A 288358-nucleotide genomic window follows, 5' to 3' on the forward strand; every position below is an offset into this window, starting at 1 on the left:
CTTCCCGACCCAGGTTCTCTTTTGTCATGTGTGTGACTGGTCATATGGTGGTGACAGCTCCTGCAGTCACCAACACAACCATACGATGTACCTCGACTACAAATCAGGGATGCTGATGACTGTATGGCGGAGCAGCCTAGAGATGACGATGCAACTTCACCATCCTCTGCCAGAATGACTGACCTATATTCACATTCTGCTCTGAGTGGTCGGCCTCAGCACACACTGCGCAGTACATTCAGGCTGCGTTCACACGTTCAGTATTTTTAGATGCAATTTTCAAAGCTAAAAGCAGGTGTGGATCAAAATTGGTGAGACATATAATTGAGAGGTCGTCGGACAGATTCCAGCACCAGGAAGAAGAAGGTGAACTCCAGCGGACCTGAGCGGTTGCGACACATGCAGGATATCGGACGCACGATCTTAGTGAATTGCGGCAGAGTGCATCATGATCGGAACAATGCACTTTGGATAAACTCCTCAGCCGGGTAAGTAAATGTGCCTCAATGTATTTAGGCAAATCTCCTCTACAGCTGTTTGAAAACCCATGCGTTAAACACAACGTGTGACCACAGCCTCAGGGCGTGTTCACATGATACGTTGCGTTGTGTTATTTGCTGCGCTTTTGGCTAATTTCAAAGGTTTAAGCCTGGATCATATGATAAGGTTACATTGCGTTTCCACTGCATTTGCTAAATGTAATGTTACCTCAGCAAGGCTGAAGCATATGGAATGCATACACAAAAATGTGACTCGACGCATCATGTGAAACGCCCTCAGGCCGCTTTCCCAAGTGCCATTTTTGTTGCATTTTTAAACGCATCCAAAACGCAAGTTTTTAGTTAGTGCGTTTTCAGATTGTTAAAAACGCATGCGTTCAGATTGTTTTTTAACGCATGCGTTTTTGACCAGTTTGAATTAAGATAATTGCTCGAACCTGTCAAAAACGCATGCGTTTTTTAACGCATGCGGTTTTAACGATGTGAAAACGCACTAACTAAAAACTAGGGTGAAGACACACGTGGCGTTTTTAGGCCGTTTTTGGGCCGTTTTTAGTTAGTGCGTTTTCAGATCGTTAAAAACGCATCCGTTTTTTAAAAACGCATGCATTTTTGTCTGTTTTTAATTGCGCAAATTCGGAAAACCAGACAAAAAAGCATGCGTTTTTTAAGGATCTGAAAACGCACTAACTAATAACGGCCCAAAAACGGCCTAACATGGTATTTTGAAACCGTTTTTGGTCCATTTTCAATCAAGATAATTGGTAAAACCTGTAAAAAAGGATGCTTTTTTAAAAAAACGCATGCGTTTTAAAAAACAGATGCGTTTTTTTAACGGACTGCTTAAAAACTGACCAAAAACGGTTTCAACGGTGTGGCATCACCCTTAGGCCGGCGGCAAAGTGGCGTTTTGAACCCGTTTTTTGGGCTGTTTTTAAGCAGTCCGTTAAAAAAATGCATGCGTGATGGCACACGTGGTGTTTTGAACGGGGTTTTGGCCCGTTTTTAAGCAGTCTGTCAAAAAAGGCATGCGTTTTTTGACCAGTTTGAATTAATAATTGGTCAAACCTGTCAAAAACTGATGCGTTTTCAAAAAGCGCATCCGTTTTTTAACGGACTGCTTAAAAACAGACCAAAACGCGTTCAAAACGCCACGTGTACCATCACCCTTAAACAAGATGTGAATGGAGCATGAGATCGCATTCACCCGTGACGTTTCTGATACTTTTTATTTAGATGCGTTTTTCGGCGCGTTTTTGATTCATGTTTGTATGCATTTTAGATGCTGCCATGTTTATTACCATTAAAGTGCATGTCATTTCATGTAACAAACCAGGCAGTGTCTTTCACGCATCCAAAAACACATTAGAAAACTCCACATTATAAAGCCTTTGGAATGCGTCCAAAACCGTGACGCAACGCATCGTCCTGACAGAAAAATTCCCCACAAAGTACATTAACATTCCTGCCTTTAGCTCAAAAAACGTCACCGAAACGTTAAATAAAAACCATAAAATATAAATGTACACTTTTATATACACTAAAAGGATTTTAGAACGTGCTGTAGGGATGGGGTGAGGCTCCAATATCTTCTCAGATCTCTGTCGTCTGGAGCTTTAAGAATCTTCTCAGATCCAAATCATCATGGCTGTGCTCCTGCAGCTCTAGGCCTCACGCAGCAGACAGCCAGCAGCGCAGGACACTGCAGAAAGTTGCGAGCCAACCGGACAAGATTCAGGTAACGGCTGGGGAACATGGTGACTGACACAAACAATGGGCTCATTGTCTCCGGTACATTCACTACAGATAGGACTACTACTATCCAGGGCGAGAAATCACCCAGATGCAAGATCTACAGACATCAAACACTGACAGGAGAGAGGGCATGACAGGAGAGACAGCTGCTGGAGGATCAGGGAGTGTCTACTAAGAGACACCCCCAGGGAGGGTCTGCTATACTGGCAGAGGAGACTGCAGGAGGAGACTGCAGCAGGAGCAACACAGCCAAAAGAAGTACCAGGAAGGGCGAGACTGCGAAAACTGCAGTCTATAACACACCGAGAGACCCTCACTAGCAGCCCCCAGGGTCTACAGCGCAGGTAGGTGCTAGAAAGTAACCCCTAAATGCCCTAAGTGCGACCCTCTCTTTGTTGTGATATTTTTAGATTTCGGGGGGAAGCGTTTAAAGAGATAGAACATTTTGAGGAAAGTAACAAGTTGGTGTAATAGGACTGTGTTGTGGCTTCCAATAAGTTGCGAAAATGGTTATTTTGCAACAAAAAGACATCATGTATACACTCCGGCATGGACGTCCCTTCTATTGACATAGATCTGGCAGAGCGGAAAATGTGGTTAACCCTTTAGGACTGCACTGTAAGTACTGCAAAGGGTTGCCATGCAGCGCAATGTAAAACTGCCATATAATGTAATGACACAAGTATCTTATCACGCTACACAATGGTTTCACATTAAAGACTCTGCCCTACGGAGAGGCGGAAGACATACTGGAGCTGCTAGTCTTCTATATACTGCAATAGAGTGACAGAAGGGAGAGGTCTGAGTAATGTACCAGGTAGTGTGAACCATACCCAGCTCTGCTGTGCCAAATTCACTCAGCACTGCTACATCGGTGGCAATAAAGTAGGTGAAATTGAGTTACTATTGGATGTTATATGCTGTATATACAGTTTGTATATGTTTGTTTTGCTCCTAAGAAATATACGGATGTATTGATAGATGGTCGACCTATATTCCATATGTAACTTTTTTGATCTTGTTTGATCTTGAAGCTCAACCTTTCAGCATTTCCAAAAAATCTGTTTTATATAAAACTTATATTTTTCCCGAAAAATGATTCTAAAACCTCTTTTCTTAGAACAATATCTGTTCATGTTACTCTTATGAGAAATGTCAAAATAAATTGACAAATGGGTGTTACCATTTCCCTTGTTGCTGACTGATACGGTCAGTACTGATTGGTCAGTCCCGGGATGTGTATAGACACACCAGCTCCTTCTGGTAACACCCAGTTTGCAATTTATTCAGAAATTTCTAGCAGAAGCAGTACAATGCCAAGCTCTAGGAAAAAATATTTCCGTGAAACACACTGGGCTGGGTTTATTTTTTTGTCTCTCTTAAATGAGAACCCATCAGATAGACTTGCATATGGCTTATATGCAAGTCTATCTGATGGGTTCTCATTTAAGAGAGACAAAAAAATAAACCCAGCCCAGTGTGCCAGAGAGGACTAAGTTCACAAGCAGAACCTGCCAGGCTTTGCCTCACCCAAAAAATAATTCCTGCTGAAACCTCCCTTGGACTGGATTATGTAAAATAAAGAACAGGCAAATTGTATTGACTCTGGTTAGTAGTAGAATTTAAAGGGCATCTACCACCAAGATGAAGAACTGTATGCAAATGAGCCTGAGGGGCTCCAGGTTCCATAGGTGTTAATGGAGCTTGGAGCCCCTCTGGCTCATTTGCATACAGTCTTTCATCCTGGTGGGAGATGTCACTTAATATGAAGATGTTTTGCAAGTATCTCTGAGCTTCTAGGATGAGAAAATGATGATACAAAACCTGTTCTGGCAGTTGACAATCACTTTCAGGTGTCAGTGTACAGAGATTTTAGTTTAGGTGTAAAAGGGAGCCCCTCCCAAAATCTTACCCTTAAGCTACTGGCCTGGTCTAGCAACCAATAAGAAAATAGAAATAATGCAGAATATAAATAGGGCTTGTGTGTGCCAAAAGTCACAGTGTGAACTGGCCTTTAGGAAACCTTCCCACATTGCGTATTACATAAAGATTTTCTCTATGGAATTTCCATGAAATAACAATTTCTAACATACGATGCATTACTGTGGATTGTGGTACAGAAATCAGCATTTGTAGAGTTTTTTTCCCTGCTGTGATTTAACTTTTTCAGCTATTTTATGATGCTTCCGGAATAGTTATGGAATAGCAGTAAATCCTGCAGCCATTCTGCTGCATGTGAGATGGCCTTAAAGTAGTATTCCTATCTGGGCATCCCCTTTAATTTAATAAATCTGTCATAAATATAAATTTTTTTCAATATCTATATGGCAGGGTTAAATTAAATGTCAGATGAGAATACCCCTTAAAGCGTAAATGTAAAGTTACTTGACAAAAAATAGTTTTGACACAGCTGGAGAGAGCCTTTGACAACAATTCCAATGATACCTGTATAATGCTACTGGCTTCTTCCTATCCTGAGATATAGGGGTAATAGATATATGAGGCTATCTGTAATATCCTCTCAGATTTTATTGAAGTGGGCGGGATGTCTAGATTGTGACATTAGCTAAGGGCATTCACGTGAACGTGCACAATCCCATCCAATCAGGATCAGTCTTACTGCTTGTACAGAAATCTAGTGCAGAGCAAGGCAGGGAAGACACAGAGCACTGGAGCTCTGCATCACTCAGTAATCCATTACATCACTTCACATATTTAATATATTATTATATATTAAAACATGTACGCCTACATTATAAAACACCTACATGGGAATAAAAAGATGAACACATGGCAGCATCACAGTATGTGTACATATATAACACACACAGTGAAACCTCTCCAGAAGACCACCTCTCTGAAAGGACCCCCGGCCTATAAGACAGTGAATTTATTTGCCATTATTCTCTATGGAAGCTGCCCTGTTATCTGCAGACCACCACTTTACTGTACAAATAGATTTATTCTGAGCTCTGTCTTTATTTGTACATTCACACTTTCATATATACACATTTCTACTATATTCACATTTTCAAACACAAACAGCTCTGCTACATATCATATTTGGTATATAATTGGATGACCTAAAGCATGTGATCAGTCCTGTAGTTTTTTACATGTTGCCAGGACTGATGTTCTCCTGCACCCTGCAGCTACTGATCAGGAAAGTGCATGTATTAGTAACCCCTCCATCTAGATACGGATTCCCATGGCAACCAACCAAACAAAGACAGCCAGAGGGACAGGGTAATTGCTAGCGGACAAACAGCTGCAGATAGCTAGTGCGTTTAAATTAGAGAATTGCTTATTTTATCTTACTGCAGAGCTATGCAAAAGTTTTTATACTTTAGAATTGTACTTTAAATGTTTTTAATTTTGCAAGACTTATCTTATAGCATGATCCAGTACTTATTTAGTTGTCCTCCATTAGGTTAAGTATACAACAGCATGTTACAATTCCCCTTCTAATATAAAGAAGCGGAAAAAAGTAGTGCAGCAGTCTGCCTCTTTTTTCCCCACTATTGATAACATAAGCGCAACAAGAGATATGTACATTGCAGTCAATGGGGAACAGATGGTGAACGGAAGACTTCGTAAGTTTGAGTTACACTCTCCTAAAACTGAGAGCATAATAGAAGCCACCATCACCGCATGTGTGAACAGAGCCTTATTCTGTCTATTTATCCCTCCACAATTTTCCATTTCTTTATACCTACCATTGAATAATAGTGTCCTCAATTAAAACTAACCTTTCACCAATAATGTAAGTTTTTGTTTTATTCTCATTACCTGGCTCCCTGCCAGCAGCATGCAGTGAGTCCCGGGAAGGGGCAGATGTAGCCTGTGTTTCCTCATGCATCTTCCCTCTTCTCTACACCATCCCCCTCCTTCCTATGCCTGCTCAAAGCACAAGACAGGAAGTCCTCATCATTCTCATCAATAAACACAGCTCTCCATGGTAGACCATAGGAAAGGTAGTCCCAGAAGAGAGAAGAGTAGGGCCTTCACCAGTGCAACTTGATAACTTGAAAACTTTGGTCCTTTATGATCCACCTAATTTTGCTAATTAATTGGGTTAATTGGGGAAAAAATGTGATCATGATTCACTCTGTTTTCACTTAGTACATTTTTTTTCATGTAAATAAAATGAATGACGCATATGTTTTAGGAGTAGACTCCGATCTGCTGGAGAGCCAAGATGTCTGAAGAAGTAATTGTTCCAGTCTACGCTACAGGAATCTCTGCCCAGCTGCAGAAGCAACGGGACCATGAGCTGGGCATAGGGAAACATGAAAACGCTGTGAAGTTTTTGGGACAGGATTTTGATCGCATTCAGCACGAATGTTTACAAAATGGAACTCTCTTTAAGGATGACACCTTCCCTCCTACCGCTTACTCTCTGGGGTTTAAGGAGCTTGGTCCAAACTCATCTAAGACCTATGGAGTGAAATGGGTCAGGCCTACGGTAAGAATCTGTATGTCTCCCCATGGTCAAATCCAGTATTTTTTTTTACTTCAATTTAGATTTGTGATTTGGACGGAAAATGTGTTTTTGATTTTGAGCATGTTATATGCTCCGCTGCCAAACTCGGCCTTGTGTTTTGTAGTCTGTCTTCCTACCCCTATACTGCTGTGGGAGAGAGAAACATACATCGGGGAGGGGCAGGGGCTGCTAAGGAGGCAGTGTAGCTGTTGGTGTGGGGCACTGTGACTCCTGGGGTTTGGCACTATGACTATTGGCTGCTGTAGGGGCACATACTGGTCATGCCAGTGTCTCTGGTTATTGTTATTTAACCATATGTTCAGCTTTGTGGTTGCCCTCAAGTGGGTGATTGTAATGGTAATGATTTATAAATGTAACAATAAAATTACTTTTAGCCACAAGGTTGATGTTGGCACAAGGTTGATGTAAAAAATGAGTTTCACAACCCTGCTGTAGGGGATCTCGGATGCTCTTTCTAAACTTTAGTTGATTTTTTTGTCTGATATTCTGCATGATGTTATTCTTTAAAGGGGTGTACTGGGATTGTAAGGCTTCATTGTTTACATCTGTGTTTTATCCATCAGATGGCACACTGACACATTTAAATGGACCCGTGCACATGAACGTGTTTTTGATGCACCTCTGTCTAGAGACTGTAGAAAACTGAGAACAGGTGCTATTCTGCCCCTTTTTCGGCTCAGGCTTTACCTTAGAAGTCTATGAGAATGTAAAAAAGCCAGATGCCTCACAGGTGTTATCCGTGTGCCGCACTTTTTTGCAGATTAGTTTATAGGTGACTCGATCTTGTGACTCGTGATCTCGTGACCCTTCAATCTCGTGACCCTTCAATCTCGTGACCCTTCAATCTCGTGACCCTTCAATCTCGTGACGTCATTTGTCAGCCTTCCATTTCTTTTGCGGATCTCCAAAAACAGAAGACACACGGTCATAAATTTTGGCAATGGATTTGAATGGAAAAACGTATCACGGATTCATTATTTACAGCCAAAGAACAGTCAAATATCCTGCCCCCTATACATCTCTACCCATTAATTTCCTCCATTTAGCCTAAATTTACAGATCCCTTTTTAATAATGAAAAAAAAATAATAATAAATGATCAAATAGTTCTGTACTTATATGATGACACGGTTTTATATTAGTCTTCTTATATATTACATGCACCCATTTTATAGTGAATCTTAATCATATTGTACAGTTTTCAGCACCACAAACCACCAGGATAGTATGTAGTTACTATTGCAAAATTCCAAGTGATCAAAAAACATTTTCCTCTGGCAATGTGACAAGAACTGATCGATATCAAGCATCAGACTGCACCCATTGTGCCATGTTATACATGCAAACTGCTCTTTTTGTCGGTCAACTCCCGCTGTAGACTGACGTCTCCATTGCTTCATTTGCGTCTGAAGCAGACTCAAAAATATCAATTCTGGGGTGTATTTCCTTTTGATTCCTTGATGTAGGGCACCAAAAAATCCACATAACAGTTAACTATTTACAATCTTGAAACCGCAAAGTTTACACAACCAAGTCGTGTAGTTTTAGTGCCAAATACTGGACTGAAATTGTGCCAAAAGCCACAGGCATTAAATTGGGTACATTTAGTTTTGCCCTTATTACTCCTGAAAAGCTATGAATAAATGGACAATCGGGTGTTACAGTTGACTTTTTTTTAAGACTTTGTTGTGCAGTGTATGAACAGACACTATATGATGAAGGTAAATCGTAACACCTGGTAAAAATTTTAATATATTTCCAGGAAGAATAACAGAGTAACTGCGCTGAATGTTTTGCATTTTTACTACGATTCTCTATTTTTTTTAAACTTTTTTTTTTTTGCTCTTTTTCTATGTTTTGTATGGATGATTAGAAGAGTCGTTACACTTGATACAGAGGGAAGATAGCAGATTGTCATTGTTCTCAGCAGTTCTGTGTAATGTGACATACTGTACTCTATGCTCAATTCCCACAGGAGGAAGATTATGACTAATATGGGCCATGTATGGTGTGATTTTTTTCCCCCCTTCTTAATGTAATGTTGTCAAAACAGATAACAATACATGGGATTTGCTTGAAAAACAGGTTAAGCTTACTGCTGTATTCACATTTACAGTGGGGAGAGGCAGAGCTTGTCGTGTGAATGGAACAATATTAGAACATTTGGACGGCTTTACTTGGGTTATAAATTTATGGCTAAATTCCAAGTTCTTAGTAAAGTTTGTTCATTGGTCGCTTGATGGCTGTATGTACATATAGAAGGTCATTGCTACTTTATGGGGATGAATGAGTCATTTATCCCCTTAGGGTTTGCATTAGTCCGCAGCACGTTGCCCTGTATACACTGGCCACTGTGCTATCAACAAATGATGAATTTAAGGCTTTGGGTAGCCATAACATTGGCATGTACACAATGCAAAACACCAGGTGATGGTTACCCATGGCATGCGTTTCACTGGAATTGACACATATAACCTGCATGAAATACTCCATTAAATACTATAGAAGCATCAGAAATTGCCCAGTACAGCACTTGGGTATTTCCTGCAACAATATATACAGTAAATGGGAGGGTTGTGGAGATAGCTGAACGATGTCCCCGGAAATTTCGGACTCCTCCCATAGTATGAATTGGAGCAGCAGGACACATACTTGACCTGACTCTTTGTCTATTCATTACTGACGCGTTTGGAGAGCGCAGTGAAACAGTGTTTATAAAAACACTTGTTCATTACACATACATTTTAAGTAAAATGTCAAAAAGCAAAGCTATACAGGCGGTCCCCTACTTAAGGACACCCGACTTACAGACAACCCATAGTTACAGACAGACCCCTCTGACCTCTGGTGAAGCTCTCTGGATGCTTTACTATAGTCCTAGACTACAATGATCAGCTGTAAAGTGTCTGTAATGAAGCTTTATTGAAAATTCCTTGGTCCCATTACAGCAAAAAATGTTTAAACTAAAATTGTCACTGGGGCCAAATTTTTTTTGTCTGGAACTACAATTATAAAATATACAGTTTCGACTTGCATCCAAATTCAACTTAAGAACAAACCTACGGACCCTATCTTGTATGTAACCCGGGGACTGCCTGTAGTTCCAAAACTAAAATCAAGTATAGTAATATAATCACTTTGGGAGCTGTTACAAATAGCAATTTCTTGAATTTCATGAATTTTTAAACCATGCATAAGAAACACACTGAGCTAATGCAGCCTGGAGCTAACGCCAGATGGTGCGGCAATCACACGTGACCAGAGCCCTTCCCACCCGCTGTGCCCAATGACTACACAATCTACAACATCCAGTGACCACTAGGTGCCTCGGCATCTATCTGTAGTAATCTCATGCATACTTGTCATAATAATGACAATGGCATCCATATTGGAGAATTCAATTACAAAGTGTCTAACATGTACAAAGATGCCCAAGTTCAGGGGTATAACTACAGTGGTAGCAGCCGCTATGGGGCCTGCAGTGCCAGGGGGCCCAGTCATCTGACCTGACACTAAAGAATGAAGGATGTGCACCATTATATACATATTATGTGTATATAAATTTATATGATGTGAATATACTGTATGGTGGGAGACTTATCATTAGTCTCTTAGAGCAGAACTGTTCTAGTTGGCCATGGCAACTAATCAGTGCACAGCTTTCATTTTCCCACAGCTGTTTATAAAATTTAAGCTGAGCTCTGATTGGTTTCCATGGGAAACTAGACCAGTTTTACCTCAGAAACTTGATGATAAATCCCCTCATATGTGTGTATATATTTTGTACGCCTGTATATGGCACTGTACATCTGTGTGTAAATGTGATGTGCGTTATGTATATTTTTTAGCGGGAACTTTGCTATTGGACCTTACCTCTCCTAGTTACGCTCCTGTACAATTTGAGCTACTCTAATAACATAGTTACATCTTCCTATAGGCCGCAGTGGTATTTCTATCACATTGAGTGTATGCATTGCTCTATGTAAGGAGCATTCCTATATATTTATCATACACGTGTTCTAAATTTTACACTATCCTGTCAAAAACAGCTATTTTCTTGCAAGTTTTTAATTCTGGATGTGGATTTAGAGATTATTTTGTCTAGTGCGGACTCGTCATGTCAGCCCATTCAGCTGCTATGTAATATTAAGAAGGGACACAGGTGATTAAAAATCTCCAAGTCCTTCTGTCCTAGGCGGTTACCTGTGTCATGGGTTAAACCCTGCCTCCCAGCTATCCCACAAAAGGGCTCTAAAGAGGGTGTATCCTGCAAAAATTGCATCGAATTTCGCAAAACAGATCATGTCAGGCTTTAAAATTATCTTGAAATAAGATAGGAGTCATTTATTTTTAGTGTTTTTTCTTGTATTTTTCCAGGTTTTGGACTTGTGTGTTTTATCTTAGAGGTATATATACCAGGCAGCTGAATCCGTGGGGCTTTTGTGACTTTTCATTAAAAGTCTCACAAAAGTCTCAAAGTTTTATGCAACTTCTAAAGTTTTTCCCATTCCTGGTCAGAAATGAAGTTTATTTGCAACTTTTTAACCAGAATTTGCACCAAAAATTCAAATGTGCCAAATAATAAGAGAAGCTCCTTAGATAAATGACCCCCATTGTGTTAACCAGCAGAAGTAGTGGACCTACTTTAATACTAAACCCCCTGACTTGTATGTATGCCCCTGGTCAACTGGCCCCATTAAAAGAACCTTTAGCCTATTCTCGGAAAAGAAAGGGTAAATATGAACTAGTCCCATCTATGTCTTTGACATGCAGAAGTGAATGACATTCTACCAGAAGCCTTACCCGAGGCCACCTAGAATGTGCCAAAGTGACTCACAATACTTACGATCTGCACCACTAAATATCTGACAGTATTGCTGAGGTGGAGGTTAGAAACAAGACACAGCAGGTCCCGTGAAGAAAAACTGGATCTGTGACATTCTCCGATGTACTACTGAACCTCCTAACCCAACTTCTCATGTAGAGAGAGCTTCCCAGATACGGGAAACACCTCTGAGCTCCAAAGCCTTATATAACAGCAAAATATGTAAATTACTAATATATTCCAATATTGTATCTCTAAGGGGATATCACTTCTCACTTTTTGTGATTTAAAAAATGTCCAAAACCAGTAAATCCACAGAAAATTATTTTTTGCTGGGAGCTAATTAACCTGTTTCATTATTTCTCTACTATTAGGTAGCGGGGGGATAGAACTAGGCAGAAGATGCACCAAATTTATCACCGCAACTTGTATTGTTTAAAGAAGTTGTCCGACAGTAATAAAAACTGGTGGGCTGGGGGGCTGTGACCCCTAATTTTAGCACCAAAAACTGGGAAAACCTATTAACTTGAGTAAAAGCCGAGGGTGGGAAATGCATTGGTCACTGCCCCCCCAGTATATAGCCAGCCTGCCCCCAGTATATAGCCAGCCCCCTGTAATATATAGCATGCCAGCCCCCCTGTAATATATAGCTTGCCAGCCCCCCTGTAGTATATAGCCTGCCAGCCCCCCTGTAGCATGTAGCCTGCCAGCCCCCCTGTAGCATGTAGCCTGCCAGCCCCCCTGTAGTATATAGCCTGCCAGCCTCCTTTAGTATATAGCCTGCGCCCTCCCCCCTCAGTATATAGCCTGCAGCCCCGGTTCCAATTAAATCCTGTAGGAAAAAAACTAAATGTGTACTCACCTTCTGATGCCCCCTTGGCCCCCTCTTCTATATAGCGTTGCTCCGGTCTCTGTGGTCCGTCGCAGGCATCGTGACGTCAGCCGCATGCTGACATCATAGTGTGTGCCAATGCTGGTGCACACATCCAATGCGGCTGATGTCACGATGCCTGCGATGGACTGCCGGGAGGGGGAGGGGGGGGGGGCGTCGGAAGGTAATTACAAATTTTGTTTTTTTCTTGACTCCAGTATAAGCCGAGTTAGGGTTTTTCAGCACATTTTAAGTGCTGAAAAACTTGGCTTACTACTAGTAAAGTTTTTATGTTAATGTCAGACATGGCCTTCAAGGAAAATCTACCAGGATGAAGGATTGTAAACCCCTCTGGTGGGATACGCTTTACAAATTAACTTGAGGGGCTCCAGGCAATTACCACCTATGGAATCCCTCAGTCTCATTTGCATCATTTTTAGACTGGGAGGTAGTAAACATTACCCATTTAACTACACATTAAGGCACTTTAGTTAAGATACATAATCCTACCCGTAACATTAACCCCATAAACCATTAATAACTAAACATAGCTAAGAAATGATGACACGAGGCTTCCTGTTGGGCAGAAAAGTTCACAACTATTTATTGCCGCTAAACTCAATTATTATTATTTTAATATTCTCAAAATCAACAGCAATCTCTGTTCGTTCCTTTGGAAACCATAGCTGCCCGAAGAGGTTTGCTCATCCGGACTCCCGAACCACCACTTCGACTTCCGAAAAAATCCACATCAATTCTCTTTTCCGCCAGCTGTGACTTGAGATGATCACCGGAAACCATTATTACTTTAATACTCAAAATTAACCACAATTGCCGTCCGTCTGTTTGTAAACCATCGCTGCCCGAAGCGGTTTGCTCAACCGGACTCCGGAATCAGCACTTCGACTTCCGGGCAAAATCCACATCAATTCTCATTTTCCATCAGCTGTGACTGGAGATGATCACTGAAAACCGAAAACATCAAAACACAAAAACCAAGTAACAGTAGGGAGGGACAGCTTGAAGATGGCGCGGGCAAGAGGAAGTGCAGGCCCAGTGCCTGCCCTATGAAGGCTCAGCTATGGGAGGGACTGAGCAGCAGCAGGGAGGAGAAAGGTAGCAAATACCATCCCTATTTAAAGTGCAAACGTCCCATGTAATAAATTGCAACACCAGGACACCCCCAGTCTGTGGGCACCCTCCTTATACAGTCGGGGGCACCCTTCAAACTTGTTAAACTTTTTTTTTTTTTTTTTTTTTTAAACAAAGCCATAAGAAGCTAAAAGGAGAGTGGATCCTGCCAGAGGGGGAACACACCTATATGTCAGTGTGCTTAGCTTACAATCCTTTATCCTTGTGGTAGATGTTGTTCAAGTAATCAACAAATTAGTCCTGTAAGATATATTAGAAACTTTTCCTTATATCACTCTGCAAATGTTAGGGTGTGCTCTTGGTGCAGTTTTTGCATGTTTAAAATTGGCTGGTTTCATTTCTGGAAGTGTAAGCCGCTGTGAAAATGTTAACACGGCTGCTTACACTTCCAGAAATTAAGAAAAACTCTTTCAAACAAGCCAAACGCATGGTAAATATGTAAAAAATGCACCAAGAACGAAAATTCTCACAAAATTCTCAGGTTTAACCTAAACCAGAGGGTGCGTTCACACGTTTTGCATTTTACATGATAGCGTGCGATTGGCTGGTTTGAAAGCATTTTGATTATCGCTAAAAGTGCAATCAGCTTTGTTACCATTGGGAAACATAATATTCAGCCAAACGCATGGTAACATGTAAAATAGCATGCGTTTTTGGGTGCGTTTATAAACTTGGCCTTTGCACTTTGTAATTTATTATATTGCATTAGAGGGATCTGTTCCAAAAATAGCACCAAATCATCTTTAGGATATATTCACACACAAGTATGGGGGAACGTATATATATGGCCGACGTATATACGGCATATATACGCCCCCATACACAGCAATGGTCGCATGTGGCCCTAAAGGAGCGGTATGGTGCAGCACATGCAGGACACGTCCTATCTTTCTCCCGTAATACGGCGCTGCAGCCATATATCTGCAAGACATTGCAGCTCAGTACTACGCACTTCTAATTGAACTAAGCTGTCATAGGACATCCAACCTGTTGGCAGGTAAGGCTTTGCTTTTTGTATTTAAAAAAAATTTTTTTTTAAAGGAATCTGACAGAACTAGTGTCCCAGTGAAGGTCATTACTAAACATGTCAAGCTAGACCAAGGAGGAAATTGGGGTAGAGTTAAGTTGAGCCTAAGTCATTGTTGGGTTTAGGAATTTACTAATTGTATCTTGGACAGTGTGAATATAATTTTTTTTCACTTCCCTCTTGATGTTTATGATTTATGTTAATACTTTTTAGAGAAGCTCCCATCATGCACCAAAAATATATCTGCAATATCCCCCACCAGGGCCCGGCCTTTTCTTGGGGCCTGGAGACAGCCGGGGCCCAGAATACCGGAGTGGCTGGCGGTTGCGGCCTAGGCAGGCTAGTGTCACGGTGCTTGGTATGGGGACCGGAGAGCTGTCCTACAGCCTGGCCGGTCTCCAGCGGGTGGTGTGTGCAAGAAATGATATGGAGGGAGAGGCTGATGTACTGGTTCTCCCTGGGGAAGCCCTTAGAGTCTGTAGTATGTGTACTGTGTACATGTCTGTGTGTGTACTGTGTACATGTCTGTGTGTGTACTGTGTACATGTCTATGTGTGTACTGTGTACATGGCTATGTGTGTACTGTGTACATGTCTGTGTGTGTACTGTGTACATGGCTATGTGTGTACTGTGTACATGGCTATGTGTGTACTGTGTACATGTCTGTGTGTGTACTGTGTACATGTTTATGTGTGTACTGTGTACATGTTAGCATGGAGATAGCTGGAAGTGGGCGGAATGCGGCCATGACAGGATGGGCTGGGAAAAGGCGGGTGGTTTAGAGTTGGGGGGTTGAACCTGGAGTGAGGTGATAGGTGGTTTTAGTTGGGGGGGTGGAGACTTTAGAGGGTTTATAAGGGGTGCCAGGAAGGGTCATGGCTATGTGTGTACTGTGTACATGGCTATGTGTGCACTGTGTACATGTCTGTGTGTGTACTGTGTACATGGTTGTGTGTGTACTGTGTACATGGTTGTGTGTGTACTGTGTACATGGTTGTGTGTGTACTGTGTACATGGTTGTGTGTGTACTGTGTACATGGTTGTGTGTGTACTGTGTACATGGTTGTGTGTGTACTGTGTACATGGTTGTGTGTGTACTGTGTACATGGTTGTGTGTGTACTGTGTACATGGTTGTGTGTGTACTGTGTACATGGTTGTGTGTGTACTGTGTACATGGTTGTGTGTGTACTGTGTACATGGTTGTGTGTGTACTGTGTACGTGGTTGTGTGTGTACTGTGTACGTGGTTGTGTGTGTACTGTGTACGTGGCTGTGTGTGTACTGTGTACATGTCTGTGTGTGTACTGTGTACATGTCTGTGTGTGTACTGTGTACATGTCTGTGTGTGTGTACTGTGTACATGGCTATGTGTGTACTGTGTACATGGCTATGTGTGTACTGTGTACATGGCTATGTGTGTACATGGCTATGTGTGTACTGTGTACATGGCTATGTGTGTACTGTGTACATGGCTATGTGTGTACTGTGTACATGTCTGTGTGTGTACTGTGTACATGTCTGTGTGTGTACTGTGTACATGTCTGTGTGTGTACTGTGTACATGTCTGTGTGTGTGTACTGTGTACATGGCTATGTGTGTACTGTGTACATGGCTATGTGTGTACTGTGTACATGGCTATGTGTGTACATGGCTATGTGTGTACTGTGTACATGGCTATGTGTGTACTGTGTACATGGCTATGTGTGTACTGTGTACATGTCTGTGTGTGTACTGTGTACATGTCTGTGTGTGTACTGTGTACATGTCTGTGTGTGTACTGTGTACATGTCTGTGTGTGTGTACTGTGTACATGTCTGTGTGTGTGTACTGTGTACATGGCTATGTGTGTACATGGCTATGTGTGTACTGTGTACATGGCTATGTGTGTACAATGCACATGTCTATATGTGTACATGGCTATGTGAGTAGCAGCTGTGCTTTATGAATGCAGGCTTGGCTCCCATTCAAGCAAATATTAGTAAAGCCTGCAGTTACTACACACGGCCACAACAAAGGGCCAGGAGCGGCCTGTTTGTGGCTGAGAGGCATGCTAGAATTGAACAGCTGATCTGTCCAGGGGGCACACAAATCAGATGATAGGCTCTCAATAAAAAAGAAATCATGAACAACAACATTTTGTAGAATCATATATTTATTTAAAAGGATTTTTCCTATTCCAGTGTCACAATGATCATCTGTGCTCCAGCAAACCCGATAGGACCGGTATTGTCCCCTGTTTTGTGTTATCTTGGCCCGCTTTGGCTTTAAATGGCCACAACTGGTTCTGTGACCGCAGACATTTCTAGCCCTGCCAGGAGTGACAGAGCACAGATAAACGCCCTGCCCTGGAACTGGACTAGTAAATTTTATCTTTTTTTGCCTGTGGGGCTCTTCAGAAGTCCTGAAAACCCCTTTTGAATATCTTTAAATGTGATACAAAAACTGACCCCATAGCGTAGAATTACGAGGGGAGTGGGAAGTGTTGGAGAGGTGCGATCTAGTTTTGTGCTCCATTCCTGCGACTCGATGGGGCAAATTTACTTACCCGGTCCATTCGCGTTCCAGCGGCGGCTTCTCCGCTCTGGATTCGGGTCCGGCCGGGATTTAATAAGGTAGTTCTTCCGCCGTCCACCAGGTGGCGCTGCTGCGCTGAAAGTAAACTCATCGCGCCGGAATGCACCGAGCTGGACCAGGTGAAGGTAAGCGGTCCTTATGCGACACATTTCGGTTTTTAAATGCGGCGGTTTTTCCGAATACGTCGGGTTTTCGTTCGGCCACGCCCCCCGATTTCTGTCGCGCGCATACCGGCCCCGATGCGCCACAATCCGATCGCGTGCGCCAAAAACCCGGGGCAATTCATGTACAAGCGGCGCAAATCGGAAATATTCGGGTAACACGTCGGGAAAACGCGAATCGGGCCCTTAATAAATGACCCCCGATATGTCTAATTTGCATATTTTTTAAATACTATACTCTAAAACTTGAGCAATGAATATTTATTGCACATTCTCTTACATAATTGATCGTACCTGGAACCAGTATATCATACTGGAAAATTGATTTTGGCAAGGCTGGTGCAATACCGTAATTGCATTTTATGCAATATTATGATGGGTATCCTGCCGAATGATATGTCTGGAGGATTTTTTTCACTGTCTGGTTTGATTCTGGGAAATCTAAGTTACAGTTGGCATTAAAAAATGCCTAATGGATTTTCTGGGTAATATTAAAACTCCGATACACCTTTACTGTTGCTCTGTTTTGTAGATACTTTATGGAATCTTAGGGACTAGGACCAGGGACTGGTTTTATGTCACTCTTCTGAAGAGATCCAGCCCTATCAGTCACTGCAGGTGATCCTGAGTTGCCAAACTGTATCCACATGTGCAACCACTATGACTCAGGGGACTGTTTTCATGTGACATGCTGTTCAGGGCAGGTCACCTCTGCAGCCATTCTCTGGTCTTATTGATGACCCCTTCTGTCATAAAAGTATGTAGAAACTTGTGTAGAAAAGCCTGTTTAAAGGAAAATTACAGCAAGAATTGGGATACTAGAAAACGTATATGTAAACAATTATATGATAGACCACATAGGATATGAAGAACATCAGTGATCAATGAACTCAACACAATTGTCACCCATTTTGTGAAACACTCATTTTCTCTCCAATGCAATAGTGACGTTGTCACAATATGTAATGTATTTTTATGAAAATGTGTACTGTAATTGTACTGAAATTTATGTTAACATCTTTGTTTTCTCTTTTTTTTTTCCTTATATAAAGCAACTTGTTTCGAACCCCCAGTTTATCGTGGATGGAGCCACAAGAACGGACATCTGCCAAGGAGCTCTTGGTAAGTCTTCATAAGGATTGTAGGGTTGGGGGGGAGCCGAAGGCGATAACAAAAGTCCAATTCCTTTATATTCTGAACTTCCCATTATTCATCTAAACTGAGCCAGTCATTACAGAACTGTATAGTCTCAGTGGCTGGCCTAAGCACATGTCTATTATCTCTGTCAGTAGAATGGCAAGTCAATTTCTAGTAGGTTCATCATAGACTTTGTTCTCCGGCATTGTCAGGTTACTGCTTTTCCAAACATCTGCTGTTGTACTGGTAGGAAACGACAGTGAGTGCAAGTTTGTCGATGGTAACATTAAAATACTGTATGATATGCCAATGCTTACGTTGAGGATCTCTTTAAAATGATAAGCCCAAATGTTTGACTCCTTAAGGGTTAGTTAAGTGAATGTAATTGTATCCATCTATCCTGGGATTTAAACCTTAGGCTGGACTTTTCATGAAGAGATGAGTTTAGTGTCATTTGCAGACACTATATTGGATACTGACCACCAATGTCTGATAATGGCCTTTTACACAACCAGTGACTACTTCTCCTGTAAGCCTAATACCTAGGCCTCTGGTTGTGCACATGTATTGAAAACTGTAAGAGTAATGTCTCCATTTATGGCATAAAACCATAGCTACAAACCTACCCAGACTTTAGTAGAGCCGTACACTGGAGTCAATGATGACGCACTGTCAAACACAGTAATTGCTGCAGAATGTATCGCTGCTTTCCATCGGCCATGGCCACATTGCAGGGGAATGACCTACATTTCCAGAAGTCTCGGAGGCCTTTTCTTTTTATGAGAGCCTTGGAAAGTAGCCAACATCAGAGGCATAACTAAGTTCCTGGGTCCTTATGCAAATTCTATAAGGTTTACAATGTACTATATAAAATATTGCCTTCTTTTTGACCTTTGTGCCCCCTCTGACATTAGATCAACCTCTGCAGCTCTTAAATTGATTCCCACAACCTTAAAGCGTTTGGCCGTAATGGAGGTTTCCCCGATTGAAAAAAAAGAGGTGTAAAAGAACACAAAAATCTATGCCAGTCCCCTGCTGGTGTAGATGGGCAATGTGTAAAATTCTGGTCTTGATACATGATCCTCAATAAATACATTTTTGACCGTAATGGAAGAGGGTTACGTATTTCTGTATTTCACTATGTGTTCGCCCATGTCTAAGTCTTAGTAATAGAAATGTCAGCCAGGATTTGGGCAATAATGCATTGACCAATGACCAATTCCCCAATACCTAATTTACAAGTCTGGTTTAAACTTGGCTAAAAATTTGGCCAAGGACTGCCAAGGTTTAATTGATGGGATCAGTATCCAAGAATTTGATACAGAACAAACTGTGCTATTGCCTAGGCTTGCAGCCAAATTTTTATTTAATCCTGGCATGTAATATGTACAACAGATAACTTGCAGGTAGTTGCATTGGTAAGAAATGTAACCTCTTAAGGACTTCCCCAAGTACATGTATGTCCTCAAGAGATGGAGGCTGTAGAAAGGTTCACAGGCTGGACCCTCTCTGTACAGGGCAGGATTCGCCGCAATGTTGGGTACCTCTGTGTCCAAAAAGTCCTGAACTAAATATAAAGGCTGTTTTTCCCAGCTATTTTACAACCCATGAAATTTTGAAAAGCAATAAAAAGTCGTACAGCCCAGTAGCAAAAGAATGTCAGCTCACCCTGCAAAAAAATTACGCCTCGCACAGTTCCGAAAACCATGTGTGAAAAAGTGATTGGACAAAGATTTGTACAAGAGGTTTTATTTTTTTAAATTCTATTAAAACCTAACAACACACTGACCCTAAGAATAAAAGGTGGGTGTCACCTGGAGTGCACAATGAAAGACGTAAAACTGTGTCCACGAGAAAATGCAGTTTTTCTGCAATCGTTCTGCTTTGTTGCATTTGAAATTTTTTTACCGTATCCCAGTACACAGGAATGGAATATGAAAAACCAACCCTAGGAAGTACAATTTATCACACAGAAAACAAGCCCTCATATAGCTCTGTACAAGGAAAATTCTTTAAAGACTGGCAGTGAAAAATGGAAACGCAAAAATGAAAATGAACTGGTCCTTAAAGGGCACCAGGCTCTATAGTTGTTAATGGAGCCTGGAGCCCCTTTCATCCTGGTGGTAGATGACCTGAAAATCTGCTTAATATCTAATATTAGAGCAATATCTAATATTGAGCAAATGTCCTAATACTATCAAAGATTTAGACTAGACATAGGGCTGTAAGGGGAACCTAGACCCCGGAGCATTTGGTCTCTGACTTATCTCCCCTGATAACAAAAGGACTAAACTTATAGCTTAAACGTTATCTGTTATCGGGGTGGGGGGGTTAAGGGTGGGTTGGTAATTGGGAAGTCCCCATTTGACCAGCCCATCCAAAATTAACAGGTGCACCAAAATTAATGAAGGATAAGAATTCCCTAGTGTTTTCGTCGTTATCATATCTCTTTTGGCTTTGGAATATTGTTTTTTTTGCTTTTAGTTTTTCTAGTCCCATCAGTTGTGTAGAGTGCAGTGCTGCTCCAGGGGATGGAGTGTGGGCGTTGGAGGGCGTGTAGGTTGTGGTTTTATTTTGGGCGTGTGACACAGGGATTCCCTCAGGCATCACTCCCTCCTCCTGCCTCGCATTTCTCTCCTGTGAGTCACCGCTCTATGGCTCAGGCGTGTCTGTGTTTGTGTATGTGAACTTCTACTGTGTTGTTACCGTGTGTTGTACTTTGTGCTTTCTCTATATACTGTATATTTTATAGCATGTGGGTGTTTAAATCATAAATGGTTTATATACACAATTATGCATCTTTATTTAACCCCATGTGTTCCCTCTTTCTTTAATGCTGAGTCACATTTTAAGGAATGTATATACGGTAACTGGTTCGAATATTTTACTTCAGTTCCATGAGCTTCATTTTTGCACCTTCCTCCGGGGATTGTGTCTATAAATTATAACAAATAATGGCACTAATTAGTTAATTAGCACACTGGGGAACATTTACTTACCAGTCCCATCGCTATCCCCGCTGTGTGTTTTCCGACGAGGATTTGGTGCTGCCGCGATCCACTAAGATTGTGCGTCCAATTTCCTGCTTGTGTCGCTTTCCCCGCTGAGGTCCGCCGGAGTGTACCTTCTTCTTCCCGGTGCATGTAAGTGCTGATTTTGCGACACAATTTGCTTTTTATATTCTGAGGTTTGTCCGAATCAGTCGGGTTGTCCGACATCCATGCCCGGCGCCAGCACCCGGCCAACCCGGGCAAGTGCCGGGGCCCCGGGGTACTGGAGGGGCCCACTCGGGCCCCCGGATCAATTGTACCAGTGTCTCTATGAGACACTGGTACAATTGATCACCATCCGGATCAATCATTTTTCTGCCTCTATGCTGCGCTGGTCGGGAGCGCAGCATAGAGGCAGAATCTAAAACTCACCTGTCCCGGTTCCCACGATGCAGCGCTCCGCAGGGTATGCGACTGCTCTGAAGCCGGCGCACATGATGACGTCATCGGGTCACGTGTCCCGGCTTCAGAGCCGGCGCGTACGGGAGGCCCAGGCCGAAGACAGCTGCAGGAGCTGCGCCGGGGGAACCAGGACAGGTAAAATACTTCTTTCCCGGAGGGGGGGGGGGGGTTTCAGTGTGTCCGTAGGGGGAGGGGGGAGGGATGGGGTCAGTGTGTATACAGGGGGAGAGGGGGGGTCAGTGTGTTCGCGGGGGGGGGGGAGGGGGTCAGTGTGTATAGAGGGGGAGGGGGGGTCAGTGTGTCTGCGGGGGGAGGGATGGGGTCACTGTGTATACAGGGGGAGAGGGGGGGTCAGTGTGTCCGCGGGGGGAGGGATGGGGTCACTGTGTATACAGGGGGAGAAGGGGGGGGTCAGTGTGTCAGCGGGGGGGTCAGTGTGTCAGCGGGGGGGTCATTGTGTCAGCAGGGGGGGGGTTCAGTGTGTCTGCAGGGGGAGGGGGGGGTTCAGTGTGTCCGCAGGGGGGGGGGGGTGAGGGGGTCAGTTTGTCCGCAGGGGGAGGTTGGGGGGGTCAGTGTGTCCGCAGGTGGAAGGGGGGGATGTCAGTGTGTCCGCAGGGGAGGGGGGGTGGTCAGTGTGTCCGCAGGGGAGGGGGGGTGGTCAGTGTGTGGGGAGGGGGGGGGGGAAGTGTGGCCACTGGAGGGCGGCCCACGGAGGGGCCCACTAAGGCTCTGTCGCCCAGGGGCCCACTAAAACCTGGAGCCGGCCCTGCCGACATCCACGCCCGCCGATTTGTGTTGCATGCAAGCCGACGGCGATGCAACACAATCTGATCGCATGCGCCAAAAACCCGGGACAATTCCGGGCAAAACGGAAAAGAATCGCGAAACCCGACAAAAATTGGGTGTTCAGACCCTTAGTAGATGTGCCCCACTATATAGAAACACACAGGGTCATGTGATCCACCAAATGGTCACTATATCCCTGCAAGTCTTTGATCACGTTCTTATGTTCTCACGCTGAGGTTACAGTTTCTCTTAACTGATGCCCGCGTTTTGCCCACATTTTGCCACAGGGTTCTTAATGCATGTGATATAAAAGTAGAATATGATCTTTGTTCATGATGAATGAGTTACAGTTATTTTGGACCCAAACTGTGTCAAGCTGCTGTGTATTGCTAGAATTTTATGCAGTCTTTCTAGAAGTCCTGATGTTATGAAACTTCAGCAAGTTGCCTATGAACTAAGTGTCAAATCGAACAGTTTTGGTCACTGAAAATCGTCTGATTTTGATCTGAGTTTGGTCCGATTTCGTTCCAAGTACTATTTCAAATACAACATTGGGGGAGATTTGTCATATGTAGGTGTTCCGTGCACAAGCGTATGATGAAACCCCTGTAGCCACGACGGACACCTTATGAAGCTTAGACCTCATGATGTATCTGCTGCCGGCGTGCTGCACTGGCGTTTTTGTTCTGTTTTTTTAAATAAAAAACTTCTGAACCTTCAGAAAGTTGCAGGTTTTAAAAAAATTTGCAGGGCAGAAATGCCCCATGTCGGGCCACTCAGCTGCCGGCTGCTCCTCTCCATTCCCACATGGTGTGGAGGTGGCATAGTCATGGTAATAAAATTGCTTGCATTGCACTAGAATTTGCAATTATTTCAGCACTTCTACGCCATTCTAGTGGTGTCAGGTGTTCACATCCGATTTTAATAGCTCGGAGCTACTTCCTTGAAATGGGTGTGAGTAAAACTGAATGACTAGGTCACCAAAATGGCATCCATTTTTTTTCGCACCCATTGACTTGGGTGAATTTCATGGATGATTTGGATAAGAGTAGCGTATGCTGCATTATTGATCGGATTATGGATTGGATATGATCAACAGATGGGGAAAAGCATCGGACAGTATGTATAGCACTATAGGCTATCAATGTCGCTGTGTTGTGTCTGAGTGCAGTCTGATGTAGACGTGGACAGCATTTGTATGAAAACCATATGCTTAATTTATATATACAATAACTTACCATAGCCATGTATACATAGGTTACATGCCCTTCGTTATAGCTTTATAATATCAATATATGTGACATCCATTAGTTATTTTATAGATTCAGTGGCGCAGGATAGTAGACATATGTTGCAGAAAAATGCAGCAAATCTGATTTTCGGTACATACTTTTCCATGCTGTATGGCAGACATTTAAATCCAGTCCACCTACAAGCTTATTTAGATCTTTACTAATAATAATACAGGCTGTCCCCGGGTCACGTACAAGATATGGAACTGTTGGGAACTGTATATTTTACAATTGTAGATCCAGACAAAAATGTTTTTTGGTCTCTGTGACAATTGGATTTTAAAAATGTTGGGGTGTCATAAGAACCAGGATTAACACTAAAGCTTCATTACAGACACCTGTGATAATTGTTATAGCTGATTATTGTAGTCTAAGGCTAAAGTACAGTAAATTACCAACATCCAGAGGTCCGTTTGTAACTAGGGGCCGTCTGTAAGTCAGGTGTTCTTAAGTAGTGGACTGCCTGTAATAATAATAATAATAATTTAACTTGTAGTATGCTTCAAAGTACTACTATAGAGTACTATACTAAACTACTATACTACCGTAGTATGTGTTAATTTTTTACACTGGACAAACAGCATACATTGTTAGCAATTTCCTCCCATGATTTTCTGCACGCTTTGCATTGTTCTTATAATTATTTTTCTAACCATTCATTTCTTTGGTGTTTTATCCTCATTTTAAAACTGTGATACATTGTTCCTACTTTTCCAGGTGACTGCTGGCTTCTTGCCGCTATCGCATCCTTGACTTTAAACGACACTTTGCTCCACCGTGTGGTTCCTCATGGTCAGAGCTTTCAGCAAAATTACGCAGGAGTCTTCCATTTCCAGGTAAGGGATGATGTTCACCCAGTAGTGGTTTATAATATGGGCAGTTTGGGAATCAACCCTTTTCCATGAATTTTTTTTTTAATTGCTTTATTGACACATGAATGAAACAGAACAGCATTATAAAACAAGGAACATCAGTTAAGGTACATCCGAAATAACAACGTACATCATAATGTACGCCATTCGTGAAAGAATTTTGCATCAAAGCGACAACCTTAAAACTCCAAAAAGCAATTTCTTCGACTGAAAGACAGTAGGAGAGCAGTAGAGCAGTAGAAGAGTCATCCAGCATATAGCAATGGCCTTACAGGCAAAAAAACATGAATTTTAAAGGGCTCATGCCTCCTCACACCACTCCCCTAGTTTGATACTGCCCTATAGAGATAATACAGTGAGAGACCTCCAGACAGAAATCCTTATACATGTGTGCTGGCTCTTGACATGCATGTACACAAGAGCCCTTCTGGACTCCTGAAGGTGCTCCAAAGGTCCTTAAATTGCATAACAGAAAGCTGGCAGAAGGGACCTCCCCCCTTCCCTTTCCTAATTCTGGTAACAATTTGGGGGAGCATACAATTTTCATACCGCCTATGCTACATCACAATCCACCACTTTAGAAATATTGAATTGTTAACTATTCTTTCTGGCCTGAAAAGAGTCTCTCCCACAGTTCCGTTTAGAGTAAATGTAATTTGTAAAGACTTTTTTCACAACCTATTATTGCCCTGCGTTGTAACGTTGTAAGGACGTAGATTCCCTTAGGCCCGTTCTACACTTGCGAGTGTGATGCGATGAACTCAGCATGTCAGTTCACTCCCGCAGTGGAGCGTTCGGGCCATGTGTTCCCGGCAGCATGCGTTGCGAGTGTGATGCGAGTTCATCGCATCACACTCGCAAGTGTGGAACGGGCCTTACAATGGAGGGCTAGAACGTATCCCACTTGTACATGTATATGTAGTGAGATACGTTGTCTGGTCACCCGAAAGCGGGAGGAGAGGTGTTAGTTATTGGCTGCTTCTGACCTTCATGGTGTTTCCCCAATGCTACATTGATACATGCTGCACTGTTGTTCCCGTTCCCCATAGTTTTTTGGGGAACGCCTTTGTCAGCCAAAACACTGGTAACAATCCTTGTGTACACACTGTGTGTGTCATAAATACCAGATGTGAATGTAGCCTAATATTCTAGAACTGAGAGACAATGCAGGATGCTCCTATATATTAGGAAATCAGGGGTACAATGAACGCCATAAGTGATATCTGTCCAAAAATTTGTTCTCTAATAGACCATCTCTATATATGAACTGCTTCGAGATGACGCACTCACTTGGAAGTTAAGGACTGAGGGTATTCTGTTTTGGGATCACACCCATTATTGTCAGTACCACAATCTTTTCGAGCTCCACCCTAGCATTACATACCAACCAAGATTAACAAAAATCTTATTGTAAGTCCTAGGTACACAGCCAGTAGTGGAGGTACTGAGATTATTGTGCTTTAGTTCAAACACAACAAATCTTTTATTGTTTGAAAACTAAGGTTTCCATCTACTGACCTTCCTAAACCTGATGTTCATGTACTATATATACTGTATTTTTCGGACTATAAGACACACTGGACCATAAGACGCACATAGGTTTTAGAGGAGGAAAAATAAGAAAACTGTTTTTTTTCCCCAAATAGTATGCTAAAATATTTAATAAAGTAACTGGGCGGTGCAGTGTAGCCTAGTTTCTCTTTGGAGAGGGGCAGGGGCGAGCAGCGCTCACCCCCTCCTCCTCTCCCGGGCACCGCCGTCTATCTTTAGATAGAATTATGCTGGCACGTAGTCATGGGGTCTCAAGAGTTACCAGAGCTGTATAAGTATGCGTATATGTGACAATGGTCACAAGAGCTTACAATCTATGAGGAGGGGGGGGGGGACAGAGGAGGTGACAGTGCTTGTACAATGGCCACAAGAGCTTACAATCTATGAGAAGGAGGAGGACACAGGAGGTGACAGTGCTTGTACAATGGCCACAAGAGCTTACAATCTATGAGAAGGAGGAGGACACAGGAGATGACAGTGCTTGTACAATGGTCACAAGAGCTTACAATCTATGAGGAGGAGGAGACACAGGAGGTGGCAGTGCTTGTACAATGGTCACAAGAGCTTACAATCTACCAGGGGGACAGCAGCCACCACAAACCGGGCAACAAGTGGTTAAGAGTGTGAGAGCAGAGACCTGGGGGAAGGGAGCACTTATCACTTATCTGACCCTGTGCTGGGAGAGAAGTTACAGGTCAGACACTGCAGTAGTGCTGTACTGGCTCCTCATCTTCTGTCTTCACTCTGAGCATCCGGGGCTACTTACAAGCCGAGCGGGGATTGGCCAGTGAGTCGGTGAGTTTCTCCTCCCCCTCTCTCTCTCCACTGCTGCTGCGCTCCTGCTGCTGCTCTGCCATAATTATCATTTATATCTGTGACCTGAGGACGACAGAGCTGGCAGAGCGCAGGGGTGCTGCCATCCATTCCCTCCAGCAGTGGAGGGCTGAGAAGAGGAGAGCAGCGCAGCAGCATTCAGCACAGCCGCTGCGCTTCACTGTGAAGGGCTGCGCTTTCTGCCGGCGTTAGCTGACAGAGCACAGCCAGGTGCCCTCCATTCCCTCCTGCAGCTACATCCGGACTATAAGACGCACCACAGTTATTTCCCAATTTTCTGGGCAAAAAAGTGCGTCTTATAGTCCAGAAAATACGGTACTACCATTTGGTTGGACAAACTTGCTGTGTGCTTGTGGGATTTCCCAAACCGAACCTACAATCCATGAACTAAACCCAACATGTCCGTTCAGTTCATTGATCCATTGGCGAGTTCATCAGAGCAAATTTGCTTGTTAGGAACAGGCTTGGGGTTTGACTCAAAACAAATCATTCTATATCTTCCACCCAAACAGAACCCTCCATTCTGCCAATGATCTAAGACCAACATTCTCCATAGTCCAAAACCTCCCACTTCGGTCTCCGGTACTTTTCTTGTGCTGTACTAGTACGGCATATGCAAAATTCTATTTAGATGTGTCAATGTCCATCTCATATCTTTTGATCGGTGCTCATGACCTTGAAGAATGTCTGTCCATGTGGAAGGTTCTCCAGTGACATCCAAGTTAGCCTGTATCCACAGGATACGGGCTATCTTGCTAATCGGTGGAGGTCCCAGCACCCCCACGGATCAGGAAAATGGGGGACCGTTGTACCCCCGTCATACCACAATATAAAGAGAACAGCTAGTCGTGCTTGCAACCGTTGCCCAATTCATCTCTGTCTCCAACAGAGATAGCCAAGCGTCCTACTCTGCAATCTCCATCAGCGCCATAGAGATGAGTAGAGCAGCCGGCCCATGCACAACCAGCTGCTCTTTTTCGGAGTTGAACTGACCCTTGTTTTTGTGATCCATGGGGGTCCCATCACAGAGCACCCCACCGGTTAGCAAGTTAGCCCTATCTTGTGAATAGGGGCTAACTTGTATGTCACTGGAGAACCCCTTTAAGGTTCAGGTTACAGTATCTAATCCCCATGGGGAACCTGTGGCACACCTTGGATTACAGGGACAGATTAGTCACCTGGCAATTATCTGTGTAGCTGAACGGAAGGATAACCATACTAATATGTATGTGTACAACTGATAGTAAGTGATCCATACTATGTCCTACAGAATAAAACAACATCTGCAAAGAGTTTGTATGTTCTCTCTGTGTTTGTGTGGGTTTCTTCCGGGTCCTCCGCTTTCCTCCCACACTCAAAAACATACTGGTAGGTTGATTAGATTGTGAGCCCCATTGGGGACAGGGACCGATTTGGCAAGCTCTGTGCAGCGCTGCGTAATCTGTGTGCTCTATATAAATAAGGAATTATTATTATTAATATTAAAATTGTCCTGGTCTGGTAACCTACCACCTCCTGCTGGGGGTATGAACCAGTATGTGCTGTGCTTTTCCTCCCATTATCCCAATTATTGTCAAACAACAGAAGGGTCCGGGTGGAGACATTTAAGATTAACTCTTGTGATACTGTATCCGGTTTTACACGCTGAGTCTACTCAATTGACTTGTTGCATTAACTTGTTCCATTAGATTTACTGGGTAACTTTTGGAGGATAAATAGGTAGACCAGTGATCACAATACAAAGTTATAGAGGTGATAGGACAGGAAGGGTTGGTATGACTGCCGACCTCCCGCTCACATGATGACATGAACACATGGATGAATCACTTTCCTGACACAGGGAGGGACCCCTCGGACTACCCAGTGCTGCAGAATGGGGATCTATCCTCACCATAGCCACCGTAGCTTCTCGTTTTGCCTATACACAATGTCATTCTTTCTTTGATGTATGTATATAGATGGATTCTGTATTGACTTTGTACTTGTACTTGTATTTGTTTTGTAAGCTCTTTACTTGGGGTTGCATTTGACTACCAAAAGAATAGAGAACTGGAAGTCAATTGTCACTAGCAATTCACCCATATCCAAATTTGAAAGCAGAAGTAGGACAAGGCACATCCAATACTCGAGTAATTCCCTTTACTTGTTTGAGAACAGATGCATACTCATCCAACCCCAACATGCATGTGTGTGGTGAAGGAAATTCAGGTGGGCAAACATTCGGTCAAGAAAAGGTCTGCGAAATTTGTACGACCTGATTTAAACTCTCAAAGAATTAAAAATGAGACTCTTGTCCCCAATAACAAGTCCAATAGTGTCTATCTTCCACCACAGACATTTAAAGAGAACCTTCAAGTTTTACCCGACTAAACTACTAGCCCCCTCAGGTCAGGTATGAAATATCCTTAACAGAATTCCTTCTTTCATGTGAAATCTTACAAAAAATCTCCCCTAAAGTCAGGCAAAAATGACTCTTCTGACCTAATTTTCACACAAGATTAGTCAACTTTATTGGAGAGGTAATGTCAATTCAGAAACCTTTGCCTTCTGTTCTATAGAATCTAGAAACATTCTTTTCATGTCATATTAAAGATAAGAATCTCATCTTTCAGATAAGATCAGGCTCTGGGTTTGTGAGCTACAGAACCAGAGATACAGGCAGCAAAACACATAGTTGGAAATGTGAACTGCAGATAAAGATCTTGTTCCTGCATTTTTTTAACTGCCTGTAGGTCCTGTTCTCCAGCACACTGAACCATAAGGGATCTAAACGTTCATTTGATTTGAAATATGAGATACTTATCCTTGATATATCACAAAACACGTGTTTCTAGATACTAGAGAACCAAAGATAGGGGCAACTACTATCTTTTTCATGTGAAAATTGGATAAGAAGAGTCATATTTTTATAAGAAGAGTCACGTTTACCAGTCTTCGGGCAAGCTTTTTAATAGGTAAACTGATGAGATTTAACATAAAAGAGGGGATTCTAGAAAGAACATCTCATATCCTACCTGAGTGTGCTAGCAGTTTAGTGGGGTAAAACCTGATGACAGGTTCCCTTTAAGTGATGACCACTAAGTGTGATGTGGGTACGGAAATCTAGTGGCGTGTCAGCCCATTCCCACTGGATCAGCTGCTATGAATCCATTAACATGAACGGCAGCCTATGACATTTACTACTTCTGTTATTACCCGAGGATCTGTAGGTTTGCGTGCATAAAAAGGAAGGGATTAATGAGAATAATGAAGAGGTCGGGTAGAGTTTAGAAGGCGAGTCAGGCAAAGACCGAAGCATTGTCCTGCGGGGAGGAAACAAGGCTGGAAAAATATGAGAAAAAAAATAAGTGGATTATTTTTTTTTATATTAGTTTAATAACAAGCAAAAAGGTGTAAACCGGTACAATAATTGTAACATATACTGCATATTCATAAAACAAACACAACAGATGTTCCTATAGGTTGGTACAAGAGAACAATTCTCCTTATGTCATACCTAGAGTTCCCTTTATGCCAAAATCATTAGGCTCTTCCTATGCAGATTTGCAAATTTCATTAATTAGGACTTTCCCAGTTCCTTTATTAGACACTGCACTTCCAACAAATGTTACTTAAATTCTCCTTTACCTCTGAAATAAGTAACTTTGTGATACATCTTATAAGGGAAAGCTGCTTCTGTCTCCAGTTACCTGGCTGCTTCACGTATGTTTTGTATACGTATTATATTATGATTATCATATTATAGTATTATTGTATACAATATAACCACAACATTAGGAGTCATTGCTGTTCATATAGGGAATGGTAACAAGCACGGCCGGCGCTAGGACTGGGCAAGTGCCAGGGCCCAGAGCTGCTGGGGGGGCCCATATAAGGCTGTTCATAAGGAATCCATTGGGGTAAGGGGAGCTGTATATAAAATAACCATGACGGGGCTGTTTGGGTTGATAAATAAGGGAATATTTTAGGGAACAGGAGACTGTTTTAATTCCTGAATTTTTAATGCTGCCCTGTGAGTTCACTGCAAAGGGGCCCACTGAGGCCCTGACGCCCAGGGGCCTACTGAAACCTGGAGGTGACCGTGCTAACAATCTTTATGTTTTTGGTATTTCCAGCTCTGGCAGTTTGGCGAGTGGGTAGATGTTGTGGTGGATGACTATCTCCCGGTAAAAGATGGAAAGCTGGTCTTTGTTCACTCCGCAGCAGGGAATGAGTTCTGGAGCGCACTGCTGGAGAAAGCCTATGCTAAGTATGAGTGCTCACTTACCTAATACACATCCATGTTTCCTAAAGATGTCCATTGATGCTTGAAGTATAATATATATTTGTTTTCTTGTGGTGGTTGGTCATTGTCTCTCACATCTAACAGCTATCACGTGTATAATTTTTTTTCCCAATGTGTGTATGTGTGTGTATATATATATATATGTGTGTGTGTGTGTGTGTGTGTGTGTGTGTGTGTGTGTGTATATATGTGTGTGTAGATATGTATGTGTGTGTGTGTGTGTATATATGTGTGTGTGTGTGTGTGTGTGTATATATGTGTGTGTAGATATGTATGTGTGTGTGTGTGTGTGTATATATATGTGTGTGTGTGTGTGTGTGTGTATATATGTGTGTGTAGATATGTATGTGTGTGTGTGTGTGTATATATAACATATATTAACTACAGTCATACCTATTTCTTACAGGGCTAATGGGAGTTATGAGGCCCTCTCTGGCGGGAGCACTTCTGAAGGCTTTGAAGACTTTACAGGAGGAGTTACCGAGTGGTACGAGCTGAAGAAGGCTCCTGCAGACCTCTTTGGCATTATCATAAAGGCATTAGAAAGAGGATCCCTGATGGGTTGCTCAATTGATGTAAGTGAATGTTAGTATGGTTTCACCCCATCTGACAAATAACTATTAGACATTTGTGTTCTTCCTGTGTTATGTGATTTTTTTTTATTATTATTTAAAAAAAACTACTGCATTAATGATCCTTCCCAGTCCAAAGAAAAGGATTATGTTCATGATTCGGGTGCTACTGGAACAGTGGATTATATGTTATAGTTGGCCGATAACTATGAATGAGACATACTATTGTCAATGAGCATTTAGGTTTACAGGAACTGTACCAGGAGTGCACCAGCCATGAGGCAAGTTGAGCCTCTCACCTCAGGGAGTACCGACCTTCAGCAAGATGGGGTGGCGGCATCATTTGAACAGTCACCTGCTACAAAGCAGAACATGACACTTAGAAATAGTGTTCCCTTACACCAGATGTCAGCATGGGTGTGCCCCACTGTATGGAGAACCCACATAACCTGATATATTACTACTGGATGAGGAGCAGGGGGTGCTCTCTTTAGACAGCAGAAAGTTCAGGATTGTACAAATAATTTAAACAAATCATAAGAAGTTATACTTCCCACTGCAATACCCCATTAGTTCCAGTGTTGGCGCTTTAGTCCTCTCTGCCAGGTTGCAGTGAAAAAAAATTCCCATATAAGCAAAATTATTGCTGCAGTCCATCTCTGTCCTACTCAGTCTTCTGCTATATACCAATTAGACACTGATTCTTTATAAAGTCACTAGTGCCTGTGGACTGGAGCCTTTAGCATCAGAGAACTAAAAGGGGTTTGTAGGAATTAGATATTGATTACCTTGAATAATCAAAATCAGATTATGGGGGTCCAACACCTGGCAAACCCCTAATCCACCCTTATCATTTGCGTACAGAGCCTGTAGCACAGGGCACCCTCTAATGGTGGGGCTACCAAATGCCAGACACCCACAGATCTGATATTGATTACCAATCCTAAGGGTAGGTCATCAATATCAAATTAATATAAATCCCCTTTAAACTGAAGAGTAGACCGTATCTTCTTGTTATTTTAGTAAGTGCAGACATGGGACTATTTTTATAAAAAAAAATATAGCAATCATAGATGGGTACTTGTCTAATCTTTAGGTTCATCTTCAGTGTGACCGTATTATACAGGTAATTACAAAGCCGAATTTATCATTTCCCAAAGTTACAGTATAACAAACGGGAATTTTCTTTATTTTCCCTCTTGTTCATAGATAACCAGTGCAACTGATATGGAAGCCATAACATTCAAGAAACTGGTCAAAGGCCACGCGTATTCCGTTACAGGAGCGAAAGAGGTAATGGTGACTATGTCTATGTGTCTATGACTAATGCACAGAAAATGTATGATACAAGCAATAGTTCAGAGAAACATTCACCACGTTGTCCAATAATCAATAGGCGAAACGTTCGCTTAGTTTGTTTGTTTCCCTCCCGGACATGGCTATTAGAGTATTTCTCATCAAATAATATTTTCATGTTGTGTTTTATTAGAACTCTGCGCTGTCCTTATCCTCCTAAAAAAATAAAAAAATAAGAATAATATGTCAATTGTATTGTAGCATTCTCATGCCAAAGGGGAGGCCCCTACACATTCAGATACACAACATTTATTGGACAGCTTAAGAATGTAAAGTGGCCGAAACTCACCTGGCAACACTTAGATGTCCATTTATTCTCCATTTATGCTCACTTGGTGTTAGGTGGTGTAAGGGGGGAAATAGGTGCAAGACCCCAATAGCTAGCATAGCTTTTCTGGTGGTCTTTTCTGTTATGTGTATGGGGGCCTGAAACCTTTGTGACTGGAGACTTGCATGAGTTAAATCCAACCTCCCCCTTTTGTTTTAGGTGAACTATAGAGGACAGAACACAAAGCTTATCCGGATGAGGAACCCATGGGGAGAAGTAGAGTGGACTGGAGCATGGAGCGATAAGTAGGAAACAGATCTAAAGCTCTGATATCATAAAAATGCATTTCCATGAAACACACAAATATATTATCGTGTTCTTATCTTGTTCTAGCTCGAATGAGTGGAACTACGTGGATCCTTCAGAAAGAGATGAACTTAGAAATAAAATGGAGGATGGTGAATTCTGGTGAGTACTGTAATAGACTCGTATCTCAGGGCATGAAGAAAGTTGGGGTTATATAGAAGCGGATAAGCTTGGAGACAACTGTTCTGTGCCATTCCCTTGATTCACCATTTTTCGGACCTACACCACATCCTACTTTATAATTATCTTTATAATCTTTACAATAATCAGCAGTGTCTGACTGAGGTTCCTTGGGCCCACCAGATAAAATGTTTCTGGGGGATCACCCTAAATCAGACCTTGTGAAATAGACCCTAGCAGTCTCCAAATTGGGTTGTCTTTTGGGGTCTATTATTAGGTGAGAATCTGGGCCCATTGAAGTATCCTCTCGTGGACATGTCCTATGTTCTCATGGCATACGGCGCCGTGCGCCATGTATCCCTATGGACGGCACCTCCTCGTCCTCTCCACGCTGCCATGTGCCTGCCGTGCTACGGTACGGCGGGCAACGGCAGTGTGAATCCAGCCTAATGGTGTTTGTGTAACGCACAAAGGAGGACAGATATAAAATATTGACTACTTCCATTTACCTGTAGGTGACACTATAGGAAGATGTACCCTTGTTGTGTTGAAGATGGCCATTTTATATGACTACGTTACTAAACTTTACATGAAAGGCCATGGACTCTTCATGGATCATTTTATTATATGTAGCCATTACTGGATTATCATTTGCACAGGGTGCAGCCTGTCTGTTTCCTTTTACATTAACAATTCTCTGTGAAATCCATCCACTTATCTAAGCTGAATTCTTATCATTTTGATGGAAATTCAGCTCATTTGAGCATTAGGATCTCTCAGGAGAGCAGAACAGATTTTCTGGAATGAGCCTTGTGCCGGGGATGGAATTCCCGTGATCATAGTGATACAAGTAGTGAGCAGCCACAGCACAACCTTCAGACTACCGCACCAAATTATTACCATAATTACTATGCAGCGCTGTTGTTCCAACATTTTACACTATTTATGACTTTTCATATGTCATAAAATGTTCATAGATGCAGGTCCTACCATTGGGACCCTCGGCAATCTCAGAAATGGAGACTTGCAGACCTCCTTCCCAAAATCGGGCCAAACGGAGAATGCATACTTGGCTACTCTCCATTGAACTTTATGGGAGTGAAAACCACGGGCGTAACTTGAGAGGGTGCAGAGAGTGCGGTTGCACCTGGGCCCAAGTGGCTTAGGGGGCCCATAAAGTGTCACTTTCCCATATGAAAAGACTATTACTATAAACAATACATTATAGCCGGGGGCCTGGCACAGACTTTGCACTGGGGCCCATCAGCTTCAAGTTACGCCACTGGTGACAACAATACTCGGTGACAACACTCTCCATTCAGCCCGGCTGTGGGAAGGGGATCAGCGGAACTTCCTTCCTAACCCTCTAAGCATGTAACATATGACTAAACAGCATGCATTGTATGCGAGACTATGGGGGAGATTTATCAAACGTGTCTAAGAGCAGAACTGTTCTAGTTGCCTGTGACAACCAATCAGAGCTCAACTTTCATTTTCCCACAGCATTTTAAAAAATGAAAGCTGAGCTCTAATTGGTTGTCACAGGCAACTAGAATAGTTCTGCTCTTAGACACTTCTGATAAATCTCCCCATATGACTTTCAGACTTCCATCAAATCTATTATCAAAATCAATAATGATAAACTAGGGGCATTTGGTGGTAGATCCAGGCACTGGAGCTAAAATCATCCTTCCTTCCAAATCAAAATTAATGACCATGGATAACAAGTATAAGAAGATTACCACAGTCATGGTACCTGGATCTATGAGTCCCTGATTTATCATGCTAGATTGTGATAGAAGATTTCCTTTAAAAGATCTCTGAAAATAAAAAAACTATTAAATTAAAAGGGTTTTTTAGTCCTAAACATGTGTTTTGCAAGTCCATAATGTTGTCCAAAGCCTTAAAGGAAATGTGTCACCCAAAATTTTAGAGGAAATCTTTTATTGTTTTACACTTTTCAGGAAATAATTAAAATAATATTCTACTGGTAACTAGTGGGAGCCTGTAGGAGATTGGGGACTAGAGCTGACCCTGTGTCCTATGAGACTAAAGGGACCAGTGATAGCATCATGATTGGAATCTGGGCCTTACATTCATTCAGTACACAGATGATGCTCCCTCTAGTGGCCAACAGTGATATATAAAATAAATTGTTCTTTAATTTTCTTATCAATTCTAAAAATGTTAAAAATAAAATTAATAGTCATTAGTTTACTTTTTTATTGACTTTTGATTGGATTTTTTTTCCTTTTTTTAATTTGTATTTCCTATGTCCTTAAAAGGAGTAATCTTAACTGTCTATAATACTCAGCGTCACCACTTTGTTTACTGAGCTGGGGCCCAAATAAGGAACAGAACCGTACACAGCATCTATATACATAGCGATTGTCTTCATTCATTCTATATATAATTTTACATCTCACAAATCTTCCTTACAGGATGTCTTTTCAAGATTTTCTTCGTGAATATTCTCGCCTTGAAATTTGTAACCTCACTCCGGATGCCTTAACTGCACGCCGATACCGCAAGTGGAACACCACGCTTTATAGCGGAAATTGGAGGAAAGGGAGCACAGCTGGCGGGTGCAGGAACTATCCTGGTAAATAGTATTGTATGTTGTATATATACAACATAGTTAGGGCAGAGCAAGGCATTTGCTTCTCTAGAAGTGCATCGACCTATGTGTATAATACATTAGTACATTGTTTAAAAGTTATTCTTGATAAAGGTTAAGAGGGAAAAGATAATAGCCAAATCATCAAATCTACTTCGCTGTTATCAGTGGGGTCATACAATGGGTTCAGGCAGTATTCAGATTCTTTTAAATTTTTCACTCTTTTCTGTTTTAATGCAGCTAATTGGTAAAATCAAAAGTTCTTTTTATTACTCATTAAGACTATTAGTAGTAAACCCATTAACACTTAATAACTATGAAAGTGCACTTTTGGCCACCATAATAACCAAAACTACCCCCCACCCCTTCAAATAACGAAGGCAGAGGCTTATTGTTGGGTATAAAATAGTCACAGCATATTGTGGCAAACAACTTGGCAACTTAAGCCATCAGGTTTATAAGGAACAAAAGGTTGATATTATTTTGCACACCGCCACCAGGAGCGGTATGCCCAGCCGGACTCCCGACTGGCAAGTCGTCCACCTGGTAACACACTCATCTCCTTTTTCCGCCAGCTGTGACTTAAATATATATAAGTATAACAAATCCAACATAACATAGCAGCAACAGAGGACAATACAATTGAAATATAAACACTCAAAAATAAAAAAGGGGAGGGAGGGCAGGAAGCTTGAGGTGAAGTTCAAAGAGGCCGAACCCTAGACCACTTCCCCTTTTTATACCCTAAAGTGACTGCTGGGAGGGGAGGAGAAAACTCTGCATCATGGGAAACGGAACATCCCACCCCCTTCCTAAAGTGCATAATTAACCCCTTTATACCTGAGAAAACTATAGACACCAAACAGTCTGTGTGCACCATTCTTATTCAGTTGGGTGTACACGCCATGTACACTCTGCCGTCATCTTAACAGAAAAAAAACTGAAATATTTTGCTAATTTATTACACAAGAATAACTGAAATATCACAAGGTCATAATTATTTAGCCCCTTTGCTGTGACTCATATTTAACTCACATGCTGTCCATTTCCTTCTGATCCTCCATGAGATGATTCTACTCCATCATTGGATTCCAGCTGTGCTTAATTAAACTGATTGGACTTGATTAGGAAAGGCACACACCCTCAGAGGTAACAGTGTATGTCAGAGCACATGAGAATCATGAGGTCTGAGGGACTGCCCAAGAAACTAAGAGACAGAAATGGGGCAAGGCACAGATCTGGCCAAGGTTACAAAATAATTTCTGCAGCACTCAAGATTCCTAAGAGCACAGTGGTCTCCATAATCCTCAAATGGTAGAAGTTTATAGCGACCACAACACTTCCCCGACCTAGCAGCTCAGCCAAACTAAGCAATGGTTGGGGAAGAGCCTTGGTGAGAGAGGTAAAAAAACCAAGATCACTGTGGCTGAGCTCCAGATGCAGTAGGGAGATGGGAAATATTCCAGAAAGTCACCTATCACTGCAGCCTCCACCAGTCGGGGCTTTATAGCAGAGTTTGTCGATGGAAGCCTCTCCTCAGTGCAAGACATATGAAAGCTGCATACAGTGTAAAAAAACACATGAAGGACTCCCAGGCTATGAGAAATAGGATTCTGTGGTCTGATGAGATGAAGATTGAACTTTTTGGTGTTAATTCTAAATGGTATGTGTAAAGAAAACCAGGCGCTGCTCATCAACTCCCCAATACAAGCCCAACAGTGACACATGGTGGTGTCGACAGGGACCAGACAACTGGTTGCAATTGAAGGAAAGATCCTTTCATCCAGGACACCTCTGTACTTGGCTACATTCGTCTTCAGACTGGGCCAACATTGACCCTAAACACACAGCTAAAATAACAAAGCAGTGGCTACAGAAGTACTTTGTGTCCAGCCTTGACCTAAACCCAATTGAACATCTCTAGAGGGACATGAAAATGGCGTCCACCAACGTTCACCATCCAGTCTGAGGGAACTGGAGAGGATCTGCATGGAAGAGGCAGATGATCCCCAAATCCAAGTGTGAAAATTTTGTTGCATCTTCCCAAAAAGCCTTATGGCTGTACTAGCTCCAAAGCTGCTTCTACTCAAAGGTGCTGAATACTTATGACCATGTTATATTTCAGTTTTTCTTGTTTAATAAATTGGCAAAAATATCTACAATTCAGTATTTTTTCTGTCAAGATGGGGGCAGAATGTACATTAATGATGAGCAAAAAAATAACTTTTTGGATCTTACCAATCGGCAGCAATGAAACAAAGAGTGAACCATTTAAGGGGGTGTGAATACTTTCCGTACCCAGTGTATGTCAAAAACCATCACAGGAGATATTGAAGTGATGGACCAGATACAACTGTTCTATACAGGTGTGGTCATATTCCTAGACAAGCACTTGTTGCATGACATGGTGCCCATTGACATTGGTGGGTTGTCTATGATCACAAGAATTGTACATCTGTGTGAATGGAGTGGAGATAGTCGATTCATGGACGCTTCTTTCACTACTATGGGACTGCTACAGTTTGGTAGGCAATGTTCTCATTAATCCCATAGAGAAAAGGGGGAATGGCCCTGCCCCCAAAACGAACCATCCATTCATATGGGGATACAAGGAACCTTATTCTTGTGATGTCCCATTGGGAAGACCCCCAGCATCAGTCAGTAACCTCCTATACAGTAGCTAGGGGATAGCCTATAATGCCCTGAACACCCATTTTACTCCAAGTCCTCTAATAGGATACTGTGGTTGGGGCTTCCTTGTAGATTATTAGAATGATTTTTAATTTTTTTTGTTTCCAGCTACCTTCTGGATCAATCCTCAGTTCAAAATCAAGCTGGAATATGAGGATGAGGATGATGACTATGGTAAAGAAAATGGCTGCACCTTCCTTCTAGCCCTTATGCAGAAGAACAAGAGAAAGGAGAGGCGTTTCGGGAAGGACATGGAGACCATCGGCTTTGCCGTCTATGAGGTACTTTATTTGTTTTGTAGTTGGCTACAATTGATGTAAACAAGTTCCGAAATAAAGTCGAAAAATGATCAATGAAACTTGTATCGTAAAAACTCGTAGAAAAGATCAACAATATTTGATTGGGGTCGGGGTTCTCATTGAAGATGTCATTACAGGTGAATGCTGATCATCTCGCATTCATTAAAGCAGGGGATGATTTGCAGTAACCTGGTTTGACCACTACACTGAAAACAGTGTCTTATTCTCTATTTATTATCTGCAGAGGACATCTAATCTGTTGGGGTCCTGGATGTTGAACCCCCACCAATCTGATATTAAGAACCTTTTTTATGAATATGTTATCTATATTTTAGCCCTGTAAACAACTTTTATGGCGGATGTACTAACTCCCCTAAATCCCCTTATTGCATTCTCTTATCCTCGGGCGTAGGGTGATGCCTTAAATCTGGCCATTAACGTTTTTTCGTTTTCTTCCCCTTCTCTGCAGGTGCCTAGAGAGGTATGTATCATGTCTTTGTGTTGTCTGTATGCTTGTCTTGTCTATTCTACTTGTATATGCACATATGTCCTTGTATATCTCCTTTTCATGAAATCTTATCCTGCTCATACATTCTGGGGAAGATTTATCAGAAGTGTCTGAGGTAAAACTGTTCTAGTTGCCCATGGAAACCAATCAGAGCTCAGCTTTAATATTCTAAATGGCTGTGGGAAAATGATCTCTGATTGGTTGACATGGCCAACTAAAACAGTTTAATCTCAGACACTTCTGATTAATCTCCCCCTCTGTAGCCATTCAGCCACCAGTGGTCTCTTCTTGCCCCGCCCCCTTGTACATGTTCTTGGTTTGGCTAAGTCTCCTACTCAATTGTGGCTTAACTCGCCTCACGCCTAAGGGCTCATCACCTCTGGAACAATAAAATACATAGACAAGAGGCTAATCGTTCTTGTTAATTAAGATTATTATAACTAAATGTGTAACTTATGCCTTATGTGGACCACTAATTTGGGAGCCAATTCATACAATGTGCTTCCTTTATTCCCATTTATGTCTTCCTGAGATTGTTTTGAGAGCACTTGTTAAAATCATAATTTTTCGTGTATATTGTACACTATGTAACCTCCCCTCTCCGCTTGTATAACTGTCAGTACCCCTTTCTGTATTCTTATATGTCTGCTCTTTTTGACCTCTTTATAGTAACCTGTCCATTGTTTCTTCACCAGTTTGTTGGACAGTCGGCCGTGCACCTTAAACGTGACTTTTTCCTAACAAACGCATCACGTGCGCGCTCAGAGCAGTTCATTAACCTTCGAGAAGTCAGCACCCGACACAAGCTCCCCCCTGGAGAATACATTGTGGTGCCTTCCACCTTCGAGCCTAATGTTGAGGGAGATTTCGTCTTGAGACTCTTCTCTGAAAATCGAGCTGGAACAGTGTAAGTGCTACATGGAAAATGGGTCATTTTAGGAAGCACACTTCACAAATATTACATGAGGAAGGTGACACCAAAAAAAAAAATTTATAATATAGATGCAATTGCCTTGACTGTACAGTATCAAAAGGACACTAAATGTAGAACATTCACAAATCCTCTTATTATCTCTTGTTTTAACAACTCTTCATTCTGGCTGAGAGATGAGGTTTCTGAAACTTTGTTATCTCTGAAATCACTAATAGTGTATAAGGAAAACAGCTTTCTAGACAATGAAATCTTTTTAAATACAACCATGAAGTTTGGATGTTCTCTCTATTTCTGGATAGGCTGAAGGTTGAAACATGTTGAAGTTTCCCTGGTGTATACATGATAGGTGCAGGTCCCTAGAATAGGTGTATACATGATAGGTGCAGGTCCCTAGAATAGGTGTATACATGATAGGTGCAGGTCCCTAGAATAGGTGTATACATGATAGGTGCAGGTCCCTAGAATAGGTGTATACATGATAGGTGCAGGTCCCTAGAATAGGTGTATACATGATAGGTGCAGGTCCCTAGAATAGGTGTATACATGATAGGTGCAGGTCCCTAGAATAGGTGTATACATGATAGGTGCAGGTCCCTAGAATAGGTGTATACATGATAAGTGCAGGTCCCTAGAATAGGAGAATAGGGGTCTGCTGCCTGGCTGAATAGTGTATTCCGCTCATGGGAAAGTATTCTCCTCTGGACCCTTGGTCCCCAGATAGGTGCAGGTCCTTTTATTGCCAATAACATAGTGGAGTCATCTGCTTCTGTCAGACCCAAGCAGTTGGTGGGTGACGGAAGGAGAATCGTCGAGGCTAATCTAATGCAATTATTGCCAAAGGGGCCCTGGTCTTTTCTACGCTCTTCCTAATAAATATATTAGTATAATAATAATAAATAAATAAATTAATAATTAATTAATATTGCACCTTTCTTTACCAATTAACCCTGTATTCGTCTCATGTTGAGATATTTTTTTCTTTTTCAGGGAAATGGATGATCCAATCACTGCCAACTTACCTACTGAGGTGAGTAAGAAATAAGTGCAAACTGTGAAGAAACTCTATGAAAGAATGAAAGAAAATCCATGAAAAGAGGACAACAATTTCCGTCATGCATGGCCTTCTGCTCCATTAATCTGACGGAGAAACGGGGGGTCCGATGGAGGTACATGGGACCCCATCCGACCACTCGTTTTCTTGATCTAAGGGGTTCTCAGCACGTAGACCCCCACTGATCAGCAAGTTAGACCCTATCCACAGGAAATTTTTCTTTGTGGGAAAACCCCTTTAGCTAGACCAACTACGGTAATAGTTCACAGTTCTAAACCACTCCAGATGTCATCAAGCCTTATGTATCAGACGCAGAGTAAGACTAACTCTGAATTGGTCTATTCACCGACACTTTATTTAATTTACACCAGAGATATTTTGGAATTTGTAGGCGAATAGCGCTTTGCTGCAGCCAAATGTGGGAGGAGATGCACAAAGGGAAAATGAGATTAAGATGGCATCTGACTATACAAACTGTTTAAGGGCTTAAAATTAGTGCAGTGGTTGGATAATGTGACATGAGTTTTATCAATTGCTCGGGCATTTCTATTTTAGAAAAGTAGGAGATCTACTAAATTAAGCATGGATAAACCAGGGACGCTTATTCATAAATCCAGTCACTGTGGCTGTGATAATGATCTTGTATTTGTTATTCATGGCCTCCTTGCTTCTAAAATCAACTTTTAAAATTATGATAATAAGACAGAAGTGCTCTGGTGGGTGTTACCCCTCTGTGATCCAGCTTCACAGGCTGTAACAGTGTGCAATGATGATTGGTAAGGAGAATATAGCTGGCGTTAAACTCTAAGATGCCACAGTCATATTGACTCCAGCTTATGATAAGTTTTGTAGTTCAAGGTTATCATACTTCTACTAGCACCCTGCATTGCTATTGCTGGAGCACAATCGGGCACATAATGAAGGAGCCCAGACCTGTCCATATCATTTGCCTATTAGATCCGATCCAGAGATATTAATTCACAAGTGATTAAATGATCTAATTTGAGACTAATTTAAGCTAAAAAGTTAAAAAATAAGGCAAAGGGAAAAAAAACCCCTCAAAATTAAAATCACAAACCAAGCAAAACAATAAAATATACAACTATCAAAAAAAAGATGAGCCAGTAAAAACACAAAAATAAAATACACAAAAAAAAAACATCCCAGAGACCGTCTTGTAGTTGGAAAAATAAAATTATTGAAACTGGGTCATATGAAAACTGTATTTTTTTGTTTTGTTTGGTTAAAGCATTTCCATTATGTAAAAGCAAAAAAAAAAAACATATCCCTGCATGTGGCTTCCATGGTAACATAGGATTTCCATAGAATATAATGCTAAAGTTGTCGTCTACAGGAATCAATAAATACCGGGTTACATTTTTTCCATTAAGATATAGCTTTAATAGCTTTATTAGATATAGTTTTAATTAGCTCTAATAGTACGTTATTTATTTTTTTTTTTTTATTTTAGGAAGTCTTATCTGAAGCTGAGCTTGATGAAGGATTCAAGAACCTATTCCGGCAGCTTGCTGGAGCGGTACGATTATAATGCATCCTTTCTCATTTATATTCACATGCCTCCGATAAGGCTGTGTTCACACATCACGTTTACATTGCGTTATGAAATGCCATACAACAGCTGAGGAGAAGAGATTACATTGCCTAATTACATTGCTGTTAACATTAATGCAATGTTATCATATGTGTTAACATTGAATTAACATTTGCTTTTGTAATGACAAATCTCCTCTACTTGGCTGTTTCAAAAATACATGTAAAGAGCTCAGACAAATGTCCAGTCTGTTTTATTAAAATTATTGTTCACAGTACATTTATCATAATACAGAACTTGAAATCTCCTCCTCCTCAAATATATGAAATTTTGAGTTTCTGTACCTGCCACTAGGGGGAGCACAAGGCATATAAATTTATGTCAATCGGGAAACAAGAAACATTGGGGCAGATTTATCAAGCTGTTTAAAAGTAAGTATGTTCTTAGATGCCCATGGCAACCAATTACAGCTCAGCTGTCATTTTACCAGTGCTCATGAATATTTTAAATGGGGGGTTGTGATTGGTAAGAACATTCTTACTTTTAGACAGCTTGATAAATCTGCCCCAAGGTGTAGGCACCAGGAACTGTAGGTGAGTTCTTTTACACTTCAATAGGAGCCAAGCTACAAAGAGAACAGAGATGCACTCCTGCATCTTAATCAGTTTTTGAGTGGTTTTAGGTGCACTTATTTATTGTAGAAGGTGAAAGACGTGAACTGAAGAGGTGAATTACATTTATTGAACAGGTTTCCCCATCAACATGAAACTTGAGCGTTCAGTTCATGTCTTTCACCTGTTAAATTAACAAAACTGCACCTAAAACCACCTCAAAGCTGATTATGATGCCATTTTAACTGCAACGTGTGAACGCACCCTGACTCTCCTGTCAGACCCCACTGTATAGGTTGTTGTTTCTTTAAAGTTTATACCCCATTTAAGGTGATGATCAGTAAAGTATAAACTCTGCAAATAGATTCATATACAAAAAAAAAAGAAAAGACTTTCAGTTTTTTTTCTGGCAATATGAATTTTTCCAGCTACTACTTGAAGTTTTAAAAATCTCTATGCAGTGAGCTCCCCCTTGTGGTCACTACAGACATAAACAATGGGACACATTTACTAAGAGTTTGTCGGACGCATTTCTGTCAGGTTTCGCAATTTTTTTTTTCCGATTTGCCCTGAATTGCCCCGGGTATTTGGCACACGCAATCGGATTGTGTTGCATCGGCGCCGGCTTGCATGTGTCTCAAATCTGGGGGTGTGGACATCAGACAACCCGACTGATTCAGATAAACCGCGGAATTTACAAACCAAATTGTGTCGCAAGATCAGCACTCACATGCACCAGCCGGGGGACCTCAGCGGGGGAAGCGACACATGCAGGAAATTGGACATACCATCTTACTGAATTGCGGCAGACCCGAATCCTCGTCGGACATTCCGGATCGTCGGCGTCAACTGGACGGGTAAGTAAATGTGCCCCTATATGTTGGAAGCACAGCACCAGCACCAGTACCATGGGCCATAATGCAGTCACATGTACTGCTCTTACAAATAAACATGTAGCATAAACACATATATGATTATATATTCTATTATTATATACAGGGGGTATTGCTGATGTATGTCTCTCTATCATATACAGGATATGGAAATTAGTGTACAAGAGCTGCAGTCCATCCTAAACAAAATCATGTCCAAACGTAAGTAAACGTGTCAATGCATATAACCAAGTGGGCACACTTAAAGGGGTTCTCCATGAATCTGGAAACCTCTAGGGCAGTGATGGCGAACCTTTTAGAGACAGAGTGCCAAAACTATAACCAAAATCCATTTATTTTTAACATGAAGTGCCAACATTGCATTTGAAGCAGTAACTTATTGCTATCTGTTTTTCAACATCTTTCAATCATATCGGCCCCCAATACCATTGAAAGAAGGAGGACACATTCAGACTATCATTGTAGCTCTTTTGCAGGGTCTCTCTCTACAGTAAGAATGTGGAGTCCAGCAGGATGACCTACAAAGATAATGCAGTTCTGTCATCACCTTCTCACTTTTCCCGCAGTTCCAAACAGCCAATGAAGTGTCTGAGAGCAGAATCTCTTACGTTGCCTGGGACTGCAGGAAGATTCGGTGGATTTGGTCCTGTTTGGTGAAGTCTGTCCTCGGGTCAAAGGCCTGAGTGCCCACAGAAAGGCCTCCGAGTGCCACCTCTGGCACCCGTGCCATAGGTTCGCCACCACTGCTCTAGGGGGATGAAGTTAGGATGGGAACAAAGAACACATACAGCTCCAGCTCCCGGTTCCTACATCACTCTGGGGCTTCAGGTTTTCCAGGTGGGGTCATGGGACCTGCTTCATCCAATGAGTGAGCTCCTCAGACAACAGGACTTCACTTCCGTTTTACTGGGGACTTCACTTACCTTGTTGTTCCCCTGGTCTGAGGAGGCCATGTGACCACCTGGAACTTTCAGCCTGATGCAGGCCTGAAAACTAGTGAGGCAAGTATGTCAAAGTATGTGTTCTTGATTTTTCCCAATCCCATTCCTGGCCCACAAAGGGTTTTCCAGGTTCCTAGAAAACCCCTTGACAACAGTACTTTCTTACAAGGAACGCATGACCAGGTTTTGCCCCACTATTCTACAAACCCCCCTCAGGTAGGGTATGAAATGTTCTTTCTCGAATTCCCTGCTTTATGTGAAATCTCACACGTTTACCAATAAAAATATCTTCCTCAATGTCAAGCAAATATGACTCTTCTCTCCTCATTTTCACATGAGATGAGTCAAGTTTAGATTGCAGAGGAAGTGTCACTTCATACGCTGTGGACATACATGTAGTTAAATTATAGGTGGTACTGGTTCTTTATCTGCAGCTTACATTTCCGCATGTCTTTAGCTGCTTGTATCTCTGGTTCTGTAGCTCACAAAGCCATAAGCCTGAAGTGTTCTGAAAGATGAGATCCTTATATAACACAAAAAGCATGTTTCTAGGTGCTATAGAACAGAAGGTTAGATGCTTCTGAAGTGACAACCGGCAACTACAAAACTTGACTAATCTCATGTGAAAATGAGGTGAGAAGAGTCATATTTGCCTGACTTTGTGGGGATTTTTTTTTTATAGGTAAATGGATAAGATATAACATAAGAGGGAATTCTAGAAAAGGACTTTTTATACCCTACTTGAGTGGGGAAGTAGTTTAGTGGGGTAAAACCTGGCGACAGGTTCTCTTCAACATTATAATAAACGTGTTATTTTATTATTATTTATGATTATTTTTCCGGTAACTTTCTACTTGATAACAGCAGATATTGTATGTATTCTAGTACTGGGGTTCTCATTTGCACCAGTACTACTAGCTGTATGGCACTAGAAATAATATAAGAATAAAAGGGTTTGTCTAGGATTGAGAAGAAAGCATTTTTTTCCAATACAATACAAATACGAGTTGCAGTAGCAGACACTCACATGTGTGGCAGTGATCTAATCCAGGACAACCCCTTTACATGTTAGTAAATGAATTCTTGTTATTGTTACTAACATATTTTTTTACAATGCAGATAAAGATCTTCGCACTAAAGGGTTCAGCACCGAGTCTTGTCGCAGTATGGTGAACCTTATGGATGTATCTTTTACACTGATGGTTCTGATGATGGTCCCAAAACTTCTGTCCTTTCCATTCCACTTCTACACCTTACAGTCTAGCATTAGATATAACATGGTGCTCTGGAGATTACACTGGTCAGGGGGCGTAACTACAGCGGTAACAGCCATAGCGGCTGCTATGGGGCCCACAGTGTCAGGGGGGCCCCGACATCCAACCTGACACACTAAAGAATGAAGGATGTGCATCATTATATACATATTACTGTAATCTCTAATCTCTGCTTTCTGTTGTCTACTTCCCCCAAGTGGTCAGCAGCTACTGGGACAGATCTGTGGCCTCTCACACTCCGCTTAGATATGAAGACTGCCTGAGAGTGACTGTATACATAGATGTATATGAGTGTATAAATGTATGGATGTATGATGTGTATATGTGTTTTGGCATGTGATGTCATACGTGTATGTATCCGTGAAGTGTATTTGCTGTATGGTATGTGTATATTTGCTGTACGTGTGTATGTATGTGATATTTATACTCTCTATATGTGTGCATATGTTGTGTATATGCTGTCTATGTGGTGTGGTATGTATATGGTACTGTGTGCATATACTGTGTATGTGGATATGCTGTATGTGTGTATAAGTTGTTTGTTGTGCAAATACTGTATGTGTGTATATGATGTATGTCTATATATGGTACTGTATGTGTGTGTGTATGTGTATATATATATATATATTAGTGTATATACTGTATTTACTGTATTTATATGCTGTGTATATATGGTCTGTTTATACTGTATACATGTGTATATACACTATACATGTAATAATATGTATATATACTATATGTGTATGTGTTTGATGTGTATATACTGTATGTATAAATGTATTTATATCAGTGTTGGTCTTCACTGACTTGCTGTAAACCCTGGGTCATGTTTGGTAATAAATTGTCCTTAACTCTGATGTCACAGAAAGATGGAAATGGAAAACTAGGAATGTTGGAGTTTAACGTCCTGTGGAATAAGATCAAGAATTACCTGGTAATATCTCAGGAAGCAGCAAACACTGTGGAGAGAATATACTGAGGCTGATATTTCATAAATTTGGTGCATTTTTACCAATTGCACTTTTGTGCAGGCGGCGCTCGCCACTTTTAAGATCTTGATGGGCTCCATAAGATAGGATACAAATTGCCGTTGGTTCCCATGTGGGGGGCGGTGGCTGATCAAACAGTTGACCATTGCCATTGCCATTTGATATTAAAGGAAATCTACCATCAAAATCAAGCATGATAAACCAGATACACTTAATCATAGATCAAGGCACAGTGACTATGGCAATCTTATATTTGTTATCCAGGGCCCCCTTCTTAGAAAACCAACTTTTACAATTATGCTAATGAGTCAGGAGGCCTCTGGGGGTGTTGCCAGAGCCCCTCTGTGCTGCAGCTGCACAGGCTGTTATACTATCTCACCCTACTTCCTGCTCTCCTAGCCCTTCCCCCCTCCATCTGCCTTCTGTAATCTCACACAGTAACCACAGTAACCTGTGAAGCCAAAGCGGGAGCACAGAGGGACTCTCACAACACCCTTGGAGCCCTTTTGGCTCATTAGCATAATTTAAAAAGTTGATTGAAAGTAGAAGGAAGGAGGCCATGGATAACAAACGTAAGAATATTACCACAGTCACAGTGCCTGGATCTATGAGAAGTGACTGATGGTAATTTCCTTTAATTACTGATCCTAAGGAGGTTATCAATACCTTTTACCCTGAAAACCCCTTAAATAAAGTTATCACATGTTTATGAGTCTCTACTTCATGCTAGTAGAGACTCATAAAGTATTTCACACCATCTACTTTTCCTGACAACGTTTTAAACGTCGCTCTAGAATCACAAACCAGCAAAATGTCTCAGATATGGGCCGTAATTTGTAGCCTTTTCCTGCACAAGATTGTCTAAAATTTAATGACAAATCCTGCCCCAACCCCCACAATGTAGAGTTCCACTTAAAGGGGTATTCTCATCTGGGCATTTACATTTAATTAAATTCATTTGCCTTATGTAAACATTTCTTCAATTGGATGTTTATTAAAAAAATGTTCCTGTGGGAAGATAATTTCTCATCAATGTCGCCATGTTGATCCTTAGAAACGAGATAGCTTCCTCGGATACGACCACGTCACACTCTGGCACCGGTGGCCAGACTTGCGCTATAGAGTCCTGCCGGACCACCAGGATTCAGCAACACAGGACGGCTGTGCGACATGTAATAACTCCCGGACATTTTATATACAATAACCTTTCGTTTCTTTGTGCACTCACTCCAGCAGAGGTGGCCGTATCCGAGGAAGCTATCTCGTTTCTAAGGGACCATATGACTACATTTATGAGAAATTATCTTCACACAGGAACATTTTTTTTAATAACATCTGATTGAAGAAATGTTTACATATGGCAGATTAATGAAACTGAATGTGAATGCCGAGACGAGAATACCCCTTTAACTTTTCCTTGTCCTCTTTTTATTAGACTGTGTTCAGGAAGTTTGACGTGGATAAGTCCGGCAGCATGAACGCCTACGAGATGCGTCTGGCGGTGGAGCATGCAGGTCAGTTTCTTGTCATCCCTCTGAATTTCTATGTTGGTTCGTTATAGAAGCGTTCTATTAATCTACCAATTTTTGTCACCAGGTTTCAAACTCAGCAACTCCCTGCATCAGCTCATCATCACCCGATACGCCGAGCCCGATCTGGCAGTGGATTTCGATAGCTTTGTGTGTTGTCTAATCCGGATGGAGACCATGTTTAGTAAGTCAACATCTTGATAATAATAATAATTAATAATTATATTAATGATGTAGGGTTTCACCGTTTAGGGTTTGGTGTTGGGGGCCACACTGTCCCTTATTAATTGTACACTGTTAACATACTGTTAGTTACAAGCGAACGTCTGCACAGTTTACTTGTTACAACCATTCAGGTGTGTAACTAAGAGAGGCTGAGGCCCATAGCAGACTTATGCATGGGGCCCCCTTACCCTTAGAAAATATACATATATGCTTACATATGTACAGTATATACACATGTTGTACACACATATACACACAAAAACATACAATTATACACTCATACACACATGTATACATTCATACAAGACTGTCAGACAGTCTTCTTATTCCAGGTGTTTTTGGAATAAGTGTTTTTGTATTAAAAATTGGTTTTACAGAAAAATAATATATGTTATATTGTACCTTTCATTAGCATCTGCTGTGTGACTAGGCAGTTGCCCACTGGGAATGGCTGGAAAGGAGCAGTTCCCCCCCCCCACCCTTGGGAAACAGCTTCTCCATGTGACCTTTTCAAATATATGAAAACACTCATCACTGGGCTTAGTGACGCCCCCTGCTCCTCTACAGCCAATCCCGAGTGTGGGGAGTTATTCATATATTTGAAAAGGTCACATGTTTCCCAAGGGTGGGGGGGGGGACTGCTCCTTTCCAGCCCCTCCCAGTGGGCAACTGCCTAGTCACACAGCAGATGCTAATGAAAGGTACAATATAACATATCTTTTTTTCTGTAAAACCAATTTTTAATACAAAAACACTTTGGCAGTGTATGTACTATGCTCTGTTGGGACTGGGGGAGTGCTAAAAATGGGTCTCCTGGTGACAGGTTCCCTTTAATATGTGTATAATGGTGCACATCCTCCATTCTTTAGTGTGCAGGTTGGATGTCGGGGCCCCCTGACACTGCAGGCCCCATAGCAGCCGCTATGGCTGCTACCCCTGTAGTTACACCCCTGCTACCATTAACAAGCAACACACAGTCAGAAATTGGCAGTGTGATGGAAATAAGCAGCAGGTGCCACATCACAGCAGCCATGTGTGTCCTTACATATAGAAAGGCTTATTAGGTAATTACAGATAATGAATCTCACTAATGAGTTGTGAAAATGAAATGATAAGACACAAAACGGAGGGTGATGTGATGATATTTCCATTTACAACAAAATGTCCATGGAGATTATTCAGCTTTTTAACACTTGAATTGTCTCCTTCCTCAGGATTCTTCCAGGGGATGGACACAAATAAATCTGGGGTCATCAATTTTAACCTCTTCACGGTAAGTCCTTTACTATTCTTACATATGTTTTCACCTGTGATATATATTGTTTATCATTACATCACTTCTAGGATATAATACCATAGATGGCAAGAATAATTTAGTCATTTAACTACTTAATAAAAACACTACAAGTAAAATTTTTTAAATCTATCAGTGTTTTGCTGTGTGATCTGGAAACGTCTATGGCTTTAGTGGCTAAATATTGTCTGCTTCAGTAAAATTGTTGTAGTTCCCCTGATTCTGGTGAAGTTGGAGTTTTCTCTCCAGCCCCCACTATTCCTGATTACTCAATGTCCATATTTCATCTCTCTTAAGTCAGATGTGTGATATCAGGCCGGGACCACCCATCTGACAGCATGGAGCCTAATAATCATTGTTTTAGGGTAGTTTAAATACCCAATATGATCATTGGGCTCTCTACTGTCAGATGGGTGGTCTGAGGCAGTAGAAACAGCCTGGCTCCGCCCATTTGACAGTAGAAAGCTGAAAATAAGGACATTGATTACTTCAGGACGGTGGGGACTAGAAAATAAAATTCCATCTTTGCCAAATCTATGAAAAAATGCCTGTTAAATCACTGAAAAATCGAATTAAAGGAAATCTACCATCAACATCAAGCATGATAAACCAGGGACACTTGCTCAGGCACCGTGATTGTGGTAATTTTCTTATATTCTTTATTAAAAGCCATGTTCTATATAAAATCAGCATTTAAAAATGAGCTAATAAGCCTGAAAGGCTTCTAGTCGTGTTACCAGAGGTCCCCCATGCTGTATAATGGATGTTACACTGTGTCGGAGCACTTGCCCCTCCCCCTGTTTGCTAAAACTCCCTGCTGCGTGAGATTACAGCAGGTAGAGAGGGGGAGAGTGCTGAGGGAGCGGGGGTGGTGAGACAGTGTAACAGCCTGTGAAGACGATGCCCTGGTACCAACCCCCAGAGCCTTTCTGGATTATCAGCATAATGTTGAAAGTTGATCTATGTGTAAGTGTCCCTGGTTTATCATGATGGATTTTGATGGTAGATTTTTAGATTTTGATGGTAGCTTTTGAAATCTTAGATAGATAAATGCAAATTTATGTTAACTGGTCGCGGCGGAGGGGAACAGCTTCATTTAGCCATTTAGTCCTCCCCATACAGTCATCATGCTACTGACTGCCCCTCTGTCTGACTAGGTGAAGTGTTTCTTCCATTACTGCTTAAAAGGGTATTCACATATTTAATAATTATGCTATTTCCACAACTTGGACCCATAACTGTCTTGAATCCTGTGACCAGGTTAAACAGAGAGTTTGGAAGCACCCGAAATAGCAGAGTCTATACTCTTGGCTATTTTTGTAGCTTTTAAAGACTTGAATGGAGCTTTAGCTCTATTGTGGGCCATGGATCCCCTCTGTGAGACAGGGGCCAGTCCCCACATCTATTTGTACTATTTGTAATAAATCCTGTAATAAAATTAAACCTACCCCTTTAAAAGGAACTTGACAACAGGATACATTTTTACTAGAGATGAGCGAGCACTAAAATGCTCGGGTACTCGTTATTCGAGACAAACTTTTCCTGATGCTCGAGTGCTCGTCTCGAATAACGAGCCCCATTGAAGTCAATGGGAGACTCGAGCATTTTTCAAAGGGACCATGGTTCGGGAATAAAATGTGTTAATTAATTGAAAAAGAATGTCTTCTGATAAGTGATCAGATGTGTGCAAACATCTGCAATCTATTCTTCACTGTTCCGCGCGTATATTATCTCCCGACAAGTTAGCAGATGTGAAGAACAGTGAAGAATAGAATAAAAACAGTGAACACAGGATCATTTAAGTGAAAAACACAGTGAAGAATAGATTGCAGATGTTCGGCACATCTGCTTACTTGTCGGGAGATACGCTGTCCCGGGATCCGCTGCTCTTCTTCCACTGAAGTCTCCCCGATGTCTCCGTGCCCCGATGTCACCGTGCCCCGATGTCACCGTGCCCCGATGTCTCCGTGCCCCGATGTCTCCGTGCCCCGATGTCTCCGTGCCCCGATGTCTCCAGGCCCCTATGTCTCCGTGCCCCTATGTCTCCGTGCCGCTCCGTGCCCCGATGTCTCCGTGCCCCGATGTCTCCGTGCCCCGATGTCTCCGTGCCCCGATGTCTCCGTGCCCCTATGTCTCCGTGCCCCGATGTCTCCGTGCCGCTCCGTGCCGCTGCCCGATGTCTCCGTGCCACTGCCCAATGTCTCTGTGCCGCTCCCCGGTGTCTCTGTGCTGCTCCCCGGTGTCTCTGTCCTGCTCACCGTGTTCTTCAATGTGTTCTTCACACATATATATTGTTCTTCACATACTATTTTGTTCGCACCGTTTCGCGCGTATCTCCCGACAAGTAAACAGATGTGCCGAACATCTGTAATCTATTCTTCACTGTGTTCTTTACTGTGTTTTTCACTTAAATGATCCTGTGTTCACAGTGTTCACTGTTTTTATTCTATTCTTCATTGTTCTTCACTGTGTTTTTTTAATTAAATGCTCGATCTCGAGCAGGGGAAATACTCGTCCGAGCAACGAGCCGTTTCGAGTACCTTAATACTCGAACGAGCATCAAGCTCGGACGAGTATACTCGCTCATCTCTAATTTTTACCTAACGACAGGTTCCCATAGTCTGTTTAATACTAATTCTCAATTAGCTTTTATAATTAACATGAATGGTTCCACTCACCATTCCACTACGCTCAAATTGATTAAAGTATCCCTGCCGCCCTGCTAGCAAACTGCATTGAGTCACCAGGGGTGTTGGAGCCCCTACTGTCATCATTATCTCCTCTCTGATCTGATAGCTCTCTCTGACTTTCTCCCATCCCCCATGCAGACTGAGAGGTTTGCATGGAGCAAGGAGTCAACTAACGGCCACATGAGGGAGGGAGATGGGAAGAAGAGCAGAGAGCAGATAATGATGATGATAGCAGCCTTGGAACACACACAGGCAGGGAGGTATGAAGACAGCTAGACTTTATATACTTTAAAAAGTGAGTGGAAGCTGTAATGTTTATTATCAAAGCAGATTGAGAATTATTATTATTTAAAAAAAAAAAAGGTTTGGGAACTTGTCATTACGTGACAAACTGTGGTCCTGATGAAAGGTTCACTTGGCAGATGCTGATCTAAGATTTTATAGTCTTATAATATGACATTTTTAGCAACAGAGGGGCATAATTATCTGATGTTGCAGAGACTAGGACCAGTTTGGGGCAAAAAAATTGGGATCCCTTTTTTTCATTCTAGCAAAGAACATATATGTAAATGGACAACCCACTTGTGTTGAGCTGTGTAGAATGGCTGGGGTATGCTCGCTTCTGACCTCTCTCGTTTATCATTGCAGTGGCTCCAGATGACTATGTTTGCATAATGAAATTCTCGTCCTGCATGGGCTGGATCCCTGACCGCTCCTGTGCTGTAACCAAGAGCAAGTGCCTTTCACTCGCTTCCCCTGTGCCAAAGCAATACAAAGAAGACATGCCCCTGCGCCGTCTCTCCCCTGCACATGCCCCTGCGCCGTCTCTCTCTCCTGCACATGCCCCTGCGCCGTCTCTCTCCTGCACATGCCCCTGCGCCGTCTCTCTCCTGCACATGCCCCTGCGCCGTCTCTCTCCTGCACATGCCCCTGCGCCGTCTCTCTCCTGCACATGCCCCTGCGCCGTCTCCCTCCTGCACATGCCCCTGCGCCGTCTCCCTCCTGCACATGCCCCTGCGCCGTCTCCCTCCTGCACATGCCCCTGCGCCGTCTCCCTCCTGCACATGCCCCTGCGCCGTCTCTCTCCTGCACATGCCCCTGCGCCGTCTCTCTCCTGCACATGCCCCTGCGCCGTCTCTATCCTACATTTGTTCCTGTGTGACCTCTGTCTCCATAGCATCCATTCTATGTGTATATCTTGTATCCTCTTCCTTCACTTTCACGGTTCAGAGAAAGGTCTTAGAGCAATGGTCCCCGTTCCTGACCCTCCAGCTATTTTAAAATTCTGACTACAAGCTGGAAGCTGTCAGGCAATGCTGGGATCTGTATTTCTACAATAACTGGGGTGACATAGGGTGGGAAGAACAGTAGAGGGGTAAATGAATGAAACAGTATAAAAGAAAAGTTGTCCTTGTTTTCCTTAGCAGCGAATCATGGCACAGCTTTCATTATGCAAGACCACTAAATGAAATGAAAGCTCTGCTTTAGGTAGCAAAGCTTGTGGACCGTGCCATAGATCCACCCCACGATTTTTGCCCATGGTCAGATGGTCTTATGTTACACGCTCTTGTTTTGTACTGGTTTTAATAGCCAAAATAAAGATGATATTCTGTAAGAAGATAGCAATGACCTGTATATAAAATATTGCATCGCTTATACAATACAGACTTTTTATGACCAAAACCGTCTGAAGTTTTTAAGCAGGATTAAGATAAGTTAAAATGGTGATATAAGAGGGCGTTTTCAATCATCTAAATCAGTGGTGGCGAACCTATGGCACGCGTGCCAGAGGCGGCACTCTGAGCCCTCTCTGTGGGCACCCAGGCCATCGCCCCAGCACACCAGACAGGACTCAAAGAATTTTCCTGCAGTTCCAAGCAACTGGGAAGCAAAGATGCTGCTTTCAGTCATATTTTAAAGTGACTTACTTGGCAACTTAGGAAGAGAGAGAATGTGTAGACGGGGTCTAATTATCTTTGGAGGACCTTCTGCTTGCCCCACTATTCTCTGTTCGGAGGGACACTGGAAAGAAGCTACAATGATGCAAATTTTCCCTCCTTCTTTCTACTGTGTTGGTGTCCTCCGGAGGCCAGTATGATTGAACGTTGTTGAAGAAGAGGGAGCAATAAGTTACTGCTTTAATTTTTGGGTGGCACCTCGCGATAAATGAGGGTTTGGGGTTGCAGTTTTGGCACTTGGTCGCTAAAAGGTTCGCCATCACTGATCTAAATGCTCCAGCAGCTCAATAATCTGCAATGATTAGACTTTGCAGGTTTAAAGGAAACCTGTCAGCAGAAACTGAGACAATAAACCACTTCCAGTATGAGACTAAATGGATGCAACCTGGAACATAGATGTCTAAAGAAGATGTCTACTACTTTTTCACAAAACTTTATTATACCTTTCCAACAATACAAAAGAAGTAAAAAGAAAGAAAATTTTCAATTATATGTATAAATACAATTTATAAAAAGTAGAGAAAAGAAAAAGAGAAAGAAATTCTTCTATTACTACTGTAGTGGCAGTGACTCGCTCTCCGAGTAGATGCATGTATCCAGTATAAAGCTGTTCATGATTCTTTGTACAACACAACCAGTTTCCACCAGATTAACCAAATTCGTGATAGTCAATGACTACCCGAGCGCTCCATAAACAAACACATCATTTACCGAGACTCCCATCCAGCCATTGTCCGCAAGGACTGCACTGTTCTCAGATTCATCAATGATTCTTTTCAGTGGCTGCCAGGAAGAGAAGATTTAGTGGAAGGGACTAGAAGTAACATCCAGTTTATGAACCCAATGAGAGAACAATGTGTGCCCGGCCATATTAATCATAAAATAGACATTAGGGGGATTAATCATCAAGTTTCTGAGGTAAAACTGTTCTAGTTGCCCATGGAAACCAATCAGATCTGAGCTTTAATTCTATAAACAGCTGTGGGAAAGTGAAATCTGAGCTCTGATTGGTTGATATGGGCAACTAGAACAGTTCAGCTCTAAGAGATTTATGATAAATCTCCCCCATTGGGGGTCATTTACTAAGGGCCCGATTCGCGGTTTCCCGACGTGTTACCCGAATATTTCCGATTTGTGGCGATTGTACCTGAATTGCCCCGGGATTTTGGCGCACGCGATCGTATTGTGTCGCATCGGCGCTGGCATGCACGCGACGGAAATCGGGGGGGCGTGGCCGAACGAAAACCCGACGTATTCGGAAAAACCGCCGCATTTAAAAACCGAAAATGTGTCACTTGGGAAGCGCTTACCTTCACCTGGTCCAGCTCGGTGTATTCCGGCGCGTTCAGATGATTTTCAGCGCAGCAGCGCCACCTGGTGGACGGCGGAGGAACTACGTTCATAAATCCCGTCCGGACCCGAATCCTGTTCAGAGAACGCGCCGCTGGATCGCGAATGGGCCGGGTAAGTAAATCTGCCCCATTGTCTCCATGTAAACCAGTATCTTCCACGGATCTATCCAGTGCAGTACTCTACCACTAACACCATTATCACTGTGTTTTATGCTAATCTCACAAGATGTTCACAACAAAGTTGTATTACGGTACTTTACCTAGGACATAATAATATAGGGTGCAGCAGAGCTGGATGTTACTTCATAGCAGTTCCTCCTTTCTTCTAAGTATGTCTGTGCAGTCTACGAATCCAGAAGTGCTCTAAGATTTTTACTTTATTTTCCATATAAAATTTTCAAAAATCTCAAGGTCGCAACACAAGAAAATATATGGTTCAATAGTGGTTTATTACATGTTTCCCATTGACAGAAATAGGTAATGCATGACATAGGCAACGAGATGGAAACAGTCACTGAAGATATAAGCAGGGTCGGCTCCAGGCTTCAGTAGGCCCCGGGGTGACAGAACCTCAGTGGGCCTCTTTGCAGTGAACTCACATGGCAGCATTAAAAATTCAGAGACTAAAGCAGTCTCCTGTTCCCTAAAATATTCCCTAGTTTATCATCCCAAACAGCCCCCTCATGGTTATTTTGTATACAGCCCCTTATGGTTATTTTATATAAGCACCCCTTACCCTCTATTCATTAGATAGAGCCCCGCTTACCCCCATGGATTCCTTATGTGGGCCCCCCCCCAGCAGCTCCGGGCTCCAGCACATGCCCAGGTATGCCCAGTGCCGGCGCCAGCCCTGGATATGAGTCCATCTTGTTGTAAGGTATAGCATATAACAGTAAAATATGGTAAAAGCATTAACCAAAAAGGCCAGATTTGGCTGTAGGTAACTAAATGGTTTGGGGAGAGACGCAGACAGACTAGACAAGACACAAAAAATAGGGAGGGGGGGGGGGATAGTAAGGTGGGATGAGGAGGGGAGTAGGGTATATCCGCATGCTAGGTGTTTGCTCTGGACAGGTTTTCTTTTAGGCACATCTAGGGCTGTGTTGTACCCACTTACCTTCATATAGGTGTGCATGAACTGCCCTTTGGATAGATAGCAGTACAGAAGGGAAGGAGCGCTGTTTGGCTACTGGATCAAAGATTTAGACCATTTACTTTTTGGTATAGCGATATTCTGTAAATTGCAGAGCGATTTCTCTCCATTGAACCCTCATGGGCCGACCGGCCAGGGAGATGAAAAGGACCAAACCGTCTCCTCTACCTCCTTTTTTTCAGCTGCAGCCAAAAATCTTACTGTACAGTATAGACACACTGCTGTAGGGGGAACGATTCAACGAAATCCTGTTCTCCTGCCTAAGAATAGATCACCAGAACTTACCATCTCCATTACAGCAATGACTCTCCCAGAATTGTTCTGCTTTATTGACATAGATGGAAATTATTCTTGTCACCAGCAGCAGCAGGCATTATTCACACAAAACCGCCCCAAAACCTGATTTTATCCCCACACAGTGATATCAAAGTACAGGGATAATACACACAGTGATGTCACAGTACAGGGATAATACACACAGTGGTGTCACAGTAAAAGGAATAATACACACAGTGATGTCACAGAAAAAGGAATAATACACACGGTGATGTCACAGAAAAAGGAATAATACACACGGTGATGTCACAGAAAAAGGAATAATACACACGGTGATGTCACAGAAAAAGGAATAATACACACGGTGATGTCACAGAAAAAGGAATAATACACACGGTGATGTCACAGAAAAAGGAATAATACACACGGTGATGTCACAGAAAAAGGAATAATACACACGGTGATGTCACAGTACAGGGATAATACACACGGTGATGTCACAGTACAGGGATAATGCACACGGTGATGTCACAGTACAGGGATAATGCACACGGTGATGTCACAGTACAGGGATAATACACACGGTGATGTCACAGAAAAAGGAATAATACACACGGTGATGTCACAGAAAAAGGAATAATACACACGGTGATGTCACAGAAAAAGGAATAATACACACGGTGATGTCACAGTACAGGGATAATGCACACGGTGATGTCACAGTACAGGGATAATGCACACGGTGATGTCACAGTACAGGGATAATGCACACGGTGATGTCACAGTACAGGGATAATGCACACAGTGATGTCACAGTACAGGGATAATATACACGGTGATATCACAGAAAAAGGAATAATACACACGGTGATGTCACAGTACAGGGATAATACACACAGTAATGTCACAGTACAGGGATAATACACACAGTAATGTCACAGTACAGGGATAATACACACAGTGATGTCACAGTACAGGGATAATACACACAGTGATGTCACAGTACAGGGATAATACACACAGTGATTTCAAAGTACATGGATAATACACACAGTAATGTCACAGTACAGGGATAATATACACAGTGATGTCACAGTACAGGGATAATACACACAGTGATATCACAGAAAAAGGAATGATACACACAGATATGTCACAGTACAGGGATAATACACGGTGATGTCACAGTACAGGGTAATACACACAGCGATGTCACAGTACAGGGATAATACACACAGTGATTTCAAAGTACAGGGATAATACACACAGTAATGTCACAGTACAGGGATAATACACACAGATATGTCACAGTACAGGATAATATACACAATGATTTCATAGTACGGAGATAATACACACAGTGATGTCACAGTACAGAGATAATACACACAGTGATGTCATAGTGCAGGGATAATACACACAATGATGTCACAGTACAGGGATAATACACACAGTGATGTCACAGTACTGGATTTTACACACAGTGATGTCATAGTATAGAGATAATACACACAGTGATGTCATAGTATAGAGATAATACACATATAAATGTAATAGTACAGGAATAATGACACAGTAATGTCACCGAGGATAATGCATTACATGACAGAGCCACACTGTAACAAAATCTCCTTTTTGGAAGACATATTAACCACCCAATATGTACTGTATGTAATCACTTGTTTCAATAATATCTATTACGTCTCCTAACAACCATATAGAATTAAATAAAAATGTATAAATTCTTTATTTATATAGTGCACACAGATTACGCAGCGCTGCACAGAGTTTGCCAGATCAGTCCCTGTCCCCAACGGGGCTCACAATCTAATCAACCTACCAGTATGTTTTGGAGTGTGGGCGGAAACTGGAGGACTCAGAGGAAACCCACGCAAATGCAGAGAGAATGTACAAACTCTTTGCAGATGTTGACCTGGGTGGGACTTGAACCTTTGACACCTCATCTCTTCTTCTTGCTGTCTTGGCTCTGTCGTCTGCTTAGTGCCACAAATTCTAGTTTTGCGATTTCTTTTGGTTCATGAGATTAAATTAATCTGGGGCCCCTCTTAACATCCGCGGTACTCAGGTAGTGTCGTCATCCATGTAAAAGCACAGTTACCATTATATGCAGTAATAAAATATTTCATGGCTGTCAGGAGGTACACAAAGACTATTGGTAGTAAACCCATTTACACTTAAATAACTGAGAAAAGTGCACTTTGGCAACTTAATAACCAAAATACCAACCCACCCCTTCAAATAACGGAGGCAGAGGCTTGTTGTTGGGTGTAAAACGGTCACAGCATATTTTAATGGCACATCCTTGTGGCAAACAGCTCGGCCAATGTAAGCAATTGGGTTTTATAAGGCACCAACGGTAAATATTATTTTGCACACCACCACCAGGAGCGGTATGCCCAGCCGGACTCCCGGCTGGCAAGTCGTCCACCTGGTAACACACTCGTCTCCTTTTCCGCCAGCTGTGACTTTAAATATAACAGTATAACAAATCCAACATAGCATAGTAGCAACAGAGAACAGTATAAAATAAGAAAACAAAAAAAGGAAAGTTTTTTCAGCTCACCCACTGAGTGCAGTCGTATGTAGATCGCCGGTGCACGGACAAAACTGAGCCGGATCAGTGCTTGTAGGAAGAATGCAAATGGTAGATTCTCACCTTCACTAGCTAATTTATTCATGACTTGGTTTGAGGAGGAATGAATTTTTACTTTAAACAATCCATTCCTCAGTAACATTAAATACTATGGCCGTTTCATAGATGACTGTCTTATGGTTTGGACAGGGGCTGAAGAACAAATTAAAACTTTTATTACTTATCTCAATAGTAATAACTACAATATTCAATTTACATATTCTTTTTCCCCCATTTCCATTTCTTTTTTGGATTTACGTTTAACAGGAAATCCATCTAACCACAAAGTCATATGTGACTTATATCGTAAATAGAGATGAGCGAACACTAAAATGCTCGGGTACTCGTTATTCGAGACGAACTTTTCCCGATGCTCGAGTGCTCGTCTCGAATAACGAGCCCCATTGAAGTCAATGGGAGACTCGAGCATTTTTCAAGGGGACCAAGGCTCTGCACAGGGAAGCTTGGCCAAACACCTGGAAACCTCAGAAAAGGATGGAAACACCACGGAAATGGACAGGAAACAGCAGGGGCAGCATGCATGGATGCCTCTGAGGCTGCTTAAACGCACCATTATGCCAAAATTATGGGCAACAGCATGGCCATGAAAGAGTGACAGAATGAAGCTAGATAGCATCTAAAACATCCAATAATTGACCCTGACACTATAGGGGACGGCATGCAGAGGCAGCAGCAGCAGCGGCAGGCTAGAGAGTGGCATGGCGACATACCCTAAATGGACTCAGGCTTCAAACCAATGGGTGGCAGAGAGGAACCAAAGGAGGTGAGCAAGAAGCGCTCAAATAATATCGGTACATGATAAAAGTTTGCCAGTATATTTTGTGGATTACACAGCAGGGTGGCGACAAAGTTAACATGGAAGCCATGAAAACAACCCAAAATTCTGCCTGACACAGCTCGTTTGATAAGGGGACCATGTATGGAGGCAGTGAACTAGTAGTAGATTAAAGGTGCTGCAGTTAAAACTATGTTAGTTGGATCTTGGCATGGAGCTGGCGCTCCGCTGCCAGGCGAGCTTTCGCCAATCCAAGCCCCTGTCTCTAGGCTACTCCCCAAACAGCACTTCTAAGAACCTTTTGTATAAGATCAAGTGTAGTAGCGTTCTTATAAGTTTAGGATATGCCGGGTGAGGGGAATGTAAACAGATGCGCAAGAAGCGCTGAAATAATATCGGTAAATGATAAAAGTTTGCAAGTATATTTTGTGGATTACACAGCAGGGTGGCGACAAAGTTAACAACTTTGATGTGGAATGCCCTGTAATAGCTCTTGGGCGGTGTGCCTTTTATCGCCTAGGCTCAGCAGTTTGAGCACCGCCTGCTGTCGCTTAGCGACGGCACTGCTGCTGTGCCTAGAGCTACCGACTGATGGCGCCATGCCCACGGATGGTAATTCGGAGGAGGTGGAGGAGGGTTGGGAGGAGGTATAGTAGGCCTTTGAGACCTGGACCGAGGTAGGCCCCGCAATTCTCTGCGTCGGCAGTATATGACCAGCCCCAGGGTCAGACTCGGTCCCAGCCTGCACCAAGTTAAGTGTAGTAGCGTTCTTATAAGTTTGGGATATGGCGGGTGAGGGGAATGTAAACAGATGCGCAAGAAGCGCTGAAATAATATTGGTAAATGATAAAAGTTTGCCAGTATATTTTGTGGATAACACAGCAGGGTGGCGACAAAGTTAACAACTTTGATGTGGAATCCATGAAAACAACCCAAATTTCTGCCTGACACACCTCGTTTGATAAAGGGACGATGTATGGAGGCAGCTATATGGACGACTTTTGGAGGTAGCAATGGAGACAACGTGTGGAGGCTGCTATGGAGACAATTTAATTTGGATAGTGCCTGTATGTGGCAGTCCCAAAAATTTTTCAAACCAGAGGAGCAGGTAGGTGGCCCTCCAGTAAAATGGAATAGATTGAGTGCCTGTATGTGGCAGTCCAAAAAAATTTTCAAACCAGAGGAGCAGGTAGGTGGCCCTCCAGAAAAATTGAATAGATTGAGTGCCTGTATGTGGCACTCCCAAAAATTGTTTAAAACAGAGGACCGGGTAGGTGGCCCTCCAGAAAAATTGAATAGATTGAGTGCCTGTATGTGGCACTCCCAAAAATTGTTTAAAACAGAGGACCGGGTAGGTGGCCCTCCAGAAAAATTAAATGCATAAAGTACTATAGCTAGAGCCAGTGGGCCTTGTCAAAAAATAGCCAGTTTCCTCTGCTTTACTGTACAAAGAGGAGGAGAAGGAGGAAAATGAGGAGGAGGAGGAGTGGATCAATTATTCAGGTTGAGCTTCCTTCACCTGGTGGAGATTGGAAATTATGAGAAATCCAGGCTTTATTCATCTTAATAAGCGTCAGCCTGTCAGCGCTGTCAGTCGACAGGCGTGTACGCTTATCGGTGATGATGCCACCAGCTGCACTGAAAACCCGCTCGGACAAGACGCTAGCGGCAGGGCAGGCAAGAACCTCCAAGGCGTACAGCGCCAGTTCATGCCACATGTCCAGCTTTGAAACCCAGTAGTTGTAGGGAGCTGTGTGATCATTTAGGACGATGGTATGGTCAGCTACGTACTCCCTCACCATCTTTCTGTAAAGATCAGCCCTACTCTGCCGAGACTGGGGACAGGTGACAGTGTCTTGCTGGGGTGACATAAAGCTGGCAAAAGCCTTGTAAAGCGTACCCTTGCCAGTGCTGGACAAGCTGCCTGCTCGCCTACTCTCCCTCGCTACTTGTCCCGCAGAACTACGCACTCTGCCGCTAGCGCTGTCAGAAGGGAAATACTGTTTCAGCTTGTGCACCAGGGCCTGCTGGTATTCATGCATTCTCACACTCCTTTCCTCTGCAGGGATGAGAGTGGAAAGATTTTGTTTGTACCGTGGGTCCAGGAGAGTGAACACCCAGTAATCGGTGCTGGAATAAATTCTTTGAACGCGAGGGTCACGGGATAGGCAGCCTAGCATGAAATCTGCCATATGCGCCAGAGTACCAACGCGTAAGAATTCACTCCCCTCACTGGCCTGACTGTCCATTTCCTCCTCCTCCAACTCCTCCAACTCCTCTTCTTCTGCCCATACACGCTGAACAGTGAAGGACTCAACAATGGTCCCCTCTTGTGTCTCGCCAACATTCTCCTCCTCTTCCTCCTCATCCTCCTCCACCTCCACCTCCTCCAATATGCGCTGAGAAACAGACCTGAGGGTGCTTTGGCTATCAACAAGGGAATCTTCTTCCCCCGTCTCTTGTGACGAGCGCAAAGCTTCCGACTTCATGCTGATCAGAGAGTTTTTCAACAGGCCAAGCAGCGGGATGGTGAGGCTGATGATGGCGGCATCGCCACTGACCATCTGTGTTGACTCCTCAAAGTTACTCAGCACCTGACAGATATCAGACATCCACGTCCACTCCTCATTGTAGACTTGAGGAAGCTGACTGACCTGACTACCAGTTCTGGTGGAAGTTGACATCTGGCAGTCTACAATCGCTCGGCGCTGCTGGTAAACTCTGGATAACATGGTCAGTGTTGAATTCCACCTCGTGGGCACGTCGCACAACAGTCGGTGAGCGGGCAGTTGGAGGCGGCGCTGCGCTGCCCTGAGAGTGGCAGCATCTGTGCTGGACTTCCTGAAATGCGCACAGATGCGGCGCACCTTCGTGAGCAAATCAGACAGATTGGGGTATGTCTTGAGGAAACGCTGAACTATCAGATTTAACACATGGGCCAGGCATGGCACATGTGTCAGTCTGCCGAGTTGCAGAGCCGCCACCAGGTTACGGCCGTTGTCACACACAACCATGCCTGGCTTCAGGTTCAGCGGTGCCAGCCACAGATCAGTCTGCGCCGTGATGCCCTGTAATAGCTCTTGGGCGGTGTGCCTTTTATCGCCTAGGCTCAGCAGTTTGAGCACCGCCTGCTGTCGCTTAGCGACGGCACTGCTGCTGTGCCTAGAGCTACCGACTGATGGCGCCGTGCCCACGGATGGTAGTTCGGAGGAGGAGGTGGAGGAGGGGTGGGGGGAGGAGGAGGAGGCATAGTAGGCCTGAAACACCTGGACCGAGGTAGGCCCCGCAATCCTCGGCGTCGGCAGTATATGACCAGCCGCAGGGTCAGACTCGCTCCCAGCCTCCACCAAGTTAACCCAATGTGCCGTCAGCGATATATAGTGGCCCTGCCCGGCAGCACTCGTCCACGTGTCCGTGGTCAGGTGGACCTTGTCAGAAACGGCGTTGGTCAGGGCACGGATGATGTTGTCTGACACGTGCTGGTGCAGGGCTGGGACGGCACATCGGGAAAAGTAGTGGCGGCTGGGGACCGAATACCGAGGGGCGGCCGCCGCCATGAGGTTGCGAAAGGCCTCGGTCTCTACTAGCCTATAGGGCAGCATCTCCAGGCTAAGCAATCTGGAGATGTGCACATTAAGGGCTTGGGCGTGCGGGTGGGTTGCACTATATTTGCGTTTCCGCTCCAGCATCTGGGGTATGGAGAGCTGAACGCTGGTGGATGCTGTGGAGGATCGTGGAGGCGACGATGGGGTTTTTGTGGCAGGGTCCTGGGCAGGGGGCTGACTATCAGCTGACACAGGGGAAGGAGCAGTGGTGTGCACGGCCGGAGGTGAACGGGCTTGTTGCCACTGAGTGGGGTGTTTAGCATTCATATGCCTGCGCATACTGGTGGTAGTTAAGCTAGTAGTGGTGGAACCCCTGCTGAGCCTGGTTTGGCAAATGTTGCACACCACAGTCCGTCGGTCATCCGGTGTTTCCTTAAAGAACCTCCAGACTTCTGAAAATCTAGCCCTCGCCGCAAGAGCCATCGCCACGGGAGCTTCACTAGTTGACACATTTGGCGCTGATGCACCAGCTCTGGCCCTGCCTCTCCGTCTGGCCCCACCACTGCCTCTTCCAACCTGTTCTGGTCGAGAACTCTCCTCCGTCTCAGAAGCACTGTGTTCACCCGGCCTCTCAACCCAGCTTGGGTCTGTCACCTCATCATCCTCCGATCCCTCAGTCTGCTCCCCCCTCGGACTTCCTGCCCTGACAACAACTTCCCCACTGTCTGACAACCGTGTCTCCTCATCGTCGGACACCTCTTTACACACTTCCACTACGTCAAGAAGGTCATCATCACCCACAGACTGTGACTGGTGGAAAACCTGGGCATCGGAAAATTGCTCAGCAGCAACCGGACAAGTGGTTTGTGACTGTGGGAAGGGTCCAGAAAACAGTTCCTCAGAGTATGCCGGTTCAAATGCCAAATTTTCCTGGGAGGGGGCAGACTGGGGGGGAGGAGGCTGAGGTGCAGGAGCTGGAGGAGTGGCGATTTCGGTGACATGGGTGGACTGCGTGGAAGACTGACTGGTGGACAAATTGCTCGAAGCATTGTCAGCAATCCACGACATCACCTGTTCGCACTGTTCTGGCCTCAACAGTGCTCTACCACGAGTCCCAGTAACTTCAGACATGAACCTAGGGAGTGTAGCTCTGCGGCGTTCCCCTGCTCCCTCATAAGCAGGTGGTGTCTCACCCCGGCCAGGACCACGGCCTCTGACCCCTGCAGTAGTTGGACGCCCACGTCCCCGCCCTCGTCCTCTACCCCTAGCCCTCGGGTTAAACATTTTTAAAATGAGAGTTATAACTTTAATTTTTTTTTAACTTTTTTTTGTGTTTTTTGTTTTTTTTTGTGTTTTTGAGTTTTTAAAACCAAACGATGCTATCCTATTGCTATGGCTATTTTCTAGCCAAGTATGAAAGCACACTACTATGCCAGATGAGATGACACTGAGTTATTAAACAAAATAAACGTAAAATAAAAAAGGACAAATGGCAGACTGTGCCTAATTGAAATCCAACCCCTACTAAATTTTCCCACTTCGGTCTTTGCAATGGATATGTGCGTCACTAAGCGCAAAACACAGCGGTCGCAAGTCTCACTACAAATTGCTCACAATTGGCTAGTAGATGCACTGCAGCAAGTACAGCCACCAGCAGATCAACCAGAAATCAAATATATAACGCTACTGTAGGCGTAAGTAAGCCGTTTGGATTCTCCTATGGCTATTTTCTAGCCAAGTATGAAAGCACACTACTATGCCAGATGAGATGACACTGAGTTATTAAACAAAATAAACGTAAAATAAAAAAGGACAAATGGCAGACTGTGCCTAATTGAAATCCAACCCCTACTAAATTTTCCCACTTCGGTCTTTGCAATGGATATGTGCGTCACTAAGCGCAAAACACAGCGGTCGCAAGTCTCACTACAAATTGCTCACAATTGGCTAGTAGATGCACTGCAGCAAGTACAGCCACCAGCAGATCAACCAGAAATCAAATATATAACGCTACTGTAGGCGTAAGTAAGCCGTTTGGATTCTCCTATGGCTATTTTCTAGCCAAGTATGAAAGCACACTACTATGCCAGATGAGATGACGCTGAGTTATTAAACAAAATAAACGTAAAATAAAAAAGGACAAATGGCAGACTGTGCCTAATTGAAATCCAACCCCTACTAAATTTTCCCACTTTGGTGTTTGAGGTGGATATGTGTGCCACTAAGAGCTAAACACAACGGTAGCAAGTCCCCCTGCTAATTCCTCACAAAATGGTACTAGATGCAAATAAAAAAAAAAAAAAGTAGAACGTTAATGTAGCCCTAAGAAGGGCTGTTGGGTTCTTGGAGAATCACTCCTGCCTAACAGTAAGCTAATAGAACACCCTAACGCTTTCCCTGACCAGCAGCAGCTCTCTCCCTAGCGGCATCCAGACACAGAATGATCCGAGCAGCGCGGGCAGCGGCTAGTCTATCCCAGGGTCACCTGATCTGGCCAGCCAACCACTGCTATCGACGTGTAAGGGTACCACGTCATGCTGGGTGGAGTGCAGAGTCTCCTGGCTTGTGATTGGCTCTGTTTCTGGCCGCCAAAAAGCAAAACGGCGGGAGCTGCCATTTTCTCGAGCGGGCGAAGTATTCGTCCGAGCAACAAGCAGTTTCGAGTACCCTAATGCTCGACCGAGCATCAAGCTCGGACGAGCATGTTCGCTCATCTCTAATCGTAAACCCTCTGCAGGCAATACCCTTTTACACGCCAGCAGTTGTCATCCGCCCCATGTAATTAAAAACCTGCCCAAGGGAGAATTCATTAAGGCTAAACATATATGCACACAAGAGGAACATTATGCTCAAACTTCTACTGAAATCACTAAGCGTTTACATGAAAGAGGCTATAATAAAACACATGTTGTACGCATCAGAGGGAGTCTAAAAGATAAATCTAGGACACAGATGTTATATGCGGATCGACAGCCACATACCAAAACCAAAAAAAACTATAGTTCTATCACTTTCTCTACAGAATACACATGTCAATATAACCAGGTTACCCAAATAATTAAAAAACATATACCAATATTGTACCAAGATCCCATTCTACATAAGATCCTTGCATCAGGCTGTCGTTTCTCAGCAAGAAACTCTGCAACTTTGGGGGATATGTTATCCCCGAACTTATACGTATCCACCCATAATGATCAATCGTGGTTAAAGAGTACAGGTAGCCACAAGTTTATGCGGTTTATGCAAATACATAGTGAAGACAAAAGCTGCCTTCTCTATATACAATAATAAATACTACAAGATACATTCCTTTATAAACTGCAACACTACTTATGTAGTGTACTCCATTACCTGCACAACATGTTCTGTTCAATATATAGGAAGCACGAAGCGCACTTTAAAACAAAGAATTGCGGAACATCTATCTGTAGCCCGCACACAATCCTCCTGTACACATACATACACCCGTAACATATCTTCTGTATCTAAACATTGTTGGGATTTACATGAGGGAGAAACTTCGCAACTCACAGTTACACCTATTGAACGAGTTACACGTCCCAAAAGAGGCGGGGACTGGGTTAAAGCCCTCCGCAACAGAGAGGCATTCTGGATTATGACGATGAATACTAGAGCCCCTTTTGGCCTGAATTCAAGATACCATCTAATGTACATATATTAAGTGTGTTATTTTCAAATTTTTTCTGTCTTGATTTATATAATGAATTTTCTGTGTTTTCCCACCTGTGGTGTAAGTAGAGATTCCTCTGCCGCCCACTTCCGCTTGTATTCACATAAAAGCCCAGACTCACACGGTGAGGGTCAGACTATGATTAAGAACTATATTTAGTTCGAAACGCGTCAGTTTTTTTTCACCATGGTACCGTTTTAATAACTTTTATAGGATGAAATAAACTTCCACTTTTTATTCACAAATTTGTCTTCATACCTGCCTGGCTGCTGGACTACCGTTCGCATTCTTCCTATAAAATAAGAACACAAAAATAAAAAAGGGGAGGGAGGGCGGGAAGCTTGAGGTGAAGTTCAAAGAGGCCTAACCGTAGACCACATCCCCCTTTTATACCCTAAAGTGGTTGCTGGGAGGGGAGGAGAAAACTTTGCATCATGGGAAACAGAACATCCCTAAAGTGCATGATTAACCCCTTTGTACCTGAGTAAAACTATGGACATCAACAGTCTGTGTTCACCCTTCTTATACAGTTGGGTGTACACTCCAGCTAGTGTATAGTAGGGCTGTGAGGAATAGGATTCAGCTATCTCTGGGCACATTTACTTACCTGGTCCCGCAGAGTTCATGAAAGTGCAATGTCCGATGATCATGCACTGTGCCGCAATTCACTAAGATCGTGCACCCAATTTCCAGCATGTGTCGCATCCACGCTCACGTCCGCCGGAGTTCACCATCTTCTTCCTGGTGCATGTAAGTGCATTGTCTTGGGACAATTTGAATCTTAAATCCTGCGCTCAGTCCAAATCAGTCGGATTGCACAACAGCCAGCCCCCCCATTTCTGTCGCTTGAAAGCCAGCGCAGCCGCGCCACAATCCGATGTTAAATACCTGTCACAGCGCCACAAATCACTAAAACGTAGGAAAATCCGACAAAAGTGCAGCAGCGGACCCTTAATATATAAGCTCCATTGGGGCTCATTCACTAAGGGTCCGCACTTTCGTCGAATTTACCGAATATTTCTCTTTTGTCCAGAATTGCCCCGGGTTTTTGGTGCACATGATCGGATTGTGACGCATCGGCGCCGGCTTGCATGCAATAGAAATCGGGGGGCGTGGCCGACGGACAACCTGACGGATTCAGACACACCGTGGAATTTGATAAAGGAAATGTGTCACAAGATCAGCAGTCAAATGCACCAGGAAGAAGCAGGTGAACTCTGGCGGATCTCGGTGCAGCAGCGACACATGCAGGAACTCGGAAGCACGATCTTAGTGAATCGCTCCGGACCCGGATCCTCGTCAGACGACGCACCGCGGGATCGCGACAGGACCGAGTAAGTAAATCTGCCCCATAGTGTCTGGTGATCACTTACTATTATGAGTAAACATGTTCTAACACAATCCAGCTATTCTGTTATTAAGAATGAACAAAAGGGAATTGGAATAAACGGAGTATGAGGTCGTCACTTTATTAACACTGTAAACGCCTTAAAAAATATGGTTTCAAAAAATGGTTTCAACTTCAACCTCCTCCACAGAAAACAAGCCCTCATTCAGCTCTTTTATTCAAGTAGAATCGATGTATGAATCCATGTTCCTTGTATCTATATCAAAGATTAGTAGATGACAGGATGTGAACATACAGGATATCGATTCTCATCACATTAATCCCTTTACACGATGAAGAGTTAACAATGGCATATCATAAAACTAGAGAGCTCGAGTATTTGTAGATTTGGCATGGGCGGCTGTCTAATGACATACACTTACTTCCCCTTGTCCATAAGCCAATGAGGTTTCTGACTTAACTCTTTGTTCATTGGGTCCAAAATTTGCCCTTTCATAATGATCTTGGTCTAGGACGTTGTGTTACAATAAAAGGACATTCCCAGAACGATGTCATGAATGGAACAAATTTTTCAGAACAAGTTTAACCTGCATGAATATGGAGACGTAGGATAATCGGGAGAAGGGGAGGAGTTAATGGACAGAAAAAGGTATACAAAAAAAATCTGCGACATTAAAAACCTATTCACAACAAAAGAGGAAGAAGATATAAACCACTAAAGGATAAGAAGTCAAAGTAGACGTGGTTCTACCACCTGCTCCTAGAAGACTTGAACAAGACTCCTTCCTGCAAGACATGGCTTTCAATGATGTCCTTGAGTCCTTAGGTGGAGTTGGCTGTTTTCAGATCCTTCACACCATACTATTATTGGTACCAGTGGCTATGTTATCATGCCACAATCTTCTTCAGAACTTCACAGGTGCAGTCCCTGAACATTACTGCAAGCTTCCATCCACCAGTGACCTGAACAATCAAAGTCAACGACATATTATGAAACACTTCACATCCCTGGACCAAGAGCACAAGCCTTGGAGATGTGTCCAGCACCAAAAGGCCCCTGATTTGTTATCGAACTCAACTGACAAACTATTTGAAGGAAAGAATCTGGAATATTGCAAAGAAGGGTGGACCTATGACAGAAGCATCTTCTCCTCAACCATCGTTACTGAGGTTTGGCTCTTTTTTTTGCACTTGTACATATATTTAACATTTGTACATATAAGGGGAGATTTATCAGAAGTGTCTGAGGTAAAACTGTTCTAGTAGCCCATGGAAACCAATCAGGGCTCAGCTTTCATTTTATAAACAGCTGTGGGAAAATGAAAGCTGAGCTCTGATTGGTTGCCATGGGCAACTTATACAGTTCAGCTGTAAAAAGCTCTAGATAAATCTCCCCCATAGTCATTATTTGATGTGATAATTAATGTTTTAGAGTTTTGAAACCAATATGTATTTGTAGACAAGTTATCTTTCTTGCATGCCTGCTTATGTTCTACATATGAAGACAAATCCTACCATCGGTTTATGTCCCTAAGGAATCCAATATGTTTGACCATTCTCTTTACCCAATATTTGCCATCTAAGGAGTACAGTTGAGAGACCCCAATAAACATGATGGTGATGGTTGGCCAGTCCTATAGATATGGGTTTGGAAAATACGTGTATATGACCGCAGCTTAATTGCATTCATTTTACCCAAGGCTTGGACCAAACCAACCTACCTACCTTATCTTCACAGTTTTATGATAGGTTTTTTTTTTTATTAAGAATTATACATAAGATTACAAGTCCAGTTAGAACTTAGCAACATACAAAAGTGTTATAAGCAGAGTATCACAGCTATATAGCGTAAACATCTCATACAAATCTATTACTGTTAGCTTTACATGTAGACTTAAAAAAAACAAATCTATAAAGCTTAGCTTATCAAATGGACTTATTGAAACCCATATTTTCTTCCCCTATCCCCAAGCCCACCCCCTGCTGGAAGTGTTCGGGACCCCAAACAAATAACAAAAAAAAAATATATATATATACATATATACACACATATACATATATATATATATATATATATATATATAACTAAAAAATAAATAAATAAATAAGTAAATGAACCCTTTATGCCTTCCATTGGTCCCATATATCATTCAATCTTCTTCCTCCTCTGAAACGTTTTTCGTAAGCGCATTCATATGCTCTAATGCGATCGACTGTATTTTCCCATTCCTTTACTACTGGAGCTTTTGCTTCTTTCCAGTGCTTAACCAGAACCACCCTTGCCAACATTAGAGCCTTCAGCACTAACTCTCGTTTAGATTTTGTTCCAATATTATCTGGGATTAAACCCATTATACCCAAAGTAACTGAGCGCGGGAGGGTACAGCTAGTCCGGGCCTCAAGTAGCTCAAAAATCTTACCCCAAAATTCCCCAATCTCTGGACATTCCCATAGAACATGGAGGGTATCTGCATTAAGATCGTTACATCTGAAACACTTAGCATTGTCCCTGATCCCTATCTTGAACATTAACTGTGGTGAAAAATACGTTCTATATAAGATATTCAATTGTACACATCTGTGATTTAAGTTAATCGTGCTCCTAACCACATTTTTATATATTTCTTCCCATTGTTCACTAGTGATCTCACCAACCTGCCTTATCCATTTACTTTGACTAATGTGCCCCGTCTCCTTATCAATGTGGTTTAGAAAAAAATTATATAATCTCGCTAAGCTTTTTGGGCGAGCCCCCCATTCTAACATAATTGTAAAAGTTTTACACCCCTCTACCTTGAGCCCTACCGTGTTTTTTTCCTTACTATACGCATGTAAGAGTTTCCAATACCTGAATCGATCTCTTTCCCTCAAAATACCAGCTTCTACCCAAGATTTAAACGTGGGGAGTTCCCCGTGCATACCCAAGTGCTCCAGAGAGATAATACCTCTCTTTTCCCAAAACAAGTAATCCTCTATCTTATTCAGCTCTGGGAAATTAACATTTCCCCATAAGGGGGTAAAAGTCAGACCCCCTTCAATTCCGAGCAACTTCCTTACCTCTCCCCATGTATTCACCCAGAGTCTAGCCAATGGAAATTTCCCAATCTCCCGACATTTTAATGGGCCCGCCTCCAATAGTGTAAATAGTGAAGTGTACCGTCGTTTCATTTTAGTGGAGAAAATTTGAAAAAGCGTGCTACCTTTGTTTTCAATTATAAATTGCATCTGTGCCGCTAAAAAATAGTGGTAAAAGGATGGAAGAGATAGACCTCCCTTACCTTTGTCCCTCATTAGTGCTTCTTGTTTAATGCGTACCCTTTTCCTCCCCCACAACAGTTTATTTATAATTGCCCGGATAAGGGCAAACCATTTCTTGTCGATCCAGCAAGGGCAATTACTTAATACAAACAGGATTTGGGGTAAAACAATACTTTTAATTAACATCACCCTCTCAGCTCGGTTTAATGGGAGAGAGCTCCATGTATTTACTTTTGTCTTCACTTTTGACAAAAGCGGGACCACATTCAATGTCATATAATCGCTCACCCTAGGGCTAATTTTTAGCCCCAAATATTCCAGAGAGTTAGCTATCTTCAACTCTAGATGTTCCAATTGGCTCAAGGAATCCTCGTCTAAAGGCATCAGGATAGATTTCTGTACATTTATCTCAAAGCCTGAATGTCTTCCAAACTCATTGATCACTTTTAACGCTTTCGGTACAGAGGACACTGAGTCTTCTAGACAAAGAAGGATATCATCCGCATAAAGCATGATCCTATCACTCGGACCTCCATATCCTGCCCCCAAAATCTCTTCACTCGACCTAACCCTTATAGCCAGAGGCTCAATAAAAAGAGCAAATAATAGAGGAGACAGGGGACAGCCCTGTCTCGTACCCCTTGTTAAAGTGAAAAACGAAGAATAATCTCCATTTACTCTAATGCAAGCCCTCGGGACAACATAAAATAATTTTATCCACTGCAAAAACTTTCTACCTAAGCCGAATCTATTAATCACTTCCCAGAGGAAGTCCCACTCCACCCTGTCGAACGCTTTAGAAGCGTCTATCGACAGAATGGAGCGGGAACCCCCCCGGCCCAACTGCAGACTCGCAAACAGTCGTCTAATATTTGTACTAATGTGGCGCCCTGCCACGAAACCACATTGATCTTTATGTACAATTTCAGGGACCACCGTTTTTAATCTGTTCGCCAGTACTTTGGCCAGTAGTTTGGCATCCGCATTTAAGAGTGATATCGGGCGATACGATTCCCTTTCTAGTTGATCTTTATTCTTTTTATGTATCAGCACTATTCCTGCCTCATACCACGACTCCGGGAGCTTGCCCCTCGCCTGCGAATCCTCCCAAACTTCGACCAAAAGAGGTATTAGAATAGACCCAAACCTCACAAAGATTTCCAGAGGTAACCCATCCAAACCCGGTGCAGCATTACGTCTAGAGGCACTTAATGTGTCCTCAAGTTCTTTAGCAGAGATAGGTTGGGATAATAGATTGCTCTTTCCTTCTTCTAATTTCGTGAAGCTAATCCCATCTAAATACTTATTAATGTTTTCTGGAGTGGCCTCTAGATCAGATGAATAGACCGTAAGAAAGAACCTCATAAATTCGTCCTTAATCTCGCTTTGGCTATACACTATCTCCCCCGAACTATTCCTAATTGCTTTTATTCTATTTATCTCCTGATTTTGCTTTACTTTCTGGACAAGCCTTCTCGAGGAAAGTCCACTCTCGCAGTGGGCCGACTGATTTAAAAAAAATTTTTTTTGTATGGCTTTATTCGTAACAAATATATTATACCTCTCTTGTGCCTGTATCATATTATCTAAGCTATTTTGTGCTTTATTCTCCTGGAAAGCCTTATCCCACTTTTGCACTTCTCCCTTTAACTGCTTTTCTTGTTTAGCAAATTGCCTTCGTAGATAAATCACTTCTGAGTCTAAGAGACCTCTCAAGAAGGCTTTCGTCGAATCCCATAATAGACCATACTTATTAATCCCTCTATTTACTGTGATAAAATGGCACAATTCACTCTTTAACCTATCTTCATCCGAGATAAGTGTCAGCCAATGGGGATTTATCTTCCAGAATCTACATGAGGTTAAGCCCACCCCAGATAACTCCAGCACTATCGGGGAATGATCAGAAATCGAGCGGTTATCATATCTCATCTTTTTGATTCGCCCCAGGGCCAGATCGTTCCCCAGAACTAAGTCAATCCTGGAAAAGGAATTGTGCGAGCGATTGAAACATGAATATGCCAATTGATCCCCCGCAATATATCTCCATACGTCTATCCAGCCTATTTCCTGACAAAATCTTGCAAATGGAGTAGCATCTATTTCACGGGTAGCGGGTTGATCCCTCCTCACCCGGTCTAAGCCGTCTGAAAATACAGAATTAAAGTCTCCTAGCGCTAACATCGGACACTCCCCTACTCTCTCTGAAAACTTAATAAGCTGTAAGAGTACTTCATATCTGAAGGGCGGTGGTATATAAATCCCTGCCAATACACATCTCGTGCCTTCCAGTATACCATGCAGAGATATCTAGAGAGTACAGAAAATTACACTATGTTCCCAAACCACCTGAGTCCTCATTCAACCAACCTTCAAATAGGCTATAAAATAACCCAGCGCGGTGATTTAGACTGCGATAGTACCAACATAGGTAGGCTCAGAAAATTATCTTTAGGGGCACTAATTACACCTTTAACAAACTTCTCACTTCTCCAATCGCTTTCCCCCTCAGAGAACTACGGCGTATAGAGTAGACTTGAACCGCTTTAAATACAGGGGCTTTCAAGTCATTCCACCATATGAATAGATACTCAGACAATTCCTAAAGAACAGTTAAAGTACTTAAGCAATAGAAATAGGTTAATCATAGGTTATTCATCAGAGTTGCACATAGCCAGACAGTATTAACAGTGAAGCAAAGTTAGTCATGAGCATTAAATAGCAAAAGCTCTATTTTCAACCACTCCGCCTAAATACACAGCAAGTTCCTTTGCGAAGCTAGCATGCCTTAGCGAAAAAAGAAAATTGGTTAGTCATAGGTTAGTCAACCTTATTGTACATGGGTGGGCTGACAGCGAATTTATGAGCACCACCTAAAGGCGCTTCCATAACCGCCTACAGCCTTAAACCAACCAGCGGAGCATTAAGCATATAAGCAGTATTGTCAGCGAAGCAAAGTTAGTCGAGAGCGTTATACAAAGAAGAAGGTTTTCTTCTACTCCAGGTAGGTACTCAGAAAATTCCTTCGCGGACTACGATGCTTTAGCAATGCAGATAGGTTAGTCATAGATTAGTCAGCAGTATTGCACAAAGCCCAGTAATCGGAAAGTTATAAGCAAGCCACAGATGGAAACCTTAAGCGGGTGGAAACAAAACTACTATGTAGTATAGGCTGATAATAGAGACACCACCGTGCCTTAAAGCGGTCTCACCCAACCAGTGTACATAGGCTTCCTTCGAGGCACGCAATTCCTATTCGTGCGGCTGCCAGCTTGTAGAGAAGACGGTGTCGGCTTCACTAATGTTGATCCCTGGTCCTGTTCGCGTCGTCACCGCTGAAGGCTCCCCGGTTATCCGCTCGATACGCCGCGCCTCTGGACCCAGGTCCTCGTCAGCCGTGTCCTCCGTCCACCACACTCAGCCTCTCTTCCGGACTTAGAACGAAGCATGGGCACATGTCTCCGCGACTCCTGCCTCCGATACGCTGCGCCAGCCTGCTCCGGATCTCTCTACCGGTTCGCCTCCTCATTGACTGGCCCAGCGCGTCAGTGCATCGCGTCAAGGCTCCTCATCGTGGCAAGGTTTGCATCGGGAGGTTAGGGGGAGGGCGGGCGGCAGGTGTGCAGCGTGACTACGTCATGCCGTTACGCTCCCCCTGGCCCCCGGGACAGTTTTATGATAGGTTAGTAGTGTTTAGACTCCGAAATACCATTGTATAAAATATAAATTTATAGTATTTCTACATGATACAGATAAAGTGTAGTTGAGTTTGAGATCTATATACGCAAGATGAAGTTGTAACATGAAAACGCAAAGACCTAGTTTGGCTTCAGACATAAGCTTAGACCTTGAAGTAGACACAGGGGCACATTTACTAAGGGTCCGGATACCCAACGATTTCCGATGAGCGCCGCATTTCGAAGGAGTTTTTGGCGCATGCAATCAGATTTTGGCGCCGACTTTCATGCGCCAGAAATCGGGGTCGGGCGTCGGACGATCCGACGGATTCAGACAACGCACAGGATTTAACATTCAAAATTGTGTCGCAAGCCATGCAACTACATGCGCTGGGAAGAAGATGGTGAACTCTGGCGGACCTGAGCGGGGAAGCGACACATGCAGGATATCGCAGGATATGCGCACAATCTTATTGAATCGCGGCAGCTCCGAATCCTCTTCAGACAACGCACCTCAGGGATCGCGTCAGGACAGGTAAGTAAATGTGCCCCATAGTGTTGAGCTTCAATGGCTATATAAGTCCTATTCCTGGCCTGTGTTCCATAACACTGAATACAGATGTACTAGATCTCACCTCAATGATGCAAAGATGTAACACAACCTCCACCGAGCCTAAAGCAACGTATCAGCAACTACAGTGCAAATAGGAACTCATCCCTGTACATGGTTAATTCTGTGAGTTGCTCCCTTTTACAAAAAGCAAAAATAACTCGACAAATAAACATCTAAATAACAATTGTGAATATTTTGTACATTTCAGTAGTTAATGTGCCTAATTAATAATTATTTATACCTTCCAGTGGAATTTAGTTTGTAACCAACGTCCTTGGAGACAAGTAGCCCGCTCCATCTATATGACCGGTGTACTATTGGGAGCACTTGTCTTTGGCAGTCTTGCTGACAAGTAAGTTCTCATCCTCTATATAGATTCTAACATTCAGTTCTCACCTTATTAGCTGGTGCTTCTGCTCTTCAGCACCTGCGCTCGGCTGGAAGTTCGGCTGATTGATCAATTTTCTAACCTCCTTGGGCTATGATACGCCACTTGTAACATCAGAGCCAGTTACGTCTTGTGGTTTGAGTAGATCAAGCATTGACCAAAACCGCCCCTAGCCCCAATCTTCCCCTTCCCATGCACTTCAGGCTGACTGCAGATCCCATATACTGGAGGAAACACAGACAGAATATGGGAAGTGGGAGTCAAAGCACTTTTTTGGCAACACTTTCCGTAGAAAGCCCCTTTAAGAATGTATTACTTTTCCATCACATATTGCTAGATAAATTGGGGTACTATCATTGGTGAACCATCCAAATCAGGGCCCTGGTCCTCTGTCCCAAGAACAAGGGGAACCAAAACCAGGGGAACTACGCATGAATCCTACCACTTCATTCCAAGGCCATAGCACTGAGGGAAGAGGCCTATCACCAATTTATCATGTATTGGCTAACCAGTGGATAGGTGATAAATGCTTTTGGGCTGGAATACCCCATTGGTCAGTGAAATAACAGAATATTAACAATTTTGCTAGAATTTGTATTGTTTTTGTACCATAAATTAGGTTATTTGAGAACCAACTCCTGAAATTGTCCCAAGTGATTGGCTCAAAAGTCACCAGCAAATGGGGTTATCAGCTGAGCCCATTATTGTGTCTGGGTCTTTTTAGGGTTGAATGGTCAACATCCTCTAGTGGGCAATTCTTAAAGGCAAAATACTGTTACGTTGCATATGTCCTAGGCAATTGTAGAGAATATTTAGTGTCCCAATCTTCTTGGTATCGTTCCATGATGTTGACCTGTTTCTGTGTTTCTTAGGTTAGGCAGAATGGAGATCCTAACCTGGTCTTACCTGCAGATGGGGATAGCTGGAAGCTGTGCTGCTTTCCTACCTACATATGACGGCTACTGTACTTTCCGCTTCCTTTGTGGTGTGGCATCCTCCGCTATTTCCGTCAACAGCATTTCCTTAAGTAAGTGTCCTCTGATGATTTTCTAGAACATCATGTATTTATGTTTATTTTTTACTAATTTCTTGTGTTTTCTAGTCTTAGAATGGATGCCCAAACGTGGCCGGACCCTGGCTGGCAATTTTTTTGGCTTTTCCTACTCCTTGGGACAGATAGATTTGGCTGCGATGGCGTACGTGATCAGAGATTGGCGATGGCTTCAGTTTGCAGTTTCTGCCCCTTTCCTCCTCTTCTTCATCTATTCCTGGTATATTCTGATTCTTTACTTTGCACTGTGGAAAAATGCAAGTTTTAAGAAATATAAAATTGGTTTATGAATTCATCCTTGGTCTTCTGATGCAGGTGGCTCCCTGAATCTGCTCGCTGGCTGATTCTTCGGGGTGAAACTAACAAGGCTTTGAAAAATCTAAGAAAAGCTGCGCATATCAATGGAAAATGGAGAGAAGGGGAGAAGCTGACGACAGAGGTAAAATATTGATTGCTGAAAGTTATATAAGTACAATAGTAATGAAATAATCTTCTTTATCCTATTATTCTTCATGGGGATATGTACAAATAAGAGTAAGGCTATATGCACATGACCATTGTTGAGGCTGTGACCTAGCGACACCAGATCACGGCCACAATTGAAGTCTATAGTACCAGATTATGGTGTGGTGAGCCATGCCGCAAAAGACATGTCCTATCTTCTGCCGGATTGTGGCTATGGACGCTCAGCTTTCTTTGCATAGACCTCTTCCATTCCTCCCAACCTTTGGGTTGAAGAAAGAGGGACAAAAAGAATGATGCCCTAGTATGCCCACACAGTATAATACCTAGAATAATGGATTTTTCACCAAATATTCTCACCTTTCTCACCTTTACAATGCCTCATTCCCCCTTATTGTGGTCCCTTTCTCTGCTCCTGCTGTTTTTAAAAAACAGTTTTTGCTCCCTGTCCCCCTTCATTGGTCCCCATTTCTCTTCTCCCCTTCCTTATGCCCCTTATCTGCTTCCCCTCTTATTGTGCCCCTCTCTGCTCCACTTCCATATTATGCCCCCTCTCTGCTCCCATCTTATTGTGCACCCCCTTCTGCCCCCCTTTTTATTGTGCTCCCCCTATTATTGTTCCCCTTCTTTTTATGCTCCCCATTTCTGCTACCTTTCCTTATTATGCCCCCCCTCTGCTCCCCTTCCTTAATATGCCCACCTCTCTGCTCCCATTCTTATTGTGCTCCCCCTTTCTGCTCCCATTCCTTACTATGTCCCCCTCTCTGCTCCTTCTCCTATGGCCCCTCTTTTGTTGCAACAAAATAATCTGTACTCACCTTTCCTCATTCCCTCGCTGCTGTCCTGCCTCTTCCTCCACCACATCTGTACTACAGCAGTGCTCTGCAGACGCATTGTGATGACGTAACTGCGCCTGCAGGGTTCTGCTTTCTACAGACACGGCAGACACCTGGCTGTGATTCATTTAACTGAGTTGATATCCCGGGCCATAACTCCTGCCAGGTGGGAAATCGGGACAGAGCCCGAAATCCGGGACTGTCACACTGGATCCAGGACAGGTGTATGGCCTCTCCCTTCCCTATTCGCATGGTCACCAGGGATCTCGCCCAGGTGTGTACACTGTTGCATGGATGTAGCATAAGGATGGTTGTTATTGTTTCTTATATTATTCTATCCCCTTACCCTTTTGTTGGCATTATTTGTGTATCTCTTTGCATATAACACTCCTATCAGATGTATTTTGTTCATGTCTTCCCCGTTAACCTTCACTTTGGTCAACTTGCAGATGCTGTGCTCAGAGATGCAAAAAGATATCTTTATAATCAGATCCTCACATTCAGTGTTTGACCTTGTCCGCACTCCGGCGATGAGGCGCATGTCCCTCTGTCTAGTTCTGGTTTGGTAAGTTGGGGATATGGGTTTTATAGGTATTACTGATGTGTCATGTGTTTGCCAGTAGTACATATAAACCACTGATATACCAACAAAATTTCTCAGCCTAACATATGTGGTAAATATCATTGCTATAGGCACAAGTCTTCCTGACCCAGGCACTGTTTGGAGGAGTAGAAATGACGGCTAAGTTAATGGTGATGTTGGTGATGACATTTGTGGGAAGAAGAGTCATGCAGTTTGTGTCCTTGTGTTTGGCCGGAGTGATGGTGCTGTCGTATGGCTTCACACCTCACGGTAAGACAACTTAAGAGATGATCCTTTCCATTGCCTTTTACATGCTACATCAAATATGACCTGAGACACTGCCATGGAAATTATGTGCCCCCTACAGTAGCCGGTGTCCCCCACAGTAGCCAGAGTGCCCCCCACAGTAGCCAGAGTGCCCCCCACAGTAGCCAGAGTGCCCCCCACAGTAGCCAGCTTCCCTTTTCCCTCCCCCAATGTATACTCCACGATGGAAAAAATCCCCAAAATATATCCTCACCTTTCCTTGCTTCCACAAAGCAGCGGCAGTCATCTACTCGTCTTTACAGCTAGATGCAATGACTGAATGCGACAGCTCTGAAGCCGATAGACCTGATATCAGCCACCGCATAAATGACTACAGAAAAAGATTGCTACTGCTATGTGGGGGAAGGTGAGTATCGGAGTATCGGAGTACTCTGCCCCTATGCTGCTTTCCTGACTAGCGGAGCATAGGGATTGGCTACGGATCTTGTTTTTGACCTCCGAGTGCTACATTATGTGAATGTTGGGTTGATAAATTTACTCTGAAGCCATGAAGCATCAAGTCCTCAATCTGCTAAAATGTGAATGAGTATATAATGTTCTCTTGCAGATATGCAGATGTTATATACAGTTCTAGCAGTGACTGGAAAGGCTTTCCTGGCTTCTGCTATTACCTGCATGTACCTGTATACTGGAGAGCTGTATCCTACAGAGATAAGGTATGTTTACAGTGAATATTGCATTTTAAGTAATTGGCTCCATTTAAGAAGTATTTCCATAATGAAGATTGTGTTTCATATTGCTGCTAGTTCACTACAGTTCACTGACTAATAATAGTAATACTCCTCAGTGGTGGCGAACCTATGGCACGGGTGCCAGAGGCGGCACTCAGAGACCTTTCTGTGGGCACCTGGGCCATAGCCCCAGCACACCAGGCAGGACTCAAAGAATCTTCCTGCAGTTCCAAGCAACTTAAAAGATGCTGATCATATATTTAAGTGATACTTACTTCACTACTTAGAACTGTAGGAAGAGGGAGAATGAGTAGACAGGGACAAATTATCTTTGAAGGACCTTCTGCTGGTCCCACAATTCTCTGAGGGACACTGGCAAGAAGCTAAAATGATGCAAATTTTCCATCTTTCTTTCTACTGTGTTTCTGTCCTCAGGAGGCCAATATGATTGAAAGTTGTTGAAGAACAGGGAGCAATAAGTTACTGCTTTAATTTTTGGTTGGCACCTCACGATAAATAAGGGGTTGCAGTTTGGGCACTCGGCTGCTAAAAGGTTCGCCATCACTGTCATAGAGGATATGTCAGCAAGGCTGTATTTACCGATAGGCACTTAGGAGCCTGTGCCTAGGGCAGTTACAGAGAGGACGTCTTTATGAGCAGGAATGCTATTTTACCCAGTTTAAAAAAAAAAACTACTTTATTTAATCCTTAACTAGACTGCTGCCAGACCGACAATGTGTCATTAACTATAGAGAGTCATAGTATATAGGAGCTTAAAGGGAACCAGTCAGGGCTTAAAGGGAACCAGTCAGAATGATTCGGGACACTAAACCAAATTAAGGCTCTTGTGGAGCTTGTTTGAGCTTTGGAGCTTCTGCTATAGAAAAAAATAATACATATCTAGAGATGACTCTAGAATTGTACTCATTTCTGGTGCTCTCTCAGCTTCATTACGCATGCGCCATACCTACAGCACATCCGCTGTGAAGCCAGCAGGAGCAGGAGCTTAGAGTTCTGGCCTGAGTTAAGTATATTAATCTTTTTTATTTATTGTGGGCCAGTAAGAAATTTATACAAGGTGAGTTGAGAAACTAAGGACCTGTGGATGGGTTAGTGTCCCAAAGTGCCCTGATAGGTTCCCTTTCATACTCTTTATGAGTGTAGGCAGAAGGGTGCCTTAGTGGGTGCATAGGAGCATACTGAGGCCACAAGCAGTAATAGTCTATAGACGGGGGCAAAAAAGGGGTTATAGAAGACTGCAGTGCTGCACCAAGGCCAAAGCCTATAGGAAAAGGAGAGTGATAGTCGTTAGGAGTTTACAATCAATATTACTAAGAGATAGTTTAATATCTGATAATACTTAACAAGTGTGAATCTATCTAGTTTTTATCACAAATCATAATAGTTACATATAAATGGGCATATAATGGGGGGGGGGGGGATCAGGCCTAATACCTTGGCCAGTGTCAGCTGTAAATACAGCCTGTATATCACCTCTCCTCGCATAATTTTTGTGAATTAGAGTTACTAGTTGAAGGGGTATCCCAGTAGTTTACAATGTGCAAACAGATAAATACGCACAGTCACATTCTAAAATTTTTTAATATAAATGAATGACGGGCTCCAGGTTTTTCTCAATGTAACTCAGAAGAACAATGCGTCAGAATCCAACAGCAAACACAATAGATTAGTCATAATCCAAACAAGGTGACGAATCACATGCAACTGAGCTCCAAAAAATTAATAGCAGCTGGTCGAAGAGCTTGTAGAAATTTGGAACAAACCAGGAAGAGAGGCAGGGGGATGGGGAGCCAAAAAATAATAATGTATACAAAAGTTTGCCCTGGGACACAGATCTGAGTGGCACCGGGTGCAGGGAGGCCAAGAGGAGCCAAGAAAGGATTTATTTATTGTCTGCTCCGGGGTTCTCCAGTATTATTAGTTTTATGTCAGGGGGGTCTCCAGTATTATTGTCTATTATGGGGTCTCCAGTGTTTGTCTGCTCCAGAGGTCTCCAGTGCTAGTAGTTTTATACTCTGGGGGTCTTTAGTATTAACTGCTCTTAGGGTCTGCTATGTCTGCTTTGGGGGTCTCCAGTATTAGTACTTTTGTGCTCTTGTAGTCTACAGTATTGTTTGTCTTCTATGGTGCCTCCAGTATTATCTGTCTGCTGTGGGGATCTCCAGTCTTATTATAGTCTACTCTGAGGGTCTCTCTTTTATTATGGTTGTCTGCTCTGGGGTCTTCAATACTAATAATATCTGCCCTGAGTATTATAATAATAATCCCTTTATTTATATAGAACACACAGATTACGCAGCGCTGCACAGAGTTTGCCAAATTGGTCCCTGTCCCCAATGGGGGCTCACAATCTAATCACCCTACCTGTACTGCTCTGAATACAGTATTTGGTTTCTGGGTTGATATTTATTGCTGTACTTTGGAAGTTATAATTTCTGCTGTACCGTGGTTGTTGGGGCATCTAGGGTGCTGGTTACTGGTGCAGCCCCTTAAAGGGAACCTGTCATGGGAAATTGATCTAATAAACCACTACCAGTATGTTGTCAAGTACCATAACACCTTCCAGATGATGTTTCTTTCATGTCCCAGTGTGGTGGCATCATGAAGTGAGATGTAATGTGGTTGTATAAAGTCAAGGAGGCGGAGATTGGACCATGTAAGAAATTAAAACCAGAAGATGTTACGCTGATTGACAATATACTAGTAGTGGTTTATTAGGCCAATAGCTGATGACAGGTTCCCTTTAAAATTGAGCGGTATGAGAATATGGCCTTTGGACCAATAAATATTGTTCACCCCTGACCTTACTCCTTAGATCAGGAGCAGAACAGACATTTAAAGGAAATTTCCTAATTTTTATAACTTATTATATGTTTGTGGAGTTGGAGTCCATTTTACCAGAACTCTGAACCAAAAGTTCACCGACCTTGACTCCGACTCCACAGCCCTGATGATCAGACCTTAAATTAACAATACACAGAGGGGGAAACTCATATATAATGTTTCAGACCTCCACTGTATATTAAATACATACTAATAGTATTACTATGCCTTCTCGCACGCAGGCAAACAGGGATGGGCTTAAGCGCTATGAACGCTCGCCTGGGCTCCGCTGTGGCATCTGTTTTGCATTTAGCAGGAGATTTTTCGGAGACGATCCTTCCCATGTTATTTGGAATCACTCCCATTATAGCGGGCTTCTTCTCCTGCTTTCTGCTGGAAACCAAAGACTCCTCATTACCAGATACTATCAATGAAGTTGAGGACAGGTAAGAAATACTGCATATTCCATGGTTTGGATAATTCCCGAATTAATGAGGTTGTTCACTTTTACAAATAAATATTTTTGTGGTGAAGAGTTCTACCATTTTCCAATTTACTTCCTGATTTAATTCCTCACTGTTTTCTAGATCTCTGCTTGCTGTAATACCATAGGAAGCTTCATTGTTTGCTTCCTATAAAATTGGTCCATGATCATGTGATGTCACACAGGTGCACAGCTTGTTACATCCCTGGTCACGTGATGTCACGCAGGTGCACGGCTCTTTATATCCCTGGTCCTCTGATGTCACAAAGGTGCACAGTTTGTTACATCCATTGTCACGTGATGTCGCACAGGTGCACGGCTTGTAATATATCCCTGTTCTTGTGATGTCACACAAGTGCACAGCTCGTTATATCCCTGGTCATGTGATGTCACACAGGTGCACGGCTCGTTATATCCCTGGTCATGTGATGTCACACAGGTGCACAGCTCGTTATATCCCTTGGTCATGTGATGTCACACAGGTGCACAGCTCGTTATATCCCTGGTCATGTGATATCACACAGGTTCACGGCTCATTATATCCCTAGTCATGTGATGTCACACAGGTACATAGCTTGTTATATCCCTGGTCACGTGATGTCACACAAGTGAATAGCTCATTATATCTCTTGTCATGCTAATGTCACATGGTGCACGACACGTAATATCCCTGGTCATGTGATGTCACACAGGTGCATGGCTCATTATATCTCTGGTTAACAGGCTGTAGAAAGTTGGAGCAGGCGTTGGGGGGTCCCACTTGTCATGAAGGTGGCGTGAAGGGGGAAATCATAACGATTACTGGCGGTTCGCTAGTAATTGCGAATATTTCAGGGCTTGTAAACCAGAAAATTTGCATCCAACCCCTGATAAATCTTCCGCTGTTTACTTCTTGTTATGAATTGTCTGTTCTTGGAAGGCAACACAGCCTGGCAGATCACAGGGGACCAGATTACAGGAGGATCTACATGATGTTCATAAAGCTCTATAGAGAGAAGCTGACATAGCCGGATATATTGCTGCAGGTCACAATTTTTTAAAATAAACCCAGAGCTTCATTAACCATCATACTGTTCAGCACTGATCTAATATGTTCTATAAGTCTTGATTCTCTAGCATCTCAAAAATCAGAAATGACTGTACAATGAATATACCATAAATATAAGAAATAATACATTTGTGGCTTATAGGAACATGTGCTAACTGGATCTGTTCAATCCTCAGGTACAGAGATATTTCATTTGAGGAAGAAGAAGCAGAGAGAGAACAGTGGATTATTAAAATTCATGTAAAGGAAATCTCCTGAAGTTAAAGAGGAAGAGTTTTTAATATTTTTCATACAATGAGATTGGTGACATTGGGGCACATTTACTTTCCCGGGCCTTGCGCGATCCCCGATCCGGAATGTCCGACGAGGATGAACTCTGCCGCAATTCAAGTAGATCGTGCGCCCGATATCCTGCATGTGTCGCTTCCCCGCTCAGGTCCGCTGGAGTTCACCTTTTTCTTCCTGGTGCATCTAAGTGCTTGGGCTTGCAACACAATTTGAAAGTTAAATCCCGACACAAATGTCTATGTGTGTACTGTGTACATGTCTATATGTGTACTGTGTACATGTCTATGTGTGTACTGTGTACATGTCTATGTGTGTACTGTGTACATGGCTATGTGTGTACTGTGTACATGGCTATGTCTGTACTGTGTACATGGCTATGTCTGTACTGTGTACATGGCTATGTGTGTACAGTGTACATGTCTATGTGTGTACTGTGTACATGGCTATGTGTGTACTGTGTACATGTCTGTGTGTGTACTGTGTACATGGCTATGTGTGTACTGTGTACATGTCTGTGTGTGTACTGTGTACATGGCGGTGTGTACTGTGTACATGTCTATGTGTGTACTGTGTACATGGCTATGTGTGTACTGTGTACATGGCTATGTGTGTACTGTGTACATGGCTATGTGTGTACTGTGTACATGTCTATGTGTGTACTGTGTACATGGATGTGTGTGTACAGTGTACATGTCTATGTGTGTACTGTGTACATGGCTATGTGTGTACTGTGTACATGTCTATGTGTGTACTGTGTACATGGCTATGTGTGTACTGTGTACATGGCTATGTGTGTACTGTGTACATGTCTATGTGTGTACTGTGTACATGTCTATGTATGTACTGTGTACATGTCTATGTGTGTACATGTCTATGTGTGTACACACATAGACATGTACACAACAGGTCCTTTCGTCCACTTTTAAGGATATTGTCCGGATAACCCTTTTGCAGAAACCTGTGTCTCAGGTCATCTGCCTGTCTAAGAAAGGCTTTTTTATCCGAACAATTCCTTGTAGTCGCAAATATTGGCCATGTGGTATTTCCCTCTTGAGTGGTACCGGATGATTACTTTCCCATCTCAAGAGGGAATTAGTTGTCGTGACTTTTCTGAAAACTTTGGTCTCAATTTTGCCATCGGGACCTTTCGAGAGCAGGACATCTAAAAATGCCAATTTGTCATACTTAATTTCATGTGTGAACTTCAACCCAATGTTATTCACATTTAGACTCTGGACAAACTTAATGAAGGAGGATTCAGAACCCTTCCAAATTATTAAAACATCGTCGATATAGCATAACCAAACTTCTACGTGCTCAACAAACTCAGAATTAGCCTGTGAAAAAACAATGGTATCCTCCCACCAGCCCAGGAGCAAAGTGGCGTAGGTTGGCGCACAAGGCCAACCCATCGCCGTGCCCCTGAGCTGGTGGTAGAATTTGCCATCGAAAAGAAAATAATTGTGTGTTAAACAAAACTGTAATGATTTAAGGATAAATTCATTATGCAATCTGCACTGAACCCCTCTTTATCTAATAAAGTGTGATACAGCCTCAAGTCCAAAATTGTGGGGAATCGACGAATACAAGGCTTCTACATCAATAGATGCCAACAAAAACTCTTTGTCAATCATCACCCCATCAAGTCTTCTTAGGAGATCTAATGAGTCCTTTGTGTAAGACGGAAGAGACTCAATGAATGGTCTCAATACCTTATCTAGGTACACCCCCAGGTTCTGAGTGATATTGTTCACACCAGACACTATGGGTCTTCCCTTAAGGGGGTCAAGACCCTTATGGATTTTTGGCAAACTATAAAATGTTGCGACCATAGGCGTAACTGGCTCAAGAAATCGAAATTAATTCATGTCCATTAATTCTTGGCTCAGTGCTTGATTGAGCATTATCTTTAGCTCACCTACATATTTGATAGTGGGATTGGTCTTCAGAATTTCATAAGATGAAGTGTCTCGTAACCAGGGCCACAATCAGAACAAGAAAAAAGTTGGATGCGTACAGGAAATCACATTACCAAAAAATCCATCTATTAATACAAACAGTAATAATAACAAGACAACAAATATAAAAACACTTAAAACATACACCCAGTGGGTGTATAAAGCTTCCAAGGGTAGTAGTCCCTTACAATCCCCATCCACAATCAGTAATTCGCACAGATAGACAATTATTTATAGGTAAATTACCATAGTCAATCCTAGGAAAACCTCTAGATGGCGGCAATGCAGTAAAGTGCTCTGTGCAAAACAATAAAGTGTGGAGTAAAACCTGGTAAACCCTCAACCTGCTCATACAATACCCAATTGTAGAAGAGACATGTGGTGTCTAGTACTGGAATGAAAGCCAGGGAGGCAGGTCAGTTGGATGGGGAGTGGAGCAAGCCCCACGCGTATCGTCACCGTGTTGGTGACTTCCTCAGGGGTAAGGATACATTATTTGCTTACATTGTGGCGGTGCCTGCTCTCCTTTTGTGTAGTCGTAACAAATCCAGACACATATTTCTATATTTCTGAGAGTCCATCACTACAACATTCCCGCCCTTATCTGACGATTTAATCGTAATATTGGTGTCATTTTCAAGCTGATAAAGGTCATCCATTTCAGATTTTGTACAATTAAACGGCACAAAGGGCGATTGCATAGTTTTTATATCATTCGTAACATCCCTCAGGAAGACATCAATAGGTGATACATCACTGACAGGTGGAAACCTAGTACTTTTAAGATGTAAATCAGTAAAAAGTCCCTTGCCTTCAATTGTCGGGTTAGAGCTCTCCAACCCATATAATAGCCTTACATCCTGTAAGAGGTCATTTGGTATGTTCAGATCCCTGCACATTTTCTTATCCTGTCTGGTGAAATGTTTTCTCCACTTGAGCTTTCTCACAAACAGATGTAAATCTTTAATTAGCTCAAAAGTGTCTGGTTTGCTTGTGGGGACAAAATTAAGACCCTTTAACAGGAGCTGGGTCTCAGAAGTGGAGAGGGCTCTAGTGTTTGCATATATAAACACGCTGTAGTGTTCTGACACTGTGAGCACCACAATTTATGGGCACAAATTATTCATCTTGTTGCCCTTAGTTATAGCTGTCCTGACTATTTTCTGAGACATCTGCAACATCCCCCACCGGGGCCTAGCCTTTTACTTGGGGCCTGGAGACAGCCTGGACCCGCAGTACCTGAGTGGCTGGCAGTTGCGGCCTAAGCATGCTTGTGTCACGGTGCTTGGTATGGGGAACCGGAGGGCTGTCCTACAGCCTGGCAGGTCTCCAGCAGGGTGGTGTTGGCAAGAAATGATGAGGGAGAGGCTGCTATAGCGGATCTCCCTGGGGCAACCCCTTAATGTCCCGAGTGTGAGTCTCTGGGTGATGGACAGGGTGCCGGTGATGAAGGCAGCCGTATTAGCAGGGACCAGACGGAGACAGAAGTTGAAGAAAACAACTTACAGTTCTTTATTTGAACCGGCAGGAACCGCAGCAACGTGCCTTTAACAGGTAGATGGAGTGCTGAGATGTGAGTTGGAGGGAGCCTCAGGAGATAGTTCACCAGCCTGGATGTAGAGGGCAGGCTGGGAGGCAGCTGTGTCCTGGTAGGAAGCTTCAGCTTGTCCTGTAGGGCTTCAGGTATCACCTTTAAAGGTAAGATGATACCCCTTTTCCTCACTACACTAACTCTAGTCTAATGCTCCACTCTTCCCATCTGGGAGAGACTTCTCTCCTCTCTCTCCTGAGAGAGACTTCTCTCTCAATCCTTTCTCTCAGATCTCCAGAACATTCCTGGCCAGGGGGTTTTATTACCTTCCTTTGGTCAGGTGGTGGCTGCTCCTCCAATCACATCTCAGCTTACAGAGCACAGGATGTAACACATATCATTGGACAATAGCATCTTGCATCATACAAAATACTTAACCTCTGCCTTGCCAGGCAGGATTCACCACTGCAATACCCCTATGTCCTATCAGGACCATGTAGTGTAAGGTGATTACATGCAGGTGGGACGTATTCGCAAACCCTCCCTCGCCATTGCATCGGCGAGGGTGTTGCATACCCCGGGGGCAATTGAAAGAGCCGCCCTCGGCTCGACTATAGATGTTTTGGGGCACAGAGGGGGCTAAAGGCACTTCTGGGAAGTGCAGGCTATGTGAGGTGTAGGGACAAACCGCCCATGGTCCTGGAGACAGGCACCTGGGTTGGTGTCGGACTAAGACAAAACATGTAGCTGTATGACAGTTGGTCGCTGACGCCATTAAACCGAACTGTACAGTAGGAAAGGTGTGGTGTCATGTCCTGTAATCCACTCCTTGCACCAAGGCCTGTATATTTGTTGTATCAACACTTCTTCCCTGGCGGCAATTATATAGTGTGTGTCTGCATTGCATTAGCATATGCGACACAAGTACCTCCTGACTGGCATCCTTACCCATGTATGGGTGGCATCCAGGTGCTAACTGTGTAACACCCCCGGTCCCCGTAGGACCCGCAGTTTACGGACTACCCCCATGTGCAAACCTCGGTTTGAGGGATCAGGTAGCGGTCAGTGTTTTACAAGAAAGACGGTCCGACACAGCCACACTACAACCTGTAAAGCCTATGAAAGGGTTAATGCAGACTACTGGCATATATGACAGTGTGCAAACAGGTGGTAAATTCACATTGGCTTAGGAGCCCAATGGGTACACATCTTAAACGTTACAAACGTTACAGAGGTAGGCTACTCAGGGTAGCAGGATAAAATGTCTCTTTACCTGAAAAGGAAAGGCATAAAAAGTGCAAACAGAATGTCCGTACCTAAAAGGAAGGCATTAAGTGCAATATAAAAATAAATAAAGTAGCAACTTTTCCTGGTAGTATCTGGCAAAAGTCTCACAGAAGGTCTCTAGTGACAAAGTCCATCTTCTGGGTACAGCCCTTGAGGTGGGGAAAAGTGCACTAAAGAAACAAAGGGTCTCCTCTTTGTGTAGAGGGACAGAGTCCTTTGAAGAAATTCTCTGCGGTGGCAGAAGAAGGGGTGCTATCATAGCACAGGACAATAATCAGTTCAAGGTATGTCTCTTGACTGAGATAAATAAGGGTGAGAGTCTCAGGACAGTTTCTGGCTCTTTGGGGAAAAGACAGAAATAAATACACATATGTACACATTGCAGTACCTGAAGTGGGCTACAGCCCTTCAGGGGTTACTCTGCATCTTCTTCGGTGGTAAGTACTTCGGTGTCAGAAAAGCGTACCTGTCTCCTCCTTCTGTGTGACACCAGCTGATACTCCTGCAGGTACGCAGGAGCTTTACCTTTTGTCTCCCTTTGAGACCTTCGCAGTTCCGGCTGGGAGAATATAACAATCTCCTCATCATCCTCCTCTGATTCAGGCGCTGGAGTCGGAGTCTCAGCTGGCTCTGATGCTTCAGGGGTTGCAGACAGTGGAGCCGGATCATCCTCCACAGGCAGCCGTATTGGAGACTGCGGTGGGGATGATGGTCTCTCCGAGGTACCTCTTACTGGAGTGGAAACAAAACAGAATTGAGGCACAGTCACAAGTTCCAAGAAACTGGGGGTAGGTGAACACAATGAGGTCTGTAAGTTGGGGGTCGAGGTGAGAGGTGTGGGCATAGGGGCAAAAGGACGAAGACATCTCTTCAGCCGGTTCCTATGTACCTGGAGTAGTGGACGGTCTCCTCTTGAAATCTCGTAGACTTCAGGGGAGAGACTGTCCCTAACTAGGTATGGCTCACGCTCCCAACGCCCATCTAGCTTACTGGTGGGATGGTTGTTGCGCAGCCACACTCGATCTCCTGGGGCAAAAGGCTCAGCACAGGCATTACGATCGAAGTCCCTTTTTTGTTTCTCTCGGGCCTCTTCCAACCGCAGATCCACAACTTCTCTGGCATCCGCCAGGCGCCTCTGGTGTTCGTGAACCCAGTCAGTCTGGGGGAGTAAAGACTGGGAATCAGGGGACTCCATGTCCCAGGTCATATCAGCAGGGAGATGGCCGTGTCTCCCGAACATCAGATAATACGGGGTGTATCCTGTGGAGCAATGAGTAGTATTGTTGTACAGGTACACTAATTCGGGCAACAGTTTTGGCCAGTCAGCCCTTTTTGCAGGGGTCAGAGTCCTCAGCATATTGATTAGAGTCTGGTTCATCTTTTCACAAAGCCCGTTGCCTTGGGGATGATAGGCTGTGGTCCTCAGCTTCTTGCAGCCATATAGAGTGCACAGCTCCTGGAAGACTTGGGACTCAAATGCTGTTCCTTGGTCTGTAAGGATCTGGTCCGGACAGCCATAGGGGAGGATGAAGCTCTTCCACAGGGCCGCTGCGGTGGTCCTTGCAGATAGATCTCTGACAGGTACTGCAACCACAAATTTGGTATAGTGGTCGATGATCGTAAGAGCCTAACTGTGACCGGATCTGCTGGGCTCCAACTTCACGTGGTCCAATGCCAGGATCTCCAAGGGCCGTTGGCTCACAATGGGACGTAGAGGGGCCCTTTGATTGTGTCGCTCTCCTCGAGCGATGGCGCAGGCTGGGCATTCTCGACACCAGGCTTCAATGTCGGACTTCATGTTGACCCAGTAGAATCGCCTTCGGAGGGTGGCTTCAGTCTTCTGAGCGCCAAAGTGTCCGGACTGGTCATGGTACATTTCCAGTACTATCTTGGCGTCCCTCCTGGGAATCAGAATCTGGTATATCCGATCATAAGTGATAGGGTCCAGAGTTCTTCTCTTTAGCAGACCCTGGTGCATGCTCAGAGTCTTTCTCTGGCGCCACAATTGAGACAGTTCTCCATCAGCTCTTCTGCGCCGGATTCTTTCAGGCACTCGCCCACTAGAGAGATAGTCCATTACTTCTCCTATGGCACGGCTATCAGCCTGAAGACTCATCCAGAGGTCCTTTTCCGCAGGGGGCTCCGACTCTTCTTGAGGAGTAGCTGGCGCTGCCTCTGTCGGTAGGGAGTAAACTCTCTAGGCATCTTGACGCACAAACCGGGTATAGAATGCTGGCATCTCGACATCTTCCCACTGAGCATCCGTGGAGGGTCCCTCCCACTGGTCAGGGAGACGGGACAGAGCGTCGGCGTTGTCATTGGTCTTACCAGCCCGGTACTTGATGGTAAAGCTGAAATTGGCAAGTCTGGAGGCCCACCGTTGTTCCAGTGCTCCAAGACGTGCGGTGTTCAGATGCGCCAAAGGATTATTGTCTGTAAAGACAGTGAAAGATGATGCAGCTAGGTAGTCCTTGAACTTTTCGGTCACAGCCCAGACTAACGCTAGAAACTCCAACTTGAAGGAACTGTAGTTCTGGTCGTTTTGCTCCGGTTCTCGGAGGGAACGGCTGGCGTAGGCTATGACCCTTTCAGTTCCGTTTTGGAGCTGGGATAATACCGCCCCTAGACCTTGCTTGCTGGCATCAGTGTATAGGGTGAAAGGCAGACTATAGTCTGGATATCCCAACACCGGGGGCTCAGTCAACCGTTGCTTGAGCATCTGGAAGGCAGCTTCTCGTTCGGCCGTCCACTCAATGGCTACTCGGGAACGTTGGCTCTCTTTTGGCAGGCCCCTTAGAAGCTCTTGCAGGGGAGCCGCCAGCTGGGCAAACTTCGGGATGAAACGCCTGTAATAACTGGCAAATCCCAGGAAGCTTTTGATGTCCCGTACGGTTGATGGGGTAGGCCAGTCGTAGACAGCTGCAATCTTCTCTGGATCTGGCTCAATTCCATGAGCGCTCACCACATGTCCCAGGTACTTGACGCTAGGTTGTAGCAGGTGGCACTTGGATGGCTTGACCTTCAACCCATGTTGGGTCAGGATTTGGAAGACTTCAGCCAGATGGTGGAGGTGGTCTTCATAAGTCTTGGAGTAGATGATAATGTCGTCCAAATATAGCAGGACGGTCTCGAAGTTGCGATGACCCAAACATCTCTCCATCAGCCGTTGAAATGTGCCTGGGGCGTTGCATAGCCCGAACGGCATGTTGTTGAACTCGAACAGGCCCATTGGGGTGGTGAAAGCCGTCTTCTCTCTGTCTTCCGGCGCCATGGCCACTTGCCAGTAGCCACTGGTCAGGTCCAGGGTAGAGAAGTAGGCAGCAGACCCTAGGGCTGCGAGGGATTCCTCGATTCGAGGCAGAGGATAGGCGTCCTTGTGGGTGATATTGTTGATCTTCCTATAGTCAACACAGAATCGAAGGGTTCCATCCTTCTTCTTCACAAGGACCAGCGGGGCAGCCCATGGGCTGTGACTCTCCCGGATAACGTTGGCTGTCTTCATCTCTTGTACCAGCTTTTTCACCTCTTGGTAGCGGGCTGGAGGTATGGGCCGGTACCGTTCCTTGACAGGAGGAGGAGAGCCAGTAGGGATGGTATGTTGGATCAGGGTAGTCTGCCCAAAATCCAGTGGGTGTTTGCTGAAGGCCTGGTGGTGCTTCATAACGACATCCAGGACACCTTGTACTTGGTCTGCAGGAGTAAAATCGTCGTCTCCAATATTGAGCTCAAGCCACCAGGATTGCTCGGCAGGCTCACCTTCAGCACTTTGCTTCAGTTCCAACTGCTGGGAGGCAGACAGAGAGGTTTCCACCACGTCTTCAGGATGGACGCTGAAGAGAGTGGCTACGGCTTGGTACTTTCTCAGATCCACTGGGGAGTCTCCCACATTTAGTAGTCGAATGGGTACTTGTCCTCGGGATACCGTGACTAGGCTCCTGGCGGCTAGAATGGGCAGGTCTTCATCAGCTGGTAGAGGTTCTACTATCGCCTGGTAGTCTTGACCTTGGACGCCCATGCAGGCTCGACACCATACTAACGTCTCAGTCCCAGGTTGAAGGCGGACAGGTTGGGGATCCTTGATCCGGGCTCTGCAGATTTCTCCATTAGGGCCAGCAAACTTCTGTTGCGCCGCTAGAACCTGCATAGTCTCCTGAATTACCTTCCGGGAACCATTGGGCACTGTTGGCAGGGAGTCGTGGAGAGCCTTCAGCACTTCAGGGTAGCAGTTGCGGAGGACATTGGTACCCAGTACCAGGGAGAAGTTACCGTTTTCGGGCACTCTCGTCACCACTACGCCCTGTCTGGTTAACTCAGTGTCTCCAATGGTTAGCGTGGGCTCCCAGTAGCCGCGGATGGGAACGGGTTTTCCGTTCGTAGCAATAATGTTCAAGTAAGCCTTGGGAGGCTGGACTAAGGATGCTCCTCCTCGGCATTTCTCGAAGGCAGCACTCCGGAGGGTGGTCACTTGAGAGCCGGTATCAATTAAGGCCGGTAGGGTAACTCCATTGATGGTTACATGAACCAGGGGGCGAGTCCCCACGAACCTGGGCATCCAGTTAGCATCTCGGGGACTTACAAGTTCTTCCCTTGGAGGTCGTCCCTTAGCTCCAAGGGTTTGTCGTTTAACTGACGACAATCATTCTCTTCATGCCCATATTTATGGCAGTAGCTGCACCGCTGGCGGGGTTTCTTCTGACTCCAGGTGCTTAACGACTTCGCTTCTTTTGGGCGCTGTTTAGTCGGAGATTCACGAGGAGTAGCTGACCGTACCGGGTTCTCTGGAGGTTTCCTCCTCATAGCAGAGACAGTTACTTCCAACTGGGTCAACCGATCAAGGATTTGATGCAGGGTGTCCGCCAGATTAGGGACCGGTCCTGTTATGCCAGTAACTTCCATAGTCGCAGGAGTAGGTGATGCTGACTGCGTGGGATGGCAAGCGAGAGCAGATTCTTCCATTTCTCCGGATTCAGGCTCTTTCTGCGGTCCAGTAGGTGATCGGTCTCCTAATATGTCAATGGCAATTTCCTTAAACTCAAGGAAAGAGGCCTGGGCATGTTGAGAAGAGATGATCTTTAGTTGACACCTTTGATTTCTATCAACAAGTCCATTGATAAATTGTTCCCTTAAGGTTTGATCAGAGGTTTCAGCGTCTTTGGGCTCAAGGCAGGTGATGGCCTTCCATGTCTCCTGTAGGGAGAGGGCAAAGTCTCAGAGGGACTCTTGGGGCTTCTGTCTTTTCCCGAAGAATTTCTGCTTCAACTCGGAGACAGTACACTTGTCAAAGGTGTTACGTAGCCTATCAAGAATCTGGACCACATTCTGACACTGTTCTCGGGGCCAGGACTTGACTTCCCGGAGAGCGGGTCCTTTCAACTGCCCGATGAGGATGCCCACTTTCTGTTCCTCTGTGAATGGGAGCAAGGCGAAGGTGGCTAACAATTTGTCCCTGAATTCAGGGAGAGTATGTGATTCTCCCTCGTAGTAGGGTAACCAGGGGGCCCCCAGATAGTAGGGCATAGTCAGAGGCATCATGGTGGGAGTCCCAGGGGCACTAGCTGTAGCAGGGCTGAAGGGACTCTCTGGAGGACTTAACATGCTCCGGTACCCTGAGGAGGGACCAGGGGACGGGACTTGCGCCAGTCCCGTATCTTCGTCCTGGGCGGACATGACTGGCCTAGCTGAGGGAAGCCTGTAGGGTTATACCATGTCCGTTGCTAGGGGCGATGGCTAGAATGGGACGTGGGCACTTTAAGACACAGTCACTATTCCCTGGGAGGTGAGCCAATAACCTAGCGTCGGAAACAATCTCTACCCCCCTTTAACTTCCCCAGCGGTACTCACTCAGGATCAGCCGCGGTGACAGGACAGCTCCGGTACACGAAGGACTCCGTTCCCGATGTCCGGCAGGCAGCAGGGGCTCGGTGATGCTCAGCGGTGTTCTCCTCCAGTGGCAGGGCACGTGCGCCGGAACTCCGGATGAGGCGCACGCTGCTGGCAGGCTTCAGGCGCGGCCTGCGCCGAAATCCAAGATGGCCGATTAACCCTCTTCGTTGCCGGCCGCACACGCTCCAGCTCCTCCTCCACGGTGCTTCGCGCCACTCGCGCAGGGGGCGGAGCCTAATGACGCCTCTGGAGTTCCCGCCAGTCAAGATTTGGCGGGCTTGAAATACTTGCTGCGCCACACGCCTCTGAGGTAAAATGCTTCAGGCGCGGCAGCGCCGGATGTAGCAGAGCTGACACAGTTCTTGCAGGAATTAACCTCTTGAGTGCTGGAGCGGCGCTCGACAGCACGTGGCAGCAGTATAACAGTTCAATGTGAAACACACAATCACTTGGGCCTAAACCCGGATGGCAGCAGGGTTAGGCAGCACAGTCTTTTTAATAAAGGAAAGTCTTTAATGCCGTAATAAGGCACAGAAGTATCAATCCTGTTCGTGACGCCACTTGCAACATCCCCCACCGGGGCCTAGCCTTTTACTTGGGGCCTGGAGACAGCCTGGGCCCGCAGTACCTGAGTGGCTGGCAGTTGCGGCCTAAGCACGCTTGTGTCACGGTGCTTGGTATGGGGAACCGGAGGGCTGTCCTACAGCCTGGCAGGTCTCCAGCAGGGTGGTGTTGGCAAGAAATGATGAGGGAGAGGCTGCTATAGCGGATCTCCCTGGGGCAACCCCTTAATGTCCCGAGTGTGAGTCTCTGGGTGATGGACAGGGTGCCGGTGATGAAGGCAGCCGTATTAGCAGGGACCAGACGGAGACAGAAGTTGAAGAAAACAACTTACAGTTCTTTATTTGAACCGGCAGGAACCGCAGCAACGTGCCTTTAACAGGTAGATGGAGTGCTGAGATGTGAGTTGGAGGGAGCCTCAGGAGATAGTTCACCAGCCTGGATGTAGAGGGCAGGCTGGGAGGCAGCTGTGTCCTGGTAGGAAGCTTCAGCTTGTCCTGTAGGGCTTCAGGTATCACCTTTAAAGGTAAGATGATACCCCTTTTCCTCACTACACTAACTCTAGTCTAATGCTCCACTCTTCCCATCTGGGAGAGACTTCTCTCCTCTCTCTCCTGAGAGAGACTTCTCTCTCAATCCTTTCTCTCAGATCTCCAGAACATTCCTGGCCAGGGGGTTTTATTACCTTCCTTTGGTCAGGTGGTGGCTGCTCCTCCAATCACATCTCAGCTTACAGAGCACAGGATGTAACACATATCATTGGACAATAGCATCTTGCATCATACAAAATACTTAACCTCTGCCTTGCCAGGCAGGATTCACCACTGCAATACCCCTATGTCCTATCAGGACCATGTAGTGTAAGGTGATTACATGCAGGTGGGACGTATTCGCAAACCCTCCCTCGCCATTGCATCGGCGAGGGTGTTGCACATCTAATTGTTGATGCACATGGATCAATATCTCTGTGACTTAAAACTTTACACTCTCCTGGTTAAGAGCAAGTTTACTATTTGTTGTTATGGTTACGACACCTTCAAGTGTCAGTGTTGTTTATGGTAATACACCATTGGGTGTGAGACGAGATTAAAACTGCAGAGTATATTTTGTGATTATACATTTTTAAGAAGTAATTAATTAAAAGCAATATTTTATTCTTCACCTTGCTTAGTTTAACATGGCTATGTGAGTACTGTGTACATGACTATGTGTGTATAGTGTACATGTCTGTGTCAGTACTGTGTACATGTCTGTGTGTGTACAATGCACATGTCTATATGTGTACATGGATATGCGAGTAGCTGCTGTGCTTTATGAATGCAGGCTTGGCTCCCATTCAAGCAAATATTAGTAAAGCCTGCAGTTACTACACACGGCCACAACAAAGGGCCAGGAGCGACCCGTTTGTGGCTGAGAGGCATGCTAGAATTGAACAGCTGATCTGTCCGGGGGGCACACAGATCAGATGATAGGCTCTCAATAAAAAAAAAATCATGAACAACAACATTTTGTAGAATCATATATTTATTTAAAAGGATTTTTCCTATTCCAGTGTCACAATGATCATCTGTGCTCCTGCAAACCCGATAGGACCGGTATTGTCCCCTGTTCTGTGTTATCTTGGCCCGCTTTGGCTTTAAATGGCCACAACTGGTTCTGTGACCACAGACATTTCTAGCCCTGCCAGGAGTGACAGAGCACAGATAAACGCCCTGTCCTGGAACTGGACTAGTAAATTTTATCTTTTTTTGCCTGTGGGGCTCTTCAGAAGTCCTGAAAACCCCTTTTGAATATCTTTAAATGTGATACAAAAACTGACCCCATAGCGTAGAATTACGAGGGGAGTGGGAAGTGTTGGAGAGGTGCGATCTAGTTTTGTGCTCCATTCCTGCGACTCGATATGACTTGATATGTCTAATTTGCATATTTTTTTATATACTATACTCTAAAACTTGAGCAATGAGTGTTTATTGCACATTCTCTTACATAATTGATCGTACCTGGAACCAGTATATCAAACTGGAAAATTGATTTTGGCACGGCTGTGAAGTATTGTTTTATGTTTAATGAAAATGTTTTTATTTTTCATATACTTGCTGAGTGTTGAAACTAAGAAGATGTTTGACTATGGCTGAAGCTGATCAAAGTCCACTGCTGTCCACCAAAGGAGTGAAAGACCCCCCACAGCTGCTGTTTGCATCTCTCTTAGTCAATGTTTACATCTATCAAGAGGGATTTACGACTGTATATCCGTGTCTCCGATGCCCATGTAATAATTTACCAACCAATGGACTATCAGTCACTGCAGGGGATCCAAACTGTATCCACTTGTGAAACTGATATGACTCAGGGGACGGTTTTCATGTGACATGCTGTTCGGGGCAGGTCACCTCTGCAGCCACTCTCTGGTCTTTTTGATGACCCCTTCTGTCATAAAAGTATGTAGAAACTTGTGTAGAAAAGCCTGCTTAGAGGAAAATTACAGCAAATATTGGGATACTAGAAAACGTATATGTAAACAATTATATGATAGACCACATAGGATATGAAGAACATCAGTGATCAATGAATTCAAGACACTTGTCACCTTTTGTGAATCAATCAGAATTTGTAAGTGTGGGATAACCCCTTCAATATATATGTGATGTATTTTTATGAAAATATGTATTCTAATAGTACTGAAATAAAAGTTACATTTAACCTCTTCTTTGTTTTCGCTTTGTTTTCCTTATATAAAGCAACTTGTTTCGAACCCCCAGTTTATTGTGGATGGTGCCACAAGAACGGACATCTGCCAAGGAGCAGATAAGTCTTCATAGGGATTGCAGGGTTCGGGGGTAGCTGATTAATTTCCCATTATTCACCGAAACTGTAACGATCATTACAGAACTGTATAGTCTCAGTGGCTGGCCTAAGCCTCTGAGGATGACTCTGTCTTATTATCAGTAGGATGGTAAGTCAATTGCTAGCAGGTTCATCATAGACTTTTTTCTCCATCATTGTCAGGTTACTGCCTTTCCAAACATCTGCTGTTGTACTGATAGAAACGTCAGTGAGTGCAAGTCTGTCGATGGTAACAATTAAATACTGTATGGTATTCTAAGATTTAGGTTTGGGATCTCTTTAAAATGATAAGCCCAAATGTTTGGCACTTTAAGGGGTAGTTTAGTGAATGTAATTGTATCCATCTATCCTGGGATTTAATTTTAGGCTGGGCTTTTTATGAAGAGATGAGTTTAGTGTCATTTTCAGACACTATATTGGATACTGACCTCCAGTGGCCTTTTACACAACCAGTGACTACTTCTCCTGTAAGCCTAATAGCTAGGCTTTTTGTAGTGCACCTGAAATGTATTGAAAACGTTAAGAGTAATGTCTCCATTTATGGCATAAAACCATAGCTACAAACCTACAGCACCCAGACTTTAGCAGAACCGTACAGTAGAGTCAATAATGAAGCGTCAAACACAGTAATTGCTGCAGAATGTATCGCTGCTTTCCATCGGCCATGGCCACATTGCAGGGGAATTACCTACTTTTCCAGAAGTCTCAGAGGCCTTTTCTTTTTATGAGAGCCTGGGAAAGTAGCCAACATCAGAGGCATAACTAAGTTCCTGGGTCCTTATGCAAATTCTATAAGGCCTACAATGTGATATATAAAATATTGGATTCTTTTTGGCCCCTGGGACATTATATCAACCTCTGCAGCTACTAAATTGATTTCCACATTTTTAAAGCATTTTGGAGGTTTTACCAATTGAAAAAAGAGGTGTAAAGAACAGAGAAATCTATGCCAGTCCCCTGCTGGTGTAGATGGGCGCCCAGACCATGCTCCGATGTGTTAAATTTTGGTCTTGATACATGATCCCTAATGAATATCTTTTTGACCGTAATGGAAGAGGGTTGTGTATTTCTGTATTTTACTATATATGTGCCCATGTCTAAGGCTTAACAATAGAAATGTCAGACAGAATTTGGGAAATAATGCATTGACCAATGCAAAATATCCCTGTACCTCATTTACAAGTCTGGTTCAAACTTGACTCAAAATTTGCCCAGGACTGCCAAGGTTTAATTAATGAATCAGTATCCAAGAAATGTATACAGAACAAACTGTACGATTGCTTAGGCTCGCAGCCAAATTTTTATTTAATCCTGGCATGTAATGTCCCTGTAAGAGGGTTATACTGGGTTCTTAACACACAATAGATAGGCAGGTAGTTGCATTGGTAAGAAGTTTAACCTCTTAAGGACTTCCCCAAGTACATGTATGTTCTCAAGAGATGGAGGCTGTAGAAAGGTTCACAGGCTGGACCCTCTCTGTACAGGGCAGGAATCGCCGCAATGTCGGGTACCTCCGTGTCAAAAAAGTCCTGAACTATCAAAATATAAAGGCTGTTTTTGCCAGTGGTGTACCCCAAACCAGAAAATGGTGCCAAAATATGCAAATTTTCCTTTTTTTTTTTGCTATTTTACAACCCATGCAATCTTGAATAAAAAGCAATAAAAAGTCGTACAGCCCAGTAGCAATAAAATGTCAGGTCACCCTGCAAAAAATTACGCCTCGCACAGCTCCGAAAACCATGTGTGAAAAAGTGATTGGACAAAGATTTGTACAAGAGGTTTTATTTTATTTTTTAAAATTCTATTAAAACCTAATAAAACACTGACCCAAAGAATCAAGGGTGGGTGTCACCTGGAGTGCACAATGAAAGCCGTAAAACTGCATCGTTTTTCTGCAATTGTTGTGCTTTGTTGCATTTGGAATTTGTTTTACTGTTTCCCAGTACACAGGAATGGAATATGAAATACCAACCCTAGGAAGTACAATTTATCACACAGAAAACAAGCCCTCATATAGCTCTGTACAAGGAAAATTCTTTAAAGACTGGCAGTGAAAAATGGAAACGCAAAAATGAAAATGAATCGGTCCTTAAAGAGCATCTATCAACAGGATGAAGGACTGTATGCAAATGAGCCTGAGGGGCACCAGGCTCTATAGGTGTTAATGGAGCCTGGAGCCCCTTTCATCCTGGTGGTAGATGTCATTTAACAGAAAACCTGAAAATCTGCTTAATATCTAATATTAGAGCAATATCTAAAATAGAGCAAATTTCCTAATACTATCAAAGATTTAGACTAGACATAGGGCTGTAAGGGGAACCTAGACCCAGGAGCATTTGGTCTCTGACTTATCTCCCCTGATAATAAAAGGACTAAACATAAAGCTTAAAGAAGACCTGTCACCTAAAATTTCGGCACTAAGAGCAGTAAGCAGCTCCTAGTGCTTGAACAAGCGCCGCAGTGTTAGAGTGATAGCGTTACTGGAAACCTCTGGTAACGCTATCTAACACTGCGGCGGGGAACAGTGTAATCATCGGACCGGGGTACAGTGTAATCAGGGGGAGGGGTTGGGGTGTGGTTAGGGGCGGTGACTGCCGCATGATGCACGTCAGTCACTGCCGGCCTATGGAGCAAGCGGGGCGGTCCGGGGTAGAGGCAGCGCCTCGGACCACCCCCTCATTAATACATCGGACAGCTTTGCGAGCGGTCCGATGATTACATTGTACTCTGCTGCAGTGTTAGATAGCGCTACCTAGTGCCGAAATTTTGGGTGACAGGTCCTCTTTAAACGTTTTCTGTTATCGGGGTAGGGGGTTTTCTGTTATCGGGGTAGGGGGTTTTCTGTTATCGGGGTAGGGAGCTGATAATCGTGAAGTCCTCATTTGACAGTCCTTGCCAAGATTAAAAGGTGCACAAAAATTAATGAAGGATAAGAATCCCTAGGGCAGTGATGGCGAACCTTTTGGAGACTGAGTGCCCAAACTACAACCAAAATCCACTTATTTAACATGAAGTGCCACATTGCATTTTAAGCAGTAGCTTGTTGTGAACTGTTCTTCCCATCATTCAATCGTATCGGCTGCCTGAGGCCACCAATACAGTTGAAAGAAGGAGGGCAAATTCAGACTTTCGTTGTAGATTCTCTCCAGGGTCTCTCTGTAGAGGAAGAATAGTGGATCTAGCAGAGTGACCTCCAAAGATAATGCACTTTTGTCAAAATCTTCTTACTTTTCCCTCGGTTCCAAACAGCCAATGAAGTGTCGCTTTAAAATAGCACTAAGAGCAGCATCTCTTAAAGGACACCTGTCATCAGGTCTGTGTCACTTGTCCTGTCACTACTACCTGTTGGAGCCGCTCACAAGTATCCCATCCCAGCCTTTATCTAGTTATTTCATACATTAATCATTGTAAAATCATCTATTTTTTATCATGTAAATGAGGCTGGTCACATGGTCAGAGGCAGTGATGTCACCCCTGTTACCCCTCCCCTCTCCTCCCCCTGCTCATGTCTGTGTGTAATGTATAGTAAAGCATTGCTAGTGTGTGTGCTGCATCTGCTGACATGCTGCATCCTCCTAATATACAGGTGAGAGACACAGACATCAGCTACACATGAATCTGACATGTTCTGCTGTAACATGGCTGCCTGGAGCTGCTGTATCTCTCCTATACACACACACATGCACACACAGACTGCAGGGGGCATGGCCACCAGCACCAGGAAGCACATCATTATACAGCCTCACATCATTATACAAGCTGTCAGTCAAGCACTGGGGGTGTAGCTGTGCCTCCCACTCATGAATAGAGTGGACAGCTTGAATATGCTAATGCTTCATTGGACATTTCACAGGTCATTTGCATACAGCTTTAGGACCTCATTGCTTAGGTTTACAGGCATGTAGAGGGACAATGAAGGGATAGAGGCAATGCTCTCTAATGGCAGTATATGAAAATATATTTAGTTTAGGGGGGTTATTTTGCATGACGGGTTCTCTTTAAGCTGCCCGGGACTCAGGAAAATTTGGTGGATTTGGTCCTGTTTGGTGAACTCTGTCCTGGGGCTACTGCCTGGGTACCCACAGAAATGGCTCCGAGTGCCACCTCTGGCACCCGTGCCAAAGGTTCACCACGACTGCCCTAGGGTGTATCTCCTTTGGCTTTGGAATATGTTTTTTTGCTTTTAGTTTTTCTAGTCCCATCAGTTGTGTAGAGTGCAGTGCTGTACCTCCATGGGAGCTCTAGGGGATGGAGTGTGGGCGTTGGAGGGCGTGTAGGTTGTGGTTTTATTTTGGGCGTGTGACACAGGGATTCCCTCAGGCATCACTCCCTCCTCGTGCCTCGCATTTCTCTCCTGTCAGTCACCGCACTATGGCTCAGGCGGGTTTGTGTATGTGCACTTCTTCTGTGTTGTTAACGTGTAACATAGCCCCTTGTGTTTTGTACTTTGTGCTCTCTCTATGTACTGTATATTTTATAGCATATGTTTTTTCTTACGCACCCATTGACTTGGGTGAGTTTCATGGATGATTTGGATAAGAGTAGCGTATGCTGCATTATTGATCGGATTATGGATTGGATATGATCAACAGATCGCGCAAAGCACCGGACAGTATGTATAGCACTATAGGCTATCAATGTCGCTGTGTTGTGTCTGAGTGCAGTCTGATGTAGACGTGGACAGCATTTGTATGAAAACCATATGCTTAATTTATATATACAATATCTTACCATAGCCATGTATACATAGGTTACATGCCCTTCGTTATAGCTTTATAATATCAATGTATGTGACATCCATTAGTTATTTTATAGGTTCAGTGGCGCAGGATAGTAGACATATGTTGAAGAAAAATGCAGCAAATTTGATTTTCGGCACATATTTTACAAAAGCTGTATGGCAGACATTTAAATCCGGTCCACCTACAAGCTTATTTAGATCTTTACTAATAATAATAATATAATTTATACAAGATTTTCGGTTTGATTGATGGATAAATTGGAAGGTTTACCTTGCTGAGACCCACCTACTTTTTGAGGAGTGGCAGAAAAGTTGCTATTATATTATGCTTCAAAAATATGTAAATTTTTTACACTGGACAAGCAGCATACATTATTAGTATTTTCCTCCCATAATTTTCTGCACTCTTTGCATTGTTCTTATAATTATTTTTCTAATCATTCATTTCTTTGGTGTTCTAGCCTCTTTTAAAACTACCGTATATACTCGAGTATAAGCCGACTCGAGTATAAGCCGAGGTTGGGAAATGCATTGGTCACAGCCCCGCCCAGTATATAGCCAGCAGCCCCCAGTAGTATACAGCCAGCCCAGCCTGCCCCCCTGTAGTATACAGCCAGCCCAGCCTGCCCCCCTGTAGTATACAGCCAGCCCATCCTGCCCGCCCTGTACTATACAGCCAGCCCAGCCTGCCCCCCTGTACTATACAGCCAGCCCAGCCTGCCCCCCTGTAGTATACAGCCTGCCCAGCCTGCCCCCTGTAGTATATGCCCCCCTGTAGTATACAGCCAGCCCAGCCTGCCCCCCTGTAGTGTACAGCCTGCCCAGCCTGCCCCCTGTAGTATACGGCCAGCCCAGCCTGCCCCCTGTAGTATTTGGCCAGCCCAGCCTGTCCCCTGTAGTATTTGGCCAGCCCAGCCTACCCCCTGTAGTATACAGCCAGCCCAGCCTGCCCCCCTGTAGCATACAGCCAGCCCAGTCTGCCCCCCTGTAGTATACAGCCAGCCCAGCCTGCCCCCCTGTAGTTTACAGCCAGCCCAGCCTGCCCCCCTGTAGTATACAGCCAGCCCAGCCTGCTCCCCTGTAGTATACAGCCAGCCCAGCCTGCTCCCCTTTAGTATACAGCCAGCCCAGCCTGCCCCCCTGTAGTATACAGCCAGCCCAGCCTGCCCCCCTGTAGTATACAGCCAGCCCAGCCTGCCCCCCTGTAGTATACAGCCAGCCCAGCCTGCCCCCCTGTAGTATACAGCCAGCCCAGCCTGCCCCCCTGTAGTATACAGCCAGCCCAGCCTGCCCCCCTGTAGTATACGGCCAGCCCAGCCTGCCCCCCTGTAGTATACAGCCAGCCCAGCCTGCCCCCCTGTAGTATACGGCCAGCCCAGCCTGCCCCCCTGTAGTATACAGCCAGCCCAGCCTGCCCCGCTGCTCGCCTACTTTCTTCTATAACAGGCGGCAGGACGTGGCTATGTTATCTGCCGGCAGGCGCTGCCGACGTCATACTATGCGCCTGCCGCCTGTTATAGAAGAAAGTAGACGAGGCGCAGTGAAGCTAGAAGAGGAGCCGCGATGACATTGGGGGAGCAGCGCTGCGCAACGGGGCCGCCGGAGGGTGAGTATGTAAGCTCTTTTTTTTTAAGTGTTTTTCAGTGTATAAGCCGTGTTGAGGTTTTTCAGCACATTTTTTGTGCTGAAAAACTCGGCTTATACTCGAGTATATATATATTTAAAACTATTTTATCCTATTTTAAAACTGTGATACATTGTTCCTACTTTTCCAGGTGTCTGCTGGCTTCTTGCCGCTATTGCATCCTTGACTTTAAACGACACTTTGCTCCACCGTGTGGTTGCTCATGGTCAGAGCTTTCAGCAAAATTATTCTGGAATCTTCCATTTCCAGGTAAGGGATGATGTTCACCCAATAGTGGTTTATAATATGGGCAGTTAGGGAATCACCCCATGTCCATTAATTTTTTTTTTTTTTAAATCGCTTTATTGACACATGAATGAAACCGAACAGCATCATAAAACAAGGAACATCAGTTAAGGTACATCCGAAATAACAGCGTACATCATAATGTACACCATTCGTGAAGAATTCTGCATCAGAGCGACAACCTTAAAACTCCAAAAAGCTATTTTTTTGACTGAAAGACAGTAGGACAGCAATCAGTCATCCAGTGTATAGCAATGGCCTTACGGGCCCAAAACCACTCCCCTAGTTTGATACTGCCCTGTAGAGATAATACAGTGAGAGACTCCAGCCGGAAATCCTTATACATGTGTGCTGGCTCTTGACATGCATGTACACAACTGTTGTTCAGGACTTCTGAAGGTGCTCCAAAGGTCCTTAAATTGCATAACAGAAAGCTGGCAGAAGGGACCTCCCCCTTTCCTTTCCTAATTCTGGTAACAATTGGGGGGAACACACAATTTCCGTTCCGCCTGGGGAACATCACAATCCACCACTTTAGAAATATTATATTGTAAAATATTCTTTGCAGCCTGAAAGGTGTCTCTCCCAAAGTTACATTTAGAGTAAATATAATTTGTAAGACTTCATTCACATCTTATTATTGCCCTGCGTTGTAACGTTGTAAGTACGTAGACAATGGAGGGCTAGAACGTATCCCACTTGTATACATGTATATGTAGTGAAATACGTTGTCTGGTCACCCGAAAGCGGGAGGAGGAGTTAACGTCAGCAGAAGCCTGTTAGTTATTGGCTGCTTCTGACCTTCATGGTGTTTCCCCAATGCTACATTGATACATGGGGGGGGGGGGGGGGGGGAGGGAGCGCTGCACTGTTGTATCTGTCCTCTATAGTTTTTATGGCTGAGTGTATATGGCTTGTAGTTTGCTCCGTGTTTTCATCCTGTGTTTCCTGCAGGATGGGACGCAAACTAAGACAAAATGGATGCCTTTATCAGCCCATACGCTGGTAGCTCTCCTTGTGTACACACTGGGGGTCATTTACTAAGGGCCCGATTCGCGTTTTCCCGACGTGTTACCCGAATATTTCCGATTTGCGGCGATTTTCCCTGAATTGCCCCGGGATTTTGCCGCACGGGATCGGTTTGTGGCGCATCTGCGCTGGCATGCACGCGACGGAAATTGGGGGGCGTGGCCAAACGGTAACCCGACGGATTCGAAAAAACTGCCGCATTTTTTTCGGGCCATACTCACATGCACCACGATGAAGACGATGAACTCCGGGGCAACTCGGCGGACTTCGGCGCAGGAGCGCCACCAGGTGGACATCGGGCGCAGGACCTTCATGAATCGCCGGAGGACCAGAATGCTCGTCAGAGAAGCCGCCGCTGGAACGCGAATGGACCGGGTAAGTAAATGTGCCCCACTGTGTGTGTCATAAAAACGTGATTTGAATGTACAGTATTTTTGGGACTATAAAGCGCACCATCAATAAATGCCTGCTAAACCGTTGAGGTTCATATATAAGACGCCCCGGATTATAAGGATGAATGACCAGCAGATGGCAGACCTGTGCACAGTTCAAGGCAGCTGCTGTCTGTAAGTATGGTTCATATATAGGGCGCACTGGACTATTGATTTCTGAAAAAATCTAAGGATTTTTTGTGCGCCTTATAGTCCAAAAAATACGGTAGCCTAATATTCTAGAACTGAGAGACAATGCAGGATACTCCTATATATTAGGATATAATGGGGTATAATGAACGCCATGAGTGATATCCGTCCAAATAATTGTTCTCTAATAGACCATCTCTATACATGAACTGCTTCGAGATGACGCACTCACTTGGAAGTTAAGGACTGAGGGTATTCTGTTTTGGGATCACACCCATTATTGTCAGTACCACAATCTTTTCAAGCTCCACCCTAGCATTACATACAATAAGATTTTTGTTAATCTTGGTTGGCAAGTCCTAGGTACACAGTCAGTAGTGGAGGTTCTGAGATTATTGTGCTTTAGTTCAAACACAACAAATCTTATATTGTTTGAAAACTAAGGTTTCCATCTACTGACCTTCCTAAACCTGATGTTCATGTACTATATGTACTACCATTTGGTTGGACAAACTTGCCGTGTGCTTGTGGGATGTCCCAAACCGAACCTACAATCCATGAACTAAACCCAACGTGTCCGTTCAGTTCATTGGTCCATTGGCAAGTTCATCAGAGCAAATTTGCTTGTTAGGAACAGGCTTGGGGTTTGACTCAAATCATTCTATATCTTCCACCCAAACAGAATCCTCCATTCTGCCAATGATCTAAGACCAACATTCTCCATAGTCCAAAACCTCCCACTTCGGTCTCCGGTACCTTTCTTGTGCTGTACTAGTACGACATATGCAAAATTCTCTTTAGATGTGCCAATGTCCATCTTATATCTTTTGATCGGTGCTCATGACCTTACAGAATGTCTGTCCATGTGGAGGTTCTCCAGTGACATCCACAGGATATGGGCTATCTTGCTAATTGGTGGAGGTCCCAGCACCCCCACGGATCAAGAAAATGGGGGTCCGTTGTACCCCCGTCATACCACAAGATGAAAAGAACAGCCGGTTGTGCTTGCATCATCTGCCCAATTCATCTGTATGGCTCCGACAGAGATAGCCAAGCGTCCTACTCTGCAATCTCCATCAGCGCCATAGAGATGAGTAGAGCAGCCGGCCCATGCGCCACCAGCTGCTCTTTTTCGGAGTAGAACTGACCCTTGTTTTTGTGATCCATGGGGGTCCCATCACAGAGCACCCCAACGGTTAGCAAGTTAGCCCTATCTTGTGAATAGGGGCTAACTTGTATGTCACTGGAGAACCCCTTTAAGGTTCAGGTTACAGTATCTAATCCCCATGGGGAACCTGTGGCACACCTTGGATTACAGGGACAGATTAGTCACCTGGCAATTATCTGTGTAGCTGAACGGAAGAATAACCATACTAAGATGTATGTGTACAACTGATAGTAAGTGATCCATACTATGATCTACAGAATGAAATTCTCCCAGGGTCAACATCTGCAAAGAGTTTGTATGTTTGCGTGGGATTCCTCCGGGTCCTCTAATTTCCTCCCACACTCCAAAAACATACTGGTAGGTTGATTAGATTGTGAGCCCCACTGGGGATCTGTGCGTAATCTGTATGCACTATATAAATAAAGGAATTATTATTATTAATATTAAAATTGTCCTGGTCTGGTAACCTACCACCTCCTGCTGGGGGTATGAACCATTACATCTTGCGCTTTTCCTTCCTTTGTCCCAATTATTGTAAAACAACAGAAGGGTCCGGGTGGAGACATTTAAGATTAACTCTTGTGATACTGTATCCGGTTTCACACGCTGAGTCTACTCAATTGACTTGTTGCATTAACTTGTTCCATTAGATTACTGGGTAACTTCTGGAGGATAAATAGGTAGATCAGGACTAAGTGATCACAATACAAAAATTATAGAGATGATAGGACAGGAAGGGTTGGTATGACTGCCGACCTCCCGCTCACATGATGACATGAACACATGGATGAATCACTTTCCTGACACAGGGAGGGGCCCCTCGGACTACCCAGTGCTGCAGAATGGGGATCTATCCTCACCATAGCTACCGTAGCTTCTCGTTTTGCCTATACACAATGTAATTCTTTCTTTGATGTATGTATATAGATGGATTCTGTATTGACTTTGTACTTGTACTTGTATTTGTTTTGTAAGATCTTTACTTAGGGTTTTATTTGACTGCCAAAAGAATAGAGAACTGGAAGTCAATTGTCACTAGCATTTTACCCATATCCAAATTTGAAAGCAGAAGTAGGACAAGGCAGATGTGCAACACCCTCGCCGATGCAAGGGCGAAGGAGTGTTTGCGAATACGTCCCACAGCATGTCATCACATCACACAGGGGACATTGCAGTGGTAGATCCTGCCTGGCAAGGCAGGAGTTAAGTGTTTTGTATGATTCAAGATCTGTCATCCAATCACCTGTATTGCATTCTATCCAATGTAAGCTGAGATGTAATTGGAGGAGCAGCCACCACCTGACCAGGGGAGTTACAAAACCCCTGGCCAGGAATGTTCTAGAGAGCAGTCTCTCCCAGGAGGGAGAAGAGACCAGTCCTGGTCAGACCTGAGGGTCTGCAGGACATCAGAAGAGTTTAGTTTTAGCCTAGCTCAGAAGCAGACTGGGTTATCCCAGTCTAGACTCTATTCAGCCAGCATACCATACCAGAGCAGGAAGAGCCTAGCCCCTACCTCTGAAGAGTGGAGCTAATAGATTAGAGTTAGTGAGGAAAGGGGTATCATCCTACCTTCAAGGGTGATACCTGAAGCACTCCAGGACAAGCTGAAGCTTCCTATTAGGACACAGCTACCTCCCAGCCTGCCCTCTGCATCCAGGCTGGCAATCTACCTCCTGTGGCTTCCTCCAGCTGCATCTCAGTACTCCACCACTCTGTTAAAGGCACGTTGCTGAAGTTCCTGTCGGTTCCAATAAAGAACTGTAAGTTGTTTCTGTTCAACCTCTGCCTTCGTCTGGTCCCTGCTACTACGGCTGCCATCATCACAGGCACCCTGTCCACCACACAGAGACTCATACGCTAGACACCAGGGAGATCCGCTATAGCAGCCTCTCCCTCATCATTTCTTGCCAACACCACCCTGCTGGAGACCTGCCAGGCTGTAGGACAGCCCTTTGGTTCCCCATACCAAGCACCGTGACACTAGCGTGCCTAAGCCGCAACCGCCAGCCACTCAGGTACTGCGGGCCCCGGCTGACTCCAGGCCCCGAGAAAAGGCTAGGCCCCGGTGGGGGATGTTCCAAGTGGCGTCACGAACAGGATTGATACTTCTGTGCCTTATTCTGGCATTAAAGACTATCCTTTATTGAAAAGACTGTGCTGCCTAACCCTGCTGCCATCCGGGTTTAGGCCCAAGTGATTGTGTGTTTCTGCATTGATCTGTATTACTGCTGCCACGTACTGTCGAGCTCCGCTCCAGCACACAAGAGGTTAATCCCTGCAAAGAACTTTGTCGGCTCTGCAACATCCGGCGCTGCCGCGCCTGAAGCATTTTACCTCACGAAACTGTGGCGCAGCAAGTAATTCCAGCCCGCCAAAACTTTCACTGGCGGGAAACCCAGAGACATCGCTAAGCTCCGCCCCCTGCGCGTATGGCACGAATCCTGCCTCAGCGCGCTGTGGCGCAGCAGAAAATTCAGCCCGCCACAGCTCCTGGCGGGAAAGACTCAAGCTCCGCCCTCTGGCGCGAAACTCTCCCGCGCTGCAACGCCAGTGAGAGCCCACGAGGTACCTTAGAGTCAGCGCAGCCGTCATCCAGCATCAAAGAGGTTAATCGTCCATCTTGGATTTCTCCACGTGCTGTCTCCTGTCCTGCTGACATGCCGCACAGCCTCCGAGATGAAGAACCAAGTGTCGCATGGCTTGCCCACGAGCCTCGGGCCCCTTCCTCTGCTGCACCGCTTACTGCTGTCTCCCGTACGCAGTCTTCAATGGCGGATTCTCCACAGCGGCTGCCTCCTCCGATGACGGACCTCCTGAGGACCACCGCGGATGTGAGTACCATGGCCCCCAGGGCCTATATCACAGTGACTGTGACTATATCTCCCTTAGCCCCGGCTGGGGTACAGTCCGACCTCCCTGCAGAGGGTCAACATCTCCCCATAGGAGGCCCGGCTACAAAAGGGACTCTCTTAAAGGGGCCTGACCCTTTATCTAATGCTGCTGATCGTCCGGCGGAGTATCCAGGACCACCTGCTAAGAGGCCCAGGCTGTCCGGTGAGAACGCCCTGCCAGCTACAGAGGTTACCACCGCCAGCGCAACAGCGCCCCCAAGAGCTGCAGGTCAGTCCAGGAACAACAATCCTTCAGCTGTCAGCAGCGAAGAAGTTACAGCTCCTGCGGTCATCATCATGCGCTCCACAGCGCCCCCAGCTACAGAAGGTCAGCCAGAGAAGTGCCTGTCTCCTTCCTTTGCTGAGATGCCTGCCATCGCAGGTGACCTCTCTGCTGAACCCAGCGATACTGAGTAACCCCTGATGGGCTGAAAGCCTTCTTCAGGTACTGTGTACATATTGTATATTTATTTCCATTGTCCCTACAGAGCCAGAGACTTTCCTGAGACTCTCACCCTTATTTATCTCAGTCAAGAGACTCTCCTTGAACTGCCTACTGTCATGTGCTATGATAGCACCCCTTCCTCTGCCACAGCAGAGATTCCTTCAAAGGACTCTGTCCCTCAACACATAGAGGAGACCCTTTGCATCTTTATTGCACTTTTCCCCCACATCAAGGGCTGTACCCAGAAGATGGACTTTGTCATTAGAGACCTTCTGTGAGACTTTCGCCGGATACTACTAGGAAAAGTTGCCATGTAATTTATTATTATTTTGCACTTAATGCCTTTCCTTTTATTTACGGACATTATGTTTGCACTTCCATGCCTTTCCTTTGCAGGAAAAGAGACATTTACTATCTTGCTACCCTGAGTAGCCTATCTATCTGTAACGTTGTAATGTTATAAGATGTGTACCCATTGGGCTTCTAAACCAATGTGAGTTAACCTGTTTGCACACTGTCAAAATATATGCCAGTAGTCTGCATTAACCCTTTCATAGGCTTTACAGGTTGTATTGTGGCTGTGTCGGACCGTCTATTTGTAAAACACTGACCGCTACCTTATCCCCCAAACCGAGGTTTGCACATGGGGGTAGTCCGTAATCTGCGGGTCCTTCGGGGACCGGGGGAGTTACAGAGTTAGCACCTGGATGCCACCCATACTATGGGTAAGGATGTCAGTCAGGAGGTACTCGTGTCGCATATGCTAACGCAATGCAGATATACACACTATATAATTGCCGCCAGGGAAGAAGTGTTGATATAACAAATATACAGGCCTTGGTGCAAGGAGTGGATTACAGTACATGACACCACACCTTTCCTACTGTACAGTTCGGTTTAATGGCGTCAGCGACCAACTGTCAAGCACTTACATGCTTTTGTCTTAGTCCGACACCAACCCAGGTGCCTGTCTGCAGGACCATGGGTGGTTTGTCCCTACACCTCACATAGCCTGCACTTCCCCGAATCCACCTCTGCGCCCCCAACCATCTGTAGTCGAGCCGAGGGCAGCTCTTTCAATTGCCCCGGGGGTATGCAACACCCTCGCCGATGCAAGGGCGAAGGAGTGTTTGCGAATACGTCCCACAGCATGTCATCACATCACACAGGGGACATTGCAGTGGTAGATCCTGGGCAGGAGTTAAGTGTTTTGTATGATTCAAGATCTGTCATCCAATCACCTGTATTGCATTCTATCCAATGTAAGCTGAGATGTAATTGGAGGAGCAGCCACCACCTGACCAGGGGAGTTACAAAACCCCTGGCCAGGAATGTTCTAGAGAGCAGTCTCTCCCAGGAGGGAGAAGAGACCAGTCCTGGTCAGACCTGAGGGTCTGCAGGACATCAGAAGAGTTTAGTTTTAGCCTAGCTCAGAAGCAGACTGGGTTATCCCAGTCTAGACTCTATTCAGCCAGCATACCATACCAGAGCAGGAAGAGCCTAGCCCCTGCCTCTGAAGAGTGGAGCTAATAGATTAGAGTTAGTGAGGAAAGGGGTATCATCCTACCTTCAAGGGTGATACCTGAAGCACTCCAGGACAAGCTGAAGCTTCCTATTAGGACACAGCTACCTCCCAGCCTGCCCTCTGCATCCAGGCTGGCGATCTACCTCCTGTGGCTTCCTCCAGCTGCATCTCAGTACTCCACCACTCTGTTAAAGGCACGTTGCTGAAGTTCCTGTCGGTTCCAATAAAGAACTGTAAGTTGTTTCTGTTCAACCTCTGCCTCCGTCTGGTCCCTGCTACTACGGCTGCCATCATCACAGGCACCCTGTCCACCACACAGAGACTCATACTCTAGACACCAAAGGGTTGCCCCAGGGAGATCCGCTATAGCAGCCTCTCCCTCATCATTTCTTGCCAACACCACCCTGCTGGAGACCTGCCAGGCTGTAGGACAGCCCTCCGGTTCCCCATACCAAGCACTGTGACACTAGCGTGCCTAGGCTGCAACCACCAGCCACTCAGGTACTGCGGGCCCTGGCTGACTCCAGGCCCCGAGAAAAGGCTAGGCCCCGGTGGGGGGTGTTGCAGATGTATTACTATACACTCAATATTTGAGTAATTCCCTTTACTTGTTTGAGAACACATGCATACTCATCCAACCCCAACATGCATGTGTGTGGTAACAGAAATTCAAGTGGGCAAACATTTGGTCAAGAAAAGATCTGTGAACGACCTGATTTAAACTCTCAAAGAATTAAAAATTAGACTCTTGTCCCCAATAACAAGTCCAATATTGTCTATCTTCCACCACAGACATTTGAAGAGAACCTATCTCAAGGTTTTACCCGACTAAACTACTAGCCCCCTCAGGTCAGGTATGAAATGTCCTTAACAGAATTCCCTCTTTTATGTGAAATCTTCCAAAAAAAATTCTCCCCTAAAGTCAGGCAAAAATGACTCTTCTTAACCAATTTTCACACGAGATTAGTCAACTTTATTGGTTGGAGTGGTAATGTCAATTCAGAAACCTTTGCCTTCTGTTCTATAGAACCTAGAAACATTCTTTTCATGTCATTTTAAAGATAAGAATCTCAGCTTTCAGATAAAATCAGGCTCTGGGTTTGTGAGCTACAGAACCAGAGATACAGGCAGCTAAACACATCGTTGGAAATGTGAACCGCAGATAAAGATCTTGTTCCTGCATTTTTTTAACTGACTGTACGTCCTGTTCTCCAGCACACTGAACCATAAGGGATCTGAACCTTCATGTGATTTGAAATATGAGATTCTTATCCTTAAAGGACACCTGTCATCAGGTCTCTATCACTAGTTCTGTCACCTCTACCTGTTGGAGCAGCTCACAAGGATCCCATCACAGCCTTTATCTAGTCAATTCATACATTAATCATTGTAAAATCATCATTTCTTTATTATGTAAATGAGGCTGGTCACATGGTTAGAGGCAGTGATGTCACCCCTGTTACCCCTCCCCTCTCCTCCCCCTGCTCATGTCTGTGTCTAATGTATAGTAAAGCATTGCTAATGTGTGTGCTGCATCTGCTGATATGCTGCATCCTCCTAATACACAGAGACATCAGCTACACAACCTGACATGTTCTGCTGTAACATGGCTGCCTGGAGCTGTTGTATCTCTCCTATATACACACAGGCTGCAGGGGGCGCCAGCACCAGGAAGCACATCATTATACAGCCTTACACCATTATACAGGCTGTCAGTCAAGCACTGGGGGTGTGGCTGTGCCTCCCACTCATGAATAAGCTGGACAGCTTGAATATGCTAATGACTCTTTGGACATTTCACAGGTCATTTGCATACAGCTTTAGGACCTCATTGCTTAGGTTTACAGGCCTGTAGAGGGACAATGAAGTGATAGAGGCAATACTTTCTAATGGCAGTTTATGAAAATATATTTAGTTTAGGGGGGTTATTATGCATGACGGGTTCTCTTTAATATGACACAAAATACGTGTTTCTACATACTAGAGAACCAAAGATGGGGCAACTACTATAAGTTTACTCATCTCATGTGAAAATTGGATCAGAAGAGTTATATTTTTATAAGAAGAGTCACGTTTACCAGTCTTTGGGCAAGCTTTTTAATAGGTAAACTGATGAGATTTAACATAAAAGAGGGGATTCTAGAAAGAACATCTCATATCCTACCTGAGTGTGCTAGCAGTTTAGTGGGGTAAAACCTGATGACAGGTTCCCTTTAAGTGATGACCACTAAGTGTGATGTGGGTACAGCAATCTAGTGGCGTGTCAGCCCATTCCCACTGGATCAGCTGCTATGAATCCATTAACATGAACGGCCGCCTATGACATTTACTACTTCTGTTATTACCCGAGGATCTGTAGGTTTGCATGAGTAAAAGGAAGGGATTAATGAGAATAATGAAGAGGTCGGGTAGAGTTTAGAAGGCGAGTCAGGCAAAGACCGAAGCATTGTCCTGCGGGGAGGAAACAAGGCTGGAAAAATATGAAAAAAAATAATCAGCGGATTGTTTTTTTATATTAGTTTAATAACAAGCAAAAAGGTGTAAACCGGTACAATAATTGTAACATATACTGCATATTCATAAAACAAACACAACAGATGTTCCTATAGGTTGGTACAAGAGAACAATTCTCCATATGTCATACCTAAGGTTCCCCAGGATCAAAAGACAAATTCTATGGCATCTTTATATTTATGTAAGTCCTTTATGCCCAAATCATTAGGCTCTTCCTATGCAGATTACCAAATTTCATTAATAAGGACGTTCAGGGTTCCTTTAATAGACACTGCACTTCCAACAAATGTTACTTAATTTCTCCTTTACCTCTGAAATAAGTAACTTTGTGATGCATATTATCAGAGAAGGCTGCTTCTGTCTCCAGTTACCTGGCTGCTTCACGTATGTTTTGTATACGTATTATATTATGATTATCATATTATAGTATTATTGTATATAATATAAACACAACATTAGGAGTTATTGCTGTTCATACAGGGAATGGTAACAAGCAGGGCCGGCGCTAGGACTGGGCAAGTGCCAGGGCCCAGAGCTGCTGGGGGGCCCACATAAGGCTGTACATAAGGAATCCATTGGGGTAAGGGGAGCTTTATATAAAATAACAAGAGATGAGAGAACACACTCGTCCGAGCTTGATGCTCATTCGAGCATTAGCGTACTCGAAACTGCTCGTTGCTTGGACGAGTATTTCGCCAGCTCGAGAAAATGGCATCTCCCACCATTGTGATTTTTAGCGGCCAGAAACAGAGCCAATCACAAGCCAGGAGACTCTGCACTCCACCCAGCATGACGTGGTACCCTTACACGTCGATAGCAGTGGTTAGCTGGCCTGATCAGGTGACCCTGGAATAGACTAGCCCCTGCCCGCGCTGCTCGGATCATTCTCTGTCTGGATGCCGCTAGGGAGAGAGCTGCTGCTGGTCAGGGAAAGCTTTGGGGTGTTCTATTAGAATAATGTTAGGCAGGAGTGAGTCTACAAGAACCCAACAGCCCTTCTTAGGGCTACAATAACGTTATGTATTTTTTTTTTATTTGCTTGTGGCTGGGCTTGCTGGCACTAGTAGTGCAGCTAGTACCATATTGTGAGGAATTTGCAGGGCGACCATTGTGTTTAGCTCTTAGTGACACACATACCCACCTTAAACACCGAAGTGGGACAATTTATTAGGGGTTTGATTTGAATTAGGCACACTGTGCTGATTTATTTTTTTTTTACGTTTATTTACTTTTATAACTCAAAGTCATCAGGCACAGCACAAAATCCAGTTGTGTGCTGTCAGTGTAGGTTAGAAACTAGCCATAGCAATAGGATAGCATCGTTTTGTTAAAAAAAAAAAATTACAGTTTACACTTTAATTTTGAAAATGTTTAACCCAAGGTCTAGGGGCAGAGGACGAGGGCGTGGATGTGGGCGTCCAACTACTGCAGGGGTCAGAGGCCATGGTCCTGGGCGGGGTGAGACACCACCTGCTGATGAGGGAGCAGGGGAACGCCGCAGAGCAACACTCCCTAGGTTCATCATGTCTCAAGTTACTGGGACTCGTGGTAGAGCACTGTTGAGGCCAGAACAGTGCGAAGAGGTGATGTTGAGGATTGCGGACAATGCTTCTAGCCATTTGTCCACCAGTCAGTCTTCCACGCAGTGCACCCATGTCACCGAAATCAGCACTCCTCCAGCTCCTCCACCTCAGCTTCCTTCCCCCCAGTCTGCCCCCTTTTAGGAAAATTTGGCATTTGAACCGGCATACTCTGAGTAACTGTTTTCTGGACCCTTCCCAGAGTCACAAACCACTTGTCCGGTTGCTGCTGAGCTATTTTCCGATGCCCAGGTTTTCCACCAGTCGCAGTCTGTGGGTGATGATGACATTATTGACGTAGTGGAAGAAGTGTGTAAAGAGGTGTCCGACGATGAGGAGACACGGTTATCAGACAGTGGTGAAGTTGTTGTCAGGGCAGGAAGTCCGAGGGGGGAGCAGACTGAGGGATCGGAGGATGATGAGGTGACAGGCCCAAGCTGGGTTGATAGGCCGGGTAAACACAGTGCTTCTGAGACGGAGGAGAGTCCTTGATGAGAACAAGTTGGAAGAGGCAGTGTTGGGGCCAGACGGAGAGGCAGGGCCAGAGCTGGTGCATCAGCGCCAAATGTTTCACGTAGTCAAGCTCCCGTGGCGAGGGCTAGATTTTCAGAAGTCTGGAGGTTCTTTAAAGAAACACCGGATGACCAACGGACTGTGGTGTGCAACCTGTGCCAAACCAGGATCAGCAGGGGTTCCACCACTACTAGCGTAACTACCACCAGTATGCGCAGGCATATGAATGCTAAACACCCCACTCACCCCACTGGGACCGAGTCTGACCCTGGGGCTGGTCATATACTGCCGACGCCGAGGATTGCGGGGCCTACCTCGGTCCAGGTCTCTCAGGCCTACTATGCCTCCTCCTCCTCCCACCCCTCCTCCTCCTCCGAATTACCATCCGCCATCAGTCGGTAGCTCTAGGCACAGCAGCATAGCCATCGCTAAGCGACAGCAGGCGGTGCTCAAACTGCTGAGCCTAAGCGATAAAAGGCACACCGCCCAAGAGCTATTACAGGGCATCACGGCGCAGACTGATCTGCGGCTGGCACCGCTGAACCTGAAGCCAGGCATGGTTGTGTGTGACAACGGCCGTAACCTCTTGGCGGCTCTGCAACTCGGCAGACTGACACATGTGCCATGTGTCCGTAGTCCTTCACTGTTCAGCGTGTATGGGCAGAAGAAGAGGAGTTGGAGGAGTTGGAGGAGGAGGAAATGGAGAGTCAGGCCAGTGAATTCTTGCGCGTTGGTACTCTGGCGCAAATGGCAGATTTCATGCTGACCCTCGCGTTCAATGAATTTATTCCAGCACCGATAACTGGGTATTCACTCTCCTGGACCCACCGTACAAGCAAAATCTTTCCACTCTTATCCCTGGAGAGGAAAGGAGTGTGAGAATGCATGAATACCAGCAGGCCCTGGTGCACAAGCTGAAACAGTATTTCCCTTCTGACAGCGCTAGCGGCAGAGGGCGTACTTCTGCGTGACAAGTAGCGAGGGAGAGTAGGCGAGCAGGCAATTTGTCCAGCACTGGCAGGGGTACTCTTTACAAGGCCTTTGCCAGTTTTATGTCACCCCAGCAAGACACTGTCACCTGTCCCCAGTCTCGGCAGAGTAGGGCTGATCTTTACAGAAAGATGGTGAGGGAGTACGTAGCTGACCATACCATCGTCCTAAATGATCACACAGCTCCCTACAACTACTGGTTTTCAAAGCTGGACATGTGGCACGAACTGGCGCTGTACACCTTGGAGGTTCTTGCCTGCCCTGCCGCTAGCGTGTTGTCCGAGCGGGTTTTCAGTGCAGCTGGTTGTATCATCACCGATAAGCGTACACGCCTGTCGACTGACAGCGCTGACAGGCTGACGCTTATCAAGATGAATAAAGCCTGGATTTCTCAGGATTTCCATTCTCCAACAGGTGAAGGAAGCTCAACCTGAATAATGTATGCACTCCTCCTCCTCATTGTCCTCCTTCTCCTCCTCTTTGTACACTAAAGCAGAGGAAACTGGCTATTTTTTGCCAGGGCCAACTAGCTTTAGCTATAGTACTCTATGTATTTAATTTTTCTGGAGGGCCACCTACCCGGTCCTCTGTTTTAAACAATTTTTGGGAGTGCCACATACAGGCACTCAATCTATTTAATTTTTCTGGAGGACCACCTACCTGCTCCTCTGGTTTGAAAACTTTTTTGGACTGCCACATACAGGCACTCAATCTATTTAATTTTTCTGGAGGACCACCTACCTGCTCCTCTGGTTTGAAAACTTTTTTGGACTGCCACATACAGGCACTATCCAAATTAAATTGTCTCCATAGCAGCCTCCACACGTCGTCTTTTTAGCTGCCTCCACACGTTGTCTCCATTGCTACCTCCACACGTCATCACCATAGCTGCCTCCAAAAGTCGTCCATATAGCTGCCTCCATACATCGTCCCCTTAGCAAACAAGCTGTGTCAGGCAGAATTTTGGGTTGTTTAATCTACTACTAGTTCACTGCCTCCATACATCGTCCCCTTAGCAAACAAGCTGTGTCAGGCAGAATTTTGGGTTGTTTTCATGGCTTCCACATCAAACTTGTTAACTTTGTCGCCACCCTGCTGTGTAATCCACAAAATATACTGGCAAACTTTTATCATTTACCGATATTATTTCAGCGCTTCTTGCGCATCTGTTTACATTCCCCTCACCCGCCATAATCCAAACTTATAAGAACACTACTACACTTGATCTTATACAAAAGGTGCTTAGAAGTGCTGTTTAGGGAGTAGCCGAGAGACAGGGGCTTGGATAGGCGAAAGCTCGCCTGGCAGCGGAGCGCCAGCTCCATCCCAAGATCCAACTAACATAGTTTTAACTGCAGCACCTTTAATCTACTACTAGTTCACTGCCTCCATACATCGTCCCCTTATCAAACGAGCTGTGTCAGGCAGAATTTTGGGTTGTTTTCATGGCTTCCACATTAAACTTGTTAACTTTGTCGCCACCCTGCTGTGTAATCCACAAAATATACTGGCAAACTTTTATCATTTACCGATATTATTTCAGCGCTTCTTGCGCATCTGTTTACATTCCCCTCACCCGCCATAACCCAAACTTATAAGAACACTACTACACTTGATCTTATACAAAAGGTTCTTAGAAGTGCTGTTTGGGGAGTAGCCGAGAGACAGGGGCTTGGATAGGCGAAAGCTCGCCTGGCAGCGGAGCGCCAGCTCCATCCCAAGATCCAACTAACATAGTTTTAACTGCAGCACCTTTAATCTACTACTACTTCACTGCCTCCATACATTGTCCCCTTATCAAACGAGCTTTGTCAGGCAGAATTTTCAGGTGTTTCACCAGATACATAGTGGAACTCAGACCTGAAGTTGCAATCATAGCAGCGCAATATGGATGCCCCATACTGTCGCTCTTAATCATGGAACCATTTCCGAAAAAACAATTAAAAATAGAACCACTATGCTATTCCATTATTCCTTGGTGAAATATTCAAATGACCCCGCCTGCTTTGAAAATTATAATTTTTAAAGTAAACGCTTCTGGCCCCCAGGCCCATTTTGGGTGGGGAGGAGCCGAGAGACAGGGGCTTGGGCAGGCGAAAGCTCGCCTGGCAGTGGACCGCCAGCTCCATCCCAAGATTAGGCAGCCTCAGAGGCATCCATGCATGCTGCCCCTGCTGTTTCCTGTCCATTTTGCCTCCACAATCCTCCACAGCATCCACCAATGTCTCCATGCGCAACTTTCAACTCTCTATACCCCAGACGCTGGAGCACGAGAGGATATGCAGCACATGATCCCCTTATCAAACGAGCTGTGTCAGGCAGAATTTTCAGGTGTTTCACCAGATACATAGTGGAACTCGGCCCATCTGTCGCCGCCATGCTGGAGACCTGAAGTTGCAATCATAGCAGCGCAATATGGATGCCCCATACTGTCACTCTTAATCATGGAAGTCGTCTCCATGGCGGCTCCTTATCAAAAGAGCTGTGTCAGGCTCATTTTTCGGGTGTTTCACCAGATACGTTATGGAACTTGGTCACTATGTCGCCACCATGCTGTGTTATCGACTAAATATACCGTCAACCTTTTGTTCACATAGGAAATCATTTTAGCGTTTCTTGCTCACCTCCTTTGGTTCCTCTCTGCCACCCATTGGTTTGAAACCTGAGTCCATTTAGGTTATGTCGCCATGACACTCTCTAGCCTGCCGCTGCTGCCGCTGCCTCTGCGTGCCGTCCCCTATAGTGTCAGGGTCAATTATTGGATGTTTTAGATGCTATCTAGCTTCATTCTGTCACTCTGTCATGGCCATGCTGTTGCCCATAATTTTGGCATAATGGTGCGATTAAGCAGCCTCAGAGGCATCCATGCATGCTGCCCCTGCTGTTTCCTGTCCATTTCCGTGGTGTTTCCATCCTTTTCTGAGGTTCCCAGGTGTTTGGCCAAGCTTCCCTGTGCAGAGCCTTGGTCCCCTTGAAAAATGCTCGAGTCTCCCATTGACTTCAATGGGGCTCGTTATTCAAGACGAGCACTCGAGCATCGGGAAAAGTTTGTCTCGAATAACGAGCACCCGAGCATTATAATGCTCGCTCTTCTCTAAAAATAACCATGACGGGGCTGTTTGGGATGATAAATTAGGGAATATTTTAGGGAACAGGAGACTGTTTTAATTCCTGAATTTTTAATGCTGCCATGTGAGTTCACTGCATAGGGGCCCACTGAAACCTGGAGCCGACCGTGCTAACAATCTTTATGTTTTTGGTATTTCCAGCTCTGGCAGTTTGGCGAGTGGGTAGATGTTGTGGTGGATGACTATCTCCCGGTAAAAGATGGAAAGCTGGTCTTTGTTCACTCCGCAGCAGGGAATGAGTTCTGGAGCGCACTGCTGGAGAAAGCCTATGCTAAGTATGAGTGCTCACTTACCTAATACACATCCATGTTTCCTAAAGATGTCCATTGATGCTTGAAGTATAATATATATTTGTTTTCTTGTGGTGGTTGGTCATTGTCTCTCACATCTAATACAGCTATCACGTGTATAATTTTTTCTCCCAATGTGTGTGTATGTGTGTGTATATATATATATATATATGTGTGTGTGTCTATGTGTATATGTATATATGTGTGTGTGTGTGTGTATATATGTGTGTGTAGATATGTCTGTGTGTGTGTGTATATAACATATATATTAACTATAGTCATACATATTTCTTACAGGGCTAATGGGAGTTATGAAGCCCTCTCTGGCGGGAGCACTTCTGAAGGCTTTGAAGACTTTACAGGAGGAGTTACTGAGTGGTACGAGCTGAAGAAGGCTCCTGCAGACCTCTTTGGCATTATCATAAAGGCATTAGAAAGGGGATCCCTGATGTGTTGCTCAATTGATGTAAGTGAATGTTAGTATGGTTTCACCCCATCTGACAAATAACTATTAGACATTTGTGTTCTTCCTTATGTGATTTTTTTATTATTATTTTAAAAAAACTGCATTAATGATCCTTCCCAGTCCAAAGAAAAGGATTATGTTCTTGATTCAGGTGCTACTGGGACAGTGGATTATATGTTATAGTTGGCCGATAACTGTGAATGACACGTAATATTGTCTGTGAGCATTAAGGTGTACAGGAACTGTACCAGGGATGCACCAGCCACGAGGCAAGTTGAGCCTCTCACCTCAGGCAGCACCGACTTGTAAAAAGATGTGGGGGGGGGGGTAGCATCAGATGAGCAGTCATTTGCTACAATGCACAACATGACACTTAGAAATAGTGTTCTCTCACGCCAGATGTCAGCATGGGTGTGAGACACTGGAGCACATTTACTTACCTGTCCCGTTGACGATGACGATCCGGAATGTCCAACGAGGATTCGGAGCTGCCGCGATTCTCTAAGATCGGGTGCCAATTTCCTGCAGGTGTTGTAGGAGTTCACCTTCTTCTTCCCGCTGCATGTGAGTGCTCATCTTGCGACACAATTTGGTTTTTAAATTCTGCGGTTTGTCCAAATCAGTCGGGTTGTCTGACGTCCACGCCTCCCGATTTTTCTCGCATGCAAGCCGGCGCCAATGCGCCACAATCCGATCGTGTGTGCCAAAAACCCGGGGCAATTCAGGGCAAATCTGAAAAAAATCCCGAAACCCGGCGAAAATGCGTCCGACGGACCCTTAGTAAATGTGCCCCACTGTATGGAGAATCCACATAACCTGATATATTACTACTGGATGAGAAGCAGGGGGTGCTCTCTTTAGACAGCAGAAAGTTCAGCCTCACCCTATTACCTTGAATAATCAAAATCAGATTATGGGGGTCCAACACCTGGAAAACCCCTAATCCACCCTTATTGTTTGTGTATGGAGCCTGTAGCACAGGGCACCCTCTAATGTTGATCCTAAGGGTAGGTCATCAATATCAAATTAATAGAAATCCCCTTTAAATTGAAGAGTAGACCGTATCTTCTTGTTATTTTAGTAAGTGCAGACATGGGACTATTTTTCTAAAAAAATATTTCTGAAAAGTCAATCATAGATGGGCGCTTGTCTAATCTTTAGGTTCATCTTCCATGTGACCGTATTATAAAGGCCTGGAATTACAAAGCCGAATTGATAATTTTCCAAAGTTACAGTATAACAAAGGGAATTTTCTCTCTTGTTCATAGATAACCAGTGCAACTGAAGCCAAAACATTCAAGAAACTGGTCAAAGGCCACGCATATTCCGTTACAGGAGCGAAAGAGGTAATGGTGACTATGTCTATGTGTCTATGACTAATGCACAGAAAATGTATTATACTAGCAATAGTTCAGAGAAACATTCTCCACGTTGTCCAATAATCAATAGGCGAAACGTCCGCTTAGTTTATGTTTGTTTCCCTCCCAGACATGGCTATTAGAGTATTTCTCATCAAATAACATATTGTCATGTAGTGTTTTATTAGAACTCTGAGGTGTCCTGTTCCTCCTAAAAAAATAGGAACAGGGCCCCTACACATTCAGATACACAACATTTATTGGACAGCTTAAGAATGTAGAAAGTGGCCGAAATTCACCTGGTAACACTTAGATGTCCATTTATTCTTCTAGAATGGAAAACAGAACTGGCATCTTTATTGATATAAAATATTTAAGGGGACCCAGATTTTACCCCATTAAACTACAAGCCCTCTCAGGTAGGGTTGGAAATGTCCTTTCTAAAATTCCCTCTTTTATATAAAATCTTGCCTATTTATCTATAAAAATCTTTCCAAAGTTGTGGAACGTTTGCAGATAAGAGTCATATTTGTCTGAGAAGAGTCAAGTTTAAAGGTTCCAGGGGGAATGTAACTTCAGATTGTATCCTATGTTGTATAGTACCTAAAACCATGCTTTACGTGTCATATTAAAGATAAGACTCTCCTCATTAAGCCTGTGAGTTACAGAACCAGAGATACATAAAACATTGCATTTTTATCTACAGCTCGCATGTACAACTATGCAGGTCAGCCATGCCCTTCACGGCCCTCCGTGCTCACTTGGCGTTTAGGTGGCATAAGGGGGGAAATAGGCGCAAGTCCTGACTGTGCACCATTACTAAGGACAGAATTTGTTAATGTCCGAAACGCATAGGTCCCTTCTGCTTTTATGTGCAAGCTTGCATAACTCACAGATTGAATTTTTCTATTTATAATGGATTACTATTAAAGAAAATTGATTTTTATTGACAACGCGAGTGCTGGATATTTGATGCATTTTTCGCCAGGAATTGTTCCTGTTTCATTGCTTGTAAGCCAGATGTCGGGGATACAAGCCCTGATAAATCTGGCCCTATGTCTTCAGCTGTCTGTGTCTCTGGTTCTGTAGATCACGTGTGTGATATTAAAGGAAACCTACCATTTAGAATGGCAGGGGTAAGCTGTAAGTACCGAGCACCAGCTCAGGGTGAGCTGGTGCCGGTACTTACTTTCGTTAGTGTTATAAACCGCGGTATTGCGGTTTTAACACTTTTTAAACTTTAGGGCAGAAGACGCTTCAGCGCTGCGTGCGCACGATCGTGCGCGCGCCTCCATAGGAAATAGCGGAGATGTTCGTGCGGAGCGCCGAAGCCCCTTCTGCTCTAAAGTTTAAAAAGTGTTAAAACCGCGATACCGCGGTTTATAACACTAACGAAAGTACGTACCGGCACCAGCTCACCCTAAATGGTAGGTTTCCTTTAAGGATGTAATTCTTACCCCTGCAACCTCCAAACTGGACTCAGTCATATTTTTTCTGAAATGTTTTCACATAATTTTGGAGGAGAATTGTTATAGGTAAACAGGTGAGATTTCACATAAAAGAGGGAATTCTAGAAAGGTCGGGTATGAAATGTCCTGAGTGGGCTAGTAGTTTAATGGGGGGAAATTTTGTGACAGGTTCACTTTAATTTAGTAGATTGACAGCCTGTCATATTTTCTGTGCATGCAGATGTGATTCATCAATCGCTGGTAAGACCATCCTTATGATGTTTGGACAGTATGTAAATGACAAATTATACTGAATCTTTCCCCAACAAAATGACCATATATACTCGAGTATAAGCCGACCCGAGTATAAGCCGAGACCCCTAATTTTAACAAAAAAAACTGGGAAAATCTATTGACTCGAGTATAAGCCGAGGGTGGAAAATGCATTGGTCACAGCCTCCCAGTATATAGACAGCCAGCCCCCATGTAGTATACAGCCAGCCCCCTCTAGTATACAGCCAGCCAGCCCCCTCTAGTATACAGCCAGCCCAGCCTGCCCCGTGTAGTATACAGCCAGCCCAGCCTGCCCCCATTAGTATACAGCCAGCCCAGCCTGCCCCCATTAGTATACAGCCAGCCCAGCCTGCCCCCAGTCGTATACAGCCAGCCCAGCCTGCCCCCTGTAGTATACAGCCAGCCCGGCCTGCTCCCTGTAGTATACAGCCAGCCCAGCCTGCCCCCAGTAGTATACAGTTAGCCCAGCCTGCCCCCAGTAGTATACAGCCAGCCCAGCCTGCCCCCTGTAGTATACAGCCAGCCCAGCCTGTTCCCTGTAGTATACAGCCAGCCCACCCTTACAATAAAAAAATAAACTTATATACTAACCCTCCGACGGCCCCGATGTTCAGTGCTGCTCCCCCGATGTCCGCGCGGCTCCGCTTTTTTCCTCGCGGCTCCTCTTCAATCTTCCATCTTCTTTAAATGCCTGCAGCGCGGTCATGCTTCTATCTGTCCGGCAGGCGTATACTATGACGCGGCCGCTGCTGACGTCATAATATACGCCTGCCGGCCGGGAGATGGCATAACCGCACCCTTCAAGCTTTGAAGGAAACGGAAGACAGAAGAGGAGCCGCGAGGAAGAAAGAAGCGGAGGCATGCGGACATCGGGGGAGCAGCACCGAACATCGGGGCCACCGGAGGGTTAGTATATAATTTTATTTTTTTATTGACTTGTGTATTAGCCGAGGTGAGGTTTTTCAGCATGTTTTTTGTGCTGAAAAACTCGGCTTATACACGAGTATATTTGTCCTTTCTGTATAACATTGAGGCAGATTAGATAGTTAGCCTGGGCCTGTGTCACAGCTCAATGTACAATGGCCGGAGCACTTCATCATTGGGGCCTGCCTTTGGTGCACTTGCTGAAGCAGTGCCCACCTGAATTACAGTAACTCTCTGGAAGAAGCATGGTCACAGTTAGGGTATATGTAACCTGTTGTCCATTGCTTCATGATCATATAAGATTGTTGTAGGATATCAATGACCGGTTTATAAACGTGCACACTTGGTTGGCCATGTGTGCTAGTCCTTTCAATAGGGAGAGAGCCACTATTTCGCTGGCTGATAATATCCAACATGTCTGATCCTTTCTTTCCCAAACATTATCAGTGTTATGCTTAGGGTGGTCACCGCCTGTGATCAAGACCCCCATAAGCATAGCTTTACTGGTGGACTTTTCTATTTTCTGTGTATGTTCTCTCTGCGATTGCATGGGTTTCCTCCGGGTCCTCCGGTTAGCTCCCACACTCCAATACATACTGGTAGGTTGATTAGATTGTGAGTCCCATTAGGGACAGCGACTAATCTGGCAAACTCTGTGCAGGGCTGCGTAATCTGTGTGCGATATATAAATAAAGGAATTATTATTATGTGTATTAGGACTTGCAACCTTTGAGATCCAACCTCCTCCTTTTGTTTTAGGTGAACTATAGAGGACAGACCACGAAGCTTATCCGGATGAGGAACCCATGGGGAGAAGTAGAGTGGACTGGAGCATGGAGCAATAAGTAGGAAACAGATCTATATCTGTGATATCATAAAACTGCATTTCCATGAAACACACAAATATATTATCGTGTTCTTATCTTTTTCTAGCTCGAATGAGTGGAATTACGTGGATCCTTCAGAAAGAGATGAACTTAGAAATAAAATGGAGGATGGTGAATTCTGGTGAGTACTGTAATAGAGGTTTTATAGAAGTGAATAAGCTTGGAGACAATTGTTCTGTGCCATTCCCATGAGTCACCATTTTTTGGATCTACACCACATCCAGCTTTATAATAATCAACAGTGTCTGACTGAGATTCCTTGGACCCACCAGATAAATTTTTTCTGGGGGATCACCCTAAATCAGACCTTGTGAAATAGACCCTAGCAGTCTCCAAATTGGGTTGTCTTTTGGGGTCTACTATTAGGTTAGAATTTGGGCCCATTGAAGAATCCTATGGTGGGTTATTTTGACATTGATGATCAGGATTCATCTCATGTTTTTCACTACTAACTAGAGATGAGCGAGCACTAAAATGCTCGGGTACTCGTTATTCGAGACGAACTTTTCCCGATGCTCGAGTGCTCGTCTCGAATAACGAGCCCCATTGAAGTCAATGGGAGACTTGAGCATTTTTCAAGGGGACCAAGGCTCTGCACAGGGAAGCTTGGCCAAACACCTGGGAACCTCAGAAAAGGATGGAAACACCACGGAAATGGACAGGAAACAGCAGGGGCAGCATGCATGGATGCCTCTGAGGCTGCTTAATCGCACCATTATGCCAAAATTATGGGCAACAGCATGGCCATGACAGAGTGACCGAATGAGGCTAGATAGCATCTAAAACATGCAATAATTGACCCTGACACTATAAGGGACGGCATGCAGAGGCAGCGGCAGCAGTGGCAGGCTAGAGAGTGGCATGGCGACATACCCTAAATGGACTCAGGTTTCACCAAAGGAGGGGAGCAAGAAGAGCTGAAATTATTTCCTATGTGAACAAAAGGTTGACGGTATATTTAGTCGATAACACAGCATGGTGGCGACATAGTGACCAAGTTCCATAACGTATCTGGTGAAACACCCGAAAAATGAGCCTGACACAGCTCTTTTGATAAGGGGACGACATGTGGAGGCAGCCATGGAGACGACTTCCATGATTAAGAGCGACAGTATGGGGCATTCATATTGCGCTGCTATGATTGCAACTTCAGGTCTCCCGCATGGCGGCGACAGATGGGCCGAGTTCCACTATGTATCTGGTGAAACACCTGAAAATTTTGCCTGACACAGCTCGTTTGATAAGGGGATGATGTGCTGCATATCCTCTCGTGCTCCAGCGTCTGGGGTTTAGAGAGTTGAAAGTAGCGCATGGAGACATTGGTGGACGCTGTGGAGGATCGTGGAGGCAAAATGGACAGGAAACAGCAGGGGCAGCATGCATGGATGCCTCTGAGGCTGCCTAATCTTGGGATGGAGCTGGCGGTCCACTGGCCAGGTGAGCTTTCGCCTGTCCAAGCCCCTGTCTCTCGGCTCCTCCCCACCCAAAATGGGCCTGGGGGCCAGAAGCATTTACTTTGAAAAAATTATAATTTTCAAAGCAGGCCGGGTTGTTTGAATATTTCACCTAGGAATAATGGAATAGCATAGTGGTTCTATTTTTAATTGTTTTTTCGGAAATGGTTCCATGATTAAGAGCGACAGTATGGGGCATCCATATTGCGCTGCTATGATTGCAACTTCAGGTCTCCAGCATGGCGGCGATAGATGGGCCGAGTTCCACTATGTATCTGGTGAAACACCTGTAAATTCTGCCTGACACAGCTCGTTTGATAAGGGGACGATGTATGGAGGCAGTGAACTAGTAGTAGATAAAAGGTGCTGCAGTTAAAACTATGTTAGTTGGATCTTGGGATGGAGCTGGCGCTCCGCTGCCAGGCGAGCTTTCGCCAATCCAAGCCCCTGTCTCTCGGCTACTCCCCAAACAGCACTTCTAAGAACCTTTTGTATAAGATCAAGTGTAGTAGTGTTCTTATAAGTTTGGGTTATGGCGGGTGAGGGGAATGTAAACAGATGCGCAAGAAGCGCTGAAATAATATCGGTAAATGATAAAAGTTTGCCAGTATATTTTGTGGATTACACAGCAGGGTGGCGACAAAGTTAACAAGTTTGATGTGGAAGCCATGAAAACAACCCAAAATTCTGCCTGACACAGCTCGTTTGATAAGGGGACCATGTATGGAGGCAGCTATATGGACGACTTTTGGAGGCAGCTATGGCGATGACGTGTGGAAGTAGCAATGGAGACAACGTGTGGAGGCAGCTAAAAAGACGACTTGTGGAGGCTGCTATGGAGACAATTTAATTTGGATAGTGCCTGTATGTGGCAGTCCAAAAAAGTTTTCAAACCAGAGGAGCAGGTAGGTGGTCCTCCAGAAAAATTAAATAAATTGAGTGCCTGTATGTGGCAGTCCAAAAAAGTTTTCAAACCAGAGGAGCAGGTAGGTGGTCCTCCAGAAAAATTAAATAGATTGAGTGCCTGTATGTGGCACCCCCAAAAATTGTTTAAAACAGAGGACCGGGTAGGTGGCCCTCCAGAAAAATTAAATACATAGAGTACTATAGCTAGAGCCAGTTGGCCCTGGCAAAAAATAGCTAGTTTCCTCTGCTTTAGTGTACAAAGAGGAGGAGAAGGAGGAAAATGAGGAGGAGGAGTGCATACATTATTCAGATTGAGCTTCTTTCACCTGGTGGAGAATGGAAATCATGAGAAATCCAGTCTTGATTCATCTTGATAAGCGTCAGCCTGTCAGTGCTGTCAGTCGACAGGCGTGTACGCTTATCGGTGATGATGCCACCAGCTGCACTGAAAACCCGCTCGGACAACACGCTAGCGGCAGGGCAGGCAAGAACCTCCAAGGCGTACAGCGCCAGTTCGTGCCACATGTCCAGCTTTGAAACCCAGTAGTTGTAGGGAGCTGTGTGATCATTTAGGACGATGGTTAGGTCAGCTACGTACTCCCTCACCATCTTTCTGTAAAGATCAGCCCTACTCTGCCGAGACTGGGGACAGGTGACAGTGTCTTACTGGGGTGACATAAAACTGGCAAAGGCCTTGTAAAGCGTACCCCTGCCAGTGCTGGACAAGCTGCCTGCTCGCCTACTCTCCCTCGCTACTTGTCCCGCACAAGACTGTGCCTAATTCAAATCAAACCCCTAATAAATTGTCCCACTTCGGTGTTTGAGGTGGATATGTGTGTCACTAAGAGCTAAACACAACGGTCGCAAGTCTCCCAGCAAATTCCTCACAATATGGTACTAGCTGCACTACTAGTGTCAGCAAGCCCAGCCACAAGCAAACCAAAAAAAAAGTAAAATATAACGCTATTGTAGGCCTAAATAAGCCGTTGGGGTTCTCCTATGGCTATTTTCTAGCCTACACTGAAAGCACACTGCTTTGCAATATGACTTTGAGTTATAAAAAGAAATAAACGTAAAAAAAAATAAATCAGCAGACTCTGCCTAATTCAAATCAAACCCCTAATAAATTGTCCCACTTCGGTGTTTGAGGTGGATATGTGTGTCACTAAGAGCTAAACACAACGGTCGCAAGTCTCCCTGCAAATTACTCACAATATGGTATTAGCTGCACTGCTAATGGCAGCAAGCCCAGCCACAAGCAAACCAAAAAAAAAGTAAAATAAAACGTTATTGTAGCCCTAAGAAGGGCTGTTGGGTTATTGTAGAATCACTCCTGCCTAACAGTAAGCTAATAGAACACCCTAACGCTATCCCTGCAGCAGCAGCAACTCTCTCCCTAGCGGCATCCAGACAGAGAATGATGCGAGCAGCGCGGGCAGCGGCTAGTCTATCCCAGGGTCACCTGATCTGGCCAGCCAACCACTGCTATCGACGTGTAAGGGTACCACGTCATGCTGGGTGGAGTGCAGAGTCTCCTGGCTTGTGATTGGCTCTGTTTCTGGCCGCCAAAAATCACAACGGTGGGAGATGCCATTTTCTCGAGCGGGCGAAGTATTCGTCCGAGCAACGAGCAGTTTCGAGTACGCTAATGCTCGAACGAGCATCAAGCTCGGACGAGTATGTCGCTCATCTCTACTGCTGACACATTTCGTCATGAGGTTGAAATAAACAATTGAAATCCAAGGAATGACTTGCATTTTTGGGAATATAGAAAGGATCCAATAATAATTGACATCAGCATCTATACGCCTTGGTAGAGAAGTCTTCTAATTTATTTATGGCTGGTTTACAATTTTGCTGCTATTGTTTTATGTATTGTAGTCATCATAAACCATCCCCGCTGGCTGATACAAGACTACAAAAGAGACATTGATTTCTCATGCACTGGCTATAGGCCACTATCATTTAAAACTCCTTACCAATGACTTTGCATCTGAGGTTTGCATATAAAAAATGTACCGGTGCATAAATATTGAAGAAGTTGGATACATTTCATTTGGTCATACAATTAAATCTTCTCTATTGGAGGCTATGGGGAAACTGTATGTGTAACACACAAAGGAGGACAGATATAAAATATTGGGGCAGATTTATCAAGCTGTCTGAAAGTCAGAATACTTCTAGTTGCCCATGGCAACCAATCACAATTCTCTGTGAAATCCATCCACTTATCTAAGCTGAATTCTTATCATTTTGATGGAAATTCAGCTCATTTGAGTATTAGGATCTATCAGGAGCGCAGAACAGATTTTATGGAATGAGCCTTGTGCCGGGGATGGAATTCCAAGCATCATAGTGATACAAATAGTGAGCAGCCACAGCACAACCTTCAGACTACCGCACCAAACTGTTACCATAATTACTATTCAGCGCTGTTGTTCCAACATTTTACACTATTTATGACTTTTCATATGTCATAAAATGTTCATAGATGCAGGTCCTACCATTGGGACCCTGGACAATCTCAGAAATGGAGACTTGCAGACCTCCTTCCCAAAATCGGGCCAAACGGAGAATGCATACTTGGCTACTCTCCATTCAACTTTATGGGAGTGACAACCAGGGGTGTAACTTGAGGGGGTGCAGAGGGTGCGGTCGCACCCGGGCCCAAGTGGCTTAGGGGGCCCATAAAGTGTCACTTTCCCATATGAAAAGACTATTACTATAAACAATACATTATAGCCGGGGGCCTGGCACAGACTTTGCACTGGGGCCCATCAGCTTCAAGTTACGCCACTGGTGACAACAATACTCAGTGACAACACTCTCCATTCATCCCGGCTGCGGGAATGGGATCAGCTGAACTTCCTTCCTAACCCTCTAAGCATGTAACATATCACTAAACAGCATGCATCGTATGCGAGACAATGGGGGAGATTTATCAAACGTGTCTCAGAGCAGAACTGTTCTAGTTGCCTGTGACAACCAATCGGAGCTCAACTTTCATTTTCCGTCAGCAGTTTAAAAAATGAAAGCTGAGCTCTGATTGGTTTCCATGATCCACTAGAACAGTTTTACCTTAGACACTTCTGATAAATCTTCCCATGTGACTTTCAGACTTCCATCAAATCTATCATCAAAATCAATAATGATAAACTAGGGGCATTTACTCATAGATACAGGCACTGGAGCTAAAATCTACCTTCCTTCCAAATCAACATTTAAAATTAATGACCATGGATAACAAATATAAGAAGATGACCACAGTCATGGTGCCTGGATCTATGAGTCCTCGATTTATCATCCTAGATTGTGATTGTGAAGATTTCCTTTAAAAGATCTCTTGAAATAAAAACCTATTAAATGAAAAGGGTTTTTTAGTCCTAAACATGTGTTTTGCAAGTCCATAATGTTGTCCAAAGCTTTAAAGGAAATGTGTCACCAAAAATGTTATTGTTTTACACGTTTTAGGAAATAATGAAAATAATATTCTACTGGTCACTAGTGGGAGCCTATAGGACAGTGATGGCAAACCTTTTAGAGACCGAGTGCCCAAACTACAACAAAGACCCACTTATTTATCCCAATGTGCCAACGTAGAAATTTAATTTGTGATTTATACTCCCTTCTCTGTCTCAGTTTTCGTTGATACCAGCCCCTGAGGACACCAATAAAGCAGAAATTAGTCCCAGGTAGTCCTGTCACTTTAAAATACCTCTCCACAGCAAGTCCTGGGCTGTCTGGGACTGCAGGAAGATACCTGGAGTCATCTCTGGTGATGGCCTGAGTGCCCACAGAGAGGGCTCTGAGTGCCACGTCTGGCACCAGTGCCATAGGTTAGCCATCACTGCTATAGGAGATTGGGGACTAGAGCTGACCCTGTGTTCTATGAGGACTAAATGGGACCAGTGATGGCATCATGATTGGAATCTGTGCCTTACATTCATTCAGTACACAGATGATGCTCCCTCTAGTGGCCAACAGTGATATATAAAATAAATTGTTCTCTAATTGTTGTATCAATTCCAAAAATGTTAGAAATAAAATTAATAGTCAGTAGTTTACTTTTTTATTGACTTTTGAGTTGTATTTTTTCCTTTTTTTTAATTTTTTTTTATTGTATTTCATATGTCCTTAAAAGGAGTAATCTTAACTGTCTATAATACTCAGCGTCACCACTGAACTGGGGCCCAAATAAGAAACAGAACCGTACACAGCATCTATATACATAGCGATTGTCTTCATTCATTTATATATAATTTTACATCTCACAAATCTTCCTTACAGGATGTCTTTTCAAGATTTTCTTCGTGAATATTCTCGCTTTGAAATTTGTAACCTCACTCCTGATGCCTTAACTGCACGCCGATACCGCAAGTGGAACACCACGCTTTATAGCGGAAATTGGAGGAAAGGGAGCACAGCTGGCGGGTGCAGGAACTATCCTGGTAAATAGTATTGATCTGAGATGAACTGTAATGTGTCCATACAGAGTTTGTGACAGATTGCAGAAGTAGAGTATGCAGTTCCTCATACACATTAGGTGAACAGTTTGACAGATAATAATCTAGTGGGAATGCCCAAAGTTATAGTCTTTATGGCTCAATGTCCCTGTAAGAGTTTTGGAGCATGAACTGTATAACTGTATTTAGCTGCAATACCCTACAGCAGTGATGGCTAACCTATGGCACTGGTGCCAGAGCTGGCACTAGGAGCCCTTTCTGTGGGCACTCAGGCCATCACCAGAGATGACTCCAGGTATCTTCCTACAGTCCCAGACAGCCCAGGACTTGCTGTGCACAGAGCTATTTTAAAGTGACAGTGGTACCTGGGACTATTTTCTGCATTATTGGTGTCCTCAGGTGCTGGTATCAATGAAAACTGTGACAGTGAGGGGAGTATAAATCACAAATTAAATTTCTGTGTTGGCACTTTGCGATAAATAAGCGTGTCTTTGTTGTAGTTTGGGCACTCGGCCTCTAAAAGGTTTGCCATCACTGCTCTACAGCTTTGAATCTGAGTTATCTGAATGCTTTTTCTGATTTGAATCAGAGAAAAAGTTGTTCCTTCTATGGGTGTGCCAAAGTCCAGAAAGTCTATGGGTGTGTGCATATATATATATTCATATGTGGATACAAGGAACCTTGTTCTTGTGATGTCCCATTGGGAAGACCCCCAGCATCAGTCAGTGACCTCCTATACAGTAGCCCAGAACACCCATTTAACTCCGAGTCCTCTAATAGGATACTGTGGTTGGGGCTTCCTGGTAGATTATTAGAATGACTTCATTCCTTTTGTTTCCAGCTACCTTCTGGATCAATCCTCAGTTCAAAATCAAGCTGAATGATGACTGTGGTAAAGAAAAGGGCTGCACCTTCCTTCTAGCCCTTATGCAGAAGAACAAGAGAAAGGAGAGGCGATTTGGGAAGGACATGGAGACCATCGGCTTTGCTGTCTATAGGGTACTTTGTTTTGTAGTTGGCGGAGTTGTACATGCTACTATTGATGGAAACAAGCTCCGAAATAAAGTCAAAGAATGATCAATAAAACTTGTATCGTAAAAACTGTAAATTCGGAGGGGGTTCTTATTGAAGATGGCAATACAGGTGAATGCAGATCATCTTCCCATTCATTAAAACAAGAGATGATGTGCAGTAACCTGGTTTGACCACAACACTGAAAAACAGGACTTTCTGTTTTCTGTCTTATTCCCTATTTATTGCAAAGGACATCTAATCTGTTGGGGTCCTGGATGCTGAACCCCCACCAACCTGACATTGAGAACAGATTTTATAGATATGTTATCTATATTTTTAGCCATGTAAACAACTTTTATGGCGGATGTACTAACTCCCCTAAATCCCCTTATTGCATTCTCTTATCCTCGGGCGTAGGGTGATGCCTTTAATCTGGCCATTAACGTTTTTCGTTTTCTTCCCCTTCTCTGCAGGTGCCTAGAGAGGTATGTATCATGTCTTTGTGTTGTCTGCATGCTTGTCTTGTCTATTCTACTTGTACATGCACATATGTCCTTGTATATATCTCCTTTTCATGAAATCTTATCCTGCTCATACATACTGGGGAAGAAGAAATAAAGATGAACCCCAAATACCAATACCAATAAAAACACAAAATAGACAAAAATAAATTACACAGTAAAAACAGCCCAGAGACCGTCTTGTAGGTGGAAAAATAAAATTATTGAAACTTGGTCATATGAAAACTGTATTGTTTTTGTTTTGTTTTGTTTTGTTAAAGAGTTTCTATTATGTCAAAGCAAAAAAAAAAAAAAAACTTATCCCTGCATGTGGCTTCCATGGTAACATAGGATTTCCATAGAATGTAATGCTAAAGTTGCCGTCTATAGGAATCAATAAATACCGGGTTACATTTTTTCCATTAAGATATAGCTTTAATAGCTTTATTAGATATAGTTTTAATTAGCTATAATAGTACCTAATTCTTTACTTTTAATTTTTTTTTTGTTTAATTTTAGGAAGTCTTATCTGAAGCTGAGCTTGATGAAGGATTCAAGAATCTATCCCGGCAGCTTTCTGGAGAGGTACGATTATAATGCATCCTTTCTCATTTATACACAGACCTGCAGGAGGTTTATATTGTAGAGGATGCAGAAAAAGCAAAGAAAATAATACACTTGTAATATTCGCATGCCTCCGATAAGGCTGTGTTCACACATCACGTTTACATTACGTTATGAAATGCCATACAACAGCTGAGGAGAAGAGATTACATTGCCTAATTACATTGCTGTTAACATTAATGCAATGTTATCGTATGTGTTAACATTGCATTAACATTTGCGTTTTGTAATGACAAATCTCCTCTACTCGGCTGTTTCAAAAATAAATGTAAACGCCAGATGTGACCGCAGTCTGAGAGCTCAGACAAATGTCCAGTCTGTTTTATTAAAATTATTGTTCACAGCACATTTATCATAATACAGAACTCATAATCTCCTCCTCCTCAAATATATGAAATTTTGAGTTTCTGCACCTGCCACTAGGGGGAGCATAAGGCATATGAATTTATGTCAATTGGGAAACAAGAAACATTAGGGCAGATTTATCAAGCTGTTTAAAAGTAAGTATGTTCTTAGATGCCCATGGCAACCAATTACAGCTCAACTGTGCTCATGAATCTTTTAAAGGGGAGCTGTGATTGGTTGCCATGGACAACTAAGAACATTCTTACTTTTAGACAGCTTGATAAATCTGCCCCAAGGTGTAGGCACCAGGAACTGTAGGTGAGTTCTTTTACACTTCAATAGGAGCCAAGCTACAAAGAGAACAGAGATGGACTCCTGACTCTCTTGTCAGACCCCACTGTATAGGTCATTCTTTCTTTAAAGTTAAAAACTCATTTAAGGTGACAATCAGTAAAGTATAAACTCTGCACATACATTAATATACAAAAAAAGAAAAGACTTTAATTATTTTTCTCGCAAATTTGAATTTTTCCAGCTACTACACAGCTACTAGTGGTCACTACAGACATACACTATGGGGCTTATTTACTAAGGGTCCTGCGGATCGCACTTTCGTCGGCTTTTAGAAATTTTTGGGATTTGCGCCGCTGGGACAGGTATTTAGAAGGGGCACACATCAGATTTTTTCAGAAATCGGGGAAGGGGTCGTCGGACGATCCGATGGATTTGGACTGAGTGCGGGATTTAACTTTAAAATTGTGTCGCAAGATCAAGCACCTACATGCACCGGAAAGAAGAAGGTGAACTACGTTGGACCTGAGTGGGGAAGCGACACATGCAGGATATCGGGCGAACGATCCTAGTGAATGGCGGCACAGTGCATCCTCGTCAGACGAGGCACAGCGGGGATCGCTACAGGACCGGGTAAGTAAATGTGCCCCTATATGTTGGAAGCACAGCACCAGTACCATGGGCTCTAATTCAGTCACATGATGCTGCTTTTACAAATAAACATGTAGTATACACACATATATGATTATATATTCTATTATTATATATAGGGGGTATTGCTGATGTATGTCTCTCTATCATATACAGGATATGGAAATTAATGTACTAGAGCTGCAGTCCATCCTAAACAAAATCATGTCCAAACGTAAGTAAACGTGTCAATGCATATATCCAAGTGGGCAGACTTAAAGGGGTTCTCCATGAATCTGGAAACCCCTAGGGGGATTAAGTTAGGATGGGGAAAAAAGAACACATACAGCTCCAGCTCCCGGTTCCTACCCTAAGACCTGCTACATCCAAGAAGTGAGACAACAGGACGTCACTTCCGTTTTACTGGGGACTTCACATACTTTGTTGGCCCCTGGTCTGAGGAGGCCATGTGCCCACCTGGAACTTTCAGCCCGATGCAGGCCTGAAAACTAGTTTTGCCAGAGTGATGTAAGTATGTCAAAGTATAGGAAAAACAAATTCGGAATCCAGCACTCTGTACCATACATGGAGACGGTCCAATGTCAAATAAATCTTCCTTTATTGAAATTAAAAGTCATGCGGACACACGTAGCTGTTACATGGATCAACGCGTTTCGGCAGGAGCTGCCTTATTCATGATCTTAAAAATCATGATCATCAATAAGGCAGCTCCTGCCGAAACGCGTTGATCCATGTAACAGCTACGTGTGTCCGCATGACTTTTAATTTCAATAAAGGAAGATTTATTTGACATTGGACCGTCTCCGTGTATAGTACAGAGTGCTGGATTCCGAATTTGTTTTTCCTGTTTGTTGGGCCCGTGGACAGAGGCCGGCTTCCGCAGCACCTGCCGTGAATTGGAGTACGGATACGCTACTGACACCTCTGATACGGGTGAGCCGGCGTTTTTTCTTTTTTCATATGTCAAAGTATGTGTTCTTGGTTTTTCCCACCCCCATTCCTGGCCCACAAAGGGTTTTCCAGGTTCCTAGAAAACCCCTTGACAACAGTACTTTCTTACAAGGAACGCATGACCAGGTTTTGCCCCACTATTCTACAAACCCCCCTCAGGTAGGGTATGAAATGTTCTTTCTAGAATTCCCTGCTTTATGTGAAATCTCACCTGTTTACCTATTAAAATATCTTCCTCAATATCAAGCAAATATGACTCTTCTCACCTCATTTTCACATGAGATGAGTCAAGTTTAGGTTGCAGAGGAGTGTCACTTCATACGCTGTGGACATACATGTAGTTAAATTATAGGCGGTAATGGTTCTTTATCTGCAGTTTACATTTCCGCATGTCTTTAGCTGCTTGTATCTCTGGTTCTGTAGCTCACAAAGCCATAAGCCTGAAGTGTTCTGAAAGATGAGATCCTTATATTTAACATAACACAAAAAGCATGTTTCTAGGTGCTATAGAATAGAAGGTTAGATGCTTCTGAAGTGACAACCGGCAACTACTAAACTTGACTAATCTCGTGTGAAAATGAGGTGAGAAGAGTCATATTTGCCTGACTTTGTGGGGATTTTTTTATAGGTAAATGGATAGGATTTCACATAAGAGGGAATTCTAGAAAAGGACTTTTTATACCCTACTTGAGTGGGGAAGTAGTTTAGTGGGGTAAAACCTGATGACAGGTTCTCTTTAACATTATAAGAAACCTGTTATTTATGATTGTATATATTCTAGTACTGGGGTTCTCATGTACTACTAGCTGTATGTCTCTAAAAATAATAAGAACAAAAGGGTTTGTCCAGGTTGGAGAAGAAAGCATTTTTTCCATTTCCAAACGGCGCCACCATTGTCTGTAGGATGTACCTTGTACTGCAGTTCTGCCTAATTTACTTGAATACAATCAATACAAATACGAGTTGCAGTAGCAGACACTCACATGTGTGGCATTGATCTAATCCAGGACAACCCCTTTACATGGTAATAAATGTATTCTTGTTATTGTTACTAACATATTTTTTTACAATGCAGATAAAGATCTTCGCACTAAAGGGTTCAGCACTGAGTCTGCTCGTAGTATGGTGAACCTTATGGATGTATCTTTTACACTGATGGTTCTGATGATGGTCCCAAACCTTCTGTCCTATCCATTGCTCTTCTACACCTTACAGTCTAGCATTAGATATAACATGGTGCTCTGGAGTTGACGCTGGTCAGGGGCGTAACTACAGCGGTAACAGCCATAGCGGCTGCTATGGGGCCCACAGTGTCAGGGGGGCCCCGACATCCAACCTGACACACTAAAGAATGAAGGATGTGCATCATTATATACATATTACTGTTATCTCTAATCTCTGCTTTCTGTTGTCTACTTCCCCCATGTGGTCAGCAGCTACTGGGACAGATCTGTGGCCTCTCATACCCCACTTAGATATGAAGACTGCCTGAGAGTGACTGTATAAATAGGTGTATATGAGTGTATAAATGTATGGATGTATGATGTGTATATGTGTTTTTGCATGTGATGTCATACGTGTATGTATCTGTGAAGTGTATTTGCTGTATGGTATGTGTATATTTGCTGTATGTGTGTATGTATGTGATATTTATACTCTCTATATGTGTGCATATGTTGTGTATATGCTGTCTATGTGGTGTGGTATGTATATGGTACTGTGTGTATATACTGTGTATGTGGATATGCTGTATGTGTGTATAAGTTGTTTGTTGTGTAAATACTGTATGTGTGTATATGATGCATGTCTATATATGGTACTGTATGTGTGTATATATATATATATATATTATATATATATATATATATATATATATATATATATATATATATTTACAGTGTGTATATACTGTATTTACTGTATTTATATGCTATGTGTATAAATGGTATGTATATACTGTACACATGTGTATATACACTATACATGTAATAATATGTATATATACTATATGTGTATGTATAAATGTGAGCCCATGAGTGTATAAATGTGTTTGTATGAGTGTATAAATATGTAACCATTGTGTGAGAATGCAAATATGTATATTTTTAAGGGGGGATAAGGGCCCCTTTCAGAAGCCTTTTATGGGGCCCTGTCTCTCCTAGTTACGCCCCTGACATTGGTCCAGCTCTAAGTTTCATCTTAAAATGTGTAATTGATTTCTAGATGACATGTATGTATTCACCATTGATGGAGTGCTGGTCTTCACTGACTTGCTGTAAACCCTGGGTCATGTTTGGTAATAAATAGTACCTTATAGGTAATAAATTGTCCTTAACTCTGATGTCACAGAAAGATGGAAATGGAAAACTAGGAATGTTGGAGTTTAACGTCCTGCGGAATAAGATCAGGCATTACCTGGTAATATCTCAGGAAGCAGCAAACACTGTGGAGAGAATATACCGAGGCTGATATTTCATAAATTTGGTGCATTTTTCCCACTTTGGTGCAGGTGGTGCTCGCCTCTTAGAGGTTTTAAGATATTTAGGATAGGATACAAATCACCGTTGGTGGTGGCGGCGGCTGCTGCAAACAGCTGATCAGTGGCATTGCCAGTTGTCAGACCCCCCACCAATTTGAAAATCTATACTTTCTCATAAATCCAGACACTATGACTGTGGTGATATCCTTCTATTTGTTATCCATGGCCTCCTTCCTTCTAAAATCAACTTTTAAAATTATGCTAATGAGCCATACGTGCTCTGGGTGTGTTGCCATAGCCCCTCTGTGCTGTAGCTTCACAGGCTGTTCTTCTAAACTCCATCTGCCTCCCCTGCTCCCCTAGCATTTCCCCCTCCATCTGTAGTAGCCTGTGAAGACTGTAAAGCTGGAGCACGGATGGGCTCTGATAACACCCCCAGGAACACTTTTGGCTCATTAGCATAATTTTAAAAGTTGATTGAAAGTAGAAGGAAGGAGGCCATGGAAAACAAACGTAAGAATATTACCACAGTCACAGTGCCTGGATCTATGAGAAGTGACAGATGGTAAATTCCTTTAGTTACCGATCCTAAGGAGGTTATCAATAGCTTTTACCCTGAAAACCCCTTAAATAAAGTTATCACATGTTTATGAGTCTCTACTTCGTGCTATGAACATTTCACACTGCCTTCTTTTCCCGACAACTTTTTAAACCTCGCTCTAGAATCACAAACCAGCAAAATGTCTCAAATATGGGCCGTAATTTGTAGCCTTTTACCGCACAAGATTATACTAAATTTAATGACAAATCCCGCCCCAACCCCCACAATGTAGAGTTCCACTTCACTTTTTCTTGTCCTCTTTTTATTAGACTTTGTTCAGGAAGTTTGACGTGGATAAGTCCGGCAGAATGAACGCCGACGAGATGCGTATGGCGCGGGAGCATGCAGGTCAGTTTCTTGTCATCCCTCTGAATTTCTATTTTGGGTCATTAAAGAAGCGTTTTATTAATTTTACCAATTTTTGTCACCAGGTTTCAAACTCAGCAACTCCCTGCATCAGCTCATCACCACCCGATAATTAATAATTATAATTATAATAATGATGTAGGGTTTCACCGTTTAGGGTTTGGTGTTGGGGGCCACACTGTCCCTTATTAATTTTACACTGTTAACATATTGTTAGTTACAAGCTAACGTCTGCACAGTTTACTTATAAAAACTTACAACCATTCAGGGGTGTAACTAAGAGAAGCTGGGGCCCATAGCAGACTTCTGCATGGGGCCGCCCTTACCCTTAGAAAATATACATATATGCTTACATACATACAGTATATACACATGTTGCACACACATACAGTAAATATACAGTAAGTACACACATATACACACACACATACATTTATACACTCATACACACATGTTTACATTCATACACACTTACTGTCAGCTAGTCTTCTTATTCCAGGGGGCTCTTAGGCCACAGATCTGACTTCATGCAGCGCAGTAACTGCTGACCACATGCAGGAAGTAGATGGAAGGAAGTAGAGATGAGAGATTCCCAGTCCTTTCTCCCTGCTCTCCCCTCCACCAACATTTCTTATCTGAGCTGCCGGCTTAGCTGTGTTCTCTGGAAGACTGCAGTGTTATAAACCTGTTATCCTGTACAAGGTGCAGCTTAATATGTGTATAATGGTGCACATTCTTTAGTGTGCCGGTTGGATGTCGGAGCCCCGACACTGCGGGCCCCATAGCAGCCGCTATAGCTGCTACCTCTGTAGTTACGCTCCTGCTACCATTAACAAGCAACACATAGGGGCTTATTTACTAAGGGTCCCGTGGCCGCATTTTCGTCGGGTTTCCCAACTTTTCGGGGATCGTGCCAAGGATTGTGTCGCACACGATCGGGGGGCAGGCTGTCGGACGATCCGACGGATTCGGACAATGCGTGGGATTTAACATTTAAAATTGTGTCGCAAGCCAAGCACTTACATGCACCAGATGAAGAAGGTGAACTCCGGCGGACCTGATCGGGGAAGCGACACATGCAGGATATCGAGCGTACTCTTGTAGTGAATCCTGGCAGACTTCATCCTCCTCGGATATTGCGGATCGGGGATCGCTCAGGGACCAGATAAGTAAATGTGCCCCATAGTTAGAAATTGGCAGTGTGATGGAAATAAGCAGCAGGTGCCACATCACAGCAGCCATGTGTGTCCTTACATATAGAAAGGCTCATTAGGTAATTACAGATAATGAATCTCACTAATGAGTTGTGAAAATGAAATAATAAGACACAAAACGGAGGGTGATGTGATGATATTTCTATTTACAACAAAATGTCCATGGAGATTATTCAGCTTTTTAACACTTGAATTGTCTCCTTCCTTAGGATTCTTCCAGGGGATGGACACGGATAAATCTGGGGTCATCAATTTTAATCTCATCAAAGTAAGTCCTTTACTATTCTTACATATGTTTTCACCTGTGATATATATTGTTTATCATTACATCACTTCTAGGATATAATAACATGGATGGCATTTGACTACTTAATAAAACACTACAAGTAAAAATTTCTAAATCTATCAGTGTTTTGCTGTGTGATCCGGAAACGTCTATGGCTTTAGTGGCTAAACATTGGCTGCTTTAGTAAAATAGTTGCACTGATTCTGGTGAAGTTGGAGTTTTCTCTCCAGCCCCCACTATTCCTGATTACTCAATGTCTATATTTCATCTCTCTCATGTCAGATGTGTGATATCAGGCCGGGACCACCCATCTGACAGCATGGAGCCTAATAATCCTTGTTTCAGGGTAGTTTAAATACCCAATATGATAATTGGGCTCTCTACTGTCAGATGGGTGGTCTGAGGCATTAGGAACAGCCTGGCTCCGCCCATTTGACAGTAGAAAGCTGAAAATAATGACATTGATTGCTTCAGGACGATGGGGACTAGGAAAAAAATTCCAACTTTGCCAAATTTATGGAATAATGCCTGTTAAATCACTGAAAAATCGAATTAAAGGAAATCTACCGTCAACATCAAGCATGATAAACCAGGGACACTTGCTCAGGCACCGTGATTGTGGTATATTTCTTATATTCGTTATCAAAAGCCTTCTTCTATATAAAATAAGCTTTTAAAATTGAGCTAATGAGCCTCAAGGGCTTCTAGGTGAGTTACCAAAGTGCCCCCCCCCCCCCAGCTGTATCATCACAGGCTGTTACACTGTGTAGGAGCACTTCCCCCTCCCAATTACCTGCTGCGTGAGATTACTGCACATAAAGGGGGTTGAGTGCTGAGGGAGCAGTGGGAGATCAGTCTAACAGCCTGTGAAGACAGTAAAGGAGAGGCCCCTTGTAACATCCTCCAGAAACCTTCTGGATGATTATCATAATGTTAAAAGTTGATTTTAGAAGGAAGGCAGTCATGGATAAAACTAAGTCCACAGTCTCGGTGCCGGAATCTATGAGTAACTGTCCCTGGTTTATCATGATGGACTTTGATGGTAGATTTTTAAAAGCTTTTAAAATATTTTATGGATAAATGCTAATTTATATTAACTGGACGTTGAGGAGGCGAAGATTTGCCTCTCAGTCTGACTAGGTGAACTTTTACTGTTTAAATGGGTATTCACATGATATTTCCACCTCTTGGACCCACATCTGTCTTAAGTCCTGTGTGCGGCCACTCTCCACTCAGGTCTCCGGAAGCACCCAAAATAGCAGAGTCTTATTCTCTTGGCTACATTTGTTGCTTGCAAAGACTTGAATGGGGATTGGCTCAGCATGGACTTGCTACACTTGCATCCTTTAGCTCGATTGTGGTAGTCAACGGACCGACCGCCTCTGCCACGTAGGTGCCAGTCCCCACAGTGGGACCCATATCTATCATATATTTGGAATAAAGTCTGTGGTAAAAATTAAACATACCCCTTTAAAGGGAACCTGTCATCAGGACCCATTTTTACCCAATGACAGATTCCCATAGTTTGTTTAATACTAATTCCCAATCTGCGTTTAAAATTAACATTGATGGTTCCACCATTCCACTACGCTCAAGTTGATTAAAGTTTACCTGCCACCCTGCCAGCAAATTGCATTGAGTCCACAATAGTGTTGGAGACTCTACTGTCATCATCATCATCTCTTCTCTGATCTGCTAGCTCTGACTTTCTCCCTCCTCATGCAGACGGAGAGATTTGCATGGAGCATGGGGTCAGCTAACGGCCACATGAGGGAGGGAGATGGGAAGAAGAGCAGAGAGCAGATAATGATGATGATAGCAGCCTTGGAACACACACAGGCAGGGAGGTATGAAGACAGCTATACTTTATATACTTTGAAAAGTGAGTGGAAGCTGTAATGTTAATTATCAAAGCAGATTGAGAATTATTATTAAAAAAAAAAAGGTTTGGGAACTTGTCATTACGTGACAAAGTGTGGTCCTGATAAGGTTCGCTTGGCAGATGCTGAAATAAGATTTTATAGTCTTATAATCTGACATTTCAGCAACAGAAAAGGTAGTGAGGGGCATAATTATCTGATGTTGAGGAGGCTAGGACCAGTTTGGGGCAAAAAAATCGGGATTCCCTTTTTTTCCTTCTAGCAAAGAACATATATGTAAATGGCCAACCCACTTGTCTTGAGATTGGTCTACCATCCATAGTGACCACTTGGACACGTAGCTTTGTGGAATGTCTGGGATATGCTCGCTTCTGACCTCTCTCGTTTATCATTGCAGTGGCTCCAGATGACTATGTTTGCATAATGAAATTCTCGTCCTGCATGGGCTGGATCCCTGACCGCTCCTGTGCTGTAACCAAGAGCAAGTGCCTTTCACTCGCTTCCCCTGTGCCAAAGCAATACAAAGAAGACATGCCCCTGCGCCGTCTCTCTCCTGCACATGCCCCTGCGCCGTCTCTCTCCTGCACATGCCCCTGCGCCGTCTCTCTCCTGCACATGCCCCTGCGCCGTCTCTCTCCTGCACATGCCCCTGCGCCGTCTCTCTCCTGCACATGCCCCTGCGCCGTCTCTCTCCTGCACATGCCTCTGCGCCATCTCTTCCCTGCACATGAAAAAGTTGTTGTATAAAGTCATAGAGGCGGAAAGATTAGCACTGAAGTCAAGCTCTCCCTGCCTCAGAATTTTCCCTTCACTGTAATTAATATCATGCACACATTTGGACGTTCAGTTACAGTGCATTGGGTGTCCGTAGGTGGGGAGAGCTTGACTTAAGTGCTGATGATTTTGTGGATGATGTCACCACACTGGCCCATGAAATAAACACAAACTACTGTATAAGGTGTTAATATACTTTACAACATACTGGTAGTGATTTAGTAGGTCTATTTCTACTGATAGGTTCCCTTTAACAAGGTTTGTGTCAAACAGCAATCATACCATATTTTTCGGACTATAAGGCGCACAAAAAATCCTTTGATTTTCTCAGAAATCAAAGGTGCGCCTTATAGTCCAGTGCGCCTTATATATGAACCGTACTTACAGACAACAGCTGCCTTAAACTGTGCACAGGTCTGGCACCTGCTGGTCATTCATCCTTATATTCAGGTGCGCCTTATAATCCGGTGCGCCTTATATATGAACCTAGACGTTTTAGCAGGCATTTGATGGTGCGCCTTATAATGCGGTGCGCCTTATAGTCTCGAAAATACGGTTAATATAGCGCACAACTTCTCCTCCTTGTGGAATACTTATCTCTTCCATGACCCCTTCCTCTAAAGCAAAACTATTTGTTATCCATCTCCCAATGAGGATCAGTATAGAAAGATGTGATCAGTCGGACAGTTTGATTGGGACAAGAAGACAGACCCATTGGATTCGGGAAACTTGAAATCAAGAGTGACAAGCCTTAATGTACACAGTGTAGATTTATTCTGGATATTCAGATTTTATTTCTGTATTGATAGTCAAAATGTGTGTAAGAATTGTGTGATAAATGTTTCCCTTATCCACGTCAATTTTATACATCCTAAATAGCCACCTACAATTCATTTTATTATATCTAGTCCATATATATTCCCCCAGCAAGCTCATTTATATACAGAGGCCCCCCAGTATAAATAGTCTCCGTCCCCCATATATATATATATAGTTTATATATATTCCCCTCACTTTCAGCAATATTTGGCCATTCAAAATAATAAAACTTATACTCACCTGCAGGCAGGGTGACGTCATCCTCTGCCTGTGTCCCGGCATAGTACGGAGCACTGCAGGCAGGTGGATAGGTGTTGTGTCGCTCCGCAAGTAAAGAGACAGGTGCGATTTATATATCTGGAGGGCGCCCCCACTGTATAAAGCCTTCTGTCCTTGTAGCCACCCCCAAACTGGAAAATGCCCCATGAGGACCTAAAGTGGCCCACTAACTATTAATACCCCCTAACTTTTTATGACACGATTCATTGTATACCCCCACTTATAAAGCCCCCCTTTCTCTAGCCCCATCCCCACTGATTTCTATATCTTCCCACTCAACAATGGAGAGAGGAGACTGAATGGATGCATCCTGGAACATAGATATCTAAAGAAAGACAAATGGAAATTAAAAAAATTATTTTCCCCAGAAACGAGGCCGCTCTTTAGTTTAGTATTTGTCTTTCCTTATGCAGTGGAGTGTAAGCTGTAATAGCAGACACAGCCTACAGAGAAGTGTGGTGCTTTTTCTATGGAATAAAAAGAGACTAGTTCTTATGCTACTTTTTTTTCACAAAACTTTATTATTCCTTTCCAACAATACACAAGAAGTAAAAAGGAGATAGAACATTTTCAATTAGATGTATAAATACAATTTATAAAAAAGAAGAGAAAAGAAAAAGAGAAAGAAATTCTTCTATAACTACTGTAGTGGCAGTGACTCGCTCTCCGAGTAGATGCATGTATCCAGTATAAAGCTGTTCATGATTCTTTGTACAACACAACCAGTTTCCACCAGATTAACCAAATTCGTGATAGTCAATGACTATCCGAGCGCTCCATAAACAAACACATCATTTACCGAGACTCCCATCCAGCCATTGTCCGCAAGGACTGCACTGTTCTCAGATTCATCAATGATTCTTTTCAGTGGCTGCCAGGAAGAGAAGATTTAGTGGAAGGGACTAGAAGTAACATCCAGTTTATGAACCCAATGAGAGAACAATGTGTGCCCGTCCATATTAATCATAAAAATAGACAGGGGGGATTTATTATAAAGTTTCTGAGGTAAAACTATTCTAGTTGCCCATGGAAACCAATCAGAGCTCAGCTTTTATTTTATAAACATCTGTGGGAAAATGAAATCTGAGCTCTAATTGGTTGTTATGGACAACTAGAATAGTTCAGTTCTAAGAGACTTATGATAAATCTCCCCCATTGTCTCCATGTAAACCAGTATCTTCCACGGATCTATCCAGTGCAGTACTCTACCACTAACACCATTATCACTGAGTTTTATGATAATCTCACAAGATGTTATATGTCCATAACAAAGTTGTATTACGGTACTTTACCTAGGACATAATATAGGATGCAGCAGAGTTGGATGTTACTTCATAGCAGCTCCTCATCTAAGTATGTCTGTGCAGTCTACAAATACAGAAGTGCTCTAAGATTTTAACTTTATTTTCCATATAAAATTTTCAAAAATCTGAAGTTTGCAACATAAGAAAATTTATGGTTCAACAGTGGTTTATTACATGTTGTCCATTGACAAAAATAGGTAAAAATGCAAGTATAGGTAATGCATGACATAGGCAATGAGATAGAAACAGTCACTGAAGATATAAGCAGGGTCGGTTCCAGGCTTCAGTAGGCCCCGGGGTGACAGAACCTCAGTGGGCCCCTTTGCAGTGAACGCACATGGCAGCATTAAAAATTCAAAGACTAAAACAGTCTCCTGTTCCCTAAAATATTCCCTAGTTTATCATCCCAAATAGCCCCCTCATGGTTATTTTATATAAGCCTTCCTCACCCCCTATGGATTCATTAGATACAGCCCTGCTTACCCCCATGGATTGCTTATGTACCGCCTTATGTGCCCCCCCACAAGCAGCTCTGGGCCCCGGCACTTGCCCAGGTATGCCCAGTACTGACGTTGGCCCTGGATATGAGTCCATTTTGTTGTAAGGTATATCATATAACAGTAAGATATGGTAAAAGCATTAACCAAAAAGGCCAGATTTGGCTATAGGTAACTAAATGGTTTGGGGAGAGACCCAGACAGACTAGACAAGACACAAAAAATAGGGGGGGGGGGGGATAGTAAGGTGGGATAGGGAGGGGAGTAGGGTATATCCGCATGCTAGGTGTTTGTTCTGGACAGGTTCCCTTTAAGGCACATCTAGGGCTGTGTTGTACCCACTTACCTTCATATAGGTGGGCATGAACTGCCCTTTGGGTAGACAGCAGTACAGAAGGGAAGGAGCGCTGTTTGGCTACTGGATCAAAGATTTAGACCATTTACTTTTTGGTATAGCGATATTCTGTACATTGCAGACACTTTGGGGCAGATTTACTTACCCGGTCCATTCGCGATCCAGCGGCGTGTTCTCTGCGCTGGATTCGGATCCGGCCGGGATTTATTAAGGTAGTTCCTCCGCCGTCCACCAGGTGGCGCTGCTGCGCTGAAAAGCATCGGAACGCACTGGAGTTCACCGGCTCGGGCTGAGTGAAGGTAAGTGCAAGCTCCGCAACAGATTTTTTTTTTTAAATGCGGCGGTTTTTCCGAATCCGTCGGGTTTTCGTTCGGCCACGGCCCCCGATTTCCGTCGCGTGTATGCCAGCGCCGATGCGCCACAATCCGATCGCGTGTGCCAAAATCCCGGGGCAATTCAGGGGAAATCGGCGCAAATCGGAAATATTCGCGTAACACGTCGGGAAAACGCGAATCGGGCCCTTAGTAAATGACCCCCTTTGTCTCCATTGAACCCTCATGGGCCAGCCGGCAAGGGGGACGAAACGGACCAAACCCGTCTCCTTTACCTCCTTTTTTTCAGCTGCAGCCAAAAAGTAAGCATCTTACTGTACAGTATAGACACACTGCTGTAGGGGGAACGATTCAACAAAATCCTTTTCTCCTGCCTAAGAATAGATCACCAGAACTTACCATCTACATTACAGCAATGACTCTCCCATAGATGTTCTGCTTTATTGACATAGATGGAAATGTTTCCTCTCACCCGGCTGCCTTATTCACACAAAACCGCCCCAAAACCTGATTATATCCCCACACAGTGATGTCACAGCACAGGAATAATACACACAGTGATGTCACAGTACAGGGATAATACACACAGTGATGTCACAGTACAGGGATAATACACAATGATGTCTCAGTACAGAGATAATACACAGTGATGTCACAGTACAGGGATAATACACACAGTAATGTCACAGTACAGGGATAATACACAGTGATGTCACAGTACAGGGATAATACACACAGTGATGTCACAGTACAGGGATAATACACACAGTGATATCACAGTACAGGGATAATACACATAGGGATGTCACAGTACAGGATAATACACACAGTGATGTCAGTACAGGGATAATACACACAGTAATGTCACAGTACAGGGATAATACACAGTGATGTCACAGTACAGGGATAATACACACAGTAATGTCACAGTACAGGGATAATACACAGTGATGTCACAGTACAGGGATAATACATATAATGATGTCACAGTACTGGATTTTACACACAGTGAAATCATAGTATAGAGATAATGCACATATAAATGTCATAGTACAGGAATAATGACACAGTAATGTCACAGAGGATAATGCATTACATGACAGAGCCACACTGTTACAAAATGTCCTTGTTGGAAGAGATATTAACCACCCAATATGTACTGTATGTAATCACTAGTTTCAATAATATCTATTACATCTTCTAACAACCATATAGAATTAAATAAAAATGTATAAATTCTTTATTTATATAGCACACACAGATTACACAGCGCTGCACAGAGATTACCAGATCAGTCCCTGTCCAAATGGGGCTCACCATCTAATCTACCAGTATGTTTGGAGTGTGGGAGGAGAACCGGAGGACCCGGAGAAAACCCACGCAAACACGCAGAGAACTTACAAACTCTTTGCAGATGTTGACCTGGGTGGGACTTGAACCTTTGACACCTCATCTCTTCTTCTCTGTTGCTGTCTTGGCTCTGTCGTCTGCTTAGTGCCACAAATTCTAGTTTTGGGGTTTCTTTTGGTTCTTGTGAGATAAAATTAATCTGGGCCCCCTCTTAATATCCGCGTTACTCTGGTAGTGTCGTCATCCATGTAAAGGCACAGTTACCATTATATGCAGTAATAAAATATTTCATAGCTGTCAGGAGGTACACAAACTAGTGAGGAATAATATTCAGCTATCTCTGGTGTATGGCCGGCATTACACAGGCCCTGGTGCACAATACACTTAGTTTATGATCAAGAACTTGTCGAGAAAATACACATTTTTTGTCTATACTGCAGAGTTATCTGGGTTGTCTCCAGGTTTGTGGACATGGTGGTTTACCACACACATGAAAAAGCTGTAACAACAATCTATAAAGTAATCCTATCAATGCCAAAATACAATAGACGAGTACCACTTGGTCAGTGCCCTTCATCGCTTGAAGTAGAAAGCCTGAGGATCATCCCTCTGGTAACAGGATTACGGAACTACCATGAACACAACAAAATTCAGCACCTTCTTGTCACGGGTGGTCAGGCTCACCCGTGCCCCTCTGGCCCCACTGACGCATCGCCTGTGCATCTCACCTGTCCCAGCTCCTGTTCCGAATCCTAGGGCGCGCACTAAATTTAAAGGGCCAGCGCGCCATTAATTGATGCTGGCCATTTTCAGAAAATATATAAGACTGCCTCTTCCTGCACACCCTGCCAGATCTTTGTGCTTACCCCATTGAGAAAGCTCCCCTACGATATCCTTGAGTATTCCTGCGTTCCTGTGTGTTCGCGTGTTTCTGTTCCTCTTTTCCTGTGTTGCTGTTCCTGTGCTCCTGTGTGTTCCTGCGTTCCTGGGCTCCTATGTGTTCCTACGTTCCTGTTCCCATGGTCCTGTGTGTTCCTGTACCTGTGCTCCTGTGTGTTCCAGTCCGTTCCTGTGTTCCCGTTCCCTTTTGCCTGGACCTCCCGTTGCTGACCCCGGATTGCACTTGACCTTGCATCTCTGCTGCCTGCCCTGACCCTGTGCCCGAACCTTTCCACGACACTGTCTCCTGAAAAGGTACCTGGACCTTCGCTGCCACTATGGGCTAGTCGCACCTGTGGAGCGACCTGGTGGTACCATGCCGCAGCAAGACCATCCCGCTTTGCGGCGGGCTCTGTTGAAGACCAGGTGCCGCTTAGACTCCGGTCCCCGGTGTCGGCTAGTACCATCTCCCGCGGTGGTCCAGAGGATCCACAGATCCCGCATCCTGACACTTCTGCTAGAAATAAATTGTCTTTATTGGTTTGTAAAAATACAACTGGATGGATTGTGTCTGGATATTGCTTACTATTATGAGTAAATATGTTCTAACGCAATCCATTTATTCTGTTTTTAAGAATAAATAAAAAGGCATTTGGCCACTCTGGGCATACTAGCGAACGCTTGGCCGCCCAGTCCAGCCGACGGTAAAAATCTAAGCCAGACCGCGACTCTGAAGTCATGTCACCTATTTGCTTTTTTGTCTTGTGTATATGTTTGCTTTGCTTCACTTACTGTAAAAACTAGAAAAGAAAAGAATAAATAAAAAGGAATTGGAATGAACTTAGTATGAAGTTGTCACTTTATTTACCCAATATTGTAAATGCCATAAAATATATGGTTTCAACTTCAACCTGTTCTACAGAAAACAAGCCCTCATTCAGCTCTATTAATCAAGTAGAAAACCATAAGAAATAAAAAAATCCACAATTTTCAAATCATGCCTTAAAAGAGAGGATAGACATAGAACCACTACGATAGAATCAATGTATGAATCCATGTCCCTTGTATCTATACTACAGATTAGTAGATGACAGGATGTGAACATACAGGATATCGATTCTCATCACATTAATCCCTTTTACACAATAAAGAGTTAACAATGGCATATCATAAAACTAGAGAGCTCGAGTATTCGTAGATTTGGCATGGGCGGCTGTATAATGACATGCGCTTACTTCCCCTTGTCCACAAGCCAATGAGGTCTCTGACTTAACTCTTTGTTCATTGGGTCCAAAATTTGCCCTTTCATAATGATCTAAGTCTAGGACGTTGTGTTACAATAAAAGGACATTCCCAGAACGATGTCATGAATGGAACAAAGGGAATTTTTCAGAACAAGTTTAAACTGCATGAATATGGAGACGTAGGATAATCGGAAAAATGGGAGGAGTTAATGGACAGAAAAAGGTATACGAAAAAAAAACTGCGACATTAAAAACCTATTCACAACAAAAGAGGAAGAAGATATAAACCACTAAAGGATAAGAAGTCAAAGTAGACGTGGTCCTACCACCTGCTCCTAGAAGACTTGGACAAGACTCCTTCCTGCAAGACATGGCTTTCAATGATGTCCTTGAGTCCTTAGGTGGAGTTGGCTGTTTTCAGATCCTTCACACCATACTATTATTGGTACCAGTGGCTATGTTATCATGCCACAATCTTCTTCAGAACTTTACAGGTGCAGTCCCTGAACATTACTGCAAGCTTCCATCCACCAGTGACCTGAACAATCAAAGTCAACGACATATTATGAAACACTTCACATCCCTGGACCAAGAGCACAAGCCTTGGAGATGTGTCCAGCACCAAAAGGCCCCTGATTTGTTATTGAACTCAACTGACAAACTATTTGAAGGAAAGATTCTGGAATATTGCAAAGAAGGGTGGACCTATGACAGAAGCATCTTCTCCTCAACCATCGTTACTGAGGTTTGGCTCTTTTTTGCACTTGTACATATATTTAACATTTGTACATATAGGGGGAGATTTATCAGAAGTGTCTGAGGTAAAACTGTCCTAGTTGCCCATGGAAACCAACCAGAGCTCAGCTTTAATTTTATAAACAGCTGTGGGAAAATGAAAGCTGAGCTCTGATTGGTTGCCATGGGCAACTAGAACAGTTCAGCTCTAAGAAACTCTTGATAAATATCCCCCATAGTCATTATTTGATGTGATAATTAATGTTTTAGAGTTTTGAAACCAATATGTATTTGTAGACAAGTTATCTTTCTTGCATGCCTGCTTATGTTCTACATATGAAGACAAATCATAGCATCGGTTTATGTTCCTAAGGAATCCAATATGTTTGACCATTCTCTTTCCCCAATATATGCCATCTAAGGAGGACAGTTGAGAGACCCCAATAAACATGATGGTGATGGTTGGCCAGTCCTATAGATATGGGTTCAGAAAATATATGTCTCCTGTATATGACCAGCTTTATTGCATTCATTTTACCCAAGGCTTGGACCAAACCAACCTACCTACCTTATCTCCACAATTTTATGATAAGTTAGTAGTGTTTAGACACCGAAATACCATTTGGCTTCAAACATAATCTTAGACCTTGAAGTAGACACAGTGTTGAGCGTCAATGGCTATAGAAGTCCTATTCCTGGCCTGTGTTCCATAACACTGAATACAGATGTACTAGATCTCACCTCAATGATGCAAAGATATAAACAACCTCCACCGAGCCTAAAGCGACGCCCCTGTACATGGTTAATTCTGTGAGTTACTCCCTTTTACAAAAAGCCAAAATAACTCGAGAAATAAACAATTGTGAATATTTTGTACATTTCAGTAGTTAATGTGCCTGATAAATAATTATTTATACCTTCCAGTGGAATTTAGTTTGTAACCAACGTCCTTGGAGACAAGTAGCCCGCTCCATCTATATGACCGGTGTACTATTGGGAGCACTTGTCTTTGGCAGTCTTGCTGACAAGTAAGTTCTCATCCTCTATATAGATTCTAGCATTCAGTTCTTACCTTATTAGCTGGTGCTTCTGCTCTTCAGCACCTGCACTCGGCTGGAAGTGCTCTGGGTGACAGGACCTGATTAATTGATTGATTTACTGACCTCCTTGGACCATGATACATGAATTGTCACATCAGAGCCAGTTACGTCTTGTGGTTTGAGTAGATCAAGCATTGGCCAAAACTGCCCCTAGCCCCAATCTTCCCCTTCCCATGCACTTCAGGCTGACTGCAGATCCCATATACTGGAGGAAACACAGACAGAATATGGGAAGTGGGAGGCAAAGCACTTTTTTAGGCATCACTTTTCCTAGAAAGCCCCTTTAAGAATGTATTACTTTTCCATCACATATTACTAGATAAATTGGGGTACGATCATTGGTGAACCATCCAAATCAGGGCCCTGGTCCTCTGTGCCAAGAACAAGGGGAACCAAAACCAGGGGAACTACGCATGAATCCTACCACTTCATTCCAAGGCCATAGCACTGAGGGAAGAGGCCTATCACCAATTTATCATGTATTGGCTAACCAGTGGATAGGTGATAAATGCTTTTGGGCTGGAAAACCCCATTGGCCAGTTAAACTTGACATAACAAAATATTAACAATTTTGCTAGAATTTTTATTGTTTTTGTACAATAAATTAGGTTATTTGTGAATCAACTCCTGAAATAGTCCCAAGTGATTGGCTCAAAAGTCACCAGCAAATGGGGTAACCATCAGAGCCCATTATTGTGTTAGAGTCTGGGTCTTTTTAGGATTGAATGGTCATCTACAACCCCCTTTAGTGGGCAATTCCTAAAGGCAAAATACTGTTACGTTGCATATGTCCTAGGCAATTATAGAGAATATTTAAAGAAGAAGTCCCCCGTTCTTCTTGGTATCGTTCCATGATGTTGACCTGTATCTGTGTTTCTTAGGTTAGGCAGAATGGAGATCCTAACCTGGTCTTACCTGCAGATGGGGATAGCTGGAAGCTGTGCTGCTTTCCTACCTACATATGACGGCTACTGTGCTTTCCGCTTCCTTTGTGGTGTGGCATCCTCCGCTATTTCCGTCAACAGCATTTCCTTAAGTAAGTGTCCTCTAATGATTTTCTAGAACATAATGGGGCAGATTTACTTACCCGGTCCTGTCGCGATCCCGCGGTGCGTTGTCCGACTAGGATTCGGGTCTACCGCGATTCACTAAGGTCGTGCGTCCAATTTCCTGCATGTGTCGCTTCCGCGCTGAGGTCCGCCGGAGTTCACCTTCTTCTTCCCAGTGCATGTAAGTGCTGATCTTGCGACACAATTTCATTTTTAAATTCCGCAATTTGTCCGAATCCGTCGGGTTGTCCGACGACACGTCCCACGATTTCTGTCACATGCAAGCCGGCGCCGATGCACCACAATCCAATCGCGTGTGCCAAAAACCCAGGGCAATTCCTTGCAAAAAGGTAGTATTCGGGAAACCCAACAGAATCGCTGTCCGCGGACCCTTAGTAAATGAGCCCCAATGTATGTATGTTTATTTTTTGCTAATTTCTTGTGTTTTCTAGTCTTAGAATGGATGCCCAAACGTGGCCGTACCCTGGCTGGCAATTTTTTTGGCTTTTCCTACTCCTTGGGACAGATAGTTTTGGCTGCGATAGCGTACCTGATCCGAGATTGGCGATGGCTTCAGTTTGCAGTTTCTGCCCCATTCCTCCTCTTCTTCATCTATTCCTGGTATATTCTGATTCTTTACTAGAGAAGTTTTAAGAAATATAAAATTGGTTTATGAATTCATCCTTGGTCTTCTGATGCAGGTGGCTCCCTGAATCTGCTCGCTGGCTGATTCTTCGGGGTGAAACTAACAAGGCTTTGAAAAATCTAAGAAAAGCTGCGCATATCAATGGAAAATGGAGAGAAGGGGAGAAGCTGACGACAGAGGTAAAATATTGATTGCTAAAAAAGTTATATAAGTACAATAGTAATGAAATAATCTACTTTATCCTTTTATTCTTCATGGGGATATGTACAAATAAGAGTAAGGCTATATGCACATGACCGGTGTTGAGGCTGTGATCTAGCGACATCAGATCACGGCCACGATTGAAGTCTATGGTACCAGATTATGGTGTGGTGAGCCAAGCCGCAAAAGACATGTCCTATCTTTTGCCGGATTGTGGCTATGGACGCTCGGCTTTCTTTGCATAGGCCTCTTCCATTCCTCCCAACGATTGAAGAAACAGGGACAAAAAGAGTGGTTCCCTAGTATGCCCACTCAGTATAATACCTAGAATAATGGATTTTACCCCAAATATTCTCACCTTTACAATGCCCCATTCCCACTCCCTTCTTATTGTGGTCCCTTTCTCTGCTGCCGCTCTTTTTAAAAAACAGTCTCTGCTCCCTCTCCCCCTTCATTGGTCCCCATTTCTCTTCTTCTCTTCTCCCCTTCCTTATGCCCCTTATCTGCTTCTCTTCTTATTCCCCCCCCCCGCTCCCCTTCCATATTATGTCCCTCTCTGCTCCCCTTCCATATAATGCCCCCTCTCTGCTCTCCTTCCATATTATGCCCCCTCTCTGCTCTCCTTCCATATTATGCCCCCTCTCTACTCCTATCTTATTGTGCACCCCCTTCTGCTCCCCTTTTTATTGTGCTCCCCCTTTCTTCTCCCCTTTATTATTATGCCCCCTCTCTGCTTCCTCTCTGCTGTGTATGGACACGGCAGACGCCCCACAGTGATACAGAGAGATGACCACTTTCTGTATCACCATAGAAATTCATCTAACTGAGTTGATATCCCGGGCCATACCTCCTTCCAGGTGGGAAAGCGGGACAGAGCCCAAAATCCGGGACGGTCACACTAGATCCAGAACAGTTGGGAGGTATGGCTTCCCTATTCTGCACCTGGCCGCATGCATGGTCACCAGGGATCTCGCCCAGGTGTGTACAATGCATGGATGTAGCCTAGGGATGGGTTGTTATTGTTTCTTATATTATTCTATCCCCTTACCCTTTTGTTGGCATTATTTGTGTATCTCTTTGCATATAACACTCCTATCAGATGTATTTTGTTCATGTCTTCCCCGTTAACCTTCACTGTGGTCAACTTGCAGATGCTGTGCTCAGAGATGCAAAAAGATATCTTTATAATCAGATCCTCACATTCAGTGTTTGACCTTGTCCGCACTCCGGCGATGAGGCGCATGTCCCTCTGTCTAGTTCTGGTTTGGTAAGTTGGGGATATGGGTTTTATAGGTATTACTGATGTGTCATGTGTTTGCCAGTAGTACATATTAACCACTGATATACCAACAACATTTCTCAGCCTAACATATGTGGTAAATATCATTGCTATAGATACAAGTATGGATAATTTTTTGTTCTTTTTTTAGGTTTTCAAGTAATTTTGCCTATTATGGGCTCAGCATGGACCTACAGAATTTCGGACTCAGCATCTTCCTGACCCAGGCACTGTTTGGAGGAGTAGAAATGACGGCTAAGTTAATGGTGATGTTGGTGATGACATTTGTGGGAAGAAGAGTCATGCAGTTTGTGTCCTTGTGTTTGGCCGGAGTGATGGTGCTGTCGTATGGCTTCACACCTCATGGTAAGACAACTTAAGAGATGATCCTTTCCATTGCCTTTTACATGCTACATCAAATATGACCTGAGACACTGCCATGGAAATTATGTGCCCCCCACAGTAGCCAGAGCGTCCCCTACAGTAGCCAGAGCGTCCCCTACAGTAGCCAGAGCATCCCCTACAGTAGCCAGAGCGTCCCCTACAGTAGCCAGAGAGTCCCCTACAGTAGCCAGCTTCCCTTTTCCCTCCCCCAATGTATACTCCACGATGGAAAAAACCCCAAAATTATATCCTCACCTTTCCTTGCTCCCACAAAGCAGCGGCAGTCATCTACTCGTCTTTACAGCTAGATGCAATGGCTGAATGCGACAGCTCTGAAGCCGATAGACGTGATATCAGCCACCGCATAAATGACTACAGAAAAAGATTTCTACTGCCTCGTGGGAGTGGGGGAAGGTGAGTATCGGAGTATCGGAGTACCCTGCCCCTATGCTGCTCTTCTTACTAGCGGAGCATAGGGATTGGCTACGGATCTTGTTTTTGACCTCCGAGTGCTACATTATGTGAATGTTGGGTTGATAAATTTACTCTGAAGCCATGAAGCATCAAGTCCTCAATCTGCTATAATGTGAATGAGTATATAATGTTCTCTTGCAGATATGCAGATGTTATGTACAGTCCTAGCAGTGACTGGAAAGGCTTTCCTGGCTTCTGCTATTACCTGCATGTACCTGTATACTGGAGAGCTGTATCCTACAGAGATAAGGTAGGTTTGCAGTGAATATTGCATTTTAAGTAATTGGCTCCATTTAAGAAGTATTTCCATAATGAAGATTGTGTTTCATATCGCTGCTAGTACACTACAGTTCACTGACTAATAATAGTAATACTCCTCATAGAGGATATGTCAGCAAGGCTGTATTTACCGATAGGCACTTAGGAGCCTGTGCCTTGGGCAGTTACAGAGAGGACGTCTTTATGAGCAGAAATGCTATTTTACCCAGTTTAAAAAAAAAAAAAAAAAACCTTATTTAATCCTTAACTAGACTGCTGCCAGACTGACAATGTGCCATTAACTACAGAGAGTCATAGTATATAGAAGCTTAAAGGGAACCAGTCAGGGCTTAAAGGGAACCAGTCAGAGTGATTCGGGACACTAAACCAAATTAAGACTCTTGTGGAGCTTGTTTGAGCTTTGGAGCTTTGGGTGTACTGCAACAGTTTCATTGACCGAGCAGGAGCTTAGAGTTCTGGGCTGAAGTATATTAATCTTTTTTATTTATTGTGGTCCAGCAAGAAATTTATACAAGGTGAGTTGAGAAACTAAGGACCTGTGGATGGGTTAGTGTCCCAAAGCGCCCTGATAGGTTCCCTTTCATACTTTTGATCGTAAAAACCGCATGCGTTTTCAAAAAGCACTTGCGTTTTTGACAGGTTTGACCAATTATCTTAATTCAAACTGGTCAAAAACGCATGCGTTTTTTAACGCACACGTTTTTTCCCGATCTGAAAACGCCCTACTAAAAACGGCCTAAAAACGCCACATGTGTCTTCACCCTCAGGAGTGTAGGCAGAAGGGTGCCTTAGTGGGTGCATATGAGCATACTGAAGCCACAAGCAGTAATAGTCTATAGACGGGGGCAAAAAAGGGGTAATAGAAGACTGCAGTGCGGCACCAAGGTCAAAGCCTATAGGAAAAGGAGAGTGATAGTCGTTAGGAGTTTACAATCGATCAACATTACTAAGAGATAGTTTAATATCTGATAATACTTAACAAGTGTGAATCTATCTAGTTTTTATCACAAATCATAATAGTTACATATAAATGGGCATATAATGGGGGGGGGGGATGTTCAGGCCTATTACCATAACATGTCCATAAACAGATAAATACGGACAGTCACATTCTAAAATTTTAAAATATAAATGCATTACGGGCTCCAGGTTTTTCTTAATGTTTTATTGAGCTTTCAAAAAAAACTGTAACTCAGAAGAACAATGCGTCAGAATCCAACAGCAAACACAAAGGAGACAAATCACATGCAACGTACATTTAGCTCCGAAAAAAATTAATAGCAGCTGGGCAAAGAGCTCGTAGAAATTTGGAACAAACCAGGAAGAGAGTCAGGGGGATGGGGAGCCAAAAAATTATAACGTATACAAAAAGAAACTAAACTTGGCAAAGTTTGCCCTGGGACACAGATCTGAGTGGCACCGGGTGCAGGGAGGACAAGAGGAGCCAAGAAAGGATTTATTTATTGTCTGCTCTGGGGTCTCCAGTATTTGTAGTTTTATGTCAGGGGGGTCTCCAGTATTATTGTCTATTATGGGGTCTCCAGTGTTTGTCTGCTCCAGAGGTCTCCAGTGCTAGTAGTTTTATACTCTGGGGGTCTTTAGTATTATCTGCTCTTAGGGTCTGCTATGTCTGCTTTGGGGGTCTCCAGTATTAGTACTTTTGTGCTCTTGTAGTCTACAGTATTGTTTGTCTTCTATGATGCCTCCAGTATTATCTGTCTGCTGTGGGGATCTCCAGTCTTATTATAGTTTACTCTGAGGGTCTCTCTTTTATTATGGTTGTCTGCTCTGGGGTCTTCAATACTAATAATATCTGCCCTGAAGTCTTATAATAATTATTCCTTTATTTATATAGCGCACACAGATTACACAGCGCCGCACAGAGTTTGCCAAATTGGTCCCTGTCCCCAATGGGGCTCACAATCTAATCACCCTACCTGTACTGCTCTGAATACAGTATTTGGTTTCTGGGTTTATATTTATTGCTGTACTATGGAAGTTATCATTTCTGCTGTAATGTGATTGTTGGGGCATCTAGGGTGCTGGTTACTGGTGCAGCCCCTTAAAGGGAACCTGTCATGGGAAATTGATCTAATAAACCACTACCAGTATGTTGTCAAGTACCATAACACCTTCCAGATCATGTTTCTTTCATGTCCCAGTGCGGTGGCATCATCCAGAAATAAAAACTTTGAAGTGAGATGTAACGTGGTTGTATAAAGTCAAGGAGGCGGAGATTGGACCATGTAAGAAATTAAAACCAGAAGATGTTACGCTGATTGACAATATACTAGTAGTGGTTTATTAGACCAATAGCTGATGACAGGTTCCCTTTAAAATTGAGCGGTATGAGAATATGGCCTTTGGACCAATAAATGTTGTTCACCCCTGACCTTAATCCTTAGATCAGGAGCAGAACAGACATTTAAAAGAAATTTCATAATTTTTATAACTTATTATATGTTTGTGGAGTTGGAGTCCATTTTACCAGAACTCTGACTCCACCAAAAAGTTCTCTGACCTTGACTCCGACTCCACAGCCCTGATGATCAGACCTTACATTAACAATACACAGAGGGGGAAACTCATATATAATGTTTCAGACCTCCATTGTATATATAAATACATACTAATAGTATTACTATGCCTTCTTACACGCAGGCAAACAGGGATGGGCTTAAGCGCTATGAACGCTCGCCTGGGCTCCGCTGTGGCATCTGTTTTGCATTTAGCAGGAGATTTTTCGGAGACGATCCTTCCCATGTTATTTGGAATCACTCCCATTATAGCGGGCTTCTTCTCCTGCTTTCTGCTGGAAACCAAAGACTCCTCATTACCAGATACTATCAATGAAGTTGAGGAGAGGTAAGAAATACTGCATGTGCCATGGTTCGGATAATTTCCTAATTAATAAGGTTTTTCACTTTTACAAATAAATATTTTTGTGGTGAAGAGTTCTACCATTTTCCAATATACTTCCTGATTTAATTCCTCACTGTCTTCTAGATCTCTGCTTGCTGTAATACCATAGGAAGCTTCATTGTTTGCTTCCTGTGAATAAAAATTGGTCCATGATCATGTGATGTCACACAGGTGCACAGCTTGTTATATCCCTGGTCATGTGATGTCACACAGGTGCACAGCTTGTTATATCCCTGGTCATGTGATGTCACACAGGTGCACAGCTTGTTATATCCCTGGTCATGTGATGTCACACAGGTGCACAGCTTGTTATATCCCTGGTCATGTGATGTCACGCAGGTGCACGTCTCGTTATATCCCTGGTCCTGTGATGTCACACAGGTGCACAGCTTGTTACATCCCTGGTCACGTGATGTCGCACAGGTGCACGGCTTGTAATATATCCCTGGTCATGTGATGTCACACAGGTACATGGCTCATTATATCTCTGGTCATGTGATGTCACACAGGTGCACGACTTGTTATATAACAGAGAGTAATCAGAGCTGTGTGTTATAACGAATCGTGCACCTGTGTATATCACATGACCAGGGACCAGGTTTATATCCACAGGAAGTAAATAATCAAGCTTCCTGTTGAATGTCAGCAAGCAGAGATCTAGAAAAATGTGAGGAATTGATACAGAAAGTATATTGGAAAACTTTATAGTAGATCAATATACAAACAATAAATAGTGCAAACTGGACAATCCCTTTAAAAATAAGCTCCTTCTGCCGACTCTCACCTAAAGGGGGGCATTTATCATATGCTGGGGCAGAATTCTCTAGTTTTCACTCATGAAAGTTAACAGGCTGTAGAAAGTTGGAGCAGGCGTTGGGAGGTCCCACTTGTCATGAAGGTGGCGTAAAGGGAGAAATCATAACGATTACTGGCAGTTCGCTAGTAATTGCGAATATTTCAGGGCTTGTAAACCAGAAAATTTGCATCCAACCCCTGATAAATCTTCCGCTGTTTACTTCTTGTTATGAATTGTCTGTTCTTGGGAGGCAACACAGCCTGGCAGATCACAGGAGGACCAGATTACAGGAGGATCTACATGATGTTCATAAAGCTTTATAGAGAGAAGCTGACATAGCCGGATATATTGCTGCAGGTCACAATTTTTTTAAATAAACCCAGAGCTTCATTAACCATCATACTGTTCAGCACTGATCTAATATGTTCTATAAGTGTTGATTCTCTAGCACAGTGATGGCAAACCTTTTAGCGACAGAGTGCCCAAACTACAACAAAGACCCGCTTATTTATCGCAGAGTGCCAACACAGAAATTTAATTTGTGATTTATACTCCCTTCTCTGTCACAGTTTTCATTGATACCGGCACCCTGAGGACACCAATAAAGCAGAAAATAGTCCCAGGTAGAGCTGTCACTTTAAAATAGCTCTGTGCACAGCAAGTCCTGGGCTGTCTGGGACTGCAGGAAGATACCTGGAGTCTTTTTTGGTGATGGCCTGAGTGCCCACAGAAAAGGCTCTGAGTGCCACCTCTGGCACCAGTGCCATAGGTTAGCCATCACTGCTCTAGCATCTGAAAAATCAGAAATGACTATACAATGAATATACCATAAATATAAGAAATAATACATTTGTGGCTTATAGGAACACTTGCTAACTGGATCTGTTCAATCCTCAGGTACAGAGATATTTCATTTGAGGAAGAAGAAGCGGAGAGAGAACAGTGGATTATTAAAATTCACGTAAAGGAAATCTCCTGAAGTTAAAGAGGAAGAGTTTTTAATATTTTTCATTCAATGGGGCACATTTACTTACCCGGTCCTGTTGCGATCCTCGATCTGGACTGTCCGGCGAGGATGAACTCTGCCGCAATTCACATAGATCGTGCACCCCATATCCTGCATGTGTCGCTTCCCCGCTCAGGTCTGCCAGAGTTCACCTTCTTCTTCCCGCTGCATGTAAATGCTTGATCTTGCAACACAATTTTTAAGTTAAATCCCGCGGTTTGTCCGAATCCGATTTGCCGATCGCCTTTTATATCCCTGCCCCAGCGGTGCAAAGCGGAAATCGTCGGGATGTCCGACGAAAGTGCGGTCCGCGGGGCCATTAGAAAATGAGCCCCATTGTGTGACATGGTGATGTCATGTAAGAAACTGTCTGACCTGATGAATAGACTATGGAAGACTTTGACCGGAACTTAGAAGAACTCTCGAGATTTGTCCAGTATTATTATTATCTAGTTACATAACTGATACTGTATACTATATTCAATCATATTTAAAGAATACTTGTAAGATTGTAGAGTAGCAATTTTTTTTACAACAAATGTAGATGGGCGGCTTGGAAAGTGACAATGACAAATGGTTCAGTCATCAGAATTGTAACTTTGTGTTCATGGTTTCAAATCTAATCAATACATTAAATACTAGACAGGATTAGGAAATCCGCAACAATAATTGCATGGGATTGTAAGTAATCACTTATATGTGATTATTGGCCCTTTATAGATTATATAGGCCACAGATTCCAATATTATTAATATTATGATACACCACTTTACATGAAGCCATGCCCTTTTTTGTTGTTTAATGGAAACCTGTGACCCATTTTCACATATACAGCTAGTGACAGGTTCCCAAAGAGCCATATTAACTGACCCTCTTCTTTAAGCTAAACATTGGGGCAGATTTATCAAGCAGTCTGAAAGTCAGAATATTTCCAATTGCCCATGGCAACCAATCACAGCTCCCCTTTAAAATATTCATGAGCACTGGTGAAATGGAAGCTGAGCTGTGATTGGTTGCCATGGGCAACTGGAAATATTCTGACTTTCAGACTGCTTGATAAATATGCCCCATTGTTTCCCTTACATCCCCATAAATCAACTTTATATTATATAACCTGGTATCAGAGGGGGCGTGTCCTGCTTGGCTGGCTCCACCTATCTACTCCTCTCCATATCCCATAGCTTTTCTCACCATGTCATGTCACTAGGATGATGTCATCTAAAGTCTCTTACCCAGTAAGATTTGCAACGTCTACCCAATATATGTATCTGTTCACATTAAATCATTGCATGCCTCCACGGACTTCTACTCCTCCCCATCCTCCATAGAGGTATGTTCGGATTTCATGTGATCAGATACATACATGGGGTAGACGTTGCAAATATAACTAGGTAAAGGACCTTAGATGACATCACCCTGGTGGCATGACATGAAGTGCCCAATGATGTAACATAGTTTTCTCTCAATGTTCCACACAGCAGCATGTCCTGGCAGTGAGACCTGTCAATTAGGAACAAGGAGGCGGGGCCGTGCAAGTAAAATTTAATATGTAGGCATCACTTAGTATGATGGGACTCAGCTGATTTACATGTGTTACATAAGTTCACAAACTGATTTTTTAACATTGCAGTCATTGAAAGGAAGGAGTTAAGGATACGGGCAATGTTTTTTAATCATACTTTTAATTAAGTATTTATTGGGGGGTGGATTCATTTAAATGACAGATTCTCTGACAAATTCTGGGTGGTTACCGGTTTTTCATCAGGGGCATTTAGTTTAGTATTCCATCAAAAATGGGAAAAAGTAAATCAGCCACAAACAAAATATATATTTACAATCTTAAAATATCCACTTTATTCATAATACATTGCACTGATGTAATACTGCACAATTACAAAGAAGCTACATATAACTAGTGTGCATAACTTGCTATAACTATATAGAACTAGTATAGTAGTAGTATAACTAACTGCATAAACTTATGGAAAGTGTAAATAGTTCATTTAAAATTCTACTTTTATTTATTTGACATGCAAGTTTATTAGATTCAATACTTGACAGATGCACATGTAGTTATCATATTTCATTTCACTCTTTCTATGATACCCAAAACCTCTTGTAGTGAATCTTTTCTATAGGAAGACCTTTACTATTGCTCATCCTGGACCTCCTGGTTCACAGACAGAGGGGGGCTTGTATCACTCCTATTGCTTTCTTTTTCTTTTTTTGTGTGCAACTTTTGAGACTTTTTAGGCACAGAATCAAGCAGTGTAACAAAGTTAGCTGCCTCAAGGATGTAATGCAGTGGCCGTATTTGTCTTTGTAGCCCAGATGTTTGTTCAACTTATGAGACTTTTGGGCTCTGAAATTGTCCCATTCTTGCACCTAATGGGGCACATTACTTACCAGTCCCATCGCGATCCCCCAATCTGCGTTGTCCGACAAGGATTCGGGTCTGCTGCGATTCACTAAGATCGCGTGTCCATCTTCTTCCCAGTGCATGTAAGTGCTGATCTTGCAACACAATTTTGTTTTTAAATTCTGCGGTTTGTCCAAATCAGTCGGGTTGTCCGACATCCACACCCCCCGATTTGTGTTGCATGCAAGCCACAATCCAATCGCGTGTGACAAAAATCCGGGGCAATTCAGGGCAAAACGGTAAAAAGTATGGAAACCCAATGAAAATGTGGTGCTCAGACCCTTAGTAAATGTTCCCCAATAAGTCCCACAACAGAGCACGATAGACCCAGACTTACTTTTGGGAGCTACTATTTGGGACTAAAACGTCGCACACCACAAAAAGTGGAAAAGTGAGACTAAACAGGCAGCGCATCACATGAATCACACAGGGAAAAAACTTAAGACACATTGCAATGATCAAGTAGGCCAACTTCAGGAAACTTGAAAAAGTGGCAACCGAAAAACTATGATACATGTGCCCCAGAATGTCACAACTACTGGACTGCTTGGATTATTGTAAGAGTTATAGAGTAAGGGGATGTAAGTGATGATGATGATAATAATATTAATAATAATAAACATATAAGGGAAGATTTATCAGAAGTGCCTGAGGTAAAACTGTTCTAGTTGTCCATGGAAACCAATCAGAGCTCAGCTTTAATTTTATAAACAGCTGTGGGAAAGTGAAAGCTGAGCTCTGATTGGTTACCACAGGCAGCTAGAACAGTTCTGCTCTTAGACACGTCTGATAAATCTCCCCATGTTCTATATTATATTGGTGGGAAGTTGAGTGACAACTTCTAAAAGTTCTGAAACGGCTGCAATTTGTGGTTGTCACATTTATACGACTGCGATCACATAGATATGGCTGATAAGAATATGACTACATGTCACACAGGAAGACAACTCAGGTATTGATATTTTTAGGTAGATCGATGTATATCAAAATAAGTAAACTTATTGTTACCTCAGTAGATACAACATTGTTGTGTTCAGGGGCGTAACCACAGTGGTAACAGCCATAGCAGCTGCTATGGGACCTGCAGTGTCAGGGGCCCTATCATCTGTGCACCATTATATACATATTATGCTGCACATTGTACATATATGTGATGTATATATGCTGTATGTGTATATAAATATATGCTGTATGTGTATGTATACAATGTATGTATAGAAATAAGTATATTTTTGAAGTGGGAAGGGGGGCCCCATTCAGAAGCCTGCTATGGGGCCCTGCCTCTCCTATTTACGCCACTGATTGTGTTATATTACTCTACAGTTTATTGTATGCACAGTTTGTATTGTATAGATCCATATGTCTTCAGTATACAGATCGTATTTGTACTGTACAAAATGGATTCAATAAAAGTAGTGCATTAGTGTATTATCTATTAACATGTTTCATATCATGTCTGTAATAAATGGAGAAAATGTAGTTTAGGTTTTGCTGCATATCTCTAGAATACTCTAGTATTGCTTTGTTTGCCTGTGTAGTGCATATGTGTATCCATGCTAGTCTATAATCCATATAGTCTCTTAGTTGCTCAGATGTACAGACAGTCCCCGGGTTACATACAAGATAGGGTCCATAGGTTTGTTCTTAAGTCAAGTTTTTATGTAAGTCGAAACTGTATATTTTATAATTGTAGATACAGACATTTTTTTTTTTGCCCCAGTGACAATTGGAGTTTTTTTTGCTGTAATGGGACCAAGGATTTTCAATAAAGCTTCATTACAGACACTTTATAGCTGATTATTGCAGTCTGGGACTAAAGTAACATCCAGAGAGGTCACCAGAGGTCACAGTGGGCAGAGGGGTCCGTCTTTTACTATGGGTCGCCTGTAAGGGTGTCCTTAAATAGGGGACCGCCAGTATATATAAATCCTTGATGTCACCTTGTAAGAAGAGGCGCATAAGATTATCGTAAGGGAGCATTAACACTTGGCGTTCTGACACGTATGTTTTAGACACATGCGTTTTCATGTTACATCAAAGTAGCCAAAAGCAAAGTAACATGAAAACGCATGCGTCATAATGCCATGTGTGAACACACCCTCAGACATGGAATGATCTGGTGTCTTGCTGCATCGTTATTGTTGTCTGGTTTGGGGGTCAGCAGTGTTATCGCACTTTTCAGTTTTTCCTTAATAATCCAATTAATGAAAAAAAAACATACAGTACATTCTATGTTGGACTCTGGTAGAGAATAAACTAATATAAACCAAAGGGAAAAGTACCAAATATTGTTCATTAACTACATTCTAGGTCATCCTGTTGCTATTGCCCACAATGATTAACCAGCATGAAATCGTAGTTATGAGCTTTGCATAAGATGTGAGATAGACTATCAGCCACTAATAGTCTAAAACCTACTAACTGGACAACACATACAATTCAACCACTTAAAAAGAGAAAAAAAAAGGCTAGAATTACTCATCCCTGCTCCTCTTAATCTTCATCCTGGAGCTGTCCATGGCTAGTCTTGACACACTGGGAACACCTATAAAAGAAACTTATATTTAGCAGCACAGGCTGCTAATTATGCACGCCCATGCACCTCTCTACACCCACCAATCCCATTATGCACGATAATTGGAAGCCCAGAGCAACGGACATCTCGTCCCTGCACTCTGTTCTGCTAATTGTAGCTTTCTTTTCTAGGTGATCTCAGCATATCAAGACTAGAGTCACGGGTGCTCCTGCGACCCATGTCCCGGGTCGCAGGCACACCCATGCCCCTCTCCACTCCCCGGGATCCCAGATGTCATACTCACCTTTCCTTGATCCAGCACTGACTCTGGCGGTCCGGAAAGTGCGTCTCCGGCTCCTAGGGTGCGCCAACTTCCGGAGATTTAAAGGGCCAGCGTGCCGATAATTGGCCATTTCTGTTAAATACCCAGCCCCTTCCTGTGTCCCCTGCCGCACAGCCTGAGAGAAAGCTTTGTCTGATGCCCTGTGCTTGTATTGCGATTTCCTGTTGTGACCCTGGATCCGTTATTGACTTTGATCCCTTGCTGCCTGCCCTGACCTTCTGCTACATCCCTGACTCTGATCCCTTGCTGCCTGTCTTGACCTCCTGCCTGTCCCCGACTATGATTTTTCTAAACGACTCTGTAGTACACCTTGGCCTCCACCGCGGACAAAGTCGCATCTTTGGAGCGACCTGGTGGTATCACGCCATTGGTTCTCTTCGGCACACCAGGTACCACTCAGACTCCGCTCACAGGTGTCGGCTCTAGTTACCGTCCACGGTGGTGATAACTAGGGATCAAAATGAAGAGGAGCGGGGTGAGTATTTCTACCCTTTTTTTTGTTTTTTTTAAGTGGTTGATATCCTTTAATATTGACCATTACATTTGTTCAAAATGGCCATAAATTCCAGAGATACAGGTCAAAGAAAGAAGAATAACATTTCTGGTAACTTTCATTGGCAAAAAGATCTTCACAGCTCCCTATACTGTACTATTCATTATTCAAGATCAGCATCAAATGAAAAATAAATAATAGAAAAATATTTAGAGCAACACTAAAGCAGACAAAAAGATTAAAAAATTTTTGGTTTAAAAGATGTAAAAGTTTCCTGTCTCCAGACCCCCTTTCCTTTGGCCCTATTTGTATATCATTTTACTATTAAAGCTGAGAAATATATTTAAAATCTTTTCTTTGTGTCCTAGGAGAGTAGCCATGTATACCTCATACTGTCTGGCTGAAAGACAACTGGCTCTAAAAAGTGGAGCTCCGCACCCTTAAAAGGGATGGGACATTTTGTTAATATGGGTCTCAAGGAATATTTACCTTTCAATGCAGCCTTGCGCCTGTGTCACTTCCGGCTACTAGGAGGCTCAACAGTGATGTGACAGCTCTGCTGAGCCTCTGTATACAAACAAATGGCGCTGTTACAGGAGGCGTGCCGCTGAGGGTAGGGTGTTTGTTATTTTAACACCCACTGGGGCCCATATTAAAAAAGTCTTATCCCAGACAATCCCTTTAACTAAGGCCACCCCCACTTATCTGAAGGCTCACTGGTGATATAGGCAACATTGGTCCCTGAGACAAAAAATTCTCAGTATAAGAAAGCATACAATTCACATACAGAAGGGAAAATAATGTACCACATTTGTAGCAGATGAGCTTTGTCAGCCGTGAGCAAAAATTCTTACAATTGTGAGGAATGTGGATAAAAAATAATATCATTGCATCAAATGTACAGAGGGTTACCATGATTTTATTCATCATTGGAAGTTTCAAAATGTATTCCTTGACTATATATATATATATATATATATATATATATATATATATATATATATATATATATATATATATATATATATTGTATATACACAGATACATACACTGGATTTTATAGTATAATAATATCACAGTTTTTACATTACTACAGTCTACAGTGGCATCCAGAAAGAATAGAACAAGGGAATTGTCCTGCAAGGATTAATACTTATCACATAATCTATGCCAATATGTTAAGAGCAGGGGCGGATTAAGACCACCGTAGGCCCTGGGCTGTATGAATATTATAGCCCCTACAAGTCTGGAGTCACTTCCTATATATGTTCCTAGACTCAAGTTTCTTGGGGAATGGAGGATGCGTCCCTTCTGCTGCTTTCAATCTGCGGTTTCAGGACTTTTAGAGGTCCTTCAAAGATATGTATTGAGTATTGTGAGCATGAGCAGATATTCAAGGATTTCCTGGGTGAAGGTCCTTCTAAGTATAAAATTCAGTGGGTGGCCATTGGGCCATAAAAGCCTTGGGCCCCGGGCTACTGCCCAAACCGCCTATATTATAGTCCACTACTGGTTAACAGTCACACGGTGTCTATGAGAACTCTTTTTGGCATGTGGCTCTGGGTAAGGGGAATCTCTTCTTTGTAGATGACCTTTTCAGTTTTTTTCTTTTTCGATCTGTAATGAGAGAAACACATTTTTACTATACTTACAGAGCATCACTATACCATAGACATGTCAGCCAGACATAAGCGGCTAAGAACAGTGGAGGAAATAAACTAAGCAAAATGTCAACTGTTTTAGACACTTCTTAGCTATAGTTAGCCTGAAATGGCATGTTTTTGATATAAAACTGATTACTTTGGCTTGGAATAGAGTTTAGCTTGGGTCCTGTAGGTTTAGTGCTACTTCCTGAGAACTTATCCTTCCTGAGAAGATAGCAGCACATGGCCAAAAGGATGACGAGGGTCTATTAACATGCCCCTGGTGAAAGCTAATTATATGGTACTTGGTACATTGTACCAATCAGAATAGCCAAAAGGATTGCAACATATTCACTATTTAGTTTTCGTAATTGTGGAGGTAGGGGTTATCACTTACCCTATTCTGTGGGAATTCCTAAAAGTTTACCTCTTTTGAAGTTGTAAACATCATTTATTGCGCTGTCCGACGAGGATGAAGTCTGCTGCGATTCAATAAGATCATGCGCCCAATTTCCTGCATCTGTCGCTTCCTCGCTCAGGTCCAACAGAGTTCACCTTCTTCTTCCCGGTGTATGTAAGTGCATGGCTTGCGATACAATTTGAATTTGAAATCCGGCACTTAGTCCGAATCAGTCGGGTTGTCCGACAGCCACCCCGTGGACCCTTAGTAAATGTGCCCCAATGAGTAAAATAAATCTATCCTCTCCTCTACTTAAGCCCTATTGAATGAGAAGTTTCCAGGAATATTAAGACAATCCTTTCGATTTGTCTCCTTCTTTCTGGCTATGAAAATTTCCATAGAAATTTCTTAAAAGAAACCTACTGTTCCCACTGACTTGGTCAAGTTTAAACTACTATGGATGATGGTCATTGATCGACTTTTGCAGTTTTGTCAACAATAGTGAGGAATAGTAATAGAACCTGGCGAACCTGGATGGCTTATTAGTCTAGAGCAGTGATGGCAAAACTTTTAGTCACTGAGTGCCCAAACTACAACCAAAACCCACATATTTTTCGCAAAGTGCCAATGCGACAATTTAAGCAGTAACTTATGACTTCCTGCTCTTTCAGAGGTTCAAATTGTATAGGCACCTGAAGACACCAATACAGTAGAAAGGAGAAGAGGTTTAGATGATCATTGTAGCTTCCTTCTAGGGTCCTGTACTGCCTGGGACTGCAAGAGGCCTTGAGTCCTGTCTGGGGAACCCTGCCCTGGGGTGATGGCAAGGGTGCCCATATAGAGGGCTCTGAGTGCCACCTCTGGCACCCGTGCCATAGGTTCGCCACCACTGGTCTAGAGTATAGGTTATGAGTCCATCCCTCCACCCTCTTCTTTATTCTTTTATTTCCTACATTTTTGTATACACCTTATTGTTTTATGTTGCTATTCTAACCACATCCTTGCATTCAGACTTAGTGTATTGCTAAAGTATTGATGTATTTGGCACAAGCTGTACATTTCTCCTTATTTGAAAACTTTTAATACACATATTGTGAAACAAAATCCCAACAAGCAAACAATCAGACAGAACAAGAAAGCAGTGGACACTGAGCCCCGGAATAACAATCACTGGCAAGGGAGTCTAGGAACAAGGAAGCTTTGTAGGAGACCGAGGTGAAAAACAGGAATAGCTATTTACTTACCTGGATGTTAACCCTTGCTTAGGTTGGGAAGTAGGAGTTCTCCTTACGGAGGCCACCTTGTAGATGTGTAGAGACTTATAGCCATTGATGGTCCACTAGGGGATTCTGGGAAAATATGTAAATAGGTTTTCCAGGATGGGATAAGGAAAACCACGCCTTTTTTAGCTACCTTGTAGGGCAGCTCCCTTGACATTGAGCATGACCTTCAGGAAGCCTAATGACATGATTCAGGATTAAAGCCAAACCAGTATATCTATTACAGAAGGAACAGACTCCCAACTGTAGACAGCACTGTTTCCACCTGGTTGTGTCTCTTCAGTACAGCGTAGGGAACTGGTTTGGCTGAGAGGCTTTCAGCTAGAGTCGGGAAGTAAGAGTTATCCTTACGGAGACTCCCAATTAGGAAACCTTGTAGGCGTGTGGACACTTACAGCCATTGACGCTCCCTTGACATCAAGCATGACCTAAAGGAAGCTTAATGACACGATGCAGGATTTTCATGAGGTGGTTATCTCATCCTGGAAAACGTATTTGCATATTTTCATAGAACCCTTTCTTAGCTCAGACTATCACTTCATTCACCTTCCATGGTGACAACTTACATAAAGCCTATAGGGCAGTGTTGGCAAACCTATAGCCCTCTCTGTTGGCTGCCAGGCTGTCAACCCAAGTCAGACTTCACCAGATAAGACTCAAGGCCTCCTCCTGCAGTCCCCAGCCGCCCATGATGTTCCAGGATGAGAGCTATTTTAAAGCGACACATCTATGGCTGCCTAAGATAGGGGAGAGGAAGAAGGTGTAGACAGAGCTGGATCGTTGGCACTCCTGTGGGCTGCACATTTTTTTTCTGTTCAGGGGACCCTGAATAATAATAATCTAATTTTCTGCTCCTTCTTTCTACTGTACAGGCAGTCCCTGTGTTACATACAGGATAAGTTCTTTAGGTCTTTTCTTAAGTTGAATATGTATGTAAGTCGAAACTGTATATTTTATAATTGTTGATCCAGACAAAAAAATTTTTGTCCCAGTGACAATTGGAGTTTCAAAATTTTTTGCTGTAATGGGACCAAGGATTATTAATAAAGCTTCATTACAGACACCTTTACATCTCATCATTGCAGTCTGGGACTATAGTAACATCCAGAGAGCTTCACCAGAGGCCACAGGGGGCAGTGGGGTCCGTCTTTAACTAGGGGTCGTCTGTAAGTCGGGTGTCCTTAAGTAGGGGACCGACTGTATTAGTGTCATCACGACGTTGATACAATTGGAAGCTGTAACAAAGCAGGAAGTTACTGCTTAAATAGTGAGTTTTTGTTGTACTTTGGGCACTCAGACTGTAGTAGGATCCCCACCACTACCACAGGGGATCTTTCTTCAGATCACGTGTGGGTGAAACACTAAAAACAAGGAAATTTTTACTCTACTAAAGTGATCAACTAATGCTGCCATTCAGTGTCCAGCTAATGCTACCTGAGCTAGACTTTAGATTCGGACTCGGATCATCATACCGATATATGATGTAAGACAGCAGCGCCATATTGGAATCATGATTACAGTTCAGAACTGCTGTTGTGTAGGGAAGAAGGGACTCCATTTATCAAAAATCATTCTGATGCTTGCAGTCCAGTTCCAGAAATGTGATCGGTCCGTTAAATTTGTCCTGCGCATGGTCTGTTTTTCACAGACCCATTACGGGTGTGTGCTGCTGGCCTAACACATTACACAATACAATTTGGCAGCGCACAATATAACAACGCTGTTACCTGCTGTCTACTACCCACTCCTAATAAAAAGAAGAATTCCTCTGATATTAAAGATAATGCTAATGTGCAGCCTATGAAATTGTTACTCGTGGAGGTCAGATCCATGTAGGGTTGGTAACATGGTATATAAGGTACTGTCTATATAAGCCCCCAAATAACAATATATTACCTGGCTTCTACATCTTCGATAGTATCTGGTAATTGTTGGTTCGAGGTTTCGCTTAAGAATACAGCAGCCGTCCCAGATATAATAGCAGCCACACCATAGATGGCCGGGGGGAAAATAGGGGAGATCTCTGACAGCATCAACACCAGAGGAGCCACCATTGATCCCATGCGAGCTTTCATCCCAACAACTCCCATCCCGCTCTGTCTGTATAAGAGAAAAGAGACAAGACTCAAACCAGTTACATGGCCCCCATAACAGAGCCTTAGCATATGCTTCATCTGATACAGGCTGGAGTTACCTGATAACAGTAGGAAACAGCTCACTAGAGTATATGTATGCACAGCAAAATGATGAGGCCATACAACCTTTACCAAAAACAGCTAATACAAGCCGCGCCATCCTCATCTCTAAAAAAGAAAAAAATATTTGATTAACATGAAAAATAGGATAGCAGTAAATAAGTAAAATAGGTTTCAGAAACAATGCCACACTTGCTGCAGGTTGTGTCTGGTATTGCACCATGACTAAGTTGAAGATAGTTCAGATGCATATCCATATACAACCAATGGACGGAGGTGGCGCTATTTTTTAAATTCAACATTAGCCAAGACAGCAAAACAAGCAAAAAATTTACTGCACTATGTAGACTTAAAGTTTACAAAAAAAGTCCCAATAACATCAATGTATTCACCTTGAGGTATAAAAGCATTACATAGCAATGCTACACCAGCCAGTATGAGAGAGGCAGCCTGCGTCACCCGGCGCCCCACGTAGCTCATGAGGATGGCGCCTACCAGCTTAGATGGTAAATCAATAGACCCAAAGACAAACTGCAGCAGGAAAATATCAACGCCAAAATTTTGCAAGTCCATCCCGAGACCATAAAATGCAAAACTAGTAGAAAACCTGTAGAGAAGAACATACATTAAAAATACTAAAATGAATAACAAAACATTTTCTTTAGAAAACGATGTGAAAATGTGAAAATGATTAAAGTTGTTGATGGCAGAAGAAATTTCCTGAAATTATCATCTTTATATATACAGTATATATATTATAATACGCAGATATATAATGCGGCCGAACCTGCATATTATTTGAGAAATTCTCAACATAGGTTTTTAAATCCTGAGTATGCCCTATCTATGGGGTAAGCATATTCCAAGAGGAAGGGAGCTATCTGTGATGCCACCTACTGGATAGCTACCCCATAAGTCAATGTAAGAGTCCTTGCAATGAGAGATGAAAGGACCTGACATCCAGGTTCGGGTTTGGCGTACGGGTTCGGCCGCCCTACCAGGACATAGTGCCGAATTGGCAGCCAAACAGCCAATCTGCCAAATAATTGCCCTTATCTACGAGCCATGGGTTCCCCTGGCTAATCCTAACCATGGTTAGTAGCTATAGGGGCGTTCATTTGCCGTATATGATCTTTTACTGCCAAACCGGCAACACGTCCATGTTGGGCAGCCGAATCCGAACCTGAACGTTGTGTCAGCTCACCTCTACTTGCAATCTTAATTGAAGTCTATTGTTTGGTTAATATCCTTAAAGGCGTCTTAAAATTTTTTTACTATTATCCCCTATTCACAGCACCCCCACCAATAATGTGAATGGTATGAATCCCATAATAACTAAAAAAAAAAAGAGGTCCCGTTCTCAATAATTGATGGAGCGGCAGGTTGAACGTGTGTCCTGCCGATCATTTAGATATATGAGAGTGTCGAAAATTGTTGATCAAAGCGACGACCTGTCTCCGGTATTCCCATTCACTAGGAGCGCTGTGCTCAGCAATATCAGATGCTCTCATAGTAAAGATGATAGAGCGTGTGTCCGGCTGCTCCATCAATGTGTGTAAACGGAACGGACGGAACAGGTGGAGGTCAGATGAGATCCGATCCACAGGAAAAAGGATAATAATCACTTTGGGGCCCACACATATCAGATAAAAATTGGCTGAACCAGCTGATTTGGACCGGTTATCCGGACTATCTAATGTGTATTGTGCCTCTGGGGAGATAAGGATCATGGAAGTTGTAATTCCACTGGCCAGTGCTTTTATTCTTGGGATACACAAAGGAGCATATAGCGGCTTTCTCTATTAGTTAGACCAATTGTAGAAGAGACCAGTTCCAGGTATGAGGGGAGAAGTATCAATCTACAATCTAGCAGAATACTGGAGTCATTTGCACCTGAAATGCCGTACGCCACATTTTTGGAGGGTTTTGGACCATTTTTATGCAAAAATGGTCCATAAAAGGGATGTGTCCTCTGAAAAAAGGGGGCGAGGTCCATCCAAAAATAGTCTGTGTGCCATAAAATTCAGTTTAGGCCAACTAATAGGTTATCAGTCTTATTACCAGATTAATCATCCAGTATCAGACACAGCATCTGAACTGAACAGGTGACTTTTTAAAGATGAAAACTGTTCATTAAATGTAAATCACCTATTCAGTTTAACTCTTTCACCTGTTAAATTAAGAAATTGCCCCTAACGCACCTCAAAATTGATTATGACGCCGTTTTAACTGCAACATGTGAACTCACTGTAAATACTACTTGCTGTGATCAGCTGACTAAAGATTGACAATACAAACCATTGCTTTTTGTTACACCACTAGATGGCGCCATAACTCTGCACATGGATAAAGAATCATTCTGTACAAGACAAGTCGTAAAGCATAAAAATCAAGAACAATAGTATAATATTCCATATACACAACATAAAGTTATTAATTGATATATTTCCTATGTTCTTCTAGTCAACACCTGTACATTTAACCTTGTATGGTCGCAAAATTTTCAACAAACTTGTGGACATGTCAGTACAACAAGCGACCGCAAGAAACTTTGTAGTATATTTTACCAGTGAAAGTAGTTTTCAATCTGAATACCTTCTTGCTAGCAAGAAAGGTAAAAATAAAGTCTATACAGAGGGGAGATGAGGAGATATGCTTTAAATAAAAAAATATTTAAAAAATCATATAAAACAATAATCACTCACCAGACTAACATGAGACAAATCGTGACTTTGCGCATTCCTGTAGTACGGAATAGATCCAGCGGTGAATGATTGTGCTTCACACTATTCAACTCAGACTGCATGTGGGAGAGAAGAACCTACAAGAAGGTTTAGGTTTTGCATCACTAAAAACAGGTAGCCATCACTGAGACATGGTGGGATAGATTTACCCGTGTATTTATATCTGTTTTACAAAGTTTTTAAGACTTACTAAGAAGGAAAGTGTTTGAGGCTCTAGACCTGTGCCATGCACCCTGGTGATGAGTCAGGGACATTAGAAGGGTGCACTGCTCATGGTTAAAGGGAACCTGCCAGGAGGATTGAAGCACTTAAATCACCCGTTTTCCAGCTCTTTTGGCTTTTGTTTGCGCTTGCGTTCACACATGGCATTTACATTGCGTTTTGAAACGCTATAAAACAGATGAAAGGAGGCGATTTGCCTCATTACATTCCTGTTACACTTACAACTGTTAACATTGCGTTAAAGTTTGCACTTTATAAATGCAGTGTTAACGAACTGTTAACCTCTTTCTGACCAGGCCATAAAATGTTTTAAAGGAAATCTAACACCAGGATGAAGGATTGTAAAACAAGCACACTTACATGCAGGTGGGTGTCCCCTTCTTTTGCCCTTGTTTTTACATATAATTAACATTACATTTTGTAAACGCAAATGTCAACAGCAATGTAATTAGGCAAATCTCCTCCCCTCAGATGTATTGCATTTCGGAACGCAATGTAAACGCCACGTGTGAACGCTGCCTGAGTGTTCTACATGCAGGACTCTTTTGTCTTTTTTTTTTTTATCACCATATGCGACACAGAGTATACATTGTATCATTCTGTAGTGCCAAAATGTTACCTTCTCAGAAAGCTTTTCCCCCTCTTCTCTCTTTCCATTAATCCTAGCCACCCACTGCAGATTTCTGAGGGCCTGAATAGAGCGACCATTTATGATTAACCAGCGGGCAGATTCTGGAACACACCTGTAACACACGGCATACATAGTCAGACCTTTATATGCAATATTTCATAAATGCAGATAAACGATGCCATTTATTATGTCCAAGACTAGGCTCATACACCCAAAGAACCCCATTGACTTATTGTAGGATCAGTCGGGTTCTGGCCTGATATCTGTCATTTTTTCAGAACAAGATTGACCCCATTGAGAAACTGTGAAGTCTATTGGTCACTGCTGGAGGTTCATATTTCCAAAAGAAAGCTCAATGCATTATATTCAGGTATGTAATGAGCAGATCCAGGTATGTAATGAGCAGGTTCATGTAGATAATGAGCAGGTTCATGTAGATAATGAGCAGGTTCATGTAGATAATAAGCAGGTTCATGTAGATAATGAGTAAATTTAGAATTTGGGTTGCAGTTTATTTCATTAAAGATTAAAGTTTGTTCGTTCTTAATTGCCTGAATTCCAACAACAAAATTGATCAGCAACATTCAACATTTTTGCGACATCCAGCAAAACTTAGGCCTCTTTCACACTTGCGTTGCAGACCGGGTCGGACTGGCCCACCGGAGGACCGGTGGATTCTTCGGTGGGCCCCCGTTACCTCCGCTACGGCAGGGGCCTCCGTCCCGATCTGAGGGTCCTGCCAGCAAGGTCGCACGGGTCCACAGTGGGCCCCCTATATCTCTGCTATGGCAGGGGCATCCATCCGAGGCCCCTGCCAGTGAGTGACAGCTCTGGTACTCGATGCGTCCGTAAGCGGCCACTTAAGTACCATCTCTGCTGTAATGCCATTGCTGAGTGTTTGTGCGACACACCCGTTTTTTCCCGGCACATGTCGCACTGTGACCCCTGATGTGTAGCAGAGTGAGTGCATCATCGCACGAACACTCGGCAATGGCATATATACAGGGTAGGAGTAGTAGTACTGTGCTGTGTCTATATATACAGGATAGGAGTAGTAGTGCTGTGCTATGCCCATATATACAGGATAGGAGTAGTAGTACTGTGCTGTGCCTATGTATACAGGATAGGAGTAGTAATACTGTGCTGTGTCCATATATTCAGGAGAGGAGTAGTAGTATTGTGCTGTGCCCATATATACAGGATAGGAGTAGTAGTACTGTGCTGTGCCCGTATATACAGGATAGGAGTAGTAGTACTGTGCTGTGCCCATATAAATAGGATAGGAGTACAGTACTACTACTCCTATCCTATTTATATGGGCACAGCACAGTACTACTACTCCTATCCTGTATATATGGGCACAGCACAGTACTACTACTCCTATCCTGTATATATGGGCACAGCACAGTGCTACTACTCCTATCCTGTATATATGGGCACAGCACAGTACTACTACTCCTATCCTGTATATATGGCCACAGCACAGTACTACTACTCCTATCCTATTTATATGGGCACAGCACAGTACTACTACTCCTATCCTGTATATACGGGCACAGCACAGTACTACTACTCCTATCCTGTATATATGGGCACAGCACAATACTACTACTCCTCTCCTGAATATATGGACACAGCACAGTATTACTACTCCTATCCTGTATACATAGGCACAGCACAGTACTACTACTCCTATCCTGTATATATGGGCTGTGAGATAGTGACTGGTAAGGTGGACGGAAATCGCTATATTTCCCCTAGATTTCTCTCATATGTCTTCTAAGGGACAGGGGGTGTACATCTCACCCAGGGAAAACTGAGTGAGATGTAGAAGATCCAGGGAGACTTGATGTCCTTAGCAAGACATAACACAGAGTCTTCCCTGACTACTCGGGGGGCGTACTACCAGCCACCCGAAACAAAAACACAACGTGGGTTTTACCTCACGTGACACACACAGTCCGTATTAGGCTCGCAGGCCTCAGTGCAGGAGAATAGAGTCAGGTTCTGCCTCTCCACATGTTTCCCCCTGAAGCACAGAGTGCAATCCTTTTTAAAGCTCTAGTTGGAGCTGAGCTCCAACACCTGGGTTTCCTGAAGCAACCAGGAAAACCAGTGCTGGACAGGAAGGGAATGACCAGCCCCACTACCAGCCTGCCAGTCATTCCAAAAATCCAGGCCCGAAATAGGATTTACCAGATCCTTTAGCAAGCTAGTTAGAGTTCAGCCGAACAGGTGTTTATTTTAGCCTGAAGTCAAGGCTTTATGTTTTACTTTGTATTTGTTTTCTGCTATTAAAGCAAGGCAAAGCCTGTTTATAGCCAAAGCTCTTGTGTCACTGTCTCTGACTGCGATTCTGGACTAATTTTACCGCTTCTACCAAGCTAGTCCCCACATATGGCGAGAGGATGCGGGCATAGTAACGCAGTCTTAAAGAGACATACACGTATTTTTTTTTCTCTCCTTTTTTTTCCCCTGGATTAAAGCTGCGAGAGGGTCCGGTATGATGGAGGACTTTGTTAAGCAGTTTAGACAAGCCATCCTACAGCAGCAGCAAATGATTATGCAGCAACAGCGAGCTTTTGCCCAGGCTGAGGAAAGGCAGCAACAAGCCCAGGCCAAGCAAGACGAGATGAATCGCCTCCTGGTGGAGAAAATGGCCTTGCTTGGTGAGACACTGTCGCCCGGCAGAACAAGCTCTGGTGTGCACGGGACTCAAGGAGTGTCTACTTCTCTAAGGGCCACAGTACATGCCTCTCTAAAAAAGATGACCGCCACAGATGACGTAGAAGCGTACCTTATGGTCTTTGAGAGAGTGGCAGAGCGTGAAAAGCTGCCAGCCGACCAGTGGGCAGATGTGGTAGCACCTTTGCTGACAGGTGAGCCACAAAAAGCTTACTATGACTTGAGTGAGCAGGACGCTAAGAACTACGTAAAGATTAAAGGGGAGATCCTTGCACGACTTGGAGTGAACATGCATGTGCGTGCAGGGCGTGTGCACAGTTGGACTTTCTCTGAGACACTGCCACCACGGTCGCAGATGCATGATCTCATACACCTTGTAAAGAAGTGGCTGCAGCCGGAGGAAGCCACACCAGGCCAGATAATAGAGAAGGTGGTCCTGGACAAATTCATCAGATCCCTTCCTTCTAGGATCCAGCGCTGGGTCGGACAAGGAGGACCTACGACGGCTGATGAACTCGTGAGTCTCGTGGAAAGATACAGTGCAACAGAGGAGCTACTCCAAACATCTCCCGGACGTGCCAACCCCAGGGACAGCAAGTTATCCAGGTCAACTGGTAAGACTGTACCTACTGTTAAAGGGGTGAGAAATGTCTACCGGGGAGGTGGCTCAGAGGGGGAACAAGCAGCTGGGTCAAGTAGGTCTAGTGAGCCCTTAAGAACCAGACAAGGGTCTCAAGGTGGTGACGGGGGCAGCATACGTTGTTGGCGCTGCCGAGAACCCGGACATGTGATTGCTACTTGTCCCCTCACGACCGAGCCCATGGACTGCAACACCGCAGGACCCGTGTCTCTGTTTGCAAGACCTGTTTACTCTGCAGAGACTGAGGCAGAGCCTCAAGTGTGTGCTGTGAAAACAGGAGGCTGCTCTGTGAATGCACTGTTGGACTCTGGGAGCTTAGTGACCCTGGTACATGGCTCTCTGATAGACCCTGGATTGTGCAGCGGACAAACTGTTGGGGTACTTTGCATTCATGGAGAGACCAGATATTACCCTACGGCCGTGGTCATGTTTGAAACTCCCTGTGGTGCAGCTTCCCACAGTGTGGCTGTGGTCAAGTCACTAATGCACAGTGTGATATTGGGAAGAGACTTTCCCCTTTTCTGGGACTTGTGGCGACATAAAAATGTATCAGTTGACAATGTAAGTTCCGTGGTTAGCCCTGAACCCTTTGACCCTGACAGTGAGGTTCCAGCGGTAGGGGTGACCAATAATGAAACCGAGAATTTTCCCCTAGCGGTACTAGCTGGTGATACTGAGGAACAGGAGGAAACTCCCGATATGCCTGAGTTGGAGGTGTCCCGGGATAATTTTGGGACCTCTCAGCTAAGAGATCCCACCTTGTTAAAAGCCAGGGAAAATGTGAAGGTAATAAACGGTGTACCACAATACCCAGGGGCTGAGAAGGTATTTCCTCACATGGCGATTGATCGGGAACTGCTATATCGGGTAGACAATGTACGTGGGGAAATTGTTGAACAGCTGGTAGTACCCCAACCGTTCCGCAGGGTGGTGCTGGATCTGGCTCACAAGCACGTGCTAGGCGGACATTTGGGATGTGAAAAAACCCGTGAACGTATTTTGCAGCGCTTCTTCTGGCCAGGGGTTGTAGTTGAAGTACAAAGGTATTGTGAGACCTGTTCAGAGTGTCAACTAACCACTCCGGTGTCACATTTCAGGAGTCCTTTGGTCCCCTTACCCATTATAGAGGTACCATTTGAGAGAGTGGCAATGGATCTGGTTGGTCCCCTGGTAAAATCAGCTAGAGGACATCAGTATATCCTTGTTGTCGTAGACTATGCCACACGTTATCCCGAGGCTGTGCCACTAAGAAATACTTCCTCTAAGCTAATAGCCAAGGAACTATTTCACATGTTCTCCCGTACAGGTATCCCTAAAGAGATCCTTACAGACCAGGGAACCCCCTTCATGTCTATGGTAACTAAAGAGTTGTGTAGGCTCTTGAAAATTAAACACTTGCGTACATCTGTATATCATCCACAGACGGATGGCCTGGTTGAGAGATTCAACAAGACCCTGAAGGGCATGTTAAAAAGGGTGGTTTGTAAGGACGGTAAGGATTGGGATTGCCTGTTACCCTATCTAATGTTTGCAGTTCGTGAAGTACCGCAATCCTCCACTGGGTTTTCCCCATTTGAGCTGGTGTACGGTAGGCACCCCCGCGGCCTCCTTGACATTGCCAAGGAAACCTGGGAACAGGAACATACACCCCACAGGAGTGTAATAGAGCACATTAGTCTTATGCAAGACAGGATCGGTGCAATAATGCCTATAGTAAAAGCTCACCTAGAGCAGGCTCAAGAGGCCCAAAGGCGGGTATATAACAGGTCGGCTAAGGTCAGAACTTTTAACCCTGGTGATCGCGTTTTAGTTTTGGTACCAACCATAGAGAGTAAGTTCCTGGCTAAGTGGCAAGGGCCGTATGAAGTTTTGGAGAAAGTAGGAGAGGTGAACTACAAAGTATATCAGCCAGGGAAGAGGAAGCCAGAACAGTTGTACCATGTAAATTTACTAAAACCCTGGAAGGACAGAGAAAATTTGTCAGCTGTAAGTTGGCCTTGTGAAGTTACTCCGCAGGTCCTTGCAGTAGAGGTAAACTCTCATGGTAACAGCATACCCGAGGTTCGTATATCCGAGTCCCTGTCCAAGGCTCAGACGCAGGAAACTAGAGAGTTCATCTTGCGAAACGCTGATGTGTTCTCAGAGACGCCAGGCCGTACCTCGCTGATAAAACATGACATTGTCACCAAACCACAGGTACGAGTTCACCTAAAACCGTACAGGGTACCTGAAGCTCGTAGACAGGCCATTTCGGAAGAAGTCAAAAAGATGTTGGACCTAGGGGTTGTTGAGGAATCAAATAGTGAGTGGTCAAGCCCCATTGTCCTGATTCCTAAACCAGATGGTACGCTGCGTTTCTGTAATGACTTCAGGAAATTAAATGAGGTATCAAAGTTTGATGCCTATCCAATGCCAAGGGTGGACGAACTAATTGAGAGACTTGGTCATGCTAGATATTTTTCCACCCTTGACCTAACCAAAGGGTACTGGCAGGTGCCGCTTACTGACAGGGCAAAGGAGAAAACTGCATTTGTCACCCCAGAGGGTCTTTTCCAGTATGTTTGTTTGCCTTTTGGGTTGCATGGGGCCCCAGCAACCTTTCAAAGGTTAATGGACGTTGTCCTTAAGCCACATCGTAGATATGCCTCGGCTTATCTTGACGATATTATCATTTTTAGTGAGGACTGGGAAAGTCACTTGGCAAAAGTCCAGGCGATACTGGATTCTCTTAGGGCTGCAGGGTTAACGGCCAACCCTAAAAAGTGTGCTCTGGGTCTTGAGGAGGCACGTTACTTGGGCTATGTCATTGGTAGAGGTGTGATAAAACCCCAAGTAAATAAAGTAGAGGCTATCCAAAACTGGCCCCGACCCTTAAACAAAAAACAGGTAAGAGCTTTTCTGGGAATTCTGGGTTATTACCGCAGATTCATACTAAACTTTGCAAGTATTGCAGCACCCTTAACCGACCTTACCAAGGGGAGTAATTCGGTCATGGTCAAGTGGAACTCAGAGGCTGAAAGTTCATTTCAGGAATTAAAATCTGCCCTTTGTAGACAGCCAGTCCTAATAACTCCTGACTTTAAAAAAATGTTTGTCGTGCAAACGGACGCCTCTGATGTAGGGTTGGGTGCAGTCCTTTCACAGGAGGTTAGGGGAGAAGAGCACCCGGTCACGTATCTAAGCAGGAAGCTTACACCGGCAGAGAGAAATTATAGCATTGTTGAACGTGAGTGTTTGGCAATCAAATGGGCCTTGGAATCCCTGCGGTATTACTTATTGGGTCGACGCTTCAGGCTGGTGACAGATCATTCCCCTCTTACGTGGATGAGCCAGGCTAAAGAGAGGAATGCAAGGGTCACAAGATGGTTTCTCACTTTACAGAACTTTAAGTTTTCAGTTGAGCACAGGTCAGGCAAACTGCAGGGAAATGCAGATGCTCTGTCCAGAACACATTGCTTGGTGGCTAAGTGTGTCCGCCCCGACAGGTTCGAACAAAGGGGGAGGGTATGTGAGATAGTGACTGGTAAGGTGGACGGAAATCGCTATATTTCCCCTAGATTTCTCTCATATGTCTTCTAAGGGACAGGGGGTGTACATCTCACCCAGGGAAAACTGAGTGAGATGTAGAAGATCCAGGGAGACTTGATGTCCTTAGCAAGACATAGCTTGCTAAAGGATCTGGTAAATCCTATTTCGGGCCTGGATTTTTGGAATGACTGGCAGGCTGGTAGTGGGGCTGGTCATTCCCTTCCTGTCCAGCACTGGTTTTCCTGGTTGCTTCAGGAAACCCAGGTGTTGGAGCTCAGCTCCAACTAGAGCTTTAAAAAGGATTGCACTCTGTGCTTCAGGGGGAAACATGTGGAGAGGCAGAACCTGACTCTATTCTCCTGCACTGAGGCCTGCGAGCCTAATACGGACTGTGTGTGTCACGTGAGGTAAAACCCACGTTGTGTTTTTGTTTCGGGTGGCTGGTAGTACGCCCCCCGAGTAGTCAGGGAAGACTCTGTGTTAGTTAGAGTTCAGCCGAACAGGTGTTTATTTTAGCCTGAAGTCAAGGCTTTATGTTTATTTTGTATTTGTTTTCTGCTATTAAAGCAAGGCAAAGCCTGTTTATAGCCAAAGCTCTTGTGTCACTGTCTCTGACTGCGATTCTGGACTAATTTTACCGCTTCTACCAAGCTAGTCCCCACAGGGCATAGCACAGCACTACTACTCCTATCCTGTATATATAGACACAGCACAGTACTACTACTCCTACCCTGTATATATGCCATTGCCGAGTGTTCGTGCGATGATGCACTCACTCTGCTACACATCAGGGGTCACAGTGCGACATGTGCCGGGAAAAAACGGGTGTGTCGCACAAACACTCAGCAATGGCATTACAGCAGAGATGGTACTTAAGTGGCCGCTTACGGCCATTGCGCAGAACGCCGGTCCCTCTTTCCCTTTCACAAATGTTGGGAAGTATGTATATGGTACAGCACAGTACTACTACTCCTATCCTGTATATATGGGCACAGCACAGTACTACTACTCCTATCCTATTTATATGGGCACAGCACAGTACTACTACTCCTATCCTGTATATATGGGCACAGCACAGTACTACTACTCCTATCCTGTATATATGGGCACAGCACAGTACTACTACTCCTATCCTGTATATATGGGCACAGCACAGTACTACTACTCCTATCCTGTATATATGGCCACAGGATAGGAGTAGTAGTACTGTGCTGTACCATATACATACTTCCCAACATTTGTGAAAGGAAAAGAGGGACAAAATGGCGGCACGCCATGAGTAATAATGACACAGCACCTCTACCAACTGAGCTATGAGCCCAGTGATTATGTAGCTGAGGAATTTTGGTAACTAAGAACTGTTACTGCTACTGTTACACTGTGACACAGATTTATTGCCCTGGTATTTAGGGAGGGATCTTCTCAGAGATTATTGTAATTATTAAGAAAATTATTATTATTATGATGGAGATGATTATTATTATTTTTTACTAATATTAATAATCGTCTCCATAATAATAAAAATAATACAATTTATAATAATAATAATTGTCTCAATAATTACAATAATAATAATCAGTGCATTAAGTCTGTGTCACAGTGTAACAGTAGCAGATAACAGTTTTAGTTACCAAAAAATCCTTAGCTAGATAATCGCTGGGCTCATAGCTCAGTTGGTAGAGGTTCCTATCTCTAGTGCAGAGGGTATGGGGTTCAAATCCCAGACTGGGCAAAAATGTAATTAAATAAAGAGCTTGTGTCTGGGGAAGCCCTAGGAGACCATATATGGACAGATGCTTATCTGAACCTGATGACGTGGTCCCTGCTCTCTGCTAACCCGACACATCTCTCAAAAGGATTCCCTGCCCGATGTCTGCTCTGGGGAACCCTAAGAGATGTTACCATATATGGATAGAGATGTGAACCTGATGACATGGACCCTGCTCTCTGCTAACCCAACACTTCTCTGAAAAGGATTCCCTGCCCGATGTCTGTAGAAATCATTCTGTCCTAAGAGTTCAGGCTTTGAAAGTATTTACTATGTGGGACACAGAGCCGGGACATGCAGGACCTGGAGGGAAAATCCGTGACAATCTGACAGCTGCCCATGATGCGGGGCAGAGGTAAGAAAAACGGGACTGTCCCGGCAAAATCAGGACGGTTGGGAGCTATGCATATATACAGGATAGGAGTAGTAGTACTGTGCTGTGCCCATATATACAGGATTGGAGTAGTAGTACTGTGCTGTGCTCATATATACAGGAGAGGAGTAGTAGTACCGTGCTGTGCCATATATACAGGATAGGAGTAGTAGTACTGTGCTGTGCCCATATATACATGATAGGAGTAGTAATACTGTGCTGTGTCCATATATATAGGATAGGAGTAGTAGTACTGTGCTGCACCCATATATACCGAATAGGAGTATATATTAGGACTTTTTGTATAAAATATTTCATAAGAAATGATTAATTGGAAATTATATATTATGAAATTAAAGGGAATGGTGCCCAATTTAATTTATTAGGTGTATTATATTATTTACACAGTGTGTGTATTGTAACATACTGAGGAGTCGCAATGTAATAATTGATTTATGGAGAGGGCACAGTATGGTTTTTGTTATGGGGGTATATTTGATAATTGTGGGAAGCACAGTGTGGTCAGTTGTGTTGTGAGTGGTGAATATTATTTAGGAGCACAGTGTGGTACATTATCCAAGTGACAATATGCTGTAGTGACAGTGATATTTTTAGTTGCACAGTGTGGAGATGAAGATATCTGGTGGAAAATTCTCCTTTGATAAAAAAAAGGGAGAAGTCGTCCTGCAGTTCAGTACCCAAAGGAGAAGCCGTGTGACATGTGAGGTACTGAATCCCACTTCTGAGTCTGGTAACTGTAATTACTGACTAACTATTTAGACTATTTCTATAATGTCAGTGCCTAGTCTTCTGATGTGGTGCAGAGAACATACAGAGAAGGTGAAGGATTATAGTTAGTTATCCTTATTGGTAAGTTAGTGCTAAGCACAATGCAGCCGCTGTGAACTCCTGTGAAATAACAAATATTTATAGGTAGTAGTATGGTGGGCCCCCAGAATCAATTTCTCTGGTGGGCCCCAGGCACCCCAGTCCGACCCTGGTTGCAGATCACGTCAGAGTCTGATCAGGGAGCAATCAAAGTTTGGTCAGTGAAAAGCTGACATTTTTCATCAGGGTTCAATCAGTTTTTCAGTTAAAGGGAACCTACCACCACGATTCTACCTATAAAGGTAGATCGGGTGGTAGGTGGATGTAAGGGACGTGAGGAGAGCTCTTTTTAGAGGTAATCCTCACGTCCCCGCTAACTTTTACTAAACTTTATTCCCTTAATATGTAAATTTACTTATGCGGCTACTGGGGCGTGGAGTAGTCTGGCACGAGGCTACACAGCGCGGCTACTCCACGCCCCAGTAGCCACGTTACTCCTCCTACCCTGTGTGTGCGGCGCACAGCATCCGACAAGCCGGCGTTCTGCGCATGCGCAGTAGCTCCGGCCTCGGAGCTGTGGCTGCTCAGCAGCGGACCGGCGTTCTGCGCATGCGCAGAACGCCAGCATGTCGGGCGAGGGCGCGCAGCTACGAAGAGCTGCGCCGAACACACAGGGTAGGAGGAGTAACGTGGCTACTGGGGCGTGGAGTAGCCGCGCTGTGTAGCCTCGTGCCCGGCTACTCCACGCCCCAGTAGCCGCATAAGTAAATTTACATATTAAGGGAATAAAGTTTATTAAAAGTTAGCGGGGACGTGAGGATTAGCTCTGAAAAGGGCTATCCTCACATCCCTTACATCCACCTACCACCCGATCTACCTTTATAGGTAGAATTGTGGTGGTAGGTGCCCTTTAAGTTCAGTTTTTCATGCGCATTTTCAATGCAATTTCAATGCGCATTTCACGCGTAGACAATGTGCGTGAAATAGACTCAGGTCTGAGCTCTATCTTTTCCATGGCAATTGATGCGTGAAAACCACATTGCACTTGCATTGGACTTGCATGTGTCTCAGAGTGCAATGCAATTTTGATGCGTCTTCATAGACTTGTATGGTGCGTTTTTTTACGCGTGTGAAAACACGCATTTAAAAAACACGCATGTGTGCGTGAAAAAAAAGCAAGTCTGAAAAAGCTTGTTGATTACAATGGGTCAGAGTGCAATGCAAGTTCTGCGCATCTAAAACATGCGCGGAACACGCAAAACGTGAAAAACGCAAGTGTGAAAGGGGCCTAAATGTTTGCGTCCACTCATCTCTAGCAGAAACGTATTCTTTTTTTTTACATATCTAAATTACAGAATCATAGCCTTCCATTGATTAAATGTACAAACTTACCAAGAGACCAAGAAGAAGATGTAGTATGGTGCGGAGACACTAAACTGCAGCCATCGCCAGTCTCGGATCCCATACGCAATTCCAGCCAGGACCAGCTGTCCGAATGTAAAACTGTAAGCAAAGAGTGTGCCAACCACAGTCCGTCCTTTGGGTGCCATCCATTCTAGACCTTCAACAAAGAATGTAGTGGTTGACTTGGGCTGAGTATTGGGGTCAACAGGCGCTTACTAACACATTATCCTGTAGACTAGTACTTGATTGAAAGGTCGTCAACCAGGCCGACACACAATGGGGCAGATTTACTTACCTGGTCCATTTGCGATCCAGCGGCGCGTTCTCTGCACTGGATTCGGGTCCGGCCGGGATTTAATAAGGTAGTTCCTACGCCGTCCACCAGGTGGCGCTGCTGCGCTGAAAAGCATCTGAACGCGCTGGAGTTCACCGGCTCGGGCTGAGTGAAGGTAAGCGTGTCCCAAGCGACACATTTTCCGTTCTTAAATGCGGAGGTTTTTCCGAATACGTCGGGTTTTCGTTTGACCACGCCCCCCGATTTCCGTCGCGCGCATGCCGGGGCAATTCAGGTACAATCGGCTCAAATCGGAAATATTCGGGTAACACGTCGGGAAAACGCGAATCGGGCCCTTAGTAAATGACCCCCAATATTTGGTGGAAGAGAAATAATCTGTGCGATCAGTCTTCCCTTATACATTGTGCATTCTGTCAGCATCAGCAAAAGTTATTATAAAAACATTTGCAATAACGGCCGGATCAGCCCATACACAAGCACAGGTTATACAATATTAATATTGAAAAGTAACTATCGTATTTTTTGGACCAGTGCACCTTATAGTCCAGTGCGCCTTATAGTCCAGTGCGCCTTATATATGAACCTAGACGTTTTAGCAGGCATTTATTGAAGGTGCGCCTTATAATCCGGTATGCCTTATATATGAACCTAGATGTTTTAGCAGGCATTTATTGAAGGTGCGCCTTATAGTCCGGTGGGCCTTATAGAAAAATACGGTACCTCATTTACAGCAATAATCATTATTTGGTATAGAAGCAGTAGTGGATTATAACACAGACCATTTTGGCGGTAGTGCTCGGCCCAGGAATTCTCATCTTTAAAATGACACTAAAAGCATGAAAGGTTTCCACATGGGATTTACAGGTAAGGAAACTGTTGACATACTTAAGGAGATGGTGTTGAGAACAATTCCAGAGAAGGCTATCCCACACAAGCACCGGAAGACACAATAAGTCACAAAGCTGGGAAGGAAGGCAGCGCACGTGCCAGAAACCGCCATTGTCAGGTATGAAATAATCAGAATGACCTTTCGTCCAAACCTATTTAAACAAAAAACAAACAAACAATAAATGTATCAAACAACAAACCTTTTTTCATCACTGCTTTCTCATCTGAAAATCCCAATCATCACCTTGGCCCCTAGTGAGTCCCAGATTTAACATTCAACATTTGACAGCCTCAGGTCACTGCCACTTTCAAAAGATGAACTTTTTTTTTGTAATGTTAACCCTTGCATATAGCAGGGAGTTTCGCTCTTAGTAATTCCGGAATGATGGAGGCACGTGGTGGTGGAGGTATTTGGACCCTGTTATTAATAAGTCTTGTGGTTGTCTTATAGCAGTTTATCTGCTGTGCTAAAATATCTACCAATTAAGTGTGTAGGGCTCAACATTACTGAAAATGATGGAATATCTAGGATAACTTCCCACCTGTTAAGTCCTGGAAACTGATCAAAGCATAGATGTGGGGAGGGGGAGGATGGGGGAATTGGCGGCGCAATAAAAAAAAGTGCCCCCTTGGTTTCCATGGTTGCCCACAAGACTCTGGAAGGTGCTCCTGCTTGTTAACAGATGCAAGATGGCAGATAATTTATCAAAACTGCCGTCCAACTTCTCTAGGTTCATTGATGCTCCCCATCTCAAAGTCAGTCAGCTGGGCTAAGCTTCTTTTAGTGCATGGTGGATGCATTTCTAGAAGTCAACATCACTAAACAAGAGGTACACTGCTTAAAAGTAGCCTCTGAGCACCGTGTTATAGTCCAATAGGGAAGGCATTTTCTTTCCTACTTTATAATTTGTTTTTGTCAATGAGTGTATTTTTCTATATGGTTGAAAAGGTAAGAATGTAGGGTTCTAATGTGATCTGAACAGGACTCCCAAATAAACCTATCACCAGTAATATAATTTATAGCTGGTGATAGATTCCAATAGCCTATTCTATGCTGATTTTAAAAATTTCTTTGTCGGCATTCTCAATTATTTCAGTACTTTATAAAACTGTATTTCACATTTCCTGGCTCTCTGTCAGCAGCGTGTGATAAGTCCTGGACACCTCCAGACTAGACTGTGTTTGCCTGTGTGTGAGTCTCTTCATGCATGTTTCCTCTCCTCCACACCCTCTCGCTCCCTCCCCTGTCTGCTCAATGCACAGGTCAGGAAGGGGGGAAGGAGCTGTATTAGTGAGGATGAGAGGAGACTGAGACACAGACTGCCCCTTCCCCTGCACGGAGCAAGGTTATGTGAAATGAAGCATTATAAAGTAGTACAATGTCATCAGCATTGCATAGGCTATTGGAACCTGACACCAGCTAAAAATGACATACCTGGTGACAGGTTCTCTTTATCATTGAAACGAATGAAGGTACTAGGAGGGTTAACTGCTAGAAGTATTCTTATTCCATACATTATGTAATATTACCTGTCAGACAAACTACCAAGCACCAATGCTCCAGTGAGCACCCCGGCCATGTAAATGGACTGTGCTACTTGTCTCATTTTACGATGGTTACAGACTAAATCCCACTATAGGAGAGAGAAAAATATATGTTATAGTCATATCACACAAAGACAGAGGATATCAGGGATTACCATGACATTTAAAGAAGTTGGTCACTTGATACAAGGTCATGAACTGTTATGTAACATGATTGTCCTAAGGAAAACAAGTGCGTGGAAATCATAGATCCCTCTAATAAGTGCGGCCATCATACCCCCTCCAATCACCCAAAAAAAAAACTTTTTTTTTTCTTTTATCTTAGATATTATTATACAGGCAGTCCCCGGGTTACATACAAGATAGGGTCTGTAGGTTTGTTCTTAAGTTGAATTTGTATGTAAGTCGGAACTGTATATTTTATCATTGTAATCCCAGCCAGAACGTTTTTGGTCTCTGTGACAATTGGATTTTAAAATGTTGGGTTGTCATAAGAATCAATATTAACACTAAAGCTTCATTACAGACACCTGTGATAACTGTTACAGCTGATTATTGTAGCCTAGGACTAAAGTACAATAAATTACCAATATCCAGAGGTCCATTTGTAACTAGGGGTCGTATGTAAGTCGAGTGTTATTAAGTAGGGGACCACCTGTATATTATATAATACAGGCGGTCCCCTACTTAAGGACACCCGACTTACAGACAACCCATAGTTACAGACAGACCCCTCTGACCTCTGGTGAAGCTTTCTGAATGCTTCATTATAGTTTCAGATTGCAATAATCAGCTGTAAGGTGTCTGTAATGAAGCTTTATTGATAATCCTTGGTCCCATTACAGCAAAAAATGTTTAAACTCCAATTGTCACTGGGGCCTAAAATATTTTTGTCTGGATCTACAATTATAAAATATACAGTTTGACTTACATACAAATTCAACTTAAGAACGAACCTCCAGACCCTATCTTGTACGTAACCCGGGGACTGCCTGTACATACTGTATTATATGTTCTTACATATTATACAACATACTTTTCTGTTACGGATAAGTGTTCCAGGCATCTTTCCAGCTATATCTCAGTGATGCCAACAGGCAGAACACTAAAAAAATGAAGCCTAGTTGCTTCCTAATTTTGGAGTACATATTGATGTAATAGATTTTCGCGATGATTTGGGATTTCCTGTAATGCAGAACATAGAGACCAGCTGGGATCTCATAAGCATCGGAGTGGGAACAATGAGAATAGATTGTTTTTATATACTACTCTTATCCTCTTCCAAAAACTAAGTGCAGCTGCACAGGGGCCGGTAGCTGGAAGTATTCTACTTTTTAGTAGTTTGTATCGAAGCTAATAAAACAGAGACTCGTCCACATACACACAAGCCTCCTGGTGAATCTGTCACCATGTTGAAATATTTCATATATTAGTATAAAGTGGCTATTCTCGTATGAAAAATAACATTTTAGGTCCTGTCCAGTCCCAGTCTTAACCCTTGTGTAGAACCACAGCAGAAACTACCTTGGCTATTTGCTGTGGAAAGCAAGTGGTGTTTTTGACCGCTTTTTTCCGTTGTCTGAAAAAGGTATAAAAATGAATAGAAGGTACAGGAAAGTAATTATGGAAAAGTAAAAAATAAAAATAATATAGAGTCGGTATGGTAGGTAAATTGGTATCAAAAGATATCCAGCATCATGATACAAACACAGCGGATGCAAACCATGGCCCTGATCAAACCACCAGCAAATATAGTCAAAAATCCACAAAGGTGCTTAAAGGGGACCTGTCACCAGGTATTACCCCACTAAACTACAACCCCTCTCAGGTCAGGTATAAACTATCCTTGCTAGAAATCCTTCTTTTATGTAAAATCTCATCCATCTCCCAAAAATGACTCTTTTCATCCCATTTTCACACAAGATGGGTCAAGTTTAGTGGTTGCAGAACTTCAGAAGGACCTAGAAACAAGCTTTTTGTGTCATATTAAGGCAGCATTCACACGACTGCACATGCGACGTATATACTACTGCAAGCTTGCGGACGTATATATAACCCCTTAGACGGAAATAGGAGCCTAAAGATTAGAATCCTATCTTTCGGATCACATCAGCTTCTGTGAGCTACAGAACTGGACATACAGCTAGTTAAAAATAGTGAGGAACTGGATCTGTATCTGCACTTTGCATTTCCAGCTATGTCTTTAGCTGCCTGTATCTTTGGCCCTGTAAATCAGAAAACCATGAACTGAACCTGATGTTATCAAAAAGATGAGATCCGCAAACAGCTTGATGGTAGGTGCTACAGAACACAAAATAGGGGCTTCTGAAGTGACACTCCACCTACAATCACTAACCATGACTCATCTAGGGGAGATTTTTTTATATTGGAAACTGGGTGAGATTTAACAAAAATTAGGACATTCCAAAAATAACATTTCATACCTGAGGGGACTAGTAGTTTAGTGGTGTAAAATCTGATGTCAGATTCCCCTTACTTAACCCAGAGTGCAAAAAGACTATGTTTCCGTTCCTTTATGTGGGATAAAGGTTCCTGGATAGGAACTGAAACATAGATTTATTTCCACTCTGATTTAATTAATAATTCTTGCATTGTTGCACTGATTTGTTAGGGTGCTTCAAGTTTTTGACTGTAGATAGAAAGATATAGATACAGTAAACTGTAGATAGATAGATAGATAGATAGATAGATAGATTATAAATGTTCTTCACCTACCTCAGTGACGATGGTAGAAGAGAAGGTACTTCCATCATAGATCCAGCCATCTTTACAAGGTTCAGTCTCCATCATAGTGTCATTTTCCCAATAGAGAAGCTCAGGAGTCCTGTACCGCATGCAGCTCTTGGGTTTTTGACTTTTTGCATCCAGTGGTATAAACATTCCCAAGTTACTTTGGTTATAATGAGATGTAGAATTATCTATATCCGGTATCCAACACCGATGAGCTGGTATCGCAGCAGAAAAATTTTGCAGAAAGTTATGACTGGCCATAAAAAATATAGGGAGAAAAAGCAAAGCGGTGTTGATGACCTGGAATCTTCCCAGACCCCCAACAATTTCTAGGAGGTCATTAAACCCCATTTTCTATATTATGCCCTGGGGACGAGAAAGAAAATGAAATTGGTGTTTGCCAGTCCTATAAGTTTTCTGTCTCTTTGAACGACAGAGTGTATTAGGAAACAAATACTAGGGAAGTGATACTGATATTCTCTATGAGAAATGGAGGAGAATATAAGTAAGTGGGAGGAGGGCTGTTACTGTGTATAGCAGCGACCAGGTGTCCCCCACGCTGTCACGTCTGTAAATGTTAATGTAAGGCTGGTTAACACATCACTGTTTGACACTGTTATACTAGACTGGCTGTGGATATGGACTAAAGGCCAAGTGATGCATTTATCTGATATTTCACTTCATGCATACAGATTAAAGCTCCATGCACATGACTGTATGTGCTTTTCGGGCCACAAACGGGAAAGTGTTGACATTTTCCATAAAATATTGGGTGATGAGCATCACCAAACTCGCCTTTGTCCATAGCAAGTGATTGACCGCAACGTAATCCGGGTAACAATAGGACCTGCTATATCATTTACGGCATAGATAGCCGGCATTTGTGGTGCAATGAGACATGATGCATACACAGCACCATGATCGTGCCCAATAGAAGCCTATGAGACCTTGGGTTAGCCACAGTATGTGGTCGGGAGCCTGAACCCTTAGACCCAAGTTATTTTCTTAAACCATTGGATAATCCAGGGGGTGTCCCTATATTCTTATTTCGGTTACCTTGTCCCAAGAACTTATTCTGATCTCTGACTTGATATGCGTCAGTATTGGATTATTACACAAGCGTTTTGGGTAGTAGCCTGGCGCCCAAGCCTTCTAGGTGGCCCAAACCATCAGCCAAATTTCATACTGAGAAGGACCTTCACCCATGAAATCCTTGTACATCCGATCCTGTTCTCAATACTCATGTACACAAGAGCCATTTCCGGACATTTGGAGGTCCTCCAAAGGTCCTGAAACCACATATTGAAAGCAGCCCTAAGAGTCGCATCCTCCATTCCTCAAGAATCTGATTCTAGTACCAGATGGAGGAGGTTATTCCAGACTTGTAGGGTCTATATTATTCATACAGCCCAGGACCTATGGCAGTCTTAATCCGCCCTATTGGGGCACATTTACTAAGAACAGTTCAAACTGTACTATGTGTAGTTTGCCTGTGTAGTGGGCAGAGGGTGCCAGAGAGGCGCCCATCCACTTCTCCGAAAGAGTGTGCCGTGTGCCACTTTTTTTTTTGGTGCACCTTTGACATAGGCCGTGCGGCATACTTTGCAACTGTAACAGAAAAACGGCCCTTAGTACAAGTGCCCCATTATGCTTCAGTAGTATTATCGTTTTTTGCATGCTCCTTCCTAAATCACTACAAACTTTGCTATCTATTTTCCTACCTGCACACGACATTAACTAGCAACTGGTCCACAAACACATTCCTACACATTCCTATGGGTAGGCCCTGTTCTGGGTTATTGTGGCATTTTGTCCCCTGCTTGCCAATTAAGAAAGACGGTGGAGTGGAAAACTAAAAATACACTGTAAACGACACCGTGCACTGCCCCATTGACTTTGATAGATATTTCAGCTATGTATACAGTCAACGTATTTCTCACCACAGTGTTAACTGGCCATCAGAACGCAACATAAAAAATACAAATTTTTGACATTTTTGCAGTACAGTCTCTCCATAGAAATTTATGAGAACGCAAAGAGGCAACCTGCATACAGTGATTCTATCACATACGGGCTACGGCCCATTTTTGGGTTGGGTTGCCCAGGAGACCAGGCCACATGGGTGCCTGCCTACCGTAATTTTTTGCAGATGTGGTAAATTTATGCTGGCATATGGGTTGCATACCGTGACAAATGGCCTATTTTTGAGGCCATAAAAGGCCTGAAAAAATGGGACTGCAAAATGTACACGGTTGTGTGCATAAGGCCTTAGTGATGTATGAGTCCTCTTCTTCCTCAAGGAACATTAGAGCTAAACTGACATAATGACATCTTTTCTTATAACACTATGATGCTCAGAGTCTCATCTCCAGCACTATGTTCCATCTGCATGGTAGACTATAAAATACTGTACATATTTGAGTATAAGGGACCCGAGTATAAGCCAAGGTACCGAATTGTAACACAAAAAAATGGAAAAACCTATTGACTCAAGTATAAGCCTAGGGTAAGAAATGCATTGGTCACAGCCTCCATATAGCTTACCATCTAGCATGTGCCCTCTAGTATATAGCTAGCCAGCCCCATGTCCCCAAGTATATAGCCAGCCAGCCCATAACCCTTGGATATAGCCTGCCAGCCCCTTCCCCCCCAGTATATAGTCAAACTCCTTACCCCAGTATATAGCAAGCAGCCCCTGCCCCTACTATATAGCCAGTCAGGTCATGTCCCCAGTATACAGCCAGCCCATAACTCCTAGTATATAGTCGGCCAACCCATGTCTCCTAGTATATAGCCAGCAGCCCCTGCCTCCTAGTATATAGCCAGCGGCCTCTGCCCCCAGTATATAGCCGGCAACCCCTGCCCCCAGTATATAGCCAGCCAATGCCCGTAGCATATTGCGAGCCAGCCCCCCTAGTATATAGCCTGTCAGCCCATGCCCCCAGTATATAGCCTGCAGCCCCTGCCCCCGGTATATAGCCAGCAGCCCCTGCCTCCTAGTATAGAGCCAGCAGCCCCTGTCTCCTAGTTTATAGCCAGCAGCCCCTGCCCCTAGTATACAGACAGCAGCCCCTGCCCCTAGTATACATACAGACAGCAGCCATATCCAAAGCTTCTCCAGCTCACCTTGATCTGCGGTGTAATATTTTTTCCTCCTACGGATCCGACTTGACTGCAGCAAGTGTAACCATAAGAAAGAAAAATCCACGGATCCAGCTTACTTTAGAGTATAAAACCGCCTTTAATCATCATAACATGGCATCCAACAGCAATGAACAGGTATACAGGTTCTAGCACTAAGCCGTGCTCTTACTCATGACTAGAGATTGTGAGACAGTGTCGGTAATTTATACCAATGAGATCCCAACCCAGACACTCCCTTATTCATAATATCTGCATATATATTTAAACCCAAGTGGTGTTATATAAAACATATCACAAAATTTTATAGCACTTTAAAAATAGTTTTAAACTAGTTCCATAAGTGCCACTAGTGCCATAAATAAACAGTCCATTATACAATTTGCATCACATAACCTCAATTTACAATTCAGTGACGCTATGCATAGGACTGGAAAGCATACTTCCTGTCAGGATCAGTGGATCCTCTGGACCACCGCGGGAGATGGAACTAGCCGACACCTGGGACCGGAGTCCAAGTGGCACCTGGTTTTCACCAGAGCCTGCCGCAAAGCGGGTTGGACTTGCTGCGGCAGGATACCACCAGGTCATTCCCAGGCACGACTAGCCCGCGATGGCAGCCGAGGTCGAGGTACCTTAGCGGATGACAATCTCGTAGTCAGGTCCAGGCACAGGGTCAGGGCAGGCACACAGAACACAGCAACACGGAGGAACTCAGGTAACACGGCAACACAGGACTCAGGAGCGGGAACACACAGGAATACACAGGAACACAGGAACACACAGGAAAGCAGGAGTACGCAGGAATACTCGCTTGGAAGCTTTCTCTCAGGCTATGAGGCACAAAGATCCGGCAAGGCTTGCAGGAAGAGGCAGGCTTATGTAGAATTGGGCAATATGGCCAGCACCAATTAATGGCGCGCTGGCCCTTTAAATCTGGAGAAGGTGCCACGAGCGCACAGTGGAGGGGAGCGAGCCAGGAGTCTGGACGGGTGAGATGCGCTGGCAACGCGCTGGCGGGGGCAGAGCAGCACGGGTGAGCCCGCGACCCACGATGTGGGTCGCGGGACCACCCGTGACACTTCCGTTGTTACGGGCGTATATTGTTTCCCTGAGTAACAAGTCACATGATGCTTCATGTGACACTTGAGACTTTAACAGTGTAATCCTTCCTGTGACTTGTATGCTCTATTATATCATACTGTTACTAAGGGAAAGTGACAGCAATCCTAACTGCAACATATTAGGCCGATGTCAAAGCTTATGTTGCGCTACTCACACATTTCCAATCCACAGAAATGGATCCATCCCAAACAAACTTGAAGAATCTGGTAAGTAAAAAGATTGATTATAAAGATGGCTCCCGAAATTCCGGTTGGCTTCCGGATGGAAACCAATCTGTTGGTGGGAACTAGTAAGATAAAAACAAAAGCTGAAATGAGAGAAAATATATAAAAAAAAACCAAGATAAACATGATAAAATCCCAAAGTCGTACTTTGGTCTCCTTCACTATTTCTGTCACCTCTGCCTGTTGGAGCAGGTCACATGAATTCCATCCCAGCCTTTAGCTAGTCTTTATCTAATCCAGCCTTTATTAATCACTGTAAAACCATCTTTTTTTTCTTTATTATGTAAATGAGGCTGGTCACATGGTAAGAGGTAGTGATGTCACCACTGTTACCCCTCCCCCCTCTCCCTGCTCATGTCTGTGTGTATGTAAAGCATTGCTAGTGTCTGTGCTTTATCTGCTGACATGCTCTCAATCCTAATACACTGATTTATTTTCGTCTGGCAGACAAGAATGTCAAGGCTGATGCTCTGTCCCGTTCTTCGGATGTTGTTGGAGATGAACCAGCTCCTTGGCACATAATTTCTCCTGACCAGCTTGTTGTTGCAGCACCGGTGGACCTTCGGCAGCTACCTCCTGGCAAGACGTATGTTAGACCTGCTCTCCGGAAGAGGATTCTGTCTTGGGGACATTCTTCTCGTCTGGCTGGGCACCCTGGGGTGCAACGCTCCGTGGCCCTCATCTACCGCTACTACTGGTGGCCAGACCTGGTCAAAGATGTTTGTGGGATCCTGTTCCTCCTGTGCCCGCAATAAAACCTCTCGTCTCAAACCGGCTGGACTGTTACTCCCGTTGCCGATATCCAGTCGCCCATGGTCTCACATGGCAATGGACTTTGTTACCGATCTGCCTGTCTCCTCGGGCAATACTGTCATCTGGGTGGTGTCCCATTTTGTTCCCCTTCTAGGTCTTCCGTCTTCACCACAGCTTGCCAGTTTGTTCTTCAAACATATCTTCCGGCTGCATGGCCTTCCGCTTCACATTGTGTCCGATCGAGGAGTCCAGTTTGTGTTAAAGTTCTGGCGTTCTTTATGTAAGCAGCTGCAGGTCATCCTTGACTTTTCTTCTGCTTACCACCCTCAGTCGAATGGTCAAGTAGAGAGGGTGAACCAGACTTTGGGCTGCTACCTGCGCCACTTCGTCTCAGCTCGTCAAGACAACTGGACTGACCTTCTACCTTGGGCTGAGTTCTCTTACAATTCCCTGGACTCGGGATCTACTGGTTCGGCTCCGTACTTTGTGGTCTATGGACGCATTCCTCTCCCTCCTCTCCCGCTGTCTACTCCCTCTGTTGTCCCTGCGGTGGAGGATCTGGTGCAGGATCTCAGGGCTATTTGGGACCAGACCCGCCAGTCCCTTCTACGAGCTACAGACCGTACCAAGACCCAGGCTGATAAGAGACGTCGAGCTCCTCCTGTCTTCTCTCCTGGTGACAAAGTATGGCTATCCTCCAGATACGTTTGGCTTAAGATACCCAGCTACAAACTTGGGCCCCGGTTCCTTGGTCCCTTTGAGGTAATCAAGCGCATCAATCAAGTGGCCTACAAGCTCCGCCTTCCTCCATCAATGCGCATCCCGAACTCCTTCCATATGTCCCTCCTGAGGCCAGTCGTCTTGAACCGCTTCACCCAGCAATCCCCTCCTCCGGCCCCTGAGGCTGATTCTCCAGATGTATATGAAGTCAAGGAGGTTCTGGACATGAAGTTCTGGAAGGGGTTTGGGCCTGAGGAGAGATACTGGGAGCCTGAAGAGAATATTTTTGATCGGACTCTCCTCCAGAGGTTTCTTGGGACCAAGAAGAAGAGGGGGAGGCCGAAGGCGGGGGGGTACTGTCACGGGCACCCCCACGATCCATACCACGGATCGCGGGTGCACCCGTGCCTCTCTCCGCTGCCCTGGTCCCGCTCCCGTGCAATCACCTCTCCTTGCTCCCGTCCGGACTAGGTCCCGCACGTGCGGGACTCCCATCATTCCCTGTCGGATCTTTGTGTGTATTCCATGGTGAAAGCTCCCCTGCGATATTCCTGCGTTCCTGTCTGTTCCTGCGTTCCCTGAGTCCCTCCGTTTTGTCATGTTACCTGAGTTCTTCCGTGTTGCTGTGTTCCGGTGTCCCGTGTGCCTGTCCTCCCGTTCCCTCCTGCCTGGACCTCCCGTTGCTGATCCCGGATTCGGACTTGACCCTGCATCTCTGCCGCCTGCCCTGACCTTCTGCTTGGTCCTTACCACGAGACTGTCTTCCGCTAAGGTACCTCGACCTCGGCTGCCCCGGCGGGCTAGTCGCACCTGTGGAACGACCTGGTGGTATCCTGCCGCAGCAAGTCCATCCCGCTTTGCGACGGGCTCTGGTGAAAACCAGGTGCCACTTAGACTCCGGTCCCAAGTGTCGGCTAGTACCATCTCCCGCGGTGGTCCAGAGGGAGATGGAGCCATTACATTACACCATTATACCTCACATCATTATGCAAGTCAAGCACTGGGGGTGTGGCTGTGCCTCCCACTCATGAATAAGCTGGACAGCTGAATATGCTAATGACTCATTGAACATCTCACAGGTCATTTGCATACAGCTTTAGGACCTCATTGCTTAAGTTTACAGGCATGTAGAGGGACAATGAAGGGAAAGAGGCAATGCTGTCTAATGGCAGTTTATGAAAATATATTTAGTTTAATATAGTATAATATATAGTATAGAGCAGGGCTCTTTTGTTGGCTGCATCTGGCTCCCAGACAGATCTTTAATAAATAGTGATGGCTGCTGTGTGTCTCTTAGACTGATCACTGGACACAAGCAGCGATGTTACCACTGCCTACGTCCTTTGTATGACCCAGGCGCCATCGCCGCCATCATCTAAGCCTGGGTCAAAGCGTGGAAGCGATGAGGAGCTGGCTGCAGGGAGCGCTGGTAAGTGAACATTAATTTCTTTTTTGCTACCTATCCACTGGGGGGCATGTGCTATGGCTAGCTATCTACTGCGAGTATGTGCTGGGGCTACCTATCTACTGGGAGTATGTGCTGGGGCTACCTATCTACTGGAAATATGAGCTGGGGCTAACTATCTACTTGGTGGCATGTGCTGTGGCTACCTATCTACTTGGGGGCATGTGCTGTGGCTACCTATCAAATTGGGGGCATGTGCTGTGGCTACCTATATACTAGGGGACATGTGCTATGGCTACCTATCTATTAGGGGGAATGTGCTGTGGCTACCCATCTACTGGGAGTATGTGTTGTCGCTACCCATCTACTGGGGGTATGTGCTGGGGCTACCTATTTACTGGGAGTATGTGCTGTAACTACCTATCTACTGGGAGGCATGTGGTGGGTGTCAGGATTTGGAGACCACCGCGGACAATGATCTAAGCATACACCTGGGACCCGAATGTAAGTGGCACCCGGTCTTCCCCAGTGCCCGCCGCAAAGCAGGATGGTCTTGCTGCAGCATGGTACCACCAGGTTGCTCCACAGGCGCGACTTGTCCAAGGTGGCAACCAAGGTCGAGGTACAGGATCACTATGAAATCTCATGGTGAGGAACAGGCAGACTGTCAAGGCAGACGGTCAAGGTAGGCGGCAATGATGCAAAGTCGGGGATGGAGCAAAAGATCAGGGCTGGCAGCGAAGGAGAAGAATCAGGAACAGGTCCGGGATCACACTGAGAAGTCAACACTTGGGAAGGAAACACTGTGGAAAGCGTTTGCCAGCCAGGATGGGAGCCGGAAAGGGGTGAGTTGAGTGAGCTCAAAAAGGGGCGCTGCCACGGAGAGGGGCCCAGGTGTGCCTGCGATCGCAGGGGCACCCGTGACACTGGGACTACCTATCTACTGGGGGCATGTGCATATGGTACGGCTCTTACAGAATAACAATTTAAAATATGTGGCGTTCATGGCTCTCTCAACCAAAAAGGTTCCTGACCCCTGGTATAGAGGGTTAATTTGCCTGACGGGTTCTCTTTAATAGTGTTTCTATACTATGTGTTGAGGATACTAATAATGATTCATGAATTCACTCTTAAAGTTCAGCCCTTGAGGGAATGTTGTTTTCAACATGAATTGCCAATAAGCTTCTCTATTTTTTAAAAGTGAAATAATGTCCCCGCCTCTTTTCGGCAAAAATTTTTTTCAAAGGCATAAGCTCTTATATTATCAGTTTCGCTTCCATGCACATTTAAAAAGTGTTTCGAGGCACCCAATAGGTTTCACCCTCTGGATGGTCTCAAAGATATTCCAAAAACCTTGTCTTGAATTTTCTACGCGTCTGCCCTATGTACTGCATTTGACATGCATCACAAAAAATCATATAAATCACATTGACCGTGTTACAATTAATGTAACTCTTTATCGTGTATTCTTTATTACCGATATTATTACTGAAAACTTTTATATTTCTGACATATTTGCATATTTTACATCGGGTCCCACCACATCTGTAAAAACCCACAGTATTTAACCATGTTCTCTTTTTAGCATCCAAAGATACTACTGATGGTGATAATAAGTTACCCAGAGTTTTGTTCCTTCTGGCCACCACATTACAACCTCCTTCCAGAATTTTATCCAATATGGTATTTTCATTAAGTAAGGGTAAATGTTTCAAGATGATCATTTACTAAGGACCCGATTCACGTTTTCCCGACGTGTTACCCGAATATTTCCGATTTGCGGCGATTTTCCCCGTATTGCCCCAGGGTTTTGGCGTTTGTGGCGCATCGCGCCGGCATGCACGCGACAGAAATCGGGGGCGTGGCCGACCAATAACCCTACAGTTTTGTAGAAACCGCCGCATTTAAAAAAAAAAAAAGTGTCGCGGGACATGCAGTTACCTTCACCAAGTATAGGATCGTGCACTCCGGCGGACCTCGGGAACTTCAGCGCAGCAGCGACATCTGGTGGACGTCGGAGGAACTTCCTTAGTGAATCGCCGGAAGACCCGAATCCACCGCACAGAACGCGCCGCTGGATCGCGAATGGGCCGGGTAGGTAAATCTGCCCCGATGTTTTACTATATAGCCAGCAGCCCCTGCCCCCAGTATATAGCCAGCCAGAGCCTACCCCCGGTATTTAGCTACCAGAGCCTGCCCCTAGTATATAGCCTGCAGCTACTGCCCTGGTATATAGCCAGCAGAGCCTGCCCCTATTATATAGCCTGCAGCCCCTGCCCCCAGTATATAGCCAGACAGACCCTGCTCCCGGTATATAGCTAGCCTATAAGGAAAAAAAAAACTCTTAACTCACATTTCTGATGTCCCTGAGCAGGTCCACTTCTTTCTTGCACTGCTCTGGCTCCGTGTCCCTCCACGGTGCAATCGCACACACCATGACATCGTCCGCTTTCTGACATCTTAGTGTGTGTTGATGAAGGAAACGGAGCCGGAGCATCGCAAGATAGAAGAGGAACAGCACGGGGGAGTGTAAATTTTAGGTTATCAGTTAGGCAGGCATCTGTTATCCATGCGGTTTTTATTCTCAAACGTACAAAAGTACTGTAGCTGTCATTTTTTCTGTCCAAAATGGAGGTTTGAACAGTAGTGTGAACTAACCTTGCTCAATTCTACATTTTTGAAACCTATAAAACAGATGATAAGTCTGTTCCAGACTTGAAATGTGTCAGGCATTTTATTGGCATTCTGTAGAATATTAAATAAAACTATGTTTTAACTAAAAAAGTTCAAGTTGTGCTGAAACAGAGGAAAGGGGAACCATATTTCTTGGGTCATCTGAGGATTCTGCATAAAAAATGAGAAATCTCTATAAAAGTGCTACTTCAGTCATTTTAATTTCCCAGAATATTGATAGAATACACATTTGGTATTATTATTATTTGGTGGAGTAAAATTGCAGGACACAATAAGAAGAGTCCTAATTCACCTTGGAGAAGTTTGTTGCTGTGTATTATAGTATATTATAAGAATATCTCACACATAACCACATAAATGTATAGATCATCTTCATGACAATGCTCTGCTCCTTCTCCCCCCTGCATCAGGCTGCACTATGCTGCAGCATACAGCATCTTCTATCCTTCCCTCCCACACTTCCGCCATCAACACGCAGAGCCTCAGCTCCACCACGGCGCATGCGCCTGATAAGTACGTCATCTCCGAGTCCCAGTAGCCACGCCTACGAGTTTGTTAGCAGCGCGGCGCTGATTGGTTGCCTGTCAGGACATCGCGTCTGGTAGTGTTCGCGCCATCGCTCAGAATGCCTGAGCGCGGGAAATTCCATTCGGCGCGCAGTACCGTATTGTCCAGTGTATGAGCGCGGACACCGGTTGTCTCTCCCCTCAGGTGATGAGTTTTCCCCGGTGCTGCCGCCAGGGTGAGGGGGTATTCGGCTTTCACTCAACTTGTGTTGTCTCTTGAGGCTTGTCTGCGCCTTGTGCCCTGCTGTGGCGGCATCATGCCGGTGTCTGCGGAGAAGATCCAGAGGGAGCTGTCCATGTTCGTAACTGACGTCAATTTTCAAGATGAAGACCTCACAGATAAGTGTAAGGATGACGTAATGTAGTGGTATATCCCAAACGCCCACCCCCCCTGCACCATGTTTCTCATCTTGTCTTTCCCTCAATATTTTTGAGGGGAACTGATCCTGCGACCATTGACAGCTTAGGCTGTGTTCACACATTCTGGTTGTGTTTTGAAATTGTCTCTATCGCACGCGCCTTTTACGGAAACGCATGTGATCGGTAACAAGCGTATTGTTGACGTATGATTCAGGTGATGCCCGTTACCAGGCCGTCGGACTGAGCGCGGGAGTTTGTCCCAAGCCAAGCACTTACATGCATTGGGAAAAAGGTGAACTCCGGCGGACCTGAGCGGGGAAGCGACACATGCAGGATATAGGGCACATGATCTACGTGAATTGCACCTCGGGATTGCGACAGACCGGGTAAGTAAATCTGTCCCGTTGCGTTTTGAGTTTCAATCCAAGGGCTTCCTCCTGATCACATGTTTGTGAACATTGTATAAATGTTGTGTAAACGTTACCTCATCATGTGATTGCAGGGGAAGCCTTTGGATTGTGTCTCAAAATGGGGCATGTAAATGCGGCCTAAAGCTACGTTCACACGTGACGTTCACATTTACTAAGGGTCCGAATCGCTTTTTTCCGCCGGGTTTTCCGAATTTTACCGGTTTTTCGCAGAATTGGTTTTTGGTGCATGCGATCGGATTGTGTCGCATCGGCGGCGGGTTTCACACAATGAAAACCAGGGGGCATGGCCTTCAGAAAACCTGATTCGTAAAAATTGCGCTATTTAAAAAAAAAAATTTCGCTCGACTCACACTTACATGCCCCACGAATAGGATGGTGAACTCCGGCGGACCTCGGCACAGCAGCGAGACCTGGTGGACATCGGGCGCACCACCTTAGTGAATCGCCGGAAAACCTGAATCCTCGTCGGAGAACGTGCCGCTGGATCGTGACAGGACCGGTAAGTAAATGAGCCCCATCGTGTTTTGGACGAGAATACAATAGCTGAGGAGATGAGATTTTCTTAATTACATTGTTGTTAACATTCATTTTTACCAAAGTTGATGTTAATGCACGCGTTTGTCATGTTAACATTCCAGTGACCGTGTGTTTACTTATCGCAGATGTTAGTGGATCGTGAATGCGTTTACATTGCGTTTTGTAAACACATGTGTTAAGAGTAATTAGGCAAATTCCCTCTCCTCTTCAAGACGCAGTGTAAACGCCTTTTGTGTACACAGCTCTACAGGGCAGGTTAGGGGGCCTGGTAGTCTGGCACAATACCAGTAATACCCCCTGCCTCCCTATTCAATGGATAGGACAGAAATATCTTCAATGGGATCAACATAACATCCAGGGATAAGGGAAAATTGTCTCATGGATCAGTCCCATATCTCTAAAATGCACTCCCCAAAACACCTCCCAGGACTGCCTCCCCCATTGACAGTGAAATGAAGTAAATGGTCTGTCTGAAAAGTAAACAGAATCATTGTAGCTCAGAGTTGGCTTCCATGTACACTGACATGCTTGCCCAGCCGTAGCCGGGCAGGGATACAGGAGAGGAGGAGGGATGAGCGCTGCCCTCCACTTCACCCTCCATAGGATATAGTAGCTGCATGGTCATTCTTTAACCCCTTAATGACCGCCCTATCGGGTTTTTACGGCGGTCATTAAGGGTACTTCTTCTGATGCGACGCCTTTCTACGGCGGCGCATCAGAAGTTTTCGGGACACCGGGTCTCGCTGGTGCCGGTGTCGGGCTGTGATCTCACAGCCCAGACGCGGCACTAACACCCGGGATCGGAAAAACTCCGATCCCGGGTGTTTAACCCCTTGCACGCCGCGGTCAAGCATGACCGCGGCGTGCAAGTGTGTCCCCCGTGGATCGGACGATTTTCTCCGATATTGGTTTTGCTCAGGAAAATTAAGCAAAAATAAGAAAAACTATATAAATGAGGTATCACCGCAATCGTAGTGAACCAGAGAATAAAGATAAAATATTATTTTTACGTTACGGTGAGCGGGGGGGGGGGGGGGGGGGGGGGAATGCTCACAATCCAAAATAAAAATTGATGATTTTGTTTGTGTCCCCCTTGAAATAGTTAATAAAATCTCATGAATAAGCTTTAGACTCCCAAAATAAATTATTTATACATTGTATCTCATCCCCTAAAAAATAAGCCCTCATATGATCGCATTACCAAAAAAAATAAAAATTTATAGGTCGTACAATGTGACAATACAAATCTGCTGTGGACGGCGCCTCCATTCATTCTATGCTCGGCCGTGCGCCCGTACAGCAGTTTACCACCACATATGGGGTATCAGTACACTCGGGAGGAATTGGGCATCAAGCGTTGCAGTGCGTTTCATCATTTAATTTATTCTGAAAATGTCAGTTTTGGCCTAAATGAATGTATTTCCAAAAAAATTCCATAGTTTCTAAATCGCAGGTCCATATTTTTTAACCCATGTGAAACACTTAAAGGGTTAATGGACTTAATAGAAGTTGTTTTACATATGTTGAGGGGTGAACTTTCTATAGTGGGGTAATTTATGGGGTTTTACTGTTATTATGCCTCTCAAAGTCACTTGAAAGCCGAGTTGTCCCTCAAAATGTGAGTTATGGCAATTTTCATGAAAATAAGAAAAATCGCACCTAAAGTTCTGCACCTCATAACATCCTAGAAAAATGACCGGAAGCATAAAATATCATCCCAACATAAAGCAGATATTCTGTAAATGTTAATTATCAAACTTTTTGGGTAGTTTTATTTCCTGTCTGGAAACCAGAACATTTCAAACTTGGAAAATGAAGAATTTTTACAAACTTTTGCCAAATTTTCACTTTTTTTCAGAACGAAACGCAAAACTTATCACTTAAATTTTATAACTAACATGAAGTATAATGTGTCACGAGAAAACATTCTCAAAATCACCAGGATATGTTAAAGCGTTCCGAAGTTATAACCAATTATCGTGAGACATGTCAGATTTGAAAAATCGAGTCTGGTCATTGAGCTGAAAACTAGTGTCGGTGATAAGGGGTTAAGCCAAAGATGCATCAGGCTCTGTTTTTTTTTTGTGGGCACGAAATGGTGAGCAGACATGCTCACCGCACCGAGCCCGACCACCATGCCTTTCTATGGGGACGTATAGACGGTCGTGTGCATGGGGCCTAAAGCTATATTCGCGTCATTTTTTTGGACACAATCCACAGATATGCCTGGAAAGCTTCCAGCATGAACACTAAACATGCCTATGGGGGAAAGATGTCACTGTATAGCATCCATCTCTGGCCTCTGAGTGTACAATCTGTGAGATCCTCAGTGATGTCACTGTAAGCTATAAGGACTGTTACGTCATTCAGGAGACGTCCTGAACATTGGCAGCTGTAGCTTACTGGCCGCTGCTGTTCATGTCTCCTCTTCCTTTCCAGTGAAAGATGAAATATCCTACTGTGTGAGCATACAATGGGGTATGTTGTAGCTTTCCATTGTATGGACTCATCATGAAGTTTAACCCCTAGGCGCACCATGACCGCGGCGTGTAAGGGTGTTTGCGCTGTGGATCGGATCCCCCGTGCCGCTTACCGGGGGATCCGATCCACTTCTGGGCAGCTCCGAGGACTGGCATGTGCCCCGGAGCTGCCCGGTCTCCATGGCAGCCAGACCCCTTCCGGGTCTGACTGTAAACTGTCTGAGCATGCGCAAGCTTGCTCAGACAGTTTACACTGCTCTACAATAAAATAGTATTGTAGAGCAGTGTATTGAACTTAAACCAGTGATCAGAGCATCACTCGTTCAAGTTCAAGTAAGTATAAGTAAAAATATGCAAAAACACTTAACACTACACATTATAATAAATAAAAAATAAATACATAAAAATATAAGCCCCTAAAATGTCACTTTCCCATAAAAACACTTAATAAAGTATAAAAAACACAAAAACACAAAAAACCCCGCATATTTGGTATTGCCGCGTCCGTAACAATCTGTATAATAAAACAGAATCGTTACTGGACCCGCACGATACACGCCGTAGAAAAAAAACGCAAAAATGTTCCGAAAAAAGATAATTTTTAATTAATACCCTATAAAAAAATGCTCTAAAAAGTAATTTAAAAAATGTTATGCACTCCAAAATAAGCCCACTAAAAAGAACAACTCTTCTCGCAAAAAATAAGCCCCTAACCAGATTTGTCAGCCGAAAAATAAAAAAGTTATGCATATGAAAAGATGGTGATGCTAAAATGAATAAGATTTTCTCCAAATTGGTTTTTATTCAGTACAATTGAATAAAATACACAAAACCCCCACATATTTGGTATCCCTGCGTCCGTAACAATCTGCATAATAAAACAAAATCGTTATTAGATCCGCAAAGTGAACCCCATAAAAAACAAAACAAAAAAAAGCTCCAGAAAAAAGATCATTTTCAATTAATACCCTATAAAAATGCTCTAAAAAGGGATTTAAAAAATGTTATGCACTCTAAAATAAGACCACTAAAAAGAACAATCCTTCTCGCAAAAAATAAGCCCTTAAACAGATTTGTGAGGCGAAAAATAAAAAAGTTATGCATATGAAAGACGGTGATGCTAAAATTAACAACATTTTTGCCAAATTACTTTTTATGCAGTAAAAATGGGAAAAAAATAAAAAATCTATATAAATGAGGTCTTTTTGTAATCGTGGCGACCCATAGAATAAAAATAATATACTATTTTTATGGTATGGTAAACACCAAAAAAAAAAACCCATAAAAATCTTCCTGAAAAGTGATGATTTTCATTTCCTCCACCAACAAAGAGTTAATAAAATCTCACCAATTAGCCTATAGATTCCCCCAAATTACGTACCAGAAAAGTGCATCTCATGTGGCAAAAGAAATAAGCCCCTATAGGTCCACAATAAAAAAAAGAAAAAAATTATAGCCTGTACAATGTGACATAGCAAATCTGATCTGGATGGCGCCTCCTTCTCTCCTATGCCCGGTCGTGCGCCCATACAGCAGGTTACCACCACATATGGGGTATCAGTGTACTCGGGAGAGATTGGGTAACAAACTTTGTGGAGCCTTTATTCATTTAATCCATTGTAAATGTTTAATTTTCCACCCAAAATGGGTGTATTGTGAAAAAATATTACAATTTGCAGACTGCACCTCCATTTTGTTTTAACCCCTATAAAACACCTAAAGGGTTAACAAACTTCTTAAAAGTGGTTTTTCATACATTGAGTGGTGTAGTTTCCACAATGGGGTAATTTATGAGTCTTGCTATTATTTAGGCCTCTCAGTGTCAATTAGAAGTTGAGCAGGTCCATCTAAATACAGGTTTTGGTGATTTTACAAAAAATGTGAAAAATGATACCTAAATTCTGAGCCTCAAAACATTCTAGTAAAATATGTGGAATCTTAAAAAACCTTGCCAACATAAAGCAGACACTTGGGAAATGTAAGTTATGAATTTATTTGGGAGCTATGACTATCTGCATCAAAAGTAGAGAATTTAGAACGTTGAAAATAAAGAATTTTTCCAAATTTTTGCCAAATTTTGTTTTTTTTCATAACTAAACACAAAAGATTTCATCCAAATTTTTAAACTAATTTGAAGTACAATGTGTCAGGAGAAAACAATCTCAAAATCCCCTGGATATCTCATAGCGTTCCAAAACTATAACCACTTATAGTGACACAGGTCAGATTTGAAGAATGGGGCCGCGTCCTAAAGGCCAAAAGAGGCTGCGTCCCGTAGGGGTTAACATTCTCTCTGGTTTATTTATTTTTTACTTGATTGCCCAAAAGACAAATGTGGTGTGAATAAATGCTTACACGACTCTACCCTTTTATATTTTTGCATTTCTGCTTTTTACTCCCTTCCCAATTCCAGAACTTTTTTAAAATTATTTTTCTGTGTGCGAGTTGTATGACAAATTGTATTTGTTCCCTGAGATGTCACAGGGGAGCCAAACTTCATTTTCAGATGGCAGTGTTTGGGTTACCTGTCACGATCGGTGCCAGGTTTTAGCCCATTAAACTGGCATGCTCGTAAGGTAGGGTATGAAATGTACTTTCTAGAATTCCCTCTTTTATGTGCAGTATCATCTGTTTATCTCAAGTCATGTGAAAATGAGCATTGAAGAGTCTAATTTTTTTTTGCCTGAGATGAGTCACTTTAGAGTCTTGAGACCTTGGAAAAAGCTCCTGGCTCCTTACACTCTGCAGCATTGTCAGATTTTGCCCATTTACCCTTTTGATCTTTTGATGCTGCAATCTGTAGTGATCAGTGCATCTAATTACATCTGTCATCCCACTGGCTGCCATCTAAGGTTGTGCTGATAGAGATCTTATGGTTGCAGGGGGCCCAAGATGAGAAAAATAAATAAGGTAATGAAGTTTTCTAGATTTGTGGAAATGACTCCTCATCTTTTCTCTGCAGTGGTGGAAATTTGTACAGTTCATCGTCTCACTGAGGATCAGCTGGTGGATGAATGGATGGCGTTCAGTGCTACTAAGAATCTACCACTCAATGTTGGGAACCTCTGTGCGATGGAACATGAAGTAAGTGGAGACCTTTATGGTGTCTCCTAGAGCTCCCACTATGGCTAATGTTGAGGGTAAAAAATGGGGTCTAACAGTTGTTCTACCAGGAGATAAGAGGCTGTAAGTCTCCTCTCTGGATTTTCCCACATGGCTCCAGCAGCAGCACCGAGTCTCTCAGGATTTTTGATCCAGTTGCTGAGCTTTCACATGTGACCATTGAGCTAAGCCCCAGGCCTGTTGCCCATGAGCGAGTTTGTTCCAACACAATTGACCCAGGTGTATGCTGGATGATTTGGGCGGCATGGTGGCTGAGTGAGTAGCACTTCTGCCTTGCAGCACTGGGGTCCTGGGTTCGAATCCCATCCAGGTCAACATCTGCAAAGAGTTTGTATGTTCTCTCCGTGTTTGCGTGGGTTTCCTCCGGGTACTCCGGTTTCCTCCCACACTTCAAAAACATACTGTTAGGTTGTTTAGATTGTGCGTCCCATGGGGACAGGGACCAATTTGATATGCTTGTGCAGCGCTGCGTAATCTGTGTGCGCTATATAAATAAAGAGTTATTATAAATAAAGAGTTATTATTATTATTATTATTATTATTATTATTATTATTTATCGAACTAAAAAGTATTGCAACTATGTGCCGAGTTCAGTAGTTCTTGGTTCTGGGCAGTAAATCCTCAGCTGGAACAAACTCTAGTGGCCATTGGGCCTTTCCCTTAGCATTGATGTGCCATAAGCCAGAATCATCCGAGAACGGGAGCTGCGTGGGAGAGTGAGGTATGTTTGGGTTTTTTGTTAAGTTATTTTTTAACAATCTTTGCAAAGATGGAAAAGCATAAATAAATGCTCGGCCCTTAATGTCAAAATTAGGATGAGGTCCAGAGACCTGTCTGTCAGCTGATGGCTATAAATTCACACATTTCTGTGCAGAAAATTTCTCTGCCAAATCCGCAACCAAGTTCTTCAGATTTTGATGTTACTGACATAAAAAAATAAATCTCTAATCTCTTCTGAATGGTCGCAGTTTCCTGGCCCCCAGGAATGACCTGTCTGCCCACATGAACCCAAGCATTTGTCACATGTCATCACAACAGATCATTGCTGGAGGCTACTATTGCTGTGTCGTACAACAACGTGTCTCAGACAAGTCATTAGTCATATCACATGCTGCCGTTTAGTTATAGCCTTCCGGTATCATGTGATCTTCATGCGGACGCGTATTCCTAGGATTGCTTGTATCATTATTTTTATTTATTTTTTAATAACTTCCCTCTTTAAATCATTCACCCCTGTGCTCTGCTCATGGTCAGTAAATTAGATGATCCACCTCACTATTTCCTATAGTGGAGAACCTTTGGCATATATGGGAGCGCCGATCTATTCCTCTGGTCTCCAATGTTTATTTAGCCCTTATACCCACATCACACATCGCTGCCTCCTGCTGTCATGTGCCGCTCTCTTATGTAAATTATATTTATGTTTCTTGGTAGGAATAACCGTATTGGAATGTTTTAGCTTTACATTAACCAATAAGTACTTGAACATGTTTTCTTTAGGTTATGGCCATTGTCTTTCATCACAACTGGTTACTGTCTTATGGAATATCTGTCTGAGAGGGAATATCTCAGATAAACTAATTTTTTATGATGGACACTTGCACGGGGACATTGCCTCCTAGAGAACCCCCACAAATTGCTTTGAGGGGTTTTCTCATCTTCAGTATTTAATGCGAATGGGTCACCACAATTTACCTACCTGAATTATCTGCTATGTTACATATTACATTTACCACCAATACCTTCATTTTCATTTTCCAGCAGCTCATTCCGTGCCAAAAGATAAATTCGGAAATATGCAAATGAGGCTGAAGTGTTTTGGGGTTGTACGCAGAACACCTGAGCACTCTCGTTGTTCCTACTTTAGTTACGTCTCTCCAGGGCACAGCGGTATGTGGTGCCAGGGCCCTTAGGTGCTTTGCTAAAGTGATGTTTTGGAATGGAAGGAGCAATGGACATTAAAAACAAAGGCATTGGCTGCATGAGTGGGCATACACATGCATAAAATAACATGATTAAATGTAGCTAAATTATGTTGACTGATTCTCTTTAAGATAAATCCATGGTATATGTTATAATTATATCTGATAGAAGGCAATGCCGCCTCTGGGGCATCCATCTATATTAAGAACTAGGGTCACCTGACCCGAGTCCTTAGACCTGACTTGCTATGCAAGTATGGCCACTGCTATTGCAGACCTAGAGAACAGAGCTCCCTCTTCTATCATGTCCATATGTCCTAATAGGGAAATTATAATCCCTTTAAAAAGTAGGAAGATTAAATGTCAATCCTTGGTTTTCCGTCATCTATGACTCTACTTCTGCTTTCACTGAAAACAAGGACACTTTGTTCTTACTGGCTAAGATGGATCAGCACTATATAATACTGGCAAGTTAAAATAAATAATAAGTTGGCCTGAAATGTTCTGTCAAGAAACACAGTTTGCATCCCTTTGTGGTTTGACTTGGGAGGATTTGGTGTTTGCCAGCACATGATATAATAAGAAAACATTATATCTGATTTTCTTTTACTTTTAAGGTTCTCAATAAAAAAAATCCAAAACGACCGATTGTGAAAAAGGAAAAACATTGTGGCAACAGAGACTTCAACAGCATCCAGGAGCTGTATCCTTTGTAAGACTTCAGTGCTCAAAGAGTCGCTGCATTAACCCTTAAGTGTTTCATATCCTTAACTGGTTTAAGTATTGAGGTGGAGACGGAAGAGGAAAACCTGCTGGATTCTTATGCTACTCCTGCAAAAGTGAGTGTTGGGCCTATTATTGTTTGGTTTTAAAGGGGTTGTCCACTTTCAGCAAATAATTGATGATTGTGTAATGAAAAGGTCTGCAATTTTCCTCATGGTTTTCTGGCTCGCTACTTGCTGTCATTCTTGAAAAGTTAGTTGTGTGATATAACAAGCTGTGCACTCGTCTGACACCACATGACCAGGGGCATAACAACCTGTGCATCCGTGTGACACCACGTGACCAGGGACTGATCTTTATCCATAGGAAGTAAACATTGAAGCTTTCTATAAAATGACAGCAAGCAAAGATCTAGAAAACCTTGAGGAATACAAACAAAGTATATTGGAAAATTGTATAATTTTTAATTACACAAACCTCATCAATTATTTGCTGAAAGTGGGCTACCCCTTTAATCCAATCGGTTATTATACCCCTGGCATTATAATACACCTTTTTCCTATAAGTAATTGTTGAAGGAAAGACTGGATCAGTGCAGGCTTTTATTTTGTTTTTATTCCAGAACTCTTAATTGCAACTCGCCCTTGGACCTCCTGCACTTGAGCATAGTCTATTGTCTGCAGCTTATGTGTCGTCAGTGTGTGAGGTCCACTAACACACCGATGGTAGACTAGAACTCTCCGAACCGCTATTAAGGGCAGGAATAGGTCCTGGGCAGACTTGTTTTAACCGCTGAAAAAGCATCTACCACATATCCCTAAATTATGTTTGTGTGCAGGGGTTTTATATCTAGCAGTAGTTGTCTCAGACATTCAGTAACTACATGCGGATCATCCAAGATCTTGGAGAAAACATTCAACTATTCACTCAATGATGAGTGGTTCTTGGAACTTGTATTTTGATAGTCTGTCCTTAAGTTTAAGTTTTCACTCCCAGCACCCTGTGATCATCTGAGTGGACGTGCCATGGCACTTGGGAGAGCATGGCCGTCTCTACGTTGTATTCCAGGTACAGGTTGTGTAGTATATGGTAATGCGCTTACACATCAGATGCTTTGTAGTTTTCCTCACTGTTTCATATAATGACTATTTGCACTTGTGTTTTTCAGGGATCTCAAAAAAGAAATTTATCTACACCTGAGAATCCAAAATCGAAACGTGTTCCCTCCATGAGCCGGAGCCCCCATCTTCTCTTTTCACCAGCCAGCTTCTCCCCCAGGTATAGATCTGCAGTTTAGAAATCCACCACACACCATTTTCCATGTAGAAAGTTTGTCATATAACCTCAATATTGTCCGACAAAAAATGTTGATGTTGGATACATGAATTTGAATTCTTAAATCGTTGGACTTTTTAAAGGGGTTGTCCACTTTCAGTCAATGATTTGTATAACTTTTCATTACACAAACATAATCAATTTTCCATAGCCTTTCCAATGTTCTGCATTAATTTTTCATGGTTTTCTGGAACTCTGCTTGCTGTCATTGAGCGGGAAGCTTCACTGAACCCTGGTCATGTGATGTTACACAGGTGCACGGCTCATTATTTCACTCGGCTCCATATTACTCTTTGTGATATAACAAGCCACCGTCTTTTGTCATGTGATGTCACATGCCGAGGGAACGATATTTATCCACAGGATTTAAACAATGAAGCTTCCCATAGAATGACAGCAAGCAGAGATGTAGAAAACAGTGAGGAATTGATACAGAAGATATATTGGAAAATTATATTACTTTTAATTTGTACAAACAATATCAATTATTTGCAGAACGTGGACAACTCCATCAATGGCTTCAAATATTTGTTGAAATTCCTTAGACATACCTCTTATTTTTCTCTCTCTTCTCTTAGTGCCACCCCATCACAGAAGTATAGCTCGCGCACAAACCGTGGTGAAGTGGTGACCTCTTTCGGAGAAGTACAAGGAACGTCATGGAGTGGTGGAAATGGCAAGTATACTAAAGTAGAACCCATAACCCTACAAGAGGAGGAGTCTCTGACTAAGTCATACAAGTACATGTTTCAGAAGTTAACAGACATTCGTGATGGTAAGTGTAAAAATGTGGAGTTTTTTCACAGAAAAGCATTGATGCGTTTATGTTGATGGCTTGGTGTGCGTCGTGCCCTAGATATGAGTGGATGTCTACAGAACATTTCCCATCATCTCTGTCAGTGGGGAGAGATCATTGGCACATGTATGTGGCTCCCGGTTAGCTTCCAGGATAAGCAATGTCACTTTGTTTAATGATATCTGCCTGCAAAATCCCAGCTCCATTTTATTACTGGCTACAGGAATACTTCATGGATGTGCAGAGTTGGCAAGTCATGCGTAGGTGGTAGTTTACGTTAGCTTTAAAGGCATCTACCACCAGGATTAAGTACTGTATGCAAATGTGCCTGAGGGGCTCCAGGCTCCATAGGTGTTAATGGAGCCTGAAGTCCTTTAGGCTCATTTGCATACAGTCTTTCATACTAGTGGTAGATGTCCTTTAAAGGGGTTTTCCCACCAAACAAGTTAGGCCCTATCTTGCTGATCGGTGAAAACCCTACTGATCACAAGGATGGGGGTCCGATGTACCTCCATTGGACTCCTCGTTGCTCCCAGAGATGAATGGAGCAGATGGTTTTGCATGTTTGTTCTGCTCTATTCATCTTTGGGATCCCTGAGGGGTCCAATGGAGGTACGTTGCACCCTGTTCTCATGATCTGTGGGGGTGTTATAACTGAGACCCCATGATCAGCAAGTTAGGCCCTATCCTTAATTGATTGGTGGGTAAAGCCTTATTAGGCTTGTGCACAGAAATGTACCGTATTATTTGGATTATGAGGCGCACAATCAATAAATACCTGCTAAAACGTCTAGGTTCATATAAAAGGCGCACCTGATATAAGGATGAATGACCAGCAGGTGGCAGACCTGTGCACAGTTCAAGGCAGCTGTAGTCTAAGTACAGTTCATATATAAGGCGCACCTTTGATTTCTGAGAAAATCAAAGGTTTTTTTTGTTCGCCTTATAATTCGAAATATACAGTATTCTGGCTCAGTGCTATATCTCTGTTGCGGTAATATTGTGGTATGCTGCAACATCTGTGGTGTCCACTATATCTCTGTATACACAGGAGGTTTACCCTGGATTCTTGTAGTTGGATTTCATTGCTTGCTCCTTCTACCACTATGTTGTATGCCATGTATTGTCATAAAGAATAACACAGAACTATGCAACCAGGTAAGATAATTTCTTTTCCATGATTGTGTCCCCATATAGCTGTGGGAAGCAAAATTGAAGAGCTTGGTGAAGCCCTCAAGAATCACTTCCACATAGAAGAATTTACATCCGTCTCTTTTCCAGCACAAGTAAGTTTCTTTACATACTACAAATACAATTAAGGTTTCCCAAGTTTTATATTATCCCCCTATCCACAGGAATAGGGATAAATGGTTGGGGACCCCAAATAGATGTGCCCTTCTACTTCATCCATTCTCTAGGAGACTGCAAAGAGCAAAGCCGTAGACTGTAAACTAAGCAGCAGGGCACTTGTTCAACATTTTTTTCTCCATTCATTAAAGGGGACCTACCACCACGATTCTACCTATAAAGGTAGAACGGGTGGTAGGTGGATGAATGGGACGTGAGGATTAGCCCTTTTTTGGGCTAATCCTCACGTTCCTGCTATACTTTGGTAAACTTTAATAAGTCTGTATGTAAATTTTTTTAAGCGGCTACTGGGCCGTGGAGTAGCCGGACACGAGGCTAGAAGTCGCGGCTACTCCACGCCCCAGTAGCCTCGTTCCTCCGCCTACCATGTAATCTTGGGTTGCACGGCCATAGCTCTGAGGCCGGCGCTACTGCGCATGCGCAGAACCCTGGCTACTCAGACGAGGGCGCGCAGCTACGAGGAGTTGCGCGCCCTCGTCTGTGTACCCGCCATTCTCCGCATGCGCAGTAGCGCCGGCCTCAGAGCTATGGCACAACCGTAGGCGCAGAACGCCGGGTACATGGACAAGGTCGCCTCTCAGCAGGCTATGATAGCCTATCCTGGGGATAGAGCACAATATGCAAATGTGATAAAGCCCATTTAAAAGTGAAGTTGTGCTCTAACAGTAAGTTAGAAACTCTCACTTACCAGTTAATGGGCTTCAGCCTGGCAATTATTAGCAAGCTGTTGGTGCAGTTCGAGAAAACTGTGTAGGAGCAATCAGAGATGTCCCAGGAATTTTTATCACTGTAAACACTGACCTATTTTTTTGTGGTTAATTTTCCCCAGTTATGATCTTTATCGGTGACATTTTTAGCCCTCTCGTTCATACTTTGTGATATGTGTACTAATCATCTTTGATAGAATCTTATGCCATTCACAAGGGCCAATGCTGGATGATACATTTTGTGAACCCTAAAGGAAATCTACCATCAAGATCAATCATGATAAACTAAGAACACTTAGACTCAGTGACTGTGGTAATGGTCCTTGTTATCCATGGCATCCTTCCTTCTAAAATTAACATTATAAATTATGCTGAGACAGAAGCCTCCATGCTATAGCTTCACAAGCTGTTACACTGTCTCATTATCTCCTCCTCCCCCCCCCCCCTCAACACGTCCCCCTTCCCTCTGCCTGATGTAATCTCAGCACACAGTGAGAGGGGGTGCTCCTGCACAATGTAACAGTATTATGCCCACAGAGACTCCTGGCTCATTAGCATAATTATAAAAGTTGATTTTAGAAGGAAGGGGACCATGAGTAACAAATATATGATTAACACAGTCATAGTACCTGGATCTATGTGTAAATGTCCATGGTTGTGTTCTGCTTAATTCTGATAGATTTCCTGTAAGGCCGTTTTTTCTAACTATTCCTTAGCAAAACTAGTGCAAAAATCTTGGAGAATGCCGGTGCTTTGAATCCTCGTTGCCTTGTTGGACGAACTGCGAAAAATGTCTAAAAGGCATAATGAATGTGGTGCACAGCGCGTACTACGATTTCTTGGAACAAATTCCACCAGAATTCTGGCAAATTTTATCATCTCATGTTTTGTGATTAAAAGAAATGCCAAAACTGAATAGGTCTGTATTTCTCTCTTCTCTGCACTTAGGAGACTGTGACTGTTCTTGGACAGATTGGATGCGACAGCAATGGGAAGTTGAACTCTAAATCTGTTATTCTGGAGGGAGATCGGGAGCATTCATCAGGGATGCAGGTTCCTGTCGACTTGTCAGAGTTAAAGGAATATTCACTGTTTCCTGGACAGGTATTGATCTAAAATATACACGTTAAAATTCTTATTTAAAAAGTTAACATGCTGACATTAAAGGGGTTGTGCAAAACAGCGCCACAACTGACCATGGGTTGTTCCAGTATTGCAACTCATCTTTGTTCATCTTGATGCAACTGATTTGCAATACCGACAAAAACCATGATCTGGTGTGGAGCTGTTTTTGGAAGAAGGCAGTCATATTTTTTGACATGGGGGCAATCCCTTTAAGGATTTTTTTTTTTTACATAGTATTAAAAAACCAAACTTTTATCTTTTACCTAAAACACTGCTATGAGATGGTGTATAGGAGTCTGTATTGCTATGTAAAACCCCCTTCGGAACATTGTAGGTTCTTCTTCATCAATGTTGATGATATTCTATTTTTATTTCTTGTCAATTAATGATATAAAATCCACATATGTTCCTTTTTTTTCTCCCCAGGTTGTAGTAATGGAAGGTACTAACAGCACTGGAAGGAAATTTGTTGCTTCAAAACTCTATGAGGTATACAAATAAAATCAATCAATACATACATAAAATGGGGTCATTTACCAGATGTCATGTTTTTTTAATTTTATTTTGGGAATAGGAGTTAACCAAGCATTAGGCACTCGCTGTTTCCAAAATACAGTTAAGCTATCCATAAACTTCAGATTGTTGGCTGAACATGACGGTTTTTGGCACAACTGCCCAACCATCTAAAAGGTGTTCTAACTCTCCCCTGACATCAGATGGAAGTGTGTGGAGAGGGTCAGGCATGTTGTACTTTAACACATTCTTGTTCTCATGGGAGATAAGGCTCAGCCAGCGATTTTATTGGGAACATGTGAAAGTTCAGTAGAGCTCTGCATTCACGTGTATGGGGGAGTTCGGAGAACTAACTGCTGGCCAAATGTTCCTAAGGTGGATTGGCTTAGGACCTGCCTTCAGCTTGTACCATAAGCTTGAATATGTAAATTAATAACTAGAGGTTTCATTAAAGGGGTTATCCGGGTTTAAAAAATTTCTTATGGCCGGGCTGGGGAGGGCTAGTTAAACATAATGAACATGGACTTACCTCGTCCAGCGCCGCTGATGTCCCCCGCCGCGGTCCCTTCGATCCGTGCCCCTGTTTGTTTACAGGGGCCCGGAAGCTGCGCACAGGGAGCTTCCGGTCCGCGATGTGGACAGCTCCTCCCATCCGTCCCTATCTCTCGGCGTTGTAAGCGCTGGGAGATGGTGCGCATGGGAGCATCCGGCCAGCCGGAAGCTCTCTGTGCGCCGGTTTCATTACAAGACCGGCCGCGGCGCGGGACATCGGCAGCACCGGAGGAGGTAAGTACATATTTATTGTGTTTTAAATAGCCCTCCCCAGCCCGGCCATAAGAAATTTTTTAAACCTGGATAACCCCTTTAACACCTGTACAATCATCATAGACTCTAGCATGGCCAAATAACATTATGTGCATGTAAATATGTATGAGTCTTTTCTCAGTCCCTCATTCTTGGCTGTGACCCGCAGCAGTTTCAAGTTTCTTTACAGCTGCAGCTTTTTCCCTCCCGATATAAGGTCTTGTTACCAGAGCACAGTTATTCCATATAGGCCGCTGATGCTCCAGTCATATGACCTACAGTAGCTGCAGTGGTGAAGAGCCCCGTCTGACTACATGGCACCGTGCACTCCTGCACACAATGCCATTGGCAGGATTGTGCTGTCACACTTCACATCCTGATCCTGAACTGTGAAGGAGGCTGATACAATCAGTCCCCTATCGCAGCAACACCTAACCAAGCGCTGTGGCTGCAAGTGGATCCTGTTGTGTCACAGATGACTTCACAGGGACTTACGGCGCGGAGGGAATCAGAGACGTGCAGGGAAGACGCAATGGACATACTCTGTATTTATGGATCACTGGTTACATTGATCCAATTGGCTGTTACTGTTATTATATAACTATTCTATCAGCAAGAAACACTTATTTCTATAAAGCGCCCACTGCTAACTTTAAAAAAAAAAAATGGTGAAAACTATCAAAAAATAAAAAATGATTAAAAAAATGTAACAAACGAAGTTTATCTAAAACAGGCGCAGTAATGATTTTCTTGCGTTAATAGCCTAAGATGATCATTATATACACCAGAATCATTTATTTGCGTTAATGAAAATCCAATCCTCCTCCTCAGCTTAAAATACTCCTCAAAATGGTAAGAGGGGTGTTTTTACTCTTCTGGATTAAATGTAGTACAACCTCAGCCTATATCTGATCTTGTATTCCATTATCTTTTAGGGAATCCCACTTCCTTTCCACCAGCCAAACATGGATTCTGAAGGTAAGTCAGAAGAATTAGAGTCTACTGTGTAAACTAGAGAATAGTGAGCCAACATCGGTGAGAGCACATACAGGAGTTTTATGGACTGAATTAAGACACGTATTAAGAATTACAGGCGATTCCCCTACTTAAGAACACCCGACTTACAGACGACCCCTAGATACAAACCCACCTCTGCTAATTGGTACTTTAATGTGCCAAGGTGGACCCACATGCCAGGTATCGGCGCAGTGGTGAGTAGGCTTCTTCTGAACCCTTCTAAAGAAACTAAGCAAGTGTGAGATAGTGTTAATCCTAATCATCTACCAAATAGAGAAGATGCTGCAGCTCACACAGCAGAAGAAACAGAGATGAAGGTGAGACTGAGCATGTGTGTCCACCTTTGCACATGAACACAGCAGGTGGCGATATTGCACCAATATTAATGAAACAGTATATAGTGATGGAGAATAAGTAGTATTGCTAATCCATGTACGTGACCGTGTGTTGGGATAGCAAATGGATTCTCTGATTTTTAGGTTCATAATGGACCAACTAAATTTCTGAGCGATGGAAATGATCACCGCGTTTAACAATTCGTAACTCCTGTCACGGTCTATAAGTGCTGCAGTCAGCGCTAATGGTCATAAAATTTTATGTTATTTGACCCTTCCTGTAACTGACATTAAAAAAGAAAGCAGTGACTGCACAGTCTGTTTCCTGTGCATGTGAATGCAGTCTATTGTTCCCTGTTATCAGAGAGTGGAGACCAAGTAGGAGGATGTTCAAAACGTGGTTACCCCATAATAATCCTTATTTATATAGCTCCATCATATTCCCTCATTGCATCACAGATTTACATGGTTACATTGTCTTTTCTCAATCGGAAAAACTCATGCCCGTCAAGTTCAACCACAGAAGGGAAGGGATTGAATCAGGAAGGGATTTATTCTATATAACATAACCTACGAATATAACAATATTATGTAGATGTAAAACGCCATCTAAGCCCTTCTTGAAGCTCTCTGCTGTCCCTGCTGTGACCAGCGCCTGAGGCAGGCTATTCCACAGATTGACAGTTCTCATAGTAAAAAAGCCCTGTCACCTCTGGTGATTAAACCTTTTCTCCAGACGGAGACAGTGCCCCCTCATCTTTTTGATTTAATCTGGAACAACTTTCTACCTTTTTTTTTTTTTTTTTTTTTGTGTGTGTGGACCATTCATATATTTATACAAGTTAATCATGTCCCTTTGTAGTCGTCTCTTTTCCAGACTAAATAAATGTACATTTTGGTGGCTCTGCGTTGTACCCTCTCCAGCTCCAGGTCCTTTTTATGGACCGGAGCCCAGAACTGGACAGCATATTCCAGGTGAGGCCAAACCAGTGCCTTGTACAGTGGTAATATTACATCCCTATCACGAGAGTCCATACCACTTCTGATACATGTCAATCAGCTGCCTCTAAAGCCAGCAAGATCTTGCCATGTCTCGCTACATGCTTATATTTTATTCCCTAAATATGTACTGCTTGATTTTGTCACCCTTGGAAAATGTTGGTACCATGGAAACTAAGTCACTTGTGTGTTGCAATGCAACTACCCAATTCCCCCCTTTCCCCCTCTTCCGACCTCTTTCATTGCGAGAGTGACGGAAATCCTCAATATAGATTACACATGCAGGTTTCCTTTTTAATTTCTTCACATTCTGCAACAAAAAGTAAAAGGACTAGTATTCTGTCTCCAGAATTAATTACAGCGGGTGCAAGATTTTATAAAGGGAGCAAATAAAATCCTGTCAGGTGAGATTCCCCAAGGCAAAACCACCAGAGAGATGACGATACATGAATAAAGGGAGCTGACAATAGGTGCCAAACCAGATCAAAGCCCGGCAGGTGAGAGGCCTGTGATGTGCGAGAACAAAGCAGGTGAAATGGAGGAAGTGAATCAACATCCAAGGAAAGAGCCCTGTCTTTTATAGTGAGAGGGGGGGGGGCTGCTTAGTTGGGAAGAGACAGTGAGGTGATATGAGACAGGGATCTGGGTTCATGTATGCAATTATGATAATGGAGTCAGGTTCTTAGAAGCAGTGGATGTAAACTCATGGATTTATAATAAGATATCCTGCAAGTTAAAAAAAAAAAAAAAAAGTTCACACTTGTCTATATTGCGAGCATTGTGTTATGCAAGTGCAAACTCTTCCAAATAACCTTTTTTCATAATACTGCTAAACTTTTTGAGCTTTTTTTTTTTTTTATTATTCCTGTTGATGTCTTTGGGCTTGTGAAAATCCAAGCACAAAACAGAGCACACAATCCAAATCGAATTTTTTCCACAACAAAAGGGACGCAATAATTAACTTTTTCCTACTCCTATCCACTTTTAATGCTACTGTACTATGCTGCAGATATAACGTGGTCCTCGCGTAAAATCTACAACATGCACAGATAACCTTGGGGTATGTTGTGTATTGAGTGAGTTCCTGCACAGTAAGGTCACATGACCGTATGGGGGATGTATAAACAGCCAACGTATATATATGCCGTATAAAGCCCCCCCCCATAGACGGCAATGGGCACACTGTGCCGTACGGGAGCAGTACGATGCGGCACACGTGCGCCACCGTACCGTTCTGTACCCGGGGTAAAGATAGGACATGTCCTATCTTTCCCCTTAATATGGTGCCATGCACTATGTTTCTCTATGGAGAGTGGCAGGGGTGATCAGCGCTCACCCCCTCCTCCTCCTCTCCCAGGCGCCGCTGTGTGCCCGCTGTGCTACAGTAGGGTGGACACACCTTTGTGTGAATGTAGCGCAAATCTGTGGCATTGGAAGATTTCGCACATTCACACATTTGGAGAAAAAAAAATCTGTAGAGAAGATGCCTTTGTGCTGTGGGTTTCTGATCCATAGGATGTAACTGGCATGTCCCTTATTGCTGTGAATCATGGTGCGGGAATCACTCCCTCCCCCCACCACAACAGTAAAATGACGCCACTATACACATCATAACAATGATACAGCAGAGCTGAGATCACATAACATGGCACGTATGAGGTCTAAGTAAAGCCACAGGAAACAAAGTGGTTTTTCAAACTCTTTTGCATATTTCACACTTTTGTGTTGCTGGAAGCCACAATCTTGTAAATCGTCCGGAATAATAAAGAAAAGGGAATGAAAAGAAGTTAATTATGTAATTAGAAGCCGGGACTGGACATGGGGACGGATCCCGAGACAAGCGTCTTCCTGGTGAACTGGACATAGACATCACACGTCTGAAGATCAAGTAATAGACTAAAGTGTTTGCAAGTGCTTGGGGGGAAATTTGACATTGGGGGGGGATTAAATTTTAGTATGTAAGTTTTTTGCATTTGCTGCATCCCAGCATATATATATATATATATATATATATATATATATATATATATATATATATATATATATTACACACACATAGGCTAGGACTTGGCTGTTATGACACGGATAAATGTTGTGAGGGTTATGGGGCAGCTCCAGGCAACATGCAGTTTCCCGATCATTGTGAAGGTCTGACACCGGCCGCTGCTTGTGCCTACAAGTCAAACACCTGGTGCTGTAGAGTTTCACTAGGGGTCTCTTTAATAAGCCGCTGGCGGCTATTCCCAAAACAGCAAGTAACTTTCCTAATGTGTAGTCCCAAGTGTGATGGAAAATGTGATGACATTTCTGCACTTTTTTCATTAACCCACTCATCACTAGGCTCCTAATGCAAATTATTTCTGTAAATCTCCACTCTTTTCCCGTTCCGGCTAATTAATAAAAATAAAGTGTTTTCAAGGAAGGTTGGTCTATAGGAGGGAGTCGCTAGTTTTTACCCCTCTATTAGCCCCCTCATGTAGGGCTAAGATATCTCTACTCTGCTCGTTTTGCATGTCAGATGTCCTTGGTATTTTGCCCCAACTTCCCGGGCAATAATCTTCTATATATTCTTCCATATCTCCTCTCTGAAGACTGCGCTCAGCAGATGATAATTGCAGCGTGTGGCCCGTTCACCACATCGGACACCATCACTTATGACGCCCTAAAGGATCTGGTGGATGTTATTAATAGAGACCGTCCAGATGTCTGCATTCTGGTGAGATCAAAGGCTTGGCCCCCGAGCCGGCAATTATATTAAATATGAACTTGTCTGCATGTGACATCTCGTGTGTTTTCTGTGTTTCTAGCTCGGTCCCTTTTTGGATTCGAAACATGAGCAGGTGGAGGTAAAACATTTTTTACTATTTGGTCATCTACAAATTGCAATCTCTTACTTGTAGTGTAGAAGCTTTGTCCTTTTAATATGCCCCAAATTTATGAAAGTTTTGTTCGACAAAACAGACTTGGAAAAATTCCTTTTTATGATAAATGTCCCTATTTGCAGCTCTTTAAATTTCTGCATAATTATAGATAATATTGAGAATATGATAATTTTGCAGGCTGCTAAACCTTGTTGATTGAAAGGGCTTGTATCATCTTTCAAGTCGTCCAATATCTAGAAGATGAGGGATGAGGGTCTGACTGCTGGGACCCCAAGTAATCCATAGAACGAGGGACGATTCTCGCTCATTGGTGGAACAAAAGGGATGTGCATGCTTCATTCAGTTCTTGGGAATTCGGGGTCAGGTTCTTGTGATTAATGGAGTAACTGGACCCTCGCTGATCAGATGGGTGTTGCCTATACAATTAATAATAACTTGCAAAGTAGGTTCAACCCCTATGAATATGCTGCAAAGTTGATACAAATTTGTCCCCTTTCAGAAACACAAATGCTCGCCTGGCCATAGCCTGGATGAACATACAGCAGTGCGGTGGAGGGCTGAATGCTGCGCTCCCCTCTCCATAGCGATATATGGCTCCCAGCCATTAACACACAGATACAGCATGCTCTGTCTTTTTCTGTGTACGGTACGGTGTTGCATGTGTCAGTGTACCGCCGCCAGGCGCATAGCCGTCTATGGAGACGTATAGATAAACATCCACACGACGGCCTTGTGAAAGCAGACTTGGACCATATCCATTTATATTACACATTTTCAACTTTTGGATTTTTGCTGCAATAAACAGGCCTTTTAGGTTCAGATTCCTCGCACCCTAAAAGGGTTTTATATGCAGTTTTAACAAAGTCAAATGCATCAATTACATAGTTTGTACTAATATATGTGTTTAGGGTTACTGACAAACTCTTCCCCAATGAACTGGCATGACCTTTAAGGTCCTATAATGAAGCTGTGGAGCACTGAGCTTGCAGGGACATGTTGGAGGCCCAGGAATAAGAATAACAAATCGTTCTTGAAACGTAAAAAAAATGTTTTTGCACTGAACTGTTTTATCCTTTTTTCAGAATTTGCAGCTGACTGTAACGTTTGAAGAAGTGTTTAAATCTTGCCTGAAAATGATCATTGAAGGAACACGGCCGTAAGTGACAATATATCTTGCCCAGCTATCTGATATTTTATACTATTTATTTTTTTTTAAATTTTTTTTATTTTGACCACTGTTGAATGGCAAAAATGGATTATTCGTATTGCTACAGTTACTTTTATTTTAATTTTTTTTTTTCCTGTAATATTTTAGATCTGGTTCCCATTTGGTGTTTGTGCCGTCTGTCAGAGATGTTCACCATGATCCAGTCTACCCTCAGCCTCCTTTTAGCTGCTATGAGACGGCCAAGGAAGATAAACATGTAAATACCATCCTATTGTTAAAACACATGGGTATATTTTTATGTGTATTAGATAAATATTCACAAAATCCAAGAATTTTCAATTGGACTTGCTGAAAACTTCCGAAATATTCACTGAATGTATTCATTCAGACTTATACTGCAGCAAGTTATGTGTTTCTATTCTGCTCCCTCACTCAGCAGAGGCCAGAGATGCTAACAAGCTATACACCACATCACATGACTATAGACTGTTGTTTATCTCCAGGAAGTTTTCTATAGCAGTGCAGGAAGTGCAGATCTAGAAAACCATGAGGAATTGATACAGAAAGCATATTGGAAAATGTAATAACTTTTCATTACACACATTAATTATTTGCTGTTATGTGATCCGTGATACAAGACGTTCTCTTAAAACTGCTGTGGTCTCTGCGGAAATGCGTGATTTTTAGATGAGAGTAGAGAGACAGCAAAGATACATGTGCAAGTAATGTAAACTGGAAAGGATGTTGTATCTGTGTCATATGACACCACGGCCTAACCTCAGATGGCGGACTGTGAAAGAGCTGGGCTTCCTCTGAATATGATTTGTTTTGCTGTCGCTTTATAAACTTGTGTCTTTTCAAAGTTTTTTTTTTTCCCTAGAGAGTGCATTTTGTGGCTGATCCTTGCACCTTATCCATCAATGGCGTAGCAGTGGGATTTACATCTACAGACCTTCTATTTCACATGGGTGCCGAGGAGATCAGCAGGTATGGGATCAGCGATTCACCATGTTGTTGTTAACTGGCCATAGGCACAATAGAGTGTCAGGTCCTGTATGTGCACAACTGGTACTTACAGAGATGGCTGTAGATTGTCTAATGGACTACCCGAGATGGCAATCTGCAGTGCTTGGCTATCTCTGAATGTACCATAGTGAATGAATAGAGGGTACTACATACATTTGGAGTAAAAGGACTTTCATTCGATTTGTGTCCCAACATTCATTAGAATTGTCTTGTTACTAAGAAATCGTTATGAAAGCTGAGACTTGCAGTGGTTTAGTAGGGCCCCACGTGAAGTTGTATTTTGATTCCCGAGGCCGTATAAAAAAAAAAAAAATAATAATAATATACATAAATACCATAAAGTGAACATTTGAAAAGTTAGATGAACAGGGCACCTGCACATTGCACAAATCTAGCCTTCTACTTGATGAGTTACCATCTACTTTGTAGATGGGGTTTTGTGTTTTGAGAAATTTTACTACCATCATACCATTTCCTTTTCTCGTATTTTATTAAATGCAGCGGTATCGCTGGAGCTCCAGACAGATTTAGCCGGATCCTCAAACATATCCTGACTCAGCGGAGGTGAGTTCCTCTTCATGTTGTGGATAAACTATATGTGAATATGGGGTGGAAACAACATTTACTTCTCCATTGTGTCTACCTTTCTTATGATTATGTATTTTGGCACTTGGGGAATTATACAGAGTTTGAAAAACATGGCTGCTTTCTTCCAAAAACAGCGCCACAGCTGACCATGGGTAGTGCAAATTATTGCAACTTGGATCCATTTTATATAAAACTGAGCTGCAAAAACAGCTGTGTTTTTACATTGAGACGACTTTAATCTGTGCAAGACAGAATGCGTATTAAGGCCCTATGTGGTAATTACAGAGGCAAATAAATATACACAGATGATTATTTACCCTTGCTACTAAATAAAGTTTTTCTTTTTGTTGTTTGTTTTTCAGCTATTATCCTTTATATCCACCACATGAGGAGATAAACATTGACTATGAAGCCCACTATAGCTATGCAGTAATGCCTATCACTCCAGATGTCTTCATTATACCTTCAGATCTCCGGTTTTTTATCAAGGTTAGTTTTGTTGCTTCTGTGTTCACATTCTGTTCCAACTTTTAAAGAGGCACGTTCAGCTACTCTTCAATATACGAAAATGGGCTTCTAAACTAAAACAACCCAAAGGGGGGAAATTTTGAGTTCTCGGAGAGCAATCCTTTGCTTGGGACTAGAGATAAGCTGACCTCGTAGTCTGGTTCGGCCATGTGACCCGGACATATTGGCAGATGCGTCGGCAATATTTTTTGAACACCACCCTTTTAAATGCCTCTAAATAGACTGTTATTCTTGCTTTCCTCTGTGGGGGTGCTGTTCGTGGTTCCTACCTGACAATATGAGGTTAAAATATTGGTTTTTTTTAATAATATATATTTTAATATGTGTATGTATTTTAACCCCTTCACGCTCCGTGACGGATATATCCGCCATGGAGCTGTGAAGGTTGTATGAAGAAGGCTCACGGGCTTTGCTGCATATCGCAGCAAAGACCCATCGCTATCACCCGCGGTCAGTGCTTGCACCGATCGCGGATGTTAACCTTTTCTTTGCCGCCAGCGGCACTTTAAATTTGGCGGCGCATGGGCGCCGCCATCTTACCTCCGATCGCCGCTCCCCCGAACAACATCGGGGGGTGGCGATCGGTTGCCATGGTAGCCTCGGGTCTTCGTTTGACCCGAGGATACATGGCTTCTGCATATCCATTACAATGAGCCTGTGGCTCATTGTAATGTATAGTGAGCAGAAATGCCATATACTGCGATACAGTAGTATTGCAGTATATGGCAGGAGCGATCAGACCATCTAGGGTTAATGTACCCTAGAGGGTCTAAGAAATGGGGAAAAAAAAAGTTTTTAAAAAATGTAAAAAAAATAATAAAATATTAAGTTCAAATCACCCCCCTTTCCCTAGAACTGATATAAAATATAATAAATAGTAAAAATCACAAACACATTAGGTATCGCCGCATCCCAAAATGCCCGATCTATCAAAATATAAAAACGGTTATTGACGGCGGTGACCTCCGGAACGGCAAATGGCGCCCAAATGTCCAAAACGTGACTTTTACACCTTTTTACATGACATAAAAAATTTAATAAAAAATGATCAAAATGTCGCACAGTCCTCAAAACGGTAGCAATGAGAACATCGGCTCATTTCGCAAAAAATGACCCATGCTCCATGCGCCAAAGTATGAAAAAGTTTAATTTTTGAAAATGTATTAAAACGCAATAAAACCTGTATAAATTTGGTATCACCGCGATCGTAATGAACCAAAGAATAAAGTAGAGGGGTTATTTGGAGCGCAGAGTGAAAGTCGTAAAAACTGAGCCCACAAGAACATGACGCACATGCAGTTTTTTTCAATTTTTCCACATTTGGAATTTTTTTGCGGCTTCCCACTACATGGCATGGAATAATAAATAACATCATGGGAAAGTAAAATTTGTTACGCACAAAATAAGCCCTCACACAGGTCTGTACACGGAAAAATGAAAAAGTTATGGATTTTTGAAGATGGAGAGGTTTAAGGGGTTAAAATATATATTTTAAAAAACCCAATATTTTAACCTCATGTTGTCAGGTAGGAACCACAAAAAATGATTTTTTTTTTTCTTTTTTTTTTTCAGTTAATCCACTCTGAACAGGTTTAGCTTTCTGCAGTTATTTTTTAATATTTTTAAAATTTGCATCATTGAGTAATTTTCATAAAATTACAATGCTGTAATTGGATACATTAATTGGTAAAGTCTCTTGTTTAATTTGTAGAAATTGTTCTAGCCTATCTCTCTCTCCCTTAGGACATCTCCGGATGCATTTGTATTAATCCCGGCCGTCTTACTAAAGGAGTGGTAGGAGGAACGTACGCCCGTTTTTTGGTGAAAAAGGAGACCCACGACACAGCGGAAAGGAAATCTCCTTGCATATCTGCTCAAGTTGTTAAGATCTAACATACAAATACACTTTTCCGGAAATAAAAACTTTACATTTCTGAAAGGGGATGGAGTCAAACAAACCATGTGCACATCCCAAAGGTGAAGCTCAGAAGTGTGTGAGGCTCTCGTCTTGCCCCCTTCACACCAGACTTGGTGACCAATTCATCTTCACAGCAAAATGTGTGGTTCCTTTCAAGAAAGGAGACAATCTGCATATCATCTGCTTCCTGTCTTGTACTGTGATATTCTCTAATTAAGGCAAGACGCTTCATGGTGAGACTGATCTTAACACAAGGGAATAGAGGGGCAGCTTCCAACATGAATGAACCTGGTTATGTGCATGGGGGATGTCTCTTTGCACAAATTCTCTTAAATCTCCCATCATGTGGGGGCTTTGGATATTAAAATTTCGAAAAGACAACCACCGTGAACCAAAATCATTTTACTCTGACCTCGATACTCACAAATGATAAGTATTGTGTAGGCTGCTTAAATGCAACAGAGAGGGTCTTCTGGTTGCAGAGAGATATAGAGGGGCCATATTGGCCTTCCATGGGTTATCGTATATATACATGGATTCCCCTATACTGTGCCTGTGTAATAGGTGGTGGTCTGACCACCGAGACCCCACTGATTACAGGAGCAGGGTGACTTATTTACTTTGTATGAACACAGTAAAGGGTCAAACATAAGCACTTGCTGCTTTATGCACATCTATGGAATTGACAGAGCTAGTTAAGTCTACAAACTCCATTATTATATAGGGTTCGTACATATGGTATTGTCTTTTCATTTCGCACTGTGTACACCACATCACAGCCATACCGTCCTTCATCGAGGTCTCCCCGGATGTAGTGATCTTTCATGTGATGGAGCGTGTTAGAGATTTTCCTGACCAATTCTCTATGATGGATGAGGATTTTAAGTGTTATGTGGCTTCTGCAGTCATAAAACTCTGATTTCATAATTCAAAAATTCCTGGATCCAGTAAAAGTGTCTCCCACCCCTTATTTTAAACAAGTTTATTATATAGGGCAGTGGTGGCGCACCTATGGCACTGGTGCCAGAGATGGCACTCGGAGGCCTCTGTGGGCACACGGGCCGTCTCCCAGGCACAGAGTTTGCCAGAAATGGCATCTTCCTGCAGTCCAAGTAGCGGCCTGCTATTTTAAAGTGACCCATCCTGTGCTGCTTGGTCCTGTCCGAAGAGTGAAAAGGTGTAGACAGGGTCGGAGCTAAAAAAATTCTGGTAGCAATAAGTTTTACTGCCAAAATTGCCGTGTTGGCCCTTTGGGGACTCGTTTTGGGCTCTCGATCTCTAAAAGGTTCGCCATCACTGATATAGGGGATCATCTGTTTTACCAGAATCCTCATTTTTATGCCAGGACAGGTTTGATTCTGTTCTGCTTATAGATGTTGGTCACTGGGATAGGCCATAAGTATCTTTTAAACCAAGCCACAAATTTAAAGTGGTTGTACTGGATTTGAAAACTGAGGAACTTACTGTATGGTATTGCTTTTCAACCCCATTTGTGTCAGTAAAACCAAGGCCTTGAGAAAAATTGAGACTAGAGTTGTGCAGGGTTATAAGACTGCGTATTCCCACCATTAAATGGTCGTGAACACAATCCTATTCCAAGGTGTAGCTACACATGTGTGAGCAGCTGCTACATCCATACAGGACCCCCACTAGTGGTTGATATGATGGTAGATGTTAAATATTCTATCAAAATCAAGCATGAGAAACCAGAGGCACTTAACCACAGTCACAGTGCCTGTGTCCATGCCCTTGTTGCTTCTAAATTTAGCTTTTAACATTATGCTAACACGCTATAGTCTTTCTGGCTCATTACCAGAGGGCCATAGGCTCGCTGCTGCTGAGATTACAGGAAGTACAGCGGGAAGGTGTAACAGCAGCTTGCAAAGCTACAGCACTGAGGGGCTCTGGTAATACACCTAAAGCCCTTCAGGCACTTTGGCATAGATGTAGAAGGAAGGAGCCCATGGATAACTTATATAAGATTACTACAGTCATGCTGCCTGGATCTATGAATAGGTGATGCTAGATTTCCTTTAAGTCATTACAGAAAGATCTGATGGGTGACATATAGGTCTCCATAGGCTTCAGCGTAGAATGTATGTCACCAATTTACAGTCCCAATGTGATCCAGAAATACAAGTTATTTGTATGTAAAAATTCAGACTTTATGGATTGATCTAATCCTTTTGTTTTCTTTTTGTACTGTAATCCCAGTGTGATGATCGATGAATGTCAGACAATTGCAAAACCATAATGGAGCTCATAGGAAATGTTAGTTGTGGCTGCAGTGTTCCTGGACTTTTTCCTCCAGACTTGATGCTAGATTTTTTTTCTTGATGGGAAAAATCTTGACCTTTTTGGGTTTTTCTATCTTGCAAACATCTACCTAGGTAGGTAATTCTCGTACACATCAGGTGACCAGGTAGAACACGTCTTTGATCAGCATGTGATTTCATGTTTTTTTTTTCTCGATTAGTTTGCTTTTTTTCTGTTGTATAAATAAAGTTTATTACCAAAAAAAAAAAATCACGCTTACGTGATTGGTTGTAACATTACCCGCCGTCTCTACTTATAACGTCCCCCTGGTGTGGCAGCGCGGTGATTGGCTGGCCGCTTTTGTGGGGCGTTCCCTTGCTGTAGATGTCGCTCCCTGTTCAGTGTGTACGGAGCAGCAGCGGCAGATAGGAGGTTGCGCGTCTCCTGATGCGGGTCGCTCGGCGACTGAGAACAGGAAGCTCTGGCCACTCCCAACCACGTCCACATCTGCCTGCCCGGGGGTAACCTGGATCACTGCGCACGTCCAGCACAGGTCAGTATCTGCCGCGGCAGCTAGTGAAGCACTGTTCTCACCTTGCGGTTTGTGTGTGGCCGCTGGCATTGCCGGGGTCACATGTGAGCAGAGGTGTGGCGCAGAAACTTTTTGAGTAGCATTGATTTGGTATTACGAGGGCACAGGGGGGCTCTTCTGGTCGTGGCGATGCCCGGGTATTCGGTTTTTAATGAAGAAACGTAAATTATTTTTTGTAGTGCGGTTTTGGTAACTCCTCACTGCATCGTCTGAATACCCTTCTAGTAGTTTCTCTGTTCTAGAAACTTGATCCCGTGCTTTTACGATCATATAAAAAAACATTGATACATCGTGACTAATGTGCAGAGAGTCTGACTTTTATTTTTTTTACTTGACAGAGGCTCTAATAGTGATGTGAACACAGTCCTAAAACTTTCACACACACCCGCCCCATTCCCTAGACACTCAAAATGTTTCACATTTATTTTTCGGAGTATCAGTGGAGTTGTAAAGTGCCCATACACATTAGTGGTTGGCCGGTATCTACATGAAGGATATAACAACCTCCTGACTCCCCCTTGATGGCAGATGTCGGGGAAGGATGGATGGATCATGATGGGATTTTAGCTGATGGTCCCATCCAAGATTTTTCCAAAATATTCCAGCTGGAAACCCACTGAAAGCGTTTGAATCCTTTCATTTGCCAGAGCCGCAGACGCTAAATGTGTCTATTAAGTTGCCCTTTAACCTGTGAGAAGTTTTCTATAGTGGGTGGTTGTGGGGGCTTCATACTGGTTAGGTTTTGCATACTGGGAGGACATGATAGTCCTATATGGTGCATGCTATACTGACCGTATATAGTGGCTTTATACTGGTCGGGCTTTGTGCAGTAGGAGGACAAGGTGGCTACACACAGGTAGGATCTTGTGTAGTAGTACATGGTGGCTGTATACTGGCCGGCCCTTGTGTAGAAGAAGACCTGATGGCTCCTTACTGGTCAAGCATTGTACAGTAGGAGGACGTAATGGCTCCATATTGGTTGTGTGGTAACAAGTATGAGTACCTGATGGCTCTATACTGGTCGGGCCTTGGAGGACATGGTGGCTTCATACAAGTATAGGGCGGCATGGTGGCTTAGTGGTGAGCATTACAGCCTTGCAGTGCTGGGGTCCAAGTCCCAGGGTCAACATCTGCAAAGAGTTTGTATGTTCTCTCCGTGTTTGCATGGGTGTCCTCCGGTTTCCTCCCACCTGATGGCTCTATACTGGTCGGACCTTGTGTAGTAAGAGGACCTGGATGGCTCTATACTGGTCGGACCTTGTGTAGTAAGAGGACCTGGATGGCTCTATACTGGTCGGACCTTGTGTAGTAAGAGGACCTGGATGGCTCTATGTTGGTCGGACCTTTATGTAGTAAGAGGACCTGGATGGCTCTATACTTGTTGGACCTTTGTGTAGTAAGAGGACCTGGATGGCTCTATACTTGTTGGACCCTTGTGTAGTAAGAGGACCTGGATGGCTCTATACTGGTCGGACCTTGTGTAGTAAGAGGACCTGGATGGCTCTATACTGGTCGGACCTTGTGTAGTAAGCGGACCTGATGGCTCTATACTGGTCGGACCTTGTGTAGTAAGAGGACCTGGATGGCTCTATACTGGTCGGACCTTGTGTAGTAAGAAGACCTGGATGGCTCTATACTGGTTGGACCTTGTGTAGTAAGAGGACCTGGATGGCTCTGTACTGGTTGGACCTTGTGTAGTAAGAAGACCTGGATGGCTCTATACTTGTTGGACCTTGTGTAGTAAGAGGACCTGGATGGCTCCATGTTGGTCAGGCCTTGTATCCTGTCTGTACTAGTTCTATATATTATCTTTATACCATTATGAAGTGGACATTCCCATCACTGATGACTCCTTCATGAATCATTTCCTTCTGTGCTGTTCAGCCTCTGGATGGTGACCAGTTTGTCATTGTCCTGTCACTTCTGCTCCTGGCTGCCAGTATAGGGAGGTACCTGGGAACTATGGCCACATGTGTGTCAGTCAGTAAGAAGTATAGCAGCGAGGTAATTGTCACCCACCCTGGATCCACCTGGGAGGGCCTTGGCACTGGGAATGTCAGCCCGGTGATTATACAAGGTTTTGATGTAGATCTTATAATTTCTGAAATTACCAAGATGCTTTGTACCTTTATAATAACTGGTTAATGTGTGGTCCTGGGGAAATAGCTGTTATACGTGGGATAACCTCAATTACAGTCATTAGAAGAGGCTCCGCCATGGGAGGACGAGGAATCGGCTAGGCCTCATTAACATGGATACAATTATTGGGGCTTAACAAACCTCGCCTCATTAATATGTTTATTAGGACTGTACAATCTGTTCCTTTATTGTCTGGGACAGCTGAATCTTGTAAGAAGTCAAGCTAGGCCGAGTGTGCAGGTACACTGACAGGAAAGAGCCCTTCCCAGGAGCTCTGGAGCCCGCTTCTTGGTCTAAAGGCCCCATTTAAACTAGAGAGTTGACTGGAATTATACATTTTAAAGGCGGTTTCTTTACTTCTAATGCCCAGTCCATAGGATGGATCATAAGTAGTTGATCGTGGAGGTGTGACTATGACGGCCATTTGTCTGCATTGAGCCAGTCAGCAGGGGTGCATGTTCTGCACCCCACAATCACTGTGTGGAAGCTGGAAGCCAGCTTTAAAAGGTTTGTCCTCCAATGGAGTTATTTCTCATACGGCCTGAGATTGCTGAACACATTTCATTATGCTTTATTTGTTTGGCAGAACTGCTTGGGCCAGTCAATTAATATATCAAACACCTTCCGGAGCTGTTGGCCTGACAGATATTCCTCCTGACTTCCCCATACACATGCATGCTTGGTCCACAGAAGAGTTAGATGTTTTTTGAAGACTTTTCTCTAGTTTCTCTCAGATGCCTTAAAGGGGTTGGCCACTTTACCTCGTGTAGTGTGTGTAAGTGGGGGAGGGGCAGGATGTTAATTAATTTACCAATATATACATCTATTAAAAGTTTGCTCCGCTTTATTGTTATGTAAAGTGAAGCCTTCTGTCGTTTACCTCATCAGCCAGAGATTCCTTACCATAAAATGGTTGCAGATGGAGGATCATGTGATCTTTTTCTGTCCATGAACATCCTGCCAGGACCTTGATCTTATATTCATGAATAATATCATAAGGTCCTAGCAGGGAGATTGCTCATGGACAGATAAGTTCACAGGACCCTCCACTTGCAGCCGTTTTTTTGAACAAGAATCTCTGGCTTCACTTTACATATCAATAAAGTGGTGCAGAACTTTTCATAGATGTGTATTGGTAAATTACCTAATATCCTGTAATTTGTGTGTGTAACTGGCCAACCCCTTTAAAAAGTGATTTGTGCCAGAGATAGCTGAGCCATAAGTTATGACATTATCCCCTATCCTATAAATTGTCAGTGGGGTCTGACCATTGCGAACGGAACCTCACAGGATCACAAGAATTTGTGTACGTTTTTTTTCTCCTGAATGAGTGTCAGGTTGAGCGTGCGTCCTGCTTATGGCACTGACAGCTGTCTCCATCGGCGCCATAGAGAACGAGTGAAATAGCAGGGTGCGTGCTTGACCTGCGCTCCATTTATTAGGGGGAACTTCTACCCCTTTCTTGAGAACAAGGGTTGAACCCTAATCGGTCAACAGGTTAGAGGCTACACCGCGGATACAGGATAATATAGATTGGGACAACCCTTTAAGGATCAATAATAAAGATCTCCCCATTGTCCTGTCTTGTAGGTTTTTGGTAGGCGGGTGAGACTGTATGAAATACTGGATAATCCCTGCTCTGTCATTCCTCTCATACCAGTCTCCATATAAACAGTCTCTGCCCGATGCTCTGTAAACAATGACCGGCTTTTATATCGCCCATTGAATTCCAGAGCGCCACATACAAAGCCACCTCCATAGCGCATTCACAACAAGGTTATCAGCCGCTGTCTACAAGAGCTTCTTAAGTAAACCAATGATACATACCCAGGGCCGAGTCTGTAGTCTTCTCCACCCACCATGTTTACTTGTGTGTTTTACAGTCTAGAACATGTCCCTGATATAAGGTGAAAGGTTATCTGCCAGCACACACATACTTCAATGTTAAATCACAATACTGTACTGTACCTATTGTATGCAGGCCTAAGGGTGGTTTCACATTGGCAGGTTTTTTTTTTCTTCACATTAGTGATTTTTCACTAACCCTATTTTGACTTACGGACACATACAGATTGGTTTTCTCTTCCTGGCTTCAGTGATTTGTCACTGATATCTTACCGAACCATTATTTTCAGTGGGCTTTTTCACACTTTTTTTGACTGATCAGTTGTGGTCATTGAACTCATTCTGGCCTATTGCAAATAAATTAGTCCCATCTGACATGGCGATATAGCGTCTGTTAAAGCCACATGCCCTGATCACAGAAAAAAAAATGGAGGATAGGACACCTTATTTTTTTCATATCATACTCTGGACACCCCTCACATTCTTGAAGTTCAGCCTCTTTGCATCAGGTCTTATCTGGCTTTTCAAATGTCCATTCCCTCTATTCTTCATCTTTTATGGAACATTGTCATTTCCATGATACCTCAGCCACGGCATGGCAGGCAGGAGATCATACTGTGTGCCTATTGGGAGGTCAGGGTGAGTAAACTTTTTATATTCTACTGAACAATCTTTGACTATATAAGTATATAGACAGGATGCGCTTCACAGGAGGAAGGACGGTGTGGTATATAGGAAGCTATGGTATGGGCATGAATGACAGATCTCTGCCGACTGGAGTAGAGAATGAATTGTACTGGAATCTGATTCCCATTATTACATTATCAATAGCAGTAGAAGCAGGTACAGGTGAGGGGCGAACACTGGAAAGTCATGTAAATCAGGTTATATAGTCCCCCGGGGTTTACTATCTGCTCAGCGCCTGCTGCTCTATAACATGCTTCCTGCACCATGCACAATCTGCTCAGCGCCTGCTGCTCTATAACATGCTTCCTGCAGATGGGCACCATGCACAATCTGCTCAGCTCCTCCTGCTTTATAACAAACTACCTAAAATAAGGACTCTGTGTACAATGTACCCGTTGACAGGTTTCCTTTAATATGAATGTCGTTCTTCATGGTAAAATATTCTTGCATAAACAGCTGCCAAGATGAATATCTAACTTGATTGGAATAAAACGTGCTCGGGCAGCGGCTATAGAAGGAGCTGTTCCCAGAATCCCCTCTCTCTTTGGCCGCCTGTCAGTGGCCCCCTCCATCCCTCTCTCTGAATCAGCAGAACGCCTATAAAACAGAAAAACATTGTTGTGTTGCAATGCCGCCGCCGCGCTGCTTGTGTGTGCTGGGGAACGGCATCGTATGAGGTGAAATATGACCCGCGGTTATTATGCAATGCAGCGTTGGCGAATGCATACACGTATTTGTTTTATTGTGAAGTAATTCAGGGCAGGAGCTTGAGATTTAGCTTCAGGCCCTGAATGAAAGCAGGCGGCATCTCTCCTGTCGATCTGACTTTTACCCCTCACAATATCTTCTTGTAAGAGCTGTTCGTGCTGGTTATCTCTGTGGGTATCTGAGGTACCGCTGGCATCCCACCATGGCATCACAAGACCCACTTTATTATAGTTGGCACGCCGCAGACTTTTCTGACACGTCCGCTCAGCTGATCACTAGAAAAATAGTCGCTGTGAAACTAGGAAAGTTCTTCGCCATCTTGTCTTCAGTGGCTTTTACATAGACCGCTCTTAAAGGGGTTTTCCAATACTTTAATGCGGGTGTCCTATCCTTAGGATATTAGATGAGTTGGGTCCTGACACCCCACCAACCCCCCACCCTCTTCCCCTCTAAAATATTCAGTCACTTTCAGCGCAATCCCATTGAAATTACCAAGAAATGAGTAGTACCCCACACAGCCACTTCAGAATGAATGGCGCTGCGCATGTTAATAATGGAGTAGCTCTGTCCAATTAAAACAGCTGGCGCATTTTGCTGTCTATACATAACCTGATGCCCCCCCAAAAAACACGTGTCTCATCTGTTTTTACAAAATAAAATGGAAGGCTGGCAAGTGATGTCACCCGCTTGCGCCAACATCTTTAAGGGTCACGTGGTTACATAGCAAGTGATCCGCAAATATGGACAGCGCACGGGTGACTCCAGTGTGGCGTCCATATTTTCACGTTCACATGGGACGGCCCGAGCCACAAACATGAAAACAACCTGTTCTGAGATTTCTAAAGCCTCCACACGGATCCCTGAAAAACATGTTAATGTGCATGGGGCCATTGAAATGAATCAAAAAAAGCAAAATGACAAAAAAAAAGACTGCACAGGAATGAATAGTAAAACTGTATTTGATGTACATTATTTTCCTTGTTGCATGAGGTGATTTAGTATTGTGAGGTAAAATGTATTTGGATTTTTATATTAATATATTTTTTCCCATTTCTTTTAGGCTTGTTAAGAAGCCTGTAGACATTTTACTAAGGGGGTTCACGTCTCCTCCTCCGCAGCCAATATTGCCTGAAGTAAGTACTTTCCTGCTGTATAAATGTGTTTTATATTAACTTGCTCCGATAAGAATATCCTAATTCTAGTAGGATTAACAGTTCTGTTTGTTCTTCCTGGACCAGGGACTAGATGTTTCTTATGAAGCAGATCGCTCCCAAGTCACGTCGTAACTTCCAAGGCTGAGAGACCGCAAACATGTCGACGAAAGCTCCAATCTACCTAAAGAGAGGAACCCGGAAAGGAAAGCTGAGGGACGTCCTATCTCCCGACATGATCAGTCCTCCGCTCGGAGACTTCAGACATACAATACACATCGGCAGCGGAGAAGGAGATGTTTTCGGAGACATTTCTTTTCTGCAGGGCAAATTCCATCTCCTTCCTCGACTGAACAGTAGCTCGTCTACATTTTCGTCACCTGATGCCACCCCGCCCCTGTCACATTCGGAGCTGCCATCTCCCGTCTTAAAGAACGCCATCTCGCTCCCTACAATAGGGGAGCCCCAGGCTCTCTCACTACTTCAGTCCCCTCCTCCAAAGCCACCTCGGCTTCACCTGGACGAGAAGAAAAGCCCGGTCAATGAATTGGCTAAACCCTTTCCAGTGATGGATAATGGCTTTTCAACCGAGATGAAGGAAGAGCGGTTCCTGGCACACGCCGGGTCTCTCCTTTCCCTTCATGTAGACTTGGGACCTTCAATTTTGGATGATGTCCTACAAATCATGAACAAAGAGTAGACCTCTCTGTTGTTCCTGGACTAATGGACCTTAGTACAAAACTGTTTTTATCCCTCTATATATCTTAAACACTACACAGATTTTAGGAGTTTATGGCGTTGACCTTACCAGTTTATGGCGTTGACCTTACCTGATGCCTTATGATATATAGTCTTTTATATGCTTTATAACGTTCACGTGATACGGGGTCTGTACTGGAAACGAACAATGCAATGCTGCACCCCCTCCACACAGCCCAAGCATCTCCAAGTGCTTTCCTCAAAGACTTCTAGTGCCTTCTTGCCAGGAAATGATAAATGACACTTTAATTTTTTCTTCTTGGAATGTTTTATTGACCAAATTTGTAAGGATCTTAAGTTACAATATAGAAAATTATTTTCGACTCGTGTCATTTCAGTGTCTTTTTTTTTTTTTTTGCTTTCCTCTGAATCTTTGAATTGTAAGTTTTATGCAGGTGTTAAAAGAATACTTGGTACTAGTAGGTTTGCTTCACAAAATACAAAGTTATACACACAAAAAAAAAATCTAAATTAAATCCGTATTTGGTGTGACCTCACTTTGCAAGGGGTCCTGGAAATGATGGTGCTGAGCCCTGATCTCGATATTATCAAGTCTTTCTGGGATTACTTGAAGATAATGAAGTATTTCAGCAAGATGTTTGGAACGACCTCCCTGTTGAGTTCCTATTATGACTGGAAGTGAGTGTACTGAAGGTGATATCGATATTGTTGCACAGTAATTAATATAATGGAAATGTGAACTGACCCATACTTTACTGCATTTTTTCTACACCTGCCAAAAACTTGACATAGATATTCATCTCCAAATGCAGTACTATCACTTGCTTTTCTGTGCCATCCCTAACCCATTCCCCTACAATCATGCCTGGACATCGTCGTCGGCTCCAGGTTTCAGTAGGCTCCTGGGATACAGAGCATCAGTGATCTCCCGGGACGGTATTAAAAATTCAGAAACTAAAAGAGTCTCCTGTCCGAAAATATTCTCTAGTTTATCCGACCAAACAGCCCCCTCATCGTTATTTTATATAGGCCCCTTCAAACCCTATGGATTAATTAGATATAGCCTTATCTGGGCCCCCCAGCAGCTCTGGGCCCTGGCACTTGCCCCACGTGGCCCTGCTGGACATGGATAGGGAGGGACTGGAGGCAGTGATGCAGATGGGAGAGAAAGAGACATCCACGCAGTCCCTCCGGATGCCCAGAAGTGGCCACAGTAGCAGAACCGGATCCTTACAAGAGCAGACATAACTTTAGAAATTCATCCTTTCTAAAATCCCGGAAGATTTTACTTTTTATTTTTCCTCTACAACCCATATGCACAGAAGCAAAGTAAAAACCTTATTTCCAGCTAAATTATCTCATTGGGTTGTCTTTTAGTGTCAAGTTGAATAGCTGTTTAGGTCTTTAACATAGCTTTACCATAGGGGTGAATGATGGATTTTCCTAGTTAGGTGATGGATCATTCACCACCTCCCTATTTCTTCATAACAAGGCAGATGTTCCATTTATCTTTGTCAGGTTTTTCACAAATTTTGTCAAGACTTGTCATGAATAAACAAAAATTACCCAGAGTCCAGTTTAACCTTAACCCATTTATCACTATAAATTGATTATTTTTTAATGATAAGCTCTAAAAACAGGTACCATAGTGAAAAGGTTAATTAAAAATGATATTTATGTTTGAATTATTGACATTTGTATCACATTATTCTGCATCTAAAAGTTCATATGATTTGGGTCAGGATTTTCTGAGTAAAAAGAAAAGTAAATCCTGTCAGGACTTCTAGGAGAGACAATGGTTACCCCTCCCACACATAGTAATTGACAGATCTCGCTGTTCGGGCAGTCCCTGGGTTACGTACAGGATAGGTTCTGTAGTTTGTTCTTAAGTTGGATTTGTATGTAAGTCGGAACTGTATATTTTATAATTGTAGCCCCAGTCAAAATTTTTTTGGTCTCTGTGACAATTTGATTTAAAAAAAAAAAATGTTGTGTTTTCATAAGAATCAGCATTAACAAAAAAGCTTCAATACAGACACCTCTGATAATTGTTATAGCTGATTATTGTAGCCTGGGGCTAAGGTACAGTAAATTACCAATATCCAGAGGTCCGTTTGTAACTAGGGGTAGTCTGTAAGTCAGGTGTTCTTAAGTAGGGGACCGCCTGTATTTGTCAATGATACACTGACGATTACTATGCCATAGTTATCCACCCTGAGTGCACCAAATTTTTTTTTTTTTTGTGCATTCAGTTTAATCGGCGTTCGCCACATTTCTGTCGAGTTGCTATAACAAATGGTGCACGGTCTGAGCACTAACACACCCCTTTGGGTGCAGAATTTTGTGGCGCGACAGACACTATGTGTGGGTGGGGTATGCAAGACCCTCACTGTCAATCACTGTGTGTGGGCAGAGTAAAAGGGACTCACTGTCAATCACTGTGTGTGGGCGGAGTAAATGGGACTCTCACTGTCAATCACCGTGTGTGGGCGGAGTAAATGGGACTCTCACTGTCAATCACTGTGTGTGGGCGGAGTAAAAGGGACTCTCACTGTCACAATCACTGTGTTTGGCCGGAGTAAATGGGACTCTCAATCACTGTGTGTGGGTGTGTTGATAATCCGGACTCTCCTCTCCTAGGACTCCCGTCTAAATATAGTAGTTCCATTTGTTATTTAGAAGTCCTGCTCCAAACCATATAAATCTATATATGCTGTTCTAACATAAGGCAGCAGATATTACCTGACAGGTTTACCTTACACCTAGAGTATTCATTGCTTAGAAAACAAAACCAAATGTTCTTAACTTACCCCATAGTGAATAGACTACAGAATAATAAAATGAAGTGTGAATGGAATAATGTGAAATCCTATACTAGTGAAATGCCTGAAGCAATAGGAGATGGGAGAGCCGTGTTCTTCAGCTGAATGAGAATAAATCACTTGCTGCAGTGGGATGGCCGGCCCCGACATGTCCAGGAGACGAGTCCTATCACTCTTCTTTGACACAAGTGTGTTAGGGTTAAGTAAGGCTCTGCTCTGCACTCCAGGCCCTAGTTATCCTATGCATTTTATGCTTTCCCAGGCCTCTGCTTGTAGTAAGTGTATATTTCTCATCATTGTGTACTCCCATTAGATGAGGGCTTTAGAAAATGGTTTTAGAAAATGCCATTCAGAAATACAAATAAGACATGTGAATAAGTCCTATGGGAGGGATCCATCATTATAGTTACTGTAGTTTTCTACTTAAGAATCCATGTGCCAAATTTGTGACCCATGCCAGTCAATTTACTCCAGATTTGGGCTACATTCACATGAACGTATGTGGGGCGTATATACGGCCGATGTATATACGTCCCACATACACATCTATGGGCTCGCGGCCTTGTACGGGAGCGTAGAAAGATAGGACATGTCCGAACTTTCTACATAATATGTCGCCGTGCGCTGCATATTCCTATGGAGAGGGGCGGAGGTGAGCTGCGCTCATCCCCTGCTCCAGTGGCGTAACTACCGCCGTAGCAGCCGTAGCAATTGCTACGGGGCCGTGAGGTTCAGGGGCCCGGGGATGCACGGTGTTTTGCATTAAATTAACGCAAAACACCGGTGGCTCGTTCCCGATCGCAGGCGTTTCCATAGAAACACCGAAGCGATCAGGACGCGGCCCACCCCGTCAAACGCAGACAAAGCGGTGCGTGTGGCACCAGCCTAAGCAAATAATGGGGGCAGTGGGGGGGGGGGGGGCACAGTGTGAGGAGGTCACAATACTATGGGGAGCTGAGGGGGTTACAATATGAGGGAGAAAAGGTAGGGCACTATGTGGGAAAAGGGCGTATACAATGATAACAGTTTAAGTGGGGGGGGGGGTGGATAAATAAAAGGGGGCATCATATGTAAAGAGCCAACACAAAATAGGGTATTATGAGTGTGTGGATGAGGCTAAAAAAGATGGTATAACTGGGACTAAAGACAAAGGGGTCTCCCAATCGCTAAATTAGCTAGACAAGTCTGGAGACTGGCCAAAAAAGTCACGGCCTACACAAAGATAGCCCTGGAAACCCCTCTATGGGACAAGGCCGATCTGTCACATTTTACTGCTGATTTGTGCCCCACATTCTGGAAGTCTCATGGTGTACACACTATCTCTGATAATTGGGACGAGTCCGCCCTAGTATCCTTTGAACAGATGAAATCTAAATACCAAATCCCCAATCAGGTTTTTGCTGCTGAGACACGTGGTACAGGCCCAGTGCTTATCCTCATACCCATTGATAGGAGTGATCAGATCCCAAGGACCTGGCGGTCTTATTTCTAACATCTATTCCTATCTTATCCAAGCTAAAACTCAAAATACCCCGTGTCGGCCACTGGAGGGGTGGAGGACCCTGATCCCTTCCTTAAGTGAGGAGGAATATATGGATCTGAGTCACACAGATTTGTCTTACCTGCCATAAATAATATAATGATTCAACTCTACATCATACATCAGAGTTACCTTACACCAATTTGGTTGTTTAAAATGGGGCGCATACCTTCCCCGTCATGTCTCCGATGTCACCACGTCCCGACCTCATTCTTTCACATGGTCTGGGAATGTCCATCTGTACAAACATTTTGGACTACGGTATTAGACACCCTGATAGAAATAACAGGCCAAACAATTTCCCTTAATCCTAAAATTTGTCTTTTTGGTCTTCTAGACAAAAACTTTTGGCTGCATCCCACAAGAATTTTTTTGAGAGAGGCTCTTTTTGTAGCACGCAAAACTATGGTCATCCACTGGATGGATCCCCGCCCACTGCGTACGTCTAAATGGAAAAAGCTGGTGAACTACGAAATCATTCCCTACGAAAAAGTTCTGTACAAACATAGGTCCGCAGGCGGCGCGGTGACATAACACACTGTGCTGCTAGTGGCAGGGCGCTGCCATCTTGGTATACCTCCGATTGTCTATGGCAGAGCAGGCAACTTATTGTTCCATCACTCTGCCAGAGGCTGAAGTTGGGGCATGCCGCATGTGTGCTGGGTACGGCCCAGGGAGCCTGGACCCAAGTACACTGTGGGTGACTGCCTGAATCGCCCACATATGGTGGGTACCCTGGGGCACGAACCCCGGGCGCCCCCTCTATAATCCGGCCCTGCGTATATAGGTAGCCCCAGCACACTGCAGCCCCCCCAGTATATAGGTAACCCAAGCACAATGAAGCCTCTCTATCCCCCATTATATAGATAGCCCCAGCACATTTTAAAAAATAAAGTAAGCACTCTCAATCAGGCGCTATTTTCCCCTTTTTTGTAGTAATGCCATTGGCCAGTGTGCACACTATGACGTCACAAGGGACTCCGTCTTAGTGTGCACGTGCACGCTCTACTGCAGAAGATAGAAGAGGAGCCGTGGGGACCACCGGAAGGTGAGTACTTTTTTTCTTTTTACTGGGGCACCTCTTGTTTCTTCCACCGGGTTGCGCCACGAGCCATTATAACCTCCCCTTATAATATACTGTCCAGGAGCCATTTTCATCTGCCCCCCTATAACATACTGTCCAGGAGCCATTATCACCGCCCTATAATATACTGTTCAGGAGCGAGCCATTAAGCCATTACCCCCCCCACTTATAATATACTGTCCTGAGCCATTACCACCCCCTTCCCCCACTATAATATACTGTCCAGCAGCAATCCATTATCCCCCCTTATAATATACAGCCCTGGAGCCAATATACTGTCAGATAGCAGCTTGTTTCTTCCACTCATTACTTCCCAGTACATGCTCCCTGTGTCTTCTTATCCCCGCGCTCTGCCTGCGCACTCTGTATGATGTGGCGGTGTGATGATGTAATCACACCATGGCCGTGGCATAGAGTGCCCCTGGCCAGGCCCGGTCACACGCCCTGCGAACAAGATCTAGTGAAGGGATTCTTAGTGAGCTGGCTCGTTTGGCTCAGCTGATAAGAGACGGCTCTTCTGGCTCCTGAACAGCTCCCTATTACCGTATTTTTCGGCCTATAAGGCGCACCGGAGTATAAGGCGCACCTCTAATAAATGCCTGCTAAGACATCTAGGTTCATATATAAGGCGCACTGGAGTATAAGGCGCAGGATCAAATGCAGTACTTAAAAATGACCAGCAGGTGGCAGACCTGTGCACAGTTCAAGCCAGCTATACTTCCCGGGAAACTTGTCTTCAGCGTGTCAGAGAGCTCCGATCTCAGAGGTATGGTTGCTGGGGGTTAATGCAGGGTGATGCAGCAGGGGTTAAGCGGTCTCCCTCTGCCCCTTCTCCTTCCCTCCTCAGCCAGGGTGTTATTCCTGTGGGGTTCCCTGTGGCTCCTTCTCTTTCCCCTGTTACAGGGCTGTCAGGTGTGGGGGATTGTTTACTGATGATGATGATGATGATTGCCTTGTGGTCGGTACTATGGCAGCTCCGGGCTCTCCGTGCTAGGGGAGGGCAGGATGGGCACAATGTTAGTTGTGGTGCCATGGCACTTCAGGAGCTAGGGACCCTGTATACTGTGTGGGAAGGTGCAGGAAATTTCTGGGGTTGGAGCTATTAAACACTGGTAAATGTACAGTACATCTTGTATTTAGCACATTTCTGTATAAGTTCATATATAAGGCGCACTGGCCTATAAGGCGCACCTTTGATTTCTGAGAAAATTAAAGGATTTTTAGTGCGCCTTATAGGCCGAAAAATACGGTAAATAGATAATAGGGAGCCTCAGTCCATCCAGTCCCCCACTCCACACCACTTTAAAGTCGATTTTAACGTTTTTAAGGGGGCGTGGTTAGCTGGTTAGAACTGACTCCTGTTTTCACGTAAATGAGCTGGCTCTGAGGGTGCGTTCACACGTTGCAGTTAAAACTGCATCGCAATCAGCTTTGAGGTGGTTTTAGGTGCAGTTTTGTCAATGTAACAGGTGAAAAAAATGTTACATTGACAAAACTGCACCTAAAACCACCTCAAAGCTGATTGCGATGCAGTTTTAACTGCAACGTGTGAACGCACCCTTAGAGCCTGTTCGTTCGCAAACGACCCATCACTAAAGCGGTCATTATATGTGTGGGAATACAGGGGTATGGAGTAAGTAGCAGAGTAAGTAACATGAAGCAAAAAAATTAGGGAGGTGCAAATCTGCAATCAACTTCTGATCCTTTACAATCACTTTAATGTGTTACTTTATTGCCAAATGATAGCTCTCCCCCCTAAAGCTCTATGAAAGCCCTCAAATTACAACCCTAAACCAAAAACCCAATTACATTGTGTAATAATAACCTCTTCAACTATGACCTTAACCCCTTAACGCTCTGCGCCGTAGCTCTACGGCGCAGAGGTATAAGGGATGTATGAAGAGGGCTCACGGGCTGAGTCCTCTTCATACAGAGGTGGGGGTTTTTGCATTTTGCACAAAACCCCCACCGCTAATAACCGCGGTCGGTGCTTGCACCGATCGCGGCTATTAACCCCCTAAGCCACCATCTTTTTTTCGATCGCCACGCCCCCGAACGTCATCGGGGGGCGGCGATCAGTTGCCATGGTAGCCTCGTGTCTTCTTTTGACAAGAGGCTATCTGGCAGCTGCATATTCGTTACAATGAGCCAGTGGCTCATTGTAATGAATGTGCTGCAAAAATGCCATATATTGCAATACAGAAGTATTGCAGTATATGGTAGCAGCGATCTGACCATCTAGGGTTAATGTACCCTAGATGGTCTAAAAGATAGTGAAAAAAAAAAGAAAAAAAAAAAGTTTAAAAAATAAAAAAAATTTATAAAATATTAAAAGTTCAAATCACCCCCCTTTCCCTAGAACGGATATAAAACATAACAAACAGTAAAAATCACAGACATATTAGGTATCGCCGCGTCCCAAAATGCCCGATCTATCAAAATATAAAAACGGTTACGGCCAGCGGTGACCTCCGAGGCGGGAAATGGCGCCCAAATGTCCGAAATGCGACTTTTACACCTTTTTACATAACATAAAAAATGAAATAAAAAATGATCAAAATGTCGCACAGACCTCAAAACGGTAGCAATGAAAACGCCTCATTTCGCAAAAAATGACCCCTCACACATCTCCGTGCGCCAAAGTATGAAAAAGTTATTAGCGTCAGAAGATGGCAAAAAATTTTTTTTCTTTTTTGTACACATTCGTTTAATTTTTGAAAATGTATTAAAACACAATAAAACCTGTATAAATTTGGTATCACCGCGATCGCACCGAACCAAAGAATAAAGTAGGCGTGTTATTTGGAGCGAAGAGTGAAAGTCGTAAAAACTGAGCCCACAAGAACGTGACGCACGTGCGGTTTTTTTTCAATTTTTCCACATTTGGAATTTTTTTTCAGCTTCGCAGTACACGGCATGTTAAAATAAATAACATTACGGGAAAGTAAAATTTGTTACGCACAAAATAAGCCCTCACACAGGTCTGTACACGGAAAATGAAAAAGTTATGGATTTTTGAAGTTGGAGAGCGAGAAATGAGGCGAAAAACCCTCCGTCCTTAAGGGGTTAATTAAAACAAAGACATCAACAATGGTGATCTATAAATAGGCGTCACGGCCAATAACAACCAATGAGATCACTGCTTTGTTTTCTAACCCTGCCTTACACGACTGCGAGCTGTAACCTAATTGGTTACCACCGCCGCACTATGTATTATTGATTAGGCCTTGAAGTGTAAAGTTTGCCTGTTAAAGCGTGCACATCGCTGCCGGATGTGCGCATGCCCGGGAGTGACGTCACCGCCCAGGGCGCACGCGCGCTAGCTCTCCGAAGGCGCCTGTGTCGCGGGAGAGACCGAGAAGATGGCGGCGGCTGTGGAAAAGATGTAAGTGAGGAGAACGCGAGTGACTTTTAGTGTGACGGCAGAGGCGGTGGATAACGAGTCCACGGAGCAGCAACATGGCGGGGGTGTGAGGGGAGAGACAGAAGAGGATATAGTAATGGGGGAAGCTACAGATGAGAGGATAGGGGTGTGGAGAGTGGGGGTCGTAGTACACACAGGAGGATGGCAGCTGTGTGCGGGCAGTCCTGTCTCCATTGTTATCTCCGTACACTGCTGCCATATGTTATATGACTGTGTGCCTGATACTATACATACATCCATACACAGCTATATGGGATTATACAGATTGTGTGTACTTCAATGTGTATGATCCTATAGAATGATGGTGTATACATACACACAATATATATGTGTGTGTGGTGAGGGGCTTCCTCCCCGGCCCACCTTATAATAATACATCTATCTATATTCTATGGCAACTTACAGATCAGGGACCTATACAAACAGGACATTACACAGCAATAACAGGAAGGCCCTGCTCACATCTCACTGTTCTATATTTGGCCAAGGAGAAGGTGTTTACTCTTTCCATGTATACAACTCTTCTATCTATAACTTTATTATTTTAGATTTTTCCAGTACACAGAACATACCTGCAGTGGGTTGGCATCGCCTCCATTAGGGAATGTGCTGATACTTACTGTAGGGGCAGAGTGGACGATATCTTATAATAGGAAACTAACTCCTGCAGCGCAAAGTGAGGCAGTATTTCAGATTTGGGACCTGTCACATGACCATGTCTCGGCTACCGCAGTCATTGCATCGTACCGATAATTCATCAGGAGTAGCTGTCAACCAAATACGGGTCACTGTAGACCTTTGGTGCATTGTCCCAAATCACTCTAGAATATTTTGTTCTGCAGTTGCTATCTAAAAGAGGAAAACAAAGTTTTTCTTTACCTAGAGATGAGTTTGATAAGACACATCCGGAGTCCTCTGTGCCATTGATTAATTCAACGAAGTCGGCATAGTGTATGCTGGTTTCATCACACGTGTGCCAGACCCACCCCGTGCGCAGTAACGCTGGGGTGTACTATGCCGGCTTCATGTAATTGATCAATGGCACAGAGGGAAATAATACAGGACTTTTTGAGACACTGGACCAATGGAACGATTAGTGTATCTACCACCAGATTGTAAACCAAGCACACATACTGGCGGGTGTCCCATCTGGCAAGGTCTGCTTTTCTCTTGGCCTCTTATGCCCTGGTTTAAAAAAAGGCTTTTAAAATTATGCAAATGAGTCTGAGGGCTTAAAGGACATCTACCACCAGGATGAAAGATTCTATGCAAATGATCTCATGTGATCACATACATGGGGTACAGTTTGCAATGATGTCACTCTGGCTACATGACATGAATTTAACACAAGGCACCTTGTAAAAAAAGACACAATATTTCCCATCTGTACATAGAGCTTTGTATGTCTGTAGTTTACTACAGGCGGTCCCCTACTTAAAATACATCTACCACCAGGATGGAGGACTATATGCAAATGAGCCTGAGGGGCTCTAGGCTCCATTAACACCTATGGAGTCTGGAGCCCCTCAGGCTCATTTGCATACAGTGCTTCACCCTGGTGGTAGATGCCCTTTAAGGACTTAGACAACTCCTAGTTAAATACGGACCCCTCTGCCTACTGTGACCTCTGGTGAAGCTCTCTGGACGTTACTATATACAGTTTCGAATTGCATACAAATTCAACTTAAGAACAAACCTATGGAACCTTTCATGTACGTAACCCGGGGACTGCGTGTAATAGTAGATGGTCCCTTAGTACAAGGAGGCAGAGCAGTGATTTGAAGAGACACCGAGCTGACAGTCAGAATAACAGGGCGTGGCTCACTGCCAGCCTGAGAGAAGAGTCTCACCACTTGACATGAGTCACAAAAGCTAATATGCATATCAGACAAACGTGTGTAATTCAGGTACAGTGCTTCACTGGCAGCTGATAGGTGATATGGGGAGGACTTTATCAGCAGGGATTGTTAGTCAGGGTGGAAAAATTGTGACTGGTCCTCTTTAAAGAAGAGCGGATGCTGCCAGAGGGACACACACACCAGTATGTCAGTGTGCTTGGTTTACAATCCTTCATCCTGGTGGTAGATGTCCTTAAAGCCTTTTGCCCACGATTTCCTGGATCGTTCCTGGAATTACATGACCTGCCGCGTTCAGTTCCAGTGAAATGATCTAAAATGCATCACTGCGGAGCTGCTATTGATTACCATTGCCCGTACATGTAATTGAGGGGGAAATCTGATGGCAAGTTTTTTATGCACCATCTAGATGAGATTTATTTAACGGGACTGTGATGCTAAATTAATTTAAAAAATGTTTTTGTGCACATACACTACTGTTCACCACTAGAGGGAGCATCAGATGTGTCCTGTCTTTTTAAAATATGGTATTGAGTACCAGTATTGAGAAACCAGGGACACTTCCTCATAAATTCATGCACCGTAACTGCGGTAATCTTATATTTGTTATCCATGGTCTCCTTCCATTAACAGTCCACTTTTAACATTATGCTAGTGAGCCCAAAGGGCTCCTTAGGGTGTTACAGGAGCCCATCCATGTTGTAGCTTCACAGACTGTTACACTGTCTCCATGCCCTTTGTATGCAAACGGAGGCCAACAGTGATGGGGCGCTGCTGCTGCTTTATGGAAGTATAGGCAATTTAAATAAAAAATTAAGCCAACCCCCAGCAATGTATAAATATGGATTAACTTCTGGAGGGCCCCTTTAAAGGACACCTGTCATCAGGTCTGTGTCACTAGTCCTGTCACTACTACCTGTTGGAGCAGCTCACAAGGATCCCATCCCTGTCTTTATCTAGTTATTTCATACATTATTCATTGTAAAATCATCTATTTTTTATCATGTAAATGAGGCTGGTCACATGGTCAGAGGCAGTGATGTCACCCCTGTTCGCCCTCCCCTCTCCTCCCCCTGCTCATGTCTGTGTGTAATGTATAGTAAAGTATTGCTAGTGTGTGTGCTGCATCTGCTGACATGCTGCATCCTCCTAATATACAGGTGAGAGACACAAACATCAGCTACACATGAATCTGACATGTTCTGCTGTAACATGGCTGCCTGGAGCTGCTGTATATCTCACATACATACACACAGGCTGCAAGGGGTGTGGCCACCAGCACCAGGAAGCACATCATTATACAGCCTCACATCATTATACAGGCTGTCAGTCATGCACTGGGGGTGTGGCTGTGCCTCCCACTCATGAATAAGCTGGACAGCTTGAATATGCTAATGCTTCATTGGACATTTCACAGGTCATTTGCATACAGCTTTAGGACCTCATTGCTTAGGATTACAGGCATGTAGAGGGACAATGAAGGGATAGGGGCAATGCTCTCTAATGGCAGTTTATGAAAATATATTTAGTTTAGGGGGGTTATTTTGCATGACGGGTTCTCTTTAATGCAACGCACAGAACATAGATAGTCCTTTGATCAGGTCTTTAATGAGGTGCAGTTAGCGCCCTCATGTTCTTCAAAAGACATAAGAGATGTGATGTCATCACAGGTCTTGTACCCTGCTTCACTGTAGTAGATGGGGCCGGCTACCGATCCTATACGTCTATGCTGTATGTGCATAGGTAGAGTACACAGCTGAAGACGCCCTCTGGTGGCCAACAGTGGGAAATATTAAAAATAATTTCTATTATTTTTTAACTATTTCCTCAAATGTGTATATCAATAACATCTCTCAGGTAACATCCGCAGAGGGCACCTCTTTGGGGCAGGTAACCACTACAGCTTGACCTCAGCACAAACTGCACACGACCCATTCAGATTTCATCCACTTTACAGCAGATAAGCTTCTGGGGACTTGTCACTTGCTAATCCGCTGTGAGTACAATGTAAAACGTCCTGTGCCCTATTCAAGCATTAACATAGGAGGCTCTGCCCTCTGTGTATTCACCAGCGTTGTCTTCTCTTCTGTGTATTGAAATGCTTTTTGTGGTGAGCACTTGTATTGTTCACCAAATTATGCAGGACCTTTTTTTGGGTGGAGGTATACTCACTTGGGCACACAAGGGGGTCTTAATTTGTAGCTATATTGCTGAACTATTTATATGGAAATTTATGTCCCATTTTGACTAAAGAAATCTAAAAATGCAATTTTTAGATGTGTATTTTCTTTGCCTAGACTTGGAGAGCAGTACTATAAAGATGCCATGGAGCAGTGCCACAATTACAACGCTCGCCTATGTGCAGAACGAAGCGTCCGTATGCCTTTCCTGGATTCCCAGACGGGTGTAGCCCAGAGCAACTGTTATATATGGATGGAGAAACGACACCGGGGACCAGGTAGAACAAAGTTATATTGTAATTACTAAGCAACCTAGTGAAGGGCTATAGGTCAAGTTCCATTTAGAACTTTTTATTAAAGTGAAGCCTATACATATCACTTTATAATAATATGGAAAATATTACACACCACTGTACAATGGTTATTGCTGTGCAGTGATGTAACGAGCGAGCTTTGGTAGGAATTGGTGCCAGAGTCACAATCTTAGAACTTAGGCCAGAGGCACATGACTGTGGTCAGTCCATGAGTCACAGGCCATGATCTCAATTTGTGGGCCACTCAAATTCCTGGGGATCGGCCTCAAAGTAAGTTCCTGCTTCCTACAAAACAGCATGTTTAGTGTTGCTCTTTTGTGAGGCAGAAGGACCTCCTTGCATCAGATATAACTATGATGCACGGATCTGTCCTCTGCTTGGTGGTTCTAGATTTAAGGAAAAAAAAGTACTCAAGAAAAAGTCATCAAAGTAAATGAAATTTTGATTCCTTTCTAGGTTCAGCACCTGGACAATTGTATACATATCCTTCTCGTCGCTGGCGTAAAAGGAGGAGGGCACACCCTCCAGAAGACCCTAGGCTTGCTTTCCCCTCCCTTAAGCCAGGTAAGCAATGAAAATGGGAGAGACAGTACACTTGGCGCTCCCATAGAGTTGAATGGGTGACTGCATGTTCATAACACGCTGTCAGTTCTGTAGGATATATATCCGAGGTTTAGGACCAGCATCTACCATCTAGTTATGATAAAACCTGTGGAAGCCATAAATTGTCAACGTCGGAAAACCTCTTTAAAGACCTGTTAGGGCTATTAGTGACACTAGGCCACCCACTAGTCCCTATGCCCTTTAGCGTGTCCTCTAAATATGCGTCCTCTAAAATGGTGCTGTTTGTGCAGTTGCACTGTGAGGCCGGCATACTTAATTCTGGCATCACTGCACATATGCTGTGGTTATGACATTTGCACAGTGAAGCTGGGGGGTGCACTGCTTTGGCTTTGTCAAAGCACAATAGATGGGTCTGATGCCCCTTATTGGACTCATCTCTAGGTAAGTATAAACTTGCTTAAGGGCGATTTGCGACACTAATCCGCCGGTCCATAATGAACAGCGGGTATTTAGTGTCCTTAATTGCTCTTACAGGTCCTCTTTTTAATGCTAATGCTTATTTCTTCCAAAGCCCTATCTATGCAAACAGGAATTGAGTTGGGAGATCACAACACATATCATAATTTTTTTTTTCTTCTTTTCTTTTACTGAAGATCCTGAGCAAATGTTGAAGAAAGAAGGCTTTATACCACAAGATGGCAGCAGCCTAGAAGCTCTTCTGCGAGCAGAGCCTATTGAGAAGAGAATTATCCCTGACCCTCGAGATGACGACAGCCTCACAGAGTTCCCCTCAGTTGGCGGCCGAGCACGGAAGGTACAGGCCTACAGCGAGAGGCAGCGTTACGTAGCGAGAGGAGTGATCACGGTAAAGTCAGGGAGATGACAGTTTAGAGGCACCAGGCGGAGTGCAATACTTTTGGGGCTTTGGGGACTTCGCTTACTTGTCCATACGTGTTGATTTCATGTACATACAAATTATATTTAATAATATTCGAAATCAAGTTGCTAGATTATTGCTGACATGAATATATTGAAGGGACCCTACTTACCACTTCCAGTGGTTGAATAAGTGGCTATGTGTCATAACTTTTAGCACAATGGTTTCCATCTCCAAGTTATGTCATTGAGTACGATATATCGCCACTGATTTTCCTATCTGTTGGGATTAGTTTCACCCATACCCCAGTCATGTGGAAGCTGTAAGGGAAGAGGCGGCCATACATATATAGCTATTTCCAAGCTACTTCAAGTTTTCCTACCCACAGGCAATAATTATTATAATAATAATAATAATAATAATAATAATGGTGGCTTAGGATTTGGTATGGGATCGCCGTAGACATCTGGTGGTCAATTCATTACACATTGTAACCCATTTTTTTTCTAAGTTTCTAGACCTCTTGCTTTTTTGTAACTTTTGTTTTTTGTTTAACCTGCACCAATTTTTATTTTTTTTATTACACCTTTGTTTTATAGTAAGTTCTTTAAATCTATAGCTTTTTCATTGTATAACAATACTCATTATTAACTTTATAATCAGAGCTGACTCCTATAATGTAAGAACAGCTCCTCCTGTTTATCTACATTTAGAATCCATCTTGATAAACACAGGACACTTACTCATAGATCCAGGCACTATGACTATGGTAATCTTCTGTGTCTTCAAATTTTGCTAATGATCCAGAAGCGCTATGGGAGTTGTTACCTGACACCCTCTGTGCTGTAGCTTCACAGGCTATAAGTGTCTCCCCCTCCCTCCTTACTTCCTCCCTCTCCATCTTGGCTGCAGCACATGGGGGGGGGGGGGGCTGCTTCTGCACAGACTGTTCTGGATGATCATATTGCATATGATTTGGTGATCCCCTTGATTTTCATGACTGCTTTGTGACACTGCTTGTAGCAGCGTCACCTAACCCCTTGAGAAATCACACGCTTATTTGAGAGCGAAGTCTCTTTCCAGTCCATATCACATTGCTGACCCTCTGAGACCTCACATCGCATGAGGAACATCTTTTTGGTTTGTATCCCAAAACATGTGTAGGCAGGAGTGTATTGCTGCAGCTTGTGACATTTCATCCTTTAAATAGGAAGCACTCTTCATGACTTCACTATAATACAAGCTAAAAAAAATATTGCAATATATTGGTTGTGTTGTGTTTCTTTTTATAATTTCTGATAGTGATTGCAACGATTCATTTACCCTGCTTTGTTTGTTCATCTCATAGCGTATACTTGATGATGATTTTCTGGATGACCTCGATGATGAAGATTATGAAGAGGATACACCAAAAAGACGTGGAAAGGGCAAAGCTAAGGTGACAAAATAGGAATTACTTGCTGATAAACTGAGACAGAGCAGGTGCACTAGACCTTGCGGCCATGCCCACAGTGCATCAAAATGATCATTTGTTTCAGGTGTTGTCCAGTTTCCACAAATAAATGTTGTTTGTGTAATGAGAAGTTTTCTTGATCTCTGCTTGCTGTTATTCTATAGGCAGCTTCATTGTTTACATCCTGTGGATAAAGATTGATCTATGGTCATGTGATGTCATACAGATATTGTTATAACACATAGCTCTCCTTACTGTAACAAGCTGAGGACTAGTGACATCACATGACCATGGAATAATTTTTATCTACAGGAATGAAACCATAAAGCTTCCTATAAAATGACAGCAAGCAGAGATCTAGAAAACCGTGAGGAATTTAGTTTATATGTGACTTGGGAACTCAGAGAATCCCTTTAACTCTGAATATTACGGCTGATTTACCTACTAATAATTTATCTGTTGTTTCCAGGGAAAAGGTTTGGGCAGCGCCAGGAAGAAGCTGGATGCGGCGGCTCTGGATGACAGGGATAAACCATACGCCTGTGACAGTAAGTCAGAATTCCTGTCTTTTGAAAAAATTTTTTAAAATACCATCCTCTGTTTTACACTGTTTAATATCTTAGACTTCATTTGCTTTAATAGAGTTCTTTCTGTGCCTTTTAAATCTCTGTTGAGCTTCATATTCCTAAAGGGGTTGGGGGGGGGGTGCACATGCATGAAAGTGAAACTCTTTAAGCAAATATTTAGTGGCTTGGTAAATGTTTTGTTTTCCCCTAAATTTCACCTTTTGCTGTTTTTTCATTTGAAGAACTCCAGCTTGGTTTTCTTTTTACCAGTGGAGATATTTTTAGAAAATACAGCCTCTGTGTATGTTTATACCATTTATACCTTTTTTATATTAAGTATTTGTGCGAGTGTTTTGTGTGCAAATCTGTATGATTGTCACAATCCATATAGCAAGCAATTTCTGTTAAGGCTCTGGTCCCATCTCATTTTGGCTGTGTGTAAGGTATGCGTTGGGAATATTTCCCTATGTATACCTTCAGCGTGTCCTTAGGACCCCCTAGGCTTTAAGCATGTAGTACTGGGTTGGTTGGGTTGAGGGACAATATACACACACTATGTGGACGCTTATATATTGTATAAAGTCCAGCACTTGCCATGCAGTCTGTCTTTTACAGACCTTTTTTGAACGAATGGGTCCTTCTAAATTGGGGTGTGGTAATTGAATAGTATGCCACCACAGCAACAAGTCAGTTCGTGAAATTTCTTCCCTCCTAGATATTCCACGATCAACTGTGAGTGGTATTAATAAGAACTGGAGGCGTTAAGGAACCCCAACAACTCAGTCATGAAGTGGCAATCACGTAAAGTTACAGAGCGGGGTCGCCGAGTGCTGAGGTTTCACAGTGCGTAAAAGTCGCCAACGCTCTACTGACGCTCTACATCAGCATGGAAATTGTGCCCCCGCTCGGAGCTTCACGGCATGGGTTTTCATGGCTGAACAGGTGACCTCAACCCTATTAAACACCTTTGGGATGAACTCGAATGGAGATTTTGCCAACCCAGGCCCTCTCATCTGAACTCACAAATGCTCCTCTGGATGAATGGGCATAAATTCCCACAGACATTCTCCAAAAACCTTCCCAGAAGTGTGCAAGCTGCTGCTGTTAATGCTAAAGGGGGTGAACCAACTCCCTATTAATTATTATGTCTATGGATCTAGAATGGGATGTCATAAAAGCTCCTGTAGGTGTGATGTGTACGTGTCCAAATACTTTCTCTATATAGTGTCTATACACACACGGGTAGTCTATACCCCATGGATTCCACTTTATAGCTATGCATTGGCCTATGTCACAGCCTGCTGTTGGTTGTATAATAATCTAAAAAAAAGAGATGTGAACAGAGCCTTATGTTTATTTTCCTAAATTAGTCTTATACATTTTTTAGAAGGAGAACCTTACTTTTGCATAAATATTTAGCCAGGCAAATATATAAGGCCTACTTCACACTAGGGATTTGGATGTGCAAAAACTCCTAGAATTTGCCTTGTATATTAATGCAGTTTCCTTTTCAAGCTTCACTTGTGCTGAGGCTGCTTCCTTTTTCCCAGAACAGACATTGCTGCTTCTGGAAAAAGGACTCCGGCCTCGCATTGATTTAAATAGTGGAGGGATTGTGTCAGGTGTGAACTGGACCTAAGACTGACTCACTGAGTGCTGTTCTCGGACCACAAACAATTACTCCATGGTTTGTTTTTGTGGTCTGACATCAATATTTAATGTGTTGTTGAGCGGTTTGTTTGAAAAAATGGTCCACATGTCATCCGTTTTTTGCGTTTCTGCAAAAAAAAACAAAAAAAATCCTAACTCTATCCCTAGATTGTCCCAACCTCTTAAAGGAAATCTACCATCAATATCCATTATGATAAAGCAGGGACATTTACTTATAAATCCAGGAAATGTGACTGTGGTTATCTTCTTATATTTATCTATGACCTCCTTCCTTCCATCTCAAAGAATAATGCTAATGAGTCTGAAGGGCTCGCGGCGGTGTTAGTGTTTCTGTAGCTTTACAGGCTGTTACATGGCCCCACTCTTCCTGTTTGCTCCCTGCTTCCCTGATGTAATCTTATTGCAACATACAGTGAGAGGGGAGTAAGTGCATCTGTGCAGTGTAACAGCCTGTAAAGCTGCAGAATGGAGGGAATCTGATACCACCTGCCCCCTCTTCCTCCTAAAAGTTGATTTTTAGAAGAAAGATTACCACAGTCACGGTGCCAGGATCTGAGCAAGTGTCTGTGGTTTATCATGTATGATTTTTAATGGTTGATTACTTAAAAGTGAACTGAAAATGCGATTTTTAGCTGGAGGAAGGTCCCAGTAGCCTATTCTATGCTGATTTTAATGCCAGGTAATGTAAAATAAGCTATCGTCAACTACTGAAATCCTTCAGATTGCTGACGGAGGTATTTTTAAAATCAGCATAGCATAGCATCAGAACCTGTCCTAAAAATGATATTCCTCACATTATTGTGTTACCCAAAAACTTATCTGCAAATACAGGTGACTCCTATGTTGCATTTGTATTTTACACATTACCAAAGACTTCTGCACTGAGTTTGGGCATGACACTGCTGAAATGAATGACAGTGTGCCATCAGAAAGAAAAACCATAGCACAGTAGTGGCAAACCTATGGCACGGGTGCCAGAAGTGGCACTCTGAGCCCTCTCAGTGGGCACTCTCACAGGACTTGAGGGTTCCTCCTGCAGGCCCAGGTAGCCCAGGACGTGAAGCATATGGGTCTACCTGGGACTGCAGGAAGAGAAGGTGTGGACATGGTCTGATTATCATTGGAGCCATTGAAGCTCCTGCTCTTGGCCCCACAATTCTTCCTGTTCAGGGAAGCTCCAATAGCAATCTGAATTTTCCCACCTTCTGTCAACGATATTGGTGTCCTCAGCACCGTTGAAAGCTGAATAACACAGAGCAAGAAGATTTTAAAAATGTAATGCTAGAATTGCTGTGTTGGCACTCTGCAATAAATAAGTGGGTCTGGTTTGCATTTTGGGCACTCGGTCTCTAAAAGGTTCGCCAACACTGCCATAGCACATGCACAATAACAACATATACCTGCACGTAGGCTAAGAGTACTTGTTGGTGAAGGTAAAAGATGCAATACCCATTCAAAACATTGGGGGGCACTGGGGGTAAGGATAACACGTCCTTTATGCAGGGAGAAAAACATATATTTAAAGTTCTTTATTTGCAAATGTTATTAGATTTACTGTAAAGTAATTTATGAATTGCCGTTCATTATAGGTACAGCTCGATAAAGCCTTGTGCATATGTCTGGCTTATGATACAATCTTCCCATACAGAATACGGGTGGTTGGCTAGCTCTATTAAATACTGAGCTCTACCAAAGAGAGCTGTCAAGGAGTGACTGTGATATTTGATTCTATCTTAAGGGTGATGCCACATGTCCCGTTTTCAGTCCGTTTTAACGCATGCGTTTTTAATCCGTTAAAAACCGCATGGGGTTTCAAAACTCGTCATGTTTTTGACCGTTTACCATGAGTTTGGCTTTTTAAAACCTGTCTTAATAGATTATCAGGTTCTAAGTAGCCGATCGCATGGTAAACAGTCAAAAACGGATGAGGTTTGAAACCCCATGCGGTTTTTAATGGACTGAAAACGGGCGTCACCCTTAGAGACGGCACAGCACAGAGGATAGATCAGGAACTTTTTTGCTGCATTGATTTGAGTCAAATGTGACCTAATGTTTGGCACCCTGGTGTGACATTGTGAGCTCAAATGCTTGGAAAGCATTGGAAATTTGGGAACCAAAAAAAAAAAAAAATTGGTGCTTTAGTACATTTTTTTTTTTATCCCTCTATATGATGATGGATCCAAGATTATTAGTTATATTATAACTATCGTATATAGTGACAACCCCTTTAAGACCCCTTACCTAAAAGACAGACTTCCTGTGGGGGTCGTGTACCATATCTCACATGGCCTGTTTTATGACCATGTGATCGCTTCTCAGGGGATCTGTAAATGTCGGATGAATCGTTTATTTAGGAAGCAATCGAATGCCTAATGTTTTGTGCTCAGGTTAACTCCATTATTCTAGGGTATTAAATCTAGAATGATGTGCTCCCATTCGCATGGTCTCCCTGTGAAGAGTCATTATTGTGAATGTATACAGTATATCTTTATACCATGTTGTCTACTAGGCTTCTCATCCCCCCCCCCCCCCGGCATTAGAGGAAATAAAGAGAACAGAGTTCCCTGCCCCCACTGTTTTTGGTGTAGACTAGGTATAGCCGCTACCTCTAGAAATGTGCCACCTGGTCCTCAGATGGTGGAAGAAAAGCAGCTGTTAGGGTGGACAGATGGGGATCTTTATCCTTAAAGTAACAGAAATAATGGGGGAGATATAACATATGCCAGCACTTGTTAAAGCCCTCTCCCCCACTATCCAGGCGGATACATCATGAGGCTTAGACATCAGTATTTAGTAGAAATAGGTGAAATTGCGCAGACATGGAGAAGGAATGCCGCATTCCCGCCCACTCTCCCGGTGGCCACACTTTTCCACGTCCACACTGTGTGGAGATTGCGTAGTCGCCAGAACAATTGCAATTTCCCACAGTGTGCAAGAAATTGTTATTATATCAGTGCTTCTACGCAAAAAACAGAAGCACTGATAAATCTCCCCCAATAACCTCCTCCTGTGACTTCACAACTTTATGCATTTAAAGGGAACCTGTCAGGAGAAATTGAGCTAATAAACCAGTATCCATATGTTGCCAAGTAGTTGAACACGTTTCTTTCATGACCCAGTGTGGTGGCTTCTTCCAGAAAATCCGCTTTGAAGTGAGATGTAAATTGGTGGTATGAAGTCAATTAGGCGGAGATTTTAACACTGAAGTCAAGCTCTCTTACCCTCAGAAATCCCCCTGATGGTCCTGCATCCAGAGCCCTCACCCACCACTTCCCCTGAAGCCCGATGCAATATGTCAATCACAGAGGAGGAGACATTCCCACCTTGATTTCTTTGTTAAACTCTCCGCCTCCTTCACTTCATACAAACAATTTACATCTCACTTCATAGTTGATTTTCTAGATGATGCCACCACCATGGGCCATGAAAGAAACAAAATCAGCTCACAGGTCAGCCTGGTATCCCCTATCCTGTGGATAGAGAATAGCGGCAAAATGTGGGACATCCTTTTAAGAAAAGCCCAGAAATTCTTCTTCCGTTTGGAATGGATTTGTATTAGTATTTCCTCAGTCCTGATCCCATGATCCGCTCATCTCTCTGTTGTGACCCTAAAGTCACGGCTTGAGTGGTCCCGTTCGTCATCGTATGCCAGGACATGTAGGTGCATGTGGTTTCCCTCCATACTGCTCCATCCAGACCTCCCCTGTTCTCCATACACAACAGCTGCGAAACAGAGGGCACCATCTGTGTTACCGCATGCAGCTGGATACAAATCTGTCACACCGAGCTGCAAGAAGACTGCAAATTGCCAAACACAAAGAAAGTCTCTGCCTTCTCAGCGTGTTTGTACTGTCTGTTCCCTTGTATCCAAATAACGAAATCAGTAACTTCCTGCTGAACGCGGCAGATACACACACAAAGGGAAGAGTGGGAAGATACTGCCTGGCGTCCAAATATACCAGACGCTTATTCATGTCATTACCTTATATAGAGGTCTCTCTGTTCATAGATAGATGGATACTGTGACATTATTATGGTCTGCAGATGGAATATATGATTACTGTTATGTATATGAAGAGGTAATTACACAAATTATACAGATTCTACCCAGATTCTCTGTGCGTAGTACAATATTGGACTCACTAACCTGATGAAATGAATGGTATGTGTAGTGTTTATATTTTGCCTTTCTATAATGCTTGTATATGTCCATGTGTACATAAGGTATGAAATAAGGACTTATACAAGGACCCCTGGGACATTCACCGAACATGCACACAGGGGTCCCACCTTTCAGTGGTGGAAGTATTCTCTCTTTTTTTGGACTCATGGAGAGAGGCAGACACACAATGGTGCTTGGTTATCTGAAACAGTCCCATGGTCATAGGGGATATGGGACCCCCCATTCCCATGATGGGTGGGGGCTCCTGTAGCGGCATCAGGCAGGGCTCGTGTGTGTAACAGTTCCCACACGGTTTAAGAATTGGTGTCATCTTTTAGGAACAACCACACAGGTCTCCTCATATCACAGTGAGTAATGATGCAAGGAGTCCCTTCTGCGCTGCTAAATAGGAGCTGTGGTGATTACTGCAGAGAAGAAGGAACTCCATGTGTCAATGATCACAATTATGCAAGGATTCTAGTCCCCAGTAGTGTGGCCTGTCCATGACACAGGTCACTTCAAGTCCCTGATTCACAGGCCAACCTCATCAGTGTGGGGGAGCCCTTGTGCTGCGCTCACACTGTGTGCTTGTAAACGCATCCTAAACTAGATCACATATTTAGTTTTTGAGCACTTCTGGCACACACAACAGCATCTAAGTGCAGAAGTGGGGGTTTTTCTTTCGAAAAATTTGCTGCGCACGCTTCTGGGTTTTCCTGAACTGAACTCGGCCTGGCCGTTCTGTACAGTGATATGAAGTTCAGTGTGGGAAAAGCTGCAAGCACACAGTCGGAGTGTCTCTGTAGTGTAGGTTCTTGGCTTATATTTACCATTCCTCCGCTAAAAATGACAGATTCTCTAAAAGACATTATTTATTCCATGCAATTTTTAAGTGTGTTTTAAACTTTTTAGGCAATGTAATTGACCCTGGGTAAAAATAAGTTGTTTTTTTTCCTCTCCTTAAGGCTGGCACCAAACATCCAGGTTTTTTTTTTAAATCAAAGCCATTGGATTCAGATTGTTACAACATGTGAAATGCCAGTCTGTTTGGTTTTTTTTTGTTTGGGGGGGGGGGGGGGGGTTCTTTTATGGCTCTTTTTGGAGTTTTGGATGTGTATTTTAGCTTATACTTTTTGGTTCCTTCTTATTTGGAAACAAAAAAATTATATCAAAAGCCGCACAGGTAGCATTTGTTAATTTATCATGCTGAAGTTATAGCAGGTTTCTAGATACTTTTTAATTTGGTCCAGCAAAGCTGCATAGCATGTGAGATAGCAGCTCTGGACACCATGGGGATTGGTTGTAGGATTGGTATTACTTTTATCTAGTGCACTTCCAAAAAGTGGCCCGTGCACGCTGCAGTCACATCCAATTAGCTGTCACATCCAATCTGCTGACTGACGGGACCACAAGAACATCTCCTTTAAAGTAATGCTGATGCTACAACCATCCAGCTTTTACCCCCCACTACTAAACTAACAGCCCCCTCAGCTAGGGTATGATATATCCTTTTTAGAATTCTGTAATAAAACTTATCTATTTACCTATGAAAATATTGCTACAAAGTCGTGCACTAATGAAGAGTCATGTATTGCCGGGCCGGAGACGAGTCACTTTTAGAGGCTGGAGGGGGAGCATCACTCCAGATGCCTCTATAAAAGCCTCGTTAGCAGCTTGAACCATGCTTCTGGTGTCTTGTATGGAATAGGTTCATCTTTCAAATAGAGGCAATTAAATCTCCCCCATTGTGAGACACTTCTTATAACTCTCCCCCTACGTCTAGCACACAGAACCACAATTGTGGTGTATTTTGTAAGATGCTCTTCTTTATGTTGGCACCAGAACTGTGGTTAGTAACTGCCACAGACCCCAAGATACAGGTGTCTAAGGTAATGCTCTCCTTTCAGCCTTTCATCCCAGCTCATTTCAGGCCATAAGTGACTCCTCGTCACTTTTTTTTTTTTTTTCCAAACAACTTTTTATCACAAGACGTAATGCTGGAAAGGGTATTTCATCTGAGGGGGTGACCAAAGTCCCCTTAAAAGCTCTCTAAGGTGTCTTACTCTGCTCTGTGTGACGTTTTGCAGGGTCAGAGCTGCTCTCGGACTTCCTGTCCATCAGTGAGTGTCTCTTAAGTTTGCAGCCCCCCCAACCCCTAAAACATAAGATCCCAATCTTTGCTTGAGTTGCTCTTTCTGCTCGTGTGTGTAGGTAGCATACTCACCCCTCTCTCTCTCTATTTCTTTCTTTTCCTCGTTTCAGACAGTTACAAACTAAAGCAAACTACGAAATTCTCCGAAAGAGGTAGTTAAAATTTGCTGGCTTGTGGCGCTAGTTTGCCGTCCTTCCCTCCCATCCCCCCGTCGTCTTCCTTTGGCGTTGCAGCTTAGCATGCTTTGTCTCTTCTCGGCCATCCTAGTGCTGTCTGTAAAGCCTGTGCCCATCTGTCTTTCATACCCCATTTTACTAGTCTGCTTCTGTCTTGGCACATTGCGTTCCTGTAACCCCCGGGGTGGTCCCTTTTTTTTGCTTCGGCCTTTGCGGTAGGATTATATCATGGTAAGTCCTTGCTGTATTTCTTGGGTTGTCTGCACAGTAACCTGCCCCTTTGCTCCAGCTTTCCTATGTTTGCCGTTCTGCTTTGTAAGCCTGGTCTGCATCTCGCTGTCGCCACACACCAAACGTAATGACTTGTAGGCTTCTTTTTAGGCTTCGCTGCAACTGCTCCACAAAGTCTTTTCAGAAATGTCCTAGCGATGACAGGTTCTGGGACGTTGTACTGGCGCCCGCTCCGCGGATGAATGGCCCTTTGTGTCCCATATCACAAGTCTCTCTGTTACTTACCTGCAGCCACTGACCGTAGAGCGGAAATAAAGTGGTCGGACCTGATGAACGCTGCCGCATTGAAGTCTGTTTGTTACAGACTTTGTTATCCATGTCTGTACTTCATGTAAAAGCATTCAGCATCCAGTGTGGCTTATTACTATTGCACATGATGTACAATATTGACTTATATTGTATATGTCCCACCATTTAGTTAGTGGTTGTAAACTGGCCATACATCAAGGAGTGGTCATTGAGACAACTTGATATCTTCAGGAGGCCCAGTATTGCTTCTAGATCTAATGTGTTCTGTGCTAATGCAATATACAGATCACGTGTGTGTATATACAGGCATGCAGAGGTGACAGTGTGCATCATCCATACAGGTCTCCATGCCCCCTCCAGATCCTGATATTATACTTACCTGTTTCTGTGAAGCGGCAGGACTTTCTGTGACGTCCCATGTCCTGCTGGCTTCTGGCAGATGGAGGAGGCCATTTACTCATTACTGTTGAACACTCCCATGTTGAACACCCCCTGATATGGAGGGGGCGTGCAGACAGTAATGAGGGAATGGCCGCCTCCATCTGCCTGAAGTCAGCAGGACGGGGTCATCACAGGAAGTCTTGGGTCCTGCTGTTGGCGGGTCATGTGACCTGTGGCTTTTTTTTAATATCATGGGGTTCAGCCACCAACAAATGTTGTCCCATGTTTCTGGTAAACTAGTCAAAAGGACCCTAAATATCCTAAGAAGGATCCAAATGTTTCATATTGAATGAAACGGTGGTTGCCCATGAGAGAATCACATCACTTCTGATCTATTTAGTTGCAGGTACCGAGAACCTGTCTTTGTTGATAGCAACCCAGCTGTTCACGCCCAAAACCCCCAACCACCCCCGACGAAAATCTCATTTTCCAATTCTATAGCAGGGGGGAAACTCTTAAGACTTGGGCATAACTTGCTTTTGTCCACTGCTCCGTCCACTGCTCCGTTCACATTAGGTTCTTGTAGGCCCCATAGGCTGTTTTTGAGTTTGTTGTAGTTGTTGTGTAACATTCGATTCCTTGCGTCGGAGCAATAAAGTTGCATGTGATGATACTTTGGGCCGATCTGCTCTCTGTAGGGTCCTGAGGCTGAGGGGCTCCCATGTTCCTTTTTATAAATGATTTTGCCTTGATTCCGGCTTCATATTTCGCATTTAGTTTGCTTTGCTTCCAGTACATGTGATTTACTTCATCTTTTTTCTGCTTGGCGCATACACGATGTCATATGCTTAGTGTAAATGATTCCGTAAGAAAATCCTACCAATAAAAATTCTTAGAAATAACCACATTTTCCGGGAGAAGATCATTGCAGTGAAGTTGTTTTTTCGCTAAAAATCCTTAGCGTCCCTCACCATTCAACAAACTCTGCAGAAATCTTTCCGCTCTTCCTATAACTTCTATGTGATGTGATTCCTCTGAGATTTTGTCACCTTGCCAGCAAGATGGAATTCAGCAGAGATTTGAGAATTTTAGGAGGGGAGGATGAGAAGAGCCAAAGTAAGGGGAGAAGGAAGCCCTTTCCTCTGATAAGATATAATACAAAGTTTCATGTAGTCACTTATACTATAGATTTATGCAAAGTTTGTTGAACCATTACTTGAGCTCTTTTAATATACAGGGCAAACAAATGTGTATGTTGGTTTGTTTATTCCCAGTAGTCTCCTTGTTTTAAATATCTGCTACAAAAAGTTTTTTTTAAGATGTGTGATGAAATATTTGACCAAAATTTTGTCACTTTTTTCCTTATGTGCTGCGAGCACATGTATGATGGCGAACAATCACCCCAGTGATCATTACTTCCCAGAAAGTATGGCTGACCTAATAATATTAATTATTGGTGCTAAGACCTAAAAAGACCTTCCAGAGACACTAATAGGCTTATATGGACTCTCTCAGCAGTGCCAGTGGGTTCTGATTTACCTATTTGGGCTTACTTTGGGGCTCCCTGTTGAGGACCCATCATTAAGTATTGCAGAACATGCAGCAAAATATACTCCCCTTATAATGGGGTCTATTAGGCACAGTTAATGTGCCTTCATTGGTGACTGACCAAGATGACTTCACTAATGTGATCTTCTTGCATTTTCTTCTTTCTTTCCTCTATCCCATTGTGCATATGATACCTAGTTAACGAGGTATTAGACTGATTAGCAGAGGCGAGGACCATGTCCTCCATTGCTGCACTGAGCGGGCAAACTAAATTGGGAGGAGATGGTTGGAGAGACGCTGCTCCTCACATCCATATAGACACAGATCCAAGTGGCAGCCAACTCCCTGCACCCTGGGATCTTCCCTGGCCCTTACCTGGTGTGATATAAGAGGACAGGGTGTATCCTGCCCGGATTAGTTGTGTGTTTCTATATATAGTTGCATACACTCCCCTTGCAGCTTACCTACCCAAGCTTTGCAATTTCATATTAACCTTTTGACTGCTGATAAATGATAAGTCAAGCACGCATTTTTTTTTTATTGCTTCTTTTCTCTTTTTGCTTAATTTATTTATTTTTTTTTATTCCTCGCATTTCTATACTGTTGGTTTTTTTTTTTTTTTTTTTTTTTTTTATTTGCTCCTCTCCCACTACGCTACTAATAAGTTATTTTTCTTTTTTTTTTTTTTTTCCCTCTGTAGTCTGTGGAAAACGTTACAAAAATCGGCCCGGTCTTAGCTACCACTATGCACACTCCCATTTGGTGGATGAAGAAGGGGCCGGAGCAGAGGACAAAGAGGATTCTCAGCCGCCCACCCCCATCATGCATAGACCAGAGGAGCAAAAGAGTAAGTCAAGTATGTCACTCCACATCCTTACATTATTATTATTATTATTATTATTATTATTATTATTATTATTATTATTATTATTATTATTATTTTTTTTTTTTTTATACCTATGTCATATGTTTTTGCTTTTGTCTAATTTATATTTTCATGAAAAAGTTAGTATTGCAGGTTCCGGGATAGTCATTTACTAGGTTTGTGGCTTTGATATACAACAGTAATAAGCAATAAGTTTAATTCTGACATTTGGAGTCACTGGATGGGAGTTCTTACTTTTATTGTAATAACCTAAAGGTATAAACTTGCCCTAATATCTGATCTATTCTGTGTACAGCTGTGTATCCATGCATCGGATGTAAACATAGCATAAAGCAGGACACTCATATCTATTTTGGCCAGACCAGCGTCCAGCTTTAGTGCATGAGTGCCTTGTAAATTTACCTCTGATGATCCTTTTATTCCAAGGGAGGCCCTTAGGCTCCATGCTGCAGATTTTGCTGTATCGTGTTTCTGTGTGGTAAATCTGCAGTCTAATACAGTAACATTGAAGTATCTGGGATTTATGACAATCCAATACACACAGCTTTACATAAGCTTCCAGTGCGGATTTTTCGTCTTAACAGTAAATAAGAAACTTGTCATTGCTGTGGATCATGGTGTGGAAATCAACTTTTACAATGCAAAGGATTAGCTCTGAACACTCCCTTTCCCCCCAGGACCTCACAAAATCGATTGTCTGGTTTCTAATTTTAGTGTATTGGCTGCAGAGTTGCTGTGGGGGTAAATTTCACAGTTATTACACTACATGTGTAGTTGCCCTTAACATAAATTTCTGCACCGTGTATATATGCCATTGCCCTTTGCATTGCAAAGGTTGAGCTCTACCCACTCCAACCTCCCAAGCCCAGAACAATTTTGTCTGGTTTCACATTCATGCATAATAGCTGCAGAGTTACTGCTGGGGTAAATCTCGCAGACATTACGCTACATGTGCAGCTACCCTTACCTGCTACTTAACTGGGTATATATGCAATAGCCTTATCATAGTGCATGAAGTTCAGCTGTACTGTGTTTGGTTGGATACCCCGTATGAATTTGACAGACCCATCGTGTCCTTGTGCCATTGCCGCCTACTAGACGGTAAGCACTTGACTATGTTCTATAAGTGAAGCTTGATCACTGTAAAACCTTGATGTCTCGGCTTTTCGGGGCTGTGAGAAAATGGTTAAACAGAATATTTCTGACATATACATCATGTGATCTGATGCTTTGTTTTGTTCTCTCTTCCCATTGTAGCCAAGAAGGGTCCAGATGGTCTTGCGTTGCCCAACAATTACTGTGACTTTTGCCTTGGAGATTCGAAGATCAACAAGAAAACAAACCAGGCAGAAGAGCTGGTATCCTGCTCAGACTGCGGGCGCTCGGGTATGAGAGGCAGGGGAAAGAGGGTCACACAATGAGCACTTACCTGGTTTTCATATAGACTGAAAGTTTACAAAATGGGGGGAAAATGTACCAGTTTTGGTTTAAAAGCATGTCCTCCCCCACTCCATATTGGGGACATCCCTCATTCGAGTTGGTGCTTCTTCTATTGCCTCTCTATGTGGACGCTCAGATAAAAGATAGACTTTATTTTGTGGTGCAATAACGTTGCCTGTAATTGTAATTAAATTATTGGAAACTGCCCGATGTCATTGTGCTTTATAATAAAATCCAACCTAATATAACTGTGCAAATAAACTTCTCAGTCCACACAAAGGAGTCCGTGTGGGGGAATGTTTTGTGTGGAAAGTTACCTAATGGGAAATAAACTTTGGTTTACATCCCTTACTTTGCTGTAAGTTTAGGCCTAACAAATGGTGAACAAGCTTGGCCATTATTGAAATTGTATACAAGCCATTAACAGTGTTTTATGTGTCCATCCAAACACTCTCCACCCCTTCTGACATTTGGTGTTATGGTAGTCAAGGTACGACACCTGTTGCGTATTTAGCACCAATTCTGTTCTATAAAGAACTGAGGGAGATCTGTTCTCCTACAATCTCAGAGATAAATGATGCAGTAGTCACATATATAGACCACCAGGGACTTTACTCCTTCATGCTCATCCCCCATCCTTTAAGTAGGTTATAAGCTGTGCTGCTATATAAGCTTTTTTTCAATTTTTAGAACTATTATGTGCTATAATTTATTTTCCTATTATGTTTTCAATAAACATTTTGCTTAGTTTCTGTAGCTGGTTCTTCTTGCACTCACTACAAGCTTAGAAACCTGCCTAGGAAGCGGCCAGATGTGTGCGTCTTATGTGTAGTCTCCTAAGAGGTTAGAAACGCTCATTCAGGCAGATTTATGGTCATTCTCATGACTGTGTGACCCGGAGAAGACCTATAAGAGACATACAAGCTGAGGCCCCAGGCTTCTTTTTAGATGGACTTCTGCCTGCAGAAGGTGTCAGAGGAAACCATGACATTTTTGGGGCCATTTAAGACTTTAAGCTAAAAGACAGGTATGCAGCATTGTAATACTAAAAAAGGAAATAAAAACTTGCATGTTGAAGGCTTAGGAGCACAACATGTATGTTGTATTACTTCCTAACCTTTGTTATAGAGGGGTTAATAGCCATGGAGTCTTCATTCTGTAGCACTTTTTTTCTGTGCCGCTTTCCATTCTATGAACACATTGTCCAGCTAACTTATGGGAAATAATTTTGTACACAATGAAGTATTATGAGTACATTTACCAAACTTATTTTGAACCCTGCTCTGAGCCCCGTTTTTCTTGCGGTCACAGGGCACCCCTCCTGTTTGCAGTTTACACCGGTGATGATGGCGGCAGTGAAGACATACCGCTGGCAATGCATTGAGTGCAAGTGCTGCAACATCTGCGGGACGTCTGAGAATGACGTGAGTATCGCTGTCATCATCTCTAGATCATATCTATGGTTAGAGATGTATGTGTTATATACCAGCCTCTGTGTGATGTATCCATTCTATATATCCAGTCTATGGCTAGAAATGTACATGATATATACCAGCCTCTGTGTGATGTATCCATTCTATATATCCAGTCTATGGCTAGAAATGTACATGATATATACCAGCCTCCGTGTGAGGTATCAGCTCTATATATCATGTCTATGGCTAGACATTTACATGATATATACTAGATGCTTTCTGTGCCTCTGTCTAGAGATGTACATGTTATATACTAGATGCTTTCTGTGCCTGTCTAGAGATTTACATGTTATATACTAGAACCTTTCTGAGCCTCTGTGAGATCCTGCCTATGTCTAGAGATGTACATATTATATACTAGACGCTTTCTGAGCCCCTTGTTTCCATAGGACCAGCTGCTGTTCTGTGATGACTGCGATAGAGGATATCACATGTACTGCCTCTCGCCTCCTATGGCAGAACCCCCGGAGGGTAAGTCATAGTATTCTCCTTACATTACCACGCTCTTATACCCCCAATGTACGGCTGTGATTTTGGCTAAACCTTGCCTTCCCTTTGTTTCTTAGGAAGCTGGAGTTGTCACCTGTGCCTGGCTCTTCTCAAAGACAAAGCATCTATTTATCAGAACCAAAACTCCTGACGTTTTACCCCAAAAGACAGTACAGGGCGAGGAACACTGCGGAGCTTGTGGACCTGATCATTCACCACTTCATGGAATATTTTTTTTTTTTTTTTTTTTGTTTCTTTTATCCACAGCTTGTGTATATGTATGTGTGGCCGCACATCCCTATGCACAGCGCGTCACCATCGGGTTATTATAATATTCACAGTCTTATTCAACGAACCTCTTCAAGGTTAGAACGTACAGTCATATGTTCAAGCCTTAATACATTGGTGGGGTGATTGCAGGTAGTTATTACAGTGCTGGCGCATACAGATACATGTACAGTATATATAGATCCCTGACTCATGGCTACTTTATCACATACCGTATGGTGTTTTCCTTCCCTGGGGGCAAACTGGCATAAATGGGGAGAGAGTGAGACCTCGCATATCATCACCTGCATTAATTTATCAGTAATATCCGAAGCTGTCAGCCTCTTCCCGATACTTACACCCTTCCAGTGCCATATCTGCTGCACCCTCCCGGGCCTGGAATCTGCTCTCTTATTGCTCACTAAATGCTTTCGACGTTGAAAGATGTTGCAATATTCATTATTTTTCTAGAGTATACATATATATTTTTTTAAAATACCCCGGAATATAGTGGGAAGCGGCTGACGGGCGTTTTAGATCTCTAGTCCCGTCTCAGTATCCAGTTATCAGTATAGCATAGGACATTTTAACTTAAAATAAAAACATAATCCTTGTATTTAGTAAACTAGATATCATTTTTCTAATCTTCTCTTTTTCTCATGGTGAACAAGTTATGAATTGTGATCCTGTCGAAACGTTTTGTCGCTTCATGTTGCACCGCAATGAGTGGCATCGAGCACAAGGACGCGCGGGCCCTTTTACGGGCGAGTGTCACGTCAGACCTTTCACCCGATTCCTTGGACATAAAAGGGAATGTGTTGTGAAAAAGAGGAGTATCTTTGGCATGGCGGTTTACTTTAGTTTTCAAACTTTTGTTTTGGAATTTTTTCACCTATAAATGTTTTTTTTCTTGAAATAAATTTGCGCATGTGTTGCTTTGGTTTTTTTTCACTGCAAAAGCATGGAAAAAGGTGAGACCTGATGGTTATCTGAAAAAGAAAAAAAAAAAAGTGTTTTAATGGGTCTTCCATCTAATTCTAGTACAGTGAGCTCCGGTCATCCAGAAGGGTAATGTGGTGTTTGGGATCTGCCTATTGAAGTCACAGGTGAATTTTGGGGTGTCTTCCCTTCCTCTGAAGCACAGCAGGGTAACCTAGTAGAGGGGTTAGGCTTGGTGCTGCAGCTTAGCCCCATTCATGATATATGACATAGGGTCAACCTGCAAATGGGACACTTAACAGATGTGCATGAAGTCACTGGAAGTTGTCCTCGGGCAATAAAACGGATCCGTATATGTTGGTAAATACTGTCCGTGTGCCTTCTCTATGTTATTCGAGTTTGATTTCCATGTGGCATCCATATTTTTCACATTCAGTATTTTCCGTCAGCATTTGTAAACCCAAATCAGGAGTGGGATCAAGTGTCTGAAGAGTTACAGAACTTTCCATTTATACTTTTTCCATTTACAAATTCAGTTGGTTCCACCTCCTGGTTTAAGCTTAAAAAACTGATGAGACACTGGCTGTGTGAAACTGGCCTTACTTTGAAATGGGGGAAAGTTTGATGTTCACTGTGATGTGGACATGATGGAAGCAGCACTGATGGAGGAGCTGTATTGTCGGCACTAGTAATGGGCAGGATAACAACCCAACCTGTTTATTTACTCTGTTGTTACTTCTTAAAATCTCCCCCCCCCCCCCTGGAAGAGTCAGCCCCCCATATCTGGGCACAGTATACAGCTGGGTGTCATAGGGGTTTTCCCTTGAAGCAAGTTGGGGCCTATCCATAGCATAGGGCTTAACTTGTTGATCGGTGGGGGTCCCCCACAGATTCCAAAAAAAAAGGGTTCCATGGGGTCCTATGTGCCCCTTGTAGCACCACCAAGATGGCCGGAGCATGTCTCGCATGACCGAACTGCCCCTTTCATCTACTTGGAGGTGACAGAGATTGCTGAGCGCCGTACTCGCCAATGTCCGTCTGCTCCATAGAGATGAGGCAACTTTGGCCATCTTGGTGGTGCGATCGGGGTACATAGGACCCCCGTTATAGTGATCTGTGGGGGTCCCATCACTTAGGTCCTAACTTATTAACCTGGTGGGGTCTAACTTGCTTCATGGGAAAACCCCTTTAACTGTCTATCTCCGGTTCTACAGATCACAGAACCTCAAACCTGTTTCAAAGACGAGATTCTAGGTACTACAGAATGGATGATGGACGCCTCTGTAGTGACCCCCACTGTAGCCTCTCAGCATGACTCCTCTCAGGTAGATGGGAATCTTCTCTGCTCATTTTCACATGACTTTAGAGGGAAATTATTTTTAGGTGCATTTTTCACATAAGGTTTCTAGAACAGACAGTAGTTTAAAGGGGTAAAATCCAGTGATGGCTTCTCTAAGACCTGTAAGACCTGCTAGGAGTTGTAGTCTGGCAATGCTGAAGGTTGGAGACCTGCTTTGTATGCAGTGAATGGGCTGTGAAGTCCTGTATCAGGGACACTGAGGACAAAAATGTTGTTTTCAATTTTTTTTGGAGGCTCTTGTAAAAGCTTGGACCAAATCTTGCGAAAAACGGCGGCACATTGCAGGAGCTCGAGGTCTGATACTGAGTGGCTTATATGTCTGCCATGTAACTTATTTTAATGCATTAAACTCTAGATATTAAGTTTCAGGAAACAGGTCACTTTTAATCTGTTGTGGCTTTACTTTATTAAGAAATAAATGCTCTGTGCTGGGTTTTCTATCTTTTGCTGCTGATTTCCAATCCCAAAATGAAAAATTAATCTTAGTGGATTTCTCTGCATTACTTAATATGGAAGGAAGTGGCCAGGGGAAAATGTGTCTGAAATCTCCGGCTCTAAATCATCGCTGAAGCCACTATTTGTGGACGTCTGTAATAACATTGCTATTTTAAGGCTTTAATACTTTAAAAATGTTAAAACTACAGCTACTTGGCCTTGATTTAATTAACCATTTGATCTCTTAGATGACCAGTCTTACCTGAGAGGCGATCTGCACGTCTTGTAGGATTTTGTAAGCACCTGCTATGGCGGACGTGTGAGGAATCCATAACTGATCCCGAGCATCAACCTCTTAACCTGTGAATGATGTATGAAGAGGACAGAATGAGCCCTTGTCATACAGGCGTGGGGTTTGCTGCATATTGCAGAAAACACCCACTGCTAACACTCTCAATCGGTTCTAGCAGCAGCAGTGGGTGCTGACCCTTGAATTGCCGGCCTTCTTGTTTCCGATCGTCGCTCCTTGTGATGTCATCAGGGAACGCTGATAGTTTGGGGTCTTTGTAAAGATTGCAGATTTGTTACAATGTGCCAGTGACACAATATAATAAATCATGTGTGAATATGCCATATACTGCGATACAGATATATGGTAAAAATCTCATTGTCTGGGGTTAAAGTTCCCTAGAGGCTCGAAAAAAATAGTACAAAATGAATAAGAGACCCTAATAATTCTAATCACTTCTTTCCCTACAACTGACCAGAACCGCTCAGTGCTGTAGCTTGTGGCTGTTACAATGAGCAGAACACATACAACTCCCTGCTCTCTCCTTCCTGTGTAATCTAGCAGCAGCAGGGGGAGGGGAGATCTGCTCTGTTCATTGTAGTAGTGAAGCTACAGCACTGAGGGGCTCTGGTAACACCCTCAGAAACCCTTCAGGCTCATTAGCATCATTTTAAAGGTTGATTTTAGAAGGAAGGAGACTATGGATAACAAAAGAAGATGCCTGGATCTATGAGTAAGTATCCCTGGTTTATCATGGTTAATATTTACGTTGGGTTTCCTTTAAAATACTATTTTACTCATGGATGTATTCACATAGGATGACAATATGATCTCAACATCAAGGAAATTGTGTGTTCTCCAATTTGATCTCCTGTGTGTGTACTCACCGGCCACTTTATTGGGTACACCATGCTAGTAACGGGTTGGACCCCCTTTTGCCTTCGGAACTGCCTCAATTCTTCGTGGCATAGATTCAACAAGGTGCTGGAAGCATTCCTCAGAGATTTTGGTCCATATTGACATGATGGCATCACACAGTTGCCGCAGATTTGTCGGCTGCACATCCATGATGCGAATCTCCCGTTCCACCACATCCCAAAGATGCTCTATTGGATTGAGATCTGGTGACTGTGGAGGCCATTTGTGTCCAGTGACCTCATTGTCATGTTCAAGAAACCAGTCTGAGATGATTCCAGCTTTATGACATGGCGCATTATCCTGCTGAAAGTAGCCATCAGATGTTACAGGGTACATTGTGGTCATAAAGGGATGGACATGGTCAGCAACAATACTCAGGTAGGCTGATGCTCAATTGGTACCAAGGGGCCCAAAGAGTGCCAAGAAAATATTCCCCACACCATGACACCACCACCACCAGCCTGAACCGTTGATACAAGGCAGGATGGATCCATGCTTTCATGTTGTTAACGCCAAATTCTGACCCTACCATCCGAATGTCGCAGCAGAAATCGAGACTCATCAGACCAGGCAACGTTTTTCCAATCTTCTACTGTCCAATTTCGATGAGCTTGTGCAAATTGTAGCCTTAGTTTCCTGTTCTTAGCTGAAAGGAGTGGCACCCGGTGTGGTCTTCTGCTGCTGTAGCCCATCTGCCTCAAAGTTCGACGTACTGTGCGTTCAGAGATGCTCTTCTGCCTACCTTGGTTGTAACGGGTGGCGATTTGAGTCACTGTTGCCTTTCTATCAGCTCGAACCAGTCTGCCCATCCTCCTCTGACCTCTGGCATCAACAAGGCATTTCCGCCCACAGAACTGCCGCTCACTGGATGTTTTTTCTTTTTCGGACCATTCTCTGTAAACCCTAGAGATGGTTGTGCCTGAAAATCCCAGTAGATCAGCAGTTTCTGAAATACTCAGACCAGCCCTTCTGGCACCAACAACCATGCCACGTTCAAAGGCACTCAAATCACCTTTCTTCCCCATACTGATGCTCGGTTTGAACTGCAGGAGATTGTCTTGACCATGTCTACATGCCTAAATGCACTGAGTTGCCGCCATGCGATTGGCTGATTAGAAATTAAGTGTTAACGAGCAGTTGGACAGGTGTACCTAATAAAGTGGCCGGTGAGTGTGTATATATATATATATATATATATATATATATATATATATATACACTATAACATATACACAGTATACATATTTATTTATTAGCCATGAGACACTTGCAACACAATTTCTACATGTTGTTGTATTTGTTTATACCATGAAATATCTTTCCGGATTCAGTTACTTTGCCATTTTTGTTGCTTTTTTCTGTTTTTGGCTGATTTTCCACGCTTTTTTTGTAGTGATATCAATTTTAGTTTCCTGTCTTAGGAAGATGTTTTTTTTTATGACGCTGTAAACATTATGCAGAGTAAAAGGTTTTGTCACGTCTAGTGCCAGATTTAAGTCTGAGATGACATTATTTCTTTGCCTTTTTCGCATTTACATCTTTTAGTACATAGTAAAATGTACAATGTTTTGCTTTATACTGGGAGCGTGCGGGAGTATTATGGGCTTATAGCTAAGCAGAGAGAATATTGATTTTTCACATGATACGTATTGTATGGAAGGTTTGTGTAAAGTTATACAATGATTTATAGAAGGGGGTCAGTCAATAATGTTCAAAGACAGGTTGTTGACACTCGGGTCACAAGTTGTATTGATTCAGGCGGATGAAGGAGAAGGTTCAGGATAAGGGGGCGACACGGCCCTGGTGGAAATTTGACAGATATTTTCTATGTGTGAAAGGAAATAAGGTGTAAGACGAACTTTCTATTTATATGGCATCAATAAATTATAAGTACAATACCATACAAGTTAGCATGTTATTCCATATCCACAGAAAAGGGGGATCGCAATCCGGGGACCCCCAGCGATTGCAAGAATAGGGTCCCGTTCTCACTGACAGGTGGAGCAGCAGGTCGAGCATACGTCCATTCAATACCATTGAAGTCTTATAAATTGCCTGGTACAGCCCTCGGTTATCTCTGGCACCCCCATTCACTGTCTATGTGAGTGCTGGAGAAAAGTGAGTGCTGTGCTCTGCAATTTCCAAGACTCTCTTAGTATTGAATGCAGCAGCAGGATGCACGCTCAACTTGCTGCTCTATCAGAATAGGGCCCATATTCTCAAGATCCCTGGGGGTCTATTCTTGTGGAGGTGTTAGCAGTGGTACGATCAGCTTGTTATCCTGTAACCTGTGGATAGGGGATACCATGTAAACTTAATACAATCCCTTTAAAAGCAAACCAGGAACATCAGGAATGTAAGTTTTAGCTGGTGACAGGTTCTAATAGCCTGTGCTCTGCTGATTATAAAAATGCCTTTGTCAGCATTCTGATTCATTTCAGTAGTTGACAATAGTTTATTTTACATTACCTGGCTCCCTTCCAGCAGCATGTGCTGAGTCACAGGGAGAAGGGGGAGGCAACTGCAGCAGCCTGTGTCTCGGTCTCCTCTCCTCTTCACTCATCCAGCTCCCTCCCCACTTCCTGTCATGTGCATTGAGCAGGTAGGGAGGGAGAAGGATGACGTGGAGGAGAGTAGGGATGGGAATTACGGCTCTTAGGGAGCTGGCTCATTAGGCTCCGCTCACTAAGAAGAGCCGGCTTTTCTGGCTCCTGAATGGCTCCCTATTAAATATATAATACGGATTCGGAGTCCAGTCAGTCGCCCCGCACCACTATACTTTTACCCGATATTATCAGGTTAAAGAGGGCATGGTGAGCCGTTTCGGGGCAGGGTTTAGCGAGCCATCGGCTCACTGATGGAAGCCGGGTCAGGTCGTTCACGAACAAGAACCGGATAGTTTGCGAACGACCCATCACTAGAGGAGAGGAAGAATGTATGAGGAGACACAGGCTTGTTTGTAGATATGTGCCAGTAGTCTCCATGGCTAGAACAAATCCCCATTTATTTCTGTGGGCTCTTCCACACGGCCTTGTTTTCCACAACCCTGTGTGTGAGCCGACAGCAACGGTACATAATACTACTACTACACCATCCTACTACAGTACAAAGTGCTGCTACTACTACTACTACACCATCATCTTACCACAGTACATAATACTACTACTGTGCCATCCTAGTATAGTACAAAGTGCTACTACTACTACACCATCATCTTACCACAGTACATAATACTACTACTACACCATCCTACTACAGTACAAAGTGCTACTACTACTACACCATCATCTTACCACAGTACATAATACTACTACTGCGCCATCCTACTACAGTACAAAGTGCTACTACTACTACACCATCTTACCACAGTACATAATACTACTACTGCACCATCCTACTACAGTACAAAGTGCTACTACTACTACTACACCATCATCTTACCACAGTACATAATACTACTACTGTGCCATCCTACTATAGTACAAAGTGCTACTACTACTACTACACCATCATCTTACCACAGTACATAATACTACTACTGCACCATCCTACTACAGTACAAAGTGCTACTACACCATCATCTTACCACAGTACATAATACTACTACACCATCCTACTACAGTACAAAGTGCTACTACTACTACTACACCATCATCTTACCACAGTACATAATACTACTACTGCGCCATCCTACTACAGTACACAGTGCTACTACTACTACACCATCATCTTACCACAGTACATAATACTACTACTGCACCATCCTACTACAGTACAAAGTGCTACTACTACTACACCATCATCTTACCACAGTACATAATACTACTACTACACCATCCTACTACAGTACAAAGTGCTACTACTACTACTACACCATCATCTTACCACAGTACATAATACTACTACTGCACCATCCTACTACAGTACACAGTACTACTACTACTACTACACCATCATCTTACCACAGTACATAATACTACTACTGTGCCATCCTACTATAGTACACAGTACTACTACTACTACTACACCATCATCTTACCACAGTACATAATACTACTACTACACCATCCTACTACAGTACAAAGTGCTACTAGTACTACACCATCATCTTACCACAGTACATAATACTACTACTGTGCCATCCTACTACAGTACACAGTGCTACTACTACTACACCATCATCTTACCACAGTACATAATACTACTACTGTGCCATCCTACAACAGTACACAGCACTACTATTACTACTGCACCATCTTACCACAGGACATAATACTACTACTACACCATCCTACTACAGTACAAAGTGCTACTACTACTACTACACCATCATCTTACCACAGTACATAATACTACTACTGCACCATCCTACTACAGTACACAGTGCTACTACTACTACACCATCATCTTACCACAGTACATAATACTACTACTGCACCATCCTACTACAGTACAAAGTGCTACTACTACTACTACTACTACACCATCATCTTACCACAGTACATAATACTACTACTGCACCATCCTACTACAGTACAAAGTGCTACTACTACTACTACACCATCATCTTACCACAGTACATAATACTACTACTGTGCCATCCTACAACAGTACAAAGTGCTACTACTACTACTACTACTACTACACCATCATCTTACCACAGTACATAATACTACTACTGTGCCATCCTACAACAGTACAAAGTGCTACTACTACTACTACTACTACTACTACACCATCATCTTACCACAGTACATAATACTACTACTGTGCCATCCTACTACAGTACACAGCACTACTATTACTACTGCACCATCCTACTACAGTACACAGTACTACTACTACTACTACTACACCATCATCTTACCACAGTACATAATACTACTACTGCACCATCCTACTACAGTACACAGTACTACTACTACTACTACTACACCATCATCTTACCACAGTACATAATACTACTACTGCACCATCCTACTACAGTACACAGTACTACTACTACTACTACTACTACACCATCATCTTACCACAGTACATAATACTACTACTGCACCATCCTACAACAGTACACAGCACTACTATTACTACTGCACCATCCTACTACAGTACATAATACTACTACTACACCATCCTACTACAGTACAAAGTGCTACTACTACTACTACACCATCATCTTACCACAGTACATAATACTACTACTGCACCATCCTACTACAGTACACAGTACTACTACTACTACTACACCATCATCTTACCACAGTACATAATACTACTACTGCACCATCCTACTACAGTACAAAGTGCTACTACAACTACACCATCATCTTACCACAGTACATAATACTACTACTGCACCATCCTACTACAGTACACAGTGCTACTACTACTACACCATCATCTTACCACAGTACATAATACTACTACTGTGCCATCCTACTACAGTACACAGTGCTACTACTACTACACCATCATCTTACCACAGTACATAATACTACTACTGCGCCATCCTACTACAGTACACAGTACTACTACTACACCATCTTACCACAGTACATAATACTACTACTACACCATCCTACTACAGTACAAAGTGCTACTACTACTACACCATCATCTTACCACAGTACATAATACTACTACTGCGCCATCCTACTACAGTACACAGCACTACTATTACTACTGCACCATCCTACTATAGTACATAATACTACTACTACACCATCCTACTATAGTACAAAGTGCTACTACTACTACACCATCATCTTACCACAGTACATAATACTACTACTACACCATCCTACTACAGTACACAGCACTACTATTACTACTGCACCATCCTACTATAGTACATAATACTACTACTACTACACCATCATCTTACCACAGTACATAATACTACTACTGTGCCATCCTACAACAGTACACAGCACTACTATTACTACTGCACCATCCTACTATAGTACATAATACTACTACTACACCATCCTACTATAGTACAAAGTGCTACTACTACTACTACTACTACTACTACTACTACACCATCATCTTACCACAGTACATAATACTACTACTGCACCATCCTACTACAGTACACAGCACTACTACTACTACACCATCATCTTACCACAGTACATAATACTACTACTGCGCCATCCTACAACACTACACACTACTACTACTACTACTACACCATGATCTTACCACAGTACATAATACTACTACTGTGCCATCCTACAACAGTACACAGCACTACTATTACTACTGCACCATCCTACTATAGTACATAATACTACTACTACACCATCCTACTATAGTACAAAGTGCTACTACTACTACTACTACTACTACACCATCATCTTACCACAGTACATAATACTACTACTGCACC

General features: G+C 43.4%; 9 protein-coding genes across 19 annotated transcripts; 8 read left to right on the forward strand and 1 right to left on the reverse strand.

Moving 5' to 3' along the window:
• The first annotated feature begins 2137 nt into the window (after window positions 1-2137).
• Window positions 2138-150149, forward strand: CAPN1 (calpain 1). 4 transcript variants are annotated; one of them, XM_072118311.1, is made up of 22 exons: window positions 2138-2238; window positions 6424-6720; window positions 18421-18490; window positions 24753-24871; window positions 31408-31541; window positions 31984-32152; window positions 33359-33442; window positions 33993-34078; window positions 34167-34241; window positions 36701-36861; window positions 39676-39848; window positions 40336-40347; window positions 41070-41281; window positions 42296-42335; window positions 43831-43896; window positions 45559-45616; window positions 47476-47540; window positions 48496-48564; window positions 50055-50133; window positions 50216-50332; window positions 51588-51646; window positions 55006-55979. In XM_072118311.1, the coding sequence occupies exons 2-22, from the start codon at window positions 6454-6456 to the stop codon at window positions 55030-55032; spliced, it is 2142 nt and encodes a 713-aa protein (XP_071974412.1). In that variant the 5' UTR covers window positions 2138-2238; window positions 6424-6453; the 3' UTR covers window positions 55033-55979. The 4 variants fall into 4 exon arrangements, with proteins under 4 accessions (XP_071974412.1, XP_071974413.1, XP_071974414.1 ...); XM_072118312.1 differs by lacking the exons at window positions 2138-2238; window positions 51588-51646; window positions 55006-55979 and adding exons at window positions 2430-2599; window positions 146497-146555; window positions 148851-150149; XM_072118310.1 differs by lacking the exon at window positions 2138-2238 and adding an exon at window positions 2432-2599.
• LOC140068825 (solute carrier family 22 member 20-like) lies at window positions 71762-80570 on the forward strand. Its single transcript, XM_072114213.1, has 5 exons — window positions 71762-72302; window positions 78929-79032; window positions 79941-80095; window positions 80171-80339; window positions 80435-80570. Exons 1-5 carry the CDS (start codon window positions 71928-71930, stop codon window positions 80568-80570), a joined length of 939 nt encoding a protein of 312 aa, XP_071970314.1. The 5' UTR covers window positions 71762-71927.
• LOC140068826 (solute carrier family 22 member 6-B-like) lies at window positions 82634-87895 on the forward strand. The gene is made up of 4 exons (XM_072114214.1): window positions 82634-82673; window positions 82875-82983; window positions 86085-86288; window positions 87551-87895. Exons 1-4 carry the CDS (start codon window positions 82634-82636, stop codon window positions 87630-87632), a joined length of 435 nt encoding a protein of 144 aa, XP_071970315.1. The 3' UTR covers window positions 87633-87895.
• LOC140068827 (calpain-1 catalytic subunit-like) lies at window positions 106042-145189 on the forward strand. Its single transcript, XM_072114215.1, has 15 exons — window positions 106042-106116; window positions 108243-108361; window positions 124903-125036; window positions 125349-125517; window positions 126786-126863; window positions 130301-130386; window positions 130475-130549; window positions 137076-137236; window positions 138093-138250; window positions 138739-138750; window positions 139285-139350; window positions 140833-140890; window positions 142703-142767; window positions 143977-144045; window positions 144977-145189. The coding sequence occupies exons 1-15, from the start codon at window positions 106098-106100 to the stop codon at window positions 145187-145189; spliced, it is 1482 nt and encodes a 493-aa protein (XP_071970316.1). The 5' UTR covers window positions 106042-106097.
• Window positions 150150-156522: 6373 nt separating the features above from the next.
• Window positions 156523-167169, forward strand: LOC140071065 (solute carrier family 22 member 20-like). The gene is made up of 10 exons (XM_072118315.1): window positions 156523-157031; window positions 157946-158049; window positions 159003-159157; window positions 159623-159791; window positions 159872-159995; window positions 161169-161284; window positions 161448-161662; window positions 162296-162404; window positions 165095-165298; window positions 167049-167169. Exons 1-10 carry the CDS (start codon window positions 156657-156659, stop codon window positions 167128-167130), a joined length of 1653 nt encoding a protein of 550 aa, XP_071974416.1. The 5' UTR covers window positions 156523-156656; the 3' UTR covers window positions 167131-167169.
• Window positions 167170-173969: 6800 nt separating this feature from the next.
• LOC140071067 (solute carrier family 22 member 6-A-like) lies at window positions 173970-209366 on the reverse strand. 4 transcript variants are annotated; one of them, XM_072118318.1, is made up of 11 exons: window positions 209102-209366; window positions 198733-199113; window positions 195982-196085; window positions 194449-194603; window positions 193257-193425; window positions 182031-182154; window positions 181151-181266; window positions 178838-179052; window positions 178445-178553; window positions 178147-178350; window positions 173970-174544 (listed from the first exon to the last, which is right to left on the reverse strand). In XM_072118318.1, the coding sequence occupies exons 2-11, from the start codon at window positions 199096-199098 to the stop codon at window positions 174448-174450; spliced, it is 1659 nt and encodes a 552-aa protein (XP_071974419.1). In that variant the 5' UTR covers window positions 199099-199113; window positions 209102-209366; the 3' UTR covers window positions 173970-174447. The 4 variants fall into 4 exon arrangements, with proteins under 4 accessions (XP_071974419.1, XP_071974421.1, XP_071974420.1 ...); XM_072118320.1 differs by lacking the exon at window positions 209102-209366 and adding an exon at window positions 201874-202049 and having other exon boundaries at window positions 198733-198962; XM_072118319.1 differs by lacking the exon at window positions 209102-209366 and adding an exon at window positions 201874-202049 and having other exon boundaries at window positions 198733-199000.
• Window positions 209351-236442, forward strand: POLA2 (DNA polymerase alpha 2, accessory subunit). Its single transcript, XM_072118316.1, has 19 exons — window positions 209351-209520; window positions 209597-209720; window positions 216146-216267; window positions 218847-218932; window positions 219011-219068; window positions 220121-220230; window positions 220866-221062; window positions 222281-222369; window positions 224107-224262; window positions 224710-224772; window positions 226536-226578; window positions 230543-230667; window positions 230759-230797; window positions 231916-231989; window positions 232149-232257; window positions 232882-232988; window positions 233529-233591; window positions 233978-234104; window positions 235887-236442. The coding sequence occupies exons 1-19, from the start codon at window positions 209488-209490 to the stop codon at window positions 236034-236036; spliced, it is 1875 nt and encodes a 624-aa protein (XP_071974417.1). The 5' UTR covers window positions 209351-209487; the 3' UTR covers window positions 236037-236442.
• A 2221-nt stretch (window positions 236443-238663) lies between these two features.
• On the forward strand, window positions 238664-246521 carry CDC42EP2 (CDC42 effector protein 2). Its single transcript, XM_072118321.1, has 3 exons — window positions 238664-238870; window positions 245349-245421; window positions 245527-246521. The coding sequence occupies exon 3, from the start codon at window positions 245600-245602 to the stop codon at window positions 246137-246139; it is 540 nt and encodes a 179-aa protein (XP_071974422.1). The 5' UTR covers window positions 238664-238870; window positions 245349-245421; window positions 245527-245599; the 3' UTR covers window positions 246140-246521.
• An 8317-nt stretch (window positions 246522-254838) lies between these two features.
• DPF2 (double PHD fingers 2) lies at window positions 254839-278961 on the forward strand. Of its 5 annotated transcripts, none has more exons than XM_072118322.1 (12): window positions 254839-254990; window positions 259183-259343; window positions 259836-259943; window positions 260597-260757; window positions 262169-262258; window positions 262743-262821; window positions 270935-270976; window positions 274170-274325; window positions 275613-275741; window positions 277107-277219; window positions 277660-277741; window positions 277837-278961. In XM_072118322.1, the coding sequence occupies exons 1-12, from the start codon at window positions 254968-254970 to the stop codon at window positions 277908-277910; spliced, it is 1218 nt and encodes a 405-aa protein (XP_071974423.1). In that variant the 5' UTR covers window positions 254839-254967; the 3' UTR covers window positions 277911-278961. The 5 variants fall into 5 exon arrangements, with proteins under 5 accessions (XP_071974423.1, XP_071974424.1, XP_071974425.1 ...); XM_072118323.1 differs by having other exon boundaries at window positions 274170-274316; XM_072118326.1 differs by lacking the exon at window positions 254839-254990 and adding an exon at window positions 258977-258995.
• The last annotated feature ends 9397 nt before the right edge of the window (window positions 278962-288358 follow it).

Source organism: Engystomops pustulosus, chromosome 7 (assembly GCF_040894005.1).
Source record: "Engystomops pustulosus chromosome 7, aEngPut4.maternal, whole genome shotgun sequence".
NCBI lineage: Eukaryota > Metazoa > Chordata > Amphibia > Anura > Leptodactylidae > Engystomops > Engystomops pustulosus.

What these genes read in the sequence shown, in the direction of transcription:
- CAPN1 (XM_072118311.1), top strand. Translation starts at nt 6,454, where the DNA reads ATGTCTGAAGAAGTAATTGTTCCAGTCTACGCTACAGGAATCTCTGCC. An exon ending in CGGGTGCAGGAACTATCCTG is followed by an intron (nt 36,862 to 39,675) that starts GTAAATAGTATT and finishes TTTTGTTTCCAG; the next exon opens with CTACCTTCTGGATCAATCCT. An exon ending in GAAAATCGAGCTGGAACAGT is followed by an intron (nt 41,282 to 42,295) that starts GTAAGTGCTACA and finishes TTTCTTTTTCAG; the next exon opens with GGAAATGGATGATCCAATCA.
- LOC140068825 (XM_072114213.1), top strand. Translation starts at nt 71,928, where the DNA reads ATGGCTTTCAATGATGTCCTTGAGTCCTTAGGTGGAGTTGGCTGTTTT. An exon ending in CCTCAACCATCGTTACTGAG is followed by an intron (nt 72,303 to 78,928) that starts GTTTGGCTCTTT and finishes TATACCTTCCAG; the next exon opens with TGGAATTTAGTTTGTAACCA. An exon ending in CTCTTCTTCATCTATTCCTG is followed by an intron (nt 80,340 to 80,434) that starts GTATATTCTGAT and finishes CTTCTGATGCAG; the next exon opens with GTGGCTCCCTGAATCTGCTC.
- LOC140068826 (XM_072114214.1), top strand. Translation starts at nt 82,634, where the DNA reads ATGACTACAGAAAAAGATTGCTACTGCTATGTGGGGGAAG. An exon ending in CTACTGCTATGTGGGGGAAG is followed by an intron (nt 82,674 to 82,874) that starts GTGAGTATCGGA and finishes GTTCTCTTGCAG; the next exon opens with ATATGCAGATGTTATATACA. An exon ending in ATCAATGAAGTTGAGGACAG is followed by an intron (nt 86,289 to 87,550) that starts GTAAGAAATACT and finishes TTCAATCCTCAG; the next exon opens with GTACAGAGATATTTCATTTG.
- LOC140068827 (XM_072114215.1), top strand. An exon ending in CCGTTACAGGAGCGAAAGAG is followed by an intron (nt 126,864 to 130,300) that starts GTAATGGTGACT and finishes CTTTTGTTTTAG; the next exon opens with GTGAACTATAGAGGACAGAC. An exon ending in GTATGGTGAACCTTATGGAT is followed by an intron (nt 142,768 to 143,976) that starts GTATCTTTTACA and finishes CTGATGTCACAG; the next exon opens with AAAGATGGAAATGGAAAACT.
- LOC140071065 (XM_072118315.1), top strand. Translation starts at nt 156,657, where the DNA reads ATGGCTTTCAATGATGTCCTTGAGTCCTTAGGTGGAGTTGGCTGTTTT. An exon ending in GGGAGAAGCTGACGACAGAG is followed by an intron (nt 159,996 to 161,168) that starts GTAAAATATTGA and finishes GTCAACTTGCAG; the next exon opens with ATGCTGTGCTCAGAGATGCA. An exon ending in ATCAATGAAGTTGAGGAGAG is followed by an intron (nt 165,299 to 167,048) that starts GTAAGAAATACT and finishes TTCAATCCTCAG; the next exon opens with GTACAGAGATATTTCATTTG.
- LOC140071067 (XM_072118318.1), bottom strand. Translation starts at nt 199,098, where the DNA reads ATGGGGTTTAATGACCTCCTAGAAATTGTTGGGGGTCTGGGAAGATTC. An exon ending in TCTCAACACCATCTCCTTAA is followed by an intron (nt 193,426 to 194,448) that starts GTATGTCAACAG and finishes TCTTTGTTGAAG; the next exon opens with GTCTAGAATGGATGGCACCC. An exon ending in ATTTGTCTCATGTTAGTCTG is followed by an intron (nt 179,053 to 181,150) that starts GTGAGTGATTAT and finishes TCTTCTCTACAG; the next exon opens with GTTTTCTACTAGTTTTGCAT.
- POLA2 (XM_072118316.1), top strand. Translation starts at nt 209,488, where the DNA reads ATGAGCGCGGACACCGGTTGTCTCTCCCCTCAG. An exon ending in TTCAACAGCATCCAGGAGCT is followed by an intron (nt 218,933 to 219,010) that starts GTATCCTTTGTA and finishes AACTGGTTTAAG; the next exon opens with TATTGAGGTGGAGACGGAAG. An exon ending in CGAAACATGAGCAGGTGGAG is followed by an intron (nt 230,798 to 231,915) that starts GTAAAACATTTT and finishes TCCTTTTTTCAG; the next exon opens with AATTTGCAGCTGACTGTAAC.
- CDC42EP2 (XM_072118321.1), top strand. Translation starts at nt 245,600, where the DNA reads ATGTCGACGAAAGCTCCAATCTACCTAAAGAGAGGAACCCGGAAAGGA.
- DPF2 (XM_072118322.1), top strand. Translation starts at nt 254,968, where the DNA reads ATGGCGGCGGCTGTGGAAAAGAT. An exon ending in TACGAAATTCTCCGAAAGAG is followed by an intron (nt 270,977 to 274,169) that starts GTAGTTAAAATT and finishes TTCCCTCTGTAG; the next exon opens with TCTGTGGAAAACGTTACAAA. An exon ending in CTCAGACTGCGGGCGCTCGG is followed by an intron (nt 275,742 to 277,106) that starts GTATGAGAGGCA and finishes TTGCGGTCACAG; the next exon opens with GGCACCCCTCCTGTTTGCAG.